We start from the raw sequence: 288,358 nt of genomic DNA, 5'->3' as shown, positions 1-288,358 counted from the left end.
CAGCTCCTCTGAGGGCAGGGTTAGCATGGCAGAGATGTGGAAAACTTTTGTCAACACGCCACAGCTAACTGCACCACCACCTGATACGCAACGTGTTAGCAGGAGGCAACATTTCACTAACATGGTGGAACAGTACGTGTGCACACCCCTCCACGTACTGACTGATGGTTCGGCCCCATTCAGCTTCTGGGTCTCTAAATTGTCCACGTGGCCAGAGCTAGCCTTTTATGCCTTGGAGGTGCTGGCCTGCCCGGCGGCCAGCGTTTTGTCTGAACGTGTATTCAGCACGGCAGGGGGCGTCATTACAGACAAACGCAGCCGCCTGTCTACAGCCAATGTGGACAAGCTGACGTTCATAAAAATGAACCAGGCATGGATCCCACAGGACCTGTCCGTCCCTTGTCCAGATTAGACATTAACTACCTCCCCTTAACCATATATTATTGTACTCCAGGGCATTTTTATTTTACCATTATATTGCGAGGCTACCCAAAGTTGAATGAACCTCTCCTCTGTCTGGGTGCCGGGGCCTAAATATATGCCAATGGACTGTTCCAATGTTGGGTGACGTGAAGCCTGATTCTCTGCTATGACATGCAGACTAATTCTCTGCTGACATGAAGCCAGATCCTCTGTTACGGGACCTCTCTCCTCTGCCTGTGTGCTGGGCCTAAATATATGCCAATGGACTGTTGCAGTGGTGGCTGACGTGAAGCCTCATTCTCTGCTATGACATGCAGACTAATTCTCTGCTGACATGAAGCCAGATTGTCTGTTACGGGACCTCTCTCCTCTGCCTGGGTGCTGGGCCTAAATTTATGAAAATGGACTGTTGCAGTGGTGGGTGACGTGAAGCCTGATTCTCTGCTATGATATGAAGACTGATTCTCTGCTGACATGAAGCCAGATCCTCTGTTACGGGACCTCTCTCCTCTGCCTGGGTGCTGGGCCTAAATTTATGAAAATGGACTCTTACAGTGGTGGGTGACGTGAAGCCTGATTCTCTGCTATGACATGAAGACTGATTCTCTGCTGACATGAAGCCAGATCCTCTGTTACGGGACCTCTCTCCTCTGCCTGGGTGCTGGGCCTAAATATCTGACAATGGACTGTTCAATTGGTGGCTGACGTGAAGCCTCATTCTCTGCTATGACATGCAGACTAATTCTCTGCTGACATGAAGCCAGATTGTCTGTTACGGGACCTCTCTCCTCTGCCTGGGTGCTGGGCCTAAATTTATGAAAATGGACTCTTACAGTGGTGGGTGACGTGAAGCCTGATTCTCTGCTATGACATGAAGACTGATTCTCTGCTGACATGAAGCCAGATCCTCTGTTACGGGACCTCTCTCCTCTGCCTGTGTGCTGGGCCTAAATATATGCCAATGGACTGTTGCAGTGGTGGTTGACGTGAAGCCTCATTCTCTGCTATGACATGCAGACTAATTCTTTGCTGACATGAAGCCAGATTGTCTGTCACGGGACCTCTCTCCTCTGCCTGGGTGCTGGGCCTAAATTTATGAAAATGGACTGTTGCAGTGGTGGGTGACGTGAAGCCTGATTCTCTGCTTTGATATGAAGACTGATTCTCTGCTGACATGAAGCCAGATCCTCTTTTACGGGACCTCTCTCCTCTGCCTGGGTGCTGGGCCTAAATATCTGACAATGGACTGTTGCATTGGTGGCTGACGCGAAGCCTCATTCTCTGCTATGACATGCAGACTAATTCTCTGCTGACATGAAGTCAGATTGTCTGTTACGGGACCTCTCTCCTCTGCCTGGGTGCTGGGCCTAAATTTATGAAAATGGACTCTTACAGTGGTGGGTGACATGAAGCCTGATTCTCTGCTATGACATGAAGACTGATTCTCTGCTGACATGAAGCCAGATCCTCTGTTACGGGACCTCTCTCCTCTGCCTGTGTGCTGGGCCTAAATATATGCCAATGGACTGTTGCAGTGGTGGCTGACGTGAAGCCTCATTCTCTGCTATGACATGCAGACTAATTCTTTGCTGACATGAAGCCAGATTGTCTGTTACGGGACCTCTCTCCTCTGCCTGGGTGCTGGGCCTAAATTTATGAAAATGGACTGTTGCAGTGGTGGGTGACGTGAAGCCTGATTCTCTGCTATGATATGAAGACTGATTCTCTGCTGACATGAAGCTAGATCCTCTGTTACGGGACCTCTCTCCTCTGCCTGAGTGCTGGGCCTAAATATCTGACAATGGACTGTTGCATTGGTGGCTGACGTGAAGCCTCATTCTCTGCTATGACATGCAGACTAATTCTCTGCTGACATGAAGCCAGATTGTCTGTTACGGGACCTCTCTCCTCTGCCTGTGTGCTGGGCCTAAATATATGCCAATGGACTGTTGCAGTGGTGGCTGACGTGAAGCCTCATTCTCTGCTATGACATGCAGACTAATTCTCTGCTGACATGAAGCCAGATTGTCTGTTACGGGACCTCTCTCCTCTGCCTGGGTGCTGGGCCTAAATTTATGAAAATGGACTGTTGCAGTGGTGGGTGACGTGAAGCCTGATTCTCTGCTATGACATGAAGACTGATTCTCTGCTGACATGAAGCCAGATTGTCTGTTACGGGACCTCTCTCCTCTGCCTGGGTGCTAGGCCTAAATTTATGAAAATGGACTCTTACAGTGGTGGGTGACGTGAAGCCTGATTCTCTGCTATGACATGAAGACTGATTCTCTGCTGACATGAAGCCAGATCCTCTGTCACGGGACCTCTCTCCTCTGCCTGGGTGCTGGGCCTAAAAATCGGACAATGGACTGTTGCATTGGTGGCTGACGTGAAGCCTCATTCTCTGCTATGACATGCAGACTAATTCTCTGCTGACATGAAGCCAGATTGTCTGTTACGGGACCTCTCTCCTCTGCCTGGGTGCTGGGCCTAAATTTATGAAAATGGACTCTTACAGTGGTGGGTGACGTGAAGCCTGATTCTCTGCTATGACATGAAGACTGATTCTCTGCTGACATGAAGCCAGATCCTCTGTTACGGGACCTCTCTCCTCTGCCTGTGTGCTGGGCCTAAATATATGCCAATGGACTGTTGCAGTGGTGGCTGACGTGAAGCCTCATTCTCTGCTATGACATGCAGACTAATTCTCTGCTGACATGAAGCCAGATTGTCTGTTACGGGACCTCTCTCCTCTGCCTGGGTGCTGGGCCTAAATTTATGAAAATGGACTCTTACAGTGGTGGGTGACGTGAAGCCTGATTCTCTGCTATGACATGAAGACTGATTCTCTGCTGACATGAAGCCAGATCCTCTGTTACGGGACCTCTCTCCTCTGCCTGTGTGCTGGGCCTAAATATATGCCAATGGACTGTTGCAGTGGTGGCTGATGTGAAGCCTCATTCTCTGCTATGACATGCAGACTAATTCTCTGCTGACATGAAGCCAGATTGTCTGTTACGGGACCTCTCTCCTCTGCCTGGGTGCTGGGCCTAAATTTATGAAAATGGACTGTTGCAGTGGTGGGTGATGTGAAGCCTGATTCTCTGCTATGACATGAAGACTGATTCTCTGCTGACATGAAGCCAGATTGTCTGTTACGGGACCTCTCTCCTCTGCCTGGGTGCTGGGCCTAAATTTATGAAAATGGACTGTTGCAGTGGTGGGTGACGTGAAGCCTGATTCTCTGCTATGACATGAAGACTGATTCTCTGCTGACATGAAGCCAGATTGTCTGTTACGGGACCTCTCTCCTCTGCCTAGGTGCCGGGGCCTAAATATCTGAGAATGGACTGTTCCAGTGGTGGGTGACGGGAAGCCAGATTCTCTGCTATGGGACCTCTCTCCAATTGATTTTGGTTAATTTTTATTTATTTAATTTTTATTTTAATTCATTTCCCTATCCACATTTGTTTGCAGGGGATTTACCTACATGTTGCTGCCTTTTGCAGCCCTCTAGCCCTTTCCTGGGCTGTTTTACAGCCGTTTTAGTGCCGAAAAGTTCGGGTCCCCATTGACTTCAATGGGGTTCGGGTTCGGGACGAAGTTCGGATCGGGTTCGGATCCCGAACCCGAACATTTTCGGGAAGTTCGGCCGAACTTCTCGAACCCGAACATCCAGGTGTTCGCTCAACTCTAGTTGTAAGTCCTGACACTGCTGAGTTATGTGTGGGGCGTATACTACAGTGTTACCATGTACCTAATGCTGTCTGTTCTGCTGTCTGTCCTGACCCTTGAAAAAGGGGCCTTACAACAAATTTCTAAAATTACACCGTAACATTACATAAAAAAAAAAAGAACACGTTATCAAACTGAAAAAATGTTTTCATAACAAAAATAATAAAGCAAGCCTCTAGGGCAACTTTTTTTAGCTCCAATAATATTTTATAAATTTTTTAGAGCTGGTGAAGGTGTTTTTCCTCCATTTTACAAAAGCTCTTATTGAACCGATGCTGCATTTTTTAAGCTCCACAACATCTTTGAGGAACTCCTTTTTGGTGGCTTCCAATTCTTTTATGGCCTTGTTCACTCTCTGTTTAAACACTGCCGATTTACATATAAATGCAATAAATATTGATATTTACGTTAATTATATTTTGGTTTTCTTAGTGATAGTTCTGATAGAGTATAATGTTCTTAACTTTTTTTTTTCCCTCTAACACTAGTTTCTGTTGTCCCTTCATTGTTACCACTTTTAACCACTTCACGGCCGGCAATTAAGAGTAGGCCTCAGCGGAACGTGACTTGCTGCACAGGGACAGTCTATTACGGACCAACAAACACCCTGCTCCCAGGCATAAACGTTTGTAAATGCAACTCAGCTAAACAGGCAGCCATGTTAACTATAGCTGCCTGTTTGCTATTTTTCAGATTCATTACACATGTGCATTACAGCTCCGGAGATGCAGGGTGGTGTGGGCATCTGGGGATGCTTGTGAATATGTTATGTATATCAAATTATAGTAATGTGTGCACATATTTACCCTCCCGGTGGGGGTTGTAGACCACCTCTTCCTCCTCTTCTGGAGCTGGGGGGGGGGGGGGGGGGGGGCGGAATCAGCTTGCTGGAAAGGTCTGGCCTCCTCCTCAGTCGCCTCTGTATTGACAACATCTGGGGGTGAAGTGGCCTGCACATTTTCTCCCTCCTCCTCCATGTGCGCCACCTTTTGTTTTTGTTGTGGCGGACCGAGGGAACGGGTTTACCTGTAACAATGACACAATGTTAAGAATTTACACAAACAACTCATAAATCATAACAAAGGTAAAGATCAAGAAATTCCTATCTGGTGGAATCTGCATGGGATTATGAATTACACCAATAGTGGATTTACCTTATTAAAAAAAAAAAAGGTTACAGATGGGTAAAACTAGTCTAAGTTACAAGGTAGGATGAGGTAACATGGGAATTGTTATGAAGGTGCCCTATAGGGTATTGTGACTGGGTAATGGATGTTTAGGTAAACCAAACAACAGTTCGGAAATTAGATGAGGGGTTATTGGATGGTGTTATGTTGGGTATATTTTTTTGCGGCTGCCAGCGTTAGACTGTCTGCCAAGCCGCATTTTGAAGATCTGCTGCCAACCCGCCCTCCCTGTTGATTTAGTTGTCATGATAACTTTATAATTAGAAGGAGGCTTAACGTCTCCCCTTTAACTGTCACTTTGACTGTGACCGCCCCTTTAACAGTGACTTTGATGGTGACCGGCCCTTTAACAGTGACTTCACGGTGAACGCCCCTTTAACTGTGAACTCCACAGCTCCCGTCAATTGGCAGTTAGGATTTAAGGGAAAGGCCGGCAGGCTTGTATTGGATAATACAGGTCATTTTTTGGGACTATTAAGAGTAGGCCTCAGCGGAACGTGACTTGATGCACAGGGACAGTCTATTACGGACCAACAAACACCCTGCTCCCAGGCATAAACGTTTGTAAATGCAACTCAGCTAAACAGGCAGCCATGTTAACTATAGCTGCCTGTTTGCTATTTTTCAGATTCATTACACATGTGCATTACAGCTCCGGAGATGCAGGGTGGTGTGGGCATCTGGGGATGCTTGTGAATGTGTTATGTAGGTGTGCATAATTATTAGGCAGCTTCCTTTCCTTTGGCAAAATGGGTCAAAAGAAGGTCTTGACAGGCTCAGAAAAGTCAAAAATAGTGAGATATCTTGCAGAGGGATGCAGCACTCTTAAAATTGCAAAGCTTCTGAAGCGTGATCATCGAACAATCAAGCGTTTCATTCAAAATAGTCAACAGGGTCGCAAGAAGCGTGTGGAAAAACCAAGGCGCTAAATAACTGCCCATGAACTGAGAAAAGTCAAGCGTGCAGCTGCCAAGATGCCACTTGCCACCAGTTTGGCCATATTTCAGAGCTGCAACATCACTGGAGTGCCCAAAAGCACAAGGTGTGCAATACTCAGAGACATGGCCAAGGTAAGAAAGGCTGAAAGACGACCACCACTGAACAAGACACACAAGCTGAAATGTCAAGACTGGGCCAAGAAATATCTCAAGACTGATTTTTCTAAGGTTTTATGGACTGATGAAATGAGAGTGAGTCTTGATGGGCCAGATGGATGGGCCCGTGGCTGGATTGGTAAAGGGCAGAGAGCTCCAGTCCGACTCAGACGCCAGCAAGGTGGAGGTGGAGTACTGGTTTGGGCTGGTATCATCAAAGATGAGCTTGTGGGGCCTTTTCGGGTTGAGGATGGAGTCAAGCTCAACTCCCAGTCCTACTGCCAGTTTCTGGAATACATCTTCTTCAAGCAGTGGTACAGGAAGAAGTCTGCATCCTTCAAGAAAAACATGATTTTCATGCACAATGCTCCATCACACGCGTCCAAGTACTCCACAGCGTGGCTGGCAAGAAAGGGTATAAAAGAAGAAAATCTAATGACATGGCCTCCTTGTTCACCTGATCTGAACCCCATTGAGAACCTCTGGTCCATCATCAAATGTGAGATTTACAAGGAGGGAAAACAGTACACCTCTTTGAACAGTGTCTGGGAGGCTGTGGTTGCTGCTGCACGCAATGTTGATGGTAAACAGATCAAAACACTGACAGAATCCATGGATGGCAGGCTTTTGAGTGTCCTTGCAAAGAAAGGTGACTATATTGGTCACTGATTTGTTTTTGTTTTGTTTTTGAATGTCAGAAATGTATATTTGTGAATGTTGAGATGTTATATTGGTTTCACTGCTAAAAATAAATAATTGAAATGGGTATATATTTGTTTTTTGTTAAGTTGCCTAATAATTATGCACAGTAATAGTCACCTGCACACACAGATATCCCCCTAAAATAGCTAAAACTAAAAACAAACTAAAAACTACTTCCAAAAATATTCAGCTTTGATATTAATGAGTTTTTTGGGTTCATTGAGAACATGGTTGTTGTTCAATAATAAAATTAATCCTCAAAAATACAACTTGCCTAATAATTCTGCACTCCCTGTTCAATCTCAGCGAGGTAGAGATATATAATGAAACCAGAAGATTTTGTACATGTCACAACAGGTATTAAGTAATCATTTGAAAAGGGATGAAATACGGATGTAGTAGAGTTAACACACATGCTTTATGAGACGTGTTATGCAAACTTAATGCAATTAAATACGTTAAGATGTTTTAAAAACTGGCTTGTGTTTCAAGATTATGTGATGAGTTAAGAAATTTGAGTTAAGAGGTTGTGTGTTAACCATGCTACATCTGTACAGATTAGCAGCATAACTGAATATATACATTACTGAGTGTTGTAGAGAGAAATACAAAAATCATGTAAGCATTGTACCTGGACATAATCTCCTACTATACTCATCGACCCGATCGTGTTGTAGGCGTTTCAGGTCGCACAACTTTTTTTGAATGGCCTTGTGGTCGTGCCATATCCCGCTTTTTAATTTTATTTCGGCCCAGACAGACTGTACGATGGTCACTTTTTCTACCCTTTTGCTGGTCCAAGGGTATCCCCGCTCCAGAAAGTGCTGAAGGATAAAGATGAAAGCATATAATCACTATTTTTTTTATTGTACAAATATTTAAAGAAATATCCACAAAAAAAATCAAAAACTAGTTACGTCTTTAACCCCTTCACAAATTATGACATAAAGGGACTCTGCAGTGAGCCCGCCCCATACGCACAATCTGCCAGCTATATGATACAGCCAGCATCCGGCTGCACTAACAGGAAGCGGCGATTGCGCCGCCCCTGCCATTCAACCCCTCAGGTGCCGCGATCAAGGCTGATTGCAGCACCTGTGACGTGATGCGCCTCCATCTTCCTTCCAATCGGAGCCCCAACAGTGAAATCGCGGGGCTCCAATCGGTTGCCATGGCAGCCTGGACGCTGCTGAAGCTATTCAGGCCTGCCATGGCTTTCTCCATACTGAGCTATGCACGAGGCATAGCGCAGAATGGAGTGTGTAAAAATCCTATTCACCGTAATAGATCTCTATTATCGTGAATAGGAGACGGGATCAAAAGATCCCATGTACGAGGCCCCTATTGGGGCTAATTGCTGTAAAAAAAAAGTTTAATAAAGTTTTAAAAAACACCACTATATTAAAAGTTTGAATCACCACCCTTTCCCAATTTTACATATAAAACTACATAAACAATAATAAAAAAAAAACATATTGCCACGTCCGTTTTTTTTTTCATTTTGTCCCAAAAAACATTTGAATAACGGTGATCTAAACGTTGTATGTACTACAAAAATGGAATCAATGAAATGTACAGTTCATTACAAAAAAAAGCCCTTATAAAGCTCGGTAGACCGCAATATAAAAAAGTTATGGCTGTCAGAATATAGTGATGCAAAGAAAATTTTGATTTTTCTGAAGATTTTTTTTTTTTTAAGTAGTAAAACATAAAGAAAATATTCAAGTTTGATATCGCCGCATTCGTATTTAGACGCAGAATAAGAATGTCAGGTCATTTTTTGTGCATAGTGAACGCTGCGATGTCAAAACCCCACAAACCTTGGTGGGATTTTGTATTTATTTCAATTTTGCCACACAAATATTTATTTTCCTTTTTTCTAATACAAAACATGGTAAATTAAATGGTGGCATAAAAAAATGCATCTTGTCCCGCAAAAAATAAGCCCTCATATAGCTTTGTGAACGGAAAAATAAAAAAGTTATGGCTTTTAGAACATGAGGAGGACAAATCAAAAATGTAAAAATGAAAATAGGCCTGGTGTTGAAGAGGTTAAAGGGGAAATATTAGATTTAAAGTTAGCGATATAAGATCGGATTGTATTGTGATTATATGTATGTGAGGTCTGAGCAATCAGATATTGGTCAGCTAAGCTGCGATGTACCTAACATAGTAACATAGTACATAAGGCCAAAAAAAGACATTTGTCCATCCAGTTCGGCCTGTTATCCTGCAAGCTGATCCAGAGGAAGGCCCAAATAATCCTGTGAGGTAGAAGCCAATTTTTCCCACTTAAGGGGAAAAAAAAAAATCCTTCCTGACTCCAATCAGGCAATCAGAATAAATCCCTGTATCAACGACCCCTCTCTAGTAGCTATTGTCTGTAATATTATTACACTCCAGAAATACATCCAACTAAGGGCTCTTTCACACTTGCATTGTCCGGATCCGTCGTGTACTCCATTTGCCGGAATTACACGCCGGATCCGGAAAAACGCAAGTGAACTGAAAGCATTATACTCACCATCCGTGCGGCTCCCGGGGCGCTCCAGAATGACGTCAGAGCGCCCCCATGCGCATGGATGACGTGTCCATGCGATCACGTCATCCATGCACGTGGGGCGCCCTGACGTCACTCTGAAGCGCCCCGGGAGCCGCACGGACGGTAAGTATACTGCTCCCCCGCTCCCCACTACTACTATGGCAACCAGGACTTTAATAGCGTCCTGGCTGCCATAGTAAAACTGAACGCATTTTGAAGATGGATCCGTCTTTTCAATGGGCATTAATTCCGGATCCGGCAAGTGTTCAGGATTTTTGGCCGGAGCAAAAAGCGCAGCATGCTGCGGTATTTTCTCTGGCCAAAAAACGTTCCGGTCCTGAACTGAAGACATCCTGATGCATCCTGAACGGATTTCTCTCCATTTAGAATGCATTGAGATAATCCTGATCAGGATTCTCCCGCCATAGAGCCCCGACAACGGAACTCTATGCCGGAAGAAAAGAACGCAAGTGTGAAAGAGCCCTTACCATCACCACCTCCTCAGGCAGAGAGTTCCATAGTCTCACTGCTCTTACTGTAAGGAATCCTCTTCTATGTTTGTGTACAAACCTTCTTTCCTCAAGGCGCAGAGGATGTGCCCTTGTAACAGTCACAGTCCTGGGGATAAATAGATGATGGGAGAGAACTCTGTACTGACCCCTGATATATTTATACTTAGTAATTAAATCTCCCCTCAGTCTTTTTTCTAAAGCGAATAACCCTAATGTTGATAATCTTTCAGGGTACTGTAATTCCCTCATTCCCATAATTACTTTAGTTGCCCTCTTCTGAACCCTCTCCAGCTCTGCTATGTCTTCCTTGTTCACAGGAGCCCAGAACTGTACACAGTACTCCATGTGTGGTCTGACCATTGATTAGTAAAGTGGAAGGACTATGTTCTCATCACGGGCATCTATGCCCTTTTTGATGCAACCCATTATCTTATGGGCCTTGGCAGCAGCTGCCTGACACTGGTTTTTACACTTAGTTTGCTGTTCACTAAAATTCCTAGGCCCTTTTCCATGTCAGTGTTACCCAGTATTTAGTATGTACGGATGACTTGTATTATTCCTACCCATGTGCATTACCTTACAATTGTCAGTGTTAAACCTCATCTGCCACTTCACTGCCCAAGCCTTTTAATCTATCCAGATCCATCTGTAGTAGTAATCAGTTGTGGCCAAAAGTTTTGAGAATGACACAAATATTAGTTTTCACAAAGTTTGCTGCTAAACTGCTTTTAGATCTTTGTTTCAGTTGTTTCTGTGATGTAGTGAAATATAATTACACGCACTTCATACGTTTCAAAGGCTTTTATCGACAATTACATGACATTTATGCAAAGAGTCTGTATATGCAGTGTTGGCCCTTCTTTTTTAGGACCTCTGCAATTCGACTGGGCATGCTCTCAAACAACTTCTGGGCCAATTCCTGACTGATAGCCACCCATTCTTTCATAATCACTTATTGGAGTTTGTCAGAATTAGTGGGTATTTGTTTGTCCACCCGCCTCTTGAGGATTGAACACCAGTTCTCAATGGGATTAAGATCTGGGCAGTTTCCAGGCCATGGACCCAAAATGTCAACGTTTTGGTCCCCGAGCCAATTAGTTATCACTTTTGCCTTATTGCACAGTGCTCCATCGTGCTGGAAAATGCATTGTTCTTCACCAAACTGTTGTTGGATTGTTGGAAGAAGTTGCTGTTGGAGGGTGTTTTGGTACCATTCTTGATTCATGGCTGTCTTTTTGGGCAAAATTGTGTGTGAGCCCACATTGTGTGTGAGCCCACATGAATGGTCTCAGGATGCTTTACTGTTGGCATGACACAGGACTGATGGTAGCGCTCACCTTTGCTTCTCCGGACAAGCCTTTTTCCTGATGCCCCAAACAATCGGAGAGAGGCTTCATCGGAGAATATGACTTTGCCCCAGTCCTCAGCAGTCCATTCACCATATTTTCTGCAGAAGATCAATCTGTCCCTGATGTTTTTTTTGGAGAGAAGTGGCTTCTTGGCTGCCCTTCTTGACACTAGGCCATCTTCCAAAAGTCTTCACCTCACTGTGCATGCAGATGCGCTCACACCTGCCTGCTGCCATTCCTGAGCAAGCTCTGCACTGGTGGCACTCCGATCCCACAGCTGAATACTCTTTAGGAGACGATCCTGGCGCTTGCTGGACTTTCTTGGACGCCCTGAAGCCTTCTTAACAAGAATTGAACCTCTTTCCTTGAAGTTCTTGATGATCCTATAAATTGTTGATTGAGGTGCAATCTTAATAGCCACAATATCCTTGCCTGTGAAGCCATTTTTATGCAACGCAATTATGGCTGCACACGTTTCTTTGCAGGTCACCATGGTTAACAATGGAAGAACAATGATTTCAAGCATCACCCTCCTTTTAACAGGTTAAGTCTGCCATTTTAACCCAGTCAGCCTGACATAATGATCTCCAGACTTGTGCTTGTCAACATTCTCACCTGAGTTAACAAGACGATTACTGAAATGATCTCAGCAGGTCCTTTAATGAAGGCAATGAAATGCAGTGGAAAGGTTTTTTGGGATTAAGTTAATTTTCATGGCAAAGAAGGACTATGCAATTCATCTGATCACTCTTCATAACATTCTGGAGTATATGCAAATTGCTATTATAAAAAGTTAAGCAGCAACTTTTCCAATTTCCAATATTTATGTAATTCTCAAAACTTTTGGCCACGGCTGTACTGTCCTCTTCCATGTTAATTACTTTATACAGTTTAGTGTCATCTGCAAAAATGCATATTTTGCTGTGCAAGCCTTCTACAAGATCATTAATAAATACTGTATATTGTAGAAGATAGGGCCCAGTACTGCCCCTGAGGTACTCCACTATTGACAGTGACCCAATCTGAGTGTGTACCGTTAATAACCACCCTCTGTTTTCTATTACTGAGCCAGTTACTTACCCACATACAGACATTTTCTCCCAGTCCGAGCATTCTCATTTTATATACTAACCTTGTATTCAATACTGTGTCAAATGCTTTGGAGAAGTCTAGATATAGGACATCCATTGATTCGCCGCTGTCAAATCTAGAACTTACCTCCTCATAGACCGATCCCTCATAAAGCCATACTAATATGGCGTTATTTGCTTATATTCATTGAGCTCCTCCAAGATAGCATCTCTCGGAAAACAGTTTACCCACGACAGATGTTAAACTTGCTGACGTATAGTTTCCAGACCCTCTGGCTATGACATTACTTAATTCTCTTAGTATATGAGGGTGTATGCCATCCGGTCCTGGCGATTTGTCTGTTTTAATCTTTTTAAGACTCCGCTGTACTTCTTCCTGGGTCAGAAAGGGCACTTTTAATGGGGAATTTACTTTTACATTCTGCATTTCATCTGACAGTTTATTTTCTTCAGTGAATACAGTGGAGAGAAAAAATATTTAATAGCTTTGCTTTCTCCTCATCGCTTTCTGCAACTCCCCTCTCATCACTCTGTAAAGGGCAGACACCTTCAGATTTATACTTTTTACAATTTATATAATTGAAGAACATTTTAGGGTTAGTTTTACTCTCTTTGGCAATTAATCACCCGGTCTCAAGTTTGGCCGCTTTCATTTATTTTTTACATATTCAATTTTTTTCCTAATAGTTTTTTAGTGCTTTAGTGGTTCTATTTATCCACATTGGTTTCTTCTTGTTCCTTAACCTTTTATTCCCATAAGGTATGTACCTCTAACAATTAGATTTTAGGATGCTTTTAAAAATATCCCATTTTGTGTCTGTATTTTTATTTTTGAGGACTTTGTCCCAGTTAATTAGGTCGATGGCCTCTCTTAGTTGGCTAAATCTAGTTTTTTTAAAGTTTGATATTTTTGTTCCTCCCTGAAGAAACATTCTTTTGAATAATCATCTGTTGTTCTGTCAGGTCTATTGGTTAATACTAGAGATGAGCGGCAGGGGTCATATTCAAATTCGCAATATTTCCAAATACTTTGTACAGTATTCATCGAATTTTCGCAAATAAGAATATTAGTTATATTCTACAATTTTTACTCGAAAAGGTAATGATCCCGAATTTTCGTAATGCGAATTCTTATTGCAAATTTTTGCCGAGTCAAATCATGATTTCTTCCTGCTTTTTGCTTGTGCGCCAATGAGTCATTGGCTCACAATTAACTTAAGCAGGGAGGAATCATGACTTTAGATGAGAAAAATTACGAATATTCTAACAAACAAATATATAACTATATCGAATATATTCATTTTTATAAGAATATATAGCAATATAGCGAATATTCGAAAAAAACTAATGTAGAGCAATTTAGCTAATATAGCGCTATAATCTTTTTTTATAGTTGTCATTTTTTTCCAATCTGAACTTGATGATGAGAAATTATGAGAAAAAAATTACAACTATTCGACAAAGAAGATTATAGCACTATATTAGCTAAATTGCTCTATATTATTTTTTTTCTGAATATTCGCTATATTGCTATATATTCTTGTTTTAGAATATTATGAATATTCAAAAAACGAATATATTCTATATAGTGCTATATATTCGTTTTTTTCGAATATTCGCCATTTTTCCCATCTAAAGTCATGATTCCTCCCTGCTTAAGTAATATCCAAGAACCTGTTTTCTTTATGAGATGTACTGGTTTCAGTTTCCCAATCTATATCTGGGCATTTGAAGTCCCCCATAATAACAACCTCATTATGATTTGCCGCCTCGTCTATCTCGTTTAGTAGCACTTTCTGTGGACTCTGGTATATTAGGTTGTTTATAATAAACTCCTATTAATAATTTATTATTGTTTTTATCTCCATGTATTTCTACCCACAGTAACTCCACATGTTCATGTCCCTCACTTATATCTTCTCGGACTGTGGGCTTTAGACAGGACTTTACATAAAGGCAGACCCCTCCCCCTCTCCAGTTTTGGCGATTCTTTCTAAATAGACTGTAACCCTGTACATTAACTGCCCAGTCATAGCTATCATCCAGCCATGTCTCAGTTATTCCCACTATGTCATAGTCCTCCTCACACATCACTAATTCCAATTCCCCAGTTTTATTAGTCAGGCTTCTGGCATTAGTATACATACATTTAAGAGGTTTATGGATATTTTTTACCCTACACCTTTCCTTCTGAACTGTTCTAGTCCCTCCATCCATTCCTCCCCCAGTCCCATTACCTTGCCCCCGGTCTCTATCTGCACTATCATCCCCTCCTATAATGTAATTACCCTCCCCCAGTCCCTAGTTTAAACACTCCTCCAACCCTCTAGCCATCTTCTCCCCCAACACAGCTTCCCCTTCCCCTTCATCAAGAAATATATACAGAAGTTAAAAAACAACAAAGTTTGGGAGGGAGAGCCAAGGAGAAGGATTGACAAGGGACCCTTCAGCACTCAGAGCGGATTGTAGGGGCCAAGAAGTCGCTGCAGATCCAGGACTCGTTTATTTTGATAAATGTCAGTCTGTTCATGGAGTCAGTGGACAGACGGGTCCGCTTGTTGGTGACCATCCCTCTCCTTAATTTTCTTGATATGGGGGTCTCTCCTGATGCATCACAGCATGTGGGCAGACATGGGGAAGAGGACGGCCCACTGTGACTCTTCTTGGATGCCCAGGACCATGACATTGTGGTCCTCCTGCTGCTGCTGCTCCCTGTGGGAGCTGCCCCACCCCCGGACTAACGTTACCCCCAGCACAGGCTCTCCCTCCTGACCAAGCCCAGACTCCTGGACATCGATAAACTCCTCAAAAAATTCTTCCTTCTCCTCCTCCTCATCCTGGGCCTGGTCTTGGTGGAGAATTGTTGCCTCTTCTTGCTCCACCAAGGTACTCTCCCCAGCATAGAGCAGACGATCTAGTGTCCTGTCCAGCAGGAACACTACGGGGAGCATGTCATTGAGGCCAACATGCTCCCTGCTGACCATCTTGGTTGCCTTCTCGAATGGGGCCAACACGTGGCAGATCTGGTGTATCTGCCCCCACTCTGCATTGGTGATGTTGGGGAGTGAGTCTGATGGCCCGGAAGTGCCTTGGTCCAGCAAGTATTCTTTCACCGTCCGTCTCTGCTCCCACAACCTCTCCAGCATTTGGAGGGTGGAGTTCCACCCGTCACCCTGTGAACAATCAGCCTGTGAGGTAGCAGGCTGTTGTCCTGCTGCAGTTTGAACAGGGACATGCTGGTGGTTGGGGAGCATCAGAAGTGGCTGGCAATCCTACGTACCCTTAGCATGATGTCGCTCAACCTTGGGAACTTCTGTACCACAAGGCTGAGGACATATGCCATGCAGTGCACATTTGTCAGACTGCCAGCATTGAGGGCGGTGAGGAGGTTGCTGTCATTGTCACAGACAACCATACCTGACTGGAGCCTTCGGGTTGTCAGACACTTATGGACCTGAGCCTGGAGGGTGGCCAGAACATCAGGTCCAGTGTGTCTCCATTCCCCTAAGCTCACAAGCTGGAGCAGTTGACGAGCCCCACACTTGCGTAGCTAGGGGGACGCATGTTGGGGGCTCAGTAGAGGTGGAGACAGTGGCTTGAGGGTGAGCAGCAGCTCTCCCCCAGACACCCCTGCGTGGCTCCACAAACTGAGATGCCGCCACATCCGATGATCCCTCCGCGGTGAAAATAGGCTGTAAAACTGATGTATCGTCCCTGCCCATGTCTGCTGGTCCAGGCATCCATTGTCAGATGCACCCTGTCGCTGACAGTGTGATACAGTGAAAGGGATACATTCTGCACAATGTGCTGTTGTAGGGCAGGGCGCCGGTCCTGGCTAATAAATGGCGGTTGGGAAACATGCCATCTGGGTTAGGCCTGCTCCAACATCTGCCAGAATCGATTGCAGACCACAATACTGAAGGGCAGCTTATGTTGGGCGATAACCCTTGCCAGGAGCCCATTGAGTGAATGCACGTGTCGGTTCCCGGGGACGTAGGTCGTGGTGTTTTTAAATGTGTCGGCAACCGACGGCTGGCGCCGGACAGCAGTGGAGGCAATAGAAGAGGGTGCAGAGGAGACAGAGGTCTGGCTGCCGGTACCAGGGAATGCATTTTTGGAAGATGGTGGGGTGGCTGCAAGACAGTGGCAGGAGCTGCTGTCCCTTGCGCACTGCTGCTGGCACTGCTGCGACCACCCTGCATCTGTTCCCATTACCACCAGTGGTTAACTCTCAGGTGCTGGGTAAGGGCAGTGGTAGTAATCAACAGACCTCCCCCTCCTCACCCTGGCATGGCAATTGTCACATTGTCTGCTGCCAGGGTGAAGTAAGCCCAAATAGGCGACTTACACATCGACCTCCTGTTAGATGGGGTGGTGCTGGCTTGCCCCTGTTTGGGCTTGGTGCGCACAGGGGGAGGCGGCACCTGCTGCCACCGTCTCCTGCTGCCATTTCCAGTGAAGCCACTTGGCTCCCTGGTGACCTTGTGCACCGTTTGCCTCGGGTGCCTACCTTCCTCATCAGTGATGCTGTCACCTGACAAGGGAGGTGGCACCCATTCTAAGTATCCCTCCTCTTCATCCCCTGTAATGTCAGACCCAAGGTCACAACAGCAGATGTGGAGTCCCTGACCTGGCTCCGCTGTCCCCTTTGCTGACGCCTGGGTCTGATTACGTGCGGGGGTTCTGTGACTGAAACCACCTGCACTAGTTGGAAAGGATATTACTGGGGTACTGACAGGCAGTATCCCCTCCTCCTTTTCCATCCCTTACAAAAGGTCCTGAGGATCCGGACCAAGCTCTAGCTCACTCTCCTGCATTACCACCCCCAAGATTTCCCTCTCACTGTCAAACAGCATCAGGTTTGATTCTTGGGGGCTGGTCCTGCAGGAGGCGGAGATCTGCTGCTGCTCAGAGCTGGGGCAGAGGACTCTGAGCATTAGCTTGTGTCACGAATGACAACACTGCCTTTTCGGCTTTTTTCACAGAAAAAAAGTTGCTGACACAGAATGCTTACTAAAAAGTGGCTTTAGGGGTTAAAAAATAAAAAAAATATTAACTCACCTCATCCTGTTGTCCGTGCATCCGGCATCATCATCTTTCAGGACCTGCCAAAGGACCTTTGATGACGTAATCTTCTATCTTTATTCGGCAGGCCCTGCGCTGATGTCACTGGTGAGCACGATTACGGCATCAAAGGTCCTTTGGCAGGTCCTGAAAGAAGAAGAAAGAAGATGATGCCAGCTGCGCAAACAACAGGATGAGAAGAGTTATTTATTTTTTATTTTTTACCCCTAAAGCCACATTTTAGTAAGCATTCTGTATTAAGAATGCTATTATTTTCCATTATAACCATGTTATAAGGGAAAATAATTCAGTAAATTGACATCTTCACCTAGCAACCATGCATGAAAATCGCATCCGCACTTGCTTGAGGATGCTTGCGATTTTCACGCAGACCCATTCATTTTTATGGGACCTGCGTTGCGTCAAAAACGCTGAATATATAACATTCTGCGATTTTCACGCAACACACAAGTGATGCTTATCAGAACAACCCCATTGAAGTGAATGGGTCCGGATTCAGTACGGGTGCAATGCGTTCACTTCACGCATTGCACCCACACGAAATTCTCGCCCGTGGGAAACCACAGGCGGCACAGCCCTGGATGTAATTGCGGCAGCAATGGGGGGGGGGCAGTAGGAGATGAGAGCGCTCATCTCCATATTCATCTGTATCGCCGTCCTAAGGACAGCGATACTAATGCCTGTGCTATTGCAGGGGAGGGAGAGGCGTCTCCATCCCCTGTTCTTCTGATAGGCTGCAGGCACTAATGCCTGCAGCCTATCAGAGGCCAGCTCAGGCGGCTCGATGATGTCATTATCATCGCACCGCCTGAGCGGGAAGCACATCGCTGCTGATGGAGGTAAGTATGTGGTTTTTTTTTTGTTTTTTTTTGTTTTTTGGAGGGGGGAGCTGGCATTATGGGGGCATCTGACAATTCTTACAGCACCATTTTTTGGGGGGTTGGGCTCTAAAGGGGCTTTTTTTTATTGACACATTATGGGGGGCACTATAGGGGAGAACGGCACTATGGGACATCTGGTGGCACTATTGGGGCATTATTTGGGGGCACTATGGGGAAGTGGAGGCTCTAAAGGGGCCTTTTTTTCTTATTGGCACATCATGGGGGCATTATGGCATATGGTGGCACTAAGGGGGCCTTTTTTACTGGCACATTATGGGAGGCACTATAGGGGAGAGCGGCACTATGGGGGAGTATAGCACTAATGGGGCACATGGTGGCACTTAGAAGGGGCATTTTTTATTGGCACATTATGAGGGGGCACCATGGGGGAGAGCAGCACTATGGGGGCATCTGGGGGCTCTAAAGGGGATTTTTTTTATTGACACATGGGGGACACTAAAGGGAGAACGGCACTATGGGGCATCTGGTGGCACTATAGGGGCATTATGGGATGTGGGGGCTCTAAAGGGGCCATTTTTCTTTTTGGCACATTATGGGGGGCATTATGGCATCTGGTGGCACTAAGGGGGCATTTTTTACTGGCACATTATGGGAGGCACTATAGGGGAGAGCGGCACTATGGGGCGTTATTTGGGGGCTCTATGGGGGAGTGTAGCACTATTGGGGCATATGGTGGCACTTAGAAGGGCCATTTTTTACTGGCATATTATGGGGGACACTATGGGGAAGGGGGAGAGGAGCATTATGAGGGCATTTACTGGGGCACTATATAGGGGTATTTTATACTGGCATACATTATAGGGACATTAGCTCAACTGCGGGCACTAAGCGGGGGTATTTCATGTACTGTCATATTATAGGGAGAATTATTACTACTAGGAGGAATTATGCGGAACTACTGGGGGGCTATGAGGAACATGATTACTAGTATGGGCACTATAGGGGTATTATTACTACTAAGTGTGCTCTGGCAGCACTGTTACTTTGGGGGGCACCCTGCCACAGTATCAGCTTAGCACAATAATCTTTGGGTGACATTATCCTTATACTATTGTCTGGGCGCAGTTATTCTTTAGAGCACTGTGTGCCAATAATTGTTGAAGGGGCACTATCTGTGTGGCAGTAGTATTTCCAGGGGGACTGTTTCTGCAGTATAGTATTGGGGGTGGCAGGAAAGGGTGTTCAGAAGATGTGAAGATGGAAATGTGGGAAACTAATGTCTGTTTGTTAATCTCTGCAAAGACGGGAGATGGCTGAAAAATCATCATGGCGGTCTGGTCTGAATGGAGAAGATAAAGAAAGAGAACGTCTACAACAAAGGTGACGTCACTGGATGTAAGAGGTATGTGGCGCCATTTGCAGAAGGAGAATTCAGAGCTGGGTGAGAATGGCCAAAGGGGGCAGCAGGCCACGGGCAGGTGGCAGATGGTGGGGGGAACCACAATGTCTGATCTGGGGAGAGAGGAGAGCAGAGGAGCTTCCTGGCTGTAGCTTGTTGTATAAGCAGGCAGTGCAGCCAGGACAAACCCTCCCCTCTCCATATGATGTGTAGAGACAGCCCTTCACAATTGAATTTCAGCTGTACAGTGTTTGTTGAAAGTGGCCTATTATATGTAGGAGGGGCTTTTAATAATGGGCAGGGCTAAAAAAATATATTCTGTTCCTGCGGAGCTTTTAGAAATGGCCAAGTAAAAGAATCAGCGCAACACACTACGCCCCCCCCCCCCCCATTTTTAAATATAAAGGGGGCTTTGAAAAATGGGCAGGCAAAATAATTGGCACAGCACACTACACGTGCCACATTTTTTTGCCTTTTGGACCCCCCCTAGACAAAATTCCTGGGTGCTCCCCTGGATTCATACCCAAATCGGTTGAAAGTTCCTTCCAGCTTGTATTCTTCCAGCAATGGTTGCAGGTAGTGTTGAGCGAATCAGGTTTGGATTGCTGTATCCAAACCCGATTGGTTTGCAAACTTCGTTAACAATATAGCCTCCGTTATACTGTAAAATGTATGGGCCCCGCAGAGGTCTTTGCTAATTTGCTACAAATATTGCAAGACTTGCAACGTCTCACGTCTATTGCATGACACTTGGAGCCTCACCTGCTTAATAAACAAAGCAGAGTTTGACTTCGGATTTTGACACTGTAATTTATGTGAATATACAAAAAGAAGAAGCAAGTCTCGTAATCAGGGCCGGCCTTTGGGGTGTGCGGGCTGTGCGTGTGGTGATCATATTTATTATATGGATGTGTGTCCGTCCCTGTGTGTGTGTGTGACTGTGTGTCCCTGTGTGTGTGTGACTGTCCGTCCCTGTGTGTGACTGTCCGTCCCTGTGTGTGTGTCTCTATGTCCCTGTGTCTCTGTCCCTGTGTGTGTCACCATGCCCACAGTGCTTCTATGTCTTGACGCAGCTGCATCAGGATGTTCTGTGCGGGACAAGAAGAAGATGGAAGAGGAGGCAGCGCCGCCAGCATGGAGTCCGTGGGATAGACACAGGGAGGCACACTAAGGACGTAGGTAACACTGCCACATTATCTACACTAGTGTTATCTGTGGTTTTACATAGGACTGCAGGTAACACTACTACATTATCAGCACTAGTGTTATCTGTGGTTTTACATAGGACTGCAGGTAACACTACTACATTATCAGCTCTAGTGTTATTTGTTACAAAGATTTTTTTCCTCTTTCTGTATGTTTGTGACCAGGGGTAAAGGGGGGCGCCACAAGGTTACATCTGTGTGCATTCCGGATTTCGAGAAACGGAACAGCTGGCCCTTCATAGAACAGCACTATCCTTGTCCATAATGCGGACAATAATAGGACATGTTCTATTTTTTTGTGGAACGGAAGTACAGACATACAGAAACGGAATGCACACGGAGTAACTTCCATTTTTTTGCGGACCCATTGAAGTGAATGGTTCCGCATGCGGTTCACAAAAAAGCGTAACAGACACGGAGAGAAAATACGTTTGTGTGCATGAGCCCTTAGACACACATGTGGTAGCCCCCTGCTTCACTTTGGCTGTGTACTGCTCCACTGTAGCATGCCAGTCCACTCTTACACACCTTTGTAGCCGACTTTTCCCTTTCATATCAATGGCACGTGTTGCTCCGCAGTCTCCACATCTCTTATTTGTCTACTCACAATACACTTTCACTACAATTGCATTAAAACAATTCACAAACTACGTATGCAGTACGTCGACCTGCAGGGTATTGCGATGTGAGGTCAAGGTTAATAGGCAAACAAGGGTTACTCACAGTTTGTAGGGGGACCCTGGGCCGACGTAGAGCAGTGATGGAGTGGCTTGCACAGAAGTCCTCTGGGGCACTCTCTGTATGTAGGGACCAGGCCTGATGTTGGGTGAGGTGCCCTGGATGTTGCAGATGTTTAATGTGCCTGGGGCAAGATCCCTTTAAGATTCGTGACGCCAGTGCCTGTAACGGTGGCACACCGATTTAGAGTAGTAATAAGTGAGGAATGCGATGTTGAGGTGAACCAAACTTCTTTTACTGGAAACGGTTAACTTTATACAGTCTTTTGCAAATTCCAGGTAATGCAGCAGTAATAAGCAGGCTTTCACATCAATGGCAGGTACAATGTTCTTTGCAAGATACTCAGAGGGTAAAAACAACACTTACAGACCAGGCTGCACTCTTCCTTAGAAATCCTGTGCACTATTCCTCAGAACTCCTGGCTGTCTGTATCCCAAGGCCCGTGTGCCCTAACGCTGGCTTTATCCTTGGTAGCAATCTTCCTCAGGTATATATCCCTTGCTTTAGGTTAATAATCCTTCAGCCCTTCAGCTTACTTTTCTGGCTGGTATAATGGCTCTGCTCTTTGCTCTGTTGGAACTGCTGGTTTCTCCCAGGATGTATACTCTTCTGCTCTGCTCTGGTTAGGGAACTTGGTTTCTCCCAGGAGGCAAACCCTTCTCCTGGGGTGACTCTTCTGACCAAACTCTGGCTCAAGAACTTCAGGCAGGCTAGACTGCACTTACTAGCCTCCTGTACTACACTGACCCTTTCCTGTCTGGGCCTAACTATATATATTAGGGGCTCCCTATCTCCCTCTAATGTCTAGGAGGAGGAACTACACCCTAATAGGCCTGCTACACAGACAATAGGAAAATACACATAAAACATCATATCCCTTACAATGGTCATATTAACCCTTGCGTAGTGCCCACAGTTGCTTAGTGGGAAACTACACGTAGTTTCAGAAATACTGACACCCTTGGCCCAAAAGCCAATAATCATTCCATTTTGCAAGTTGCTCCTTTCACCCATGACAGCAATGAGTGACATGTGCAGATAGCCTATCACTACCTTATATACCCACTAAGCCAGCTCATGACACGTGACTTATTTCATTTTGCCTGATCTGCTCATGACACGTGACTTCTTTCATTTTGCCTGAACTGCATTTCAGAGATTTGCTTTACAGCAGATATGTTAAAGGGGTATTTTGGTTACCATAAATATAACTTATGTTTGTTGGGAGTGGCCTATTATATGTAGGAGGGGCTTTTAATAATGAGCAGGGCTAAAAAAAAATATTCTGTTCCTGCGGAGCTTTTAGAAATGGCCAAGTAAAAGAATCAGCGCAACACACTACGCCCCCCACCCCATCATCAATAATTACCTAATATAATGTAAGTTTCACATATTTACCCTTCAGTAGTTATAAAAGTAGTTTCGTTCCACTGCTACCCACTGTTTCCTTTTTCCATGGCATTGATGAAGTGTCCCACTACCTGATTGTGGGCACCGCAAACTTTTTTTTTATCTTTAACCACCATCTGGCCTGTGTCCCTTACACCAAGTGCGCCCCAGAGAATTATTGTGCCGTTCTCCTTATCACTTATGTAAGCCTGCCCAGGGACGACGTAACCGTGAGTAACCAGAACTGTATTTACCTCGGCTCACCTATTGCTCACGTATAATTCCCCTGTCGGTCTGGCATACTGCATCGACCTGTAGTTCTGAGCCTTTGTTAGGTCGAGCATGCTCAGTGTGTTGCTATCAGTTCTCTAGCTAAATGTCTTGTGCTGGTGATGACTGAGTAGAGGGAGCGTGACTGGACTGTATATCAGGCAGCCAATCAGTAAACATCAGCACTCATGAACAAGCACAAACTCACAGCAGGAAAGCTAGAGATTGTAGTCTTAGAAGTTTTGTGAGGGAAAATCAGGCACCATGATACTTTCAGTGTATTTCAGGCTCACATAGGAGCTAGATAAATGGATTGCAAGGTAAATTGAAGCTCTGGTTATATGTATAGGTGTGAGTTCTATTTGGGTTACAACTTGCAGCCTTAATGTAGTTTTTCAAAAATTAAGCTACTTTATCAGAATACCCCTTTAATATAGGAAACTTTTATTGGAAAGTGTTTTAAGTATGATATGTGTCAGGCACAGAAATGGAACCTCATCATGCTCCAGCTTTATAAAATACAAGTAGTAATTTTCATTTTAACTAGTGTTAAGCGCGAATATTCGAATTACGATTTTTTTCCTCGAATATCGCAAATTCGAGAATTTGCAAATGTTTCAAATATAGCGCTATATATTCGCTATATCGAATATTCGTAAATTTTAAACATCTGAAAAAACATGATCCCTCACTGCTTCTTGCTTGTGGGCCAATGAGTCATTGGCCCACAAATAAGATTATACCACTATATTAGCTAAATTGATCGATTTTAAATAATTTTTTCAAATATTCGCTATATTGCAAGAAGCAGGGTGCAATCAATCTTGTTATTCGAATTCCCAATTTTTACCCGAAAATTGGGAATGTTATGAATCGATCTTATGAGTGATGTAATTGTGTCACGTGACATGTGCCCTGGTTTCGGTTTTGTATTGCTTCTAGTGGAGTTTGGCATTCATTCTGTCTTAAAATCGGCGATCGAAAATGGGCAAAATTTGATTTCAAAAGGAAGAAGAAGAAATTCTTCTCAGGCCTCATGCACACGACCGTTGTGTGCATCCGTGTCCGTTGTGCCATTTTCCGTTTTTTTTTTTCGCGGACCCATTGACTTTCAATGGGTCCGTGGAAAAATCGGAAAATGCACCGTTTGGCAGCTGCATCCGTGATCCGTGTTTCCTGTCCGTGAAAAAAATATGACCTGTCCTATTTTTTTCACGGCCAACGGTTCACGGACCCATTCAAGTCAATGGGTCCGTGAAAAATCATGGATGCACACAAGATTGTTATCCGCGTCCGTGATCCGTGTCCGTTTTTTCCTATCATTTCAATGACAAACTTGACTTTTTTTTTCATTTTTCATGTCCGTGGAACCTTAGTAGCATGTATGTATGGACAACAGATAATAATGCACATAGCACGTCCGTTTTCCTGCCATGCAATATATACCACACACTATATACCATACACACAATATATATAGATTTAAATTTATGTCCATGATCTTTTTTTTCTCAGACCGCCAGTATTTGCTTGTTCATTTAGCGTTACCCAACGTGCACCACGGGGATGCAAACCAGCAGTACACCCAATATCGTACTGTCACTTAACTAGACAGGTACATCGCAGCATGGCTGGCCAATATCTGATTGCTCAGACCTCACATACATATAATCGCAATACAATCCGATCTTATATCGGTAACTTTAAATCTAATATTTCCCCTTTAACCCCTTCAAGACCAGGCCTATTTTCATTTTTACATGTCCTCCGTCATGTTCCAAAAGCCATAACTTTTTTATTTTTCTGTTCACATAGCTATATGAGGCCTTTTTTTTTTGTGGGACAAGATGCAATTTTTAATGCCACTATCTAATTTACTATGTTTTGTATTAGAAAAAGAAATGCATATATAAAATTGGGAAAGGGTGGTGATTCAAACTTTTAATATAGTAGTGTTTTTTTTAAACTTTATTAACTTTTTTTTTACAGAAATTAGCCCCCATAGGGGCCTTGTACATGGGATCTTTTGATCCCGTCTCCTATTCACGATAATAGAGATCTATTATGGTGAATAGGATTTTTACACACTCCATTCTGCGCTATGCCTCGTGCATAGCTCAGTATGGAGAAAGCCATGGCAGGCCTGAATAGCTTCAGCAGCGTCCATTCTGCCATGGCAATTGATCGGAGCCCCGCGATTTCACTGAAGGGGCTAAAATTGGAAGGAAGATTGAGGTGCATCATGTCACAGGTGCCGCGATGAGCCTTGATCGCGGTACCTGAGGGGTTGAATGGCAGGGGCGGTGTGATCGCCGCTTCCTGTTAGTGCAGCCGGATGACAGCTGTATCATATAGCCGGCAGATCGTGCGTATGGAGCGGGCTCACTACAGAGGCCCGCTCCATACATCCCTTGTCGCGCAATGACATACCTTTACGTCATAATGTGCGAAGGGGTTAAAGACTTTTAGATATTTTTTTTGGTGGATATTTATTTGAATATTTGTATAATAAAAAAAATAGTGATTATATGCTTTCATCTTTATCCTTCAGCGCTTTCTGGAGCGGGGATACCCTTGGACCAGCAAAAGGGTAGAAAATGTGGCCATCGTACAGTCTGTCTGGGCCGAAATAAAATTAAAAAGCGGGATATGGCACGACCACAAGACCATTCAAAAACAGTATTGCGACCTGAAGCGCCTACACCCAGATCAGGTCGATGAGTATAGTCGGCGATTATGCCCAGGTACAATGCTTACATTAATTTTGTATTTCTCTCTACAACACTCAGTAACGTATATATTCAGTTATGCTGCTAATCCGTACAGATGTAGTATGGTTAAGGCTACTTTCACACTTGCGTTCGGGGTTCCGCTTGTGAGTTCCGTATGAAGGCTATAACAAGCGGCCCCGAACGGATCCATACAGCCCCAATGCATTCTGAGTGGATAAGGATCTGCTCAGAATGCATCAGTATGGCTCCGTTTCGCCTCCGTTCCGGACACCCGAATGCTTCTTGCAGCGTTTTCGTGTCTGCCTGGTCGTGCGGAGCCAAATGGATCCGTCCAGTCTTACAATGTAAGTCAATGGGGACGGATCCGTTTGTCGTTGACACAATATGGTGCAATTTCAAACGGATCCGTCCCCCATTGACTTTCAATGAAAAGTCTGGACGGATCCGTCTGACTAACAATTAGACTTAGATTTTTTTCTGAAATATAATGCAGACAGATCCGTTCTGAACGGATACCATTGTTTGCATTATAGGAGCGGATCCGTCTGTTCAGAGACCAGACGGATGCGCTCCGAACGCAAGTGTGAAAGTAGCCTGACACACAACCTCTTAAGTCAAATTTCTTAACTCATTACGTAATCTTGAAACACAAGGTATTTTAAAAATATCTAATGCATTTAATTGCGTTAAGTTTACATAACACGTCTCATAAAGCATGTGTGTTAACTCCTCTACAGCCGTATTTCATCCCTTTTCAAATGATTACTTAATACCTGTTGTGACATGTACAAAATCTTCTGGTTTCATCATATATCTCTACCTCGCTTAGACTGTATATACACTCACCTAAAGAATTATTAGGAACACCTGTTCTATTTCTCATTAATGCGATTATCTAGTCAACCAATCACATGGCAGTTGCTTCAATGCATGTAGGGTTGTGGTCCTGGTCATGACAATCTCCTGAACTCCAAACTGAATGTTAGAATGGGAAAGAAAGGTGGGCTACAACAGCAGAAGACCCCACCGGGTACCACTCATCTCCACTACAAATAGGAAAAAGAGGCTACAATTTGCACGAGCTCACCAGAATTGGACTGTTGAATACTGGAAAAATGTTGCCTGGTCTGATGGGTCTCGATTTCTGTTGAGACATTCAAATGGTAGAGTCCGAATTTGGCGTAAAGAGACTGAGAACATGTATCCATCATGCCTTGTTACCACTGTGCAGGCTGGTGGTGGTGGTGTAATGGTGTGGGGGATGTTTTCTGGGCACATTTTAGGCCCCTTCATGCCAATTGGCCATTGTTGAAATGCCACGGGCTACCTGAGCATTGTTTCTGACCATGTCCATCCCTTCATGACCACCATGTACCCATCCTCTGATGGCTACTTCCAGCAGGATAATGCACCATGTCACAAAGCTCGAATCATTTTAAATTGGTTTCTTGAACATGACAATGAGTTCACTGTACTAAAATGGCCCCCACAGTCACCAGATCTCAACCCAATAGAGCATCTTTGGGATGTGGTGGAACGGGAGCTTAGTGCCCTGGATGTGCATCCCTCAAATCTCCATCAACTGCAAGATGCTATCCTATCAATATGGGCCAACATTTCTAAAGAATGCTATCAGCGCCTTGTTGAATCAATGCCATGTAGAATTAAGGCAGTTCTGAAGGCAAAAGGGGGTATTAGTATGGTGTTCCTAATAATTCTTTAGGTGAGTGTATATCTATATATATGTATGTATGTATGTTCCACAAAAACTCAAAAAACGCAACCCTTGCTACCTGGAAAGGAATCTTGCAGGGCCTCGGCTCTCTACGACGTTCACGAGATATTCCCAAAAAATGACCTGTATTATTCAATACAAGCCTGCCAGCCTTTCACTTAAATCCTAACTGCCAATTGACGGGAGCTGTGGAGGGGCGTTCACCGTGAAAGTCACTGTGTATTAGGGCCGGTCACCATCAAAGTCACTGTTAAAGGGGTGGTCACCGTCAAAGTGACACTTAAAGGGGAGACTTTAAGCCTCCTTCTAATTATAAAGTTACCTTGACAACTAAATCAACAGGGAGGGAGGGCGGTTTGGCAGCAGATCTTTAAAATGCGGCTTAGCAGACAATCTAACGCTGGAAGCCACAAAAAAAGTTATATACCCAACATAACACCATCCAATAACCCCTTATCTAATTTCCGAACTGTTGTTTGGTTTACCTAAACATCCATTACCCAGTCACAATACCCAATAGGGCACCTTCCTAACAAATTCCATGTTACCTCATCCTACCTTGTAACTTAGACAATTTTTTTTTTTTTTAAAAGGTAAATCCACAATGGGTATAATTCATAATACCATGCAGATTCCACCATATAGGAATTTCTTGATCTTTACCTTAGTTATGGTTTATGAGTTGTTTGTGTAAATTCTTAACATTGTGTCATTATTACAGGTAAACCTGTTCCCTCGGTCCGCCACCACAAAAAAAAAATCCCCATAAAAGATGATCGAGGAGGAGGAAGAAAATGTGGAGGCGCCCATGGAGGATGCCGTTGAAAATGTGCAGGCCACTTCACCCCTGGAGATATAAGTGAAACAGAGGCCACTGAGGAGGAGGACCTTCCCAGCCACCTGATTCCGCCCCTCCAGCTCCAGAAGAGGAGGAAGAGGTGGTCTACACCCCCACCGGGAGGGTAAATATGTGCACACATTACTATAATTTGATATACATAACATATTCACAAGCATCCCACGATCCCCACAACACCCTGCATCTCCGGAGCTGTAATGCACATGTGTAATGAATCTGACAAATAGCAGCCCATAGTTAACATGGCTGCCTGTATAGCTGAGTTGCATTTGCGCCCCGGTTAACAAATGATTATGCCTGGGGGCAGGGTATTTGTTGGTCTGTAATAGACTGTCCCTCTGCATCAAGTCACGTTCCGCTGAGGCCTACGCTTAATGGCCGGTCGTGAAGTGGTTAAAAGTGGTAACAATGAGGGGACAACAGAAACTAGTGTTATATTAAAATAAAATAAAAGTGCAATATTTGTCTTATAAGTAACCCTAATTTTAATTATGTTTTTGTATCAAACTTTGTGGCTGTTCTGCTTTTTTCTTTTTTCTGCTGTAGATAGGGTTCCCAGCCCCGTAATCATTGAAATCATAAATCTGTCACGGACGGTGTACAGGAAACAAGACAAAGCAACATGCATATATGACTCACTGGATCCAAAGCTAAGGAACCAAAGGGAGACCCCTGCACAAGACCTGAGACTTTCCCTGGCTGCTCAGCCTATGCAATGATCCCAGAGGTGGATGGTTGCATATCCACGTACCTCGACTATATAACCCCTGAACACCCTACAATAGTGAGGGGACACGACCACCGGCTCCCTACACCAGACACGGAGGGAGTCAGGGTCACCTGGGATCTAGCAAACAGAAAATAACAGATAAATGTTCAGCACTTAACTTTGTAGCAGACTGGAAAACAAGAGTAGCATGCACACACAGTCCAGGAAGAAGTATAAGCCGCCCAGTAATGCATTATGGGGCGGAATTTAAAGGGATGCAATCAGTCCAACTACATGACAGCTGAGAGAGGCTAACGAGATGAGGAACTGAACATCACAACAAAGAAACTCAAGGAGGAGGTTCTGAAAGGCTTCTGTCTGAGCTTCTCAGCTGTCTGGTTGTGACAGTACCCCTCCCTCTACGAGTGGACTCCGGACGCTCAGAGCCCACCTTCTCAGGATGGGACCTATGGAAAGCCCTGATGAGACGAGAGGCCTTAATGTCCGTCACTGGGACCCACATCCTCTCCTCAGGACCATAACCCTCCCAATGAACAAGGTACTGGAGAGAACCGCTGACAAGCCGAGAATCCACAATCCTAGAGACCTGAAATTCAAGATTCCCATCAACCATAATCGGAGGAGGAGGCAAAGGCGAGGGTACAATGGGTTGAACATAAGGTTTCAATAAGGACTTATGAAAAACATTATGGATCTTCCAAGTCTGAGGAAGATCAAGACGGTAGGCAACAGGATTGATGACCGACAGGATTTTGTAAGGCCCAATAAACCTAGGACCCAACTTCCAGGAGGGAACCTTCAATTTGATATTCTTGGTAGACAACCACACCAGATCACCAACATTCAGGTCCGGACCAAGCACACGTCTCTTATCTGCCACACGCTTATATCTCTCACTCATGCTCTTTAGATTATCCTGAATCTTTTGCCAAATAGATGACAAAGACGAGGAGAATCTGTCCTCATCAGGTAAACCAAAAGACCCCTCTCCCGAGAAAGTCCCAAACTGCGGATGAAACCCATATGCACCAAAAAATGGTGACTTATCAGAGGACTCCTGACGACGGTTATTTAAAGCAAACTCAGCAAGGGACAAAAAAGAACACCAATCCTCTTGATTCTCCGCCACAAAACAGCGCAGATATGTCTCCAGATTCTGATTGACGCGCTCAGTCTGGCCATTTGACTGCGGGTGGAAAGCAGAAGAGAATGACAACCGAACCCCCAAGCGAGAACAGAAAGCCTTCCAGAATCTGGAAACAAACTGCGTGCCCCTATCAGAGACTATGTCTGAAGGAATACCGTGCAATTTGACAATGTGATCAATAAATGCCTGCGCCAGCATCTTAGCATTGGGCAAACCAGGAAAAGGGATGAAATGCACCATTTTGCTAAAACGGTCCACCACCAGAATCACAGTCTTCCCTGAGGAACGAGGCAGGTTCGTTATGAAGTCCATGGACAGATGTGTCCAAGGACGGGAAGGAATGGGTAAGGGAAGGAGAGGACCTGATGTCCGTGAATGAGGGACTTTGGCACGAACGCAAGTCTCGCAGGCTGCCACAAAACCCTCAACCGACTTACGAAGCGCAGGCCACCAGAATCTCCGAGCGATGAGATCCAGTGTGGCTCTTGTCCCCGGGTGCCCAGCAAGGACCGTATCGCGGTGTTCCTTCAAAATCTTGTGTCTTAAAGCGATAGGCGCAAACAACCTCCCAGGAGGACAAAGATCAGGAGCCTCTGACTGGGCTGCCTGCACCTCTGCCTCCAATTCAGAAAAAAGAGCAGAGACCACCACACCTTCAGCCAAAATGGGACCAGGGTCTTCAAAATTCCCGCCTCCCGGAAAACAACGTGACAGGGCATCTGCCTTCACATTCTTAACTCCAGGGCGGAACGTGACAACAAAATTAAACCTAGAAAAGAACAAAGACCATCTGGCCTGTCTCGGGTTCAGACGCTTGGCTGACTCCAAGTAGGCCCGATTTGTATGGTCAGTAAGTTCGATAATCGGGTGTCTGGCTCCCTCTAGCCAATGGCGCCATTCCTCAAAAGCCAACTTGATGGCCAACAATTCCCTATCTCCCACATCGTAATTTCTCTCTGCGGAGGAGAGTTTTTTCGAGAAAAAGGCACACGGTCGCCATTTGGCAGGAGAGGAACCCTGAGACAAGACGGCCCCCACACCCACCTCAGAAGCATCAACCTCAACTATGAAGGGTAAAGAAATATCAGGTTGCACCAAGATGGGAGCGGAAGCAAAACTCTCCTTGATATTAGAAAAAGCCATACGCGCCTCTACCGACCAAGAAGAAAAATCTACCCCCTTTCTGGTCATATCAGTGAGTGGTTTAACAATAGAGGAATAATTCAAAATAAACTTCCTGTAATAATTGGCAAAGCCCAAAAAACGCATCAGCGCCTTCTGATTCTCAGGAAGCTCCCACTCAAGCACAGCGCGGACCTTCTCGGGGTCCATGCGAAAACCAGAAGCGGAGAGAAGAAACCCCAGAAATTGAATTTCTGGAACCGCAAACACACATTTTTCCAGTTTTGCATATAATTTATTCTCCCGCAGAATGAGCAAGACCTGACGTAATGTTCCTTATTAGTTTTGAAATCAGGAGAAAAAATCAAAATGTCATCCAAATACACTAATACAAATTTTCCCATCAAATGATAAAAAATGCTGTTCACGAAATGCTGAAAAATGGCTGGGCATTCATCAAACCAAAAGGCATAACCAAATTTTCAAAATGGCCTTCAGGGGTATTGAAGGCCGTCTTCCGTTCGTCTCCTTCTCTGACCCTGACCAAGTTGTATGCCCCTCTTAGATCTAATTTGGAAAAGACTTTAGCCCCAACAACCTGGTTAAACAGGTCCGGGATTAGAGGAAGCGGATAAGGGTCACGAATAGTGATACTGTTCAGCTCCCTGAAATCCAGACAAGGTCTTAAAGAACCATCTTTTTTCTTAACAAAAAACCAGCGGCAACAGGTGACTTCGAGGGTCGTATGTGTCCTTTTCTCAGACTCTCAGAGATTTAAGCACGCATAGCGATCCTCTCAGGTTGGGAAAGATTGTATAAACGAGATTTAGGCAGTTTGGCACCTGGGATGAGATTAATAGGGCAATCGTACTCCCTGTGCGGGGGCAAATCCTGAACTCCACTCTCAGAGAAGACATCCGAAAATTCTGAGAGAAAAGATGGTACAGTCTTAGTAGCTACCTCAGAAACAGATGTCGTGAGGCAATTCTCTCTGCAAAAGTCACTCCAACCATTTATTTGCCTCGCTTGCCAATCAATGGTGGGGTTATGTTTAGTGAGCCAGGGTAGCCCCAACACTAGAGGAGTAGGCAAACCGCTAAGGACGAAACATGACACATCCTCAACATGAGCATCACTCACAATTAAACGGATATTGTGAACTATGCCCTTTAATGATTTCTGAGAAAGTGGAGCGGAATCAATAGCAAAACCTTTCCCAAAGTGCGCACCTGGAAACCATGAGTTATTGCAAATTGATTATCAATGAGATTGACAGCTGCTCCACTATCTCACAAAAAATGTTCTTGCTCTCTAGCGCCACCCTAGCCGGCAGGACAAAACGGGAACTACAAGCAAACGGAAAACCTTCAATCTCCGCCTCAACCCTGCCAATAGTAACAGACGGAACATTTTTAAAAGATTTTTTGATGTTTGTTTCTTTATTACTCCCAGAAAACTGCTTGAATCTTCTAGAAGGACAAACATTTGCCAAATGATTTATACCTCCACAACAAAAACAAACCCTCCCATGCTAGCTGAATCTTCTATTGTCAGAAGCAATCAACCCCAGCTGCATGGGCTCCTGCTCAGCAGGGGCTGACAGCGACCGAGACCCCCGCGCACAGAATGAGACCGCTGCACTGTCCTGGGACTGAGTATGACAGGAAGGGGACATCTCTCCTCTCTCTCTAAGACGCCTGTCAGTACGAACGGCCTGAGACATAGCAGAGTCCAAAGAAATAGGCCTCTCATGAAAGGCAAATGCATCTTTCAATCTTTCAATACCTCTGAAAGACCATGGCAAAATTGACTTCGGAGTGCAGCATCATTCCAACCAGTATCAGCTGCCCATCTCCGAAATTCTGAGAAGTATATTTCTGCGGATTGTTTACCCTGGCATAATAGACGTAGTCTAGACTCAGCCAGAGCAATACGATCCGGATCATCATATATCTGACCCAGGGCTAAAAATAATTCATCCACTGAACGGAGAGGCCGTGCCTCCTCCGGCAGCGAAAAGGCCCAAGACTGAGCGTTACCCCTGAGCAGCGATATAATGATTCCCACCCTCCATTCCTCATTACCAGAGGAATGGGGAAGAAGGCGAAAATTGAGTTTGCAAGCCTCTCTAAAATGCACAAAATTCTCACTACCCCCGGAGAACGTATCCGGGAGTGAGATCTTAGGCTCAGAACAAACTCCATGAACGCAAGCTGAACCGGTCACTTGAAGCTGAGAAAAAGTCTTACGGAGATCAGCTACCGCCAATGAAAGACCCTGGAAGCGTTCAGCCAAAAATGAAACCGGATCCATGCTTGAGACGGTTTTGGCGGCTTATAATGTCACGGACGGTGTACAGGAAACAAGACAAAGCAACATGCATATATGACTCACTGGATCCAAAGCTAAGGAACCAAAGGGAGACCCCTGCACAAGACCTGAGACTTTCCCTGGCTGCTCAGCCTATGCAAAGATCCCAGAGGTGGATGGTTGCATATCCACGTACCTCGACTATATAACCCCTGAACAACCTACAATAGTGAGGGGACACGACCACCGGCTCCCTACACCAGACATGGAGGGAGTCAGGGTCACCTGGGATCCAGCAAACAGAAAATAACAGATAAATGTTCAGCACTTAACTTTGTAGCAGACTGGAAAACAAGATCAGCATGCACACACACTCCAGGAAGTAGTATAAGCCGCCCAGTAATGCATTATGGGGCGGAATTTAAAGGGATGCAATCAGTCCAACTACATGACAGCTGAGAGAGGCTAACGAGATGAGGAACTGAACATCACAACAAAGAAACTCAAGGAGGAGGTTCTGAAAGGCTTCTGTCAGAGCTTCTCAGCTGTCTGGTTGTGACAAAATCACAGCAATGGGTCTCATTCATTGTTTTTTTTTTTTTTCAATAGATATGCGGCAAAAATATATTTATGCGAACGCATTCGGCCTTGTCTGGCCTTCGTCAGGCACTGTGCCGCTGGAGGCAAACAGGGAAAGGTGCTGGTGCATATGTGGGAGCCTATGGCTGCCGAAATGTAGTTACATGTACTATTTTTTTTTCCAGTAGTGAACATGGCTATAAGGGAATTGGAGGCCGCCCAAAAGGAATTCAGTAAAGATGTTGCGGAGCTTAAGAAAATGCAGCATCGCTTTAATAAGAGGATTCGGCAAATGGCGGAAAAAACCTTCACCAGCTCCGAAAACTTAACAAAATATTATTGGAGCTGAAAAAGTTGCCATAGAGGCTTGCTTTATTATTTTTGTTATAATAAATACATTTTTTACAGTTTGATAACGTGTGTTGTTTTTTTTGTGTAATGTTACGGTGTAATTTTTGACATTTGTTGTTTAAATAAAGGGATTTTAGTTTAAATAAAAAATAATTTTAAACAACAAGAAAAAGAAGTACAAAATTAGCTACACACGACACAACGCATTCCATTGGCTGATAGAACTTTCAAGATTGGACACATCAAGTCTGTGGCAGATAAATGTTTTTAATAACATTTTAACAATAACAATATCAAACATTTTAACAATAACAGTCATTTTTGGCTTATTTTTATTTTTTTCATGAAATGCATATGTTTTATTATTTTACGGTTTCTCTGATCCATCCTCTGAACCTTTTTTGAAACCTGCCGCAGCAGCTTATGTAGAGCCAATCGATCCTTTTTTTGCTCCTTCTGGTACTTGGCCATTCGTTTATGGCATTTATTGATTACTGTATGTTTAAAAGAAAAGAAAATATTAATGCAATTTAGTTTATCAGAGAATTAGTGCATTGTGTGGAGTAGGTGTATAAACACTTAAGATTTACATCTAACATGTTTATGGTCATTTTAGTGTTTTTTAGATTAGAGATAGTTCGGATACAGTTTAATGTTATTTTTTTGGGTAGTTTATATTTATTAGCTACTTTAGACACTTGCACACGACCGTATGCCCTACGAGACATACAGTCCAAAAAATAAGATCGTATCAATATAGATAATAATCACATCTACGAATATTTCAGAATTCGTGATCTACAGAACAATCATTGTGCTGCATGCAATATCTACATATTACGAATATTCTAAAAGACGAAGTTAGAGCAATATTAAGAATATTCGTAAAATACACATATGGACTGGAATTTAGCTAATATAGTGCTATAGTAATTTTTTTAATAGTGTACATATTTTCCAAAACTGAAGTTCCAAAGAGGCAAAAAAATTTTTTACAAAAAAAAAAGATTATAGCACTATATTAGCTAAATTACAATCTATATGTGTATTTTTTACGAATATTCGTAATATTGCTCTAACTTCGTCTTTTAGAATATTACAAATATTCTAAATGACGAAGTTAGAGCAATATTAAGAATATTCGTAAAATACACATATTAGCCTAGCCATAGTCAATTAGTCATAGGAAAGTTGCCTTATACTGTCAAAAGAAAAATCGCATTAATTAATTAATTAATAAATCACATATTATTCGCCATAAATGGAATAATGACAAATATTCGATTTCGACGAATATAAGACAAATATTCAATCGAATATTCGCGCCTATATATCTAAATCGAATATGGCACCTCCCGCTCATCACTAATTTTAACAAGTATAAATGGCTATATTTAAACCCCTCATGGCTTACAGCTACTGTAAAAAGGGCAATAAAAGACAAAAACAGGCATTTAAAAAAATACAAATCTTAGGGGTCAGCTGTAGCATTTAAAGTTTACAATGGGCTTAATAAAATCTGCAAAAAGGAGATAAAATTAGCAAAAATACAAAACAAACAGCAGGTGGCAAAAGAGAGCAAAATAAATCCCCAAAAAATATTTAAATATATAAATGCTAAAAAAAACAAGGTCCGAGCAGGTAGGCCCCCTAAATAATGGTAAAGGTTAGTCACTGAAGATAAGGAAAAGGCAGAGTTACTAAATGTTTTTTTTAGTCCACCTAAACTGGGGCGTGGCCTGGCTGCTGAGCGAGATGGCCGCATGTTAGAGGAGCTCCTGCACCGCAGCGACTAATCCGCAGCCAGCCCATAATCAACAGCTTCTGAGTGGCCGTTCTTCCACCTACCGCCATCACTGCCGTCCCCTACAGCCATGGGAAAATCGAAGCGGTCCCTCCCGAAGCTACAGTACGGGTCAGTGGACTCTTTCTTCACAAGGGGGAGAGGGAAAGATGGCGCCGGCCTCATGACGGAATCCCCGCCAGCATCCCCTCTCAGCGCTCCGTCGCCCTCACCTGCAGTCCGCTCCCCATCCCCACCGGACCATTTAGAGCTGACTCACCTCCTCCATGGCCCCCAGCCGTCGCTCCCTCCGACTCCTGCAGATGTCGCAGATCCGGCACATGCTGGACAAGATGGCGCCCGATCCCCCTCAGTCAGCGCGGGCCTCTGTGAATGGCCACAACTTAGAGACTCACAGCAGCTGAACCTGGATGTCTCCGAATCACAAGCTGTGCAGGTCAGTGACTTTGTCAACAAGTCTCATGTTGCTGAACAGCCGGATGACCCGTTCCAGAGTCTCCCTACATCTAATAATTTAGTCACTGAGGATTCTCTAAAGAATATGCTGCTGGCCTTAAAATTCTCTCTCAGCACTGATATGGGGAAGCTAATTAACCCCGTGCTCGCCAGAATACAGGCAGCTGAACAAAAAATTGACCATGTTGAAACAAAAATGGGCGAGTTTGCGGCGTCCCAAAACGAGCTTATTGACGCTCATAAGGACATGGCGGACCAGATTGAAGCCATTAATTTAAAGATTGCTGACATGGAAGATCGCTCCAGGCGAAATAATAATAAGTTTAGAGGCATCCCTGAAGAGGTGGCCCCAGAGGATTTGCAACCATACTTGAAAGGCCTCATGAGATTGCTCCTGCCTCAGATTCCGGGTCCAGACATGATTATAGATCGAGCTCACAGGATTCCAAAGCCCTCTCATCTAGGGTCCCATATCCCGCGCGACACCCTTGCTCGCATCCACTTTTTTCATACCAAGGAAGCCATGATGTCGGCGGCGCGAAGAAAACAACCACTCCCAGCGCCGTATGAAACGGTGAAGCTTTTTACGGATTTGTCCAGATTTACGCTCCGCCGTCGCAGAGAACTAATACCTATAACTATGGCTCTTCAGGACAGTGATGTCCCCTACAAATGGGGCTACCCCCTGAAAATTCTTATTCGCAGGAACGGGCAAGTTCATGCGATCAAAAATCTGGATGAGGGGAAACATCTCCTCCAGCTCTGGGGTATCCCTTTATCTGCTAAGTCCACTGGGGATAATCCCCCTGTCTCACTATAACCTTATTCATTCTTCATAGGGACTGCTACGGGCCCTTTACTTGATATGCAGCACTCCTGATAGGAATGGACGCCTTGAATATATGGAACCCACCGGATGACGGAACTAACACGGCATTTGGACTCTAATAAGGGGCTGCTTTCTATTGCTCACACAGAACCGGTGCGATCTCCTACCTCCTTCTACTTGTTCTCTACCTCGCCAGCCCTGGCAGTGGACTTTCACCCCTAGTTTGTCTAGGTGACTGGATAGTCGCCTCCCATCCTAATCTGTCCTAACCTTCTTTCCTTCCTCCCTTTGTCGTATAACCCTTCCTTCTCTGTCAAGGAAAGTTGTTTTTATTTCTGTCATTTTAAGGAATATTTGTCTGTTTTTATAGTTCCACTTTGTATTGCACTGAGCTGAAGTTGTATCTCCGTTGCTTTCCTAATATATAGGTGTTCTGCACTGTGTAGAGATGGGTCTCAAGATTATGAGCTTCAATGTCAAAGGCCTCAACTGCCCTCAAAAGCGTACCTATCTCTGGGCTGAAGCATTGGCTTCCCACGCCGATGTGCTGTGTATGGAATCCCACCTGCTCCAAGCAGACGCCTTTCGAGTACAGCATCGCCTCTTTTCAAACGTCTTTCACTCACACTTCTCCAGGAAAAAACGAGGTACTTTTATTGCAGTTAAAAACACGGTAGCATTCACCCTAATTGCCTCCAAGACAGCCCCTTCTGGCCGTTATGTGATCTTAGTGTGCTCCATCAATAATATAGTATACACTCTTGTCAATGTATATGCCCCTAATTCACATCAGCTGGCGTTTCTACATAAAGTCATGCGCCAGGTTCACTCACTTAAGCAAGGTAAACTGATTATTTGTGGAGACTTTAATTCGGTCCTGCAACCTACCTTGGATTCTTCCTCCCCCTCCCGTAGAACAGATGTGGGTATAACCTCCTTTTTGCAGTCAGAGGGATTGTATGATGTGTGGAGTGCCCAACATAGCCTGGAGAGAGATTATACCTTTTTCTCGGTCCCGCATCTCTCCTATTCTAGGATAGACCTTTTTATGGTGGACCATACCTCCCTGCTCCATACCATCTCCTCAGAGATAGGCTTGATAAAGTGGTCTGACCATGCCCCCATCACTATCACTCTTGAGGAACAGTACGAATCCCACAGGGCCCCAGTGTGGAGAAACAACACTTTTCTTTTTAATAACCCTAAATGTACTGAGGAATTGTCTGCCCACCTCTGCGAGTTCTTTCAGTTCAACGTTGGCTCTGTCTCAAGTAACTTTGTTTTATGGCAGGCCCATAAAGCCTTCATGAGAGGTTCCCTAATTAAATTGAATATTAACTTAAAGAAGCACAGGGAGGGGGAGATAGCGTTGATCTTGAAAGAAATAGCGGATCTGGAAACTGCTAACAAGTCCTCCCCCACTCTACACGGCTCTAATTCCCTCCGGGTAGCGCGAAATAAATTGAGTGCTTTATTGTTGCAAAACTATCATAAATCTCTTCTTAGAATGAAATCAAAGTTCTACGCTCAGGGAAATAAGGCCGGCCGTCTCCTGGCCCAGCAGCTTAAAAAGCAACAAGCCAAATCCAAAATCCCATACTTACTTCACCCGGTTACAAAGGCGAAATTGATGGACCCAAGAGACATCGCTGATCAATTCAAATTATATTATCAAACCCTGTACAATTTAAAAGACCATACCCCTCTGCCGCAAGACTACCCGACACTGGTGGCAGACTTCCTCTCCAAAGCGTCTTTGCCCACTCTAAACGAAGCGCAACTTCAATCTCTCAACTCCCCTGTTTCCTCCCAAGAATTGACCAAAGTAGTCATGTCATTACCCCAGGGTAAATCCCCAGGCCCTGACGGGCTGTCGAACCAATATTATCGTAATTTTCTACCCGCCCTCCTCCCACACCTGCCTAAGTCTGTTTAATAGGGTAATGGAGGGCGACCCATTCCCTGCGGACATGTTGGAGGCTCTAGTGGTCACAATTCCCAAACCTGGCAAATCCCCTGATGTGCCCCAAAATTTCAGGCCGATCTCCCTGTTAAATTTTGATATAAAACTTTTTGCCAAGCTCATTGCAAGCAGGCTCTCTCCCCTGATTCCTTCCTTGATCCATTCGGACCAGGCCGGCTTCGTGACGGGAAGACAGGCTTCCGACAATACCAGACGCATTGTAGATCTGGTTAATTTCGCGGAGGTTCATTCTCTTCCAATGCTTGCAGTGACCTTGGACGTCGAAAAAGCGTTTGATCGCTTGCATTGGGATTACGCTTTTTCCACTCTCCGGTGGATGGGGTTCTCAGGTCCGATTATTCATGCCATCTCCAGTCTGTACTCACTCCCCTCGGCGAGAGTATGGGCTAATGGAATCCTGTCGGATCCGTTCATAATAACTAACGGGTCGAGACAGGGCTGTCCACTGTCACCGCTTCTATTTATTCTTGCATTGGAGCCACTGGCACAACGTATCAGAAACCTGCCCACCATCTCAGGGATGGTAGTTGGTAATAGAGCCCACATCATTACCCTGTACGCTGATGACATCATTCTCACGTTGACAAACCCTTCACAATCCCTCTCGGCCACACTCGATGTGATCTCTCACTATGGCTCCCTCTCGTATTACAAGATTAATAGCTCGAAATCTCAGGCCCTCCCTATCAATATTTCACCCGCAGATTTAGCCACTCTGAAAGCTTCCCACGACCTTGACTGGCAGTGTTCAGAGATTTCCTATTTAGGAATCAAGATCACCTCGCCCTGTTCTTTATTATACACACAGAACTATGTCCCCCTTCTCACTACCCTGTCTACTGACTTTGCGAGCTTCTCTATGCAGACAATCTCTTGGGTGGGTAGGATTGCATCGTTCCAGATGATGACCTTGCCTAAGCTGATTTATATCTTTCGGGCCCTCCCAATCCCGATCCCAGCTGCATTTTTTCAGAAAGCCCAGGGCATTATTGGGCAAGTACATATGGGGAGGTTCTAAGCCTAGAATAGCTCGCGAACTCTTGACCAAAAGGAGACACGCTGGTGGAGCGGGTCTCCCAAACATTAAAGACTATTTTATAGCAATCGGCCTTTCCTTTGCTAGGGAATGGTGGGTGTCGAGTAATGAAAAAGCGTGGCAACAGATTGAGAGCCATGCGTTGCAACACGTTCCGGTTAGAGACTACTTAGTTCACCTGCTGTGGGGTCCTGCTTCCCCCGCACGCACTCTGCTCACAATATCACATGTTGGAGCCCTGTGGACCACCATTCATAACACATCGAAAGATGAATCATCCCAGCTCTTCAAAATTGCCTCCACACGGGCTATCGAGTTGTCCATACCCGACATTAACTTAGCGCCATGGCGAGATAGAGGGGTCGTCACTATTTCCCAACTGATGGCTGACCACTCCATTCTCCCGTTTCCTACCATTCAAAGTGCTTTTGCATTACCTCACTCTGAAATTTTCACATATTTAAGGATACGTCACTTCCTTTCAAAGACCCTTCAATCCCCTCCGCAGGTCAACTCATCCGTAATGCGATTATTCCGGTTCCCCTCCCTGTTCAGAAAACACTCCACAAGATCACTTTATGACATACTGGGGGATAAAGCTTCTTTTGTTAAATCCCCTCCCGTCCTCAGATGGGAAAGGGATCTAAATAGGACCTTTCCAGAGGACTCATGGATTGATGCTATTGGATTTGTAGCTTCAAATTTCAAGTGTGTCACTCACTATGAGGCAGGTCTAAAAACCATCCTGACATTGGTACTTTACCCCCCAGAGACTTCATATAATTTATCCTTCTACATCGCCATACTGTTGGAGAAACTGTGGTGGAGGCGGATCCTTACTCCATATCCTTTGGTCATGTCCCATCCTAAATGACTATTGGAAGTCAGTCTTCCGTTTGGTTTCTAATCTAGCGGGGCGAAAAATAGACCCATCCCCAGAGTTAGCCTTGTTGTTCACTGGGATTAAGGGAGTACCGCTCCCGAATAGACACATTGCAGGCCACGTTCTGCTCAGCGCCAAACTGGTAGTTACCCGACACTGGAAAAATCAGGTCCCTCCTTCGATTTCCAAAGTTATACAAGAGATTAATCAGACTTGCAGGTATGAACATTCTTTACCCTCATCAACCATTCCCATTAAATTGAGGCAGGCGACTTGGAGTGAGTGGATCCGTAGTCCCTTCTACTCCCCTTGAGGAGGGAGCCCTGGATACAGGTGGAAGCAGCGGAGATACAGCTGAAATACGATACAGGTATTTCTTAACCCCTTCCTTTTGTGTTTTCCTTTCCCTCTCTCCATTATTTCCTCTTCCCTAGAAGCGGCCTTACCCTAGGTTGCTCTGTGGTGACCCACAGCTCTTGGTTTGGTTTGTTTATACTGTTTGTGTCACTAAACAGCGACCTCTCGGGTCACTCTTTTGTGTATCTGTGTGCTCTCAGTTTGTTATGTTGGCATGGCCTATGCTGCGGAATGTGGATAACACCTGTAGGTGTTTTGGCGTTACACCTGTGTTACTGCTGATATTTACGGCTATGGTGTCGAACATACTTGATAGACCTCTGATAACAGTATTGTGTATTATTGTGTAGTAGTGGCTGCGTCCACAGATGTATTGTCATAGCGCATGCTCTCATCTGACTACTGTGATGTTGTCTATATCCGAATACTTCTTTGTTTTTATTGATAAAATAAAAAACTATTGAAACTAAATGTTTTTTTTAGCTCCATTTATACAAAAGAAGAGAAATGAGCTGATATCTGTGGTGCTGGGGCTGTTAGTTCATCCAGTAATATACTCATAATTATAGATATGGCCAAAGCTAAGTTAAATAAGGTAAATGTGAACAAAACTCTGGGTCCAGATGGATTACACCCAACAGTTCTAAATATCAGTTCAGTCATTGCTATGCCCTTTTTTTTTATTTTAAAGATTCTCTAGGTACTGGTACAGTGTCAAGTGTTTGGCGCAAAGCAAACATGGTGCCCATATTCAAAAAAGGATCTAGGTCCTCTACAGGTAATTATAGACCAGTTAGTTTAACTTCTATTGTGGTAAAAATGTTTGAAGGACTCTTAAGGGACTATATACAGGAGTATGTGACTGTAAATACTATTATGGGGGGAAGGTGACTGGATGCCGTGCGGAGAAGACGCATAGATCAGGAGCTCCTCATCAAGCCATAAAGCGTCTCAAATATTCCGAGACAGACCACTATATTTTCGCCCTGACTCCCTACAGCCCTGGAAACCCCTGGTCACATTTCCACCATGACCAGAGGAAGAAAGAAGGGCACAAGTCCACCAAAACTTACCACGTTCTTCCAGCCTGCACAGTCCGCGCAAGATGGCACCGACTCCCGCCATACAAGTGGCGCCTCCCAGCCAGAAAATGTACAGAGCGAATTTCCTCGAAAGGGATTGATAAAAGCAGCCATAAACAGGCCACAGAAGCCCTCTCTTCTCAACCAAGAATCAACTCCTTCAAAAGTGAGTAACAACATACAGAGCTCCCAAAGAGACATTAAAGCTTCTCAGGGACACTCACCTAACTCACAAGTGCCACTGCAAGAAGTGAGATCAATGTTCCAAGAATTAAAAAGTTCTATTCATCAAGACATAACAAAAACAATATCTGCTATTCACGTTGACATAGTGGCAATAGGAGAGCACACTGCGCATTTAAAAGATAAAATGGAGGAATTTGTTGCAGCCCATAACAATTTTGTGGACTCTAACAATGCCATGGAAGAGGAAATCTCTGCAATGAAATTAAAACTGGCTGACTTAGATGACCGCTCTAGGCAGAATAACATTCACTTCAGAAATATTCCGGAGTCAATTACAGACTCACAGCTACAAGAATTCCTAAATGATTTAATAGTAGCATATATGCCTGAATCAACTGACACGGATCTAACAATAAACAGAGCTCACAGAGTTCCCAGGCCTAAAACCCTGTCAGCACATATTCCATGTGATGTTCTTGCAAGAATACACTACTATCAAACTAAAGAAGCACTTTTAATAGAAGCCTCTCAGAAGAAACCCATTCCAGAACACTTTCTCCTGCTACTCTATCTAGATGCAGAAAATTCGCAAACAGCACTAGAATCCTGAGACAACATGGTATAGCATACAAGTGGGGTTTCCCTGTGAAATTAATTATGCGAAAATACATATGTTTCTTACTCCAAAAGATGCTGGAACTGCCATCAAGAACTGGGATCTGGAAATCTTGGAAGAAGAGGATAAAGAATCTACTAGATCCCCTCCTAATAAAAAAAAAAAACATACCTAGCTATCTCAAGAATGGACAAAAGTAGGATATTCACCCAAGAACTGAGATCACTATCATTACTTGTTTTCTACCTCCATTTATATCGCAAGATCTGCTTGAAATGCACTAGCTTGGTGAGAAACACCATCTCTAATTTTGCTCCCTAATACAGAAGTATGCAACTTCTGAAATCACCCCCCCCCCCCCAATCCAACAACTCACTCCTCCCAAGGAGTAAAGATGACTTCTACAAGTGACTGTCTACTTGTTCCATGTTCCATGCATGTTTTTTGTTTGTTGCGCTTTTGTTAGTTTTTTCTTTTTCCTTTTAGTTTTTAAGCCGCAAATCAATGCCTACGTAAGAATTGGACTCCTATCCTTGGGGGCCTACAACATCAAATCACCACTCGTCTACCACCTTTAATAATATATGAGGAACTATTACTACAGTACAAGAGACTTAGGGCCTACAACAATATCTCTTTTCAAGGTTGTATGTGGTTTACTGTACTAGATAATGTCAATCTGACTCAGCACCCTCTGCTATTGAGACAGAATGGGAATTAAAGTTCTCTCATTCATTGTAAGGGGACTAAACAGCCCCTTTAAAAGATCATTTACATTGTCTGAAATAAAAAAGCAGAAATGTGACATTTTTTGCTTACAAGAGACTCATCTTAATGAAAATGATTCTCATCGCTTACAAAACCCACAATTTCCGCATTATCTTTCATTCCCATGCTGTCCATAAGAAAAGAGGGGTATCTATTGGTTTCAGACCAGACATAGTATGGGGTTTCAATTACGTATTATCGATGAAGAGGGTAGATTTATAATTTTAGTCTGCTCACTTAACAACAATCTATACACAATAGCAAACATATATGAACCGAATTGAAATCAGATACGTTTCATTAGAAAAGTCCTAGCTGAAGAAAACAAGCAAGGATCCCTTCTAATATGCGGGGACTTCAATATCACTCCTGATCCAATTCTAGACTAAAACCCTTCCTGTTCCGAGTCAGGCCCATCCAAACTTTCTACTATTCTACAATCTAAGGGGCTATTCAACATTTGGAGGGTTAAGCATGCGTCACAACCAGACAGCTGAGAAGCTCTGACAGAGGCCTTTCAGAACCTCCTCCTTGAGTTTTCTTTGTTGTGGTATTCAGTTCCTCATCTCGTTAGCCTCTCTCAGCTGTCATGTAGTTGGACTGATTGCTTCCCTTTAACTTCCTCCCCATAATGCTTTACTGGGAGGCTTATACTTCTTCCTGGAGTGTGTGTGCATGCTGATCCTGTTTCCCAGTCTGCTACAAAGTTAAGTGCTGTACATTCATCTGTTATTTTCTGTTTGCTGGATCCCAGGTGACCCTGACTCCCTCCGTGTCTGGTGTAGGGATCCGGTGGTCGTGTCCCCTCACTATTGTAGTGTGTTCAGGGGTTATATAGTCGAGGTACGTGGATATTCATCCATCCACCTTTGGGATATTTGCATAGGCTGAGCAGCCAGGGAAAGTGCTAGGTCTTGTGCAGGGGTCTCCCTTTTGGTTCCTTAGCTTTGGATCCAGTGAGTCATATATGCATGTTGCTTTGTCTTGTTTCCTGTACACCGTCCGTGACAGCATGTTAATGAGAGGGATTTTACTTTTTTTTCTAACCCTCCGAAAACTTATTCTAGAATAGATTTATTCCTCTCTTACAAATGGTTACTACAAAAAATATAACGTGGTCGGACCATGCCCCTATCACCTTAGTTATAAATGAGCAATTCAACATCCCATTTTACTCCCCCTGGAGGTTAAATAACTCCCTAAAAACTAATACTGAATTTCTGAATTTAAATAGCCGCCACATGTGAACGCTGTTTTATGTTGTATATTGTCCTGATGAAGGGGGCCCTCCGCCCCTGAAACGCGTTGACTGCAAATAAAAAGTATTGTTTCATCAATACTTACCTGTTTCTGACTCCTGCTGACAGCACCATCCAAAAGGTTCTCCTTCCTTTCTTCTTCTGCAACTAAAAACTAATACTAGCTTACAAACGACCAATGCATCAACTTTATCAGAATATTTCAAAATTTATGATAACTATATGACTTCGGACACTACCTTATGGTTTGCCCATAAAGCATACATAAGAGGCCATTTTTCAAAAAAGGAAAGGATCTCAAATATAGACTCCTTAACAATAGAAATCAATAAGCTGGAAGAAGAATTCCAAAATTCTTTCCACAAGGATACCCTGCTAAAATTAAAGAAGGCCCGATTCCAACTATATTTACACCTTCACAACAACTATGATTTCCACTTACGAAGAATAAAAGCACATCAATATTCCCAGGGAAATAGTGCTAATAAACAACTAGCCAGAAGAATCAAAACTAGAGAAGTCAAGTCTAGAATCCCATATATTCTTGACAGTCATGGAAACAAAGTACTTAACCCTAAACAAATTTCTGAAGAATTTGCTAGATATTATAGAAATTTATACAACCTTGGTGAGTCTGCCCCTGGCCTACATCCCAATTCTAAGAGCATTAGGAGTTTTCTTGATTCCATCTCTCTTCCAAAGGTTACTGATGAACAACTGGATCTCCTTGTGGCGAAACCAACCTCGCCTCGGTGTTTTGGAGGGGGCTATTTGAAGGCCTCTTGCCTCAGGATTATGGCCCATAGTAACTTTAAAGGAGAAGACAGACCGGCCACACAGCTTAAATCTGTCTGTAGAATTGTATTTTATGTTATTATGCGTTCGGTTAAATTGTATGTTATGTGAGGGCACCCAGATAGCTAATATTATTGTATTCGTGTATTCTGAGTGCCATTCACCTAATGATATGCACTCAGACTTGAGCTATCTGGGGATATGTTAAATGTCTGTGTTTGCTGTGGGGTGTGCCATTGTGTGTTTAAATGGTGATGTCTGTCCTGTTGTCGCCACATGTGTATTGGCGATCTCCCTTTGTCCTGAGAGATAATTGGATTGCCTTCGGTTGTCTCTGGGACAGAGAGGAGGAAACCATGATGCATTGTGGGGATGTGTTGTATCTGTTCTGTATTTGCAAAACTGTAATAAAAACCAGGCTGGGTGTGCCAGCACATCAGAGCACTGTTTGACCCTCAAGACGGAGCCTTGTCTCGTTATTGGGAGGATTCCCTGTATGCTGTTAGAGACTGATTGCCAGGAGTGTAAGCTGATTGGATGCTTTTCCTGTTCGTCTGCTGACAGCTATTTGCGAGGTTCCAGTTTGGAGTGCTATTTTGTATCCAGTTCGGGAGGTTGGTGTTCTGCAGTAGCTGTGCCTGTCTCTCGGAAAGGGGCATATCGCCTAAACGGATTTTAACCCCTTGTCTGCTGAAACGGTCCGTTACATTGGTGGCAAGCAGCGGGGTTGTTCCTACAGCCAGAAGGACAGCTACAGGAGACACCATTTCTTTGGATTTTACAACTTAAGCGCAACGCATGTCTCAGTACAGTGACCCTAAAAGCACCAGGATGGAACCAGCAGTGGAGTACAGATACTCTGTGGAGGAATTTGACCTTATGATGTGGTTGCGGCTGAACTTCTTCGGACCCAATCCAGCTGAGAAATACGTGAAGTTCGTGAGGAGTCTAGTGTTCAAGACCCTACTATACCGGGCAAAAGGTGACGGTCAGCTGCCACGTTGGGTGGACCTCCATCGGAAGTTACAGTTGCGGGACAGAGGGAGCCCAGTCTCCATTCCCCAGCGGCAGTGTGAAGTGCAGGGAGGGGAGAGCAGCGGCCTCCCTCCCCAGCGGCAGGCTGAGTTACAGGGGGCAGAGGTAGTTGTTCCTGCCCCCCAGCAGCAGCATGATTTTTTGGGAATTGGGAGCCTAGTCTCCATTCCCCAGCGGCCGTGTGATGTACAGGGAATTGGGAGCCGAGTCTCTATTCCCCAGCGGCAGGCGGAGTTACAGGGGGCAGAGGTAGTTGTTCCTGTCCCCCAGCAACCGGGCTGTTTAGCCAAAGGGGAGACAGTCGGTTTCCCCCTCCAACAACCAGACTCCAACCAGGCTACTTCCATGGTAGCGCTGGTACCAGGGCAGAGTCCCGCTGATCCCTGCCCACAAAGCAACCTCCACTCCAAGCCAGGGAGCAACTCAGAGACCGGGAGTACCAGCTACCAATATAGCCTTGGTGGATTCACTGGACAGATACAGCCTACTAAATTCAACAGGTCCAGTATTGGGCTGTGGGTGGGCTGCCAGACTAACTCAGGTACCGACCGGCGTGAGGTCAGGTATCTGGTTAGTCTTCCCTGGGGGGGGGGGGGGGGGAGATGTGTGGCGAAACCAACCTCGCCACAGTGTTTTGGAGGGGGCTGTTTGAATGCCTCTTGCCTCAGGATTATGGCCCATAGTAACTTTAAAGGAGAAGACAGACCGACCGCACAGCTTAAATCTGTCTGTAGAATTGTATTTTATGTTATTATGCGTTCGGTTAAATTGTATGTTATGTGAGGGCACCCAGATAGCTAATATTATTGTATTCATGTATTCTGAGTGCCATTCACCTAATGATATGCACTCAGACTTGAGCTATCTGGGGATATGTTAAATGTCTGTGTTTGCTGTGGGGTGTGCCATTGTGTGTTTAAATGGTGATGTCTGTCCTGTTGTCTCCACATGTGTATTGGTGATCTCCCTTTGTCCTGAGAGATAATTGGATTGCCTTCGGTTGTCTCTGGGACAGAGAGGAGGAAACCATGATGCATTGTGGGGATGTGTTGTATCTGTTCTGTATTTGCAAAACTGTAATAAAAACCAATGTAATATATAGAAAGGCTGAGCACTCTCCCAATGGACCACACAGAAACTATTCAAAGATTATTTAAATTTATTACACCAATATATAGATCTAAAATTCAACAAAATTACAATAAAACTATAATAAAAATAAAAATACTCTATAAAAATGCACTACAAATGTGATAAAAGGTTATACAGATTAAGAGCATAATTAGTTAAATGGCGTTGGCTTACAAAAGCATAATGTATCTAACTTTGATGAAATATGTCCTGGATATGCAGAAAAATCGATAATAATTTGCAGATGATTCGATGTATGAATATTCGACAGTCAAAAAATATATGATGATATTTTCGGATATATATTCGCATAAATGTCCAGACTGGAATTGAATATGTGCTTGCGATAATTAGTCAATATCCCCTGTGTGGCAATTTAAAGGAAACACTTACTCTTGCAGACAGCCGTCTGACTATCGCACACGGTGGCGTCCCACGTGGCTAATGGAGTTGAATTTCGGCGGTGTCTGTTACTTGCAGTACAGCAGGAGCAGTGTGAGCAATATAGCCCTCCGTATAGAGATTCTTTGTAAAAGAAGTTAAGATTGTGGCTCTACTTCATGGGACTAAATGTTCGCTTTATGCCATAAAGTTCCTCAGGGTGAAAGGAATCGATTCAAATTGTTAACATCGGGACGTCCATCAGCTGATGTGCGGGTCTTTTGAAACCAGACGCGTTTCGGGGTCTTTTCCTAGCCCCTTCCTCAGTGGTAGCCCGCAAAGGGAAATAAACCCCTTTTATACCCAAAATCCTCCATAATTCAACAGATTGGAAAATCTGGAGTGGATTTGGCGATTTGTGTCAGCCAGTCGCATGTTAAATCCGGTATGGAATAGAGGATGGATGTGCATATTAGATACATCAGTAAATGCCAGTTTTCCAAATATAACTCTTATGAAGAATCCTAAATGGTATCTCATAGGGTTATACATACACATACATATCAATTTATAAAACGTCTGTACAATTTTCCGAAAAACCGCAGATGCGATTTCTTCAACCTTTATGCATTTTTCATGCGTTTTTTGCGTTTTTTCAAAATCTTGCATCTACAGCCTATGAATATATATGAGGTACCAATTTTCAAAGAAAACATTCTCCTAAAAGTGTTTAACAGTATCTTATATATCTGTATGTGGATATTAGTCACTGTCTGTGACCCAGCAGTACGATTTTCTAAAAACGCAACTGCGTTTTTTTATGACCAATGCGGTTTTCGTGCGTTTTTACATGAGTTTTTTATAAATTTTCTGGATTTTTTCTCCATATTCATTCCACATACAGATATATATTGCATATAATAATCACAGACATTTTGAATGATTATAACGTATGATAAACAATAGATCTTATAAAATAGTATGAGCTCATACAATATATTAAAAGTGATTTCTACATCACTAATGTGTCATAATATCTGTATAACAATAAAAATTAAGCAGAACCTATTGCGAATATATGATAAATAGTTAAAACCATGAACTTAAACAAAGGATGAATAGCCTATTTCCATATTATTCCTTTATATTCTAATGTTCTATCATCATTTCGCTGATTAATTATCAGTAAATGTTTCTTCGATAGGTCATCTGAATATTCATCCAATGGTTTTTGATGATCTATTCAGAAGGTATTTCTGAGTTAAAAATCCAGAGGAGAGTGAGAGATTGGGAGCCCTCCATCCGAGAAGGACCAGAGTGGGTAAAGCAAACCACCTCTGGGCCTGAGTCAGGTGGGGGGCGCCCAACCAGGATGGGTGCTTAAAGAAAGCCGTAGATTTCAGATTCGGCATTCAAGCCCATCGGTATGATTGAATCAAAATTAAAAATGAATCTAGATTCAACACGGGACATTTGTTTGATGAGGTCCCCTCCTCTCCAATGCGGTTTAACTCTCTCAATAGCAGCGAAAGACAAAACGTTTGGATTTTGATTGTGGTGTAATTTAAAGTGTCTGGAAACAGTATGTTTGTCTGATCCACTTCTGATTTTTGTAAAATGCTCAGAGATTCTTTCCTTCAAGGTCCTTTTAGTGCGCCCTATATATTGTTTGTCGCAAGGACATTGAAGGATATATATTACGTTTTTGCTGTTGCATGTCAAAAAATCTTTAATCTCATGTTTAAAACCGTTTGAAGTGGATGAGATTTCCATTGTTTTCTTAGAGAAAAGTGTTTTTTTACAGTTTGAACAGGTGTTGCATCTAAAGAAACCCTTCAAATTTAGCCACTTTTGAATGGTTGGGTCTGAGGAAGACTTTCCAGATTTAATTGTTGGGGCAATTTTTAAACCTAAATTAGGGGCTTTAGTATAAATAATCTTTGGCTTCTTAGGTAGTAGCGTTCCTATAATTTTATCCTTTTGGATGAAATGCCAATGTTTATTTATGATGGTTTCAATTTTTTTATAATGTGAATTGAAAGGAAGAATAATGTTGGTTTGTTCCAATTCTACCATTTTCCCATGAACTGTGGGGTTCTCTATCTTCTCCAAAGGTTTGTTGAAGAAAGTCTGCCTGTCTAGAATTTTTATCTTATTAAAAGAGTCTTCAACCAATTTCATTGGATAATTTTTTACTTTAAATTGTGACTTTAACATTTCGGCTTCTTGTTGGAAGGTATCGTTATTAGTGCAATTCCTTTTTAGACGTCTAAATTGGCTGCTCGGGATGTTAAGCAGTCACCTTGGCAAATGGCAGCTAGAGTGTAAAATAAAACTGTTTCTAGCCGTTGGTTTTTGATATGTTGAACATATTAATTTATCTTGTTCAACATTGATATTTAGATCAAGGAATTCTAGATGCGTTTTACTTATTATGGAAGAGAAGCGGAGATTTAATTGATTCTCATTGATCATCTCCAAAAATGAAGTTAAAGATGTTTCATTACCCTTCCAAATAAAAAACACGTCATCTATATAACGTTGCCATAGCACCAGGTTCGACCCCAGAAGGTGATTGATGGTAGCATCTTCCCAATCTGCCATAAAAAGATTAGCATAACTGGGGGCGAACCTGGTGCCCATAGCTGTTCCAGTCACTTGAAGGTAGTAATCCATATCAAAATAAAAATAATTGTGTTTTAAGATTAACTCCACGCCCTCTGCTATAAAATCAATTTGTTCCTCATGGAAACGTTTACTGTTCTTAAGTTGATTGATCATTGCTGATATACCCTGTGTGTGGTCAATTGATGTATATAGTGTCTGAACGTCTAAAGTACCCAGGGTCCATTCAGGATCGTATCTTAATTTTTCTATGATGTCCACTATTTGAGTCGTGTCCTTAATATAGGACTTAGTGTTTTTAACGACTGGTTGTAACAGATTGTCTATATACTGGGAAAGGTTCGCTGTAAGGGAACCTATCCCTGAAATAATGGGACGACCTGGCGGTTTCAATGGGTTTTTATGGACTTTGAGTAAACAATAAAAAACTGGGAGTCTGCATTGAGTATTTAAAATAAATTTCGCCTCAGGTTCTGATAAAATATTATTTTGTGTACCTTTAATACAATAATCGGTTAAAATAATTTTAAAACCTTCTATAGGATCCGCATTTAATTTGGTGTAAGTATTTTCGTCCCCTAATTGTTTTTTACATTCTTCATTGTAATCCAGAGTGTTCATAATTACAATGGCACCGCCTTTATCGGCGGGGCGTATTATGATGTTTTCCTTTGATTGTAGGGATTTTATAGCTTGAATTTCTAGATTAGAGAGGTTATTTTTTGTAAATTTGATATTTAAGGATCTTAGATCTTGTTCAACATTTTTTCGGAATGTATTAATTTCCGAACTAATTTCTTGTCTGGGGAATTTTACTGATTTAGGTCTCAATTCAGTATGTATATATTTTGGATTCCTCTCCTGACATGAAATGACTGGGTTTTTGAGAAAATATTTTTTAAGACACAGTTTACGGATATATTTTTCAATCCCTATATATATATCAAATTTATTTGCTTTAGTACTTGGAGCAAATTTTAATCCTTTATTTAGGAGTTTGATTTGCGATTCGGTTAAATCGACATCACTCAAGTTAATTATGGCATCTTGACATAAGATCATTTTCTGTTGTGATTGTGGTGCCTTTCGTTTACTCCTCCGTGTTTTTCTCTTCCTGTTTGGTGCATGTGTTTTTTGTGATTTTTCTGTATTGTCTCTTGTGGCCAATTCTGTTCTTGATACTTGTGATGTCTCTGAGGTGATCTTTCTCGGGGGGCTCTGTGGTCCCATTCCTCCTGTCTGTTCCTCAGATTGTACGGGTGTGAAATGGGTGAAGGTGAATAGCGTGGTCTGCTCGGTGAATATTTCGTGTGGTTGTGGTATTGTCTTGTACGCACTCTGTGGTGTGGTGGTGTCTGATCTAAAAAATGATCATTTGTGAGTGCTTCATATCTATTGGAAATTGAGATAGTAGACCTAGTCTGTATATCTTGTGAACAATTAGTATCATTAAACTTTGTAAGTTCTTTGTTATGTGTATCTTCTAATTGTAGATGATCCACACTTTGAATGTGTGGAACACTTAGATGCCGTTTTTCATAATTATTAAATTTTTTAAATTTTCTCTCAATGATGTCGTTTTCCAATTTATCTATACTCCTACATAGTCTTTCTTGCCAGGAATTGAATTCCTCATCTTTTGGGAATTTTTCTATAGTTTCTTTTATTTTAGAGATTTTAACTGTAATTTCATCAAAGTTAGATACATTATGCTTTTGTAAGCCAACGCCATTTAACTAATTATGCTCTTAATCTGTATAACCTTTTATCACATTTGTAGTGCATTTTTATAGAGTATTTTTATTTTTATTATAGTTTTATTGTAATTTTGTTGAATTTTAGATCTATATATTGGTGTAATAAATTTAAATAATCTTTGAATAGTTTCTGTGTGGTCCATTGGGAGAGTGCTCAGCCTTTCTATATATTACATTTATTTCCATTTGTGACTGGGTGAGTCACTCAGGCTTAGCAGCACCCACTCATAGTTATAGGCGACAGAGAGCCACCATACTCTGTTTACTGTAATAAAAACCAGGCTGGGTGTGCCAGCACATCAGAGCACTGTTTGACCCTCAAGACGGAGCCTTGTCTCGTTATTGGGAGGATTCCCTGTATGCTGTTAGAGACTGATTGCCAGGAGTGTAAGCTGATTGGATGCTTTTCTTGTTCGTCTGCTGACAGCTATTTGCGAGGTTCCAGTTTGGAGTGCTATTTTGTATCCAGTTCGGGAGGTTGGTGTTCTGCAGTAGCTGTGCCTGTCTCTCGGAAAGGGGCATATCGCCTAAATGGATTTTAACCCCTTGTCTGCTGAAACTGTGCCGTTACACTCCTTAATAAAGAAATTTCTTTAAGTGAAATCCTACAAACCATCTCATCTTTAAAAATCAACAAATTTCCTGGGCCAGACGGTCTTACCAATGAATACTATAAACACCATGCTGATGTAGTTGCCCCCTACTTACAACGCACGTATCACCACATAACTCAAACTGGTCACATACCCAAAGATATGCTTCAGGCCCTGATAATAACCCTACCCAAGCCAGGTAAATCCCCAGACAAAACCTCAAATTTTAGACTTATATCCCTACTAAATACAGATCCAAAAATCTATTCCAAAATATTTGCTTCTAGCCTAACTGATATCCTACCAGAGATTATAAATCAGGACCAAATAGGTTTCATAAAAAAAGGTCAATACTCTGATTGAGCAAGAAGATTTATTGACCTGATAGATGTGGTGTGGGAGACTCAGACACCTTCTCTGCTTTTATTCTTAGATGCAGAGAAGGCGTTCGGTAGGGTACATTGGGACTACATCAGGGCTGTCATGGTAAGATTTGGTATTTCGGGTTTGTTTCTGACACCAGTGATGTCATTATATACAGTGCCCACAGCTTTACTATATTCTATCCTCCCCTTTCCCCATATCCAATGGTACACGCCAAATTTGTCCCTTATCACTCCATATTTTTGCCATGGCAATAGAGCCGTTTGCCGAACACATCAGATCTTCCCCTTTGATATCCAGAATTAAGACTGGCCTCATGGAACACCGTATTGGGCAGTATCTCGAAAAGCCATTAATAATATTATTAACTACTTCAGTTCAGCATCACACTACAAAGTCAACATATCTAAATAGCAGATCCTAAGCCTCGGCCCTCTAAACTCTACCCTCTCCTTCATTAAAAACTCATTTGACTTCATCATTACTACATCTTCCTTGCCTTATTTGGGTATTAATCTGGCCTACCCCACTTCCAACTTATTTAAACACAACTTTGAACCCTTACTAGAATCCATTAAACAAGATTTATCATCTTTAAAACTACAAAAACTCTCCTGGCTAGGCAGACAAGCTTCTATAAAGATGGTCATACTTCCAAAGATTATCTATGTCATGAGAAATATTCCTATTGTAGTCTACCTACTCCATTCATTACCAAACTAAGTTCTCTTAACGGTATCTCACATTTTTTATGGGGGAAGAAAAGACCTAGAGTCAAATCTTCTATTCTCACTCTCCACATGAGAGCCTTACTCGCAAGCGATTTATCCAGAAAATGGGTTCAAATAGAATCTTACAGCTTACATGCCCATACACTTTCAGATTTTCTGACTACTATAACATTCTTCAACATCCCAATTCATACCTCACTCTTAACTCTTAAGGCAATCTTCCATATTTGGAAAGCTATCCCAAATAATGCCTCCTTACTACCCTAGACACTTTATGATTTTCTTCTGAATATTTGTGAAAAAGCTGTCTCTAACCTGTTTTTTTTATTTATTTTTGTTTAAAAGTATTTTATTATACTCTTAAGAAAGCATACAGTATAACATAACACCAACAATGGTGTAAATCGGTACCATTCACATAAGCATGTAAACATCTTGTAGCACAGGAAGGGTTAGGAGTAACAGGAGTTGCAATCCATTAATAAGAGAGAAATCAAGCGAGAAATCACACAACAGGATTACACATCAGCCATATGGAAGTAGAACCATATTATACTAGTTAGAAATAGTACTGTCGCTATCAGAGGAGTATGTTAGGTAAGACTCAACAGGCACTCATAACCAAAACCCTAGCCTCCATTCTAGTAGGGCGATCATAAGAGCAGAGGAAGAGGGGAGATACAATCCCGTTGGGATCCAGCCAACAGGTATAATTAGACATATATTGGATGGAGAGAGTGAAGTAAAGCTGTCAGTGCTGGGTAAATCTATATTTAGTCCAGGGGGCCCACTTTCTCAAGAAAGTTAGGTGGGTCCGAGATTCTCAGGAAGCCATTTCCTCGAAGCGGTGAATTTGGTCAACCTTCAATCTCCATTGCTCCACCGAGGGTAGACTGGTTTGTAACCAGTATTGGGGAACCAAGAGGCGGGCAGCTAGCAAGAGTTGCCTAAAAAGAAAAGTGGGAGGCAGAGACGTTTTGTCACCGAAAAAGGAGAGCAAAGCTCCATACGGTGAGATAGCAATGTCAGAGGAACAAATCAGATTGCTTATCTGAAAGATCTCTGCCCACCACTTGTTTATAGGGGGACAAGTCCACCAAATATGGAGGAAGGTACCTATCTCATTTTGGCATCTCCAGCATTCGGCAGAGGTGGGTCTGCTGAAGCAAGAGGTCTTAACTGGGGTAATGTACCATTGCAAGAGAATTTTATAGCCATTCTCTTGAGCCCTAACACACCTAGAGGATTTGTGAGGAATGTCAAAGATCGTAGGTAAAGGATAGGGAGATCCACACCAGTTTCCACTTCCCATGAGCGTATGAAAGCTGGTTTAACAACTAAAGGCGGAGATCTTAGCTTATTATAGACCAGGGAGATAGTTCTTTTAGGGGGGTTGGGGTTGGCTATTATCGCTTCGAACCATGTCAGGGGTCGGAAGAGTTCACCATTCATGTTGTTTTTGTGAATAAAGGACTTGATAAGAGGGATGATAGCAAAATCACGTGGTTGTGGACTCAAAAGAGTTTTGAAAGTCTCATTTGAAGGTACCAAACCCTGGGGGTCAAGGAGAAGGGAGAGTGGTAGGGTTGAGGATCTAATCATTTTGGAAGAGGTGTCTCTGGGCCCGCTGGCATGTGAGCCCAGGATATCGCTGATCGTGATGAGGGGAGAGGGGAATGGGGTAGAACAGTGGGAAAGATTCCACCATTTCCAGGCTTCAACTGTTGCTTTGATGAGTGGGAAGGATTGTATATTGGTTTGGGGGGGGGGGGGGTATGATACCCCAGACAGAAGGCTCGGGTCGGCATTCCAATAATGTCTTGTTCCATGGCTACCCAAGATTTGCTCTCCGTGTTCCTCAACCAGTCAATTACTCTTGAGACATATGTATAGCCTTCCCATATAGTTCAGGATCTGGCAGCCCAATCCCACCTGTCATGCGAGAGCGAGACAGGAATGAGTAGGAAAGTCTCGCCTTCCTGCCATTCCATATGAATGTTCTAAATCTCTGTTTTAGGGAAGAGTAGTAGGATTTAGGCACGGGGATTGGGAGGACTTGCTGGAGGTATGTAAGACGTGGGATAATTAGAGCCGAGAGAATATTTTTTCTACCAAGCCATGATAAGGTGGGGGCTGATTTAGTGAGATTGTCAAGAGCTGAAAATAGGGCCGATTTTAAAGGGACATAGTTAAGTTTGAACAAGTCTGGTATGGAAGGGCTAAGTTTCACTCCTAAGTAGGTAATAGTTGGAGAGGACCAGTTAAAAGGGGAATCTTTCATTAAAGAGTGTTTGAATGGTAATGATAACTCTGTGCTAATGATGGTGGACTTGTTTTCATTGATCTTGAAGTTGGAGACTGCGCTATAAGTCTTTAAATGTTCCTGGATTATGGGGAGAGAAATTTTAGGATTGGATGTCATTATCATGACATCATCAGCGAATGCCGCTATTTTATGACTTCTACCCCCAAGGGATGGTCCCTCAATCTTGGTATCTGCTCTAAGTTTGGAAAGTAAGGGTTCCATAGCCAACACAAAGAGCAGGGGAGATAAAGGACAGCCTTGACGGGTTCCGTTTCGAATACGAAAAGGAGAGGATAAGTCACCATTGACCATAACTCGAGCTGTGGCCTGGTCGTACATAGCAAATACAGCCTTGATATATGGATCAGGCAGGCCAAAGAACTTAAGAACATAGTTCAGGTAATTCCACTTTATGCGATCGAACGCTTTTTCAGCGTCAGTGCTGAGGAGAACAAGGGGAGTAGAAGTGTGCCTAGCGTAAGAGAGAGCATTAATAACTCTAGAGGTGTTATCCCTACCCTCCCTATTACGTACGAAGCCTACCTGATCCATATGCACCAGAAGAGGGAGAAGGACTGCTAGGCGATTGGCCAAAAGCTTCGCAAATAATTTTAGGTCAATATTCAGAAGAGAAATGGGCCTGTAATTTGCACACAGCTTAGAGTCCTTCCCCTCTTTAGGAATCAAGGCTATATGGGATATGTCATGTCCCTGGACAAAGGGGTGCCTTGAAGAGATTGATTACACACTGCTAATAGATGTGGCAACAGCAACTTTTTGAAGGTCTTATAGTAAAATGCAGGTAGCCCGTCTGGACCGGGGCTTTTCCACTGGGGCATCTGGTCTAAGGCTGTTTAAATCTCCTCCAAAGTAAATGGAGCTTCGAGGGCACGCTGTTGATCCACTGATAAAGTTGGGCAGGAGGTAGTTTTTAGAAAAGCGTTCACTAGGGAGGAGTGGGCAGATGGTGTCGAGGAGGAAGGAAGATTATATAGTGCATCGTAAAAATCTCTAAACTGTTTTGCGATCTTAGAGGAAGCAAAGATTGTTTCACCGCTAGAGGTAGACAATTGGTGAATGTAGTTATCAGCTCTTCTGGATTTAATTCTGTTCATGAGGAATTTGGAAGCTTTGTCCCCGTGTGCAAAGACCTTATACTGAGAATTAAGATAAAACTTGGCCGAGTTATTGTGTAATAATGTTTTTAACTCTGCTCTTGCTTTAGACAATTCTTGGAGTTGGATGTCAGATAGGGATACTTTATGGGCGGACTCTAATTTGTTTATTTTAGAGAGGAGGGTGTTAATGTTGATTTCTCTAACCTTTTTTAAATGCGAACCAATACTAATGAACTCGCCCCTGATATAAGGTTTGTGTGCATCCCAAATGGTCTGTGGTGATAGCTCAGGTAAAGAGTTTATGGTGAAGTACTCTTCCAGCTTAGACGTAATTTTCTTCACAGAATCTGGATAGCCAAGGATAGATTCATTTAGTCTCCAGTTAAAGCTTTTAGTTTTCTGTGTAGGGGAGGATACCTTAAGAAATATAGGGGCGTGGTCAGAAATATGTATAGACCCAATCTTGGCCATTTGGCATAATTGGAGGTGCTCTTTAGCTATAAAGAGATAATCTATACGGTGGTAATTGTTGTGTACGTGGGAATAAAATGTATAGTCAAGGGCATCAGGGTAATGTGTACGCCAGACGTCTACTAGATGGAGATCCCAAAGGATACTTTTGATGAACTTTAAGGAACGTTTTGAGTGGAAGGTTGTATGAGCTGATGAATCCATTTGGGGATTCACGGCCACATTGAGATCACCCCCAAGCACTACTATGCCCTACTTAAAGGAGGTAATTAAAGGAGCCACGGAGGAAAGCCAACTAGCCTGTTTAGAGTTAGGGGCATAAAGGTTTACAAATGTATAAACCTGAACACCAATGCTCCCCTTGACCATAATGAATCTGCCCTCTGGATCCTGCTTATTAGCAATGTATTTAAAGGGAACTTTTCTCTTGAAACCGATACTCACTCCTCCGGACGAGGCGGAGCCTCCCCCACAATGAAACCAGAGAGGGTAATGAGAGAATTCCATGTTGGGGTAGTGATTGAACCTAAAGTGAGTCTCCTGGAGGAGCAGCACATCCGATCCCTCCTTACGTAAAACTGAGAAGATTTGGCTTCTTTTTGAGGGTGAGTTGAAGCCCTTTACGTTGTACGAGGCTATGAGAATATCAGCCATGATCAAGGGTCATTGTGTAAGAAAGAGTGAGATGTGTGCTGGTCCCCCAGGAGAGGGCACTTACGGTTTTAGGAATATCCACCTCACCCGGGAGAGAAGCCCGGCCTCCCAGATCCTGTACGTCCTTTGAAAGGATAAGGAAGATGCGTGATAGGTACCGTAAACTAAACAAAGGGAAAGGGAAAACGATGAGAACATAGAAAAAGAAAACAAAACCAAAAAAGTAACTTAGAGAGTGGGTTGGCCCACTGGTGTAGAGCATGGGGGAAATTGGTCAAAGACCTGTGAACAGTCCGTTCTGCACATAAGATTGCAGTCAGGAACTAAACTAATTTTAGTTCAAGCAATCTACAGCTTTTTATGTAAAGGAGGAAATGATCAGGTCATCTCTAGGTAAATCTAGTGAGGAGAATTAAGAATCGGCATGGTATTACAGGAGGGAAAAACTTAAACAGGATAAAAAAGAGGAACTAAGAGAGAAGAAGACAGGAGCATGGTGTTGAAGGTTAGAGGAGGGAGAGGAGAAGCATATGAGAAAAGCATGAGCATCATAGTACAGAGATAATATCATACTGAGTCGGACTTAAACCTGGGTCTACTAGCAGTATGATCAGCTAATAAGGCATATAGTAGCCAAAATCTCTATATAAGGAAGAAGCATATTATCTGGATAGATCCAGGGAAGTCCAGGAGAAAGGAGAATACCATCTCTGCATATGAGGATTAAACCAGCCACAGTCCAGGGAGATTAATCTTGAGACAGTCTCTTGGGAGTTAGCTGCCGACTCCTCTTCCCCACTTTGTGGGCCTTAGGGGTGTGTTGCACAGTGAAGGCTTCAACCGAAGGAACATCTGGTAAGGCTCCTATATCCAGGAATAAGTCCCAGTTCTCAATTGGCAAAGGAGGGATTTGCAGGTGATCATAAACAGCCTCTAGGTCGGCGTAGGTGGAAATGCTTATGCGGCGGCCTCCATGGGAAAAAGAGATGCCAAAGGGAAAGTTCCATTTGTAAAGGATTCTATTCGCCCGGAGCCATTCTGTCAAGGGTTTAAGAAATTTGCGCTTCCTTAAAGTTGATGGGGCTAGATCCTGGTAAATTAAAACTTGAGCCCCTTCAAATAAGATGTCTTGTCTATTTCTTGCAGCTTCCTGGACAGCATTCTTGACCTGGAAATTGAGAAATCTGCACACTATATCTCTCGGGGGCTCTTCTGGTTTAGGTTTTGGCCTCAGCGCTCTGTGAGCCCTCTCCAGAATGATCTCCAGCGCAAATTCGGGGCCCAGAAGTGAGGAGCAGAGGGAGATGATCGCTGCAGGAATATCGCCAGGGAGCACAGACTCAGGGATCCCCCTTATGCGCAAGTTGTTCCTGCGACCCCTGTTTTCCTGGTCCTCCAGGGCGTTCTGGAGCTGGTTCAGGTAAGTACCGCATTTCTGGAGGGAGTTGGACGTGGCCCTCTGATGATCCAGCATCTGGACCTGCTGATTTTCAAGCGATTCCACCCTGTCCCCTATGTGACGCATGTCTTGTCGCATGGCAGCGAATTCACTCAGAAGGGGTTCAAGGGCTTTGCTCAGGGAGTTCTTTAGGTAGTTTCTAGTAATCGGGAGGGCCCCCCTACCTTGCGGTTCTTCATAATCGCTTTCGTCCTCAGACCTGGCCTTCTGTGGCTGAGCGGGCACCATTTTAGATTCGCGGGTCACATATGAAGCGGCCGCTTTCTTCAGGAATTTATCCATGTCGCCTCCCGCCACTTGACTTTTGCCGGTACCAGAGCTGTCCCCTGCTCTGGGGTTCCCGATTTTGACCATCTTCTGGTAGATTGCTGCTGTTAGCTAGTGCAAAGAACGGAGTGTGATACGGAGCTCATAAACAAGCGGCCATCACAGACCGGCGCTGGCTCCGCCCCCCTCTAACCTGTTTTTATCATTATGAAGATTTGAAGGTATCACTCAAATAGCACATTTGTGGAACAATAATGTATTTGTTAGTTTTACCTACCTTAGGAACCACTACAATATCTCTGCAAAAGATTATCATAGATTATCATAGATCTAATATGAGTAACACTACCTGTATACTTAAAATTTAGATAGCGTCTAATAATCTTTGCAATAGGGGTATTTCCAGAAGGGTATCAGCTTCTGAAAGAACCTCATGTGGCTCCTCTCAATCATTTAAAAAATAAATGGCTATTGGAGCTTCAGGTTTCCATTACCTCCGAACAATGGCAAGAATAACTTACGATTACACCTAAAATGTCCAAAAATATAGCACATTTTGAAAATGCTAGAAAAATATTTTATTTTTGGTACTATACTCCAATTTTTTAAACACTATCTTTCCAGACATATCACAAAAGTGCTGGAGATGCCACACATCCTGCAGCACATACTCACATATCTGGTGGTTCTGCCCAGTGTTCTACAATTTATGGAAGCAGATCTTTGGCCTTATATCTCATCTATGTAACCAACAGATATACGCTTCTCCTCAGTTGGCCTTACTCTCTATTGGCCTGAGTGACTTTCCATCTCACTCTCGTACTATAATTGCTCACATTATTTTTACTACCAGAATAAAAATAGCTTTTTGCTGGAAGCAAGAAAAAATCCCCTTGCTTCAAAGAATTATAAGGGAAGTTAACAATTTCTGGTATGAGGAGATTCTAGCACGCGCTACCAATAAACTGCAGCTCTTTGAGAGTAAATGGGATGTGTGGCTATACTCCAAACATTGCTTACTTCCAGACTTTTTTAGCACTTTTTTCATATTTTCATATTAGCATCCTAATGGGTACTGTCACGGAAGGTGTGCAGGAAACTAGAAAACACAAAATGAATATACGACTGACTGGATCCAAAACTAAGGAACAAAAAGGGAGAGCCCTGCATCACACCTGGCTCTCTCCCTGACTGCTCAGCCTATGCGAAAATCCCAATGGTAGATGATCACATATCCTCGTACCTCGACTGTATAACACCTGAACACCCTATAATAGTGAGGGGACACGACCACCGGCTCCCTACACTAGATACGGAGGGAGTCAGGGTCACCTGGGATCCAGCAAACAGAAAAATACAAATAAATGAACAAAACTTATCTTGTAGAAGACTCAGAAGTAGGAACAGCATGCACACACTCCAGGAAGTTGTATAAACCGCAATGTGATGCACTATGGGAAAAGGATTTAAAGGGATGCAATCAGTACAACTACATGACAGCTGAGAGAGGCTAACAAGATGAGAAAATGAAAGCAAAACAAAGGAACCTCAAGGAGGAGGTTCTAGACGTCTGTCAGAGCTTCTCAGATGTCTGGTGGTGACAGGTACTCTGTAGTTGATGGTTCTAACTTTCTCATTAGTATCTTGGATACTAATTTATGTAGATGGTCACAAATAACCGTATAAAGTTCTCTCACTTCCATAACAACCACTTTAACTGATTTAACTAGTCTAATATACACGTATCAAGGCTCTGATATTATTACTGTATCCCTTTACTTTATTGCACTGACTATATTGTATGCCCGCGAATCAAGCGGCTCTTTGTTTTTGTCATTACTGACGACTGTATTCTTGTTAAAACTTCAATAAAATAAAAAAAATCTATGTTTAAAAAAGTTTTTATATTATAAGTGATAACCAACATTTGCTTACCAAGTACAGAAGTTGTCAGACTAACCTGATTTGTTTTTATGAGCTGGTGAGTAGTAGCCTGGACAGAGGGTCAGCTGTGGATGTAGTGTTTCTGGATTTTCCAAAGACTTTTTATACTGTCCCTCATAGACGTTTAATAGGTAAACTGAGGTCTATAGGCTTAGAAAGTATAGTTTGTAATTGGATTGAAAACTGGCAGAAGGACCGTGTCCAGAGATTTGTGGTCAATGATTCCTATTCAGAATGATCTGGGGTTATAAGTGGTGTACTCTATTATTAAATTTATTTATTAATGATATCAAGGACAGGTTTAGAAATCTTAGTTTCATTTCCTTCTGGGATTCGCTTTCCCACCTATCCCTTGGTTGAACTTGATGGACTTATGTCTTTTTTCAGTGCTGCTGGGCTGATTTACAGCCAGGTGAGGTAAACTACCGGAGCGGATTTTAAGTGTCCGTACAGGTTTTGGCACCACCTGTCTGTCCTTAAAGAGGCAGCTGGGCTCAGAAGTGAGGTCTCTGTGTTGGGATCTGGGAGCCTTGTGTCTGGATGAAGACTTGCTACTTGTTTGGCATGAAAACAGATTGGTGGAGGCAGAATTGCTGCATGGTGTGAATTACCACCAACACAGCAAGGTGACTTTTTGCTTGTTTATGACTGCTTATTTTGTCACTTGCCTAAAGTGTGAATAAAACACTGAACTGTTTGATCCAAAGAACTTGTTGTTGCATCTATACTGCGTCCGCTAATCCTGTCTACCAGAGCAAAACCCCACAATTGGTGGAGGATATGGGCAAGAGCAGTGAGGCTGGCGTGAATGCCGATATTTTTGGTTTCTGCATTTTTCAGGCATGGCTGTATGTCATACATTAAACCAGCTGTATTACAACCAATATCCCACGACAAAATGGAGGCTGTTTTGAAGGCCCTCATGGAGGCTAATCTGTAGCAGCGAGAGACAAACCTGCAGCAACGCAAGGCTAATAAGCAGCAGGAGGAGACTAACCAGTTGCTGCTACAACAGGTGATGGCTTTGCAGACAATAGGAGCAACCCTGAGCGTCCATGATGCCCGGAAAGCAGTGCGTGCTGCGATTCCTAAGATGACCCCTGCAGACAACATCGAAACCTACCTGGCAATGTACGAGAAAATGGATTTTAAGGAAAAGCTACCCCGTGACCAGTGGACTGAGGTCGTCGCTCAGTTCCTGGCATTCGTTCCCAGCGGGTGTATTTCGACTTGCCGGACGATCAAGTGGCCGACTACCAGAAAGTCAAGGATGAGATTCTGGCAAGACTGGGGTGAATGTGTTGGTCCAGGCCCTGCGGGTGCATCGTGGGGCTGAGCATGCAAGTCCCCAGTATTATAACTTACTTCACCTCTTGCAAAAACAGCTACAGCCTGACCTACTGAGTCCTACTGCTATGCTGGATCGTTTGTTAGGAGATATGTTCTGGAGGGCTTTGTCATACCCTCTCCAGCACTGGATCGGTCGGGTGTTTCCTGGCAATGCCTTTATGATGGTGGACCTGGTGGAACTCTATGAAGCTACCAGGAATCTAAAGGAGGGTTCTATCAGGAGAGGGGTTGGCAAACCCCGGAAATCTCCACCCCAGGCCCAGAAATTTGAGCCGATGAAACCCGCCCGGGATTTACCCACGGTGAACCTGGCTCCAATAGTCTGCTGGTGGTGTCAGGAGCCTGGCCATGAAAGAGCTGATTGTCCCCATCAGGTTGAGCCCATGGATACTAATTATGGCTACCGTCAGTCGCTATATGCCAGGAGGCTGTGTGCAACAGGTACCCCAGAGTCTCTAGATCACTTGCGCCAGGTAGAAGTGGGAGACACTCCGGCTGAGGCTCTGCTGGACTCAGGGAGTCTGGTGACCCTAGTAAGGGCTAGCCTGGTGCAGTCCACTGAGTATACTGGCCAGAAAGTCGGGGTGATGTGCATCCACGGAGAGTTAAAAGACTATCCCACCACCCTGGTTCTCTAACAACGGTGGCTGGTAGATTGACCCACGAGGTGGCTGTTGCCACAAATCTACATTATGAACTCATAATAGGGAGAGACTTCCTGGGCTTCCTTGCACTGTGGCCTGCTGTGAGAGTGACTGATACCCATGAGACAGGGGTAACCCTAGCAGAGTGGCCCAGTTCAGAGGGGAGACCAGAACCCTGGGAACCTGAGACCGAAGGGCCAGTCATAGGGGTGACCGCCACTTCAGTGGAAGAGGGGGAGACAACCCTGTACAGAAAACCTGTACAGAAGAAACAACATATACCGCAGATATAACAGTATAAGATAACAAGGGGCCTAGACATACTACTTACAACTCCTATCCAGACCAACCCAATAGCCCCCATGAATGATGAAAAAATGTAATATGTAATTAATCTTTATTACTGCAAAAGTTCATAGACAAGGTGAAAACAAAGAAAGAGGAGGAGGAGGAAACTAGATCTCCTCACTCCTAATAACCCCTGATAGACGAAATCACACAGGTACTTAGCTAAATAAATTGTTGGTACATATATCCCTAGGTAAAACATGTACATATAGCCCCCAGGATGCACAATGAAGAAAAGTTAAACTAACACTGTGCAAAAAGAATATAAATGTATAGTACAACCAATATATACACACGTTAAATGGGGACCAGTATCAGGCTGGAGCCGTGGCCAGTCAAAACCTGTACAGAAGACAGTGCGGGTCCCCAGATTTGGTGACGCCCGACTTCAAAAGGGAGTTTATAGTACAGACCCATGCCTCCGAAGTAGGCTTCCGTGCTGTACTGTCTCAGGAAGTCAACGGGAAGGAACATCCCTATGTCTTCCTCAGCCGTAAACTTACCTCAGCCGAGACCCGGTATAGTCAGAAATGGCAATTGAGCTGCCTCCCGTCATTGAACCCCTCAGATGCCGCAGATCACTGATAGAAGCCTCAGAGAATAATAGTGATGGCTCTCAGGGGTTGCCGCCACTGCCATCTAGATTGAAGATTCTGTGTGAAATCTTGCACGGTGCATGATGAGATCATCAAACCGCTGGTGTGTTGATGTCATACGTCACATTGTAGGAGATTTGGCATGGGATCTTCAAATCAGGATGGTCGTGGCAGACACTTCTCACTCAAATGGATTAAGTGAGTATGATTTATTTATTTTTTTACTGCCATTTCAGGGAAAATTGAGCATTACCACAAAGCACAAGGAAATGTGGCTTTGCAGCTAATCGAATTTTCCCTGAAATTCGGATCGAAGTCCACTTTAGATACTTCGATTAACTCAACCCTATTGATGACCTATTGTCAGAATAGGTCATCAATATCTGATTAGCTTGGGTCCAGTAGCTGGCACCCCTTCAGATCAGCTGTTAGACGAGGAGGTGGCACTCTATGCGAGCTCCACTTCCTCGTCATTACACTACATCTTGTCTCCAGTGGAGCGGTGGCATAGTGTAAGTACAAGCACTCGCTTCATTCACTTGAATAGAGTGGGTACTTGTATTACACTACACTTCCGAGATGAAGTGCAGTATAATGAAGAGGAAGTGATGCTCAAATGGAGGGCCGTCTCCTCTTCAAGCAGTTGATTGGTGGAGATGTCGGACCCCCACTATTCAGATATTGATGACCTATCCTGAGGATAGGTCATCATCAATATTAACTGTTGGGCAACACTATTCATTTTATTGTTAGTAGAGAACAGCTTTAAAATAGCCTATTTATATGTGCATCTAATATATAAAGCTGAGTGTATATACGTATGTGTGTATGTCTGCTAAAGGAATCCCATTTGCTATCACAAAATTTGGCACACAGGTACATCAGGTGTCCAGGAAGGTTTTAGACTGTTTTAGATACTTCATCACTTCCAGGAAGGTTTTAGATGGTGTCTCAGCTCTCTAGTACGTAATGTTCCTGAGATATTCCCAAAATATGCATTAGCCAATAGAAGCCTGGTCACATGACCCTTATCAGCCAAAAGAAGCTTGCAGGCCCTTAGTCTCCACATGCACACAGTTTCACACCAGGTTTCCATAACAACCCAGCCATTTTTCTTCACTGCTGTAGGTCAACTTTAACCACCTCAGCTCCCCTAGCTTAAACCCCCTTAATGACCAGACCACTTTTTACAATTCTGCACTACACTACTTTCACGGTTTATTGCTCGGTCATACAACTTACCACCCAAATTAATTTTACCCCCTTTTCTTCTCACTAATAGAGCTTTCATTTGGTGGTATTTCATTGCCGATGAAATTTTTACTTTTTTTGTTATTAATCAAAATGTACAGATTTTTTTGCAAAAAAATGACATTTTTCAATTTCAGTTGTAAAATTTTTCAAATAAAACTACATTTCTATATAAATTTTTCTCAAAATGTATTGTTCTACATGTCTTTGATAAAAAAAATGCAATAAGTGTATATTTATTGGTTTGCGCAAAAGTTATAGCGTTTACAAACTATGGTACAAAAATGTGAATTTCCGCATTTTGAAGCAGCTCTGACTTTCTGAGCACCTGTCATGTTTCCTGAGGTTCTACAATGCCCAGACAGTAGAAACACCCCACAAATGACCCCATTTTGGAAAGTAAGGTATTCGCTGATGGGCATAGTGAGTTCATAGAAATTTTTATTTTTTGTCACAAGTTAGCGGAAAATGATGATTTTTTTTTTTCTTACAAAGTCTCATATTCCACTAACTTACGATAAAAAAAAAAAAAACTTCCATGAACTTACTATGCCCATCACGAAATACCTTGAGGTGTCTTATTTCCAAAATGGGGTCACTTGTGGGGTATTTATACTGCCCTGGCATTTTAGGGGCCCTAATGCGTGAGAAGTAGTTTGAAATCCAAATGTGTAAAAAATGCCCTGTGAAATCCTAAAGGTGCTCTTTAGAATTTGGGCCCCTTTTCCCACCTAGGCTGCAAAAAAATTGTCACACATGTGGTATCGCCGTGCTTAGAAGAAGTAGGGCAATGTGTTTTGGGGTGTATTTTTACATATAACCATGCTGGGTGAGAGAAATATCTCTCTAAAAGTCAACTTTTCCCATTTTTTTTATACAAAGAGAGATATCAGATGTCATTTTAGAGAGATATTTCTCTCACCCAGCATGGTTATATGTAAAAAGACACCCCAAAACACGTTGCCCTACTTCTTCTGAGTACGGCGATACCACATGTATATCACTTAGATCTAATTGTGTTCTTAGATCTGAAAATAAAGATTATGGACAATGGACATCTTGGTACTGAGGTATACAGAAAACCAACCTCCACAAATAGTTATTTGCATTGGAAGAGTTGGCACCCTCTGCCACTCAAGAGAGGAATACCTACAGGCCAATGCCTGAGAGCTCGTAGAAATTGCTCTGATGACACAACATTTGAAAAAGAGAGCAGACATCTTTATACGAGTTTCAAAAAAAGAGGCTATCCCGCAGCCCCCTTAAAAAGAGCCTACAATAGAGCGAAAGGTATAAGTAGGGATGAACTACTTACAACTATCCCTCCCAAGAAAAATGAGATCATTCGATGCATTAGAACTTTTGACGGATATAACAGAGAAATATACAGTATATTACACAAATACTGGTATATCATACAGACAGAGAGAGATCTTAAAGAAGTACTCACCGTCAATCCAAGTGTTACTTATAGAAGAAGCTCCAACTTAAAAGATCACCTAGTGCATAGCCATCTAAAAGAAAAAGGAATTGGAAAAAATCTAATCAGAGAGAAATATTGTGGATCAACACCGTGTGGGGATTGTTCCTTCTGTAGACACATCCCACGCATTAAAAAATTCATAAATCCATCAGATGGAAAGGAATATACAATTAGACAATTGATCACCTGTAAGACAAAAGGAGTTATATACATAGCATCGTGCCCATGTCCCAAACTGTACGTGGGCAAAACTATCCAGGAATTGAGGCGTCGTATCTCTGGTCATATAAGCTCAATAGAAACAGGGAAAGATACACCAATTGCCAGGCATGTAAAATACATGCATGGCAATAATATAAAAGTCCTACATTTCTGGGGCATAGAAAACTAAGTATGGGTCCCAGAGGAGGCAACCTGGATAGGAAACTCCTACAGAGTGAAGCAAGATGGATCCAAAGGCTGAACACTATGAGCCCAAATTGAATGAGGGATTTGCCTACACAGCATTCATATAAATAACAACTGAATTATTATAAGAAAAGAAAAAACTTTACAACAGATAAATTATCACTCTTGCTACTAAAAAGAATCCTATGTAAGATAATAATGAAAATAATAATAAACAAACAAATGCTCAGAAGCAAAAATACAATAGAGCATGAATATCTAGATCATAATAAATATGTGGCTGTATTCTAAAACAGCTAGAATAAATTTGGTATGTCCAGTCAGAGTCTATATATATGTATATATGGCCTAATTACATCTAAGGTAATTGAATATGGTAGGAAGCATAGAATATATTTGAGACATGGGCACGATATTTAATGATCTTGTATCCATACAGGCATCTGATCCATCAGCCTGGGTAGCAATGATATAAGTGTAAATGCATGCAATCTTCTTGGTAATACCAAGAATATTCCTTCAGCATAAATCGAATTAGAAACATTCTAGGTGGTATAGTAATCGTCATGACGACCCATAGAATCAGACGTTTAAACTAAAACCCATTAATCAGATGAAGAGTGTAACGGCACCGTTTCAGCAGACAAGGGGTTAAAATCCGTTTAGGCGATATGCCCCTTTCCGAGAGACAGGCACAGCTACTGCAGAACACCAACCTCCCGAACTGGATACAAAATAGCACTCCAAACTGGAACCTCGCAAATAGCTGTCAGCAGACGAACAGGAAAAGCATTCAGTCAGCTTACACTCCTGGCAATCAGTCTCCAACAGCATACAGGGAATCCCCCCAATAACGAGACAAGGCTCCGTCTTGAGGGTCAAACAGTGGTCTGTTTTGTTTCTAGTAAGCGGACAGCTTGAGCCCGCTCTTGTGGCTCCAGCTGTTCACCTAGCTGGACTTTCTTTATCTGGGTCATCCCTTCGTTACTGCCCAATAGGTTGGGAAGGGGTAGGGTCTCTGTGTATTCTCCTGCTGGTGCACAGATAGCGGCTACCTCCTCTGCCCGTTCCTGATAGGCCTTGAGCATGTTGATGTGAAAGGTTCGTTTCACATCTTCATCCTCGCAGCTGGCTATCGTGTAGGTCGTGTCGCATATCTGTCCTATAACTTTATAGGGGCCCTGCCAGGCGGCCTGGAGCTTGTCTGTTCGGACCGGTCTTAATACCATGACCTTTTGGCCTATCTGAAAGCTCCGGTGCCTAGCCCGTCGGTCATACCATACCTTCTGGCGCTGCTGGGCCGCCTGGAGGTTCTCTCGCACTGTCTGGGCTAATTCCTCCATGCGGTCCCTCAGCTCCAGGACATAAGGTACAACCGGGGTCCCCTCAATCTCTGTCTGCCCCTCCCAGTGATCCTTGATGAGATCTAAGGGCCCCCTCACCCGCCTCCCATAGAGAAGTTCGAAGGGTGAGAATCCGGTCGATTCCTGCGGCACCTCTCGGTAGGCAAAGAGAAGGTGTGGCAGGAATCGCTCCCAATCCTTGTATGCCCCCGTGAACGACTTCAACATTTGCTTTAGCGTTCCGTTGAAGCGCTCGCACAGGCCGTTAGTCTGGGGATGGTATGGGGAGCTAGTCAGGGATTTAACTCCACAGGTTTTCCATATCTGCTGGGTTACCTCGGCCGTGAATTGGGTTCCTTGGTCGGACAGAACCTCCTTGGGAAAGCCTACTCGGGAAAATACTTTAACTAGGGCCTCTGCTACGGTCTCAGCCTGTAAGTTAGAGAGAGCTACCGCTTCGGGGTAACGGGTGGCGTAGTCTACTATGGTAAGTATATACCGCTTGCCGGAACGGCTAGGTTGGGCCAGGGGCCCTTTAATGTCCACGGCTACCCTTGTGAACGGTTCTTCAATAATGGGCATGGAAACTAGTTTAGCCTTTGGGTGGTCTCCCTTTTTACCTATACGTTGGCATACCTCGCACGTTTGACAATACGCCCTGACGTTGTCGGATACCCCAGGCCAGAAGAAGTTCTGGGTTACCCGATACCCTGTCTTGCGTATTCCTAAATGGCCTGCCAAGGGTATGTCGTGCCCAATCCTCAATAACTCCTGCCGGTATTTCCGGGGAACTACCAGCTGGCGTTTTTGCTTAGGCCCTGGTGCATTACCCCGGGTCTCGGTGAGCCTGTACAAGCGGCCGTTCTCCCAGATAAATTGCTCCTTCTCTAATCCCCGTTGGCCCCTCCTGGCTTTCTCTCGATACTTTCTGAGGGAAGGGTCTCCGGTCACCTCCCGCCCAAAGTCCTCTGGGGTGTCCCAGCGCGACTTTGTGCTCTGGTGGTTACTGCGTGGGCCTCCTGAGCGGGGGTAGAGGCGAACAACGAAGTCAGGGGGCCAATGTCGTTGCCCAAGATGACTTCAGAAGGTAAGTCTTTCATGACGCCCACATGAACATTGCCAGCTCCCGCCCCCCAGTCTAGGTGTACCTGTGCAGTAGGGATACGGTATACTGCCCCCCTGCCACTCTCACAGCAATTGATTTCCCCGGTTTCTCTGATGCCTTAATAAGGTGTCTTTGTACCAACAGGATGGTTGCCCCACTGTCTCTTAATCCCCGGGCGGTTTTTCCGTTAACCATGACCAGCTGACAATGGTGTTTCCTGTTGTCCGTAATAACAGATTGTACCATGAGGGCTTCATAAAGGGTGCCCAGTGGTTCTTCCTGACCCAGTTCCTGTAGTGACCCAGCTGTTTGCACCGGAAGCAGCGTTGTTCATTGTCCTCCTGGCGTGGATAGCGAGGGCTAGATGTCACCGGTCTGTTAGGAGGTTGGTATCTAGCGGCGGGTGGGTATGAGGGCACCGTTGGTCGTGAAGATTGTACCCGTGGTGTGACCGGGTTCGTCTTGCGAGTATCCGCATATTCATCTGCCAACTTAGCGGCCTCTGGTAGAGTCATGGGCCGGCGATCTCTCACCCAGTCTTTGACATCCGTCTGGATGTGATCGTAAAATTGTTCCAGGAGCATTAGTTGCAAAATGTCCACTGCGGTGGTGGCCTGGCTGCTGTTGACCCAGTTAGAGGCCGACAGGGATAACTGGCATGCCCATTCCACGTAAGAGTCTTTCGTGGTTTTGCGTGAGTCCCTGAATTTTTGTCGGTAGGACTCCGGGGTTACTGCATAACGAGCCAGGAGCACTTCTTTAACCCTGGCGTAGCTATGGATCTCCTGCTCTGGCACGGTCCGGAAAGCATCAGAAGCTTTGCCTGACAGTTTGCCTGACAATATTGCGACCCACTCTCCTCTATCTATTCGGTGCAGGTTACATTGTCGCTCAAAATCTGCCAGGTAATTATCAATTTCACAGTCTTTTTCATCAAAAGCTTTAAAAGCGCTAAACGGAATCTTCCTTGTGTCTGCTGTATGTACTCACTGTTTGGAGAATGTGCGGCTGCTTGTTGGACTGCTGCCAGTTTTAACTGTAGCTCTGCGTCTCTTATTTGTTTAGCCTCCTCCGCTAACAGATAAACAAAAATGACCCAGGATATCCCCAGGGCGGGTAAGGAACAATGCCCACCCTTGGTAGCCACAGGGGATACACCTAAAGTATAACTCGGCAAAAGCTCCCGAGTGAAATAGCAGAAACAAATGAAAAGAGAGCTCATATTACCAAAAATATATAAATTTTATTGTCATATGTTAAAATAACAAAAAGGAGAAAAATAGATAAATACATAAGATGCCGTAAAGCAAGGTGATGAGGGCGGAGAAAAAGCAGAGCGCCACCCTGGGAGGAAAAGTACACACGGAAAGAAACATAAAGAAATCAAAGTACAGTCATGTCTAACATGGGAAAGAAGAATCCTGGGTAAAGTGCCCAACCCATGGAATGAATATATAGATGGTAAAATGCAATATCAGGTAGAGCAAGGTCAGCTCCTGCATCCCCACTGGAAACAATTGCAGAAGTAAGTGGCATAAAGGGCAAAGTGTAAGTAGACACAAATGACCACACAACCAGCGGGGGGCAGGGGGGACCAGAGCTCACCTGAAAGAACCGTGTGCAAAGAGACCCAGGGTGGCGCTACCCCAACGCGCAATTCGGCGTGCCTTCGTCAGGGGGTAGCGCCATCACTGTGAACCGGATTTAAATAGGCACTCTTAGCCAATGAAAATGAGTACTTACTCGTCCCCCAGGTGTACATGTAATGGAGGCGTGCAGTAATCCTGGTGTTCCGCATCCGGCCGCCCCACAGCCGGCGTCCCGCCGGCACGCCCACACCATGTGACAAAGTCACATGATCGGGCGGCTGTGACGTAAGGACGCACGGGTGAGAGGCGCCGGAGGTAGTACCCAGGATGACGCGCGCACACATGACAAAAGGGGGAGGAGCATGGAAGAACCAGCGAATAACATAGAGAATAACCCTTTAATTTTAAAATCAGTGACCAGGCCATTGCAATAGATGTTACTCTAAATATGCCGCAACAGAGCATCAGTGCGGCATATGTACCTCATAACAATATATATATACATATACAGAAATTGATAATAAAGTACAAATACAATACAGTACATGATTGGAATTATATATCTATTGTATACATATAAATTGAATAGTAACAAAATTAATGACATCAATACCGAATACATATGGCAACATGATTATGGGTACCAAACATGATTGCAAACAAATGTGAATAAGACGTGTTACATATTATCTGAGTCGAAAGATAATAAATATATAGATAAATAATTAAATTAATATGTGTAGTGGTGCAAGTAGAGAACTGAAACAGTTCATAAAATTCATAGAAGCTACAAAAAAAGTGTATGACATATGTGATCACTAATAATCACACCCTAGTGCAGTAGAAAAAAAGTAAAAGAGAGAGAAAGAAGTGGGCATCTAATTGAGTATTGTCATGTCAATACCAATAGTGTCAATGTAATAAACAACGCTGGTGTCAGCACAAAAATGGATATCTATGGCAGAAGCCAAAGAAGGTGAAGTACAAGTAAGATGCTGGGTGTAGCAGAAAAAAATGAATGAGGAGTGGGGACATGTGTAGGGGGAGGACCAGCCAATATAAATAATGGCTATGTCACTAGATCAGTCCCACAGACATAACACACAAAAGAAGAAAAACACTAATAGCATCATGTTGGGAATAATCCGTTCTTGAGGGAATCAAATAGACATAAAAGCGCTGGGTATCCATCAATTAAGCGGCTAAAGAGAGAAGAAAGAAAAAATAATGAATGATAAAATATGAAAATATGAAAGACTCATAAAATATGAATCAATCTGATTATGTATAGACCACAGTTAAAAGAAACAAAATAAGATCCACAGTGGTGGGCCCAGCGGTTAAAGAAAAGAAGAAAAGCCCAGATTCTCATTAAGGCCCCTAGGGCGCAATGTCCCAAGGGTCCATATCCAGCGGCTCTCTTTTTGAGCAAGCCGCTTGGATGTGTTGCCTGCACGTAGATCTACCTGGATGGAGTCTATGCCTCTGACTCTGAGACATCTTGGATTACATGAATGGAACTCCTTGAAATGCCTAGGGATAGGTTTTAGGGTCTCAGTCTCCTTCACCTCCTGTGCATTAATAATGCCTCTCACGTGCTCCCGCACACGGACCCTCAACTCACGGGTCGTCAAACCAACGTATATCTTGGGACATGGGCACACCGCGTAGTAGACGATCCGTGTGCTGGAGCACGCGAGAGACTGACGAATTTTGAAGGATCTCGCTCCAGATGAATCCACAAAATCAGAGGCACGCTCCATATTCGGGCATGCGGCACATCTGCCGCATGGTCTAAAGCCAACCTTGGGGCCACCTTGTCCAATACAAAGTTGAGATGGTGTCGGTTGAAGGTAGCCTCGAACCAAACTATCCCGTAAGGTGTTAGCCCTACGTGCTGTAACCAAAGGTCGTGTGGATAGGAGTTTTTCTAAGATAGGATCCGTCAATAGAATGGACCAATGTGAGGCCAGGATCTCCCTCATTCTTGTCCACTGCGAGTGATATGTGCTTACAAATCTAATTTTGTTATCCGGTATCCTATCTCCTTTAGTTTGCAGCAGAAGAGTTTGGTCCTGAGTTTTAGCTCGCCAATAGGCTTTTTTAATTGCCCGATGGCTGTAACCCCTGGCAAGAAAACGATCCTTCAGTTCACTGGCCTGTCTTTCAAAGGTAGCATCATCCGAACAAATTCGACGGATGCGTAAGAACTGGCCCACAGGAATAGCAGAAATAGTACTACTCGGATGCAACGATGTAGCATGTAGATAGGCGTTTACGGCCGTCTCTTTACGAAATACATCCGTCCTGAGGAGGCCACCAGCATCCCTGAATACCGAGACATCCAAGAAGTCCACCCTCTCCCTACTGCAAGTATAAGTCAATTTGATGTTCCTAGAGTTAGTATTCAATAATTCAAAGAAAGTGTGAAGTTGTTCCTCATTGCCCTGCCACTAACTCTAGGAACATCAAATTGACTTATACTTGCAGTAGGGAGAGGGTGGACTTCTTGGATGTCTCGGTATTCAGGGATGCTGGTGGCCTCCTCAGGACGGATGTATTTCGTAAAGAGACGGCCGTAAACGCCTATCTACATGCTACATCGTTGCATCCGAGTAGTACTATTTCTGCTATTCCTGTGGGCCAGTTCTTACGCATCCGTCAAATTTGTTCGGATGATGCTACCTTTGAAAGACAGGCCAGTGAACTGAAGGATCGTTTTCTTGCCAGGGGTTACAGCCATCGGGCAATTAAAAAAGCCTATTGGCGAGCTAAAACTCAGGACCAAACTCTTCTGCTGCAAACTAAAGGAGATAGGATACCGGATAACAAAATTAGATTTGTAAGCACATATCACTCGCAGTGGACAAGAATGAGGGAGATCCTGGCCTCACATTGGTCCATTCTATTGACGGATCCTATCTTAGAAAAACTCCTATCCACACGACCTTTGGTTACAGCAGCACGTAGGGCTAACACCTTACGGGATAGTTTGGTTCGAGGCTACCTTCAACCGACACCATCTCAACTTTGTATTGGACAAGGTGGCCCCAAGGTTGGCTTTAGACCATGCGGCAGATGTGCCGCATGCCCGAATATGGAGCGTGCCTCTGATTTTGTGGATTCATCTGGAGCGAGATCCTTCAAAATTCGTCAGTCTCTCGCGTGCTCCAGCACACGGATCGTCTACTACGCGGTGTGCCCATGTCCCAAGATATACGTTGGTTTGACGACCCGTGAGTTGAGGGTCCGTGTGCGGGAGCACGTGAGAGGCATTATTAATGCACAGGAGGTGAAGGAGACTGAGACCCTAAAACCTATCCCTAGGCATTTCAAGGAGTTCCATTCATGTAATCCAAGATGTCTCAGAGTCAGAGGCATAGACTCCATCCAGGTAGATCTACGTGCAGGCAACACATCCAAGCGGCTTGCTCAAAAAGAGAGCCGCTGGATATGGACCCTTGGGACATTGCGCCCTAGGGGCCTTAATGAGAATCTGGGCTTTTCTTCTTTTCTTTAACCGCTGGGCCCACCACTGTGGATCTTATTTTGTTTCTTTTAACTGTGGTCTATACATAATCAGATTGATTCATATTTTATGAGTCTTTCATATTTTCATATTTTATCATTCATTATTTTTTCTTTCTTCTCTCTTTAGCCGCTTAATTGATGGATACCCAGCGCTTTTATGTCTATTTGATTCCCTCAAGAACGGATTATTCCCAACATGATGCTATTAGTGTTTTTCTTCTTTTGTGTGTTATGTCTGTGGGACTGATCTAGTGACATAGCCATTATTTATATTGGCTGGTCCTCCCCCTACACATGTCCCCACTCCTCATTCATTTTTTTCTGCTACACCCAGCATCTTACTTGTACTTCACCTTCTTTGGCTTCTGCCATAGATATCCATTTTTGTGCTGACACCAGCGTTGTTTATTACATTGACACTATTGGTATTGACATGACAATACTCAATTAGATGCCCACTTCTTTCTCTCTCTTTTACTTTTTTTCTACTGCACTAGGGTGTGATTATTAGTGATCACATATGTCATACACTTTTTTTGTAGCTTCTATGAATTTTATGAACTGTTTCAGTTCTCTACTTGCACCACTACACATATTAATTTAATTATTTATCTATATATTTATTATCTTTCGACTCAGATAATAAGTAACACGTCTTATTCACATTTGTTTGCAATCATGTTTGGTACCCATAATCATGTTGCCATATGTATTCGGTATTGATGTAATTAATTTTGTTACTATTCAATTTATATGTATACAATAGATATATAATTCCAATCATGTACTGTATTGTATTTGTACTTTATTATCAATTTCTGTATATGTATATATATATATATTGTTATGAGGTACATATGCCGCACTGATGCTCTGTTGCGGCATATTTAGAGTAACATCTATTGCAATGGCCTGGTCACTGATTTTAAAATTAAAGGGTTATTCTCTATGTTATTCGCTGGTTCTTCCATGCTCCTCCCCCTTTTGTCATGTGTGCGCTCGTCATCCTGGGTACTACCTCTGGCGCCTCTCACCCGTGCGTCCTTACGTCACAGCCGCCCGATCATGTGACTTTGTCACATGGTGTGGGCGTGCCGGCGGGACGCCGGCTGTGGGGCGGCCGGATGCGGAACACCAGGATTACTGCGCGCCTCCATTACATGTACACCTGGGGGACGAGTAAGTACTCATTTTCATTGGCTAAGAGTGCCTATTTAAATCCGGTTCACAGTGATGGCGCTACCCCCTGACGAAGGCACGCCGAAACGCGCGTTGGGGTAGCGCCACCCTGGGTCTCTTTGCACACGGTTCTTTCAGGTGAGCTCTGGTCCCCCCTGCCCCCCGCTGGTTGTGTGGTCATTTGTGTCTACTTACACTTTGCCCTTTATGCCACTTACTTCTGCAATTGTTTCCAGTGGGGATGCAGGAGCTGACCTTGCTCTACCTGATATTGCATTTTACCATCTATATATTCATTCCATGGGTTGGGCACTTTACCCAGGATTCTTCTTTCCCATGTTAGACATGACTGTACTTTGATTTCTTTATGTTTCTTTCCGTGTGTACTTTTCCTCCCAGGGTGGCGCTCTGCTTTTTCTCCGCCCTCATCACCTTGCTTTACGGCATCTTATGTATTTATCTATTTTTCTCCTTTTTGTTATTTTAACATATGACAATAAAATTTATATATTTTTGGTAATATGAGCTCTCTTTTCATTTGTTTCTCCTCCGCTAACAGGTTCATCACTTTCAGCACCACATCCGCCGTTGGGTTCGGACCGAACCATGCTAGCTTCTCTCTCATTGCCTTGTTGGCTGGTGATTCCTCCTCCGGAATCACTGGTGTCCCCATCTCTTGTACTGCTGGCGTTGCTGCAACCAAGGTTTTGTTGCTAGCAATCCTTCCACGGACTTCCAGTAGTTCTTTCAGTGTATTTCTTTTAAGCAGGGTGGACCAGCCTTCCATTCACTGTTCCCAGTGTCTGCTTGGAATCCTGGTGTAAAGGAAAGTAGAAGGGAAAATCCCGCTGCTGCCAACCAGTTGTGACGGTAGTAGAAAATATCCCCGTCAAGCATTCCCTTCTTCCCATAAAAGAAAATCACCCAATATTCCACGAGTAGGAATATCCCTGGAATCGCCGAATAATCCACACACGAGTCAAAACTTAATGCTGGAAACACGAGACTAACTTTATTGGCACTCAGAACCCACAATTTATGCAGTATATAACTCCTCCTCTGGGCCCGGCTAGATAATTGAGTTTTAACAATACACACAGCTCAATGGTCTGCTGGCCAGAACATTTACAACTTTTAACACTTTCAGAATACACACAGCTCAATTGTCTGCTGGCCAGAACATTTACAACTTTTAACACTTTCAGAATACACACAGCTCAATTGTCTGCTGGCCAGAACATTTACAACTTTTAACACTTTTCAGAAAAGTACTTTCCATCCCACATACAAACATAATTTCAACCTCCCTGTTCGGTACACCAATACATTCATTCTTGACATTTGGAACCAAACAATATAGACCTTAAAATAGCAGGGAGAGAATTAAACTGAAGCATATAGGCAATTGCATCAAAGTCCTTCACAAAGAGTCCAGCAGGAAATTCAAGGATTGAGATTATTAAGATAGATTGGCTAAAAATTGAAGCCCTGACATATGCGATTTATACCTTGCGGATCAGGAGTAAACTCTGTTATTCACGCAAGAGCAAGCGGATCCCTAAAGAAGAGGAAAAAGAAAAAAGTTTAAGTCCCTATACTTGCACATTTAAATATCGACATAGGAAGGAAATTCTAAGTGGTTACGCAGTCGCATTGATGCCACTGAGTTTGAGTGGAAATCTGAAGTCACGACGCAAGCGCACATGACAGTTGTAACAAAAAGATACTAAGTGCGGAACGCAAGCGCATAAGGAACAATGTGATTAGTTGATAACCCGATCCTCCTGACTGATCATACCGTATCTGGATTGGCTCGATTGTATGCTTATCAACACGAGAGATAATCCTATTGGACATCATGGGGTGGAAACCCGCCCTATGGATATATAAGATCTCACAAACGAAACATTCGTGTTGTCAGTAGCTCCTTACCCCCCTGAAGAAGCCGCATCGCGGTGAACCATGTTGGGGGAGCTGCATCAGTAGTTTTTAAAGAATATGGCAGGGCAAATGAATGATTAATCGAATGGTGATCTGCAGACGCCGCATATACATGCACACTATAGGGGCAGATATCAGGTATAAGTGCGGGCGGTAGGAGCCGCTATGAGTGCCTGATAAGATATCAGACACGTACAAATACAGCAATGTAGGTAGGGTAATAATCCGCAAGAGTGTCAGTTGCAAGGCGTCTGATGTCGGCAGGCATTACAGACACGCACCTTGCACTCTATTGAAAGAGATAAATAACAATCTCAGCCCACCAATAGAAAAGCAGTGGTTGTTAAACCTATAGTCCTCTAACAGCATTTTGCCCTCCATATGCTGTTTTAAATTTATATGTTTTTGTGGCTATATTGTTTATTAAAATAGAAATAAAAATTATATTTAAAAAATTTAAAAAAACGCCCAGAAACAGGAATTATAGTCTCAGACTATTGAACCGTACCTCTTGATCTCCTGGGTCCAGTGGATCACTTGGAAATATCACGCCTTATTCCACTCCTGCTACAGACACTACATCTTTTTCGGGGTGGCGCTTGGGTTGAGGTACCAGCAACGACATTGGGGAAATGTTGCTTGTGTAGACGGCTCACTACACTGGTGGATGGGGCCACGGAACCTCCTGGATACAGGAGGTTCTCGATGATCTCTTCCTGAAATTTGAGGAAGGATCCTGTTCTCCCAGCCTTACTGTAGAGAACAAAACTATTATACAGAGCCAATTGAATTAAATATACAGACACCTTCTTATACCAGCGTCTGGTGCAGCAGGACACAAAATAAGGAGCCTAGATCGCGCGGTGCCACAGCAGCCAATCTGTTCTAAAAACAAATGCCTGAAGAGGGGCACACTTGTGTAAAAATTGTCCACATAAAGATGGTACCCCTTGCCAAATAAGGGTGACACAAAGTCCCAGACTGTCTTCCCACTGCTCCCCAGGTAGTCAGGGCAACCGACCGGCTCCAGGGTCTGATCTTTACCCTCATAGACACAAAATTTGTGCGTATAGCCTGTGGCCCTTTCACAGAGCTTATACAATTTGACCCCATACCGGGCGTGCTTGCTTGGGATGCATTGTTTGAAGCCAAGGCGCCCGGGACTCGTATATGCAGATGTTTTGCTCAAATCTGCAAATTTGGTATTAAGGTGGTCTATGAGGGGCTGAATTTTGTGGAGCCGGTCAAAAGCTGGGTGGGATGAGAGATGCTGTTGTCACTAAAGTGCAGGAAACACAGGATGGTCTCAAATCGTGTCCTGGACATGGCAGCAGAGAACATGGGCATGTGATGAATTGGGTTTGTGGACCAATATGACCGCAATTCATGCTTTTTTGTTAGGCCCATGTTAAGGAGAAGGCCCAGAAAAGTTTTAAATTCAGAAACTTGGACGGGTTTCACCGGAAAAACTGGGCATAAAAGCTTCCCGGGTTGGCGGCTATAAATTGAGTGGCATACCGATTTGTTTCTGCCACGACTAAGTCAAGAACAGCTAAAAAAAAAAAAACAGTGCCAATCCGATCTGAGCTGTCTTAACCCGAACTCCAGACTGGGAGGTGAAAGGGGGAACTACTGGTGCGGCTGAAGTTGGGGGCTGCCAATCAGGGTTTGCCAGCGCTTCAGGGACTCTAGGGGCTCTATGGGCCTGTCTGTGCGGTGGCTGCGACGGGGGAACTATTGCACGTGCCACGATACCAGCTTCAACTGCCCTTCTGGTGCTCGCCACTTCACCATGTTGTACGGCAGTGCTGGTACTAGGTCCAGGATGGGCTGCGCTGCTGGTGTATGCCTCACCACGTAATCTGACAGCGCCAGCCCCACTCTGCTGCCCTTGAAGCGGATCCTGCACAACCTGTGGTCTAGCAACACGGGCCAGGTACGCCTGGTGGTATCAGGGACCTCAACCTCCTCGTCCGAACTTTGGGTCAGACTGCCACTGTTTTCTACAGGTTCGTATTCTGACCCGCTGGATTCATCAGATGAGGGTTCCCATTCCTCATCCGACTGGGTCAGAAGCCTGTAGGCCTTTTTCTGATACCCCTTATTTGCCATTTGGTCAACTAAATTTAGGGGGTATTCCCTGAAACTACCCAAAAAAAAAAGAAAGCCTGCCTTACAAATGTGAGACTAGCGAAGTACCGGAAGCTGCTGCGATTGATAAAAAATATCAAAACTGGGGCGGGCGTTGGTGAACGCACGTGTGGGCGACCGATCAGGCCTGATCGGGCAAACACTGCGTTTTGGGTGGAGGGCAAGCTAAGGTGAAACTAATACTATTATAGATCTGACTGTGATCAGTTCTGATCACTTACAGATACTATAAAAGTACCAATACTGATTAGCGATACGCTAATCAGTGAATCAGTGACTGCGGTGCGGTGGGCTGGGCACTAACCGACGCTAACTACCTAACAAAGGGGCCTAAACTATCCTAAAACCTAACCGTCAATACTAGTGGGGAAAAAAAAGTGACAGTTTACACTGATCACTTTTTTCCCTTTCACTAGTGATTGACAGGGGTGATCAAGGGGTGATCAAGGGGTTAATTGGGGTGATGGGGGTGATCCGGGGCTAAGTGTGTGGTGTCTTGTGTACTTACAGTGTTCTGTGCTCCTCTGATGGGACCAACCGATAAAAAGGACCAGCGGAGGAGCACAGAAGCCATTTAACACCTTATATTTATAAATATAAAGTGCTGAATGGCTTTTGATTTGTTTTTATGAAAATCACCAGCCTGCCAGCGATGATCATTGGCTGACAGGCTGGTGACGAAATACTCCTTGAACGTTTGCCGGCCCGCAATGCGCATGCGCTGGCCGGCTGTGTGCGCAATCTCACGTCTCGCGAGATGATGCACAGATGCGTCGACGAGGAATGAATCGACCGCCTCCGGACCGATTCTGCGTTAGACGGCGGTCCGGAGGCGGTTAAAGGGGCAGGGCGCTGTGGATGACACTGTTAATGGAGCAGAGTGCTGTGGAGGTCACAGTTAAGGGGGCAGGAAGAGTGGCCATTCAAGCCACCCTCAAAAGACGGATTTAAAAAACCCACAACCAGGTCCCACTAATCCACACCCCTACCTGGTTAGGGCACACTCCTCCCACTCCACAGCGGAAGGGGATTGAAAAACTGAAGGTAAAAATATACTTCTATCAGCTGCAGTGGTGAGAGGGAGGGTGACTTTCTCCCTGCAACTTATGATCAGACAGCACAGTGCTGCTGTCTGAGAATGAGCTGTTCAAAAGGACATCCCTGTGTCCGCCCAGGCCCTGCACCGGACGGAAGACAGGGAGTTTGAAAGCAAGCCGGATGGTCCGGCCTAAAACTGCATCTCTGACCACCCTAGGGAAAGGCTGCTGTGGAGGTTACAGTTAAGGGGACGGTCCGCTATGGAGGTCAGTGTTAATGGGCAGATTGCTGTAGAGGCCACTGTTAAGAGAACAGGGTGTTGTGGAAATCACTGTTAAGGAGATGGGGGTACTGTGGAGGTCACTGTTAAAGGGGCAGTCACTGTGAAGGTCTCTGATAAGGGGTGTCACGGTCCCTCAGGTGACTGATGTCAGGAAATCAAGGAGATTGGCTGAGCATGGAGGAATCTAACAGCCTCCTTGATTTCTCTTGATTCAGCGTTGATAGGGTTAATGACCTCTTTCCTTTTCTCAGCTGTTGCTCAGTGGTCATCACTCATCATAAGTTAAAGTTGAAGAAATGTGTCGAACCTGTTGAGCCGTCCTCCTTGCCTCCTGCTCCAGTCATGGTGGACGTAATTTAGAATTTCAAATCAGCAGGTTTGTGGACTCTCGAGTTCTCCGTAGATCCCTCCAGTATTTCGTCCACTGGAAGGACCAGAGGAGAGGATGTGGGTTCCAGAGGCCGATGGTAATGCGAATCGTCTGATGAAGGTGTAATGACCGGCAACACGCACAGGGAGGAAAAAGGGAAAGTCCTGCCCAAGGGAGAGGGAAAGGTGGTGACCCCTAACTCTCCTTGCGGCTGGCACCTGACTGCCCTGACGTCCCTAGACGGGTTCCTCACCCGTGCGGCGATCACGTGCCTAAACCCTGGATTTCCCTGAAATGAGCCCTAGATAGTGAACGGGCCGGTGGGATCGCTAGTCCTCACCACTGCACTAAGAGGGAAACACCAGGGAGAGGACAGACAAACACAGACAAACACAAACACCCAGGTGGACGACAACAACTGTCCACAAAGGTCCAACAGGGATCCGGAGGGTAGCGTTCTGGATCAACTACCAGAGAACGCAGCAACACAGCTCCAGTGGGTCAGAATAGATGTCCAGGCAGGAAGCTCTATATCTGGCAACCAGAGAAGTGTGAGAGGGGAATATAAGGAGGATTGGGAGTGCTGGACAAGGAACAGCTGAGAGAAGGAGCTACGGATCCCTGAGTGAGCCAAAAGGGTTTGCAAAGCAAACCCAGAAAGCTACAATAAGGAAACATCCCTATCTTACATAGAGCGTGCAGCCAACCGCTGCGACCTCTACGAGGGGCCTCTGGACACTCAGGACCAGGTCTCTCAGGATGAGAGGCATGAAAAATCCGAATTAGCCTGTCGGCGTTTACCTCAGACGCAGGAACCCACATTCTTTCCTCGGGACCGTAACCTCTCCAGTGCACCAGATATTGGAGAGAGCGGCGGACCCGACGAGAATTAATAATTTTGGATATCTGAAATTCTAAATTACCATCCACGACAACAGGAGGGGGTGGCAGCGGTGACGGTTCTAGAGGTGGAACATATTTTTTGAGTAACGACTTATGAAAGACATTATGGATTTTAAAAGTCTGAGGCAACTCCAGGCGAAAAGCCACGGGGTTGATGATGGCTACAATCTTGTACGGACCAATAAACCTAGGACCCAGTTTCCAAGAGGGAACCTTCAATTTGATATTCCTAGTAGATAACCACACATAGTCATTCACTCCTAGGTCCGGACCTGGCGACCGTCTCTTATCAGCCATGCATTTGTATTTACCTCCCATACTTTTCAAGTTAGCTTGCACCTTCTGCCATACCGATGAAAGAGATGACGAAAACCGTTCCTCTTCGGGAACCCCAGAAGACCCCCCCTCTTTGAAAGTACAAAATTGGGGATGAAAACCATATGCACCAAGAAATGTTGACTTGCCAGTGGATTCCTGACGGCGATTATTTATGGCAAACTCAGCTAAGGGTAAATATGACGACCACAACTCTTGGTTTTCAGACACAAAACATCTTAGATATGTCTCCAGGTTTTGGTTGGTACGCTCAGTCTGTCCATTTGACTGAAGATGGAAAGCTGAGGAAAAGGACAAGTGAACCCCCAAACGGGAACAAAAAGCTTTCCAAAATTTAGAAATAAACTGGGTTCCCCGATCCGAAACAACATCGGAGGGGACCCCGTGAAGCTTCACGATCTCACTGACGAATACCTGAGCAAGAGTTTTAGCATTAGGTAGTGCGGGTAACGCAATGAAGTGTGCCATTTTGCTAAACCTGTCCACTACTACCAAAATAACTGTTTTACCCGCAGGTAAGTCAGTGATAAAATCCATAGACAGATGTGTCCATGGTCTATTGGGAATGACGAGTGGTAATAGAGACCCTGCAGGACGTGTATGTGAAACTTTTGCGCGCGCACAGGTAGAACAAGAAGACACAAAGTCCAATACATCCTGACGCAACCTTGGCCACCAAAAACGACGAGACAATAGCTCCAAGGTTGCTTTACCACCCGGGTGCCCAGCAAGTGCCGAATTATGATGTTCCTTTAATAATTCGAGACGTAGGTTCAACGGTACAAACAATTTCTCTGAGGGGCAAGAGACCGGGGCGTCCCCCTGGGCCTCTAACACCTTCCCCTCCAAAGCAGAGTGTACCGCAGAGACAACCACTCCTCTTTGAAGAATGGGCACCGGATCACTCACATTACCCCCTCCAGGGAAACAACGAGATAGTGCATCAGCCTTGGTATTCTTTGCCCCAGGACGATAGGTAATCACAAAGTTAAACCTGGTAAAAAATAGCGACCACCTAGCCTGTCTAGGGGTGAGACGCTTAGCTGATTCGAGGTACAGCAGATTTTTGTGGTCCGTAAACACAGTGACGGGGTGGACTGCCCCCTCTAAGAAGTGACGCCACTCCTCAAACGCAAGTTTAATAGCTAACAGTTCCCTATTGCCAATATCGTAGTTATGTTCTGCTGCAGATAGTTTTTTAGAAAAGAAAGCACAAGGACGCCATTTGCCAGGAGACGGACCCTGAGACAGCACCGCCCCCACTCCCACCTCTGATGCATCGACTTCAACAATAAACGGCTGAGAGACATCAGGTTGGACTAGTACAGGTGCTGAGGTAAACCTCTCTTTTAGAGAGGAAAAAGCAACTTTAGCGGCGTCAGACCATTTAGAAAAATCAGTCCCCTTCCTAGTCATGTCAGTAAGGGGTTTTACGATCACCGAATAATTTTTAATGAATTTCCTATAGAAATTCGCGAAGCCCAAGAACCGTTGTAATGCTTTGAGGTTCTCAGGAAGATCCCAATCTAAAATTGCCTGGACCTTCCTAGGATCCATACGGAAACCTGACGCAGATAAATAATAACCTAGGAATTGTATCTCCTGAACGGCAAAAACACATTTTTCAATTTTAGCATATAATTCATTCGTCCGTAGGACCTGTAGTACTTGTCTGACATGCTCCTCATGTGTTCTCAGATCAGACGAATAAATTAAGATATCATCTAGGTATATTACAACAAACCTGCCGACTAGATGACTAAAAATGTCATTAACAAAATGTTGAAAGACGGCAGGAGCATTGGTCAGGCCGAAAGGCATAACTAGATTTTCATAATGCCCCTCAGGGGTGTTAAAAGCTGTTTTCCACTCATCCCCCTCTTTAATACGAATCAGATTGTAGGCCCCCCTAAGATCGAGTTTGGAGAACCACCTAGCACCCGCAATCTGGTTAAACAGGTCAGGAATGAGAGGAAGAGGGTATGGGTCTCGGATGGTTATCCGATTTAATTCACGAAAATCTAGGCAAGGACGCAGGCCCCCATCTTTCTTTTTAACGAAGAAAAACCCTGCAGCCACGGGTGAAGAAGAGGGTCTGATGTGTCCCTTAGCCAAACTCTCGGAGATATAATCCTTCATGGCTTGTCTCTCTGGACCTGAAAGATTATATAACCTGGTCTTGGGTAATTTTGCACCAGGAATAAGGTTAACAGGGCAATCATAAGGACGATGAGGTGGTAACTTCTGACAACCCCTTTCAGAAAAAACGTCCTCAAAGTCCGAAACAAAAGTAGGTAGGGTAGCTATGGAGGCGACTAAGCAATTGCTATTTAAGAAATTTTCTCTGCACTGCTCACTCCACTCCAATATCTCCCTGGCCTGCCAATCCACCACTGGATTGTGCGCTACCAACCAGGGAAGACCCAGCACTACCGGAGCGGGAAGCCCGTCCAGAACATAACATGAGAGCATCTCGTTATGGTGGTCCCCTACCCGAAGGTGTAAGTTATGAACAATGTGGGTGAGATTTCTCTGAGACAGAGGAGCAGAATCAATAGCAAATATGGCAATAGGTCTCTGTAGTGTACAGAGAGACAAACCCATAGTGCAGGCAAAATGGGCATCTATCAAATTTACCCCTGCTCCACTGTCTAGAAAGAAAGAAATAGTCTCTGTCTTATCACCAAAAACAATAACCGCTGGCAACACAAATTGTGATGTACGTATGGAGGAAACGTATACCCCCCGGCTGACATCCTCCACACAGCCTGGGGTTAGTCGCTTTCCGAAGTTTTTTTTTGTTTCTGAGGAAAGAAGGACAGACATTAATGAAATGACCCCTCTCCCCACAAAAAAAACAAACCCCACGCCTACGGCGAACCACAGGAGAACGGACCTGACGAGTAGTTCCTCCTAACTGCATAGGCTCGTCTAAGTCCGTACAGACTAACTGCTGCTTGGGAGGGGTTACCAATGGCTCTGGTTTTTTCAACCTGTCCCTAAGGCGTCTATCTATACGGATAGAAAGGGACATAACTGCATCAAGGGAAAAGGGGGTCTCATACAATGCAAGCGCATCCTTAACCCTTTCGGATAACCCAGAGCAGAACTGACTTCTGAGAGCCGGGTCATTCCATTGGGTATCCGTAGCCCATCTACGGAAGTCAGAGCAATACTCCTCTACCGGCCGTTCTCCTTGTAAGAGTCTCCATAATCTTGATTCAGCCAGTGCGACTCGGTCAGGGTCGTCATATATGAGACCCAAGGCCTCGAAAAACTCATCCACTGACCGAAGCGCCTGAGAATCAGTAGGTAAAGAGAACGCCCAGGACTGCGGGTCCCCCTGCAGCAGGGAAATAACCACACCCACCCGCGGTTCTTCATTACCAGAGGAGGAAGGGCGCAGTTTAAAGTATAATTTACAGGCCTCAAAAACTTGTCCCTTCCCCCAGAAAATCTGTCAGGGAGAGGGACCTTGGGTTCCGCAACAACCTGGTTACCAGTAGCAACCGCTGGGCTTGCGGTCAGTTGTAATTGCTGCTGTTGCTGGAGGACCGACGCCTTCAATCCTGCCACCTCCAAAGACAGGCCATGAGATTGTTCAGACAGAGCAGCAAATTGATCCATACTGGATTCTTAGTAGGTAAAAAAAAATTTTTTTTTTTTTTTACCTACACAAAAATAATGGCCAGATATAATGTAATGACCGGCAACACGCACAGGGAGGAAAAAGGGAACGTCCTGCCCAAGGGAGAGGGAAAGGTGGTGACCCCTAACTCTCCTTGCGGCTGGCACCTGACTGCCCTGACGTCCCTAGACGGGTTCCTCACCCGTGCGGCGATCACGTGCCTAAACCCTGGCTTTCCCTGAAATGAGCCCTAGATAGTGAACGGGCCGGTGGGATCGCTAGTCCTCACCACTGCACTAAGAGGGAAACACCAGGGAGAGGACAGACAAACACAGACAAACACAAACACCCAGGTGGACGACAACAACTGTCCACAAAGGTCCAACAGGGATCTGGAGGGTAGCGTTCTGGATCAACTACCAGAGAACGCAGCAACACAGCTCCAGTGGGTCAGAATAGATGTCCAGGCAGGAAGCTCTATATCTGGCAACCAGAGAAGTGTGAGAGGGGAATATAAGGAGGATTGGGAGTGCTGGACAAGGAACAGCTGAGAGAAGGAGCTACGGATCCCTGAGTGAGCCAAAAGGGTTTGCAAAGCAAACCCAGAAAGCTACAATAAGGAAACGTCCCTATCTTACATAGAGCGTGCAGCCAACCGCTGCGACCTCCTGACCCCGGGTACAACGGAGTCAGGCGTGGCTCTTTTGACACCCTCGTGACAGAAGGCCTTTCACAGAGCCCATTCTGATAAGGTTGGTCCTGGGTGCCCAGAGGTCACGCGTAGAAGGGGGAGTACTGTCACGGTCCCTCAGGTGACTGATATCAGGAAATCAAGGAGATTGGCTGAGCGTGGAGGAATCTAACAGCCTTCTTGATTTCACTTGATTCAGTGTTAATAAGATTAATGAGCACTTCCCTTTTCTCAGCTGTTGCTCAGTGGTCATCACTTCAACCCTTTATAGTCTGACCCCACCCTTATGACTATGCAGTAGATAGCTTCATTTGGGTTTGGCTGAGCTGGTGCGAGTTTATCTCTGCTGTTCCTGCTCGTCTATCTCTACAGAAGTCAAGTTTCGCGTTTGTTTTTGTTTGCTATATTCCCTGTTGTTTGTATCTGGGCCTGAGACAGAGACTTCCATTTGTCCATCTGGGGAGGAATGGGTTTTCTCTGGTCCTAACCTGTTCCAGGGCCTTATAGGAATATAAAGGCCTAGGTATCCTGTATATGAATATTCCTACCTTCAAGGTCTATTCATATTTATAGATAGTTAGGGCGCGGATTAGGGTTGTCTAGGAGGTAATCTGTTTGTTCCCTAGTTTCTAGGCCCAGTTACTGTTTCCCTTCCCTCCTGTGTTCAGTGTGGAGTTTCCCCCCCACACTGATGGTCAGGGGCGTTGCGTGGGGGGGGGGGGGCAGGCGGGCCGTCGCCCCGGGCGCCAAATTGCAGGGGGCGCTCGACAGCAGACACTTTTTTAGGGAGGAAAGCAGGCATTTCCATTCTGCCTCATAGGTTTCTTAGAGGGAATGATGTCATAAGATCATGACGGAGGTATCAGCCGTCCGACCCCTAACAATCCCCCTTTTTCCCCCACACCCGAAAGCTAACTCCACCCATGTCTCAACTCAACCTGCCCCAAAATGACACACAGACATCGGGCTTGGAATAAATCGGCCACAGCAGCCGTCGTTTATTAACATATAAACATACCATTTAAATAAATAACAATTCCCCCCCCCCCCCCGAGGGGAGATCCTTTAAGCCCCCAAACAACTGCATCTACCCCACTGGGTGAGCCATCTTGCCTCCAGCTGTTGCTCTCCAGCTCAGAAGCACTACTGAATGGCCCCTTTAAAATCCGTCACCACTGGGAGTCCAGCCCCAACCATGGAGCCCTCCCAGCATCCTCCTCTGTGAATATGACCAACTTCAAGGACCTCCCGTGACACCTAAACAACCGCACCTACCCCTCTACACCTTAAACCTCTTCCCACTAACCCCTCAATAAAGGGAGAGTAGGCGGGAGCTCTTCACAGGATTGCACAAAATGGCCCCCGCTCTCCTCTCTGCTTCCCTATTTAACCCCTTAACCACACCCCTACACTTAAACCACCCAATCCCCTTCTCTCCTAAAATCCTCCTCCCATCCCCTCTAAACTCCACCTAACCCACTAACTGGGGTCTCCCTAAACCAAACCCCCGTCATGATGCCCTCCCCTAAGGCTACGCCCCTCATCCGGCCATAACTTGTGACCGCTTCCTCCCGCCCCTTACAGACTGAGCCAGATGCAGGAAAAGGGCTGTAAGGAGAAGCAGAGCAGCCTCCAGAGCAGGGAGAGTGCAGGCCCTTACAGCATGCTGTGCTCAGTGATTTCTGGTGAGGGGTTTGGGGGCTGTATTTTTATGGAGATTGTAGTGGAGTATATGAGGGGCGTGAGAGCTGCTAGAAGCTTTTATAAAGTCACCCACAGTTACATTGCTCACCATACAGTACATCCCCTTACATTAGGTATTTTAAAGGGAGTCTGTCATCAAAGTTTCACCTTTTTAACCCTTCCCATAGCTTTCTAGCAGCCTTACAGTTAATAAAAACGTTTCCTTTATGATCAATCCTGGACTTATAAAACCAGCAAAAAACAACTTAGTAGCATATGCAAATGAGGGCTCGCAAGTGCTCAGGGGCGGCGTTACCCTCGTAGGTGCCCAGCTAACTCAGCCTTATTGTTGCTTCCCCTGCCCAGTCTTTCCCTCTGCTCGCCCATCCTTTCCCTCTGTCCACCCATCTACTTACTACTTGTTTCGCCGAGATCCCACGCTGGCGCATGTGCATTAATTACTGTGATGCCGTACAAGGAATGGGCATCGCAGTGCGCATGCGCCGGCCGTTGGACTGAGTGTACAGGCGCGAGATCTCGGCGAAACAAGAAGTTAGAAGATGGGCGGTCAGAGGGAAAGAATGGGCGGGGGGAAGCGACAATAAGGCTGAGCTAGCTGGGCACCTATGAGGGTAACGCCGCCCCTGGGCACTTGCGAGCCCTCATTTGCATATACTACTAAGTTGTTTTTTGCCGGTTTTATAAGTCCAGGATTGCTCATAAAGGTAACATTTTTATTAACTGTAAGGCTGCTAGAAAGCTACGGGAAGGGTTAAAAAGGTGAAACTTTGATGACAGACTCCCTTTAACTCCATAAGGCGTCTGTGCGCTCTCCACACTGTGGGTTTTGTCTCCTCTGTGCCCCCCTCCACACAGTGGTAAAGAACAGCGAATTTCAGATTTTGAAATTCGTTTACACTTCGTTTGGTTCTAGAAGCAGAATTGCATTATGGATTCCATTACCACAGACCATAAAGCAATTCTATGACGTAGAATGCATAACGGAATGCCTTTAGAGGCATTCCGTTATTCCTTCCGGCAGAATAGAAGTCTATGGTCTGCAGAACGGATCCGTCCCGTTATGCAGGGGACAGATCCGTTATGCAGCCCATAGACTTCTATTATGACGGAAGGAATAACGGAATGCCTCTAAAGGCATTCCATTATGCATTCTACGTCATAGAATAGCGTTATGGTCTGTGGTAACGGAATCCATAATGCAACTCTGCTTCTACCATAAAACGAAGCACAAACAAATTTTATAACATGAAATTCGCTCATCCCTACACAGTGGTTTTGCCTCCTCTGTGCCCCTTCCACACGGATTAGAATATATAATAGCCCCCTGTGTATTATTATAATATACAATACCCCCCTGTGTATTATTATAATAAATAATAGCCCCCTATGCATTATTATAATATATAATGGCCCCTCTGTAATATTAGTATATATGAGTGTGACTCAACTCTGGTCCACCTATCTGTCTGGCTCTACCACAGTATTGGGGGGCAGCAGGATAACAGTGTTGAGGTACAAGGAGGGGAGGATGATAGTAAAGTGAGGAATCTAAAAATGCTTTCTGTCAAACTCTGTAGAGGCGCAGCTGAAAGAAGGTGTCATGGCGGTCTTATCTCCGAATGAAGACGTTGAGGAAAGTCTACATCACAGGAGATGTCACTGAATGGATGAGGTATGTGGTGCTGTATTATACTGTATATATTGTAGTGATGTATATAATGTCAAAACACATCTTTGTTTCACGGTAGGGTTGGGGGGCGGATTCAGAATTGGCCCACCCTGCCGCATCCTGGCCCCAGACTTCAGGTCACACTGTGTGTGTTCTGAATTCTGGGGCCTTATACCCATCTACTACATCATCTGTACTTAGAGAGTTCTCACCATGTTATCTGTGGTGTTACATAGGACTGCTACATTATCTGTAAAAGGGGCGTGTCCACAGGTTGGGAGGGGGGGGGGGCGCAATACATGGCTTGCCCCGGGTGCAGGCAACCCACGCTACACCACTGCTGATGGTGACAGGGGGTAGAGAATGGTGGAGGTCACAGTTAAGGGCACAGTCTGCTATGGAGGTCAGTATTAATGGGCGGGGTGATGTAGAGGTCACTGTTAAGGTGGATAAATGTTGTGGAGGTCACATTTTAAGGGAACAGAGCTCTGTGAAGGTCACTGTTAAGGCTACTTTCACACTTGCGCTCAGAGCGGATCCGTCTGGTATCTGCACAGAAGGATCCCCTCCTATAATGCAAATGATGGTATCCGTTCAGAACGGATCCGTCTGCATTGTATTTCAGAAAAAAATCTCTAAGTCTAATTGTTAGTCAGACGATCCGTCCAGACTTTACATTGAAAGTCAATAGGGGACGGTTCCGTTTGAAATTGCACCATATTGTGTCAACGTCAAACGGATCCGTCCCCATTGACTTACATTGTAAGTCTGGACGGATCCATTTGGCTCCGCACGGCCAGGCGGACACCAAAACATTGCAAGCAGCGTTCGGGTGTCCGCCTGCTGAGCGGAACGGAGGCGAAACGGAGCCATACTGATGCATTCTGAGCAGATCCTTATCCACTCAGAATGCATTGGGGATGTACCGATCCGTTTGGGGCCGCTTGTGAGAGCCTTCAAACGGAACTCACAAGAGGAACCCCGAACGCAAGTGTGAAAGTAGCCTAAGGGGGCGAGTTATTGTGGAAATCACTGTTAGCGAGACAGGGTACTATTGAGGTCACTAATAAAGGGGCGACCACTGTGGAGGTTACTCTTAAAAGGAAGATCGCTGTGGATGTGACTGTTAAGGGGACAGGCCGCTGTGGAGGTCACTGTTCAAGGGTTACTGTAGATGTCACTGCTATAGTGACAAACATTAAATGAAATAGATTAAATATACCGGTGCGATGCCGTGTCCTTCTGCTAGTTTTTGTATAAACTGCATCTATGGCATTTGAAATTGTCAAAAATAAAGCCATCTTGCATCAACTAACATAGTACCTCTGCTAGTTGCAGTTACTAGAGATAGTGATATTATTATATTTCAAATTCATATTCAGAACAACATGTAAATGGCTGTCTTTGATGAAGTGCACACTATATGTGTCAAAGAAAAACATGAAATACTGTTTGGCAATAAAACCAAATTAATTCAAAAATTCAAATGATACATGTGAAAGGCTCATTGTGTTGTATAATCCACTCTGTAAAGCTTTTGAGGTTGCCATGGTATTTTTCTGCTTCTATTGTAGAAATCCACACCTCTCTCAGGCCAACCGTGATTGACCTTTGTAAATTACCCAGCTGAAAATGTTCCAGATCTGACCTGTGTGATTCTATTCAGCAATGAGTGAGATTTGCAAGAATATTTTGTCATAAAATTATGAATTTCCTATGAATTTCCACAGAAACTAGGTAACTGATAATTGCAATAGCATATATACATATTTTAGAAAAAAATTCAAAGAGATGCTAAATAACTTACCATATTACACATGGACGCATGCATAAAAAGGTGACAATTTTCTGTCTGCAAAAATGGCACAAAATACAAACCGGATTCCAAAAAAGTTGGGATACTAAACAAATTGTGAATAAAAACAGAATGCAATGATGTGGAGATGGCAAATGTCAATATTTTATTTGTAATAGAACATAGATGACAGATCAAACGTTTAATCCGAGTAAATGTATAATTTTAAAGGAAAAATACGTTGATTCAAATTTTCACGGTGTCAACAAATCCCAAAAAAGTTTGGACAAGTAGCAATAAGAGGCTGGAAAAAGTAAATTTGAGCATAACGAAGAGCTGGAAGACCAATTAACACTAATTAGGTCAATTGGCAACATGATTGGGTATAAAAAGAGCTTCTCAGAGTGGCAGTGTCTCTCAGAAGCCAAGGTGGGTAGAGGATCACCAATTCCCACAATGTTGCGCAGAAAGATAGTGGAGCAATATCAGAAAGGTGTTACCCAGCGAAAAATTGCAAAGACTTTGCATCTATCATCATCAACTGTGCATAACATCATCCGAAGATTCAGAGAATCTGGAACAATCTCTGTGCGTAAGGGTCAAGGCCGTAAAACCATACTGGATGCCCGTGATCTCCGAGCCCTTAAACGACATTGCACCACAAACAGGAATGCTACTGTAAAGGAAATCACAGAATGGGCTCAGGAATACTTCTAGAAACCATTGTCAGTGAACACAATCCACCGTGCCATCCGCCGTTGCCAGCTGAAACTCTACAGTGCAAAGAAGAAGCCATTTTTAAGCAAGATCCACAAGCTCAGGCGTTTTCACTGGGCCAGGGATCATTTAAAATGGAGTGTGGCAAAATGGAAGACTGTTCTGTGGTCAGATGAGTCACGATTCAAAGTTCTTTTTGGAAATCTGGGACGCCATGTCATCCGGACCAAAGAGGACAAGGACAACCCAAGTTGTTATCAACGCTCAGTTCAGAAGCCTGCATCTCTAATGGTATGGGGTTGCGGGAGAGCGTGTGGCATGGGCAGCTTGCATGTCTGGAAAGGCACCATCAATGCAGAAAAATATATTCAGGTTCTAGAACAACATATGCTCCCATCCAGACGTCATCTCTTTCAGGGAAGACCCTGCATTTTTCAACAAGATAATGCCAGACCACATTCTGCATCAATCACAACATCATGGCTGTGTAGAAGAAGGATCCGGGTACTGAAATGGCCAGTCTGCAGTCCACTTCTTTCACCTATAGAGAACATTTGGCGCATCATAAAGAGGAAGGTGCAACAAAGAAGACCCAAGACGATTGAACAGTTAGAGGCCTGTATTAGACAAGAATGGGAGAGCATTCCTATTTCTATACGTGAGAAACTGGTTCCCTCGGTCCCCAGACGTCTGTTGAGTGTTGTAAGAAGAAGGGGAGATGCCACACAGTGGTGAAAATGGCCTTGTCCCAACTTTTTGGGGATTTTTGACACCATGAAATTCTGATTCAACATATTTTTCCCTTAAAATTGTACATTTTCTCAGTTTAAACTTTTTTTCCGTGATTTATGTTCTATTCTGAATAAAATATTAGAAGTTGGCACCTCCACATCATTGCATTCAGTTTTTATTCACGATTTGTATAGTGTCCCAACTTTTTTGGAATCCGGTTTGTATACCAGACATGCAAAAATGCAAAAAAAAAAAAAAAGCCACACACAAATATATGAGAATTTACTGTAAGCACTATGGGTCACAATCACAAATAGGGTTGAGTGAACCCGAACTGTAAAGTTCAGATTTGTACTGAACTTTAGGATTTTTTTACCCAGGACCCGAACCCAAACTTTTCTGTAAAAGTTTGGGTTCGGGTTCGGTGTTCGGCAACTTAATGGCGCTTTTGAAATCAACAAGCGTTTAACCTGTGTGCCCTTAGAAGCCATCACCGCCATGCCTACTAATGGCATGGCTGTGATTGGCCAGTGCAGCATGTGACGCAGCCTCTATATAAGCTGGAGTCACATATCGTTGCACGTCACTCTGCTCTGATTAATGTAGGGATAGGATGCTGCTGCTGTGATGGAGAGAATGGAAAAGAATCTTTAATCTGAAGTGCTTGTTAACTCAGCGATCTACCTAGGTTTTGTTTTGTGGGTGCAGTGCACAATCTTTTTACCCTGCCCTGAGCCCAGTGACACAGAAAAATAACTTTTATCTGTCTGTTAGTTAGGTGGGCGGTGGCGGTCATTTTATGCAAGTTCAGTGCACCAGCACAGCATATGTGCATTTGAGTCAAATACAAGGTTTAAACACTGCAGTTATATTCAGGGTTTAAAAAAACACCTATTTTTGGCAAGACCCTACAACTGTGGCCTTTGCAGCACTTGTCAGTGTGAAATTTAAGCTTGAAATACTGCAATAATTTTCTGGGTTTTGAAAAACACACTTTTGGGGCAAAATACAAAATTTTACAGCCCTTGCTGCATCTGTCAGTGTGGAATACACGTGTTAGATACTGCTGTTGTATTCTGTTGTAAAAAAAACACCTATTTTGGGCAAAATACTAAATTTGCGGCGTTTGCTGCATATGTCATCGTTAAATACAAGCTTGAAATACTGCAATAATTTTCTGGGTTTAAAAAAGCACCCATTTTTGGCAATACCCTTCATCTGGGGCTTATGCAGCATTTGTCAGTGTGATTATTCCAGCTTAGCTCCCCCTCTGTTAGAGAAGTGGGCTGTTCCCACATCCTGCAGCATGGGTGGAGAAGGAAGTTAGAGTCAGTGAAGCCTACCCCTGCTAAGGGAAGGCTGTGTGATAGCATTCAGGAGATCCCCTGTATAGGGAAGGCAGCAAGGATATAGTCTCGGCTGAGACTTGGTCATATACCCAGCCTGAGCACCTCTAGCCTCAGCTGGATGAAGAAGCAGAAATTACCAACAATCTCCAGAGTTCCAGGAAGAAAGTATCCCCTGAGAAACCATCTGAGAGATAAGTCCAGAGTCCTAGGAGAAGTCAATTCCTCCTCAGCTAATCTGTCCCTTATACAGCAGAAGTTACTGAAAAGTACAGAAGATTAATTCCTGTCACAATTACAGAGCTACCAAGCAGACAACTTATCCTGCAAGCTCTAAATTTAAAGCAGAAGTATTTATTCCTGCCAATCATTGCCAAAACCTGCTGGGACCAGAGACCAAAGCTGTATACTGTTTGGATGCAAGTTATTTCAAGTAACGTTTGAACTTCATCTAAAGGTCTGGACATCAGTTCTTCTGCAAAATTCCTTTATTACTCCTACTATCACTACATTCAAATGTATTGCAAATGAGCCAGGAAGCCAGGAGTCTAGCCAGTGCAGAGCAACTGTTCTCGGCATGTCTTTGGTGAGGTGAGTTTTATTTATTTTTTACAAAGTATACCTGTTTTTAACACCTGTTAGTTTTTTGCACTTCAGTCTAAACTAGGGTTGCCACCTATACGGGAATGACCCGGACACAGGTTTGCAATCCTGTGCCCGGGTACAAGCCTTTCTCAGACCCGGGCACAGGATCAGCTGTGAATGATGGCGGCGGCTGGGCACAGGGAGATGAACGCTTCCATTGTGGAAGCGATCATCTCCATAGTCATCTGTATTGCCGTCCTCAGGACCGCGATACAGATGGCTGTGCTACGGCAGGGGAGGGAGAGGTGTCTCCCTCCCCTATTCCTCTGATAGGCTGCGAGCCTTGTGCCTGCAGCCTATCAGAGGCTGGTGCAGGCGGCGCGATTACGTCATCACGCCGCCTGAGCCGTACATCAGGGTACACATTCCGGGAAGAGGCCTGCATCGCGTCGTTGGAGGTAAGCAAAAGATTTTTGTTTTTTTTGTTTAGAGAATAGAGGCACCTGAAATTGGCACATATGGGGGAAGGGTGGAAAGAGGCACCTTATAATGGCACATATTGGGGAGGAGAAATGAGGCACTTGAAACTGGCACATATGGGGAAGGGGGGGGAGAGGCACCTTATACTGGCACATATTTGGGGGGGAAAGAGGCACTTGAAATTGGCACATATAGGGGAAGGGGTGGAAAGAGGCACCTTATACTGGTACATATTAGGGGGTGGAATGAGGCACTTGAAACTGCCACATATGGGGGAAGGGGTGGAAAGGGGCACCTGTCACGGCTGAGGATGGGGATAACCCTCAGCCGTGCGATGACAGAAGATGGTAGTCACGACTCCGCCAGGAAGACAGAATTAGGGAGCAGGTCACCTCCTATTGCTTCCCTAATCTGACCCTAACTCCTAGCGACATGAGCCGACCTTGAAGGTAGGAGAACTCATGCTCTGGAACCTCGGGTCCCTACTAACCCTCCGCAGGTCCCTAAGCTAGGAGCTGGGTAGACTACCTGTTCCTCCTGGACATGGACAAATAGGAGTCTAAAAATGGCCAAACTATAAAGAAAGGGGAACAGGTACAGTCATATGGCAATGGCAGGTAAGTGCAACTAGTACTAACACCTACCTGCCACAGACACAGAGCCTGGGACCCAAGTATAAGTGCTGCTGTCCACAACAACATAATAGACAGAGCACACACACCACACAGGACGCCAGGAAACCATACGCTGCAATAAATAGACATGACATACAAACACATCCTCATAACATTGTGTATAACAATATATAACAATTTATGACCACAAGGGTGGCCCCCACTGGCAGATGGAATTACCAGGAGGATGTCTCCAGCAAAGCATGGCTGAAGAACCCCTCAGCTTCAGATCTCCAAAGAGGCTTTATAGCCCAAAGTGGCCACACCCACACAGACACACACAGGAGAGGGAATTAACCCTTCCAACACTAACCAGGGAAGTGAAACCACTTAAAGGGGAAGTGTCCAAATGAAGATCACACTGCAGCTGTTACCGCAGGCAACGACATGCATGGCAACCATGTCCTGGGAGTCAGCCAGAAGGCCGAGACACTGCCACCAAATGTACACCATACCAAACGTTGCCACGGGCAGCCACAGTGAAGGGAAGTGTCACAGTGCAGACCTAACATAACACCTAGTGCACGCCAGACATACAAAGTGCATAACATACACACACACCCAACCAGGAGTTACCGCATGCACTTGACAGCAAGCTGCCCAGCAACAGCTCAGGCTGCTATACTGCCAAGTACAACCATGTTACCAGCGGCAACCACACGTGAGGCAACATACAGCAGCCCTCACCATGTGGTTGACAATAAAACCATACCGCAGGCAACTGCATGCGGATCCTGAGTCACAACCATGACCATGCACCTTATACTGGCACATATTGGGGGGGAGAATGAGACACTTGAAACTGCCACATATGGGGGGAGGGGGGAAAGAGGCACCTTATACTGGCACATATTGGGGGGAGAAATGAGGCACTTGATACTGGCACATATAAGGGAATGGGGGGGAGAGGCACTTTATACTGGCACATATTGGGGGGGGGAGAAATGAGGCACTTCTGTGTAATACTGAGTACATTGTGGGAGTTGTATTTTTACAACAGCTGGAGGGCCGCAGGTTGAGCATGCTTGTCCTATGAGATAGCTACTCCAGAGAGATTTCAAGAACACCAAGGATACAGCTTTCCTAAAAGCTACGGTGTTGTTAGTCAGCAGAGTGACTAACAATCCACAGCTATTGAGACCCTGCTCTAGATGAGAGACTACGGTTCAGACACCCATCACCAACTCAAAGCCTGCATTACACAGTGGACACCTATATCCACAAGTGCAAGCTTATAGCTGTTAGCCAGAAGTTCAAGAAAGAGTCATCACTGAGGTGGCATAAACTGCAAATTTGGTGGTTTGAGGTTTCTACGCAATATGTCCCTCTTATAGAGCAAGTAAACGTGATGCCAGCTGCGGTTAAGCAGCGGTAGATCAAGGCTCCCTTCGTAGATGGTAATGTTGGTACCCAGATGTAGGATTGTCAGAGTGGTGCAGGGTGGCTTACAGTCTCTGCAGATGTTATGTACACATGTCACAGTTTTCCTACGTGGATATCCGTGGATCCCAGATGTGATGGGTAGTGATGGACAAATATCGTACAGGACGATTCGCAAATGCGATCGCGATCAAATGTTCGCAAGTTTGCGGCAGACCCTATTCACTTTAATGGCATGTGAACCTGAAAAACCTTCAGGTCATATTTGCAGCCACCAAATACAAACCGGATTCCAAAAAAGTTGGGACACTATACAAATCGTGAATAAAAACTAAATGCAATGATGTGGAGATGGCAAATGTCAATATTTTATTTGTAATAGAACGTAGATGACAGATCAAATGTTTAATCCAAGTAAATGTATAATTTTAAAGGAAAAATGCGTTGATTCAAAATTTCACGGTGTCAACAAATTCCCAAAAAGTTGGGACAAGTAGCAATAAGAGGCTGGAAAAAGTTAATTTGAGTATAACGAAGAGCTGGAAGACCAATTAACACTAATTAGGTCAATTGGCAACATGATTGGGTATAAAAAGAGCTTCTCAGGGTGGCAGTGTCTCTCAGAAGCCAAGATGGGTAGAGGATCACCAATTCCCACAATGTTGCGCAGAAAGATAGTGGAGCAATATCAGAAAGGTGTTACCCAGCGAAAAATTGCAAAGACTTTGCATCTATCATCATCAACTGTGCATAACATCATCCGAAGATTCAGAGAATCTGGAACAATCTCTGTGCGTAAGGGTCAAGGCCGTAAAACCATACTGGATGACCGTGATCTCCGGGCCCTTAAACGACACTGCACCACAAACTGGAATGCTACTGTAAAGGAAATCACAGAATGGGCTCAGGAATACTTCCAGAAACCATTGTCAGTGAACACAATCCACCGTGCCATCCGCTGTTGCCAGCTGAAACTCTACAGTGCAAAGAAGAAGCCATTTCTAAGCAAGATCCACAAGCTCAGGCGTTTTCACTGGGCCAGGGATCATTTAAAATGGAGTGTGGCAAAATAGAAGACTGTTCTGTGGTCAGATGAGTCACGATTAGAGTTGAGCGAACACCTGGATGTTCGGGTTCGAGAAGTTCGGCCGAACATCCCGGAAATGTTCGGGTTCGGGATCCGAACCCGATCCGAACTTCGTCCCGAACCCGAACCCCATTGAAGTCAATGGGGACCCGAACTTTTCGGCACTAAAACGGCTGTAAAACAGCCCAGGAAAGGGCTAGAGGGCTGCAAAAGGCAGCAACATGTAGGTAAATCCCCTGCAAACAAATGTGGATAGGGAAATTAATTAAAATAAAAATTAAATAAATAAAAATTAACCAAAATCAATTGGAGAGAGGTTCCATAGCAGAGAATCTGGCTTCCCGTCACCCACCACTGGAACAGTCCATTCTCAGATATTTAGGCCCCGGCACCCAGGCAGAGGAGAGAGGTCCCGTAACAGACAATCTGGCTTCATGTCAGCAGAGAATCAGTCTTCATGTCATAGCAGAGAATCAGGCTTCACGTCACCCACCACTGTAATAGTCCATTTTCATAAATTTAGGCCCAGCACCCAGGCAGAGGAGAGAGGTCCCGTAACAGACAATCTGGCTTCATGTCAGCAGAGAATCAGTCTTCATATCATAGCAGAGAATCTGGCTTCCCGTTACCCACCACTGGAACAGTCCATTCTCAGATATTTAGGCCCCGGCACCCAGGCAGAGGAGAGAGGTCCCGTAACAGACAATCTGGCTTCATGTCAGCAGAGAATCAGTCTTCATATCATAGCAGAGAATCAGGCTTCACGTCAGCCACCACTGCAACAGTCCATTGTCATAAATTCAGGCCCAGCACCCAGGCAGAGGAGAGAGGTCCCGTAACAGACAATCTGGCTTCATGTCAGCAGAGAATCAGTCTGCATGTCATAGCAGAGAATGAGGCTTCACGTCACCCACCACTGCAACAGTCCATTTTCATAAATTTAGGCCCAGCACCCAGGCAGAGGAGAGAGGTCCCGTAACAGAGGATCTGGCTTCATGTCACCAGAGAATCAGTCTGCATGTCATAGCAGAGAATCAGGCTTCACGTCACCCACCACTGCAACAGTCCATTTTCATAAATTTAGGCCCAGCACCCAGGCAGAGGAGAGAGGTCCCGTAACAGAGGATCTGGCTTCATGTCACCAGAGAATCAGTCTGCATGTCATAGCAGAGAATGAGGCTTCACGTCAGCCACCACTGCAACAATCCATTGGCATATATTTAGGCCTAGCACACAGGCAGAGGAGAGGTTCATTCAACTTTGGGTAGCCTTGCAATATAATGGTAAAATGAAAATAAAAATAGGATTGAATGAGGAAGTGCCCTGGAGTCCAATAATATATGGTTATGGGGAGGTAGTTAATGTCTAATCTGGACAAGGGACGGACAGGTCCTGTGGGATCCATGCCTGGTTCATTTTTATGAACGTCAGCTTGTCCACATTGGCTGTAGACAGGCGGCTGCGTTTGTCTGTAATGACGCCCCCTGCCGTGCTGAATACACGTTCAGACAAAACGCTGGCTGCCGGGCAGGCCAGCACCTCCAAGGCATAAAAGGCTAGCTCTGGCCACGTGGACAATTTAGAGACCCAGAAGTTGAATGGGGCCGAACCATCAGTCAGTACGTGGAGGGGTGTGCACACGTACTGTTCCACCATGTTAGTGAAATGTTGCCTCCTGCTAACACGTTGCGTATCAGGTGGTGGTGCAGTTAGCTGTGGCGTGTTGACAAAAGTTTTCCACATCTCTGCCATGCTAACCCTGCCCTCAGAGGAGCTGGCCGTGACACAGCTGCCTTGGCGACCTCTTGCTCCTCCTCTGCCTTGGCCTTGGGCTTCCACTTGTTCCCCTGTGACATTTGGGAATGCTCTCAGTAGCGCGTCTACCAACGTGCGCTTGTACTCGCGCATCTTCCTATCACGCTCCAGTGCAGGAAGTAAGGTGGGCACATTGTCTTTGTAGCGTGGATCCAGCAGGGTGGCAACCCAGTAGTCCGCACAGGTTAAAATGTGGGCAACTCTGCTGTCGTTGCGCAGGCACTGCAGCATGTAGTCGCTCATGTGTGCCAGGCTGCCCAGGGGTAAGGACAAGCTGTCCTCTGTGGGAGGCGTATCGTCATCGTCCTGCCTTTCCCCCCAGCCACGCACCAGTGATGGACCCGAGCTGCGTTGGGTGCCACCCCGCTGTGACCATGCTTCATCCTCATCCTCCTCCACCTCCTCCTCATCCTCGTCCTCCTCGTCCTCCAGTAGTGGGCCCTGGCTGGCCACATTTGTACCTGGCCTCTGCTGTTGCCAAAAACCTCCCTCTGAGTCACTTCGAAGAGACTGGCCTGAAAGTGCTAAAAATGACCCCTCTTCCTCCTCCTCCTCCTCCTCCTCCTGGGCCACCTCCTCTTCCATCATCGCCCTAAGTGTTTTCTCAAGGAGACATAGAAGTGGTATTGTAACGCTGATAACGGTGTCATCGCCACTGGCCATGTTGGTGGAGTACTCGAAACAGCGCAACAGGGCACACAGGTCTCGCATGGAGGCCCAGTCATTGGTGGTGAAGTGGTGCTGTTCTGTAGTGCGACTGACCCGTGCGTGCTGCAGCTGAAACTCCACTATGGCCTGCTGCTGCTCGCACAGTCTGTCCAGCATGTGCAAGGTGGAGTTCCACCTGGTGGGCACGTCGCATATGAGGCGGTGCGCGGGAAGGCCGAAGTTACGCTGTAGCGCAGACAGGCGAGCAGCGGCAGGATGTGAACGCCGGAAGCGCGAACAGACGGCCCGCACTTTATGCAGCAGCTCTGACATGTCGGGGTAGTTGTGAATGAACTTCTGCACCACCAAATTCAGCACATGCGCCAAGCAAGGGATGTGCGTCAAATTGGCTAGTCCCAGAGCTGCAACGAGATTTCGCCCATTATCACACACCACCAGGCCGGGCTTGAGGCTCACCGGCAGCAACCACTCGTCGGTCTGTTGTTCAATACCCCGCCACAACTCCTGTGCGGTGTGGGGCCTGTCCCCCAAACATATGAGTTTCAGAATGGCCTGCTGACGTTTACCCCGGGCTGTGCTGAAGTTGGTGGTGAAGGTGTGTGGCTGACTGGATGAGCAGGTGGAAGAAGAGGAGGAGGAAGCCGAGAAGGAGGAGGTGGCAACAGGAGGCAAAGAATGTTGCCCTGCGATCCTTGGCGGCGGCAGGACGTGCGCCAAACAGCTCTCCGCCTGGGGCCCAGCTGCCACTACATTTACCCAGTGTGCAGTTAGGGAGATATAGCGTCCCTGGCCGTGCTTACTGGTCCACGTATCTGTGGTTAGGTGGACCTTGCTACAGATGGCGTTGCGCAGTGCACACTTGATTTTATCGGATACTTGGTTGTGCAGGGAAGGCACGGCTCTCTTGGAGAAGTAGTGCCGGCTGGGAACAACATACTGTGGGACAGCAAGCGACATGAGCTGTTTGAAGCTGTCTGTGTCCACCAGCCTAAATGACAGCATTTCATAGGCCAGTAGTTTAGAAATGCTGGCATTCAGGGCCAGGGATCGAGGGTGGCTAGGTGGGAATTTACGCTTTCTATCAAATGTTTGTGAGATGGAGAGCTGAACGCTGGCGTGTGACATGGTTGAGACGCTTGGTGACGGAGGTGGTGGTGGTGGTGTTGGTGGTACATCCCCTGTTTGCTGGGCGGCAGGTGCCAACGTTCCTCCAGAGGCGGAGGAAGAGGCCGAGGCGGCAGCAGCAGAATAGGCCGAGGCGGCAGCAGCAGAAGAGGTAGCAGGGGGAGCCTGAGTGACTTCCTTGGTTTTAAGGTGTTTACTCCACTGCAGTTCATGCTTTGCATGCAGGTGCCTGGTCATGCAGGTTGTGCTCAGGTTCAGAACGTTAATGCCTCGCTTCAGGCTCTGATGGCACAGCGTGCAAACCACTCGGGTCTTGTCGTCAGCACATTGTTTGAAGAAGTGCCATGCCAGGGAACTCCTTGAAGCTGCCTTTGGGGTGCTCGGTCCCAGATGGCGGCGGTCAGTAGCAGGCGGAGTCTCTTGGCGGCGGGTGTTCTGCTTTTGCCCACTGCTCCCTCTTTTGCTACGCTGTTGGCTCGGTCTCACCACTGCCTCTTCCTCCGAACTGTGAAAGTCAGTGGCACGACCTTCATTCCATGTGGGGTCTAGGACCTCATCGTCCCCTGCATCGTCTTCCACCCAGTCTTGATCCCTGACCTCCTGTTCAGTCTGCACACTGCAGAAAGACGCAGCAGTTGGCACCTGTGTTTCGTCATCATCAGAGACATGCTGAGGTGGTATTCCCATGTCCTCATCATCAGGAAACATAAGTGGTTGTGCGTCAGTGCATTCTATGTCTTTCACCGCTGGGGAAGGGCTAGGTGGATGCCCTTGGGAAACCCTGCCAGCGGAGTCTTCAAACAGCATAAGAGACTGCTGCATAACTTGAGGCTGAGACAGTTTCCCTGGTATGCATGGGGGTGATGTGACAGACTGATGGGGTTGGTTTTCAGGCGCCATCTGTGCGCTTTCTGCAGAAGACTGGGTGGGAGATAATGTGAACGTGCTGGATCCACTGTCGGCCACCCAATTGACTAATGCCTGTACCTGCTCAGGCCTTACCATCCTTAGAACGGCATTGGGCCCCACCATATATCGCTGTAAATTCTGGCGGCTACTGGGACCTGAGGTAGTTGGTACACTAGGACGTGTGGATGTGGCAGAACGGCCACGTCCTCTCCCAGCACCAGAGGGTCCACTAACACCACCACGACCATGTCCACGTCCGCGTCCCTTACTAGATGTTTTTCTCATTGTTATGGTTCACCACAACAACAAATATATTATTTGGCCCAATGTATTGTATTCAAATTCAGCGGGATATAAATTTGAGGCCTAGTATTTAGGCGCTGGGTGACCGGTATGGATTTAGTGACAGAATTAGACTTGGAAATGCACAGAAGCGTGTGTGTGAAGTTATTCTGAATGACCCAATGTGCACCTTGAATATTATATACCCTTTTTGGGATAGATTTCAAATAGCTCTGATATAGCAGGAACCACTAAATTATGAAATTGCTAAATTGGGAATTGTACTTCAACCCAGAACAAAAAATGTGCTTTGACGGGCACTAAATAACTTTCCCAGCTACAACAGGACAGCGGTAACGAGAGATTTAGAGGGATTTAAATTTGAGGCCTAGTATTTAGGCGCTGGGTCACCGGTATGGATTTAGTGACAGAATTAGACTTGGAAATGCACAGAAGCGTGTGTGTGAAGTTATTCTGAATGACCCTATGTGCACCTTCAATATTATATACCCTTTTAGGGATAGATTTCAAATAGCTCTGATATAGCAGAAACCACTAAATTATGAAATTGCTAAATTGGGAATTGTACTTCAACCCAGAACAAAAAATGTGCTTTGACGGACACTAAATATCTTGCCCAGCAACAACAGTACAGCGGTGGGTAACGAGAGATTTAGAGGGATTTAAATTTGAGGCCTAGTATTTAGGCGCTGGGTGACCGGTATGGATTTAGTGACAGAATTAGACTTGGAAATGCACAGAAGCGTGTGTGTGAAGTTATTCTGAATGACCCAATGTGCACCTTGAATATTATATACCCTTTTTGGGATAGATTTCAAATAGCTCTGATATAGCAGGAACCACTAAATTATGAAATTGCTAAATTGGGAATTGTACTTCAACCCAGAACAAAAAATGTGCTTTGACGGGCACTAAATAACTTTCCCAGCTACAACAGGACAGCGGTAACGAGAGATTTAGAGGGATTTAAATTTGAGGCCTAGTATTTAGGCGCTGGGTGACAGGTATGGGTTTAGTGACAGAATTAGACTTGGAAATGCACAGAAGCGTGTGTGTGAAGTTATTCTGAATGACCCAATGTGCACCTTCAATATTATATACCCTTTTAGGGATAGATTTCAAATAGCTCTGATATAGCAGAAACCACTAAATTATGAAATTGCTAAATTGGGAATTGTACTTCAACCCAGAACAAAAAATGTGCTTTGACGGACACTAAATATCTTGCCCAGCAACAACAGTACAGCGGTGGGTAACGAGAGATTTAGAGGGATATAAATTTGAGGCCTAGTATTTAGGCGCTGGGTCACCGGTATGGATTTAGTGACAGAATTAGACTTGGAAATGCACAGAAGCGTGTGTGTGAAGTTATTCTGAATGACCCTATGTGCACCTTCAATATTATATACCCTTTTAGGGATAGATTTCAAATAGCTCTGATATAGCAGAAACCACTAAATTATGAAATTGCTAAATTGGGAATTGTACTTCAACCCAGAACAAAAAATGTGCTTTGACGGACACTAAATATCTTGCCCAGCAACAACAGTACAGCGGTGGGTAACGAGAGATTTAGAGGGATTTAAATTTGAGGCCTAGTATTTAGGCGCTGGGTCACCGGTATGGATTTAGTGACAGAATTAGACTTGGAAATGCACAGAAGCGTGTGTGTGAAGTTATTCTGAATGACCCTATGTGCACCTTCAATATTATATACCCTTTTAGGGATAGATTTCAAATAGCTCTGATATAGCAGAAACCACTAAATTATGAAATTGCTAAATTGGGAATTGTACTTCAACCCAGAACAAAAAATGTGCTTTGACGGACACTAAATATCTTGCCCAGCAACAACAGTACAGCGGTGGGTAACGAGAGATTTAGAGGGATTTAAATTTGAGGCCTAGTATTTAGGCGCTGGGTCACCGGTATGGATTTAGTGACAGAATTAGACTTGGAAATGCACAGAAGCGTGTGTGTGAAGTTATTCTGAATGACCCAATGTGCACCTTCAATATTATATACCCTTTTAGGGATAGATTTCAAATAGCTCTGATATAGCAGAAACCACTAAATTATGAAATTGCTAAATTGGGAATTGTACTTCAACCCAGAACAAAAAATGTGCTTTGACGGACACTAAATATCTTGCCCAGCAACAACAGTACAGCGGTAACGAGAGATTTAGAGGGATTTAAATTTGAGGCCTAGTATTTAGGCGCTGGGTGACAGGTATGGGTTTAGTGACAGAATTAGACTTGGAAATACACAGTAGCGGGTGTGTGTGAAGTTATTCTGAATGACCCAATGTGCACCTTCAATATTATATACCCTTTTAGGGATAGATTCCAAATAGCTCTGATATAGCAGGAACCACTAAATTATGAAATTGCTAAATTGGGAATTGTACTTCAACCCAGAACAAAAAATGTGCTTTGACGGACACTAAATATCTTGCCCAGCAACAACAGTACAGCGGTAACGAGAGATTTAGAGGGATTTAAATTTGAGGCCTAGTATTTAGGCGCTGGGTGACAGGTATGGGTTTAGTGACAGAATTAGACTTGGAAATACACAGTAGCGGGTGTGTGTGAAGTTATTCTGAATGACCCAATGTGCACCTTCAATATTATATACCCTTTTTGGGATAGATTTCAAATAGCTCTGATATAGCAGGAACCACTAAATTATGAAATTGCTAAATTGGGAATTGTATTTCAACCCAGAACAAGAAATGTGCTTGAACGGACACTAAATAACTCGCCCAGCTACAGCACTAGGGACAGATTTAGCTGGATATAAATTTGAGGCCTAGTATTTAGGCGCTGGGTGACCGGTATGGATTTAGTGACAGAATTAGACTGGGATATGGCCAAAAAATAAACAGACTATTGCTGGTTAAATGCACTTGGTGTGACAGCTTCACCCTGATGTAGGCTTTAGCCAAAAAACAACCACACCATTGAGGGTTAAATGCACTTGGTGACAGGCGCAGCTTGCCCCTGATTTTGTATATGGCCAAAAAATGAACAGACTATTGCTGGTTAAATGCACTTGGTGTGACAGCTTCACCCTGATGTAGGCTTTAGCCAAAAAACAACCACACCATTGAGGGTTAAATGCACTTGGTGACAGGCGCAGCTTGCCCCTGATTTTGTATATGGCCAAAAAATGAACAGACTATTGCTGGTTAAATGCACTTGGTGTCACAGCTTCACCCTGATGTAGGCTTTAGCCAAAAAACAACCACACCATTGAGGGTTAAATGCACTTGGTGACAGGCGCAGCTTGCCCCTGATTTTGTATATGGCCAAAAAATGAACAGACTATTGCTGGTTAAATGCACTTGGTGTGACAGCTTCACCCTGATGTAGGCTTTAGCCAAAAAACAACCACACCATTGAGGGTTAAATGCACTTGGTCGCAGCTTGTGCTGGCGCACCACAAGACACAAAATGGCCGCCGATCACCCCAGAAAAATGAGACTGACAAACGGTCTGTGCAGCCTAAAAACAGTGAGCAATTGAGGATCAGCAGCTCAATGATCCACAGCTGCAGATCGATCAGTTAATCAAGTCCTTTGGAGGAGTTAATCTGCCTAATCTCGCCCTACTGTCGCAGCCGCAACCTCTCCCTACGCTAATCAGAGCAGAGTGACGGGCGGCGCTATGTGACTCCAGCTTAAATAGAGGCTGGGTCACATGGTGCTCTGGCCAATCACAGCCATGCCAATAGTAGGCATGGCTGTGATGGCCTCTTGGGGCAAGTAGTATGACGCTTGTTGATTGGCTGCTTTGCAGCCTTTCAAAAAGCGCCAAGAAAGCGTCACAAAAGCGCCAAGAAAGCGACGAACACCGAACCCGAACCCGGACTTTTACGAAAATGTCCGGGTTCGGGTCCGTGTCACGGACACCCCAAAATTCGGTACGAACCCGAACTATACAGTTCGAGTTCGCTCATCCCTAGTCACGATTCGAAGTTCTTTTTGGAAATCTGGGACGCCATGTAATCCGGACCAAAGAGGACAAGGACAACCCAAGTTGTTATCAACGCTCAGTTCAGAAGCCTGCATCTCTGATGGTATGGGGTTGAATGAGTGCGTGTGGCATGGGCAGCTTGCATGTCTGGAAAGGCACCATTAATGCAGAAAAATATATTCAGGTTCTAGAACAACATATGCTCCCATCCAGACGTCACTTCTTTCAGGGAAGACCCTGCATTTTTCAACAAGATAATGCCAGACCACATTCTGCATCAATCACAACATCATGGCTGCGTAGGAGAAGGATTCGGGTACTGAAATGGCCAGTCTGCAGTCCAGATCTTTCACCTATAGAGAACATTTGGCGCATCATAAAGAGGAAGGTGCAACAAAGAAGGCCCAAGACGATTGAACAGTTAGAGGCCTGTATTAGACAAGAATGGGAGAGCATTCCTATTTCTAAACTTGAGAAACTGGTCTCCTCGGTCCCCAGACCTTGCCTTGTCCCAACTTTTTGGGTATTTGTTGACACCATGAAATTCTGATTCAACATATTTTTCCCTTAAAATTGTACATTTTCTCAGTTTAAACTTTTGTTCCGTGATTTATGTTCTATTCTGAATAAAATATTAGAAGTTGGCACCTCCACATCATTGCATTCAGTATTTATTCACGATTTGTATAGTGTCCCAACTTTTTTGGAATCTGGTTTGTACTTACATGAAGTGTACAAATCATCCCACAACATGGACAGTGACACACAAGAGGGGGATCAATGGCAAAAATTCTCCCCAAAAACATGTATTTTAACCAGGGACCATTTTTATTCATGTTAAGGGGAAATTCTCTGAAATGTGCCCTGCTGGAGCATAGAAAATTAATATTTTAGGCCACGGGAGTACAGGCTCCAAAAATTTGACATTCACCTGACAGAAAACATGAAGTGATTTTGTGGCTGGCGGTACATTAGACGGTCATTGGATATAAATTTTACTGCAGGCCAGTACAAATAGATATCAAATACATATGTTTAAAAGATCAAAAAATATAAAATTGGATTAAAAACATGGCTAATGAAATTCCCTCTCCTGAAAAAAACTCAAATGATAACAGCTGAAATTCGATAACAGGTGTTGAATTTCTCAGAGGTCCCAAACATTAGGCATTCACCGAACAGAAAAGAACAAGTAATTATGTGGCTAGAGGTATATTAGAAGGTCATTCAATATCAATTTTACTGCAGGCCAGTGTAGTAGATGCCCCAAACATTAGGCATTCACAAGACAAAAACAAAAAATTGATAATGTGGATGGAGGTACATTATGCGGTCACCGTATAACAATTTTACTGTTGGCCAGTTAGATTACAGGCCCCAAAAATTATACATTCACCGTACATAAAAGATCAAGTGATTATGTGGCCAGAGGTATATTAGACGGTCAATGGATATCAATTTTACAGGTGGCCAGTGGACTACACGCCCCAAAAATTATTTATTCACTGTACAGAAAAGCACAATTGATAGTGATGATCGAGCACCAAAGTATTCGGGTGTTTGGCCCGAACACCCGAGTATAATGGAAGTCAATAGGAGACAACCAGGGGAGGGTGCCTGGTCCATTGGAAAAAGTCAGAAAGTTACATAAACACCACCGAAATGGATAAGGAACAGCATGGGGACGATGTCTGGATGCATCTTGGACTCCCAGGTCGCTGCTGGGAACCATGTTGCCCGAGTTGTACGCCACTTTTACAGAATGACAAAAATACGCACAAACCCCCCCCCCCCCCCCCCCCCCGAAAAAATTGTTCTTTCCTGTATATTCAATTGTATATAAAGAGCAAGTGCTGGAAAAAATTACAAGCAAGAGGCACTCCGAAACAGCCTGTATATCACATAAAGGAGGGCCTCATTCACATTGTGGTACAATAGTTCAGTTAGTGGGACTCCTACACTCTTAAAGCCTTATAAAAATTACAAGGAATCAGCACTCAAAAACACCCTTTGTTGCACATAAATGAGGGCATCATACACACCCTTGAAAAATTATGATTGATGGCCTGCTGGTGACCCTCAAAAACATTTGGAGCAAGGGCCTGCTGATCTGACCATCTAAAACCTCAAGGGTGAGGGCCGGCTGCTGCATTAGTGACTCTAGATAACTTCTGGGCGATTGCATGTCCCCGTGACAGCGACGATCCATTTGGATGTCTGCCCTAGCAACTTTTGATGTTCTTTTCTGCGCCTACCATGATGATCACGGGTAATGGGGAATCAGGGTTCGCTGCTGGAGAGGGAGCCTGAGAAAGGGCAACCACATCCAAGGAAGGTCAATGGCTGAAATCTGTTTGGTTGTTGTTGCCTTTCCCCTTTTTTTTTCCTAATTGTGAACCACCCAAAGAGGGTGGGTCAAGTTATTAAAGTACAAGAATTTAAGGAAGGCAGCAGGCACATGGCAATTACCTACTCCCGACTCGGGGAGGTAGTGATGATAAATAACAATACAGCACTCCTAAGTTATTGGAATGAGTACACTTTCCGTTAACAAGGATCTATTGAAGGGTGCCAGCAGCCAACTTGCTCCCGGCATCCACAACGTTCACCCAGTGTGCCATCATGGTGAGGATTGCGTTGACCAGACTCTTGGCTACTGAGACTGGACTTGTAGGTGAGGGCTTGCTGTGGCTTTGTTGAGTCTAGATAACTTCTAGACTATCGCATGTCCCTGTTTCGGTGACGATCCAATTGGATGTCTGCTCTTTCAACTTTGGAGCAATTTTTCAACAAGAACCCTCTGGCATAGCACAGTTTTGCTTGTCTTCTCCACCAGAGGAATAAGAGATGAGAAGTTCTCTTTGTAGGCGGGGTCGAGAAGGGTGAGCAACCAGTAATCTGTGTTGTCTAAACTACATATAATGCCTGGGTCGTGGGAAAGGCAGCCTAACATGAGCCTATCAGCCATGTGTGCCAGAATACCAACACGCAAGACTTCACTGTCATCATCAGAAGGTGAGCTAACCCTGTAAAAGATTGTAGGTGAGGGCCTGCAGGTGAGCTGAACCTATAAAACATTATATGCGAGGGCCTGCAGGTGAGCTGACCCTGTAAAAAATTATATGTGTAAGGGCATTATATGCGATGAATAAGCATGTTGATATGATGGAAGAGGAGGATGAGAAAAGGAAGATTCAACCATATACACATAAAGGAAGGTCTCATTCACACTGTGGTGCAATAGTTCAGGTAGTGGGACTCCTACACCCATAAAGCCTATGCACTAAGTTAAAGGGCTGCCAAAAATTACAAGGAACCGACACTCCAAAACACCCTTTGTTACACATAAAGGAGGGCATCATACACATCCTTGAAAAATTATGATTGGTGGCCTGCTGGTGCAAGGGCTTGCTGATCTGACCACTAAAACATGAGGGACGAGGGCCTGCTGCTGAACTGACCTCTAAAACATTAGGGGCGATTGCCTGCTGGTGAGCTGACACTGTAAAACATTATATGCGAGTGCCTGTAGGTGAGCTGATGCTCTAAAACATTATATGCGAGTGCCTGCTGTTCAAATGACGCTCTAAAACATTATATGCAAGTGAATGGAATATATACAATCTGGATGAGGAAGAGGAGGAGGAGGACAAAACAAGATTCAACCATATACTCTTTTTTTGTGGTGGAAAAGGTGCATGGGAATACACTACAGTAGATGGAGTACATTATAAATGATAGATTTAAATTGACTTTATGTCCATCATCAGCTCAGCTCTCCTCTGGTGGAGTTGGAAAGTCAGGGGCAATCCAGGCCTTGTTCATTTGTATCTGAGTCAGGCTGTCAGCATTGCCAGTGGAGAAGCGGATACTCTTATCTGTTATAATGCCACCAGCAGCACTAAATACAAAAGCTGGCGGCAGGGCAGCCCAGAACATCCTAGAAAGGCCTAGAGAGCAAGTTTGTGTTACATGTCCAGCTTGGACATCCAGCAGTTGTAAGGCACTGAGGGATCATTTAGGATGCTGACACGGTCTGCTACGTATTCCTTCACCATCTTCCAAAATGTTTCCCTCCTTGTACCACTAAGCCGCGCTTCAGGGTGAGGTTGCTGGCGGGGTGTCATGAAAGTGTCCAATGCCTTGGAGAGTGTTGTCCTGCCTTTGTTGGAACTGCTGTGTGTTCCCCTGATCTCCCTTCCTCAGTTGCCTAAGGAAGTACGGACTCTGCCGGTCGCGTTGTCAGATGGAAAATTTTGGAGCAATCTCTCAACAAGTACCTTCTGGTATTGCACCGTTTTACTCGTCCTCCCCACCACAGTAATGAGAGATGATAAGTTCTCTTTGTAGCGGGAGTTGAGAAGGGTGAACACCCAGTAATCCGTGTTATCTAAAATGTGTATAATGCGAGGGTCGCAGGAAAGGCAGCCTACCATAAAGGCAGCCAGGTGTGACAGAGTACCAACATGCAATCAGGATGACTCTCAACCTCCTCATCCTCTTCTGCCCATCCATGTTGAACAGATGGAATTAAAGTTCCATGCGTACTACCCTCTGTTGTAGAGGCAACTGTCTCCAGCTTCTCCTCCTCTTCCTCTTCATGGTCCAATTTGCACTGAGAAGACAAACTGTGGGTGGTCTGGCTAATGTCCTGTGTAATGTCCTCCCCCATTTCCTCATCTGCCACATTCAGAGTGTCGTCCTTAATCGTGAGCAGAGCAGATCATTTGAGTAGACACAGCAGTGGGATGGTTACGCAGATAATAGCGTTATCGCCACTAACCATCTGTGTGGATTTATCAAAGTTTTTTAAAACCTCACAGAGGTCTGACATCAATGCCCACTCCTTGCTTGTGAATAGTGGCAGTTGACTAGAAAGGAGACGACCATGTTGCAGCTGGTATTCCACAAATTCCCTCTGCTGCTCACAAAGCCTGGCCAACATGTAGAACGTAGAGTTCCAGCGTGTGCTCACATCGCACAACAGTTGAGCTGAAAGTCGCAACCGCTGCTGCAGCTGTGGACGACTTGCGGAGATGGACACACACGCGGGGCACTTTCACTAGTAGCTCTGGCAAATTGGGGTAGGTTTTGATAAACCACTGAACCACTAAGTTTAAGATGTGGGCTAAGCATGGGATGTGTGTCAGGTTGCCGAGCTCCAAAGCCGCCACCAAGTTATGGCCATTGTCAGACACAACCATGCATGGTTGTAGGTTGAGTGGCAAGAGACACAGCTCAGTCTGATCCCTTATACCCTGCCCCAGCTCTGCGGCGGTGTTCTGTTTGTTCCCTAAGCAGATCAGCTTCAGCACGGCCTGTTGACGCTTACCCACAGCAGTGCTACACTGCTTCCAGCTAGCGACTGATGGCTGACTGCTGCTGGAGGTGGAAGTGGAGGAGGAGGAGGCGGCGGAGGAGAAGTGGGAGTTGGAGCCAGTAACATAGCTGCTGTTAGAGACCCTGATGGATGTAGGGCACGCAATCCTTGGCGTGGGTAGCCATCCCAGGGTATGACTCACTCCCTGACCTCCAGAATATTCACCCAGTGTGCGGTCAGGGAAATGTAGCGTCACTGGCCACCAGCACTTGTCCATGTGTCTGTGGTTAGGTGGACCTTCCCAGTAACTGCGTTTGTCAGGGCACGGGTGATGTTCTGGGACACATGCTGGTGTGGCGCATTTAGTGCTATGGCCTGTTGGTGGGCATTTGCGCTTGTGTTCAAATGACTGTGTTATGGACATTTGGACACTGCGCTGGGACAGGGAAGTGGATGTTGTTGCTGATGGTTCATGCGAAGGTCGAGGTGCAGGGCGAGGGGCATCTGGGCCTGCGCCTTCAACAGAGGATTGGCCAGCAGTGTGCGTAACACAGGGGAAGAAGAGGCTGTGGTGTTACCCGCAGACCCAGATTGTGGACCCAGGCATTCAGACCATTTATTAGGGTGCTTGGATGCCATGTGGCAGATCATCCTGGTGAAGGTGAGGTTGCTAGTGTTCATGTCCCAGCTCATTTTGGTCTGGCACAGGTTGCAAACTACCACTCTTTTGTCGTCTGCACTTTCCTCAAAAAAGCGCCATACTGCAGAACACCTACCCCTTGGCAAGGGAGATGCATGGGAGTGCTCGGTGTAATGATTGCAGGCTTGTTTGGTGTGGGCTGACTTCTCCCTTTTGCAACCCCACTGCCTCTTCCAGCCTGTTGCAGTGCTGCAGATCCCTCCCCCTCTGTAAGGCTGTCCTCGCTCAGCTTTTTACCCTACCATGTTGGGTGAGTGACCTCATCGTCCACCACCTTCTCTTCCACTTCCGCACTCTGCTCATCCTCCTGACTTGACCTAACCTCAACCTCAGTGATTGACAACTGTGTCTCATCCTCATCCACCTCATGAACGAATGATTGCCATTCACCACTGTCATCTTCTTGAGACTGTGAAGTCTTAAGAAGTTGGGAATCAGGGCACAATATCTCAGGTCTGCCTTCAAGCGTGCTGGATGCGAGGGCCAAATGTAATAGTCCTCGGAATATCCGAGTGTGGGATCACTCGTTTAGACAGCCTTTCCATGGTGGGAGGAAGGATAATCAGAGTGAAGATTTGGTTGACCAGACTCTTGGCTACAGAGACTGGACTTGGTGGAAGAGAGGGTGGTGCTTAACCGACTGGAAGCATTATCTTCAGCAATCCAACCGACCAACTGTGCGCACTGGTTCGACTTGGACAGTGTTGTCCTGCGCCGCCCAGCTAAGTTGAACATGAAGCTGGGTACGCTGGATGTTTTTTTTTTTCTGGTGCACTGGCAGCAGGCACAGTTTCATTGTGCCCAGGGCCACGGCCTCTGCGTGCACCATCAGTATCACGCCCACTTCCCCGTCCTTTAGTGCTTGCTTTCTTCATATTAATGTTTTTTCACTAGATGTTGTGCAGATTGTTTTACAGTCGGCTAAAGACACAGTTTTCGGATGTAGGGCAGTATATGTCACAGAAACCCACAGAATATGGACCCCATATTAGGACCAGATTATTGGAATTTGCAATACAGACACTGTTTTCTGATGTAGTACAGTATTGTTTACAGAACACCACAGATTATGGACACTATATTAGGCCCAGATTATTGTAATTTGCAATACAGGCACTGTTTTCTGATGTAGTACAGTATTGGTTACAGAACACCACAGATTATGCACACTATATTAGGCCCAGATTATTGGAATCTGCAATACAGACACTGTTTTCTGATGTAGTACAGTACTGGTTACAGAACACCACAGAATATGAACACTATATTAGGCACATATTATTGGAATTTGTAATACAGACACAGTTTTCTGATGTAGTACAGTCTGCGGATGATATACACTATATGTCACTAATAGTTATAAAATAAAAATATCTTGCTGCTGTCAAACACACACAGTAGTCTTTAAAAGACTTTGAGGTCTTTGAAAAACTTTTGGTAGTAAAAACTGCAAATTTCTCTCCCTGCACTATCTGTCCCTTCCTCAACACGGATGTCCCTGAGACTGCAGGTAAATAGATTGCTGCTGTAAAACACACACACACACACACACAGTAGTCCTTAAAAGGACTTTTGGGACTTTGAAAAGCTTTCTCAGAATAAAATCTGTGAAATTCGGTCCCTACTCTATCTTTCCCTTCCTACCCTCTGCTCTCCCTGTCTACGTCTGAGCCGAACATGCGCCATCAGGTGCTATATAGCACCCGATGATGTGTTCCGGCCAGCCAATCACTGTAATGCCAGCAGCCAACATTACCTTTATTGAATGTTTAAAACTCGTGAAACGTGCGGGGAGGAGACTCGAGTCGGTCGAGTACCGCCATTTGCCAAGCATAGCGATTCTCGAGCCGAACAGATATTCGGCCGAGCATGCTTGCTTATCACCAACAATTGATAATGTGGCTGGAGGTAAATTAGGCGGTCACCGTATAACAATTTTACTGTTAATGAGAACATAGTCCTACCACTTTACAGATCATTAGTCAGACTACACATGGAGTACAGTTCTGGGCTCCAGTGAACAAGACAAACATAGCAGAGCTGGAGAGGGTCCGGAGGAGGGCAACTAAAGTAATAACTGGAATGGGGAAACTACAGTACCCTGAAAGATTATCAAAATTAGGGTTATTCACTTTAGAAAAAAGACGATTGAGGGGAGATCTAATTACTATGTATAAATATATCAGGGGTCAGTACAGAGATCTAGAGATCTATCCCATCATCTATTTATCCCCAGGACTGTGACTGTGACGAGGGGACATCCTCTGCGTCTGCAGGAAAGAAAGTTTGTACACAAACATAGAAGAGGATTCTTTACGGTAAGAGCAGTGAGACTATGGAACTCTCTGCCTGAGGAGGTGGTGATGGTGAGTACAATAAAGGAATTCAAGAGGGGCTTGGATGTATTTCTGGAGTGTAATAATATTACAGGCTATAGCTACTAGAGAGGGGTCGTTGATCCAGGGAGTTATTCTGATTGCCTGATTGGAGTCGGGAAGGAATTTTTTATTCCCCTAAAGTGAGGAAAATTGGCTTCTACCTCACAGTTTTTTTTTTGCCTTCCTCTGGATCAACTTGCAGGATGACAAGCCGAACTGGATGGACAAATGTCTTTTTTCGGCCTTATGTACTATGTTACTATGTTACTATGGACAGTTAGATTACAGGCCCCAAAAATTATGCATTCACTGTACATAAAAGATCAAGTGATTATGTGGCCGGAGGTATATTAGACGGCCATTCAATATTACGTTTAATGCAGGCCAGTGTAATACAGGCCCCAAACATTAGGCATTCACTGGACAGAAAAGAACAAGTAATTATGTGGCTGGAGGTATATTAGACGGTCATTAGATATCAATTTTGCTGCAGGCCAGTACAAATAGCTGTCAAATACATATGTTTAAAAGAACAAAAAAATATAAAATTGGATTAGAAACATGGCTAACAAAATCCCCCCTCTTGAAAACCCCCCAAAAGATAACTGTTTAAATTCGATAACACATGGTCGTCACAGGTATTGAATTCCTCCGAGGTCCCAAACATTAGGCATTCACCCGACAGAAAAGGCCTTTTACCTAAGACAGGGAACATTATTTGTTGTTGTGGGGTGTCATAAGGAAATTCAATTAAACGTGGTTGTCACAGGTGTTGAATTCCTCCGAGATCTATGTCTCATTCTTTTTTAGAAATGGGAGGTAGTCCACACTGTCGTTAACTAGGCGAGTGCACTTATCCGCCTGCGCTGAAAGTCCTTTCGCACAGGACACTCGACGAGGGGCAAGCCAAGAGTTCCATGGCAAATTGTGCCAGCTCTGGCCACATGTCAAGCCTGCACACCCAGTAGTCAAGGGGTTCCTCGCTTCTCAGAGCATCTACATGGGCCGTTATTTCGATGTAGTCGGACACCTGTCAGTCTCTAGGCATTCCTTAAGGCTGGATCCGGAGGGCAGCTGTCGATGGGTTGTCTGCAAGAATGATTTCATATCCGAAATGACCAGCACATCTTCAAACCGCCCTCTACCTGCATGCGCTGTAGGATTGGTACTCGCAACTGTTTCTCTGTAGGTAGAAATTCCTCTGCCAGCGCCTGCAACAGCAGAATGCAGCATCTCTTGCAGCAAGGCCTGGAAATGCTGCATTCAGACAGCCCTCTGTAATGCTGGTAATATGTTTGCCATTTTGTGTTTGTAACGGGGGTCTAAGTTTTCAAACATTGGAGCATGAAGGCCCCCATTTGCACTAAATTGGAAGCGGTGGAGCAGCCTGGCTCCTGCTCATCGGTCTCCTCCCCCCATCCACGGACAACAGCAGGGATCCCAGAAAAGTTTAAAGCCTGCTCTTCTTGCTCCTCCTACTCCTTCTCCTCCCCCCAGGCACCATCCTCCTCTTCAGACTCCTGCTGACTTGTCTCAGATGGAGTAGCCCCCCCCTAGGAATTCATTCAGCATTGCGACTTCCTCATCTTCCTGCTCCTGCTCCTCGACGGCTTGATCAATGACACGACGAAATGCACTTTCCAGAAAGAAGGCATAAGGTATGATGTCACTGATGGCACCCTGGCTGCGACTGACCAGTTTGGTGATCTCATCAAATGGCCGCAGAAGTTTGCATGCGTCGTGCATGAGCAGCCACTGGTGCGGTAAAAAAAAAAACAAGCTCCCAGAACCTGTTCTGCCGCAGGGTTCGTACAGGTAGTCGTTAACGGCACGTTTCTGCTGGAGAAGCCTATTAAGCATATACAAGGTGGAGTTCCAGCGCATGGGGCAGTCAAAAATCAGATGCCTGATGGGCAAGTGGTGTCACCGATGAACATAAGCAAAGCGAGCCATGGCCGTGTAAGAACTTCTAAAATGGCCAAGGATTTTCCTGGCCTGCCACAAGACGTCCTGGACCCCGGGGTATTTTGCAACGAATCACTGCGTGACTAAGTTCAGGACGTGTGTCATTTTGCCCTGTTTCAGCACGCTCAGCAGACTGGCACCATTGTCACACATCACTTTACCAACTGTCAAATTGAGCAGGGTTAGCCACTGATTGGCCTGTAACCACAAAGCTAAAAGCAGTGTGGCTCTTGGCTTCCAGGCACAACAGCCGCAGCACAGCATGGCAACGTCTCACCTGGCACGTCGAATAGGTTCTGTGGAGCTTGGGGGGTGCAACTGCAGCAGTGGAAAATGAGAAGTCAGTCGAGGAGAGTTGGAGGATGGAGTAGATGGAGGAGAAGAAGAGGCAGGCCTGCATGCAATCCTTGGTGGTAACACCAAATCCACATGGGTGCCATGGGTTACATGCTTGATGGCCATTATAAAGTTCATCCAGTGGGCAATAAAAGTTATGTACCTTCTCTGCCCGTGTTTGCTAGACCACGATTCTGTGGTCAGATGTATCTTGTCACCAACACTGTGTGTCAGCGATATATTAACTTACCGCTGATCGTGGCTCAGGGATGCCTTTCTGGGAGAAATATTTTCCTCAGGGGACCTTCTATTGCGGTTTGCCAATGGCCACAAATATTCTAAAGGCCTCTGAGTCCACCAATTTATATGGCAGTAGTTTGCGGGCTAGCAGTTCCGACAAGCCAGCGGTCAGCCGTTGGGCAAGATGATTATCAGGTGTCATCATTTTTTACACTCGAACATTTGGGCCACGGAAGCCTGCCTTCCTTCTACCAGATTAATGTGACGACGGCACGGTGGAAGGTGGAGTGGAGGACAAATGGGAGGAGAGAGGAGAAGGAGAAGAGGCAGGACGTGGAGCACCAGGAGTGTGGCTTTGTGGGTTCTTTGTGGGTTCTGATGGCGTTGCTCGCTCCAGATACATTTGCAGTCTGCTTTTTGCCTCCTGTGCACTGTGAGTTCTGCCTGCTTCTCCTCCTTCTTCTTCCTATCTGCTGCTCCATCTCTCCCTCTGAACTCCCCTCCTCTTCCTCTCTTGTGGGCACCCACGTGACGTCCATCGACACATCATTAGAGTTGAGCGAACCCGAAGTTCGGGTTCGTACCAAACTTTAGGATTTTTGTACCCCAGACCCGAACTTTTCAGTAAAAGTTCGGGATCGGGTTTGGTGTTCGGTGTTTTATTGGCGCTTTTTGAAAGGCTGCAGAGCAGCCAATCAACAAGCGTTTAACTCTGTGCCCTTAGAAGCCATCACAGCCATGCCTACTAATGACTCTCTTGTGCTTAGTGTAGGTATAGGATGCTGCTGCTGTGAGGGAGAGAATAGGAAAGAAACTTTAATCAGAACTGCAATTGAACTCAGCGATCTACATAGATTTTGTTGTGTGGGTGCACTGCACAATCTTTTTACCCTGCCCTGAGCCCAGTGACAGAGAAAAAGAACTTTTATCCGTCTGTTAGTTAGGTGGGTGGCGGCGCTTTTTTTGCAAGCTCAGTGCACCAGCACTGCATATGTGCTTTTGTGACATTGAAATCCAAGCTTGAAATACTGCAATAATAATATGGGTTTAAAATAAACACCAATTTTTTGCAATATCCTACATCTGGTGCCTTTGCAACATTAGTCAGTGTGTAATTTAAGCTAGAAATACAGCTATAATTTTCTGGGTTTTAAAAAACACTGTTTTGGGGCAAAATACTCAATTTTGCAGCCTTTGCTGCATCTGTACATGTGAAATTCAAGTGTTATATACTGCTGTTATATTCTGTTAGTAAAACAAAACACCCATTTTGGGCTAAATACTTAATATTGCAGCCTTTGCTGCATCTGTGATTGTTAAAAACAAGCTTGAAAAAACACCAATTCTTGGCAATAACCTCCACCTTAAGCTTCTGCCGCATTAGTCAGTGTGCAATTTAAGCTAGAAATACTGCTATAATTTTCTGGGTTTTAAAAAACACAGTTTTGTGGCAAAATGCACAATTTGACAGCCCTTGCTGCATCTGTATGTGTGAAATTCAAGCATTATATATTGCTGTAATAGTCTGTTATTCAAAAAACACCAATTTTGGGCAAAATACTTAATTTGCGGCCTTATCTGCATCTGTCAGTGTGAAATTCAAGCGTTATATACTGCTGTCATAGCCTTGTCATTAAAAAAAAAAAACATTTTGGGTAAAGTACTTAATATTGCAGTGTTTGCTGCATCTGTTATTGTTAAAACAAGCTTAAAATACTTAAATTATTTTCTGGTTTTGTACAAACACCCATTTTTGGCAATAACCTCCATCTTGGGCCTCTGCCGCATTAGTCAGTGTGCAATTTAAGCTAGAAATACAGCTATAATTTTCTGGGTTTTAAAAAACACCCTTTTTGGGCAAAATACTAAATGTTACAGCCCTTGCTGCATCTGTCAGTGTGAAATTCAAGCGTTATATACTGCTGTCATATTCTGGTATAAAAAAAACACCCATTTTGGGAAAATGCTTAATTTGCGGCCTTGTCTGCATCTGTCAGTGAGAAATTCAAGCGTTATATAATGCTGTCATATTCTGGTATTAAATAAACACCAATTAAGGGCAAAAAACATAATTTTGCAGCCTTTGCTGCATCTGTCATTGTAAGATACACTGAAAGACAAAAACATGCAATGCGACAATTAACTGCAAAATAGAGTACAAAATTGCATAATATTAACAAGTGCTACACTATAAGTGCGAGATACTTGGCAAATCATTTTGTACAAAATTATTTGAGCCCGTCTGCTGAGCGTCAAGGCGATCTCTGTTAGACGGGTTCCTACGCTAAATTCTACCTGTTAGGTGCCATGACGGCTACCATACACTTCAGGGAGTGTAGGTTCCCCATTCCTACATTGAATTATATCTGTTAGGTGCCATGACGGCTACCATACACTTCAGGGAGTGTAGGCTACATAGCAGGCCCACTCGACAACACCACCGGTGCCAAACGGCTACCAAGGACTGCAGTGAGAGTCCACAAACTATCTCACTCCTTGTGCCATGGCTTCAGTGAGTGAAGGGGAGCAGGCCTGACTATGTACTAACACTAATTAAAATCAGCCTATAGGGCAGACAGGGTGGTCAGGAGTGCATGACTGAGGAGGCAGCCACACCTCCAGTTCAAACCGCTGGAGCAATGCGCTCCTGCGGTTTGGTATGTGCTGACTGACCCCCTTTTTTTATTTTTCATTGTAAGATACACGCGTTAGATACTGCTGATCTATTCTGTTATTAAAAAAACACCCATGTTGGGCAAAAATCTTAATTTTGCAGCGTTTGCTGGATCTGTCATTGTGAGATACACTATTAACTTACTGCTGTGCTATTCTGGTATTAAATAAACACCCATTTAGGGCAAAAAACATAATTTTGTAGCCTTTGCTGCATCTGTCATTGTAAGATACACGCGTTAGATACTGCTGATCTATTCTGTTATTAAAAAAACACCCATTTTGGGCAAGATCCTAAATTTGAGAAATATGAGATCGTCAAATAAGGGACGTGGCCCCGATTGTGGTGCTGCTGGTGGAGCTCCTGAGCTCCTGTTGCATGGAGAGGACGTGGTCGAGCTGTGCCAGCTACACGCACAAGTGAAAAACCTTCCTCAGGTGCGAGTAGGCAACAGAACCTGCAGCGGTATTTGGTTGGGCCTAATGCGGCTCTACGAATTGTGAGGCCAGAATAAATGCAGGCGATTGGGTTGCTGACAGTGCCTCCAGTTCCTTCACATTGTCTCCCACCCAGTCTCCTGCTGAAAGATCAGAGATGGCACCTGCAGCCGATGTCCATTAGTTTTCACCTCACCCCCTTGCAAATCAGCCAAGCAGTCTGAGCCCCAACTCATGCAGCAGTCTCTTCTGCTTTTTGATGACTCTGTTAGCAGGGTTTCCCTGTGCCATCCACCTATCCCTGCCCCAGAAGTGGAAGAGATTGAGTGCACCGATGCCCAACCACTTTTCAAGATGAGCACATGGGAGGACCATTGCAGCACGTCTCGGATGATGATGAAACACAGGTGCCAACTGCTGGGGCTTTCAAAACTGTGCAGACTGACAAGGAGGGCAGGGGTGAAAACTAGGTGGAAGATGATGTGGAGCACAAAGAGGTCATCGACCCCACATGGAATTAAGGTCATGCGAGTGACCTGTGTAGTTCATAGGAAGAGGCGGTGGTCGCACAGAGCCACCAGAACAGCAGAAGAGGGAGCAGGGTGCAAAAGCGGAGCGGCCGTCTCCTAGACATTACGCCTGCTACTGCCCAACACAGCAAGGGACCGAGTACACGAAAGCCAGCTCCAAGGAGTTCCCTGGCGTGGGAGTTCTTCAGACAATGTGGAGGACTACAAGACACGAGTGGTTTGCACGCTGTGCAATCAGAGCCTGAAGCGAGGCATAAACATTCTCAACCTGCGCACAACCTGCATGACCAGGCATTTAAGTGCAAAGCACGAGCTGCAGTGGAGTAGACACCTCAAAAACCAAGAAAGATATCTGGCTCCTCCTGCTTCCTCTTCTGCTGCAGTCTTGGCCTCTTCATCAACCTCTAGAGTGACAGTGCCACCTGCCACCCTGCAAACAGAGGATCTGCCAGCAACACCACCATCTGGGTCACCAAGCATCTCTACAATGTCCCACGGAAGCGTTCAGCTCTCCATCTCCCAAACACTGGAGCGGAAGAGGAAGTACCCCCCTACCCACCGGCGATTCCTGGCCCTGAATGCCAGCATTTAAAAATTACTTTGAAAAGCTGTCATTCCGTCTGGTGGAAACGGAGAGGTTTAAAAGCCTTATGGCGGTGGCTGTCCCACAGTACGTCGTGCCCAGCCGCCACTACTTTTCCAGGTGTGACATCCCTTTCCTGCACAACCAAGTGGGGGACAAAATCAGGTGTGCACTGCGCAACGCCATCTGTGGCAAGGTGCAACTCACTACGGATACGTGGACCAGTAAGCATGGTCAGGGACGTTAAGTCTCCATAACAGCACACTGGGTAAATGCAGTGGAAGCTGGGCCGGAGGTGGATAGCAGTTTGGCGCATGTCCTTCCACCACAGAGAATTGCAGGGCGCTTCAGTTTGCCTCCTATTGCTTCCTCCTCCTACTCCGCTTCCTCATCCTCTACCTGCTCCTTATCCGGTTCACATACTTCCTCATCCTCTAACGGCTCCTCATCCGGTCAGCGTAACACCTTCACCACCAACTTCAGCACAGCCAGGGGTAAACAACAGCAGGCAGTATTAAAACGTATTTGTTTGGGGGACAAATCCCACACCGCGCAGGAGCTGTGGACGGGCCTTGAACAGCAGACTGATGAGTGGTTGGTGCCAGTGAGCCTCAAGCCCAGCCTGGTGGTGTACGATTATGGGCGAAATCTCTTAGCAGCTCTGGGATTAGCCGGTTTGATGCACATCCCTTGCCTGGCGCATGTGCCGAATTTGGTGGTGCACAAATTCTTTAAAAATTACCCAGATATGCCAGAGCTGCTGCATAAAGTGTGGGCCATCTGTGCGCGTTTTTGGCGTTCTTATCCTGCTGCTGCTCGCCTGTCAGAGCTGCAGCGTAACTTCGGCCTTCCCGCTCACCACCTCATATGCGACGTGCCAACAAGGTGGAACTTCACCGTGCACATGCTGGCCAGACAGTGCGAGCAGCAGCAGGCGATAGTGGAGTTTCAGCTGGAGCACGCACGGGTGAGTGCAGAACAGCACCAGTTCACCACCAATGAGTGGGCCTCCATGCAAGACCTGTGTTCCTTGTTGCACTGTTTCGAATACTCCACCAACATGGCTAGTGCCGATAATGCTGTTCTCAGCGAACTAAACATTCACAGTGCATCATAGTTTGGGGCTGCTTTGCTGCGTCAGGGCCTGGACGGATTGCTATCATTGAAGAAAAAACTAATTCCCAAGTTTATCAAAACATTTTGCAAGAGAACTTAAAGTATAACTGTTATATGTTTTGTTGTTGTTGGAGTATCGGAATGTGGTGATTAATATCTCCTTGGTGGCCCTATTTAAACTTTTCACTGTGTATTCAATTACCCCTTAATTCCACAGTTTAGTTCCCTGTACTGCCTACTTTTACCTCTGCTTAAAATAAGGTTGCTATGCATGGTCCGTCTATGTGTTGAAGGACGGAGGACGCAGAAGCACGCAGCCTGCAAGGTCAGATTACAGACAGCCAGGGACTGTAAGTAAATGATTAGAGCCAGGTCCTCCCCAGCAGCTGATAACAGAGCCTGGGCTGTGTGCACTTGTCCCTGTCACTGCGCTTGGCAGACGCTCCCTCACTTAGCAGACTGGGACAATGCAGAGTCGAAGCAGTGCAGACCAGGGAAGGGAGATCTGCCATCTGCTCAGTGTATAAATGAAAGCAAAATGTGGTAAGAGGACCCCTTGGTGCTGCAGGAGATTAACCCTTTAGGGGGAGGGCTGTGGTTACTGACACTTTTGGGGGGCTATTGTTACTGGCTAGTGAGGGCAGGTGGGATTAGCCTCATGATGAGGGCAGCAGCGGGCATCTTAACTGAATAGTGAAATTGCAGTTTTATGCAGACTAGTTGCTAAGGGCTGAATCTTATTAAATATGGGTTAAGTCAGTCTAATAGTAACTGATTCTGGAATATCATGTTATTAAAAACTACATATATGAAAATTGAAATTAGGGTCTAAATGTGACAGTTATCCTTTAAGGCCATCTGTCCACCAGACATCCCACGAATATTGCTGAACTAAAATAGTTCTGTAAAGAGGAATGGTCTAGAATTACTCCTGAGCGTTGTGCACGTCTGATCTGCAACTACAGGAAACGTTTGGTTGAAGTTATTGCTGCCAAAGGAGGTTCAACCAGTTATTAAATCCAAGGGTTCACATACTTTGTCCACCTGCACTGTCAATGTTTACATGGTGTGTTCAATAAAAACATGGTAACATTAAATTTTTGGTGTGTTATTAGTTTAAGCAGACTGTGATTATCTATTTTTGTGACTTGATGAAGATCAGATCACATTTTATGACCAATTTGTGCAGAAATCCATATCATTTCAAAGGGTTCACATACTTTTTCTTGCAACTGTGAAAGAGCAGAATTTGTGGAAGCAGGTATATAGAACCCCTTAACTCCTTAAGGACACAGCCTTATTTCACCTTAGGACCAGGCCATTTTTTGCAAATCTGACCAGAGTCACTTTAAGTTGTGATAACTTTAAAACACTTTGACTTATTCAGGCCATTCTGAGATTGTTTTTTTCTTCACATATTGTACTTCAGTACACTGGTAAAATGAAGTAAAAAAATAATAATTTATTTATAAAAAATACCAAATTTACCAGAAATGAAGTAAAAAAAAATGGATTTTTTTTTCAATTTCTCTACTTCTATAATACATAGTAATACCTCCAAAAATAGTTATTACTTTACATTACCCATATGTCTACTTCATGTTTGGATCATTTTAGGAATGGTATTTTTTTTTTTGGGGATGTTACAAGGCTTAGAAGTTTAGAAGCAAATCTTGAAATCTTCAAAAACCAAATTTTTAGGGACCAGTTTAGGTCTGAAGTCACTTTGTGAGGCTTACATAAAAGAAACCACCCAAAAATGACCCCATTCTAGAAACTACCCCCATCAAGGTATTCAAAACTGATTTTATAAACATTGTTTACCCTTTAGGTGTTCCACAAGAATTAATGGAAAATAGAGATATAATTTCAAAATTTCACTTTTTTGTCAGATTTTCCATTTTAATATTTTTTTTCCAGTTACAAAGCAAGGGTTAACAGCCAAACAAAACTCAATATTTATGGCCCTGATTATGTAGTTTACAGAAACACTCCATATGTGGTAGTAAACTGCTGTACGGGCACACGGCAGGGCGCAGAAGGAAAGGAATGCCATACGGTTTTTGGAAGACAGGTTTTGCTGGACTGGTATTTTTGACACCATGTCCCATTTGAAGGCCCACTGATGTACCCCTAGAGTAGAAACTCCATAAAAGCTACCCAATCTAAGAAACTACACCCCTCAAGGTATTCAAAACTGATTTTATAAACTTTGTTAACCCTTTAGTTGTTCCACAAGAATTAATGGAAAATAGAGATACAATTTAAAAATTTCACTGTTTTGGCAGATTTCCCATTTTAATCTTTTTTTTTTTTTTCAGTTACAAAGCAAGGGTTAACAGCCAAACAAAACTCAACTGTTGAGGGACAACTGTTACAAATGCTGCACGATGCAAATGCACTCTATGGAGATTATATTCTAGATATATCAAACCCTTGTCTAAAAATTTTTGGGGGGGGTAACTGGTATATCACACCAGTTGCAATTAGTCGTTCCAATGAATTTTGTCCCTCTGTATAGCTGCGGTATCTCAGCAGAACGGCACACAAATGCTGCACGATGCAAATGCACTCTATGGAGATTATATTCTAGATATATTAAACCCCTGTCTAAGATTTTTTTGGGGGTAACTGGTATATCATACCAGTTGCAATTAGTTGTTCCAATGAACTTTGTCCCTCTGTATAGCTGCGTAATTTCAGCAGAACCGCACACAAATGCTGCACAATACAAATGTACTCTATAGAAATTATATTCTTGTTATATCAAACCCCCACCTCATTCTGATTTTTTGGGGGGTAGCTGGTATATCACACCAGTTGCAATTAGTTGTTCCAATGATGTTTATCACTCTGCGTAGCAGCGGTATCTCAGCAGAATCGCACACAAATAATGCAAAATACGAATGCACTATATAGAATTTATATTCTAGGTACATCACAACCCCCTGCATAAATCAGATTTTTTTGGGGACAACTGTTATATCACACCTGTTGCAATTAGTTGTTTCAATGACGTTTATCCGTCTGTGTAGCTCCGGTTTCTCAGCAGAACCACATACAAATGCTAAACAATATAAATGCACTCTATAGAAATTATATTATAGGTATATATAACCACTGCCTCAATCAGATTTTTTGGGGGGTTACTGGTATATCACACCAGTTGCAATCAGTTGTTCCAATGACGTTTGTCCCTCTGAATAGCTGCAGTATGTTAGCAGAACCACAAATAAATGCTGCACAATACAAATGCACTCTATAGAAATTGTATTATAGGTATATCACACCCCTGCCTTAATCAGATTTGTTTGAGGGAAACTGTTATATCACACCAGTTGCAATTAGTTGTTCCAATGAATTTTGTCCCTCTGTATATCTACGATATCTCAGCAGAACCGCACACAAATGCTGCACAGTACACAAGAAAGTATAGAAATTATATTCTAGTTATATGAAACACCCGCCTCATTCAGATTTTATAACACCAGTTGCAATTAGTTGTAACAAAGACTTTTGTCCCTCAGTATAGCTCCGGTTACCAGCAGAACCGCACACAAATACTGCACAATACAAATCCACTATATAGAAATTATATTATAGGTATATTGCACCCCTGCCTCAATCAGATTTTGTTTGGTGGTTTATCAAACCAGTTGCAATTAGTTTTTTCAAAGACGTTTGTCCCTCTGTATAGCTACGGTATCTCAGCAGAACTGCGCACAATAGAAATGCACTATATAGAAATTATATATTCGGTGTATCGCACTCCTGCCTCAATCAGATTTTTTGGGGGGCCAACTGTTATATCACACCAGTTGCAATTAGTTGTTCCAAAGAATTTTGTCTCTCTGAATAGCTGCAGTATCTCAGCAGAACCGCAAATAAATGCTGCGCAATACAAATACACTCTATAGAATTTACATTATAGGTATATCGCACCCCAGCCTCAATCAGATTTTTTTTGTGGCAACTGGTATATCACACCAGTTTCAATTACTTGTTCCAATGATGTTTGTCCCTCTGTATAGCTGTGGAATTTATATTCTAGGTATATCACAACCCCCTGCCTAAATCATATTTTTTGGGGGACAACTGTTATATCACACCTGTTGCAATTAGTTGTTCCAATGACATTCATCCCTCTGTGTCAGTGGTGTAGCGTGGGTTGCCTGCACCCGGGGCAAGCCATGTATTGCACACCCCCCCTCCCAACCTGTGGACACGCCCCTTTTAGAGATAATGTAGCAATCCTATGTAACACCACAGATAACATGGAGGTAACTCTCTAAGTACAGATGATGTAGTAGATGGGTATAAGGCCCCAGAATTCAGAACACACACAGTGTGACCTGAAGTCTGGGGCCAGGATGTGGCAGGGTAGGCCAAATTCTGAATCTGCCCCCCAACCCTACCGTGAAACAAAGATGTGTTTTGACATTTTATACATCACTACAATATATACAGTATAATACAGCACCACATACCTCATCCATTCAGTGACATCTCCTGTGATGTAGACTTTCCTCAACGTCTTTATTCGGAGATAAGACCGCCATGACACCTTCTTTCAGCTGCGCCTCTACAGAGTTTGACAGAAAGCATTTTTAGATTCCTCACTTTACTATCATCCTCCCCTCCTTGTACCTCAACACTGTTATCCTGCTGCCCCCCAATACTGTGGTAGAGCCAGACAGATAGGTGGACCAGAGTTGAGTCACACCCATATATACTAATATTACAGAGGGGCCATTATATATTATAATAATGCATAGGGGGCTATTATTTATTATAATAATACACAGGGGGGTATTGTATATTATAATAATACAGAGGGGGCTATTATATATTCTAATTCGTGTGGAAGGGGAACAGAGGAGGCAAAACCACTGTGTAGGGATGAGCGAATTTCATGTTATAAAATTTGTTTGTGCTTCGTTTTATGGTAGAAGCAGAGTTGCATTATGGATTCCGTTACCACAGACCATAACGCTATTCTATGACGTAGAATGCATAACGGAATGCCTTTAGAGGCATTCCGTTATTCCTTCCGTCATAATAGAAGTCTATGGGCTGCATAACGGATCTGTCCCCTGCATAACGGGACGGATCCGTTATGTAGACCATAGACTTCTATTCTGACGGAAGGTATAACGGAATGCCTCTAAAGGCATTCCGTTATGCATTCTACGTCATAGAATTGCTTTATGGTCTGTCGTAACGGAATCCATAATGCAATTCTGCTTCTAGAACCAAACGAAGTGTAAACGAATTTCTAAATCTGAAATTCACTGTTCTTTACCACTGTGTGGAGGGGGCACAGAGGAGACAAAACCCACAGTGTGGAGAGCGCACAGACGCCTTATGGAGTTAAAGGGAGTCTGTCATCAAAGTTTCACTTTTTTAACCCTTCCCATAGCTTTCAAGCAGCCTTACAGTTAATAAAAACGTTACCTTTATGAGCAATCCTGGACTTATAAAACCGGCAAAAAACAACTTAGTAGTATATGCAAATGAGGGCTCGCAAGTGCCCAGGGGTGGCGTTACCCTCATAGGTGCCCAGCTAGCTCAACCTTATTGTCGCTTCCCCCCGCCCATTCTTTCCCTCTGACCGCCCATCTTCCTACTTCTTGTTTCGCCGAGATCTCGCGCCTGTGCACTCAGTCCGACGGCCGGCGCATGCGCACTGCGATGCCCATTTCTTGTACGGCATCACAGTAATTAATGCACATGCGCCAGCTTCGCGCCGTTAGCCGGCGCATGCGCATTAATTACTGTGATGCCATACAAGGAATGGGCATCGCAGTGCGCATGCACCTGCTGACGGACTTAGTGCGCAGACGTGGGATCTTGGCGAAACAAGAAGTAAGTAGATGGGCGGTCAGAGGGAAAGGATGGGCGAGCACAAGGCTGAGTTAGCTGGGCACCTACGAGGGTAACGCTGCCCCTGGGCACTTGCGAGACCTTATTTGCATATGCTACTAAGTTGTTTTTTGCTGGTTTTATAACCTTTATGATCCAGGATTGATCATAAAGGTAACGTTTTTATTAACTGTAAGGCTGCTAGAAAGCTATGGGAAGGGTTAAAAAGGTGAAACTTTGATGACAGACTCCCTTTAAAATACCTAATGTAAGGGGATGTACTGTATGGTGAGCAATGTAACTGTGGGTGACTTTATAAAAGCTTCTAGCAGCTCTCACGCCCCTCATATACTCCACTACAAACTACATAGAAATAGAGCCCCCAAACCCCTCACCAGAAATCACTGACCACAGCATACTGTAAGTGCCTGCACTCTCCCTGCTCTGGACGCTGCTCTGCTTCTCCTTACAGCCCTTTTCCTGCATCTGGCTCAGTCTGTAAGGGGCGGGAGGAAGCGGTCACAAGTTATGGCCGGACTGAGGGGCGTAGCCTTAGGGGAGGGCATCATGACGGGGGTTTGGTTTAGGGAGACCCCAGTTAGTGGGTTAGGTGGAGTTTAGAGGGGATGGGAGGAGGATTTTAGGAGAGAAGGAGATTGGGTGGTTTAAGTGTAGGGGTGTGGTTAAGGGGTTAAATAGGGAAGCAGAGAGGAGAGCGGGGGCCATTTTGTGCAATCCTGTGAAGAGCTCCCGCCCATCCTCCCTTTATTGAGGGGTTAGTGGGAAGAGGTTTAGGGTGTAGAGGAGTAGGTGGGGTTGTTTAGGTGTCACGGTGGCTGTGGCGGGGGGAGGTCCTTGAAGTTGGTCATATTCACAGAGGAGGATGCTGGGAGGGCTCCATGGTTGGGGCTGGACTCCCAGTGGTGACGGATTTTAAAGGGGCCATTCAGTGGTGCTTCTGAGCTGGAGAGCAACGGCTGGAGGCAAGATGGCTCACCCAGTGGGGTTGTTGCAGTTGTTTGGGGGCTTCAAGGACCTCCCCTCGGGGGCGGGGGGGGAATTGTTATTTATTTAAATGGTATGTTTATATGTTAATAAAAGACGGCTGCTGTGGCCGATTTATTCCAAGCCCGATGTCTGTGTGTCATTTTGGGGCAGGTTTAGTTGAGACATGGGTGGAGTTAGCTTTCGGGTGTGGGGAAAAAGGGGGATTGTTAGGGGTCGGACGGCAGATAACCAATACCTCCGTCATGATCTTATTACATCATTCCCTCTAAGAAGCCAATACATTCTTGACCTATCCTGAAGCCTATGAGGCAAAATGGAAATGCCTGCTTCCTTCCTTTAAAAAATGCCTGCTGCCGAGCGCCCCCTGCAATTTGGCGCCCGGGGCGACGGCCCCCCTGCCCCCAGCCCCCCCCCCCCCCCCACACACACACACACTACGCCCCTGCTCTGTGTAGCTCCGGCTTCTCTGCAGAACGGCACACAAATTCTGCACAATACAAATGCATTATAAAGAAATTATATTTTAGGTATATTACACCCCGGCCTCAATCATATATTTTGGGAGACAACTGGTATATCACGCCAGTTGCAATTAGTTGTTCAAATGACGTTTGTCCCTCTGTATTGCTGCTGTATCTCAGCAGAACCACACGCAAATGTTGCACAATAAAAATACACTATATAGAAATTATATTATAGGTATATCAAATCCCTGCCGCAATTAATTTTTTGGGGGGGTAAACTGGTATTTCACACCAGTTGCAATTAGTTGTTGCAATTACGTTTGTCCCTCTGTATAGCTGTTGTGTCTCAGCAGAACAGTACACAAATGCTGCCCAATATACTGCCAGGTCCATAAATATTGGGACATCAACACAATTCTAACATTTTTGGCTCTGTACACCACCACAATGGATTTGAAATGAAGCGAAGAAGATGTGCTTTAACTGCAGACTGTCCGCTTTAATTTGAGGATATTTACATCCAAATTAGGTGAACAGTGTAGGAATTACAACAGTTTGCATATGTGCTTACAACTTGTTAAGGGACCAAAAGTCGTGGGACAGAATAATCATAAATAAAATTTTCACTTTTTAATACTTGGTTGCAAATCCTTTGCAGTCAATTACAACCTGAAGTCTGGAACGTTGGGTTTCATACCTGGTGATGCTCTGCCAGGCTTCTACTGCAACTGTCTTTAGTTTCTGCTTGTTCTTTGGTAGGATTGAGAGAACCCGAACTGTAAAGTTCGGGTTCGTACTGAACTTTAGGATTTTTGGACCCCAGACCCGAACATTTCAGTAAAAGTTTGGGTTCGAGTTAGTTGTTCGGCGATCTCTCTGCGCTTTTTGAAAGGCTACAGAGCAGCCAATCAACAAGCGTTTAACTGTGTAACCTTAGAAGCCATCACAGCCATGCCTACTAATGGCATGGCTGTGATTGACCAGTTCAGCATGTAACCCAGCCTCTATATAAGCTGGAGTCACGTAGCACTGCACGTCACTCTGCTGTTACTAGTGTAGGGAGAGGATGCTGCTTGTGATTTCAGGGAGAGAATAGGACAGAATCTGTGATCAGAATTCGAATATAACTCAGCGATCTACATATATTTAGGGTGCAGTGCACATTCTTTTTACCCTGCCTCGAGCCCAGTGACAGAAAAAAATAACTTTTATCCGTGGGCGGTGGTGGCCAGTTTATGCAAGATCAGTGCACCAGCACTGCATCTGAGCTTTTGTGACATTCAAATCCAAGCTTGAAATACTATGATAATCTGGTTTTTAAAAAACACAAATTTTTGGCAATATATGCAGTACGCAGCCCTGCAGGGTGAGGTGAATGGTGAGGTCACAGGGGTAGTTACTAACCGAGGGTGGTTGTAGTACTCACAGTCTTTTATATACCCTGGGCAGACGTACAGCAGTGATGGAGAGGCTTGCACAGGGTTCCTCTGGGGCACTCTGAGTATAGGGACCAGGCCAGGTGGTAGGTGAGGTGCCCTGGATGTTGCAGGTTTTTAATGTGCCGGTGGCAAGATCCCTTTAAGTTCGTGACGCCAGTGCCAGTAACGGTGGCACACCGATTTATGATAGGAATAATTGATGAACACGATGTTGTGGTGAACCAAAACTTCTGTTTACTGGAACAATTAACTATGTACAGTCTTTGTTCAGAGTTCCATATGTAAGAAGCAGTCACAAGCAGGCTTTACATCAATGGCAGGTACAATGTTCTTGCAAGATACTCAGAGGGTTAAACACCTACAGATCAGGCTGCACTTTTCCTCAGAATCCTGTCTGTCTTTATCCCAAGGCCCGTATGCCCTATTGCTGGCTTTATCCTTGGTTAGGGGAAACTTTCTCTGGTATATATCTCCTTGCTTTAAATAGATCCTTCTGCCCTTCAGCTCTCTGGTTCAAATGGAAACACTTTTGCTCTGCTCTGTACTCTCATAGGAACTTCAGGTTTCTCAGGAGGCAACTCTTCCCCTGGTGACAAGTTAGAAGCCTGGGCTGTCTAGCTGCATGTCAGAAATTGGCCTTCAGCTCCACTCTGGCTAAAGTGCACACTCTCTGCTGGCTCAGCAAGACTCCGGACTCTACACTCCCCTTTCCCTGAACAGGACCTGACTATTTATATTAGGGGTTCCCCTACTGTCTCGGAGGAGGAACTACACCCTAACAGGCCTGATACACACATAACAGGGAAAAATACACATAAAAACATAACAATATACATTAAAATGTAATGTAAAATACAATGACACTGTTCCTTAGGAGTTGGAGAACAACGTGGCCCAATTGACCCTTGTGTAGTGCCCACATCTACCTAGTGGGACACTACATATACAACATCTGGTGCATTTGCAGAATTAGTCAGTATACAATTTAAGTTAGAAATACAGCCATAATTTTCTGGGTATTAACACCATTTTTGTGCAAAATACACAAATACTTAATATTGCAGCCTTTGCCGCATCTATGATTGTTAAACACAAGTTTTAGAAATGTAAATAATTTTCTGGCTTTGAAAAAACACAATATTTTTTTTCAATTATCCAACATCTGGATTATTTAGTGTGCAATTTAAGCTAGAAATACAGCCATAATTTTCTGGGTTTTTAAAAACGCACTTTTTTGGCAAAATACACAATTTTACAGCCCTTGCAGCATTAGCACACACTTTAGATACTGTGGTTCTATTCAGTTATTTAAAAAACAGCCATTTTGTACAAAAAACTTTAATTGCGGCCTTTTCTGGATCAGTATGTGTGAGATACACCCTTTATATACTGTGGTTCTATTCAATAATTTGAAAAACTGTCATTTTGTGCAAAAAACTGAAATTGCGGCCTAGTCTTGATCAGTCCGTGTGAGATACACCCTTTAGATACTGTTGTTATAGTCTTCTATTAATAAAACACCCTTTTTGGGCAAGATACAGTACACCATTTTCCGGCCCTTGCTGCATCAGCATGTGTGAAATTCAAGGGCTATATACTGCTATCATATTCAGTTATTAAACAAACACCCATTTGGGCAAAAAACTTTAACTGTGGCCTAGTCTGGATCTGTACCTGTGAGATACACACTTTAGATACTGTGGTTATATTCTTCTATTACTAAAACACCCTTTTATGGCAAAAAACTTAAATTGCGGCCTAGTCTGCATCTGGACGTGTGAGATACAACCTTTACATACTGTCGTTCGATTCTGCTATTAATTAAACACCCATTTAGGGCAAGATCCTAAATTTGAGAAATATGAGGAGAGCGACGTGGCCCAGGTCGTGGTGCTAGTGGTGGAGCTCCTGTTGCAGGGAGAGGACGTGGTCGATCAGTGCCAACTACACAAGTGAAACCCCTTCCTCAGGTGCGAGTAGCAGCGGTATTTGGTCGGGCCTAATGCGGCTCTAAAAATTGTGAGGCCAGAACAAGTACAAACGATAGTAGATTGGGTTGCTGATAGTGCCTCCAATTCCTTCACATTATCTCCCACCCAGTCTCCTGCTGAAAGATCAAAGTTGGCACCTGCATCCGATGTCCATCAGTCTTTCACCTCGACCCCTTGGAAATTAGCCATGCAGTCTGAGCCCAAAGTCATGCAGCAGTCTCTTCTGCTTTTTGATGACTCTGTTAGCAGGGTTTTCCAGTGCCATCCACCTATCCCTGCCCCAGAAGTGGAAGAGATTGAGTGCACCGATGCCTAACCACTTATGTTTCAAGATGAGCACATGGGAGGACCATCGCAGCACATCTCGGATGATAGCGAAACACAGGTGCCAACTGCTGAGGCTTTAAAAAGTGTGCAGACTTACAAGGAGGGCAGGGGTAAAGACTAGTTGGAAGATGATGTGGAGGACGATGAGGTAGACAAGACACGAGTGGTTTGCATGCTGTGCAATCAGAGCCTGAAGCGAGGCATAAACGTTCTCTACCTGAGCACAACCTGCATGACCAAGCATTTAAGTGCAAAGCACGAGCTGTAGGGGAGTAGACACCTTATAAACCAAGAAAGATATCTTGCTCCTCCTGCTTCCTCTTCTGCTGCAGTCTCGGCCTCTTCATCCACCTCTGGAGTGACAGTGCCACCTGCCACCCTGCAAACAGAGGATCTGCCAGCAACACCACTACCTGGGTCTCCAAGCATCTCCACAATGTCCCACGGAAGTGTTTAGCTCTCCATCTCCCAAACACTGGAGAGGAAGAAGAAGTACCCCCCTACCCACCCGCGATCCCTAGCCCTAAATGCCAGCATTTCAAAATTACTGGCCTTACCCAGCCATTGTTATACTACAGCGCAATTTCTCATTGTTGTATTTTTTATGTTCCCCACTCTTTTGGGGTGTACCCTAATTTAAAAAAAAATGTAAAAAATTGAAACCAAAAATCAGTCCTCCTCCACCGCCGCTTCCACCGACACCGCTACATCCACCCCCTCCTCAATCTCCTACTCCATATGGACCTCCACCTCATACATCAAGATTTTTATTTTATTTTATTTTTTGTACGTATTTTATTTTAGGTAATTTCACTACTTTGTCAGTTACATCTTCGGGTGATATTCACCAATTTTTGGGTGTGATGTACCACTGCTATACGTAGTAGACAGGTAAAAAAATAAAATAAAAATTGTCTGTTACATTTTCAGCTGAAATTCAACAATTTTTGGGTGTGATGTACCCCTCCTCTACCTAGTTGACAGCTTAATAAATTAAAATCATTTTTCTTTCACATTTTCAGGTGACAATAAACAATTTTTTTCTGTCATAGACCCCTGCTCTACTAAGTAGACAGGTTAATAAATTTCTGTAATTTTTCTGTTACATTCTTGGGATGACATTTTACAATTTTGGACGTAAGTAAACCACTGCTCTGCTTAGGTTACAGGGAATAAAATATATACTATAACAAGTTGTCCCACATTTGCGCTTCAATAATTTGTCCCACATTTCCGCTTTACTAATTTTTCCCACATTTGCGCTTCAGTAATTTGTCCCACATTTACGCCTCAATAACTTTTCCCACATTAGCGCTTCAGTAATTTGTCGCCACATTTGCTCCTCAATAACTTTTCCCATATTTATGCTCGATCCCAAAAAAAATGTATACATTTATCTCCCTTGGATGTGGTCTCTCTTTCTCACTCTCCCTCTCCGGCGTGAAACCCTGATTTGCAGATAACCGTGATCAACATGGTGGGCTCAGAAAAGAACATCGAAAGTTGATAGAGAAGATATCCAAATGGATGGTGGATGTCACTGGGGCACCTCTGCATAGGTGACAGGAACATAAATTCAAAAAAATCATCTACTACATTGTCAGGTAACATTTTTCAAATTTTGCGGGATAGAAATCCCTGCTCTGCATAGTTGACAGGAAATAAAATGTAAGAAATTATTTATTAATTGATGCGCGCCACATCCTTTCATTCAACGCTTAAACTTTAAAAAGTTGTCCCACATTTACGCTTTAATACGTTGTCCCATATTTCCGCTCTATAATTTTTTTATTCGAAACAATTAATTCTCCCTTGGATGTGGTCTCTCTTTCTCACCCTCCCTCTCCGGCGTGGAACCCTGATTCGCCGATAACCGTGATCAACATGGTAGGCTCAGAATAGAATATCGAAAGTTGATAGAGAAGATATTTAAATAGATGGTGGACGTCACAGGGACGTGCGATCAGGCAAAAGTTATCTAGAGTCAACAAAGCGGCAGCAGGGCCTCTCATGGCTAACGTTTCCAAATCCAAATTAGCTTCGGGTTCGGGGTCAAGTTCGGGTTTCGAACTTTATGTAAAATTCGGCCAAACCCGAACATCCAGGTGTCCGCTCAACTCTATTCTTGGGGCATTTTCCTTTCAGTTTTGTCTTCAGCAAGTGAAATGCATGCTCAATTAGATTCAGTTCCGGTGATTGACTTGGCCATTGCATAACATTCCACTTCTTTCCCTTAAAAAACTCTTTGGTTGCTTTTTCAGTATGCTTTTGGTCATTGTCCATCTGCACTGTGAAGCGCCGTCCAATGAGTTCTGAAGTATTTGGCTGAATATGAGCAAATAATATTGCCAAAACACTTCAGAATTCATCCTGTTGCTTTTGTCAGCAGTCACATGATCAAGAAATACAAGAGAACCAGTTCGATTGGCAGCCATACATGCCCATGCCATGACACTACCACACCTATGCTTTAATGATGACGTTGTATGCTTAGGATCATGAGCAGTTCCTTTCCTTCTCCATACTCTTCTCTTTCCCATCACTCTGGTACAAGTTGATATTGGTCTCACCTGTCCATAGGATGTTGTTCCAGAACTGTGAAATCTTTTTTAGATGTCGCTTGGCAAACTCTAATCTGGCCATCCTGTTTTTGAGGCTCACCAATGATTTACATCTTGTGGTGAACCCTGTGTATTCACTCTTGTGAAGTCTTCTCTTGATTGTGGACTTTCACACACATACACCCACCTCCTGGAGAGTGTTTTTGATCTGGCCAACTGTTGTGAAGGGTGTTTTATTCACCAGGGAAAGAATTCTTTGGTCATCCACCACAGTTGTTTTCCATGGTCTTCCGGGTCTTTTGGTGTTGCTGAGCTCGACGGTGCGTTCCTTCTTTTTAAGAATGTTCCAAACAGTTGTTTTGGCCACGCCTAATGTTTTTGCTATCTCTCTCATGGGTTTGTTTTGTTTTTTTCAGCCTAATAGTGGTTTGCTTCATTGATAGTGACAGCTCTTTGGATCTCATCTTGAGAGTTGACAGCAACAGATTCCAAATGCAAATAGCACACTTGAAATAAACTCTGGACCTTTTATCTGCTCATTTTAATTGGGATAATGAGGGAATAACACACACCTGGCCATGGAACAGCTGAGAAGCCAATTGTCCCATTACTTTTGGTCCCTTAATAAGTGGGAGGCACATATGCAAACTGTTTTAAATCCTACACTGTTCTCCTGATTTGGATGTAAATACCCTCAAATTAAAGCTGACAGTCTGCAGTTAAAGCACATCTTGTTCGTTTCATTGCAAATCCATTGTGGTGGTGTATAGAGCCAAAAAATTTGAATTTTGTCAATGTTCCAATATTTATGGACCTGACTGTAAATGCACTCTATAGTAATTATATTATAGGTATATCAAACCACTGCCTCAATCAGATTTTTTTGGGGGGAAACTGTTATATCACACCAGTTGCAATTAGTTGTTCCAATGACGTTTGTCCCTCTGAATAGCTGCAGTATGTTAGCAGAACCACAAATAAATGCTGCACAATACAAATGCACTCTATAGAAATTGTATTATAGGTATATCACACCCCTGCCTTAATCAGATTTGTTTGAGGGCAACTGTTATATTACACCAGTTGCAATTAGTTGTTCTAATGATGTTTGTCCCTCTGTATATCTACGATATCTCAGCAGAACCACACACAAATGATGCACAATACAAATGCACTCTATAGAAATTATAATATAGGTATATCTATCCCCTGCCTCAATCAGATTTTTTTGGGGGTAGCTGGTATATCACACCAGTTGCAATTAGTTGTCCCAATGACATTTATCACTCTGCATAGCTGCAGTATCTCAGCAGAACCACACACAAATGCTGCACAGTAAAAATGCACTATATAGAAATTATATTCTAGATATATCGCACCCCTGCCTCAATCAGATTTTTTTGGGAGGGTTACTGTTATATCACACCAGTTGCAATTAGTTCTGTATAGCTGCGGTACCTCAGCAGAACCGAACACAAATACAGCAAAATACAAATGCACTATATAGAATTTATATTCTAGGTATATCAAACCTCTGCCTCAATCAGATTTCTTTGGGACCAACTGTTATATTGCACCAGTTGCAATTAGTTGTTCCAATGGCGTTTGTCCCTCTGTATAGCTGCGGTATCTCAGCTGAACTGTACACAAATGCTGCACAATACAAATGCACTATATGAAAATTTTATTATAGGTATATCACACCCCTGCCTCAATCGGATTTTTTGGGGGGGCCAACTGGTATATCACATCAGTTGCAATTAGTTGTTCCAATAGCGTTTGTCCCTCTGTATAGCTGCGGTATCTCAGCAGAACCGCACACAAATGCTGCACAATACAAATGCACTCTATAGAAACGATATTATAGGTATACCACACCCCTGCCTCAATCAGATTTTTTGTGGGGAAACTGGTATATCACTCCAGTTGCAATCAGTTTTTACAATAGCGTTTATCCCTCTGAATAGCTGCAGTATCGCAGCAAAATCGCACACAACTGCTGCACAATACAAATGCTCTATAATATACTTTCTATAGGAAATATATTATAAGCATATTATACCCCTCAGTATGTCACACATATCGATAGCACACCTATACCAGTCCTTAAAATGACTTTTGTGGCCCTATTAGCTAGTGTTTGGTGTCTCTATACTCTCTAACATTTTGTCTCTGCTCCACATAGTAACCTTTCCCTACACAGGCAAAAAACAGAATGTAAAATGGCGGCCAGATCGGTTTTATTTATAGGGTAGGGGGTGTGTCCATGTGCTGAAACATCTCAATTGGCTGTCCTGTCCCTCCTGATGGATGTGTCATGGGTCAAAGTTCTGCACAATGCAAAGTATATGGCACTGGCGGACATCGCCATTTGTTCGCCTTTTCAGCGAACAGCAAACAAGCAAAGTTCTTTGCGAAACGACCGTTGTCCTGGCTGGATTTTATGGAGAGCTCAGTCCCTCGGGGACGAGAGTCTGCTGTTTATCCTTACAGCATGGAGTTCAGGAACCAACTGGTTCTCTCTAGACCAGGCATCTCAAACTTCGGCCCTCCAGCTGTTGCAAAACTCCCACAATGCCCTGCTGTAGGCTGATACCTGTAGGCTGTCCGGGCATGCTGGGAGTTGTAGTTTTGCAACAGCTGGAGGGACTCAGTTGGAGATCCCTGCTCTAGACCATAGTGTCTCCTCGGAGGGGAGTGTCTAATAGAGCCGGAAAGCCAGGTTCCACCCTCTGTAAAGAAGCACTGCCAAATCTGCTGCCACCCGCTGAGGAACCAGGTTATTACTAGTGTTGAGCGCGAATATTCGAATAGCAATTTTTTTGGAGAATATCGTCACTTTGCTAATTCGCGAATATTTCGAACATAGCGCTATAAATTTGTTATTTTTGAATATTGTTTTTTTTTTTTTTTTTTTTATTGTTATATTTTTTTCCTTCCCACTTCCCAAATGTAGTTCTTACCTGTTCTGAGGACTCCTGGCTTCCTGGCTGCTCCAGTCAGTGCCCGTTGCTGCTTCTGTGCTCATGGAGCATCCCCATCACCATGGGAACGCTTCCATACTAGAATGTACTGTCGGATGTGAGAATAAGGTTGAAATCGCAATGCGATTACTTCAAGTTATATTAATCGCATTGCGATTTCAACTTAGCACTGCTATATTCCTTATTCGTTAACTTCGTTAATTCTAGCATGCTGACCCATTAGAAACACAGCTCTAAGTTGAAATCGCAATGCGATTAAAATAACTTGAAGTAATCGCATTGCGATTTCAACTTAGACCTGGTTTACTATTGTTGGCTTGTTAGAATTAGCGAAGATGAGGAATATGACGAATGTATTCGTCATATTCCTCAAAACGAAGATAACAAAATATTCTCCACCTTCGTTTTAGCTCCATATTCGTTAACTTCTCTAATTCTAGCAATCAAATAGGAGACAGCTGTGTTTAATTTGCTATGCGATTATATTACTTAGCTTTTTTTTAAATAGAATAATTATAATACTTGATAATTATTATAATTATTCTATTTATTAAAAAAAAAGCTAAGTAATATAATCGCATAGCGAATTAAACACAGCTGTCTCTATAGTCAACTTTCCTATTTGATTGCTAGAATTAGCTAAGTTGACGAATATGGAGCTAAAACGAAGATGGAGAATATTTTGTTATCTTCGTTTTGAGGAATCTGACGAATACATTCGTCATATTCCTCATCTTCTCTAATTCTAGATATCAAACCAATAGGAAAGTTGCCTTAAGTTAAAATCGCAATACGCGATTATTTAAATTGCATATTAATCGCGATAACTAGAATAATGACGAATATTCGATTTCGACAAATATGAGACGAATATTCTAGCGAATATTTGCGAATTTCGTCGAAATATGGCACCTCCCGCTCATCACTAGTTATTACATGAACAATACAAATGCATAAGATAAAATGTACATTACATGGAGGACCTGGAATAAAGATATAAGATGAAATAGTTATTGCATATACAGACTTAAGCAGGTTGTAGAAGTGGTAATGCCACTTGGGGGCCTTACATTTACAATTGGATTAAATGGGCAAAATAAACTTATGCTTCTGTTGGAGCCTTCCTTTGGATGTACATGTCAAGAAAGCTTCCCAATGTACATCTCTGACAATAGACTCAAATGCAGTGTGCACAAAAATGAACATACATTCTCATACTGTATACCATATAATTATTTGGAAATAGCAATTTAAGTATGCTTTATAATATTGTCTTTTTAAATAAAATACATATGTAGCATTTCTAAAGAAGATGCCATCTAAAGACTACTACTAGTGTTCAGCGAGCATGCTCGTCCGAACACCAGTTCAGCTCTAGCATCATGATGCTTGGCCAAATACCTCATATGCTCGAGCGAGTGTATTTCAATCCAATTTAGCCTTTATTTCTGAAAAGTTTCTGCCAGAATTTGAACTCAGAACCTTCTACATTAGAAGCAAGGACTTTAACCACACAGCTATAAAGCTGAATGATAAACTCTGTTAGAAAAACCTCATAGTAGATTGTCATGTAGTAAGTATTCCTATACGGCAGCTGTATCATTTCATATTTCACTGCAGGTGAACATATAGCTGTATAGTATAGTGGTTAAGATTCTTGGCTCTAATCTAAAAGGTTATGAGTTCAAATCCTGGCAGAAATAGAGGCTACATTTAAATATATACAGTACAGACCAAAAGTTTAGATACACATTCTCATTCAAAGAGTTTTCTTTATTTTCATGACTATAAAAATTGTAGATTCACACTGAAGGCATTAAAACTATGAATTAACACATGTGGAATTCTATACATAACAAAAAAGTGTGAAACAACTAAAATTATGTCATATTCTATGTTCTTCAAAGTAGCCACCTTTTGCTTTGATTACTGCTTTGCACACTCTTGGCATTCTCTTGATGAGCTTCAAGAGGTAGTTACCTGAAATGGTTTTCACTTCACAGGTGTGCCCTGTCAGGTTTAATAAGTGGGATTTCTTGCCTAATAAATGGGGTTGGGACCATCAGTTGCGTTGTGGAGAAGTCAGGTGGATACACAGCTAATAGTCCTACTGAATAGACTGTTAGAATTTGTATTATGGCAAGAAAAAAAGCAGCTAAGTAAAGAAAAACGAGTGGCCATCATTACTTCAAGAAATGAAGGTCAGTCAGTCCGAAAAATTGGGAAAACTTTGAAAGTGTCCCCAAGTGCAATCACAAAAACCATCAAGCGCTACAAAGAAACTGGCTCACATGCTGACCGCCCCAGGAAAGGAAGACCAAGAGTCACCTCTGCTGCGGAGGATAAGTTCATCCGAGTCACCAGCCTCAGAAATCGCAGGTTAACAGCAGCTCAGATTAGAGACCAGGTCAATGCCACACAGAGTTCTAGCAGCAGACACATCTCTAGAACAACTGTTAAGAGGAGACTGTGTGAATTAAGCCTTCATGGTAGAATATCTGCTAGGAAACCACTGCTAAGGACAGGCAACAAGCAGAAGAGACTTGTTTGGGCTAAAGAACAAAAGGAAAGGACATTAGACCAGTGAAAATCTGTGCTTTGGTCTGATGAGTCCAAATTTGAGATCTTTGGTTCCAACCACCGTGTCTTTGTGCGACGCAGAAAAGGTGAACGGGTGGACTCTACATGCCTGGTTCCCACCGTGAAGCATGGAGGAGGAGGTGTGATGGTGTGGGGGTGCTTTGCTGGTGACACTGTTGGGGATTTATTCTAAATTGAAGGCATACTGAACCAGCATGGCTACCACAGCATCTTGCAGCAGCATGCTATTCCATCCGGTTTGCGTTTAGTTGGACCATCATTTATTTTTCAACAGGACAATGACCCCAAACACCTCCAGGCTGTGTAAGGGCTATTTGACCATGAAGGAGAGTGATGGGGTGCTGCGCCAGATGACCTGGCCTCCACAGTCACCGGACCTGAACCCAATCGAGATGGTTTGGGGTGAGCTGGACCACAGAGTGAAGGCAAAAGGGCCAACAAGTGCTAAGCATCTCTGTGAACCCCTTCAAGACTGTTGGAAGACCATTTCAGGTGACTATCTCTTGAAGCTCATCAAGAGAATGCCAAGAGTGTGCAAAGCAGTAATCAAAGCAAAAGGTGGCTACTTTGAAGAACCTAGAATATGACATATTTTCAGTTGTTTCACACTTTTTGTTATGTATATAATTCCATATGTGTTAATTCATAGTTTTGATGCCTTCAGTGTGAATCTACAATTTTCATAGTCATGAAAATAAAGAAAACTCTTTGTATGAGAAGTTGTGTCCAAACTTTTGTTCTGTACTGTATATATATGTATATATATATATATATATATATATATATATATATATATATATACACCTTTCTGGAACATTTCTGCCAGGATTTGAACTCACAACCTTCTGTATTAGAGCCAAGAACTTTAACTACTACACTATATAGCTACATGTTAACCTGCACTTCTGCTGTATATAAATTCTTACCACATGTCAAACTACTATGAGGTTTTTCTTACATAGTTTATCATTCTGCTTTATATCTGAGTGGTTAACATCATTGCCTCTAATGTAGAAAATTGTGAGTTCAAATCCCAGCAGAAACTTTTTAGAAATAGGGCTAAATTAGTTTTAAATACACTGGGTGTCCCCAAGCACTGACTCCATATATGGACATAGCTATACGTATATAGAGTTAGAGAAGGGACTCCTAAGCCATGGACTCACACTGTGAGATTCCATCACTGTACAGTGATCTTCTGCATAGACCTCAGTGGGACCCCTCTTCAGCGCAGGGCGTGCCTGGTTTAATGCTTGGTGACTTCCATTGTAGAGCACCCGAGCATCGCTCAGTGTTCTACTCGAGCACCCGAGCACTTTGGTGCTCGATCAACACTAATTACTACCTAATAATTCAGTATTTTGTATTGTATGCAATGCTGTATGGTCAGTGATTTATTTTATTTTTATTTTACAATTCTAAAATTGTCCTGTTAGCCTGTGTAGGGAGATTACTTTCTAGCAGCTATCCAGCTTGGTCCTGTATTGCCTTTGCTCTCATCTGTACAGCAGTCCACTGTATTTATGATGCAGTTCTCTCCCTGTAATGACTAGAGCTTCTAACAATACGTATAGGTGGTGAAAGTTGAAGGAAGGAACTCAGCGATGTGTGAATATGCTCAGCAGCTGTATGTCTACATTACATAGCCTATCCTTAGGATAGGTTATCAATATCTGATTGGTGGGAGCTGCTCAAAGAGAATGCTGTGCTTTAGAAAGTGCTATGGCCTCTTTTAATGCCATTGACATTATGTACACCAGTCACATGGCCTAAGAGCAGCTGAATAGGCTCAGCTATTTCTGGTAGTCCCAGTGGTGAATGAAAAGGTGGTTGACTTATGTCAGCTTGCTTTCACTGCTTTCAAATCACTGCGGGAGCCCTATTTTGGAGATACAAGCAGGTCCCAGAGGTAGAACCTCTGTCTATATGTCAGAATACCAGGAATCCAAACAATAGTACAATCCACACTAGTGAGGCTAAGAAGGCCAATAGCTAGCACCTGTTGTCAGCAGCTTCCTGTTTAACTCCTTAAGGACACAGACATATTTCACCTTAAGAACCAGGCCATTTTTTGCAAATCTGACCAGTGTCACTTTATGTGGTGATAACTTTAAAACGCTTTGACTTATCCAAGCCATTCTGAGATAGTTTTTTTCGTCACATATTGTACTTCATGACACTGGTAAAATGGAGTCAAAAACATTCATTTTTATTTATAAAAAATACCAAATTTACCAAAAATTTTCAAAAAGTAGCAAATTTCCAAGTTTCAATTTCTCTACTTCTATAATACATAGTAATACCTAAAAAAAAAATGTTATTACTTCACATTCCCCATATATCTACTTCATGCTTGGATAATTTTGGGAATGACATTTTATTTTTTGGGGGATGTTTCAAAGTTTAGAAGTTTAGAAGCAAATCTTGACTTTTTTCCGGAATTTTCAAAAACCCACTTTTTAAGGAGCAGTTCAGGTCTGAAGTCACTTTGTGAGGCTTACATAATAGAAACCACCCAATTCTAGAAACGACACCCCTCGAGGTATTCAAAACTGATTTTTACAAGCTTTATTAACCCTTTAGGTGTTCCATAAGATTTAATGGAAAATTGAGATAAAATTTCAGACTTTTGGGGCAAATTTTCCATTTTAATAAGTTTTTTCAGTAACAAAGCAAGGGTTAACAGCCAAACAAAGCTCAATATTTATTGCCCTGATACTGTAGTTTACAGAAACACTCAATATGTGGTAATAAACTGCTGTATGACCAAACGGCAGGGCTCACAATGAAAGGAACGCCATATGTTTTCTGGAAGGCAGACTTTTTTGACACCATATCCCATTTGAAGAACCCCTGATGCACCCCTAGAGTAGAAATTCCATAAAAGTGACCACATCTAAGAAACTACACCCCTCAAGGTATTTAAAACTGATTTTACAAGCTTTATTAAGCCTTAAAGTGTTCCATAAGATTCAATGGAAAATGGAGATAACATTTCTGAATTTCACTTTTTTGGAAGATTTTCCATTTTAATAATTTTTTTCCAGTAACAAATCAAGGTTTACCAGCCAAACAAAACTCAACATTTATTATTTACGACCCCAAATGGGGTTGTAAACTGCTGTACGGGCACACAGCAGGGCGCAGAGGAAAGGAACGCCATTTGGTTTTTGGAAGGCAGATTTTGCTGGATTGGTTTTTAGACACCATGTCCCATTTGAAGCCCCCTGATGCACCCCTAGTAGAAACTCCAAAAAAGTGACACCATTTTGGAAACTACAGGATAAGGTGGCAGTTTGTTGGTACTATATTAGGGTACATATGATTTTTGGTTGCTCTATATTACACTTTTTTGAAGCAAGGTAACAAAATAGAAATTCTGAAATTTCATCTCCATTTGCCATGAACTCTTGTGGAACACTTAAAGGGTTAACAAAGTTTGTAAAATCAGTTTTGAATACCTTGAGGGGTGTAGTTTTTTAGATGGGGTCACTTTTTGGTGTTTCTACTCGAGGGGTGCATCAGGGGGGCTTCAAATGGGACTTGGTGTAAAAAAAAAAACAGTCCAGCAAAAACTGCCTTTCAAAAACCATATGGCGTCACTTTCCTTCTGCGCACTGCCGTGTGGCCATACAGCAGTTTGGCACCACATATGGGGCATTCTGTAAACTACAGAACCAGGACCATAAATATTGAGTTTTTTTTGGCTGTTAACCCTTGCTTTGTTATGGGAAAAAAAGGATTAAAATGGGAAAGTTTTGACACAGTTTTTATTTTTTTATTATTTACAAAGTTCATCTGCCAGGTTATATCATGTGGTATTTTTATTGAGCAGGTTATTGCAGACGTGGCAATACCTAATATGTATACCTTTTTTTATTTATTTAGGTTTTACACAATAATATCATTTTTGAAACAAAAAAAAACATGTTTTAATGTCTTCATAGTCTGAGAGCCATAGTTTTTTTTTTTTTTTTTGGCGATTGTCTTATGTAGGGTATCATTTTTTGCGGAATGAGGAGACGGTTAGATTGGCACCATTGTGGGGGGCATACGCCTTTTTGATCGCTTGGTGTTGCACTTTTAGTGACGTAAAGTGACAAAACAAATGTTTTTTAGCATAGTTTTTATTTAATTTTTTCTACTCTGTTCACCTGAGGAGTTATGTCATATAATATTTTTAAAGAGCCGGTCGTGATGGATGTGGCAAAACCTAATATGTATACTTTCTTTTATTTCTTTAAGTTTTACACAATAATGTCATTTTTGAAACAAAGAAAAATCATGTTTTAGTGTCTCCATAGTCTGAGAATCATAGTTTTTTCATTTTTTGGGCAATTGTCTTAGGTAGGGTATCATTTTTGTGGGATTAGATGACAGTTAGATTGGCACTATTTTGGGGGGCATATGACTTTTTGATCTCTTGCTATTACACTTTTTGTGATGTAAGGTGACAAAAAATGGCTTTTTTGAAAATTGTATTAATTATTATTATTTATTTTTTACAGTGTTCACCTCTGGGTTTAGGTCATGTGGTATTTTTATAGAGCAGGTTCTTATGGACGCGGAGATACCTAATATTTCTACTTTTTTATTTTATTTTTATGTTTAACATAAAAAAGCATTTTTGAAACAAAAAAATCATGTTTTAGTCTGAGCGCCATAGTTTTTTTTTGTTTTTGGGCAATTGTCTCATGTAGTGGCTCATTTTTGCGGGACGACATGACGGTTTGATTGGTTCTATTTTGGCATACATACAACTTTTTTATCACTTTTATTACCTTTTTTGGGAAGTAAGGCGTGCAAAATTTCCATTTCATCATAGTTTTTATTTTTTACGACATTCACCATGCGTGGAAAGTAACATGACTGTTTTATAGATCAGGTCGTTACGGATGCGGTGATATCGAACATGTGTAGCGAATATTATTTTTTTAATTTTTAATCAGTTATAAATGTGTTTTTTTATTTTCACTTTCTTTTAAACATTTTTTTTGACCCAGACCCACTTGGTTCTTGAAGATACAGTGCGACTGATGTCTGTATCATACAGTACAGTACACTATATAGTGTACTGTACTGTATTTTTACTTTACAAAGTCTGATTAGACTTCTGCCTTTAGCAGAAGTCTGATCAGCACCATGGACAGCCGAAAGCCTGTGAAGGCATCTGGTTGCCATGGTAACCATCACTCGCTACCACAACAGAGCAGTGGGTGATGGGGAGGGGCTAAAAAGGGGCTGAAAAGGCACAGCAGCCCCCGATGGGAGAGGGAGAGAGCTCCCTCCCTGTTAACCTCTTCCATACAGCGGTCCCTACGGCAGCAATGTGCTGATACTCTGCAAACCGCTCGGCTATACTGAGAGAGTGGGCGGGCAGATGATTGCGTGCCTGCCTGCCCCTACAGCACTGCCTTGATGATCGCGGCCCTCCCGCCTGCACTGCAGCACAGCCCGCACCCCCCGCTGCGCCCGCCGACACATATTACAGAGGGCTGTAAGTTTATGTGAGTCTCATAGACTTGCACAAAAAGACTTGACTTCTGATTTACATAAATCATTGGTTTGTCATTGATGCCGAAAGTGTTACATTTGTTCTGTTTAGTTCAGTGGTCAGGTGCCTTTATATCAGTGTCTAGCAACATCCCTATTAAGACTTTATGACATTGCATAGACACCCTGGGGTTATCAAAACAGGTGTAAAGGAACGCTGGCTTAGTTGTCCATAGCAACCAATCAGATTCCACCTTTCATTTTTCAGAACTTCTTTGGAAAATATAAGGTGGAATTTGATTACAGTTTTGATAAATCTTCCTCATGAGTTCATGTGAGTATATAGAATGCCAGTGGATGCATCCTAATAATTTTACTTTTAGCATTCCCCTTTCTTGTTTCTAAATTTACATTTGTTGGGAAATTTGAAAAACTGAAGAAATATAAAGCATACAATTGCATGTGAAGAATAAAAGGAGACTATTTAAATATTGGTTAATAGCAGGATTTTAATTTGCCTTATGTATTATGAAGAAACTACATTATTATAATTAATAAAACAAAATAACATACCATTTCTGCCTAAAAAAAAAGATTAACAAGACAAAAAATCTTACACAAAAGATATTTGTGATTCATAGCATTTATAAAAATGTACAAGATGTGCAATTTCGTCTGATTCCTAAATGTAAACACCCATATATTTTTTTTAAGGAATATAACAATCATATCCTGACTTTTAAATAATACATTTTTAAATTATTTGTGATTCAATATGATATTAAGCAGCAACTCTTTACATAGTTTAGCTTCTAAAGAAAAGAATGCCTGTGCAGACCAATAGATGGCAGTACAAACTTTCTGACAACTCATTCGGATTCCAAGCAGTTTTCAATTATTCTCCTCTCCTTCCAAACCTAATAAATAGAAATGGAACTGCAGCTAGATATGATCCTTGCTCTGCTATCAGCGAGAGACTGAACTTCAGCACCACATTTCCTCCTACCTTTGTCGCCAACTTTGATGAGATGAATTGCATTGTAACAACAGCATAATAAAGAGACAGCAGCAATAATAAGACTAATAGCAACACCACCACTATCACAGTACATACATTAATCAGTGTGACATTGTATCATGTCATTTAAAACTATCCTTATACTATAAGTTTTGTTTAACACGTCACAGTTTTAATTGCAAGAGTTCTCATCACTCTCTAACAAATGTAATGACATTTCAACCAAATACAAATCCATGCATAGATACTCTATCTACAAATACAGGTTAAAAATGTCTTCATCAACTTTCGCTATGTTACAATAAATACAACCATGATCAGGAGACATACATATAATGTCATAATCAAATCTACTATATAAGTGGGTGATACAAATCATTTCATTTTTTGCAAAGCCCCGTTGCCAAAAAATAGCTGGTCTATTTTAGGTGTCCTTTACAATTTCACAATTTATTACACTACTGAGAAACTAATTTTCTTTTTCATGACCCTGTACAGCATCACATATAAAGTCTGTCATCATCATCTCTATTTGGAAAATTTTACAGTACAATAATTTGTATTGAAATTATATCAGCGAAAATCATAATACATCTGCTTTTGAAACCTAAAGAAAAATATAACGTTTGCATTTTTCTTCTCCTTTACACATTTACAGTTTGTTAATTGTTGATAATGGGTGTATAGTCCACGAATGTACTCAATGTGTTGGTTTAGAGAAAGGCAGAACAAAACCCAAATTAATCTAATTTAAACCTTACAGGTGGAGAGGAAATTCCTGACATATGTGGAAAAAAGCCAGTTTCATAAATCAATACAATGTGAGAAAGAAGTTCAAAGCTAGACACCACTTTACTGAATGCACAGTCTATCAGCTTATAGGGCAGGGCTGGCCAACCAGCGGCTCTCCAGCTGTTGCAAAACTACAACTCCCAGCATGCCCAGACTGTCTACAACTATCAGCCTACAGCAGGGCATGGTGGGAATTGTAGTTTTACAACAGCTGGAGAGCCGCAGGTTGGCCAGCCCTGTTATAGGGAGTCTGTCACCACCTTTTCCCATTATAAACCACTACTGTGTCCCAAACATACTTTTTTGTTGATATGTAAATTTTGTCTCCCCCAAAAAGGGTCTTTGTTCTGATATACAAATGAACTGAAAAGAGCCCACTCGGAGGTCATCGGAGGCCAGCCACTCCCATAGTAAGTAATATATATTGTCTCAATGAGGCAAGAATGAATATACCTAATACTCACAGTGATGCTACCTCTATTTATCCATATGCCAACCTCTCCAGCCTTTATTTTTGCCTTCCCTTTTTCTTTTTTCTCACCGTCATTCTTTCCTTTCTAATACTGTTTTATACATTGACTTAGGCTACTTTCACACTAGCGTTAAAGTATTGAGTTCCATCATAGGGGCTCAATACCAGAAAAAAACGCTTCAGTTTTGTCCTAAATGGAGCAATCCGTTCAGTATGCATCAGGATGTCTTCCGTTCCATCCCTTTTACGGTATTTGGCCAGAGAAAATACCACAGCATGTTGCAGTATTTTCTCTGGCCAAAATTCTGGAACACTTGCTGGATTAATTTCCATTGAAATGTATTAATGCCAGATCCGGTACCAAGTGTTCAGGAAATTTCCGCATGTGCAGACCTTTAAAAATGTAAAGAAAATAAATACCGGATCCGTTTTTTTCCGGATAACACAGTTGAGATAGATACGGTATTTCAATGCATTTGTCAAACGGAATCCGCATCTGGATCCGGAAACAAATTATATCAGTTTGCATACAGATTTCTGGATCCGGTAGGCAGTTCTGGCAATGGAACTGCCTGCCGGATTCTTCTAAGGCCTATTGCACACGACCGTATGGATTTTTCAGTGTTTTGCGGTCCGTTTTTCATGGATCCGTTGTTCAGTTTTTTGATTCCGTTGTGTTTCCGTTTCTGTTCCGTTTTTCCGTTCCGTTTTTCCGTCTGGTATATACAGTATACAGTAATTACATAGAAAAAATTGGGCTGGGCATAACATTTTCAATAGATGGTTCAGGAAAAAACGGAATGGAAACGGAAGACATACGGATGCATTTCCGTATGTGTTCAGTTTTTTTTGCGGATCCATTGACTTGAATGGAGCCACGGACTGTGATTTGCGGGCAATAATAGGACATGTTCTATGTTAAAACGGAACGGAAAAACGGAAATACGGAAACGGAATGCATACGGAGTACATTCCGTTTTTTTTGCGGAACCATTGAAATGAATGGTTCCGTATACGGACCGTATACGGAACGCAAAAAACGGCCAGTAAACGGGAAAAAAAAACGGCCGTGTGCAATAGGCCTAAGGCTACTTTCACACTTGCGGCAGGACAGATCCGACAGACTGTTCACCCTGTCGGATCCACCCTTCCGCTGTTTCGCCGTGCCGCCGGACCGCCGCTCCGTCCCCATTGACTATAATGGCAGTTCGCGGTCAGAGGCCGCCAGACTATAAAGTCGGACATGCAGGACTTTTAGTCCGGCGGCCTTTCACCGTGCACTGCCGTACTGCGCCCGTGCGCCGCCCCCGTCCCCATTATAGTCAATGGGGATGGAGAGGTGGCACGGCGAAACAGCGGAAGGATGGATCCGACAGGGTGAACAGCCTGTCGGATTCGTCCTGCCGCAAGTGTGAAAGTACCCGAACATGGGAGGATATCTAATTGGATAGTAAAATATTGCAAAACTAAACATGCATGTCCATTGGTCTTTTTAAAGCTACACATATATTCTCATGTGATGAAAAATAAATCAAACCAGAAAAGGAGGCAATATGGATAATCACAATACATTGGTACTCTCTGTTATTAGAAGAATTTTAAGTTGGCAGCCTATCAGCATTTCTCTCTCTCAGACCAATAGGTTAATTAACAGCAACCCAATTGTCTATTGCACTTAAAGACACGTTTACAAACTATTGTCTATACTCTCAATAAACTTGTTTTTACTCCCTGATCTCCATTTCTTAAGATTGTTATACATTAATCATACATTATTTATTGACCCTGGTATATATCATGCGGAGCTCACGCGTAAAAACTAAAATAAATATTGCATTGTAACAACAACATAATAAAGAGACAGCTGCAATAATAAGACTAATAGCAACACCACCACTATCACAGTACATACATTAATCAGTGTGACATTGTATCATGTCATTTAAAACTATCCTTATACTATAAGTTTTGTTTAACACGTCACAGTTTTAATTGCAAGAGTTCTCATCACTCTCTAACAAATGTAATGACATTTCAACCAAATACAAATCCATGCATAGATACTCTATCTACAAATACAGGTTAAAAATGTATTCATCAACTTTCGCTATGTTACAATAAATACAACCATGATCAGGAGACATACATATAATGTCATAATCAAATCTACTATATAAGGGGGTGATACAAATCATTTCATTTTTTGCAAAGCCCCGTTGCCAAAAAAATAGCTGGTCTATCCCTGCTGTTCTGTTAATCGGGTTTGCGTGGCTTCCAGTCGGCTTGTGATCGGCTTTACGGCTGTACTCTTTGCCGTCTCAGGACACTGAGCACACTCCTCCGAAACCTCCGAAACCACGGCATGTCAGTTTGGTAATGTTCTAATTGTTTAAAAAGTACATTTCCGTCCACACTATCTTTCTGTCGTCATTCACCATTCACCAGACGAGTTTCGAAACAATCCTGTTTTTTCCTCAGTAGTATATAATCAAATGAATATAAACCTGGGACTCCATATTGCATCCTTTTAAATCATTTTAAACAAAGTAAAATCAAATACCCGGCCTGGATCACTTTGATAGGTATAGGTTATTGAATCAGCAGTTAACCGTGTTGTATCTTGCATTAATGCTATGTGATAAAAGCAACATGCAAAATTATTGAGATTATATATATATATATATATATATATATATACAGTACAGACCAAAAGTTTGGACACACCTTCTCATTCAAAGAGTTTTCTTTATTTTCATGACTATGAAAATTGTAGATTCACACTGAAGGCATCAAAACTATGAATTAACACATGTGGAATTATATACATAACAAAAAAAGTGTGAAACAACTGAAAATATGTCATATTCTAGGTTCTTCAAAGTAGCCACCTTTTGCTTTGATTATTGCTTTGCACACTCTTGGCATTCTCTTGATGAGTTTCAAGAGGTAGTCACCTGAAATGGTTTTTACTTCACAGGTGTGCCCTGTCAGGTTTAATAAGTGGGATTTCTTGCATTATAAATGGGGTTGGGACCATCAGTTGCGTTGTGGAGAAGTCAGGTGGATACACAGCTGATAGTCCTACTGAATAGACTGTTAGAATTTGTATTATGGCAAGAAAAAAGCAGCTAAGTAAAGAAAAACGAGTGGCCATCATTATTTTAAGAAATGAAGGTCAGTCAGTCCGAAAAATTGGGAAAACTTTAAACGTGTCCCCAAGTGCAATCACAAAAACCATCAAGCGCTACAAAGAGACTGGCTCACATGCGGACCGCCCCAGGAAAGGAAGACCAAGAGTCACCTCTGCTTCTGAGGATAAGTTCATCCGAGTCACCAGCCTCAGAAATCGCAGGTTAACAGCAGCTCAGATTAGAGACCAGGTCAATGCCACACAGAGTTCTAGCAGCAGACACATCTCTAGAACAACTGTTAAGAGGAGACTGTGTGAATTAGGCCTTCATGGTAGAATATCTGCTAGGAAACCACTGCTAAGGACAGGCAACAAGCAGAAGAGACTTGTTTGGGCTAAAGAACAAAAGGAAAGGACATTAGACCAGTGGAAATCTGTGCTTTGGTCTGATGAGTCCAAATTTGAGATCTTTGGTTCCAACCACCGTGTCTTTGTGCGATGCAGAAAAGGTGAACGGGTGGACTCTACATGCCTGGTTCCCACCGTGAAGCATGGAGGAGGAGGTGTGATGGTGTGGGGGTGCTTTGCTGGTGACACTGTTGGGGATTTATTCTAAATTGAAGGCATACTGAACCAGCATGGCTACCACAGCATCTTGCAGCAGCATGCTATTCCATCCGGTTTGCGTTTAGTTGGACCATCATTTATTTTTCAACAGGACAATGACCCCAAACACACCTCCATGCTGTGTAAGGGCTATTTGACCATGAAGGAGAGTGATGGGGTGCTGCGCCAGATGACCTGGCCTCCACAGTCACCGGACCTGAACCCAATCGAGATGGTTTGGGGTGAGCTGGACCGCAGAGTGAAGGCAAAAGGGCCAACAAGTGCTAAGCATCTCTGGGAACTCATTCAAGACTGTTGGAAGACCATTTCAGGTGACTACCTCTTGAAGCTCATCAAGAGAATGCCAAGAGTGTGCAAAGCAGTAATCAAAGCAAAAGGTGGCTACTTTGAAGAACCTAGAATATGACATATTTTCAGTTGTTTCACACTTTTTTGTTATGTATAGAATTCCACATGTGTTAATTCATAGTGTTGATGCCTTCAGTGTGAATCTACAATTTTCATAGTCATGAAAATAAAGAAAACTCTTTGAATGAGAAGGTGTGTCCATACTTTTGGTCTGTACTGTGTATATCGCATTTGGCAGTGGCCAGTGGCTGACAACAGATGGATTTAGTCAATGGAGTATATTCAGACCATGGTCTTGTTACCAGTGGAGTACCTCAGGGATCTGTTCTGGGACCCATATGGTTTAATATCTTTATCAGCAAAATTGCAGAGGGCCTTGATGGTAAGGTGTGTCTTTTTGCTGATGACACAAAGATTTGTAACAGGATTGATGTTCCTGGAGGGATACACCAAATGGAAAAGGATTTAGGAAAACTAGAGGAATGGTCAAAAATCTGGCAGCTAAAATGTAATGTTGATAAGTGCAAGATAATGCACCTGGGGCATCAGCAAAAAGACACACCTTACCATCGAGGCCCTCTGCAATTTGCTGATAAAGATATTAAACAAAATGGGTCCCAGAACAGATCCCTGAGGTACCCCACTGGTAACAAGACCATGGTCTGAATATACTTCATTGACTACCACCCTCTGTTGTCTGTCCCTCAGCCATTGCCTAATCCATTCAACAGTATGGGAGTCCAAGCACAAAGACTGCAATTTATTGATAAGCCTTCTATGTGGGACAGTATCAAAAGCCTTACTAAAGTCTAGATAAGCGATGTCTACTGCACCTCCGACATCTATTATTTTAGTCACCCAATCAAAAAAATCTATAAGATTAGTTTGACATGAACTCCCTGAAGTAAACCAATACTGTTTTTCATCTTTCAATCCATGGGATTTTAGATGTTCCACAATCCTTTCCTTAAGTATGGTTTCCATTAATTTCCCCACTAGTGATGTCAGGTTTACTGGTCTATAGTTGCCCGATTCCTCCCTAATACCTTTCGTGTGAATGGGCACAACATTTGCTAATTTCCAATCCTCTGGGACGACTCCTGTTACCAGTGATTGGTTAAATAAATCTGTTAATGGTTTTGCTAGTTCACCGCTGAGCTCTTTTAATAGCTTTGGGTGTATCCCATCAGGCCCCTGTGACTTATTTGTATTAATTTTATTTGGTATATATTATATGTTGCTAATCATTTTTAGTGTTTTTTTTTTATAACTGGCTCATATGTTTATCTGGATGGTATCTATACATTAGTGCGTATGGTTCCATATTGATCTAATCTACATATATAAATTTACATATATCGAATTACTTATTTAGCATCAAATATGTATATTACTATCCTGATTGAAACAGTAAATGGTTAATATAACCAAAATGGTGTTGATATATGTATATGATAATAATGCACTAGAGTTGAGCGAACACCTGGATGTTCGGGTTCGAGAAGTTCGGCCGAACATCCCGGAAATGTTCGGGTTCGGGATCCGAACCCGATCCGAACTTCGTCCCGAACCCGAACCCCATTGAAGTCAATGGGGACCCGAACTTTTCGGCACTAAAAAGGCTGTAAAACAGCCCAGGAAAGAGCTAGAGGGCTGCAAAAGGCAGCAACATGTAGGTAAATCCCCTGCAAACAAATGTGGATAGGGAAATGAATTAAAATAAAAATTAAATAAATAAAAATTAACCAAAATCAATTGGAGAGAGGTTCCATAGCAGAGAATCTGGCTTCCCGTCACCCACCACTGGAACAGTCCATTCTCAGATATTTAGGCCCCGGCACCCAGGCAGAGGAGAGAGGTCCCGTAACAGAGAATCTGTCTTCATGTCAGCAGAGAATTAGTCTGCATGTCATAGCAGAGAATGAGGCTTCACGTCAGCCACCACTGCAACAGTCCATTGGCATATATTTAGGCCCAGCACCCAGGCAGAGGAGAGAGGTCCCGTAACAGACAATCTGGCTTCATGTCAGCAGAGAATCAGTCTGCATGTCATAGCAGAGAATCAGGCTTCACGTCACCCACCACTGCAACAGTCCATTGTCATAAATTTAGGCCCAGCACTAGTGTTGAGCGGCATGTCCCATATTCGAATTCGCGAAATTTTGTGAATATTCGAAAGAATATTCGTAAAATATTCGCGATTATTCAAATTCGTTATTATTTCGCATATGCGATAATTCGAATTATCGCATAATACATATGCTATGCAAAATTCACATGTGCGCTAATGAAATCGCCTTACGAAGATTCGCAACTCAATTCAATCACTAATGTATGAATGCAATGCCCTTTGCCTCTGTTCTGGGACAAGTGTAGATATTCGCATGTGCGCTAATAAAATCGCCTTACGAAGATTCGCACCTCAATCACTTTCTAGGGAATGTGAGACTTTTGGGAATCAATCGAGATACAGTGGGGGGTGATGACAGTAGTTGACAGAGTACAGATCAATGTAATCTGTAAGGTGGAAAGTAAAATAAAAAATACGAATATTCGTAAATCGACTTTTACGAAGTTCTACGTATTCGCGAATATGGTGCTATACTATATGAATGCACAGGCCTTTGCCTCTCTGTTCTGGGGACAAGTGTAGATATTTGCATTTGCGTTAATAAAATCGCCTTACGAAGATTCGCAGCTCAATTCAATCACTAATGTATGAATGCAAAGCCCTTTGCCTCTGTTCTGGGACAAGTGTAGATATTCGCATGTGCGCTAATAAAATCGCCTTACGAAGATTCGCAACTCAATTCACTAATGTATGAATGCAAAGCCCTTTGCCTCTGTTCTGGGACGTGCCGATATTCGCATGTGCGCTAATAAAATCGCCTTACGAAGATTCGCGCCTCAATCACTTTCTAGGCAATGTGAGTAAGATCTGAGCTGTTGGACCTTTGGGAAACAATCAATTATATGTGTACTGTAATTTTGTGGGGGGGGGGGGGGAAACAAAAAACGAATATTCGTTTTTACGAATATATAGCACTATATTCGAAATATTCGCGAAATCGCGAAGTTGCGATATTCGCGAAAAAAATTTGCTTTTCGAATATTCGCGCTCAACACTACCCAGCACCCAGGCAGAGGAGAGAGGTCCCGTAACAGAGAATCTGGCTTCATGTCAGCAGAGAATCAGTCTTCATATCATAGCAGAGAATCAGGCTTCACGTCACCCACCACTGTAAGAGTCAATTTTCATAAATTTAGGCCCAGAACCCAGGCAGAGGAGAAAGGTCCCGTAACAGACAATCTGGCTTCATGTCAGCAGAGAATCAGTCTTCATATCATAGCAGAGAATCAGGCTTCACGTCACCCACCACTGCAACAGTCAATTGTCATAAATTTAGGCCCAGCACCCAGGCAGAGGAGAGAGCTCCCGTAACAGAGGATCTGGCTTCATGTCAGCAGAGAATCAGTCTGCATGTCATAGCAGAGAATGAGGCTTCACGTCACCCACCACTGCAACAGTCCATTGGCATATATTTAGGCCTAGCACACAGGCAGAGCAGAGAGGTCCCGTAACAGACAATCTGGCTTCATGTCAGCAGAGAATCAGTCTGCATGTCATAGCAGAGAATGAGGCTTCACGTCACCCACCACTGCAACAGTCCATTGGCATATATTTAGGCCTAGCACACAGGCAGAGCAGAGAGGTCCCGTAACAGACAATCTGGCTTCATGTCAGCAGAGAATCAGTCTGCATGTCATAGCAGAGAATGAGGCTTCACGTCACCCACCACTGCAACAGTCCATTGGCATATATTTAGGCCTAGCACACAGGCAGAGCAGAGAGGTCCCGTAACAGACAATCTGGCTTCATGTCAGCAGAGAATCAGTCTGCATGTCATAGCAGAGAATGAGGCTTCACGTCACCCACCACTGCAACAGTCCATTGGCATATATTTAGGCCTAGCACACAGGCAGAGCAGAGAGGTCCCGTAACAGACAATCTGGCTTCATGTCAGCAGAGAATCAGTCTGCATGTCATAGCAGAGAATGAGGCTTCACGTCACCCACCACTGCAACAGTCCATTGGCATATATTTAGGCCTAGCACACAGGCAGAGCAGAGAGGTCCCGTAACAGACAATCTGGCTTCATGACAGCAGAGAATCAGTCTGCATGTCATAGCAGAGAATGAGGCTTCACGTCAGCCACCACTGCAACAGTCCATTGGCATATATTTAGGCCTAGCACACAGGCAGAGCAGAGAGGTCCCGTAACAGACAATCTGGCTTCATGACAGCAGAGAATCAGTCTGCATGTCATAGCAGAGAATCAGGCTTCACGTCAGCCACCACTGCAACAGTCCATTGTCATAAATTTAGGCCCAGCACCCAGGCAGAGGAGAGAGGTCCCGTAACAGAGAATCTGGCTTCATGTCAGCAGAGAATCAGTCTTCATATCATAGCAGAGAATCAGGCTTCACGTCACCCACCACTGTAAGAGTCAATTTTCATAAATTTAGGCCCAGAACCCAGGCAGAGGAGAAAGGTCCCGTAACAGACAATCTGGCTTCATGTCAGCAGAGAATCAGTCTTCATATCATAGCAGAGAATCAGGCTTCACGTCACCCACCACTGCAACAGTCAATTTTCATAAATTTAGGCCCAGAACCCAGGCAGAGGAGAAAGGTCCCGTAACAGACAATCTGGCTTCATGTCAGCAGAGAATCAGTCTTCATATCATAGCAGAGAATCAGGCTTCACGTCACCCACCACTGCAACAGTCAATTGTCATAAATTTAGGCCCAGCACCCAGGCAGAGGAGAGAGCTCCCGTAACAGAGGATCTGGCTTCATGTCAGCAGAGAATCAGTCTGCATGTCATAGCAGAGAATGAGGCTTCACGTCACCCACCACTGCAACAGTCCATTGGCATATATTTAGGCCTAGCACACAGGCAGAGGAGAGGTTCATTCAACTTTGGGTAGCCTCGCAATATAATGGTAAAATGAAAATAAAAATAGGATTGAATGAGGAAGTGCCCTGGAGTCCAATAATATATGGTTATGGGGAGGTAGTTAATGTCTAATCTGGACAAGGGACGGACAGGTCCTGTGGGATCCATGCCTGGTTCATTTTTATGAACGTCAGCTTGTCCACATTGGCTGTAGACAGGCGGCTGCGTTTGTCTGTAATGACGCCCCCTGCCGTGCTGAATACACGTTCAGACAAAACGCTGGCTGCCGGGCAGGCCAGCACCTCCAAGGCATAAAAGGCTAGCTCTGGCCACGTGGACAATTTAGAGACCCAGAAGTTGAATGGGGCCGAACCATCAGTCAGTACGTGGAGGGGTGTGCACACGTACTGTTCCACCATGTTAGTGAAATGTTGCCTCCTGCTAACACGTTGCGTATCAGGTGGTGGTGCAGTTAGCTGTGGCGTGTTGACAAAAGTTTTCCACATCTCTGCCATGCTAACCCTGCCCTCAGAGGAGCTGGCCGTGACACAGCTGCCTTGGCGACCTCTTGCTCCTCCTCTGCCTTGGCCTTGGGCTTCCACTTGTTCCCCTGTGACATTTGGGAATGCTCTCAGTAGCGTGTCTACCAACGTGCGCTTGTACTCGCGCATCTTCCTATCACGCTCCAGTGCAGGAAGTAAGGTGGGCACATTGTCTTTGTAGCGTGGATCCAGCAGGGTGGCAACCCAGTAGTCCGCACAGGTTAAAATGTGGGCAACTCTGCTGTCGTTGCGCAGGCACTGCAGCATGTAGTCGCTCATGTGTGCCAGGCTGCCCAGGGATAAGGACAAGCTGTCCTCTGTGGGAGGCGTATCGTCATCGTCCTGCCTTTCCCCCCAGCCACGCACCAGTGATGGACCCGAGCTGCGTTGGGTGCCACCCCGCTGTGACCATGCTTCATCCTCATCCTCCTCCACCTCCTCCTCATCCTCGTCCTCCTCGTCCTCCAGTAGTGGGCCCTGGCTGGCCACATTTGTACCTGGCCTCTGCTGTTGCCAAAAACCTCCCTCTGAGTCACTTCGAAGAGACTGGCCTGAAAGTGCTAAAAATGACCCCTCTTCCTCCTCCTCCTCCTCCTCCTCCTGGGCCACCTCCTCTTCCATCATCGCCCTAAGTGTTTTCTCAAGGAGACATAGAAGTGGTATTGTAACGCTGATAACGGTGTCATCGCCACTGGCCATGTTGGTGGAGTACTCGAAACAGCGCAACAGGGCACACAGGTCTCGCATGGAGGCCCAGTCATTGGTGGTGAAGTGGTGCTGTTCTGTAGTGCGACTGACCCGTGCGTGCTGCAGCTGAAACTCCACTATGGCCTGCTGCTGCTCGCACAGTCTGTCCAGCATGTGCAAGGTGGAGTTCCACCTGGTGGGCACGTCGCATATGAGGCGGTGAGCGGGAAGGCCGAAGTTACGCTGTAGCGCAGACAGGCGAGCAGCAGCAGGATGTGAACGCCGGAAGCGCGAACAGACGGCCCGCACTTTATGCAGCAGCTCTGACATGTCGGGGTAGTTGTGAATGAACTTCTGCACCACCAAATTCAGCACATGCGCCAAGCAAGGGATGTGCGTCAAATTGGCTAGTCCCAGAGCTGCAACGAGATTTCGCCCATTATCACACACCACCAGGCCGGGCTTGAGGCTCACCGGCAGCAACCACTCGTCGGTCTGTTGTTCTATACCCCGCCACAACTCCTGTGCGGTGTGGGGCCTGTCCCCCAAACATATGAGTTTCAGAATGGCCTGCTGACGTTTACCCCGGGCTGTGCTGAAGTTGGTGGTGAAGGTGTGTGGCTGACTGGATGAGCAGGTGGAAGAAGAGGAGGAGGAAGCCGAGAAGGAGGAGGTGGCAACAGGAGGCAAAGAATGTTGCCCTGCGATCCTTGGCGGCGGAAGGACGTGCGCCAAACAGCTCTCCGCCTGGGGCCCAGCTGCCACTACATTTACCCAGTGTGCAGTTAGGGAGATATAGCGTCCCTGGCCGTGCTTACTGGTCCACGTATCTGTGGTTAGGTGGACCTTGCTACAGATGGCGTTGCGCAGTGCACACTTGATTTTATCGGATACTTGGTTGTGCAGGGAAGGCACGGCTCTCTTGGAGAAGTAGTGCCGGCTGGGAACAACATACTGTGGGACAGCAAGCGACATGAGCTGTTTGAAGCTGTCTGTGTCCACCAGCCTAAATGACAGCATTTCATAGGCCAGTAGTTTAGAAATGCTGGCATTCAGGGCCAGGGATCGAGGGTGGCTAGGTGGGAATTTACGCTTTCTATCAAATGTTTGTGAGATGGAGAGCTGAACGCTGGCGTGTGACATGGTTGAGACGCTTGGTGACGGAGGTGGTGGTGGTGGTGTTGGTGGTACATCCCCTGTTTGCTGGGCGGCAGGTGCCAACGTTCCTCCAGAGGCGGAGGAAGAGGCCGAGGCGGCAGCAGCAGAATAGGCCGAGGCGGCAGCAGCAGAAGAGGTAGCAGGGGGAGCCTGAGTGACTTCCTTGGTTTTAAGGTGTTTACTCCACTGCAGTTCATGCTTTGCATGCAGGTGCCTGGTCATGCAGGTTGTGCTCAGGTTCAGAACGTTAATGCCTCGCTTCAGGCTCTGATGGCACAGCGTGCAAACCACTCGGGTCTTGTCGTCAGCACATTGTTTGAAGAAGTGCCATGCCAGGGAACTCCTTGAAGCTGCCTTTGGGGTGCTCGGTCCCAGATGGCGGCGGTCAGTAGCAGGCGGAGTCTCTTGGCGGCGGGTGTTCTGCTTTTGCCCACTGCTCCCTCTTTTGCTACGCTGTTGGCTCGGTCTCACCACTGCCTCTTCCTCCGAACTGTGAAAGTCAGTGGCACGACCTTCATTCCATGTGGGGTCTAGGACCTCATCGTCCCCTGCATCGTCTTCCACCCAGTCTTGATCCCTGACCTCCTGTTCAGTCTGCACACTGCAGAAAGACGCAGCAGTTGGCACCTGTGTTTCGTCATCATCAGAGACATGCTGAGGTGGTATTCCCATGTCCTCATCATCAGGAAACATAAGTGGTTGTGCGTCAGTGCATTCTATGTCTTTCACCGCTGGGGAAGGGCTAGGTGGATGCCCTTGGGAAACCCTGCCAGCGGAGTCTTCAAACAGCATAAGAGACTGCTGCATAACTTGAGGCTGAGACAGTTTCCCTGGTATGCATGGGGGTGATGTGACAGACTGATGGGGTTGGTTTTCAGGCGCCATCTGTGCGCTTTCTGCAGAAGACTGGGTGGGAGATAATGTGAACGTGCTGGATCCACTGTCGGCCACCCAATTGACTAATGCCTGTACCTGCTCAGGCCTTACCATCCTTAGAACGGCATTGGGCCCCACCATATATCGCTGTAAATTCTGGCGGCTACTGGGACCTGAGGTAGTTGGTACACTAGGACGTGTGGATGTGGCAGAACGGCCACGTCCTCTCCCAGCACCAGAGGGTCCACTAACACCACCACGACCATGTCCACGTCCGCGTCCCTTACTAGATGTTTTTCTCATTGTTATGGTTCACCACAACAACAAATATATTATTTGGCCCAATGTATTGTATTCAAATTCAGCGGGATATAAATTTGAGGCCTAGTATTTAGGCGCTGGGTGACCGGTATGGATTTAGTGACAGAATTAGACTTGGAAATGCACAGAAGCGTGTGTGTGTGAAGTTATTCTGAATGACCCAATGTGCACCTTGAATATTATATACCCTTTTAGGGATAGATTTCAAATAGCTCTGATATAGCAGAAACCACTAAATTATGAAATTGCTAAATTGGGAATTGTACTTCAACCCAGAACAAAAAATGTGCTTTGACGGACACTAAATATCTTGCCCAGCAACAACAGTACAACGGTGGGTAACGAGAGATTTAGAGGGAATTAAATTTGAGGCCTAGTATTTAGGCGCTGGGTCACCGGTATGGATTTAGTGACAGAATTAGACTTGGAAATACACAGTAGCGGGTGTGTGTGAAGTTATTCTGAATGACCCTATGTGCACCTTCAATATTATATACCCTTTTAGGGATAGATTTCAAATAGCTCTGATATAGCAGAAACCACTAAATTATGAAATTGCTAAATTGGGAATTGTACTTCAACCCAGAACAAAAAATGTGCTTTGACGGACACTAAATATCTTGCCCAGCAACAACAGTACAGCGGTGGGTAACGAGAGATTTAGAGGGAATTAAATTTGAGGCCTAGTATTTAGGCGCTGGGTCACCGGTATGGATTTAGTGACAGAATTAGACTTGGAAATGCACAGAAGCGTGTGTGTGAAGTTATTCTGAATGACCCAATGTGCACCTTCAATATTATATACCCTTTTTGGGATAGATTTCAAATAGCTCTGATATAGCAGGAACCACTAAATTATGAAATTGCTAAATTGGGAATTGTACTTCAACCCAGAACAAAAAATGTGCTTTGACGGGCACTAAATAACTTTCCCAGCTACAACAGGACAACGGTAACGAGAGATTTAGAGGGATTTAAATTTGAGGCCTAGTATTTAGGCGCTGGGTGACAGGTATGGGTTTAGTGACAGAATTAGACTTGGAAATACACAGTAGCGGGTGTGTGTGAAGTTATTCTGAATGACCCTATGTGCACCTTCAATATTATATACCCTTTTAGGGATAGATTTCAAATAGCTCTGATATAGCAGAAACCACTAAATTATGAAATTGCTAAATTGGGAATTGTACTTCAACCCAGAACAAAAAATGTGCTTTGACGGACACTAAATATCTTGCCCAGCAACAACAGTACACCGGTGGGTAACGAGAGATTTAGAGGGAATTAAATTTGAGGCCTAGTATTTAGGCGCTGGGTCACCGGTATGGATTTAGTGACAGAATTAGACTTGGAAATACACAGTAGCGGGTGTGTGTGAAGTTATTCTGAATGACCCTATGTGCACCTTCAATATTATATACCCTTTTTGGGATAGATTTCAAATAGCTCTGATATAGCAGGAACCACTAAATTATGAAATTGCTAAATTGGGAATTGTACTTCAACCCAGAACAAAAAATGTGCTTTGACGGGCACTAAATAACTTTCCCAGCTACAACAGGACAACGGTAACGAGAGATTTAGAGGGATTTAAATTTGAGGCCTAGTATTTAGGCGCTGGGTGACAGGTATGGGTTTAGTGACAGAATTAGACTTGGAAATACACAGTAGCGGGTGTGTGTGAAGTTATTCTGAATGACCCTATGTGCACCTTCAATATTATATACCCTTTTTGGGATAGATTTCAAATAGCTCTGATATAGCAGAAACCACTAAATTATGAAATTGCTAAATTGGGAATTGTACTTCAACCCAGAACAAAAAATGTGCTTTGACGGACACTAAATATCTTGCCCAGCAACAACAGTACAGCGGTGGGTAACGAGAGATTTAGAGGGAATTAAATTTGAGGCCTAGTATTTAGGCGCTGGGTCACCGGTATGGATTTAGTGACAGAATTAGACTTGGAAATACACAGTAGCGGGTGTGTGTGAAGTTACTCTGAATGACCCTATGTGCACCTTCAATATTATATACCCTTTTTGGGATAGATTTCAAAGAGCTCTGATATAGCAGGAACCACTAAATTATGAAATTGCTAAATTGGGAATTGTATTTCAACCCAGAACAAGAAATGTGCTTGAACGGACACTAAATAACTCGCCCAGCTACAGCACTAGGGACAGATTTAGCTGGATATAAATTTGAGGCCTAGTATTTAGGCGCTGGGTGACAGGTATGGGTTTAGTGACAGAATTAGACTTGGAAATACACAGTAGCGGGTGTGTGTGAAGTTATTCTGAATGACCCTATGTGCACCTTCAATATTATATACCCTTTTAGGGATAGATTTCAAATAGCTCTGATATAGCAGAAACCACTAAATTATGAAATTGCTAAATTGGGAATTGTACTTCAACCCAGAACAAAAAATGTGCTTTGACGGACACTAAATATCTTGCCCAGCAACAACAGTACAGCGGTGGGTAACGAGAGATTTAGAGGGAATTAAATTTGAGGCCTAGTATTTAGGCGCTGGGTCACCGGTATGGATTTAGTGACAGAATTAGACTTGGAAATACACAGTAGCGGGTGTGTGTGAAGTTATTCTGAATGACCCTATGTGCACCTTCAATATTATATACCCTTTTTGGGATAGATTTCAAATAGCTCTGATATAGCAGGAACCACTAAATTATGAAATTGCTAAATTGGGAATTGTACTTCAACCCAGAACAAAAAATGTGCTTTGACGGGCACTAAATAACTTTCCCAGCTACAACAGGACAACGGTAACGAGAGATTTAGAGGGATTTAAATTTGAGGCCTAGTATTTAGGCGCTGGGTGACAGGTATGGGTTTAGTGACAGAATTAGACTTGGAAATACACAGTAGCGGGTGTGTGTGAAGTTATTCTGAATGACCCTATGTGCACCTTCAATATTATATACCCTTTTTGGGATAGATTTCAAATAGCTCTGATATAGCAGAAACCACTAAATTATGAAATTGCTAAATTGGGAATTGTACTTCAACCCAGAACAAAAAATGTGCTTTGACGGACACTAAATATCTTGCCCAGCAACAACAGTACAGCGGTGGGTAACGAGAGATTTAGAGGGAATTAAATTTGAGGCCTAGTATTTAGGCGCTGGGTCACCGGTATGGATTTAGTGACAGAATTAGACTTGGAAATACACAGTAGCGGGTGTGTGTGAAGTTACTCTGAATGACCCTATGTGCACCTTCAATATTATATACCCTTTTTGGGATAGATTTCAAAGAGCTCTGATATAGCAGGAACCACTAAATTATGAAATTGCTAAATTGGGAATTGTATTTCAACCCAGAACAAGAAATGTGCTTGAACGGACACTAAATAACTCGCCCAGCTACAGCACTAGGGACAGATTTAGCTGGATATAAATTTGAGGCCTAGTATTTAGGCGCTGGGTGACCGGTATGGATTTAGTGACAGAATTAGACTGGGATATGGCCAAAAAATGAACAGACTATTGCTGGTTAAATGCACTTGGTGTCACAGCTTCACCCTGATGTAGGCTTTAGCCAAAAAACAACCACACCATTGAGGGTTAAATGCACTTGGTCGCAGCTTGTGCTGGCGCACCACAAGACACAAAATGGCCGCCGATCACCCCAGAAAAATGAGACTGACAAACGGTCTGTGCAGCCTAAAAACAGTGAGCAATTGAGGATCAGCAGCTCAATGATCCACAGCTGCAGATCGATCAGTTAATCAAGTCCTTTGGAGGAGTTAATCTGCCTAATCTCGCCCTACTGTCGCAGCCGCAACCTCTCCCTACGCTAATCAGAGCAGAGTGACGGGCGGCGCTATGTGACTCCAGCTTAAATAGAGGCTGGGTCACATGGTGCTCTGGCCAATCACAGCCATGCCAATAGTAGGCATGGCTGTGATGGCCTCTTGGGGCAAGTAGTATGACGCTTGTTGATTGGCTGCTTTGCAGCCTTTCAAAAAGCGCCAAGAAAGCGTCACAAAAGCGCGAAGAAAGCGACGAACACCGAACCCGAACCCGGACTTTTACGAAAATGTCCGGGTTCGGGTCCGTGTCACGGACACCCCAAAATTCGGTACGAACCCGAACTATACAGTTCGGGTTCGCTCATCCCTATAATGCACTACATGTACAATGATTGATACATTTTGTGCAGTGCTTTTCATCCTGATCCCGTTCACACTCTGTGTTTATTCCATTCAGAAAACAATCAGATTCCAATTATGGTTGTAGTAACAAATTTGGCCATGGAAGCATACGGCAGTCTATTTTAACACTAATGTAGGTTTTTTTTTACAGAGCTGCTTGAGGAAAAAAAATTTGAAAAAATAAAACAATAAAAAAAATGAAAAAATAATAAAAAAAATTATGGGAAAAAATAATTTATTAAATAATGAAGGAAAAATGGATTGGATGCCTTAATACTATGTTCTACTTATTGTATTATTCTTTTAATTTTTGAATTTACTTCATTATCAATAACCATGGTATTTTCCAAGTGCAGGTTCAAAAGGAAATTCATCATCTTCAACTCTTTAACAATGCAGCCATCATCCATTCCCGACACCCAACCCTCCATCATATTCTCCCGCTTACGGCAAAGGTCACATTTTGCATTTTAGATCTTATATATTTAACTCTTTAAATACCATGTAATCTGGTCATATGGCCCCAAAATATTTTTTTAAGAGGAACTATACGAATCACTGGCGTCGTTACATCCATACTGCTATTGTAGTGCTGTTATATCTACTGCTTGAAGACATGGGATGATTAATTGATTGTGTTTCCTGGTGCCGTGGGGTGGACTGCGGACTGTGCTCCACAGTAGCGGGTGAGCTCCCTCAGATTGTGAATATATGTAACTAAATGTATTGTCTGTTTACTCCAACAGAGGAGGTAATGGTTGGCAGGAGTCCCAGTTCAGCTAGAGAAGGAAGAGAGAGTTCCTGTTCTGATAGTGGGGGAGTGAGGAAACACATGCAGAGATTCTACTAATTTCCCTTTGTGACCAATATTCCATAGGTATATGCAGGCACCAGATCTTATTCTCCTGTGATCATCCACAAAAAAAGAAAGGAGGCAGCATCCCAAAAAAGGAAGTAATGCTTTTTAATCCAAATCCATCAATGATAATCCAATCCCAAGTACATGCAACATTTCAGCTGTTACCCAGCCTTCCTCATGGTTCTGTACCATCCCAGAATTATGTTACGAAACTCTTTTATCCCGCTACAACCTGTTAAGTGTATCTGCATTGTCATTCTGTGTAATTTGACATCACATCCTAACTAATGTGCATTATAAGCCTTGTAAATGTAAATTGCTGTAATTTGCAATGTGTTTACTAGACTGGAATAGTACATTCCAGTTTATCTTCCGCCTCTTCGAGGAGGTGTGGAATGTTCCCACATCCTGCCTCATGGGTGGAGAAGGAAGTTAGAGTTAGTGTGCCAGCCACCCCGGCTAGGGGAAGGCTGTGCTGGTAGGAGCTCCCAGTTCTAGGGATCCTAACCCAGGATCTTGTCTCGGCTGAGACCAAAAGATCATCACTCCCAGGCTGAGTCCTTCAGCCTCAGCTGGTGACAAGCAAGCAGCCACCTCCAGAACTCCAGGAAGAAGCATTCCCTGTGAGCACAACTGTGAGTACCGTCCAGAGACCAGGTGAAGCCAAATTCCTCCTCAGCTAGTCAGTCCCAAATACAGCAGAAGACAGATAGCGCAGAAGATATAAATTCCTGCCACATTACAGAGCCACAAGCAGACGACTTATCCTGCAAGAGAGCTCCAGGCACATGATAGAAGCAGAAGATAGATTCCTGCCATACATTGCCAATACCTGCTGGGACTCAAGACTATTGCTGTATCTCACATGGATTACTGCTGCAACTAGTAAAGACCAGTTTAAATTATATTCAAAGTCTGGATCTCAATTATTGCTACTAAATCCCTCAATTACTCCTACTAGCAACACTAATTTTATTGCAAGTGAGCCAGGATCCAGGAGTCCAGCCGTACCCAGGTAAGAGACACAGTTGACACCATTGCTATTACCACACAGAGACATTACACCACTCTGGCATTCCTAACCTGGTACGTGAGTTGCAACACCTTAAAGGGCCCTGTGTTAGTACCCTGCGCATGCTGTAATTGGCATCACAAACAAAAACTATAGACTTCTACACTCACCTAAAGAATTATTAGGAACACCTGTTCAATTTCTCTTTAATGCGATTATCTAGTCAACCAATCACATGGCAGTTGCTTCAATGCATGTAGGGTTGTGGTCCTGGTCAATACAATCTCCTGAACTCCAAACTGAATGTCAGAATGGGAAATAAAGGTGATTTAAGCAATTTTGAGCGTGGCATGGTTGTTGGTGCCAGGCGGGACGGTCTGAGTATTTCACAATCTGCTCAGTTACTGGGATTTTCACGCACAACCATTTCTAGGGTTTACAAAGAATGGTGTGAAAAGGGAAAAACATCCAGTAAGCGGCAGTCCTGTGGGCGAAAATGCCTTGTTGATGCTAGAGGTCAGAGGAGAATGGGACGACTGATTCAAGCTAATAGAAGAGCAACGTTGATTGAAATAACCACTCGTTACAACCGAGGTATGCAGCAAAGCATTTGTCAAGCCACAACACGCACAACCTTGAGACGGATGGGTGACAACAGCAGAAGACCACACCGGGAAAAAGAGGCTACAATTTGCATGAATTCACCAAAATTAGACTGTTGAAGACTGGAAAAATGGTTTCTTGAACATGACAATGAGTTCACTGTACTAAAATGGCCCCCATAGTCACCAGATCTCAACCCAATAGAGCATCTTTGGGATGTGGTAGAACGGGAGCTTTGTGCCCTGGATGTGCATCCCTCAAATCTCCATCAACTGCAAGATGCTATCCTATCAATATGGGCCAACATTTCTAAAGAATGCGATCAGCACCTTGTTGAATTAATGCCACGTAGAATTAAGGCAGTTCTGAAGGCAAAAGGTGGTCCAACACCGTATTAGTATGGTGTTCCTAATAATTCTTTAGGTGAGTGTATACCCATATCCGGACCCACTGCATAATTTGGCGTCTGTGTAACTGTACCACGCCCTGGCTCTATTGCACTTCCTCATGGATTAAAAAGCATAATTTCCTTTTTTGGAATGCTGCCTCCATTCTTACTTTGTTTGAGGATGTTTATAGGGAGCAATTGGATACAACTCTGATGGAGGCATGCATCTGAAACACAAAAATTGTAATGTATACATTATTCTAATGTGAGACCAACACTCCAGAGAGATTAGCAAAGTTCAAGAGCACAGCTTCAAGAAAGCATCATTGCTACAAGACAGCAGAGTGATTAACTAAATACAGCTTTACAGACACTGCTGCAAGGTGGGGGACTACAGTTCAGACACCATCACCTACCTAAACCATCGCTAGGCCAGACTAACATCAAGTCTGTATTATAGTGGCCACTTATATCCACAAGTGCTTTCTAGTGTCAATCTATTGCCATCTAGCCTTCCACCACACCTCCTAATCTGGTGCCAGAAACTGCATTTTGTACTTAATACTGCTGATGTGCCACAAGTTAAACTTAAGTATAGAGAGAATGTTATATGGCCTGATTATTTAAACTACCTTTATACTGCACCTATCCCCAGGGTGCAATGGCCTGAGAGGTACACAGACACAACATTTTATCAGGGCCGCTACCACTCCCACCCTCTGCATCGGCTCCTCAGGGGGCTCATTGCACATTAACAGTATGTTCAAGCAATTTTAAAAAATCTCCAACTCTCGCTCTCTCAGCCTTCTCACAGGTTTACAACTTCTCATTCTCTGCTTCTCCTCCAACTGGCTCAGATGCTACTAAAGATGCACTCCCAATCACTTTAAAAAAAAAAAAAAACACTCTGCTACTTTTAACAGCTGTTACATCATAATCCAATGCCAATCACCAGAAGGTCATTATAGTTTGTCTCTTTCACTTCACTATATACTTTGGTTACAGTAGTGTTCCATTATTTTCACAGAACCACTACCAACACACCTTTTATCTACGTGCTGAAAATTTTAAACTTCTGTAACCAGTTATCTTCCTATCTAATTAACTGATCAACATATAAGAAGCCTTACATAACCCTATTCTCCTCATTTCAATTAACTTTTGTCCCCTGTAAACTTGAGCTCTCAAAAATAGAATATTCTTAAAATTATAAACCTGCATTTTAATTATTAATTTAATGTAGTTTAATTAACAGGAAAGCATGCAAGCATTTTATATTGGACATTATTAAATAGTTATTTTCTAAGCTATTTTTATCATTATCACAATATTTCATACTAGTCAGAAGTCAATGTGACAATTTATTCACATTTGTTTACTTTTCCATTAAATGGAATGTTATTCTGTAAATATTCGATGTCCAGTTTTGAAGACTAGACAAAAATAATATATATATATATATAACTATTCAATAACTTTTTTTTTCCTGAATTGCCTCCTTATTTTGTAAGAGTGATGAAACGGTGTTGTGCACCCATGCAGAGTTTAGCTGTATTTTCTGTTGCTGTTTTTTTGTGTTTTTTTCCTCCTTTTGCTAAAATACTGTGTTCTGAAGTGTTCTTACACAGTGTTTTGGTTTCTGGAGTCTTTGAGTCTATGACAATTTTATCTAAAAGCAAGATGTTCTTGCTATGGCATTTTCTTTAGGCCTAGCAAAACAAAAAAAACTATTAAAGTCCAGCCTCTCATGAGCACAACAGGTGCCATAACCGCTGGATTTCTGCTATAACGTCGGTCTCAGACATTTAACCTCCCAGATGTTGTGGTCAAATGTGATCACGGCATCTGAGCGCGCTAAAACCAGAAGCCTCTCGCTTTCTAGCCTGATATCAGCCAGGAGAAGCTGTTCTGACAGCTGAGAGAGGGAAACGAGATGACAAAACGAAAGCAAAACAAAAGAACCTCAAGCAGGAGGTTATGAAGAACGTCTGTCAGAGCTTCTCAGATGTCTGGCGGTGACAGTACCCCTCCTTCTATGAGTGGACTCCGGACACTCAGAGCCCACCTTCTCAGGATGGGACCTATGGAAAGTCCTGATGAGACGGGTGGCCTTAAAGTCCGTCACTGGGACCCACATCCTCTCCTCAGGACCATAACCCTCCCAATGAATGAGGTACTGGAGAGAACCGCGGACAACATAAGAATCCATAATCCTAGAGACCTGAAATTCAAGATTACCATCAACCACAATCGGAGGAGGAGGCAAAGAGGAGGGTACAATGGGTTGGACATAAAGTTTTAATTGGGACTTATGAAAAACATTATGGATCTTCCGTCTGAGGAAGATCAAGACAGTAGGCAACAGGATTGAGGACGGACAAGATTTTGTAAGGCCCAATAAACTTAGGACCCAACTTCCAAGAGCGAACCTTCAATTTGATATTCTTAGTAGACAACCACACCAGATCACCAACATTCAGGTCCAGACCAGGCACACATCTCTTATCCGCCACACGCTTATATCTCTCACTCATGCTCTTTAGATTATCCTGAATCTTTTGCCAAATAGATGACAAAGATGAGGAGAATCTCTCCTCATCAGGTAAACCAGAAGACCCCTCTCTAGAGAATGTCCCAAACTGTGGATGAAACCCATATGCACCAAAAAATGGTGACTTATCAGAGGACTCCTGACGATGGTTATTCAAAGCAAACTCAGCAAGGGACAAAAAAGAACACCAATCCTCCTGATTCTCCGCAACAAAACAGCGCAGATATGTCTCCAGATTCTGATTGACGTGCTCTGTCTGGCCATTCGACTGCGGGTGGAAAGCAGAAGAGAATGACAACCGAACCCCCAAGCGAGAACAGAAAGCCTTCCAGAATCTGAAAACAAACTGCGTGCCCCTATCAGAGACTATGTCTGAAGGAATACCATGCAATTTGACAATGTGATCAATAAATGCCTGCGCCAGCGTCTTAGCATTGGGCAACCAAGGAAAAGGAATGAAATGCGCCATTTTGCTAAAACGGTTCACCACCACCAGAATCACAGTCTTCCCCGAGTAACGAGGCAGGTCCGTAATGAAGTCTATGGACAGATGTGTCCAAGGACGGGAAGGAATGGGTAACGGAAGAAGAGGAACTGATGGCCGTGAATGAGGGACTTTGGCACGAGCGCAGGTCTCGCAGGCTTCCACAAAACCCTCAACCGACTTACGAAGCGCCGTCCACCAGAATCTCCGAGCGATGAGATCCACTGTGGCTCTACCCTCCGGGTGCCCAGCAAGGACAGTATCGTGGTGCTCCTTAAAAACCTTGTATCTTAAAGCGAGAGGCACAAACAACCTCCCAGGAGGACAAAGATCAGGAGCCTCTGTCTGGGCTGCCTCTGCCTCCAATTCAGGATAAAGAGCAGAGACCACCACACCGTCAGCCAAAATGGGACCTGGGTCTTCAAAATTCCCACCTCCCGGAAAACAACGTGACAGGGCATCTGCCTTCACATTCTTAACCCCAGGGCGGAACATGACAACAAAGTTAAACCTTGAAAAGAACAAAGACCATCTGGCCTGTCTCGGGTTCAGACGCTTGGCTGACTCCAAGTAGGCCAGATTCTTATGGTCAGTAAACACGGTAATAGGGTGTCTGGCTCCCTCTAGCCAATGGTGCCATTCCTCAAAAGCTAACTTGACGGCCAACAATTCCCTATCTCCCACATCGTAATTTCTCTCTGCGGAGGAGAGTTTCTTCGAGAAAAAGGCACGCGGTCGCCATTGGCAGGAGAGGGACCCTGAGACAAGACCGCACCCACACCCACCTCAGAACCGTCCACCTCAACTATGAAGGGCAGAGAGATATCAGGTTGTACCAAGATGGGAGCGGAAGCAAAACTTTCCTTGATACTAGAAAAGGCCTTACACGCCTCTACCGACCAGGAGGAAAAATCTACCCCCTTTCTAGTCATATCAGTGAGTGGTTTAACAACAGAGGAATAATTAAAAATACAGTTCCTGTAATAATTGGAAAAACCCCAAAAACGCATCAGCGCCTTTTGATTCTCAGGAAGCTCCCACTCAAGCACAGCGTAGACCTTCTCGGGGTCCATGCGAAAACCAGAAGCGGAGAGAAGAAACCCCAGAAATTGAATTTCTGGAACCGCAAACACACATTTTTCCAGTTTAGCGTACAATTTATTCTCCCGCAGAATGAGCAAGACCTGACGTAGGTGGTCCTTATGAGTCTTGAAATCAGGAGAAAAAAATCAAAATGTCATCTAGATACACTAGTAGAAATTTCCCCATTAAATGATAAAAAATGCTGTTCACAAAATGCTGAAAGACGGCTGGAGCATTCATCAAACCAAAAGGCATAACCAAATTCTCAAAATGGCCATCAGGGGTATTGAAGGCCGTCTTCCATTCATCTCCTTCTCTGACCCTGACCAGGTTGTATGCCCCTCTTAAATCCAACTTGGAAAAAACCTTAGCCCCAACAATCTGGTTAAACAGGTCTGGGATCAGAGGAAGCGGATAAGGGTCACGAATTGTGATACTGTTCAGCTCCCTGGAATCCAGACATGGTCTTAAAGAACCATCTTTTTTCTTAACAAAGAAAAAAACAGTGGCAACAGGTGACTTTTAGGGTCGTATGTGTCCCTTTCTCAGGCTCTCAGAGATATAAGCACGCATAGCGACCCTTTCAGGTTGGGAGAGATTGTATAAACGAGATTTAGGCAGCTTGGCGCCTGGGATAATAGGGCAATCATACTTCCTGTAAGGGGGAAACTCCTGAACACCACTCTCAGAAAACACATCCGGAAATTCAGAGAGAAAAGATGGCATAGTCTTAGTAGAAACCTCTGAAACAGATGTCGTGAGGCAATTCTGCAAAAGTCACTTCAACCATTTATTTGCCTCGCTTGACAATCAATGGTGGGGTTATGTTTAGTGAGCCAGGGTAGCCCCAACACTAGAGGAGTAGGCAACCCGCTTAGGACGAAAATGACACATCCTCAACATGAGTATCATTTACAATCAAACGGATATTGTGAACTATGCCCTTTAACGATTTCTGAGAAAGTGGAGCGGAATCAATAGCAAAAACAGGTATATCCTTTCCCAAAGTGCCTACCTGGAAACCATGTGTTATAGCAAATTGATTATCAATGAGATTGACAGCTGCTCCACTATCTACAAAAATCTCGCAAAAAATGTTCTTGCTCTCTAGCGCCACCCTGGCAGGTAGGACAAAACGGGAACTACAAGCAAACGGAAAACCTTCAATTTCCGCATCAACCTTGCCAATAGTAACAGCTGGAACATTTTTAGAGGATTTTTTTCTTTTTGTTTCTTTATTACTCTAAAAAAAACTGCCTGAATCTCATAGAGGGACAAACATTTGCAAAATTATTTATACCTCCACAACAGAAACAAACCCTCCTCTGAGAGCTGAATCTTCTATTGTCAGAGGCAAGCAAACCCAGCTGCATGGGCTCCTGCTCAGAGGGGATTGAGAGAGACTGAGACCCCTACACACTGAATGAGACCGCTGCACTGTCCTTGGACTGAGTATGACAGGAAGGAGTGATCTCTCCTCTCTCTCTAAGACGCCTGTCAATACGAACGGCCCGAGACATGGCAGAGTCCAAGGAGGTAGGTCTCTCCTGAAAGGCAAATGCATCTTTCAATCACTCTGAAAGACCATGGCAAAATTGACTTCGGAGTGCAGCATCATTCCAACCAGTTTCAGCTGCCTATCTCCGAAATTCTGAACAGTATAACTCTGCGGACTGTTTACTCTGGCATAAAAGATGTAGTCTAGACTTAGCCAGAGCAATACGATCCGGATCATCATATATCTGACCCAGGGCTTAAAAAAATTAATCCACTGAACGGAGGGGCCGTGCCCCCACCAACAGCGAAAAGGCCCAAGACTGAGCGTTATGCCTGAGCAGCGCGATGATGATCCCCACCCTCCGCTCCTCATCACCAGAGGAATGGGGAAGTAGACGAAAATGGAGTTTGCAAGCCTCTCTAAAACGAACAAAATTCTCACTAGCCCCGGAGAACGTATCAGGAAGCGAGATTTTAGGCTCAGAACAAATTCCATGAACGCAAGCAGAAATGGTCACCTCAAACTGAGAGATAGTTTTCCGGAGATCTGCTACCTCCAGTGAAAAGACCCTGCATGCGGTCAATCAAGGTTGAAACCGGATTCATGCTTAAGACGGTTTTGGCGGGTTTATAATGTCACGGATGTTGTAACAGAAAACAAGAAGTTACAAATAAGGATCCGACTGGCTTGATCCGAAACTAAGGAACAAAAGGGTGACCCCTATTTAAGCCCTGAAACTCTCCCTGTCTTCTCAGCCCATGCAAAGATCTCTATGATAGAAAATTGCATGCCCTCGTGCCTGGACTGTATGACACCTGAACATCCTATAATAGTGAGGGGACACGACCACCGGCTCCCTACACTTAATACGGAGGGAGTCAGGGTCACCTAGGATCAAGCAAACAGGAAAACACAAATCAATGAACAGACTTATCTGTAGAAGCATCAGTTGTAGCATCCAGCATGTACACACTCCAGGAAGTTATATAAACCACAAAGTGATGCAGTATGGGAGGGGATTTAAAGGGATGCAATCAGTGCAACTAGATGACAGCTGAGAGAGGGAAACGAGATGACAAAATGAAAGCAAAACAAAAGAACCTCAAGCAGGAGGTTCTGAAGAACGTCTGTCAGAGCTTCTCAGATGTCTGGCGGTGACAATATAGTACGCCATCCGAAAACAGTTTCTTTAGCGTAAATTTAAATAATCAGGTGCCAGCCCTCATCTACTGTCTCTGTAGCGTGTGCTCGTAATACACATGTGTAACATATACAGTACTCCATCCGAAAACTGTTTCTTTAGCATAAATTTAAATAATCTGGGCCCATTCTATTGTCCATAGTGTGTGGTTTTCTGTGACGTATACTGTCTTTCATCCGAAAACTGAGTTTGTATTGCAAATTCCAAAAATCTGGGCCTAATCTAGTGTGTGGCTTTCTGTGACATATACAGTACTCCATCCCCAAACTGTTTCTTTAGGTCAAATTTAACTAATCTGGGCCTAATATAGTGTCCATATATTCTGTGTGTTTTTGCGATATATACTGTCCTGCATCCAAAAACTGTGTCTTTAACGGACTATAAAACAATCTGCACCACATCTAGGGACAAAACCATTAATATGAAGAAGGCGAGCACTAAGGGATGGGGAAGTGGGCGTGATGCTGATGGTGCACGCAGAGGCCAGTGCACCCGAAAAAAAAGAAATAATAATATCCACCGTACCCAACTTTATGTCCAACTTAGCTGGGTGGTGCAGGGCAACACTGTCCAAGTTGGACCAGTGCGAACAGTTGGTCGGTTGGATTGCTGAAGATAATGTAGCCAAGAGTCTGGTCAACCGAATCCTCTCTCGGATCATCCTTCCTCCCACTATGGAGAGGCTTGCCAAATGAGTGTTCCCACACTCGGATATTCCGAGGAACTTTTTCCAGCGCCACTATTACATTCGGTCATCACGCCCTGCACACTTGAAGAGGGACCTGAGATATTGTGCCCCCGATTCCCAACTTCTTGAGCCTTTACAGTCTCAAGAAGATGGCGGTGGTTAACGGCAATCATTTGTTCACGAGGTAGATGATGATGAGACACAATTGTCAATGGCTGAGGTTGTGGTTAGGTCAAGTCAGGAGGATCAGCAGAGTGAGGAAGTGGGGGAGGGATACGCAGCACCGCGACAGGCTGGAAGAGGCAGTGGGGTTGCAAAAGAAAAAAGTCGGCCCACAAACAAGCCCACAACCATTACACCGAGCACCCCATGCATAAATTTACCTTGCCAAGAGGTAGTTGTTTCACAGTATGGCGCTTTTTTAAGGAAAGTGCAGACGACAAAAGAGTGGTAGTTTGCAACCTGTGCCATACCAAAATGGGCCGGGGTCTGAACACTAGCAACCTCACCACCACCAGCATAATCCGCTACATGGCATCCAAGCACACTAATAAGTGGGCCGAACGCCTGGGTCCACAATCAGGGTATGCGGGTCACACCACTGCCTCCTCTTTCCCTGTGTTAGGCACTGCTGGCCAATCCCCTGTTGAAGGCGCAGGCCCAGATGCCCCTCACCCTGAACTTCGCATGAACCATTAGCAACAACATCCACTTCCCTGTCCCAGCGCAGCGTCCAAATGTCCATAACACAGTCAATTAAAGGCAAGTGCAAAAACCCACACACCCACAGGCCATAGCACTAAATCCACAACTTTCTAAATTACTGGCCCTGATGTTGGTGGCGTCTCTGTGTACACAGTCCACAGCCGCCACTATTTTTCATGGTGTGTTGTGCCCGCCTTACACCAGCATGTGTCCCAGAACATCACCCGTGCTCTGACCAATGCATTTACTGGGAATGTCCACTTAACCACGGACACATGGGCAAGTGCTAGTGGCAATGGACGCTACATTTTCCTGATAGCACACTGATTGAATGTTGTGGAGGCCGGGAGTGAGTCATACCCTGGGCTGGCACAGGTGCGCCCCACAACCAGGATTGCGGGCCCTACGTACATCAGGGTCTCCGCCAGTAACCATGTTACTGGCTCCAACCCCCACTTCTCCTCCTCCTGCCGCCTCCTCCTCTACTTCCACGTCCAGTAGAAGTCAGCGATCAGTTGCTAGCTGGAAGCAGTGTAGCACTGCTGTGGGTAAGCATCAACAGGCCATGCTGAAGTTGATTTGTTTAGGGGACAAACAGCACACCGCCGCAGAGCTGTGGCAGGGTATAAGGGACCAGACCGAGCTGTGGCTCTCGCCAGTCAACCTACAACCAGACATGGTTGTGTCTTACAATGGCCATAACTTGGTGGTGGCTTTGGAGCTCGGCAACCTGACACACATCCCATGCCTAGCCCACGTCTTTAATTTAATGGTTCAGTGGAATATTAAAACCTACCCCAATTTGCCAGAGCTACTAGTGAAGGCGCATCGTGTGTGTGCCCATTTCCGCAAGTCGTCCACAGCTTCAGCCGATCTGTCAATGCTGCAGCGCTTGCGGCTTCCAGCTCACGGACTGTTGTGCAACATTAGCACACACTGGAACTCTACGTTCCACATGTTGGCCAGGCTTTGTGAAGTGAAGTTGTGGAAAAACAGGTGCAATATAGTCGTCGCCTTTCGAGTCAACTGCCACTATTCACAAGAGAGGAGTGGGTATTGATGTCAGACCTCTGTGAGGTTTTAAAAAACTTTGATGAATCCACACAGATGTTTAGAGGCGATATAGCTATTATCAGTGTAACCATCCCACTGCTGTGTCTACTCAAAGGATCGCTGCTCACAATTAAGGACGACGCTCTGAATGTGGCAGACGAGGAAATGGGGGAGGACATTACACAGGGTAATAACCAGTCCACCCTCAGTTCGTCTTCTCAGCGCGAATTGGACCATGAAGAGGAACAGGACGAGGAGGAGGAGCTGGAGACGTTTGCCTCTGCTACGGAGGGTAGTACCCATGGAACTTTAATTCCATCTGTTCAGCATGGATGGGCAGAAGAGGAGGAGGAGATGGAGAGTCATCCTGATGTCGACATCGACGTATTGCCTGTTGGTACTCTGCCACACATGGATGACTTCCTTTTTTGCTGCCTTTCCCGTGACCCTTGCGTTATACGCATTTTTGATATCACGGATTACTGGGTGTTCACCCTTCTCGACCCCCGCTACAAAGATAACTTGTCATCTCTCATTCCTGTGGTGGAGAGGATGAGTAAAACGGTGGAGTACCAGAAGGTACTTGTTGAGAGAGTGCTCCAAAATTTTCTATCTGACAACGTGGGCAGCAGAGTCCGTACTTCCTTAGGCAACAGAGGAAGGGAGACAAGGGGAACACACACAGCAGTTCCAACAAAGGCAGGGAAACACTCTCCAAGGCATGGGACACTTTCATGACACCCCGCCAGCAACCTCACCCTGAAGCGCGGCCTAGTGGTACAAGGAGGGAAACATTTTGGAAGATGGTGAAGGAATACATAGCAGACCGTGTCAGCGTCCTAAATGATCCTTCAGTGCCTTACAACTACTGGATGTCCAAGCTGGACACGTGGCACAAACTGGTGCTCTACTCCTTGGAGGTGCTGGCCTGCCCTGCTGCCAGCATTTTGTCAGAGCTTGTATTTAGTGCTGCTGGGGGCTTTATAGCAGTTAAGCGGATCCGCTTGTCCACTGGCAATGCTGACAGGTTGACTCAGATAAAAATGAACAAGGCCTGGATTGCCCCTGACTTCTCAACTCCACCAGAGGAGAGCTGAGCTGATGATGAACATAAAGGCAATTTTAATCTATCATTTATAATGTACTCAATCTACTGTAGTGTATTTCCATGCTCCTTTTCCACCACAAAAAAAGAGTATATGGCTGAATCTTGCTTTCTCGTCCTCCTTCTCCTCATCCAGATTGTATATATTCCCTCCACTCTATTTTTTTATAGGGTCAGCTCAACTGCAGGCCCTCAACTCAAATTTTTATAGGGTCAGCTAAACAGCATGCACTCGCATATAATGTTTTAGAGCGTCAGCTCACCAGCAGGCACTCGCATATAAGGTTTTAGAGCATCAGCTCACCAGCAGGAACTCTCATATAAGGTTTTAGAGCATATGCTCACCAGCAGGCCCTCGCCCCTAATGTTTTAGAGCGTTACCTCACCAGCAGGCACTTACATATAATGTTTTAGAGCATCAGCTCACCATCAGGCACTCACATATAATGTTTCAGAGCGTCTGCTCACCAGCAGGCCCTCACACCTAATGTTTTAGAGGGTCAACTCAGCAGCAGGCCCTCACACCTAATGTTTTAGAGGGTCAGCTCAGCAGCAGGCCCTCGCATTTAATGTTTTACAGGGTCAGCTCACCAGCAGGCATGCACCTAAAATCTTTTACTGGGTCAGCTCACCTGCATGCCTGCAACTCATGCTGCCTTGCTTTGAAGTAGTCGCCGTAGCCGTTTATCAGGTTCCCTCTCCGAAATCGAACAATGATTCTGTAACGGGGTTCACTCGGTCTCCCATTAGCCACAGACCTGCTGCTTAGCTTTGGGAGCGAGGATCTGTGTTTGACCTCGTTCCCAGGGCGGCTTTTCTAGCTGGGAGGTTCCCTGCTTCCAAGTCTGCCTTGAGCGCCGAGCTGTTCACTCGGTGCTCGACTGGTCGGTCTGTCGGTCATGTGACGCCGGCCACGTGACATGACCCTCACTCCCCACTATAAATACAGGCAGCCACAGGTTGCCTGTTAATTTAGGTTCCACCTGTGATTTTGTATTTCCTGGCGTACTTACCTCCTGCTGAATTCCTGACGATCCTCTGCCTGCTCCTTGTGTACTTTGCTGCTCTCCTGGTATTCTGACCCCGGCCTCCTCCTGACGATCCTCTGCTGACTCCTTTGGTACTTCACCACTCTCCTGGTATTTATGACCCCGGCTTCTCCTGACTATTCTCTGCTTGCTCCATTTGTACTTTGTAAATTTCCTGGTATTGACTCGGTCCGTTCATGTTTTGTTGTTTGTCTGTCTGTCTGTCATCCCTGCACTTATTTCAAGCTAGGGATTGCCGTCCAGTTGTCCCTTGTCATTAGGACTCGCGAGGCAAGTAGGAAGGGCCAGGAGTAAGGGTGGAGCGCAGTGGTCACTTCCCTTCCCCCTGTGTGTGTGTGTGTACGCGACCGTTACAGATTCCCCGTTACCAGTGGTCACCATCTTAAGCACATAAAAGCACATTGAAAGTTGATAGGGAAGATATCAAAATGCATCAGGCAGAAGTTATCTAGAGTCAACAAAGCGGCAGCAGGGCTTCTCCTATATAATGTTTCCTCATCCAAAATACTGCAGTGACGTTCCCTGTAATTTTTTATTAGTTATTAAAATAACAGTGGATCTTAAGAGTCCTGTGTTGCTATTTATCGTCACTACCTCCCCGAGTCGGAAGTGGGTAATTGCCGCACGCCTGCTGCCTTCCTTGGATGCTTCTGCTTCAATAACTTGACCCACCCTCTCTGGGTTGTTCACAATTAGGAATAAAAAGGGGCCAGGCGCTGAAGTGAGTGACAGTGTTAAGGTTTTAATGTGGCTGTTCAGTCTATGGGTGACCTATAGACATTTTTGATTGGTGCAATACACCTCCTTTGCACTATTGACAATATACAATACTGTAATAAGTTAGTTAATCAGACTGTTAATTGTGTCAGTGACATAAAGCCATTTTTTTGGGTTCCAAACGTATTTGCATCCGGCTCATGCACATATACGTATTTTCTTTCCGTGTCTGTTCTATTATTTTTTTGGGGCGGACAGTATGCAGATTGAATTCAATGAGTTCGCAAAAAACAGAAGTCACTTGTGCATTCCGTTTCCGTATGTCCATATTTCCGTTCCGCAAAAAAAATAACATGTCCTATTATTGTCCACATTACGGACAAGGATAGTACTGTTCTATTAGGGCCCATCTGTTCCACAAAATACGTAATGCACACGAACATCATCCATATTTATTGCGGATCCGTTTTTTAGGGACTGCAAAATACATACAGTCATGTGCATGAGCCCTTACTATGATAGGAGAGTTAATCGGTCTGTTAAGGCTACATTCACACAACCGTATCTGTTTTGTGGTCTGCAAAACACTGATTGACAAAAAATACGGATGATGTCCTTGTGGCATCTGTTTTGCATCCTTTTTTTTCTTTTGCGGATTCATTGAAATTAATGGGTCCCCATCCAATCAGCAAAAAGAAAAGGACACAAACAAAATACGTTTGTGTGCATGTAGCCTTTTTGTGTCAGTGACATGAAGCCATTTTTTGGGGGTTCCAAACTCCGTATTTGCATCTGTCTTACTGTAATACAATAGTTAATCAGTCTGTTACTTCTGTTGGTGAAATAAACCCATTTTTATGGGAGAGATACCCCTCATTTGCATCCGTGAAACAGAATTGCAATAGTAAATCTGTCTGTGACCTATAGCCATTTTTGGGAAGCTAAATACCTCATTTGCACCCGTAACATAGAAATACAATTGTTCTTCTATCAGCCAATAATGTGGATGACCGTAAAAAAAGGAGAGCATCAAAAAAGGGATGTGGCCCTGGTGCTGCTAGTGTTGGTGGAGCTCTTACTACAGGGAGAGGATGTTGTCGATGTGCCAGGGAGAGGTGGTGGTCACGCAGCAGCCGCACAGCAAAAGAGTGAGTAGGGTGCAAAACCAAAGTGATGTGCCCCTAGCCAAGACACCTGCTACTACCCAATGCACTGAGGTACAGAGCACACCAAAGCCAGCTCAAAGGAGTTCCCTGGCATGGCAGCTCTTTAGGCAATGTGCTGACGACAAGACATGAGTGGTTTGCAAGCTGTGCAAACAGAGCCTGAAGCGAGGTATGATTGTTCTAAACCTGAGCACCACCTGCATGACCAGGCATCTAACTGCAAAGCACAAGCTACAGTATATAATTAACAAAAAAAAAAACACTAAAGTTCTTAGGCTCCTCCTGCCCCCTCTTCTGCCACGGTCTCTGTCTCTTCTCACCCCTCTGGAGTGACAGGGCCACCTGGCACCCTGCATAGAGAGGATGAGACAGCAACACCTCCACCACCAGTGTCACTGAGTATCTCCACAATGTCCCATGGAAGCGTTCAGCTGTTCATCCTCCAAACACTGGCGAGAAAGAGGAAGAACCCCTTACGCACCCATGAGCCCTGGCACACAATGCCAGCATTTCAAAATTCCTGGCTTTTGGAATGCTGCCATTCCGTTTGGTTCAAACAAACAGTTTTAAAAACTTGATAACAGTGGCTGTCCCACAGTACGAGGTTCCCAGCCGCCACTACTTTTCCAGGCAGGCCATCCCTGCACTGCATGAACAAGTGGAGGAAAAAAAATCAGGTGTGCACTGCGCAATGCCATCAGTTGCAAGGTCCACATAACTGTAAGTTGTGTACCGGGGTAGGCTCCCCAGGATACAGCAAAGTCAGGAATGAGAAAAGCAACTCCAACACCAGCTTTTGCCCCAAAAAATATTTTACTAAAAACGTGGCAATGAGCACAACCAAAACTCTGGAAACACACAATAAATTAACATACACCCAGCCTAAAGGCTGAGACCCTTGTGCTGCACAGTGTGGCACCCTCCAATGGAGGCAGGAGGAAACTGCAGTAATTTACCTACTGGCGGGCACAACTAAACAGCCACACCTTACCTATTATTACCCCAAAAAAATCAAGATCAACTGTTTGGGTGTGTGGTATGGGCTAGCCTGCAGTGCAGCACAACAGCTTACAATCTTACAGTGCTCTACAGTATTCCCCCTCCCATAACTGGTCTTGTAGCATGTGCCAGAGTATTCCTTCTGAGTAAATCGCCAGCCTGGCTTGAGTTTGTGGGGAAGTTTATCAGCTCTTCAGTGTGAAATGTCACTTTAAATTGTGGTGTCCTTTCTATGAACAGCCAGCAACACTTGTGGCCTGACAAACAGAAATCCTAACTAACTACAGGCCTGTTCTCAGACTCTAGGATTCTAGGCGCAAAAACTGTGGTGAGGTGCGTGTAGGATCAATCTTACTGACCCAGGTCTGCTCTGTATCCGCTGATGGCTGTGGACCAAATAAAAGCTTCTTCAACAAGCATGCGGTGCTGCAGAGTATGTTACATTTTCTTTTCAGCTCTCATCAGCATTGCTGAAAGCAATCCTCATCCTTCTGGATAGGATCAGGGCCTTGGATGGCAATGGATTCTCCTCACACAGTTCATGGATCCTCTTCCAAGCTCTCCCCAAGACAGCTGCGCTATCTCTTCTTCTTCAGGCTTTTGTAACTCCACCTCTCATAAATATTGAAAATATGCAGTCTGCTAACAGTGTTTAGGTAAACAGCGGCATCTTGTGGCCAAACAGCAGAATGTCAGTACAGATCATTTAAATTAATTTACACAAACAGTGTTCAGGCAATGAGAGCTGTTTCCACACCTCACATCCCCCATTGTTATGTGGGCCAGTAAGAATTGGCAGGGACATTATACAGTGGATATAAAAAGTCTACACACCACTGTTAAAATGTAAGGTTTCTGTGATGTAAAAAATTAGACAAAGATAAATCAATTCAGAACTTTTTCCACCTTTAATGTGATCTATAAACTGTACCACTCAATTAAAAAACAAACTGAAATCTTTTAAGTGAAGGGAAGAAAAAAATAATAATAATGTGGTTGCATAAGTGTGCATACCCTCTTATAACTGGGGATGTAGCTGTGTTCAGAATTAAGCAATCACATTCAAAATCATGTTAAATAGGAGTCAGCCAGCATGTTAAATAGGAGTCAGCATTTAGAGTGCCTCTGTTTAACCCCAAATAAAGTTCAGCTGCTCTAGTTGGTCGTTCCTGAAATTTTCTTAGTCGCATCCCACAGCAAAAGCCATAGTCCACAGAGAGCTTCTAAAGCACCAAAGGGATCTCATTGTTAAAAGGTATCAGTCAGGAGAAGGGTACGAAAGAATTTCAAAGGCATTAGATATACCATGGAACACAGTGAAGACAGTCATCATCAAGTGGAGAAAATATGGCACAACAGTGACATTACCAAGAACTGGACTTCCAGCAACATTAAAGGAGCTGCAAGAATATCTGGCAAGTACTGGCTGTGTGGTACATGTGACAACAATCTCCCGTATTCATCATATGTCTGTCACGACAGGTAGGTAATAGGGGAAATAGCCAAACACGGGAAAACAAACTGAACAAACGACTAGGTCCAAAAGCTAGGGAGAAATAAAGGATCACCTCCTAGCGATCCCTAAAAGCTTTCCCTAGACTGCTGTGCCCATGTGCATACCCTAAGGTTGGATATGCACATGCCCTTGTGCCTAAAACCTAAACACCCTGGGCAAACCCTAAGCAGCAGGGAAAAGGCTACCTGCTTCTTCAAACCAGGAGGAAGCAAGCATCTCCCTAGAGGCCTAGATAAAACACACAAAGGGAAAATGAAGGAGCGGACTTATCATGAGCAGAGCTGGAGCAATCAATCCACCTCAAATCAAGAGCTCCCAGGAAAGAACTATAACCCCCACAGGCCACTGGTGGAAGGGATAAATAGCCTCACTAACAATGAAACCCAGTACACATGAGGGAAGGTGGATCCAGCTCAAACCCAAATCAAAACAAACAAAGAAGTCAGACATGTGCAGCCAGTCTGACAGATCTCCGCACATTCACAGGGCAAGGCATGACAATGTCTGGGCTATGGGGTAGAGTGGCAAGACAAATGCCTTTTCTTACGAAGAAAAACATCCAAGCCAGACTACATTTTGCAAAAACACATCCGAAGTCCTCTAAAAGCATGTGGGAAAGGGTGTTTTATGGTCTGATGAAACCAAGGTTGAACCTTTTGGCCATAATTCCAAAACATATGGCGCAAGATATTCCAATAATTCCAAAATATATATTTGGCGCAATAACAACACTGCACATCACCAAAAGAACACCATACCCACAGTGAAGCATGGTGGTGGCAGCATCATGCTTTGAGGCTGTTTTTCTTCAGCTGGAACTGGGGCCTTAGTTAAGCTAGAGGGAATTATGAACAGTTCCAAATACCAGTCAATATTGGCACAAAACCTTCAGGCTTCTGCTAGAAAGCTGAACATGAAGAGGAACTTTATCTTTTAGCATGACAACAACCCAAAGCATACATCCAAATCAACAAAGGAATGGCTTTGCCAGAAGAAGATTCAAGTTTTGGAATGGCCCAACCAGAGCCCAGACATGAATCCGAAAATCTGTGGGGTGATCTGAAGAGGGCTGTGCACAGGAGATGCCCTCGCAATCTGACAGATTTGAAGTGTTTTTGCAAAGGAGAGTGTGCAAATCTTGCCAAGTCAAAATATGCCATGCTGATAGACTTATACCCAAAAAGACTGAGTGCTTTAATGAAATAAATAGGTGCTTCAACAAAGATTTAGTTTAAGGGTGTGCACACTTATGCAACCATATTATTTTATTTTAATATTTTTTCTTCCCTCTACCTAAAAGAAAGTTTGTTTTTCAATTGAGTTGTACAGTTTAAAGGTCACATTAAAGGTGGAAAAAGTTTGGAAATGATTTATCATTGTCTCATTTTGTTACATCACAAAAACCTTAAAAATGTTAACAGACTTTTTATATCCACTGTATCTCGCTACCTGCCCACTGGGTAAATGTAGTTGAGGCTTGGTCTGAGGTGGAAAGCGGTTTGGCTTACGTCCTACTGCCACCGAGGATTGCTGGATGTTTCTCGATGCCTCTTGTTGCCTCCTACTCAGTGGCGTAGGGATCGCCATAGCAACCATAGCAGTGGCTATGGGGCCCTACGCCACTGGGGGCCCGCCCGTCCGGACCGCATCATTATTTTTTTTTTTATAATCACAGCACTTACAGGCAGCCAGGGCCGACCGCCCGCCCAGTGTAGTGGGCGAGGCGCGGGCGGTCCAACATGAGGTAGGCCGGCGGATGCGGTGGAGGGGGCCGGAACGGGGGCGTAGCGGAGGCGGAGCCAGGCTGGCACCAGCGCCGCCCGTAGTGCAGGAAAAGAATGAATTTCCCCGCCCCCTCCACCGCCTGAGTCCGCCTCCTGAGTCCTCCCACCCAGTCCCTCTAGTTAGTAGGAGGCGGACTCAGGCGGTGGAGGGGGCGGGGCCGGGGCAGGCCCAGGCCGGGGGGGGGGGAATGTGATTGTTACCTGTCCTGCTGTGTGGAGGAGGGACTGGGAGTGGGACGAGGAAGACTGGTCCCGGACTCCCGCCTAAAACCTACTACTGCTGTCACTCACTGGATGGCACAGAGGGGTGATGGCACCTACTTCTCCAGGCTGCCTGTGAGGACCAGACATCAGCTGTCTACAGGAAAGGTAAGTGTCTGTCTGTAGAAATAGTGTCTGTCTGTCTGTAGAAATAGGTGTATAACTACTTGAAAGTTCATGTGTATGTAATGTGTGTGTGTGTGTATATATATATATATATATATATACACAGTATATATGTCCATATATGTGGTGAGTGCGTATGTGAGTCTGTCCATGTATGTAGTGAGTGCCTGTATGAGTGCGTCCATGTATGTAGTGAGTGCCTGTATTAGAGCGTCCATGTATGTGGTGAGTGTATGAGTGCGTCCATGTACAGTGGAGGAAATAATTATTTGACCCCTCACTGATTTTGTAAGTTTGTCCAATGACAAAGAAATGAAAAGTCTCAGAACAGTATCATTTCAATGGTAGGTTTATTGTAACAGTGGCAGATAGCACATCAAAAGGAAAATCGAAAAAATAACTTTAAATAAAAGATAGCAACTGATTTGCATTTCATTGAGTGAAATAAGTATTTGAACCCTCTAACAAAAAAAAGACTTAATACTTGGTGGAAAAACCCTTGTTTGCAAGCACAGAGGTCAAACGTTTCTTGTAATTGATGACCAAGTTTGCGCACATTTTAGGAGGAATGTTGGTCCACTCCTCTTTGCAGATCATCTCTAAATCCCTAAGGTTTCGAGGCTGTCTCTGTGCAACTCTGAGCTTGAGCTCCCTCCATAGGTTTTCGATTGGATTAAGGTCCGGAGACTGACTAGGCCACTCCATGACCTTAATGTGCTTCTTCTTGAGCCACTCCTTTGTTGCCTTTGCTGTATGTTTTGGGTCATTGTCGTGCTGGAACACCCATCCACGACCCATTTTCAGTTTCCTGGCAGAGGGAAGGAGGTTGTCGCTCAGGATTTCACGATACATGGCTCCGTCCATTTTCCCGTTTATGCGAATAAGTTGTCCTGTGCCCTTAGCAGAAAAACACCCCCAAAGCAAAATGTTTCCACCCCCATGCTTGACGGTGGGGACGGTGTTTTGGGGGTCATAGGCAGCATTTTTCTTCCTCCAAACACAGCGAGTTGAGTTAATGCCAAAGAGCTCTATTTTGGTCTCATCAGACCACAGCACCTTCTCCCAGTCACTCTCTGAATCATTCAGGTGTTCATTGGCAAACTTCAGACGGGCCTGCACATGTGCCTTCCTGAGCAGGGGGACCTTGCGAGCCCTGCAGGATTTTAATCCATTGCGGTGTAATGTGTTTCCAATGGTTTTCTTGGTGACTGTGGTCCCTGCTAATTTGAGGTCATTAACTAACTCCTCCCGTGTAGTTCTAGGATGCTTTTTCACCTTTCTCAGAACCATTGACACCCCATGAGGTGAGATCTTGCGTGGAGCCCCAGAGCGAGGTCGATTGATGGTCATTTTGTGCTCCTTCCATTTTCGAACAATCGCACCAACAGTTGTCACCTTCTCTCCCAGCTTCTTGCTAATGGTTTTGTAGCCCATTCCAGCCTTGTGCAGGTCTACAATTTTGTCTCTGACATCCTTGGACAGCTCTTTGGTCTTTCCCATGTTGGAGAGTTTGGAGTCTGCTTGATTGATTGATTCTGTGGACAGGTGTCTTTTATACAGGTGACTAGTTAAGACAGGTGTCCTTAATGAGGGTGACTAATTGAGTAGAAGTGTCTAACCACTCTGTGGGAGCCAGAACTCTTAATGGTTGGTAGGGGTTCAAATACTTATTTCACTCAATGAAATGCAAATCAGTTGCTATCTTTTATTTAAAGTTATTTTTTCGATTTTCCTTTTGATGTGCTATCTGCCACTGTTACAATAAACCTACCATTGAAATGATACTGTTCTGAGACTTTTCATTTCTTTGTCATTGGACAAACTTACAAAATCAGTGAGGGGTCAAATAATTATTTCCGCCACTGTATATGGTGAGTGCCTGTATGAGTGAGTGCCTGTATGAGTGCGTCCATGTATGTAGTGAGTGCCTGTATGAGTGCGTCCATGTATGTAGTGAGTGCCTGTATTAGAGCGTCCATGTATGTGGTGAGTGTATGAGTGCCTCCATGTATATGGTGAGTGCCTGTATACGTGCGTCCATGTATGTGGTGAGTGCCTGTATGAGTGCATCCATGTATGTAGTGAGTGCGTCCATGTATGTAGTGAGTGCGTCCATGTATGTAGTGAGTGCGTCCATGTATGTAGTGAGTGCCTGTATTAGAGCGTCCATGTATGTGGTGAGTGTATGAGTGCCTCCATGTATATGGTGAGTGCCTGTATACGTGCGTCCATGTATGTGGTGAATGCGTGTATGAGTGCGTCCATGTATATGGTGAGTGCCTGTATACGTGCGTCCATGTATGTGGTGAGTGCCTGTATGAGTGCGTCCATGTATGTGGTGAATGCGTGTATGAGTGCGTCCATGTATGTGGTGAGTACGTGTATGAGTGCGTCCATGTATGTGGCGAGTGTGTGTATGAGTGCGTCCATTAAGTTTGGGAGGGGCCCAGTACAAAAATTTGCTATGGGGCCCAGTCAGTTCTAGCTACGCCCCTGCTCCTACTCCACTTCCTCCTCCTTCGCCTCCACATCCATTCAGTGTAGCACTTGCACCACAAACTTCAGCACAGCCAGGGGGAAATGACAGCAGGCTGCTCTGAAACTCCTCTGTTTGGGGGGAAAAAAAACAACACCGCGCAGGAACTGTGGATGGTCATTGAAGAACAGACTGATGAGTGGTTGGTGCCCCTGAAGCTCAAGCCAGGCCTGGTGGTGTGCGATAACCAGAAAAATCTCATAGCCGGTCTGGTCTTAGCCAGTCTGACACACATCCCTTGCTTGGTGCATCTGCTGAATTTGGTGGTGCAGAGTTTCCTGAAAAGTTACCAAGAGATATCAAAGCTGCTGCCATCTGTGCGTGCTTTCGGCTTTCTCACCCTGCTGCTTGCCTGTCTGTGCTGCAGAGTAACTTCTGCCTTCCCGCTCACTGCCTCATATGCGACATACCCATAAGGTGGAACTCCACCTTGCACATGCTGGAGAGACTGTGCGAGCAGCAGCAGGAAGTAGTAGAGTTTCAGCTGCAGAACGCAAGTGTGAGTCGCTCTGCTGAACAGCACCACTTCACCACCAATGAGTGAGCCTCCATTTCTGGACATGTGTGCTGTGTTGTACTGTTTTGAGTACTCCATCAACACGGCCAGTGCCGATGACACTGTCCTCAGCATTACTTTCCCACTTCTCTTCCCCCTGTGTTTTTTAAGGAAGTATAGGAGGAGGAACAAGGATCATTTCTACGGTTATTAGGTTAGTTGTCCATAGGTGGTGTGAGGAATATGGATTAATATTTACTGTCAGCCATATCCTCACACCCCCCATTTGCTGACAGATAGCAGAGGTACGGAACTCCACAGGAGGGCCCGGCTTCAAAGCCCCAGCCCTGATTGTAATTTGATGCACCTCTTGCCCTGTTCAGTGTCCATGCAGAATAAGTTTCCACCCCCCCCCCCAGCCATCTGAGTGTCAGTGGGCCAGGAAGACAGCCCCCAGGGGGTCTAAGCTTCAAGGAGAAGTTCACACCTCCGTGCACCAGTTTGGAGCCACCTGAATCCTGCAGGAAAACTCTCACCAGGGGGTATCTGCTCTTGCCCAGGATCAATGAGACCTCCCAGACATATTGGCACCTACCTTTAATAAGGAATTATGAATCGCCTGGCCATCGCAAGCGCAAACCAGATACATATTTGTGTCCCGGTGGCCACGAGGTACGTGCCCATGGTCTTTGTTTAATGTGACAAGGTCAGGGGAGGGAGATACCCATATCTCCCCATAGAAACCACATAACGGTACCAGGTTTGGGCTCTACTTGTAGCCAGAACCCAGGCAGGTCCATTAGTCCCAGAACCATCTCCCTGTAACCCTCTGGTCTGGAGCTATGAACCCTAAAGGGTTTTGTGGGTCATCTGCTGCCAGCCCAGAAGAGGGGGAGTTGACTCATCCCTGAGGCAGGGAGGGGATGGGCCGGCTACAGGTTAAAAGTCTGGTGCCAGCAAGTAGGCGTGTCTTTTCTCTGAAGAGGGGTCACATCCTACACATGTGTTTAGAGGGACCCAGGAAATAGCTGAGTTTATGGCCCTTCATGTGGACTCCAGCTCAGGACATCACAAGGAACTTTCATCATACTCGGTAACTGACTTTTACACTGCTTAACCCTGTTGTAACCATATAACCTGTATCTGTAACCTCAGACCACTGTATATATTGTCTGTGTATAATGTGTTATATCTAGTGTGCTCTTACAGCAATTAAATCTATAATTTAATCTTGTGCTATCTTGTATCTCGATCATGAATCCCCACGTCCGTGTTTTGGCCTAGTTATAAGCTACCGCGGGTTGGTTTCTGACCCTATATAATCCCGTTAGCAGACCGGGCTTATATCAAACGAGAAACTGGTGGCAGTTACCCGAGCTGAGGGCGTGCTGTTTTCACTGCGGCAGTGAAAAGGCTCTCTCAGCTTGTTGCCTCCCTGTGCCCGTGTGGACAGGAGGTGTGTGTGTAAACTATACCAACCTGACCTTACGTGCTCCTCTGGAGGGCGTAACTTCACGTTTTTGGTAAACCCTGTGATCATACCAGGTCTCGTGAGCTCGACGGGGTTGACTTCAGCGGGCACGAGGGTCCTGCGTTCCTGCAGCAACAGAGGCCAGGTACACAACCGTCCAGCACGGACACAATTTTGGAGGATGAGGAGGACAACTGCTGTTATAGCAGGGTGGCAACCAAATCAGCTCACAGGCATCAATAGAGCGTGGCTGAGTGGATACAGATGACACAGACAATACATGTCTCATTGAGCATAGCTTGTCTTTGCCTCTGGGCAGCCTGGCACATATGAGCAACTACATGCTGCAGTGCCTGTGCAACGACCATCGAGTTGCCCTCATTTTTACCAGTGCTGATTACTGGGTGGCCACTCTGCTGGAGTGTGATCGGATGATGCGCAAGTACAAGCGCACTCTGGTAGAGTCACTACTAGAGGCATTTTCACGTCACAGAGGGGACTCAATGGAAGCACAAGGATGAAGAAGTTGCTTGCACAGCTGGGGCACCACCAGCACCTCAGGAGGAAGGTTAACATGGGCAAAATGTGGAAAAGCTTTGTCAGAACGCCCCAACAACCAGCACCTCTATATGATATGAACCGTCTTAGCAGGAGGCAGCGTTTCAGCTTATAGCTTATAAAACCCCAAAGTCACAATTTTGAGGTACCCTTTGCTTAGGGGGTATGGATTAATTAGCTGACTAGAGTGCTACACTTTGAGCCTAGAATATTGAACCTTTTCACAAAATTCTAATTTTAAGCTGCATCAATGCAATTCCTTTTAATTTGTATTGCTGAAATAAATGGACTTTTGTAGGATATTCTAATGTTTTCGAGTTTCACCTGTATACTTCTCCATGACAGCATAGGGGGACAGAGATATATAATTACTAGAAATAAGCAAATTTTTCAAACATTCGTTTCAGCCAGTTCACCGAACTTTAAAAAAAGTTTGGTTCAATCCAAATGTATTCGCGGCGAATCGTATTGAAAAATTTCCTGGCTACATAGAGCCTTTATAATGGTGTAGAACACTGTGCCTTGCAGTCACATGCATAAGGAGTCTGCTCACTACTGTTAGTGAAATAATACTGTGAGTCAGCATGACATTCAGATAACAGGCCACACTCTTAAATTAACTGCACACTTCACTTATTTGGGCAGTCATGGGGCCAAAACGGACCAAATAACAAAGGTATGAACTCAGCCTTACAGGTCAATGTTAGTGCCAAGAAGAAGCGCACTCCTTTTACACCGTTGTCAGCTGATTTCACATTGATGTCTACAGAACCTGTTCGATTAAACGCTTGTCAGCAGTAAGCTTGTGTTGACGTCACTGATTAGGCTACTTTCACACTTGCGTTCAGAGCGGATCCGTCTGAGACGGATCCGCTCATATAATGCAGATGGTGGATCCGTTCAGAACGGATCCGTCTGCATTATATTGTAAAAAAAATTCTAAGTGTCAAAGTAGCCTCAGACAGATCCATCCAGACTTTACATTGAAAGTCAATGGGGGACGGATCCGTTTGAAAATTGAGCCATAGTGTGTCATATTCAAACAGATCCGTACCCATTGACTTACATTGTAAGTCTGGACGGATCCGTTTGCCTCCGCACGGCCAGGCGGACACCCGAACGCTGCAAGCAGCGTTCAGGTGTCCGCCTGCTGAGCGGAGCGAGGCCAAATGCTGCCAGACTGATGCATTCTGAGTGGATCCGCATCCACTCAGAATGCATTAGGGATGGACGGAAGCGTTCAGGGCTGCTTGTGAGAGCCTTCAAACGGAACTCGCAAGCGAAGCCCCGAACGCTAGTGTGAAAGTAGCCTTATTTTGCCCTTCCTTTGATTCATCAGAACAATAGGCCCCAAAAAACGAATCCTATCTGTTGAGCATCCGCCTTCACTCGGTCAACATTTGGTCAGTAATCCATCAGTATTGCTAATGCCCCAAAAACAGGAGTGGATGCAAAACAAAGATGACACATGAATAAAATATTTGCAAGTCTTTTGTATTTTGTACCTACTTCTGCTTTTGGCTACCATATAACAAGCCACTTCTGAAGGGACCATACAGGCCTTACAGCTGCTACACAGACAGGATCCGTTATGCGTCTCATTATTCCTTTCTTCTGACAGATCAGAAGAAGGGTCAAATAAATGAAGATGTTAGCCAGGTGGAAAGGCAAAATAGTGGTCTAGTCATAAAGTGGAGAAAAAGGGAACAGCATGAGAAGTCCACAGAGTGTCTCTATGACATAGTGGTGAGGCAGAAGCAGCATGAGGAGACCACAGATTGGCCCAATGACAATGTGGAGGTGGCGGCAGCATCAGGAGGAGGCCACAGAGTGGCACAATGACAGTGTGGAGGTGGCGGCAGCATCATCAGGAGACCACAGAGTGGCAAGGTGACATAGTGTGGAGGTGGAAGCAGCATCAGAAGACCACAGAGTGGCAAGGGGATATAGTGTGGAGGTGGCAGCAGCATGAAGAGACCACAGAGTGGCAGGGTGACATAGTGTGGAGGTGGCAGCAGCATCAGGAGGCCACAGAAGGCACAATGACAGTTTGGAGGTTGAGGCAGCATTAGGAGGCCACAGAGTGGCAAGGTGACATAGTGTGGAGGTGGCAGCAGCATCAGGAGACCACAGAGCGACCTAGTGACAGAGATGGGAGGTGAGTGGCAATACCAGTACCAGCTGAAGATGGTGGGTGAAATAAGGAGCACTTGGCATTAGATGTGTGGCATCAGGTGGGTGGCAGCATCAGAATAGTAGCTGAGGCAGGTAACCAGAAAAAAAATGGTCTCTTTTTTCAAAGTGTTGGAGTGGCAGCATGGATGATCTAGTCTGATGCATCAGGCATTGGTGGGTGGAAATCCTGGCTGATCCACGCCTGATTTATTTTCACAAAGGTCAGTCTCTCCACATTTTGGGTAGACAAGCGAGTTCTTCTTGGGTTAAATATGGCCCCCATCGCACTAAACACTTGCTCTGAAGCCACACTACTGGCCGGGCAGGACAGCTTTTCCAGGTCAAACTCGGCCAATTGCAGGAACAAGTCCAGTTTGGCTGCCCAGTAGTCCGGCACATCTTTAATGACAGCTGGCATGGTGCACTCCAAATATGCCACCACCTGCTGGTTCAGGTTTTGCTATGTCTAGCTGCTGGTGAGTAGTTTCTTCACTATGCGGGTGAAGAAGGCTGCTCATCAGCGACTCTAGAGTCGGGCTGCTGTTGATGCAGCTGGTACTGCCCCTGCCACCCCACCCCTCCCCAGCAGCCATGGCAGTGAAATGTGAGCGCAGAGAGCTCCCCCGGTCAGACCTGCAAGAGGATGGGCAATGGCGCATATAGGCAGCAGCCAACTGACTACATAGGATGTCTCTATAGTAGTTCAGTTTGTCCTCCCTCTCAGCGGGTTTTAAAAAAGACCCCCATTTTGGACCGGTAGCGAGGGTCCAACAAAGTGGAGAGCCAGAAGTGATCACTCTGCTGAATGGGGACAATTCGGCTGCCACTACTCAAGCAAGTGAGCATGCATCAGGCCATTTGTGCAAGTCACTCGAAGGGACTCCCTGCCTCCATCTCCACTGCATACTGCCACAGTGTGTCTGGGTCCTCTGCATTATCTTCCTCATTGCCCTGTAGTTCCTCTGCCTGCTTCTCTTCTCCTGTCACCTGTGTAGAAAAACCACCCTTTTCACTACACATTGCTTGTGCTCCAATGTCCTCCTCCTCTTCCTTCTCCAGTTCAGCCCCCACAGGGCTCATGTGGCTGTGAGATGTAGGCGCCACATCTCCAGTTCCCTGACCAGCCAGGTTTACCAGCATCTGTTCTAGGATATGAAGCAGTGGAATGACATTGTTCATCCCGTAGTTCTGACGAATGCCAAATAACGTGGCCTCCTCAAAGGGCCTGTGCAAACAGCAGGTGTCACACATGAGTTGCCACTGGCTAACTTCAAAGTTACACAGGGGAGTACTCCTGTCTGCTTGGATCATCAAGAAAGCGTTTATGGCCTTTTCTGTTCATACAGTCGGTCCAACATATGGGGGGTGAAATTACAATGGGTCGAAACGTCGCATATCAGCCTATGTTGGTGGATGCCGTTCTGGCGCTGCAGCTCAAAGAGCATGTGCTTTGCGGTGTACGAGTTGCTGAAGTACATGCAAAGTTTCCTGGCCATTTTTAGGATGTCTTGCAGATGGGTGGAAGACTTCAGGAACCGCTTGATAACCAGATTGAACACATGTGCCATGCAGGGTGTGTGGCTCAGCCCTCCTTGACACAGCACCGACACCATATTCTTCCTGTTGTTGGTCACCATGGATCCAATTTTGAGTAGTTGCGGAGAAAGCCAAAATTTGATTTCTTGATGAAGGACACAGAGCAGTTCCTCCCCTGTGTGACTCAGTTCCCTCAGGCAAACGAGGTGCAGAACAGCGTTCACGTACCCTGAACATGTGGTATGCTGGAGAGGCACTGTGAATTGTTCATGCAGTGGAGGCTGAGGACACGGTTGAAGATGAGGAGGCTGAAGCGGACATTGTTGCAGGACCATGTGGAGGCAGAAGCTGCGTCATCTGGCCAAGTTGCTGGTGTGGCTATGCAGGAACCACATTCACCCAGTGTGCCGTAAAAGACATGCATTGTTCCTGACAGTGGGGTACCTCCAATAGAGGCAGACCACGCAGCTGCTATGGGACCCCTGAGGGAAGGGGGCCCGCCGTGGAGGATAGGCCCCGCCCACTAATTACACTTGTATGGCTACCTGAGAATGTAAGATGTGGAGAAGGACCTTTGGTGATGTCATCAACCATGTGACCAGTGCAGGAAGCCAAGGAATAGCAGAGCAGAACACAGGAGGTTCTGTGTGGTGCCTGGAGGAGAAGTTAGTGGTGTTCTGGGATAACCCATAACATCCTAGAAAAGCTGGGAGTTGTAGTTCTGTCCTATTATATCCCTCTTCATGTAATTTAAATGTATGCACTAGTACAGTCTGGTAATGCTGGAGGTTGTAGTTCTTCTGTCCTATTGTATCCCTCTCCATGTAATTTCAATATTTGCCCTAGTACAGTTTGGCAATGCTTGGAGTTGTAGTTTTTTTCTCTTATACCCCCTCTCTGTAATGTATACTGATGCCCCATAATAGGTCTGGCCATACTGGAGGTTATAGTTATTTATTTTTAAAGCTCTCACCTAGTACAACTAGATGATGTCCTATAATAATCTGGACATGCTGGAAGTTGTAGTGCTCTCTTCTTAGGCTGGGTTCACATCACCGTTTAGTTTTCTGTTTTGCGTGCAGGACTTTTTTCCGTCTAAAATAACGGAGCTCTGACAGAAATGGCTTAAATGGATGCCAAATGTGCAGAACTGATGCTTGAAATACAGGATCTGTTTTTTCTTTATGTTTCTGTTCATCTGACGGATCAGAAGAACGGAAAACTAAACGGTGATGTGAACGCAGCCTTAAACTCTCTCTGTGTAATATCTACAGACTGTGTCCAGAATTTGTGACCTGATCTGCAAATGAGGCCCCAACACAGATGTGGTCAAAGCCTTTCATGTTCTTTAGCATCAGATTATGAGGTTCTGCAGCAGCTGAGGTGTGTATTATAAGGTTCTGCAGCAGCTGAGGTGTGTATTATAAAGTTATTCAGCAGCTGAAGTGTGTAATAGGAGGTTCTGCAGCAGGTGAGGTGTGTATTAGGAGGTTCTGCAGCAGCTGAGGTGTGAACTATGATGTTCTGTAGTGGCTGAGGTGTGTATTAGGAGGTTCTTCAGCAGCTAAGGTGTGTATTAGGAGGTTCTGCAGCAGCTGAGGTGTGTAGTAGGAGGTTTTGCAGCAGCTGAGGTGTGTATTTTGAAGTTCTGTAGCAGCTGAGGTGTATGTTATGAGGTTCTGCATGAGCTGAGGTATGTTTTATGATGTTCTGTAGTGGCTGAGGTGTGTATTAGGAAGTTCTGCAGCAGCCTCTGGTGTGTACTTGCCACGTCTTGCCCTGTAAATGTGCAGGGATCTGACCGACTGGCTGCACATTTCTGACTTCTTGGTATGTTTGGGTTTGAGCTGGATCCACCTTCCCTCAGGTGTACTGGGTTTCATTGTTATTGAGGCTATTTATCCCTCCTTCCCCACCAGTGGTCTGTGCGGGTTATAGTTCTTTCCTGGGAGCTCTTGATTTGTGGTGGATTGTCTGCTCAAGATAAGTCCTCTCCTTCATTTCCCTTTGTGTGTTTTGTCTAGGTTTCTAGGGAGACACTTGCTACCTCCTGGTTTGAAGAAGCAGGTAGCTTCCCTTTTCCCTGCTGCTTAGGGTTTGCCCAGGGTGTTTAGGCTTTAGGCACGAGAGCATGTGCATATCCACCCTTAAGGTATGCACATGGAACAACAGTTTAGGGAAATCTTTTAGGGATCGCTAGGAGGTGACCCTTTTCTCCCTAGGTTTTGGGCCTAGTCGGTTGTTCTGTTTGTTTCCCCACTTACCTACCTGTCGTGGCATTATAACCCGCCTAAAAAAAAAAATATCATATCCCTGCTGTTTGCAAAATGAAGGCTACGAATGCCTTGGTTGACCGCATGCAGGGATTATCGCTGCAGGTTGCTGATCTCCGCAGTTATGTTGCACAGTGTCAAAATGCTCTGGTGTTTGGCGCCGTTGGAGGTAATCAGGTCCGCTTAGAGCCAAAAAGTCTTTCTCCCTGATCGGTTCTCAGGGGGTGGTGATGACTTTATTTGGTTCAGGGAATCCTGCAGGTTGTATTTTCGCCTGCAGCCGATGTCATCTGGTGACAAGAATCAAATAGTGGGGATCATTATATATCTGCTCAAAGGGGACGCGCAGTCCTGGACTTTTTCTCTGCCAACTGGTTCACCATCCCTCCAGTCGGTGGATGAATTTTTTAGAGCCTTGGAATTGATTTATGATGACCCAGACCGGGTCTCTATGGCTAAATCTAAGCTGCACAGTTTGTTTCAGGGAGAACGTACTGCAGAGTCATATTATGAAAAATTTAGAAGATGGGCAACTGACTCGGGGTGGAATGATCCTGCACTCCAGAGTCAGTTTTGTCAGGGGCTATCTGAGAGGTTGAAAGATGCCCTTGCTTTTCATGAGTTTCCCGATTCATTGGAGATGGTCATGTCTTTGGCAGTGCGGCTTGATAGACATCTTAAGAGAAAGGTACAAGATTCCTCTTGAGTGGGGGGTCCCGTCTGTAAGTGGATCCGTCACACCTAGACCCTGGGGTAATATGAATTTTGAATCTGGGGCAGGAGAGGAGCCTATGCAGTTGGGCCAGGTTTCCTTTTGCTCAGGTGATAGTGATTTTAGGAAGCTGAATAAGCTATGTTACTTCTGTGGAAAAGAAGGTCATTTTGCTTGTGCATGTCCTTTTGTTAAACCTCAAAGCAGTAATTAAAAACTATTGAGGTATTCACATAAAGAGAAAAAAAAGACTTCCCTGACTCTTGGTAGTGTGAATGGGGAGTCTGAGCAAGCCAATATGCATTCTCCCTGCAATACCTATTTTCCCCTGCCTGCCATCGTGGCGCTAGACTCAGGACATTTTAATTTTGAGGTATTTATTGACAGTGGTGCGGGGGTAAACCTTATTGATTTTCAGTTCCTCCAAAATCTTGGTTTTAGAACTAACACTTTAGATAAAGAGATACCAGTGTTTGCTATTGATTCCTCCCCTCTCTCACGAAAGAGTCTTACTCATATCGTTCATGACATTCAGTTAAGTGTGGGTGAGTCACGTGTTGAGTCAATTTCTTGTTTTTTTTTATGAAGAGCTTGGCTGCTCCGATGGTTCTGGGTTTACCGTGGTTTATAAGGCATAATCCTACTATTGACTGGCAAACAAGACAGTTCAGTGACTGGAGTGAATTTTGTTCAGACAACTGTCTTTGTGCTTCTATCTCAGGGGTGTCATTTACGGTCCTACCTCAGTTTCTCTCTGATTTTGAGGACGTATTCTATGAGGGTGACTAGCTCACTAGTGCCTCCACATCGAGAATATGATTGTCCAGTCAATCTCATCCCTGGAGCTAAACTGCCAAAGTCTCGACTATACAACCTTTCCCAACCTTGGCAAAGGGACATATTAGGCCACCTGGACTTAGATGGCCTAATATGTCCCTTTGCCAAACTTTCTGCAATATACTGTGGCTGCCGACTTCATTTTCGTAAAAAAGAAAGACAGATCACTTAGACCGTGTTTAGATTTCTGGGAATTGAATCTCTTTATGGTCCGTGATCCGTATCCCCGTCCTTAGATCAGAAATCAATTTGATAAAATTGTCGGAGCCCAAGGTGTTCTCCAAGTTGGATTTAAGAGGAGCTTATAATCTGATCAGAATTAAGGAAGGAGATAAGTGGAAAACAGCTTTCAATACACCCGAAGGTCATTTCGAGAATCTTGTCATGCCCTTTAGTTTAACTAATGCGCCAGTGGTCTTTCATCGATTTGTCAATGATATTTTCCATCATTTAGTGGGAAGCTTCATTGTTATTTACCTTGATGATATTCTAATTTACTCACCCGATTTGGAGACCCATCAGGATCACGTGAGACAAGTGTTGTCGATCCTTCGGGAAAATAAATTGTATGCAAAATTGGAAAAATGTCTATTTGCTGTCCAGGAGCTACCGTTTTTAGGATACCTGCTTTCTGACTAAAAAAGGCACGACTTTTCTGTCCGGTCAGATCAGGCATTACAGGCCGTTTCTGCTATTAAGAAATGTTTTGCGTCTGCTCCCATTCTGATGCAGCCTGATGTGTCTCAACCGTTTATCGTGGAGGTTGATGCATCAGAAGTGGGGGTCGGAGCAGTTATGTCGCAGGGTCCATCCCCTAGCAAATGGCGTCCGTGTGTTTTTTTTTTCTCCCAAAAACTCTCGGCCGCTGAAAGAAATTATGATGTAGGAGATAGAGAGTTGCTGGGCATTAAATCGGCCTTTGAGGAATGGCATCATTGGTTGGAGGGGGCTACTCATCCTATTACGGTATATACTGACGACAAGAATTTGGCTTACTTGCAGTCTGTTAAGCACCTGAATCCTAGACAGGCTAGATGGTCACTATTTTTTACTAGGTTCAATTTTGTGGTCACTCTTCGCCCTGGGGTTAAAAACGTCAAGGCAGATGCGTTGTCACTTAGTTTTCCTAGGGGGAGTGATTCGGTGGATTCCGCTCTGATTTTGGCTGATAGGGTGGTGGTTTCTTCTCTTTACCCCGAGTTGGGGATGGAGCTGTTGAGGGCCCAGGAGGAGGCTCCTGATTCTTGTCCTCCAGACAAGTTGTTTGTTCCTGCTGAACTGCAATACAAGGTGTTCAAGGAACATCATGATACGGCCCTTGCAGGATATCCTGGAAGCGAAGATATCCTGGAAGCAAATCCACCATAGATGTTAATTCCTGGAGATTCTAGTGGCCAGGATTGCGCAAGGGTGTGGAGGGTTAAGTGACAGCTTGTGAGACCTGTGCACACGCAAAGGTGGCTCACACTCTGCTTTTCTTGGACGCATTTGTCCATGGACTTTATTGCCGATTTTCCTCTGGGAAAACTGTCATTTTGGTAGTAGTAGACCGCTTCAGTAAGATGGCCCACTTTGTAACGTTGCCTAGCTTGCCCAATGCCATAACTCTCGCTCAGGTTTTTATTGATAACATTGTGAAACTACATGGCATTCCCTCTGATGTGGTGTCTGATAGGGGGACACAATTTGTTTCCAGGTTTTGGAAGGCGTTCTGCTCTCGACTGGGAATTCAGTCTTTTTCTTCAGCTTTTCATCCCCAGTCGAATGGTCAGACAGAGCGCACTTACCAAAACCTGGAGACCTATTTGAGGTGTTTTGTTGCCGAGAAACAGGATGACTGGTCCTCGTTCTTGCCGAATTTGCCTTGCATAACCGTAGGCAGGAGTCCACTGATAAGTCGCCATTTTTGGGCACATATGGTTTTCACCCACAGTTTGGTACTTTTTCTGGGACTGGATCTTCTGGGACACCAGAAGAGGAGAGATTCTCTTCCGCCTTGTCATCTATCTGGCGGAAGATCCAAGTTAAATTGGAAAAAAATGGGTCAAAGATCTAAACGGATGGCTGACAGGAGACATATGACTGGTCCAGACCTGTGTGTGGGTGATTCGGTGTGGTTGTCCACTAGAAACATTAAGCTGAAGGTGCCATCTTGGAAATTGGGTCCAAGTTTTATTGGCCCTTACAAAATCTCTGCGATTGTCAACCCGGTGGCGTTTCGTCTGGATCTTCCGCAAACCTGAAAGATCCATAATGTGTTTCTTTATTAAAGAAATATGTGGAACCTGTTGAACCATCCCCATTGCCACCTCCCCCTGTCCTGGTGGATGGCAATTTGGAGTTTGAAATCTCTAAGATTCTCGACTGTTCTTCGGGGTTCCCTACATTACCTGGTGCACTGGAAGGGATACGGTCCCGAGGAAAGAATGTGGGTTCTGGCTACTGATGTCAGTGCTAGCCGCCTGGTAAGGGCCTTTCACAGGGCACACCCGGATAAAGTTGGTCCAGGATGTCCAGAAGTCACCCGTAGAAGGAGAGGTACTGTCACGCCTTGCCCTGTAAATGTGCAGAGATATGTGAGACTGGCTGCACATGTCTGACTTCTTGGTTTGTTTTGATTTGGGTTTGAGCTGGATCCACCTTCCCTCAGGTGTATTGGGTTTAATTGTTAGTGAGGCTATTTATCCCTCCTTCCCCCCAGTGGTCTGTGCGGGTTATAGTTCTTTCCTGGGAGCTCTTGATTTGTGGTGGATTGTCTGCTCAAGATAAGTCCTCTCCTTCATTTCCCTTTGTGTGTTTTGTCTAGGCTTCTAGGGAGACACTTGCTTCCTCCTGGTTTGAAGAAGCAGGTAGCCTCTTCCCTTTTCCCTGCTGCCTAGGGTTTGCCCAGGGTGTTTAGGTTTTAGGCACGAGGGCATGTGCATATCCACCCTTAGGGTATGCATATGGGCAAAGCAGTTTAGGGAAAGCTTTTAGGGATTGCTAGGAGGTGACCCTTTTCATCTCCCTAGCTTTTGGGACTAGTCGTTTGTTCAGTTTGCTTTCCCGTGTTTGGTTATTTCCCCGCTTACCTACCTGTCATGACAGTACTATGATGTTCTGTAGTGGCTGAGGTGTGTATTAGCAAGTTCAGCATCAGCTGAGGTTTGTATTAGGAGATATTTCAGCAGCGGTGTGTATTAGGAGGTTCGGCAGCAGCTGAGTTGTGTATTATGAAGTTCTGCAGCAGCTGAGGTGTGTATTAGGAGGTTCTGCAGCAGCTGAGGTGTGTATTAGGAGGTTCTACATCAGCGGAGGTGTGTATTAAGAGGTTCTTCAGCAGCTGAGGTGTGTATTAAGAGGTTATTCAGCAGCTTAGGTGTGTATTATGAAGTTCTGCAGCAGCTGAGGTGTGTACTATGATGTTATGTAGTGACTAAGGTGTGTATTAGGAGGTTCTGCAGCAGCTGTGGTGTGTATTAGGAAGTTATGCAGCAGCTTAGGTGTGTATTAGCAGGTTCCGCAGCAGCTGAGGTGTGTATTATGAAGTTCTGCAGCAGCTGAGGTGTGTACTATGATGTTCTGCAGCAGCTGTGGTGTGTATTAGGAAGTTATGCAGCAGCTTAGGTGTGTATTAGGATGTTATGCAGCAGCTGAGTAGAGTTGAGCGAACACCTGGATGTTCGGGTTCGAGAAGTTCGGCCGAACTTCCCGGAAATGTTCGGGTTCGGGATCCGAACCCGATCCGAACTTCGTCCCGAACCCGAACCCCATTGAAGTCAATGGGGACCCAAACTTTTTGGCACTAAAACGGCTGTAAAACAGCCCAGGAAAGGGCTAGAGGGCTGCAAAAGGCAGCAACATGTAGGTAAATCCCCTGCAAACAAATGTGGATAGGGAAATGAATTAAAATAAAAATTAAATAAATAAAAATTAACCAAAATCAATTGGAGAGAGGTCCCATAGCAGAGAATCTGGCTTCCCGTCACCCACCACTGGAAAAGTCCATTCTCAGATATTTAGGCCCCGGAACCCAGGCAGAGGAGAGAGGTCCCGTAACAGAGAATCTGGCTTCATGTCAGCAGAGAATTAGTCTGCATGTCATAGCAGAGAATGAGGCTTCACGTCAGCCACCACTGCAACAGTCCATTGGCATATATTTAGGCCCAGCACCCAGGCAGAGGAGAGAGGTCCCGTAACAGACAATCTGGCTTCATGTCAGCAGAGAATCAGTCTTCATGTCATAGCAGAGAATCAGGCTTCACGTCAGCCACCACTGCAACAGTCCATTGGCATATATTTAGGCCCAGCACCCAGGCAGAGGAGAGAGGTCCCGTAACAGACAATCTGGCTTCATGTCAGCAGAGAATCAGTCTGCATGTCATAGCAGAGAATGAGGCTTCACGTCAGCCACCACTGCACCAGTCCATTGGCATATATTTAGGCCCAGCACACAGGCAGAGGAGAGAGGTCCCGTAACAGACAATCTGGCTTCATGTCAGCAGAGAATTAGTCTGCATGTCATAGCAGAGAATGAGGCTTCACGTCAGCCACCACTGCAACAGTCCATTGGCATATATTTAGGCCCAGCACACAGGCAGAGGAGAGAGGTCCCGTAACAGACAATCTGGCTTCATGTCAGCAGAGAATTAGTCTGCATGTCATAGCAGAGAATGAGGCTTCACGTCAGCCACCACTGCAACAGTCCATTGGCATATATTTAGGCCCAGCACACAGGCAGAGGAGAGAGGTCCCGTAACAGACAATCTGGCTTCATGTCAGTAGAGAATCAGTCTGCATGTCATAGCAGAGAATCAGGCTTCACGTCACCCACCACTGCAACAGTCCATTGTCATAAATTTAGGCCCAGCACCCAGGCAGAGGAGAGAGGTCCCGTAACAGACAATCTGGCTTCATGTCAGCAGAGAATCAGTCTGCATGTCATAGCAGAGAATCAGGCTTCACGTCACCCACCACTGCAACAGTCCATTGTCATAAATTTAGGCCCAGCACCCAGGCAGAGGAGAGAGGTCCCGTAACAGACAATCTGGCTTCATGTCAGCAGAGAATTAGTCTGCATGTCATAGCAGAGAATGAGGCTTCACGTCACCCACCACTGTAAGAGTCCATTTTCATAAGTTTAGGCCCAGCACCCAGGCAGAGGAGAGAGGTCCCGTAACAGAGGATCTGACTTCATGTCAGCAGAGAATTAGTCTGCATGTCATAGCAGAGAATGAGGCTTCACGTCAGCCACCACTGCAACAGTCCATTGGCATATATTTAGGCCCAGCACCCAGGCAGAGGAGAGAGGTCCCGTAACAGACAATCTGGCTTCATGTCAGCAGAGAATCAGTCTTCATATCATAGCAGAGAATCAGGCTTCACGTCACCCACCACTGTAAGAGTCCATTTTCATAAATTTAGGCCCAGCACCCAGGCAGAGGAGAGAGGTCCCGTAACAGAGGATCTGGCTTCATGTCAGCAGAGAATCATTCTGCATGTCATAGCAGAGAATCAGGCTTCACGTCACCCAACATTGGAACAGTCCATTGGCATATATTTAGGCCCCGGCACCCAGACAGAGGAGAGGTTCATTCAACTTTGGGTAGCCTCGCAATATAATGGTAAAATGAAAATAAAAATAGGACTGAATGAGGAAGTGCCCTGGAGTCCAATAATATATGGTTAAGGGGAGGTAGTTGGATCCAGCAGGGTGGCAACCCAGTAGTCCGCACAGGTTAAAATGTGGGCAACTCTGCTGTCGTTGCGCAGGCACTGCAGCATGTAGTCGCTCATGTTTGCCAGGCTGCCCAGGGGTAAGGACAAGCTGTCCTCTGTGGGAGGCGTATCGTCATCGTCCTGCCTTTCCCCCCAGCCACGCACCAGTGATGGACCCGAGCTGCGTTGGGTGCCACCCCGCTGTGACCATGCTTCATCCTCATCCTCCTCCACCTCCTCATCATCCTCGTCCTCTTCGTCCTCCAGTAGTGGGCCCTGGCTGGCCACATTTGTACCTGGCCTCTGCTGTTGCCAAAAACCTCCCTCTGAGTCACTTCGAAGAGACTGGCCTGAAAGTGCTAAAAATGACCCCTCTTCCTCCTCCTCCTCCTCCTCCTCCTCCTGGGCCACCTCCTCTTCCATCATCGCCCTAAGTGTTTTCTCAAGGAGACATAGAAGTGGTATTGTAACGCTGATAACGGCGTCATCGCCACTGGCCATGTTGGTGGAGTACTCAAAACAGTGCAACAGGGCACACAGGTCTCGCATGGAGGCCCAGTCATTGGTGGTGAAGTGGTGCTGTTCTGTAGTGCGACTGACCCGTGCGTGCTGCAGCTGAAACTCCACTATGGCCTGCTGCTGCTCGCACAGTCTGTCCAGCATGTGCAAGGTGGAGTTCCACCTGGTGGGCACGTCGCATATGAGGCGGTGAGCGGGAAGGTCGAAGTTACGCTGTAGCGCAGACAGGCGAGCAGCAGCAGGATGTGAACGCCGGAAGCGCGAACAGACGGCCCGCACTTTATGCAGCAGCTCTGACATGTCGGGGTAGTTGTGTATGAACTTCTGCACCACCAAATTCAGCACATGCGCCAAGCAAGGGATGTGCGTCAAATTGGCTAGTCCCAGAGCTGCAATGAGATTTCGCCCATTATCACACACCACCAGGCCGGGCTTGAGGCTCACCGGCAGCAACCACTCGTCGGTCTGTTGTTCTATACCCCGCCACAACTCCTGTGCGGTGTGGGGCCTGTCCCCCAAACATATGAGTTTCAGAATGGCCTGCTGACGTTTACCCCGGGCTGTGCTGAAGTTGGTGGTGAAGGTGTGTGGCTGACTGGATAAGCAGGTGGAAGAAGAGGAGGAGGAAGCCGAGAAGGAGGAGGTGGCAACAGGAGGCAAAGAATGTTGCCCTGCGATCCTTGGCGGCGGAAGGACGTGCGCCAAACAGCTCTCCGCCTGGGGCCCAGCTGCCACTACATTTACCCAGTGTGCAGTTAGGGAGATATAGCGTCCCTGGCCGTGCTTACTGGTCCACGTATCTGTAGTTAGGTGGACCTTGCTACAGATGGCGTTGCGCAGTGCACACTTGATTTTATCGGATACTTGGTTGTGCAGGGAAGGCACGGCTCTCTTGGAGAAGTAGTGGCGGCTGGGAACAACATACTGTGGGACAGCAAGCGACATGAGCTGTTTGAAGCTGTCTGTGTCCACCAGCCTAAATGACAGCATTTCATAGGCCAGTAGTTTAGAAATGCTGGCATTCAGGGCCAGGGATCGAGGGTGGCTAGGTGGGAATTTACGCTTTCTCTCAAATGTTTGTGAGATGGAGAGCTGAACGCTGGCGTGTGACATGGTTGAGACGCTTGGTGACGGAGGTAGTGGTGGTGGTGTTGGTGGTACATCCCCTGTTTGCTGGGCGGCAGGTGCCAACGTTCCTCCAGAGGCGGAGGAAGAGGCCGAGGCGGCAGCAGCAGAAGAGGCCGAGGCGGCAGCAGCAGAAGAGGTAGCAGGGGGAGCCTGAGTGACTTCCTTGGTTCTAAGGTGTTTACTCCACTGCAGTTCATGCTTTGCATGCAGGTGCCTGGTCATGCAGGTTGTGCTCAGGTTCAGAACGTTAATGCCTCGCTTCAGGCTCTGATGGCACAGCGTGCAAACCACTCGGGTCTTGTCGTCAGCACATTGTTTGAAGAAGTGCCATGCCAGGGAACTCCTTGAAGCTGCCTTTGGGGTGCTCGGTCCCAGATGGCGGCGGTCAGTAGCAGGCGGAGTCTCTTGGCGGCGGGTGTTCTGCTTTTGCCCACTGCTCCCTCTTTTGCTACGCTGTTGGCTCGGTCTCACCACTGCCTCTTCCTCCGAACTGTGAAAGTCAGTGGCACGACCTTCATTCCATGTGGGGTCTAGGACCTCATCGTCCCCTGCATCGTCTTCCACCCAGTCTTGATCCCTGACCTCCTGTTCAGTCTGCACACTGCAGAAAGACGCAGCAGTTGGCACCTGTGTTTCGTCATCATCAGAGACATGCTGAGGTGGTATTCCCATGTCCTCATCATCAGGAAACATAAGTGGTTGTGCGTCAGTGCATTCTATGTCTTTCACCGCTGGGGAAGGGCTAGGTGGATGCCCTTGGGAAACCCTGCCAGCGGAGTCTTCAAACAGCATAAGAGACTGCTGCATAACTTGAGGCTGAGACAGTTTCCCTGGTATGCATGGGGGTGATGTGACAGACTGATGGGGTTGGTTTTCAGGCGCCATCTGTGCGCTTTCTGCAGAAGACTGGGTGGGAGATAATGTGAACGTGCTGGATCCACTGTCGGCCACCCAATTGACTAATGCCTGTACCTGCTCAGGCCTTACCATCCTTAGAATGGCATTGGGCCCCACCATATATCGCTGTAAATTCTGGCGGCTACTGGGACCTGAGGTAGTTGGTACACTAGGACGTGTGGATGTGGCAGAACAGCCACGTCCTCTCCCAGCACCAGAGGGTCCACTAACACCACCACGACCATGTCCACGTCCGCGACCCTTACTAGATGTTTTCCTCATTGTTATGGTTCACCACAACAACAAAAATATTATTTGGCCCAATGTATTGTATTCAAATTCAGCGGGATATAAATTTGAGGCCTAGTATTTAGGCGCTGGGTGACCGGTATGGATTTACTGACAGAATTAGACTTGGAAATGCACAGTAGCGTGTGTGTGAAGTTATTCTGAATGACCCTATGTGCACCTTGAATATTATATACCCTTTTAGGGATAGATTTCAAATAGCTCTGATATAGCAGAAACCACTAAATTATGAAATTGCTAAATTGGGAATTGTATTTCCACCCAGAACAAAAAATGTGCTTTGACGGACACTAAATAACTTTCCCAGCCACAACAGGACAGCGGTAACGAGAGATTTAGCGGGATATAAATTTGAGGCCTAGTATTTAGGCGCTGGGTGACCGGTATGGATTTACTAACAGAATTGGACTTGGAAATGCACAGTAGCGTGTGTGTGAAGTTATTCTGAATGACCCTATGTGCACCTTGAATATTATATTACCCTTTTAGGGATAGATTTCAAATAGCTCTGATATAGCAGAAACCACTAAATTATGAAATTGCTAAATTGGGAATTGTATTTCAACCCAGAACAAAAAATGTGCTTTGACGGACACTAAATAACTTTCCCAGCCACAACAGGACAGCGGTAACGAGAGATTTAGCGGGATATAAATTTGAGGCCTAGTATTTAGGCGCTGGGTGACCGGTATGGATTTACTAACAGAATTGGACTTGGAAATGCACAGTAGCGTGTGTGTGAAGTTATTCTGAATGACCTTATGTGCACCTTGAATATTATATACCCTTTTAGTGATAGATTTCAAATAGCTCTGATATAGCAGAGACCACTAAATTATGAAATTGCTAAATTGGGAATTGTATTTCAACCCAGAACAAAAAATGTGCTTTGACAGACACTAAATAACTTTCCCAGCCACAACAGGACAGCGGTAACGAGAGATTTAGCGGGATATAAATTTGAGGCCTAGTATTTAGGCGCTGGGTGACCGGTATGGATTTAGTGACAGAATTAGGCCTATTGCACACGACCGTATGGCTTTTTCAGTGTTTTGCGGTCCGTTTTTCATGGATCCGTTGTTCCGTTTTTTGTTTCCGTTGTGTTTCCGTTTCTGTTCCGTTTTTCCGTTCCGTTTTTCCGTATGGCATATACAGTATACAGTAATTACATAGATAAAATTTGGCTGGGCATAACATTTTCAATAGATGGTTCAGGAAAAAACGGAACGGAAACGGTAGACATACGGATGCATTTCCGTATGTGTTCCGTTTTTTTGCGGATCCATTGACTTGAATGGAGCCACGGACCGTGATTTGCGGGCAATAATAGGACATGTTCTATGTTAAAACGGAACGGAAAAACGGAAATACGGAAACGGAATGCATACGGAGTACATTCCGTTTTTTTTGCGGAACCATTGAAATGAATGGTTCAGTATATGTTCCGTATACTGAGCTCAAAAAACGTCCAGTATACTGAACGCAAAATACTGTCGTGTGCATGAGCCCTTAGACTGGGAAATGCACAGTAGCGTGTGTGTGAAGTTATTCTGAATGACCCTATGTGCACCTTGAATATTATATACCCTTTTAGGGATAGATTTCAAATAGCTCTGATATAGCAGAAACCACTAAATTATGAAATTGCTAAATTGGGAATTGTATTTCAACCCAGAACAAAAAATGTGCTTTGACGGACACTAAATAACTTTCCCAGCCACAACAGGACAGCGGTAACGAGAGATTTAGCGGGATATAAATTTGAGGCCTAGTATTTAGGCGCTGGGTGACCGGTATGGATTTACTAACAGAATTGGACTTGGAAATGCACAGTAGCGTGTGTGAAGTTATTCTGAATGACCCTATGTGCACCTTGAATATTATATACCCTTTTAGGGATAGATTTCAAATAGCTCTGATATAGCAGAAACCACTAAATTATGAAATTGCTAAATTGGGAATTGTATTTCAACCCAGAACAAAAAATGTGCTTTGACGGACACTAAATAACTTTCCCAGCCACAACAGGACAGCGGTAACGAGAGATTTAGCGGGATATAAATTTGAGGCCTAGTATTTAGGCGCTCGGTGACCGGTATGGATTTACTAACAGAATTGGACTTGGAAATGCACAGTAGCGTGTGTGTGAAGTTATTCTGAATGACCCTATGTGCACCTTGAATATTATATACCCTTTTAGGGATAGATTTCAAATAGCTCTGATATAGCAGAAACCACTAAATTATGAAATTGCTAAATTGGGAATTGTATTTCAACCCAGAACAAAAAATGTGCTTTGACGGACACTAAATAACTTTCCCAGCCACAACAGGACAGCGGTAACGAGAGATTTAGCGGGATATAAATTTGAGGCCTAGTATTTAGGCGCTGGGTGACCGGTATGGATTTACTAACAGAATTGGACTTGGAAATGCACAGTAGCGTGTGTGTGAAGTTATTCTGAATGACCCTATGTGCACCTTGAATATTATATACCCTTTTAGGGATAGATTTCAAATAGCTCTGATATAGCAGAAACCACTAAATTATGAAATTGCTAAATTGGGAATTGTATTTCAACCCAGAACAAAAAATGTGCTTTGACGGACACTAAATAACTTTCCCAGCCACAACAAGACAGCGGTAACGAGAGATTCAGCGGAATATAAATTTGAGGCCTAGTATTTAGGCGCTGGGTGACCGGTATGGATTTACTAACAGAATTGGACTTGGAAATGCACAGTAGCGTGTGTGTGAAGTTATTCTGAATGACCCTATGTGCACCTTGAATATTATATACCCTTTTAGGGATAGATTTCAAATAGCTCTGATATAGCAGAAACCACTAAATTATGAAATTGCTAAATTGGGAATTGTATTTCAACCCAGAACAAAAAATGTGCTTTGACGGACACTAAATAACTTTCCCAGCCACAACAGGACAGCGGTAACGAGAGATTTAGCGGGATATAAATTTGAGGCCTAGTATTTAGGCGCTGGGTGACCGGTATGGATTTAGTGACAGAATTAGACTGGGATATGGCCAAAAAATAACCACACTATTGCTGGTTAAATGCACTTGGTGTGACAGCTTGACCAACCACACTACTGAGGGTTAAATGCACTTGGTGACGGGCGCAGCTTGCCCCTGATGTAGTATATGGCCAAAAAATGAACAGACTATTGCTGGTTAAATGCACTTGGTGACGGGCGCAGCTTGCCCCTGATTTAGTATATGGCCAAAAAATGAACAGACTATTGCAGGTTAAATGCACTTGGTGTGATAGCTTGACCAACCACACTACTGAGGGTTAAATGCACTTGGTGACGGGCGCAGCTTGCCCCTGATGTAGTATATGGCCAAAAAATGAACAGACTATTGCTGGTTAAATGCACTTGGTGTCACAGCTTGACCAACCACACTACTGAGGGTTAAATGCACTTGGTGACGGGCGCAGCTTGCCCCTGATGTAGTATATGGCCAAAAAATGAACAGACTATTGCTGGTTAAATGCACTTGGTGACGGGCGCAGCTTGCCCCTGATTTAGTATATGGCCAAAAAATGAACAGACTATTGCTGGTTAAATGCACTTGGTGTGATAGCTTGACCAACCACACTACTGAGGGTTAAATGCACTTGGTGACGGGCGCAGCTTGCCCCTGATGTAGTATATGGCCAAAAAATGAACAGACTATTGCTGGTTAAATGCTCTTGGTGTCACAGCTTGACCAACCACACTACTGAGGGTTAAATGCACTTGGTGACGGGCGCAGCTTGCCCCTGATGTAGTATATGGCCAAAAAATGAACAGACTATTGCTGGTTAAATGCACTTGGTGTGATAGCTTGACCAACCACACTACTGAGGGTTAAATGCACTTGGTGACGGGCGCAGCTTGCCCCTGATGTAGTATATAGCCAAAAAATTAACAGACTATTGCTGGTTAAATGCACTTGGTGTGACAGCTTCACCCTGATGTAGGCTTTAGCCAAAAAACAACCACACCATTGAGGGTTAAATGCACTTGGTGACAGGCGCAGCTTGCCCCTGATGTAGTATATGGCCAAAAAATAAACAGACTATTGCTGGTTAAATGCACTTGGTGTGACAGCTTCACCCTGATGTAGGCTTTAGCCAAAAAACAACCACACCATTGAGGGTTAAATGCACTTGGTCGCAGCTTGTGCTGGCGCACCACAAGACACAAAATGGCCGCCGATCACCCCAGAAAAATGTGACTGACAAACGGTCTGGGCAGCCTAAAAACAGTGAGCAATTGAGGATCAGCAGCTCAATGATCCACAGCTGCAGATCGATCAGTTAATCAAGTCCTTTGGAGGAGTTAATCTGCCTAATCTCGCCCTACTGTCGCAGCCGCAACCTCTCCCTACGCTAATCAGAGCAGAGTGACGGGCGGCGCTATGTGACTCCAGCTTAAATAGAGGCTGGGTCACATGGTGCTCTGGCCAATCACAGCCATGCCAATAGTAGGCATGGCTGTGACGGCCTCTTGGGGCAAGTAGTATGACGCTTGTTGATTGGCTGCTTTGCAGCCTTTCAAAAAGCGCCAAGAAAGCGTCACAAAAGCGCCAAGAAAGCGACGAACACCGAACCCGAACCCGGACTTTTACGAAAATGTCCGGTTCGGGTCCGTGTCACGGACACCCCAAAATTCGGTACGAACCCGAACTATACAGTTCGAGTTCGCTCATCCCTACAGCTGAGGTGTGTATTAGGAGGTTATGCAGCAGCTGAGGTGTGTATTAAGAGGTTCTGCAGCAGCTAAGGTGTGTATAAGGAGGTTCTGCAGCAGGTGAGGTGTGTATTAGAAGGTTCTGCAGCAGCTGAGGTCTGTACTATGATGTTCTGTAGTGACTGAGGTGTGTATTAGGAAGTTCTGCATCAGCTGAGATGTGTATTAGGAGGTTATGCAGCAGCTGAGGTGTGTATTATGAGGTTATGCAGCACCTGGGGTGTGTATTAAGAGGTTCTGCAGCAGCTGAGGTGTGTATTAGGAGGTTCTTCAGCAGTCAGAAAAACGTCAGTTGTGACTGGCTAAAATCTTTTAGATTTCTGTGTCTGCACTTTGGAAAATGCCCCTGTCCTCTTCCTCTGCCAGCACGCGCCACACTGTGACCTGACTGACCAGTCCAGACCTGACCTGATCCGGCACCGTCACCAGTCCAGACTCCAGACTAGTGCTCTGAAGATCTGCCCCGGACTGTGCTCTGCCAGCAGCACAAACAGTAAGGCTGAGTTCACACAAGCGTCTCCGGATAAGGTCCGGATGCGTTGCGGCAAACCCGCGCGACTGTGGTACCCAGACCTGAACTTCTTCACTGAAGTTCAGGTTTGGGTTCGGTGTTGTGTAGATGTTATTATGGTGATGGATCATGTGATTGGACCATGTGATATGACGTCACCACAGGTCCTTTAGCCGGCAGCTCATGATTAAAGAAGTAAGAAGACACCGGCAGCTACGCGATCAAGAGGAGAAGGCAAGTTAATTATTTTTTATTCTTGAACCCTCAATTGACCACCTACTAAGCATTCTGTATTAAAGAATGCTATTATTTTCCCTTATAACCATGTTATAAGAGAAAATAATACAGTGAATAGACTGTCATCTTAACAACCATGCGTGAAAATCGCACCGCATCCGCACTTGCTTGCGATTTTCGCTCAGCCCCATTCACTTCCATCAACGTGATAAACGCACAATATAGAGCATGCTGCGATTTTTACGCAACCCATAAGTGATGCATTGAAATCACAGCTCATGTGCACAGCCCCATAGAAATTAATGGGTCCAGATACAATGCGGGTGCAATGCGTTTACCTCCCGCATTGCACCCGCGCGGAAATCTCGCCCGTGTGAACTCAGCAACGGGGAGGAGGTGAAGCAGCAGCGTGCACAGTCCATGGGGGAAGGATGACACTATATAAAAAATAGCAGCAGGGGCAAAATTCATCAGGTAAGGCTTGGTAATCACTTGCGATCAGATTTTAGCATTCTGTTCCAGCATACCAGCAGAATACCAGAATCGCCAGATCCAGCATATGCCAAACACTGCTGGCACCTGCCGGATCCCATTTACAATAATAGCGTCATTCAAGATTGTTTTGCCCTTCGTTTTTGATAGAATCTGCAGCGGAGGCTTTTGCTGGAACCTCTGCGATGGGTCACTCACAAGGGGGCCCAATTCAGATTCTTGCCAAGTGATTTATATTTACGCCCCTGGTTCCTGACTGTAGTTACAGCTACACACATCGGTGCTGCCGTGCACTTTGGCAGACACCGACAGACTCAAGGACTGGCCCACCTTTTGTTCTACATGTGTGTGCAGGGCTGGTACTGCCTTTTCGGCAAAGAAATTACAGCTTGGGACTCTCCACCTTGGCTCGGCACAAGCCATCAGTTCTCTGAAAGGTACAGAGTCCACCACTTGGAATGGGAGGGACTGCAGCACCAGCAACTTGGACAGAAGCTTATGCGCTGTTGGATAAGTGCACACATACTGTTGTATCTTGGCAATCGATTTGGTGACCGATTGCTGACGGAATGACTGACGAGGAGTAGGAGGGCAAAAATCAGGAGCATCAGGACCAGCAGATGATGGGAAGGATGGACAGCTCCCTGTGGCTGAGGTGGTGGAACCTTGACTGCCAGAAACCGGGTGCCTGCCAGGAGGTGATGCTGCGGTTGCTGCAGCAGGTTGGACCACCACATCAGAGCCACAGTTCTCCCAGGCCACTGTATGGTGATGCTGCATATGTTGATGCAGGGCCGTGGTGCCAACATTGGCACCCTGGCCACGCTTCACCTTCTGTTTACAGATTCTACATATGGCCATGTTTACCTCCCCGGCAGCTTAACAAAAAACTGCCACACCACCGAGTAGTTTATTTTACCCCCAACACAATGCACTGACTGACTGCTACAGTCGCTGCCTACGTGAACCTGTGCAACGCTACTTCCTGAGAAGGTAGACTCCTGTGAAGCAGGTGGTCTTCTGCAGGCACATTTGGCTCCTGACCTCCCACTGCTGACTCCCGGCCTTGCTGGCTCCATCGCTGCCTCACGGTTTAGCTGCCAACTTATTCTCCCAATGGTGATGAAGCCCCTAATTCACCCAGCTCCCAAGTGCGATCAGCTACATCATCATCATCGATTACTGTCTGCACGTCACTGATGTCCTCCTCAACCGTCTCTGGGTCAGGAATGTGAATGCTCGCAACACCAGCTCCCACGCCACTCTCCTCATAACAACTTGCCCTCCTAGTGGAAGAATCAGCGGATGTTTCCTCCACATCTTGGCTTGCTAGTAGCTGCCGACTGTCTTCTAGTAGCTCGTCCTCATTGTATAGTGGAGCTGAGCCCACAGCATACAATACTTCTCCGGCTGTGGTAACAGAAAAGGACAGAGGCAGTTTGAGGACAAGTGAGGGCACAGGGCCTGCTCCCGGGCCATGCCAACTAAGGGTTGTGTCTGACAAACCCACAGACTCTTGGCTGGGGGTGTCTGATGTCACTTGGGACGATGTGGATGACCGAGTCAACCATTTAAGAACTGCTGGGTTGCTAGTCAAGACACGACCGCTAGATGACACCAGGAGCTAAGGCCTCTCACTGTGACTCCTGCTGCCACCCCCCCTAACTCTGCTGCACTCCATTATACATACAAACAATAGAGCTAAGAAATGGGGGTCATTCTAAATAAAAGTGGTACAATACCGACTATAAATGAGTTAATGGAAGCCCTTAGCGCACATATTTTCTCAAACATGTATCAGGCCCATCTACCAGGCGTCAAGGTGGCTTCAGCAGATGGTTCCCTAACACTAAATATACTGCCTCTCTTTGGACTTACTTAGGCCCCTTTCAGACGGGTGAGTTTTCCACGCGGGTGGAATGCGTGAAGTGAACGCATTGCACCTGCACTAAATCCGGACCCAATCATTTCTATGGGGCTGTGCACAGGAGCGGTGATTTTCACGCATCACTTTTCACGCATCACTTGTGTTACGTGAAAATTGCACCGAGCTCTATTTTGTAGGTTTTTCACGCAACACAGGCCCCATAGAAGTGAATGGGGCTGCGTGAAAATCTCAAGCATCTGCAAGCAAGTGCGGATGCGGTGCCATTTTCACGCACAGTTGCTAGGAGACGATGGGGATGGGGACCCGATCATTATTATTTTCCCTTATAACATGGTTATAAGGTAAAATAATAGCATTCTGAATACAGAATGCATAGTACAATAGGGCTGGAGGGGTTAAAAAAAAAAAAATTTAACTCACCTTAATCCACTTGTTCACACAGCCGGCATCTCTTCTGTCTTCTTCTTTAAGGAATAGGACCACCTTGATGCCTGGTAGATGGGCCTGACACATGTTTGAGCAAATATGTGCGCTAAGATCTTCTAATAACTCATTTATAGTCAGTATTGTACAACTTTTATTTAGAATGACCCCCATTTCTTAGCTCTATTGTTTGTATGTATAATGGTGTGCAGCCATTTTGTTTTTTATAATTATGTTTTCTTCATGGATATGCACCTGTGATTCTGAAGGTTCTAGTCTAAATTATCTTGTGGCCCTTACTCTGCTGTGACCTGTGCCTAAGCCAGAAACATTTAGGCCTCTGCCACTTCCCTGTGCAGGGCCTTGCACTTCCCTGTCTGACATACTGTTAGATCAAATAAATAAGTAAAAAGGAAATTAAAACACCCCAAAAAAGTCTGTAATTTTCTCACTTCACCACACAACGGCTAATAAGCATTTATTTATTTTTTCACTAATACATGCCAAAAAGGGCTTTAGAACATTACAGTCAGGTCCATAAATATTGGGACATAATTCTAACATATTTGTCTCTATACACCACCACAATAGATCTTAAATGAAACAAACAAGATGTGCTTTAACTGCAGACTGTCAGCTTTAATTTGGGGGTATTTACATCCAAATCAGGTGAACAGTGTAGGAATTACAACAGTTTGCATATGTGCCTCCCACTTGTTAAGGGACCAAAAGTAATGGGACAGAATCATAATCATAAATCAAACTTTCACTTTTTATTACTTGGTTGCAAATCCTTTGCAGTCAATTACAGCCTGAAGTCTGGCACGCATACACATCATCCGGATGCTGGGTTTCGTCCCTGGTGATGCTCTGCCAGGCCTCTACTGCAACTGTCTTCAGTTCCTGCTTGTTCTTGGGGTATTCTCCCTTCAGTTTTGTCTTCAGCAAATAAAATGCACGCTCAATCGGGTTCAGGTCAGGTGGTTGACTTGGCCATTGCATAACATTCCACTTCTTTCCCTTAAAAAAACTCTTTGGTTGCTTTTGCAGTATGCTTTGGGTAATTTTCCTTCTGCACTGTGAAGCGTCGTCTAATGAGTTCTGAAGCATTTGGCTGAATATGAGCAGATAATATTTCCCGAAACACTTCAGGATTCATCCTGCTGCTTTTGTCAGCACTCACATCATCAATAAATACAAAAGATACAGTTCCATTGGCAGCCATACATGCCCATGCCATGACACTACCACCACAATGCTACACTTATGAAGTGGTATGCTTAGGATCATGAGCAGTTCTTTTCTTTCTCCATATTCTTCTCTTCCCATCACTCTGGAACAAGTTGATCTTGGTCTCATCTGGCCATAGGATGTTGTTCCAGAACTGTGAAGGCTTTTTTAGATGTCGTTTGGCAAACTCCAATCTGGCCTTCCTGTTTTTGAGGCTCACAAATGGTTTACATCTTGTGTTGAGCCCTCTGTATTTACTCTGGTGAAGTCTTCTCTTGATTGCTCTTGATTCTGGAAAGTGTTCTTGATCTGGCCAACTGTAGTGAAGGGTGTTTTCTTCACCAGGGATAGAATTCATCATCCACCACAGTTGTTTTCCGTTGTCTTCCGGGTCTTTTGGTGTTGCTGAGCTCACCGGTGCGTTCCTTCTTTTTAAGAATGTTCCAAACAGATGTTTTGGCCAAGCCTAATGTTTTTGCTATCTCTCTGATGGTTTTGTTTTTTCAGCCTAATGATGGCTTGCTTCACTAATAGTGACAGCTCTTTGGATCTCATCTTAAGAGTTGACAGCAACAGATTCTAAATGCAAATAGCACACTTGAAATGAACTCTGGACCTTTTATCTGCTCATTATAATTAGGATAATGAGGGAAAAACACATACCTGACCATGGAACAGCTGAGAAGCCAATTGTCCCATTACTTTTGGCACATATGCAAACTGTTGCAATTCTTTCACCGTTACCCTGATTTGGATGTAAATACCCTTAAATTAAAGCTGACAGTCTGCAGTTAAAGCACATCTTGTTCATTGCATTTCAAATCCATTGTGGTGGTGCATAGACCTAAAAATGTTAGAATTGTGTCGATGTCCCAATATTTATGGACCTTACTGTAACTGCACCACTGAACAGCAAATAGTATATATTTTTTTTTGCCACTAATACACCCCAAAAGGGCTTCATATAACTGCACTGCTGAACAGCAAATAGGCACTTATTTTTTCAACTTGCCACAAAAGGCTTTAGAACATATAACTGCACTGCTGAACGGCAAATAGGTCCTTATTTTTGTTCCACTTATACATGCCACAGAAGGCTTTAGAACATAACTTCACCACTGAACGGCAAATAATATATATTTTTTGCCATTAATACACACCAAAAAGAGCTTTAGAACATATAACTGCACCAATGAACGGCAAATAGTATATTTTTTTTTCCACTAATACATGCCAAAAAGAGCAGTAATTTTCTCACTTCACCACACAATGGCAAAAATATTTTTTTGTGCCACAAATACACTCTAAAAAGGGGTTTAGAACATATAACTGCACCACTGAACGGCTAATAATATATATTTTTTCCATTAATACATGCCAAAAAGGGCTTTACAACATATAACTGCACAGCTGAACGTCAAATAATATATATATTTTTTTTACACTAATACACGCCAAAAAGGGTTTTAGAACATATAACTGCACCACAGAACGGCAAATACATATTTTCTCTGTAATTTTCTCATTTCACCACACAACGGAATCACTTTTTTCTGCGCCAGTAATACACAATGAAAAGGGATTTAGAACATATAACTGCACCACTAAATGGTAAGTAAATATATATATATATATATATATATATATATTTATTTATTTTTTTTTTGCCACTAATATATTAATGCCAAGAATGGCCTAGACCTATCTTGACCCAGGTATAAAGTGTGTATTAAAACTTCAATTTTAATTCGACATAATGATAAAACGGCTGTGAGCCATAACAAACAATTAAAACACTTTGTTTCCACCCCAAAGAGTTGATGACTTAGTTTCTGCCAAGGGGAGGGAGATGTGCACTATCTCCTATTCACCACAACTATATCTGCAGAGTTTGAACATAGGGGGCAATGTGTGGATAGACTAATGTAAGCAAACTACCTGTAGTTGTCTGCAAAAACTGATTAAATGGAATAGGTAACTGCTCCTACACACAAACGTTCACAGCACACTTGTCTGACACTACGTCAGTAGCTGGCAAGACGCATTCACACACTACATACACACAGGCTGCTAAGCACTCCACCTAGCTCAAAAACCTTGCTATATTGAATGAAATGTCCTACACAAGGACTCTAATAAGTAACATTGGAGTGGACAACAATTGTTTAAAACAATCAACTGCCCCCCAACATGTTTCACCAGATCACTGGCTTCTTCAGGGGTTTGGGCAGAGTTGAAGACAACAGACATGATGGTGGTATATATGCTGCAATTCTGTGATTGATTTGTGTGGTAGCCAATTGCTGTTAAGCAAGCTACACCAAGTGACATATGAGAACGCAAGAGATTTGAAATAGCTACCCTCCCTATTTTGTTGTTGACAAATGAAAGCAGGGCAGAGGAGATCTCCGTATGACATCATGCACAAGCTGTCACTGCGCTCCAACTTAGAAAATCAGCGAGATGGTGCTTTCCAAAGAGGATGTCCTGCACAGGTGGCGGGTGCGTGAGCACTCAGTCTCTAGTAGCCGAGACACTGAGTGCCTATACCCATGCGCACCAACTAAAAAGCAAGGGAAATCAAGAAATGCCCGATGCGCATGTCCTGCACCGACAGCCGATGCATGAGCACTTGATTAACAAAAAAATAAATAATATATTTTCTTTTTAAAAAGTGCTCTGCTGCCCATGCAGGCCGACTTAAAATATGATAGCGATATGAGATTGCCTGTGCGCATGGCCTGCACTATTAATAGATGCGATGACATTTTAAACTGTTGTAATTCCTACACCGTTCACCTGATTTGGATGTAAATACCCTCAAATTAAAGCTGACAGTCTGCAGTTAAAGCACACCTTGTTTGTTTTATTTCACCTTGTTTGTTTTATTGTGGTTTATAAAGCCAAAAATGTTAGAATTGTGTTGATGTCCCAATATTTATGGACCTGACTGTATGTGTATACAAATACCTTTACCCAGGTTAGGTCTCCTCTCCCTTTTTTTGTAAATGATAGTAGTTCTGTGGCTAAACAGCCACATTACATGTGGAACAAAGTCCTCCCTCCTCTTTATTTTTGGTCTTATTGTGCTTGGTTGGTATGTTTATGGTGGGTTTCCTCTCTAATAAACAGTCCTCCTGTCTAGTTTCAGGAGAAGCCGCACAGGTTATCTCTACTGGCAACCTCCCGATTAATACCAGTGATATACAGACTGCCTTTAGGGAGATCAACAAGACTTATAAGCAATATGTCAGGTCTCTCTGGGAGGTTGCAAGTCTAGAATCTTATCTGCAGCAGGGCATAGTCTATTGTGGCATGAGAATTAATATTGTCCCCCATGCACATCAGGAGGACGCTTTATTTATAAAAGGCTGGTCGCAGTTACTAACAGAGAACTCCATGCGTATGTTAGATTATGAGATAGAAGCCCTTTCTAAAACCACCGAACAATTAGAAGAAATTGTGAAAATTCGAACGTTTAGATCACAAGCGGAGTAGACCCAACATGAATCACGCCTCCATAAGCATATTGAATCCTTTCAGATAGTACTAAAGGAAAGAAAACATGGGAAGTATTTTAGGGACAGAAAGGACTTTGATACAGGTCAAATCTATCTTTCAAAAATTTATTCAGGCACTTTCCAGCCTAAAAGGAGTGGTGGCAACCGTCCAAGTGTTTCACAGACTGACTTATCTGAGTCTGTAGGGTTTCTGACTGATCTACCTTCAGAACATGACCAATCTAACACGGCATCGGGCACTAAGCGAAAAAATAGAGGCCGAAGTACCTATACAAAGAGGAAGGCACCTGTCCCTTAACCTACATCAATGACATTCGCCCCACAAACATGGGAAGGCACACAGCCCTTGAAAGGGGTTTCCAACACGAGTGGTATGATGCACCTGCAAGGGAATGTCACACAAACCAACCATTTGTCCAGAACGCAACCCTCCTCCTCATCATATGGCTTCAGCTTTGCCTCCACCACACCAGTGTCACTGCAAGATATCTGAGAAGCTCTGACAGACGTTCTTCAGAACCTCCTGCTTGAGGTTCTTTTGTTTTGGTTTCGTTTTGTCATCTCATTTCCCTCTCTCAGCTGTCATCTAGTGGCACTGATTGCATCCCTTTTAAATCCCCTCCCACACTGCATCACTTTGCGGTTTATACAATTTCCTGGATTGTGTGCATGCTGCAACTGATGCTTCTACAGATAAGTCTGTTTCTTTATTTGTGTTTTCCTGTTGGCTTGATCCTAGGTGACCCTGACTCCCTCCGTATTAAGTGTAGGGAGCCGGTGGTCGTGTCCCCTCACTATTATAGGGTGTTCAGGTGTCATACAGTCGAGGCACGAGGGCATGCAATTACCTATCATAGAGATCTTTGCATGGGCTGAGAAGTCAGGGAGAGTGCTAGGGCTTTTACAGGGCCCTTATGTTCCTTAGTTTGGGATCAAGTCAGTCGGATCTTCATTTGTTGTCTTCTAGTTTTCTGCAACACCATCCGTGACAACCAGTAACATCAGTGCCAATGAACACAGCTGTACCTTTTTTAGGTCAGACAGGGCCCCTCCCTGAGAAAGAAGGTTGTATCAGAGTGCTTCTTCCTAGTAATTTTTGGCAGCACTTACACTGTATATACAATTGCATATACAGGAAAGAATGTTTCCTAACAATTATATTTTTTTTGGGGTGGGGGTTGGGCGTTTTTTTGTCGGTCTGTAAAAGTGGCGTACAACATGGTTCCCAGCAGCGACCTTGGAGTCCAAGATGCATCCAGACATGGTCCCCTGCTGTTCCTGGTCGATTTCAGAGGTGTTTCCATCACTTTCAGACCTTTTCCTATGAACCAGGCACCCTCCCCTCTTCTGAGCTGGAGGTGCATGGTTGTCTCCCATTGAATTCCATTATACTCAGGTGCTTGGCTGAGCGCATAAATATCGCTATGTGTTCGGACAGAGTACCCGAACACCCAAACACTTTGGTGCTCGCTCATCACTAGAGACCTCCTCTGCCCTGCTTTCACTTGTCAACAACAAAATAGGGAGGGTAAGCTATTCCAAATCTCTTGCGTTCTCATTTGTCACTTAGTGTAGCTTGCTTAACAGCAATTGGCTACCACACAAATCAATAACAGAATTGCAGCATATATACCACCATCATGTCTGTTGTCCTCAAATCTGCCCAAACTCTTGAAGAAGCCAGTGATCTGGTGAAACACGTTGGGGGGGCAGTTGATTGTTTTATACAATTGTTGTCCACTCCAATGTTGCTTATTAGCTTAGAAGTCCTTGTGTAGGACATTTCATTCAATATAGCAACGTTTTTTCGAGCCAGGTGGAGCGCTTAGCAGCGTGTGTGCAGTGTGCGAATGCGTCTTGACAGCTACTGACGTAGTGTCAGACAAGTGTGCTGTGAATGTTTGTGTGTAGGATCAGTTACCTATTTTATTTAATCAGTTTTTGCAGGCAACTACAGGTAGTTTGCTTACATTAGTCTATCCACACATTGCCCCCCTATGTTCAAACTCTGCAGATATAGTTGTGGTGAATAGGAGATAGTTTCTGCCAAGGTGAGGGAGATGTGCACTAAGTGGTCAGCTCTTTGGGGTGGAAACAAAGTGTTTTAATTGTTTGCTATGGCTCACAGCCGTTTTATCATTATGTCGAATTAAAAGTGAAGTTTTAATACACACTTTATACTTGGGTCAAGATAAGTCTAGGCATTAATTTGTATATGTGTATACAAATACCTTTACCCAGGTTAGGTCCCCCTCCACTTTTTTTTGTAAACGTTTGCCACTAATACACGCCAAAAAAGCCCCAAAAGGGCTTTTCAACATATAACTGCGCCACTAAACGGCTAATAATATATATTTTTTCCATTAATACACACCTAAAGAGCTTTAGAACATACAACTGCACCGCTGAACGTCAAATTATATATTTTTTTTGCCACTAACACATAACAAAAAGGTATTTAGAACATATATACGGTAACTGCACCGCTGAACGGCAAATATATATTTTTTTGCCAGTAATACACGCCAAAAAGGGCTGTAATTTTCTCATTTCAACACAACGGAAATACTTTTTTCTGTGACACTAATACCCACCAAAATGGGCCTTAGAACATATAACTGTACCGCTGAACGGAAAAGATATATATTTTTTTGCCACTAATACACGACAAAAAGGGCTGTAATTTTCTCATTTCAACACACAGCGGAAATACTTTTTCTGTGCCACTAATACACCCCAAAAAGGGCTTCAAAACATATACCTGCACCGCTGAATGGCAAAGATATTTTTTTTTGTGCCACTAATACACACAAAAAAGGGCTTTAGAACATATAACTGCACCGCTGAACGGCAAATAGGCCCTTACTTATTTCCACATATACACTCCACAAAAGACTTTAGAACATATAACTGCACTACTGAACAGCTAATAATATCTATTTTGTCCACTAATATATGCCAAAAAGGGCTTTAGAACATATAACTGCACCGCTGATCGGCAAAAAAAAATATATATTTTTCTGCCACTAATACACGCCAAAAAGGGCTGCACCACTGAACGGCTAATATTATATTTTTTTCCATTAATACATGCCAAAAAGGGCTTTAGAACGCGATGACGTGATGACGTAGAGTACGTTGCGCTCTCCGCCTCCCCACGGCTCAGCTGTCCTGCCGCCTTGAACCTCCTGGCGTCCTCGTGTTGATTTTTGCTACCACCCTCCGTGCGATAAGCGTTACTGCGACTGCCCCGACTGTTGAGTCCGGACGTGGGGCCTGCTTTTAGCTTCTGGCGATCCTGCTGTTCCTGCCGCTCCTGTCGATCGCTTTTTTTCCCCTCTTCTCCTCCTTACCGTGCCGTCGAGGTCAGTCCTGTGTGTGGAGCTCATCTGTGGAGTGTGTCTTCAGTCCTTGCTGGTCCGCTGCTCTCCTCCTGGTGTCAGTGTGAGTAGCTCTCTTGTGCTTCCTCTACCCGATGGTCTGCGGGACAGGTTGATGAATCATACTTAGGATTCCAGGACTGCTGCCGATTCTCCCTGTTCTCTCCTCGTGCCACAGTATCTGACCCTCTCCTTGTGTCTTCAGCTTTCCCTGATTTGTTCCCTCTCCTCCATGATGTCGTTTGTGACTAACTTCCATGTGACTGTTAATTGTTAACTCTAACTAATCTTGAGTGGAGATCGACAGGCTGCTGGAGGACTCTTCAGAGGGCTATGATTCCCGTGATATATTTGAATCTCTCCTTGTGCCTCTAAATTTTGTCCATTATCCTCCCCTTTTCCTCTACACTGTTGGGATTAACCGCATGAACCTTACGCTGATAGGCTGCTGATGCCAACACATTTGAAATAAAGTGAGGTGCCTATGAATATAAAAGGACTAAACTATAAAATATAAAGTATAAAGCGGAAAAAGTGGAAAAAAGAGAGGAAAAAAGAAAAAGAAGGGGGAGTAAGAGCATAAAGAAGAGGGGACAAAAAAAAAAAAAAAAAAAAAAAAAAAAAAGGAACGAGGTATGGCTCCAAAAGCTAGCAGGCGCTCGACTGACCTCTCAAATCAGAAACTCGGGTCCAAAACTGTCGAAACAACAAAAATAGACCAGTTCTTGAGGTCTCCGAGGGTTAATACGAGGGGCGGACAAAAGGAATCTGTCACAAAAAAAAATGACGACTCAGAGATGACTGAGTTAGAAACACAAAAAGCCTCTAGATACCCCGAAGAAGAAGACGGTATAATGGGGGAAGTTATCCCTAATGACAACTCCTCTCCGCTAGAAGAAATACTTCTAGCGGTTAAACAGAACGGGGATTTAATACAGGCGGTCACAACCCAACTCGGGTTTATCCAAGTCGATGTGGGACTAATAAAAGACGACTTGTCAAAAATGCGAGACAGAGTTAATAACCTTGAGAGCTCCGTTGCCCTTATACAGAATGAATTCAAAAAAATAAATACTGAAGTTTCCACATTTAAACTAGAATATAACCTTCTGAAGAAAAAGGTGGCGGACCTTGAGGACAGGTCACGGAGATATAACGTGAGAATAATAGGGATTCCAGAGGGTGCGGAAGATAAAAATCCAATCCAATTTATACAGAAGTTAATCCTTGAGAACTTTGGGAAAGAATCGTTTTCTTCCTTTTTTTTGATCGAAAGAGCTCATCGGGTCCCAGGGGGAAAACCAATTCCAGGGAGACAACCTCGGACATTCCTTATTAAGCTATTGACTACAGGAGACAGAGACATCCTTTTGAGAAGGGCGAGGGAATGCTCACCGGTTGTACTTAATGGGAATAGACTGGCCTTTTTTCCAGACTTCTCAAAAGACATACAAGAAAAGAGACGCACATTTATGATTGTTAAAAAGAAGCTAAGAGAAAGGGATATTAAATATTCTTTCATATTCCCAGCAAAACTGCGGATTTTTTTCAATGATAAAACTCTTTTTATTGACACTTCGGAAGAAGCCGCGGGCTGGCTCGATCGAAATAATCGATGATTTAATTGGTTTATGACTTGGAGGGAATAATAATTACTACAAGGGGCTTATACCCCTAAATATATTTCTCTTTGCTTCCTAATGGGGGTGGCTGAGTGGGGGGGGAGTGCGGGAGGGATGGTCATAGGAAAGAAATCTACTACAATATGTGGTGGATTGTTTGGATTAGGGGGGGGGCGGGGTTGGGCTGTGGTGCGTCAAAATAGGTGTGATTTTCCCTTTTTTTTTTTTCTTTTTTTTTTTTCTTTATCTGTTTTTCTTCTTTTTTTCTTTCTCTTTTTCCTTTTTTTCTCCACCTAACCGTTATTGATAATGCTGACTAGAATTATTGCTTGGAATATTCGTGGTTTGGGAGATAGAGGTAAGAGACAAGAGGTTTTTGACTTGACTCAGGTCCATTTACCAGCAATAGTATGTTTGCTAGAGACCCACCTCACTGAGGAGACCTCTAGGGTGGTCGACAGGGGATGGGCTGCGCACACTTATCATTCCACCTTCTCTAATTATTCGAGAGGTGTTACTGTTATGATACATAGACTTATTGATTTTGTTTGTGAGGCATCCTCTGTCGACCAACAGGGGAGATTTATTTTTTTATATTGTAGGTTAAGGGGGAAGATATGTATTTTGGCCTTTGTCTATATTCCACTGCCATTTTCCTTTTCGGTCCTTAACTCTCTGGTATTATTTATGGATAAATGGCCAGAGTGTCTAACACTGCTTATTGGCGACTTTAACTGTGTTATTGATCCTGTACGTGATAGGGTCTCCACGAGTGTCAGGAGTGACAGTCCAGTCCAGGGGTCTCCCCTGGCACGATTTTGCCTGGAGGCTGGATTTGAAGATGCTTGGGAATATCTGGGACAGGGGAAAAGGGCTTTTTCATGTTTTAGTAAAGCAGGTAAATCGATGTCCAGAATAGATCTTGCATTGATAAGTAGTAAACATCTGAAACTGGTAAAGCGAATGAAATATGAAACGAGGTCAATATCGGATCACTCTCCGCTAGTGCTTGAACTCTGCTTATCTCAGGAAAGATATACACCAAAACCTCCTTTTAGACTAAATCCTTATTGGCTATCAGTCATAAAGACACATGATATAATTCAAAATGAAATAGGCCGATTCTGGGATAATAACTATGGCTCAGCAAAAATCCAAGTGGTATGGGATACTTTTAAGGCGTATATGAGGGGATTGATGGTTAGTAACATCGCGAACCTTAGAAGGGAGTACGGGAAAAAGCAGAAAAATCTAGAAGAACATGTAGCGCTGGCGGAAAATATGCAAAGAGCCACACAAATATATGTTAAGTTCTTATTGGATAAGGCCCAACAGAGCCTCTTCTTCAAAGGGCAAAAATATTTTACCGAGTCAGGGCGACCTGGTGGGCTACAATTAGGACATGGTTGAAGGTTAAGGGTTCACTCACATTTACGCCCCTCTGGCATAACTTATATTTACAAAGGCTGGATGAGATTGCAGCAGACACATTTTGGCAGAAGAATAAAATTTTATATATCTCACAGGTAGTTAAAGATAGAGAAATTAAACCATTTATAGAAATGACACATAACATAAGAAACCTTTCATGGTTTAGGTATTTTCAATTGCGCTCAGTACTATCCAGCTTGGATGATAAACGGGTGTTGGATATAGATAATTCATCTTTTTTGAATGATTGGGTAGGGGGTACACTTTCTAGAATAAAAATCTCAAATATATATGTTATTACTTAAGGCACGGTTTAGTGATACACAGTCACCAGGACAAAAAGCATGGGAGGCGGATTGTCCGAATTTACAAATAGAAGGGTGGGAGAATATTTTTGGGAACTTACTCTCACTATCCCAGAACTTTAACCATGTTCTAATACAATTTTATATTTGTCATAGATTATATATTACTCCCCTATGGATGAATAAATGTGGGTTAAGAGACACGTCCAACTGCCCCAAATGTGACACTGTAGGAGCGGACTTTCTCCATATGATATGGACTTGTCCAGAACTCGTAAACTACTGGAATAGTATCAATAATTGTATTATCTATAAACTAAAAATTCGAATCCCTTTTGAACCACAAGTATTTGTGCTTAATGATCTTTCCAAATTAAATAATCATAAGTATCAAAAGATTTTCCTGAGCAGAATATTGATGTTGGCTAGAGTTTTGATCAGTCGGACCTGGTTTGCCCGATCCACTCCAGATATAAATACATGGATAAATTTAATTGATAAGGTAAAAAACTATGAGAAAATTATGTACAAACAGAGGGAAGTTGAGGACCAGTGGATTAAGATATGGGGTGGATGGAGGATTGATTAGTTGAGGTCAAACTGTTTTATTATAGGGGTTCTATTTTGACGCACCACAGGCAGGGGGGGAGGGGGGGAATTGTATTCTTTTCTTTACTTTTGTAATGTTTTGATATATTAACCAATAAAGATAATTAAATAACAAAAAATAAAAAATAATAAAAAAAAGGGCTTTAGAACACACAACTGCACCGCTGAACCCTTAAATAATATATTTTTTTTGCCACTAATACACTCCAAAAAGGGTGTTAGAACATATAACTGTACCACTGAACGGCAAATATACACTGAGCAAAAATATAAACACAACACTTTCGGTTTTGCTCCCATTTTGCATGAGCTGAACTCAAAGATCTGAAACATATTCTATATACACAAAAGAGCTATTATTCTCAAATATTGTTCTCAAATCTGCAAAATTGCACAGGTGTGCCTTAGACTGCCCACAATAAAAGTCCACTCGGAAATCTGCAGTTTGATCACACAGCACAATGCCACAGATGTTGCAACATTTGAGGGAGCGTGCAATTAGCATGCTGACTGCAAGAATATCTACCAGATCTGTTGCATGTGCAATGAATGTTCATTTCTATACCATAAGCCGTCTTAGAAGGCGTTTCAGAGAATTTGGCAGTACCTCCAATTGGCCTCACAACCGCAGACCACGTGTAACCACACCAGCCCAGGACCTCCACATCCAGCATGTTCACCTCCATGATCATCTGAGACCAGCCAGCCAAACAGCTGCAGCAACAATTGGCTTGCATATCCAAAGAAAACTGTCAAACTGTCTCAGGGAAGCTCATCTGCATGCTTGTCGTCCTCATTGGGGTCTGGACCTGACTGCGGTTCGTTTTGTAACCGACTTGAGTGGGCAAATACTCTCATTCAATGGCGTCTGGCATGTTAGAGAGGCGTTCTGTTCACGGAGGAGGCCCGGTTTTCACTTTTCAGGGCAGATGGCAGACAGCGTGTGAGGCGTCGTGTTGATCATTGCTTTGCTGACTTCAATGTTGTGGATCGAGTGGCCGATGGTGGCGCAGGGGTTGGCTTTTATTGTGGGAAGTCTAAGGCACACCTGTGCAATATCCATGCTGTCCAATCAGCACCTTGATATGCCACACCTGTGAGGTGGGATGGATTATCTCGGCAAAGGAGAAGTGGTCACTAACTCAGATTTAGACAGATTTGTGAACAATATTTGAGAGTAATGGGTCTTTTGTGTATGTAGAAAATGTTTCAGATCTTTGAGTTCAGCTCATGCAAAATGGGAGAAAAACCAAAAGTGTTGTGTTTATATTTTTGCTCAGTGTATATTTTTTTGCCACTAATATATGCCAAAAAGGGCTGCAATTTTCTCATTTCACTACAAAATGGAAATACTTTTTTCTGTGCCACTAATACCATGCAAAAAAAGGCTTTAGAATACAGGCATGCTCAACCTGCGGCCCTCCATCTGTTGCAAAACTACAACTCCCAGCATGCCTGAACAGCCTACAGCAGGGCATTGTGGGAGTTGTAGTTTTACAACAGCTGAAGGGCCACAGGTTGAGCATACCTGCTTTGGAACATATAACTGCACTGCTAAATGGCAAATATATATTTTTTTTGCCACTAATACACACCATAAAGGGCTTCAAAACCTATACCTGCACCGCTGAATGGCAAATATATATTTTTTGTCACTAATATTTGTAACATCAAGTTCACAAGACCCCGTTCTCACTGGAGTCTCCCCCTCAGTGAGAACCACCTCTTACCCGGGCTAGCATGGGATCTCTGACTTTCACCACACCAAATCTAGACTTAATCACAGGCTGTTTGAGAGACACAGAGACCTTCTACCCTGCAGGTTCCTGCGAGGGAGCAATTGCAACAGGCTACCCGCAATTGCCTTTTTCCCAATGTCACACACTTCCGACAGAGTTTCTCGCCTCAGTGATTTATCACTCACCGGCCCAGCCAGTTTCCACTGTGGCCGGCTCACTGTCACTGGAACTGCCACACAATTATCAACAGGAACAGTCTTACTGAAGGACGTCGTGGATTCGTTAGTCTCGGGAGATAATGATATTTCCAGGACATCTCTACCGAGTTCACCAGCCTTCTTTTGGTTCCTGGTATCCCGAACACCGGCAGACTCCTTACTGCAACTGTTGCCACCGGAAACAGCATGGCCTGAAGTCCAGACCTTTCCCGGACGGTTACTCCAGCTGCACCCTTTAGGACTCTGTGCACAGTCGCAGGGAAGATATGAGCTCCTGAGAACCACACCGCTCTCCACTTTTTTGTCTTCCCGACAGTTGCCCTTGGCAACGGCATACATCCGCTTTTCCTCTGGAACTCCAGGCACACCACCGTCTCCTTGGACTTTTACAAAGTGTCCATTCAGCGTCGAGGAACCTCTTTTCAGGGCCAACTGCAGTTGCGCCTTCAAAGCCTCTAGCTCTGCATCAAATCTTGCCATTTCGCCTGGGTTACAACTTACAACCCATCTGTTTGGCCAGTTTTTACTGCCTTTTTATCTCTCACGTCCGTCTGACGTTATCTTCAATTAGACCCATGGTAGCAGGAAAAATATTCAGCAAAAAGCCCACTTTTGCTAGGACACTGGCCCATTAATTCCCTGCACACTTTTACTTGCAAACACAGTAGAAATGTCCAGCATAACCTGCGCAGCACTTGCTCTACTGGAAAAACAGGTGTCTCACTCTCTAGAGACAATTTCAGCGTTCACAGTTTCTTTCACAGGGCTGCTGGCCCTTTAAATCCACACAGCATTATTCAGCAGCAGCTTCTCTTTCTGAGCTGTTGTTGCCGAAAGCAACCAATCTTTTAGCAACCCGCTGTTTTGTTAAGTGCAATGGTTAAGTGCAATCATGAGAAATAGTGCATAAATTCACATTGCGGCACCTAGACAGAGAATAAACACAATGGGCATGTTATCTTAAACGTTGCAAAATTTGTAAATTGGTACAATAGTGCAAAATTATCACAGTATGAAATCACAAAGAGCTCAGGTATCACGTTTGAGTCCTTTCCTTGGGTGCAAACTTTTACGTTGCAATAAAATATTTTATAAATAGTGAAAATTTTAATACGAGGATAGGCTCAACAATAGCTTTAGTCCTGTTTCCTGGAAGTGCTTAAAGGTGTAGAATCCTCTGGAAACTGATAAAAGTCAATTTGTAATCCACAGGGTAAAAGTTAATTGTAATCCAAAGGGTTAAAATGTCATAATTGCAGCAGGCTATCGAGTAACCTGAGAAAGGGGATAAAACACTGAACTTGGACATGAGGGGGTTAAGTGCTGTTGGGGGGTAGTCCTAACTGACATGACCATCTGGATGAGGACTAAAACAGGCAACCTGTAACAAAAAAGTTAAAAGTACACAAACACTGCCAACAGGTCCTCGCCCATCAGGAAATAAGTCCATGAAGTGGCTCCCAAATGTCACTGATGATTTTGTTTTTGCTTTACTTAAAGGGGCCACCTTTTACAGGTAGGTGTCCAGCTCCTCATTGCTACTGGAGCTGCTTAACCTCATGAGAGGATGTTCCTGCCTCTGATGGTAGCTCATGGTAGCTGCCGTTGTTGTGCGCCACTGCCCTCTACTGGTGGCTGCAGTAACTGGCTGTGCTGACAGCCTGGAAAATGCTGCTGTGACTCGCTGTAGCCTGGGATCTCCAGGACCTCAGGCTGCAGGGGCTCAGGAAGGGCTGGAACAGCTGCCTGGGGCTGCTTCCAAGGCAGAAGATATGGTGGCTTAAGATAGGGCTCCACCTTAGGGTTGAAGGTAAGGACAGAATTATTGATCTGTCCCACCCTCAGGGTTGGCAGTGGTGATAAATCCGGAATGAGAGACGCAGGCTCAGGTTGGGGCTGGATCCTAGGTTGGGATCCCTGTTTCTGGGAGCTCCTACTAACACAGCCTTCCCCAGGCACAGGGCTGGTACACACTAACTTAACTTCCTTCTCCTCCTCATGAGACAGGACATGGGAACAACCCACTTCTGGTCATACAGGGGAGGCTAACCTGGAATAGACTATTCCAGGCTAGGTATACTAAACTGGCTATGGACTGCTAAACATATTGCTGCCACCTGCTGACGGACAGGGAAATGACATCATAATATATCACACAGGCCTGGAAAAAACATATACAGGAAAATGTAAAGTTTGACTACAGAAGATGGTAATAAATATACTGTCACCACCAGACATCTGAGAAGCTCTGACAGATGCCTTTCAGAACCTCCTCCTTGAGCTTCCTTTGTTTTGCTTTCAGTTCCTCATCTCGTTAGCCTCTCTCAGCTGTCATGTAGTTGGACTGATTGCATCCCTTTAAATTCCTCCCCATAGTGCATCAGTGTGCGGTTTATATAATTTCCTGGAGTGTGTGTGCATGCTGATCCTACTTCCCAGTCTTCTACAAGATAAGTGTTGTGCATTCTTTTGTGTTTTTCTGTTTGCTGGATCCCAGGTGACCCTGACTCCCTCCGTATCTAGTGTAGGGAGCCGGTGGTCGTGTCCCCTCACTATTGTAGGGTGTTCTGGTGTTATACAGTCGAGGTACGAGGATATGCGATCATCTACCATTGGGATTTTCGCATAGGCTGAGCAGTAAGGGAGAGAGCCAGGTCTTATGCAGGGGTCTCCCTTTTTGTTCCTTAGTTTTGGATCCAGTGAGTCATATATTCATTTTGTGTTGTCTTGTTTCCTGTACACATTCCGTGACATATACACTTGACATGTTGTAGCAGGGAGACAGAGTTTAGTGACATACTCTAGGATGTTACACAAGCACGACCACCGCTGCTGGATTACAGGGTGGTTGTAACCATAGAAACGAGCAGTGTATAATGTGATGGCTCACTGCCTTTCCTTCCTCTCCTAGCTCAAATGTTACAGATCCAAGCCATTTTGAAGCCCTGTTGGAGAAGCCCCACCCTAAGACACAGCATCATTGCTGACATTACATCTGGAGAAAAAGGTCCAGGAGAATAAGCAGAACACTACCCTCAGAGGCAAGGTCATTGATCATGTCTCTACAGAGCAGGGACTTATAAGCCTTGCCACACATTAGGTATAAATGTGATTTCATCAGGACAGGGAATCAACACAGCAAAAATGTCAGATAACCGAGACTGAGTGACATTTAATGGGGCATTACAGATAAACAATCAGTATTAGTAAGTGACACACCTTTAAGTGTAATTATTGAATAATCAGTCTGATACGTAAATAAATGTTTTGAATCAATTCAAATGGGAAATATCACAGATAAGGCAAATATGTCTGAGGCTACTTTCACACTCGCGTTTGGTGTGGATCCGTCATGGATCTGCACAAACGGATCGTTCAGAAAATTCAAACGTCTGCATTCGTTCAGAATGGATCCGTTTATATTATCTATAACATAGCCAAGATGGATCCCTCTTGAACACCACTGAAAGTCAATGGAGGACGGATCCATTTTCTATTTTGTCGTCCCTATTGACTTACATTGTGTGTCAGAACGGATCGGTTTGGCTCAGTTTCATCAGACGGACATCAAAACGCTGCAAGCAGCGTTTTGGTGTCCACCTCCAAAGTGGAATGGAGAAGGAACTGAGGCAAATTGATGCATTCTGAGCAGATCCTTTTCCATTCAGAATGTATTAGGGCCAAACTGATCAGTTTTGGACCGCTTGTGAGAACCCTGAATGGATCTCACAAACGGAAAGTCAAAACGCCAGTGTAAAAGTAGCCTTACCCAGCATTAGACAACCATTTTTTTTTCTCTATACATTCACAAATAATTTGGTATCAAAGATGATCAAGGACCATACTAGTAAAGACGCATCACAAAAGGCATGGAATAAAATCTTTAATCCACAATATATAAGTGAGGAAAAAGAAACAAAAAGTGAGGATGATGAAGAAGGAGGTTACAGAAGCGCCAGGGAGACTGGGTGGTGGAAAAAGATGAAAGAGAGGTGTATGACTGTTCCCGAGGCAGCACCCTTACGTGTGCAGTGCACTCCCGTGCAAAAAAAATTGAAAAAAGATGTATCTCGGCGGGGGAGGGAAGGGTATAGGTGTCATATGCTTATCCTATACCGGCCTCCCTGGTGAAGTAAGTCCCTCATCTACGCTTTATATATATATATATATATATATATACACGCATATATATTGCACTACTCTCTATCAGCACTACTGATATTATTGTTTTTATACCTCCTATTTCAGATTTTAATATCTACAACCTGAGACTTCTTGTTATAGGAAAATATACACATATATATATTTCCTTATCAAGGCTTTTACAGATGTTTCTCTTCATTTTTTTTTCCATTTGTTTGCATATTAATTTATATAACTTTACATATATTTTTTTTATACATATATTTTTATACCTATACTTTTCCTTTATAAGATTTTAACATAAGATTTAACATAAGATCTGTAGCCACCATTACAACAGCAACTTTTGTTTGTTTTGTTCACTTCATTATACCCTATTTTTTATTTTGTCCCCTGAGGAACCCGATAGGGAGAAATGTGTTAGGACTCTTTAGGGTATAGCAGGGTACAAACAGGGGTAGGTTCCTGTGCAGGGTCCACCCACCATCAGGCCTAGACAGGGACATTGTAGGCATACATTTCCTCCCTAGTTTCTGTCCTCACCTATATATCTACCTGTGGTTTGTTGTCCTGTCTGTACAAATTAGCCTGGCCTGATTATTGTTGGGCTGTTTTTTGGGGTCCTTGGTTGTGGATTTTAAAGAACCTATTAACAGTTATGTTTTATTCCAATTTTTTTTTCTATGCTTTAATAATCATATGTGTGAATGTCTATGAAAACTATCATTTATAATAGTAAAATAATTCATATTTGTGAATTATACAATAAGTGAAACAATAAATTTATATCTTGTGACTAAAGTTGATGCAATTTATCTGTATGCATCATTTATTATAGAATTTCTTTAACATCTCAAAGTAGGTATTTAAAGAAAACATTTCTGGATATTCTATGTATTTTTAAAATGGTGGCAAACATTTTCTGTGGGCATTCAACTGCAATCAGCCAACTTACATGCTTTATTTTTATTTCCCTTGTGTTTCAATTGCATCTTTTGGGAGAGTCCCCAGCTAAAACTCAAATTTGCATTTAAATTGAGATTTTTGTTTTAATGAGCAAAACTCGTGGGGGACTAAGACTATTATGTATCCTTATGTGAGAACCTTTTATTCTATCACCTTTTAGTGTTTGAATCAGACCTTAAGCATAAAAAATAAATCCCTTTGGTTCCTGTATGGTTTTATACATTGCAAAACTAACACACCATAGGAACAAATATCAATGAAGGGTTTAAGACACAAATAATAATCTATATATGCAGCTGTCCTTTCAGCAGAACTAATATTCATTTATGTGAACTGTGGTAAAGGTGTGTAACATCGCACTTGTATGTTTCTGTTTTTTTTTGTTTGTTTTTTAAAATTCATTATTTTTTATAATTATTTTGTGCTGGAATGAAAAGAACATTTATATTGTGAGATAACATTTTCTACCATCTATGGACAAAGTTAATTTTTAAAACCACCCTGGAGAATTTGTGAAATTTTATTCACTTATTTGAATGTCTTTTTGTGAATTTTCTCCTTAATTTTTAGCAATTTTAACAAATATACAGGAATAAAGATATTGAAATACATTAGGAATATATAAATAGCATTGACAGTATAGGCAGATTCACAACCCACTTGAAGATTGGTAGTCAAGAACATTGTGGTTGGTTAAAATACTTCCAGAATTCTAGGAGTAATAGGATAGGAGAAGACAAATCCTAGAGGAAAATCCATTTGATAGTATCTTCTATAACTATCGTATTAAAGGGGTTGTGTCACTTCAGTGAGTGGCATTTATCATGTAGAGAAAGTTAATACAAGCTACTTACTAATATTGTCCATATTGCTTCTTTTGCTGGCTGGATTCATTTTTGTATCACATTATACACTGCTTGTTTCCATGGTTACAGACCACCCTGCAATCCATCAGTGTTGGTTGTGCTTGCACAATATAGTAACAATCACTAGCCTATGTGCACTCCCATGGTCCTGGCCACAAGAAAGGCTGATTCTTTTTCCCATAGTGTGCAAGCACCACCACCGCTGTTTGGTGGAGAATATGGGCATGTCCAGCAACCTCTAGCCTCATTGCAAGTGACCCAAAGAGGATTATCTATGGGAGAGACTAAGTTGCTGAAGGTGATATTTCTTACCAGTCTCTCCTCTCCTCCATTAGTCTTGTTTTGGGGGCATTTAGGCTACAAGAAGCATTTCCAATCTTTCTCTCACAGATGACTTTCTTTCCTTATAATTCTTCATTGTTTGTGCCACTGTCCTATCTTACTAAGTAATTGCAAAGTGTAGAGTTGGGCACCATTCATACACGTTCCTATATTTACACCTTTCCTCCTCCAATTCAGCCCTGCTAGTATTTCAACTAGTTATATTAGCATCTTGTGCATATTTCAAGCACTTTACTTTTTATGCTAACAGTGACATCAGTGGAAGGTCAGACTCAGGTACATAAGAATTGAGAAAGCTCGTTGGAAGCACAAGTGAAACGTTTTCAAGAAATCTACAGTAAGTCCAGTTGCCTTGATTTATTCTTTACAGATATGCTATGACCTGGATAAATTAGAACCTTCACAGACATGTTGGTTATAGTAATCACCAGAATGGTTGTGTATAGTATGGTATCATATCATTGTGATATTAGTAACTCTGTCCAACACTAGTATTCAATGTAGCTTCCTGGCTACTTCCTTTGTGATCTTACATGCAAGGGGAGTGGATCGCAGTGCAGGAAATGTCACATGACCTATAAAGTTTGCTTTAATGGGTGGTGGACACCAAGGAGGAAATGTCCAATGATATTAGAATTTTTGTTTGCACCAAGGTGGAAATGTCATGTTATCAGTGCTGACATGTTCCTTTTAAATCTGTGATGTGCAACCTGTGGTCCTCCAGTTGTAAAACGTCAACTGTTAGCATACCCTTACCTAGTGCTTTATTCTTGCCATAATTAATTTATGTGTTCCCTTGTGAGTGCTTTGACTCGATCATGCCCAAATATGAAATAAAACAATGTATAATAATTTAAATAAAATATATGGATCATAATGTGGCAGCTCTAAGGAACAAATAAGTAGCAAACAACTACAAATGAGAAATATACAGTAAATATACAGTACAGACCAAAAGTTTGGACACACCTTCTCATTCAAAGAGTTTTCTTTATTTTCATGACTATGAAAATTGTAGATTCACACTGAAGGCATCAAAACTATGAATTAACACATGTGGAATTCTATACATAACATAAAAGTGTGAAACAACTGAAAATATGTAATATTCTAGGTTCTTCAAAGTAGCCACCTTTTGCTTAGCACTTGTTGGCCCTTTTGCCTTCACTCTGCGGTCCAGCTCACCTCAAACCATCTCGATTTGGTTCAGGTCTGGTGACTGTGGAGGCCAGGTCATCTGGCGCAGCACCCCATCACTCTCCTTCATGGTCAAATAGCCCTTACACAGCCTGGAGGTGTGTTTGGGGTCATTGTCCTGTTGAAAAATAAATGATGGTCCAACTAAACGGAAACCGGATGGAATAGCATGCTGCTGCAAGATGCTGTGGTAGCCATGCTGGTTCAGTATGCCTTTAATTTTGATTAAATCCCCAACAGTATCACCAGCAAAGCACCACCACACCATCACACCTTCCTCCTCCATGCTTCACGGTGGGAACCAGGCATGTAGAGTCTATCCGTTCACCTTTTCTGCGTCGCACAAAGACACGGTGGTTGGAACCAAAGATCTCAAATTTGGACTCATCAGACCAAAGCACAGATTTCCACTGGTCTAATGTCCATTCCTTGTGTTTTTTAGCCCAAACAAGTCTCTTCTGCTTGTTGCCTGTCCTTAGCAGTGGTTTCCTAGCAGATATTCTACCATGAAGGCCTGATTCACACAGTCTCCTCTTAACAGTTGTTGTAGAAATGTGTCTGCTGCTAGAACTCTGTTTGGCATTGACCTGGTATCTAATCTGAGCTGCTGTTAACCTGCGATTTATGAGGCTGGTGACTCGGATGAACTTATCCTCCGCAGCAGAGGTGACTCTTGGTCTTCCTTTCCTGGGGCGGTCCGCATGTGAGCCAGTTTCTTTGTAGCGCTTGGTTTTTTGTGACTGCACTTGGGGACACTTTCAAAGTTTTCCCAATTTTTCGGACTGACTGACCTTCATTTCTTAAAGTAATGATGGCCACTCGTTTTTCTTTACTTAGCTGCTTTTTTCTTGCCATAATACAAATTCTAACAGTCTATTCAGTAGGACTATCAGCTGTGTATCCACCTGACTTCTCCGCAACGCAACTGATGGTCCCAACCCCATTTATAAGGCAATAAATCCCACTTATTAAACCTGACAGGGCACACCTGTGAAGTGAAAACCATTTCAGGTGACTACCTCTTGAAGCTCATCAAGAGAATGCCAAGAGTGTGCAAAGCAGTAATCAAGGCAGACTGCCCGATCCCCTGAAGACGCCAATCACATGGCGAAACATGTCGGGGGGCAGTAATTAGTTTTTAGACTCCAGGGCACCCAGTTGTTAGTGTCAAAGCTCTTGGCGATATATTAGACAGCCTAGTAAGCAACTCCGCTTTACAAAAAGCATCACAAGCTAGCAGAGGAAGCTGTAAGCAGGTCGATCATAGACAGATAGTGTAGGAGATTGGCTGTAATCAATAGTCAGGAACAATGGCAACTATACCATAGCAATAGTAATATTTAATAACATCACTAGCAGGCAGCAGTGGGATTAGTAGCAGCACTATAAGACCAGTAACGGAATTTAGATTATCTGTGAGACTATCAAGTCATAAGGCAGTGAGTGTTGCAATACATGGCCACAGTAATAAGGGCCAGACAAATAGTAGCACTAGCAAGCAGTTAGTCTCAAAAGTAACCAAACTGCTTGAGCAAATTAACACCAGCCTTAATTGACTACAGTTCACAGTAAAAGGTCACAATTAAAGTATCTATACAGTTAACAGCAAGAACCAACAACGGTCAGACTAAAGAGAGCGACTGCAACCTATATACCACCGCTGCATTAATAGTGCAAAAAGGGAATAAATAAATTATAGAAGCACACACATGGATGTCCAGAGATAGTTTTAATATAGTAGGTTAGATAATAAGATGTTCATAATTTATTATTAACAAAGCAAAATAAAAGTTAAATTTTAAACAAATAAAAATATAAATGCACTTGTCAAGAGTAGGCAACCAGTAGTCTATGACTAAATGTATATACAAAAGCAGTAATCAAAGCAAAAAAGGTGGCTACTTTGAAGAACCTAGAATATGACATATTTTCAGTTGTTTCACACTTTTTTGTTATGTATATAATTCCACATGTGTTAATTCCTAGTTTTGATGCCTTCAGTGTGAATGTACAATTTTCATAGTCATGAAAATAAAGAAAACTCTTTGAATGAGAAGGTGTGTCCAAACTTTTGGTCTGTACTGTACATACAATGGAGAGGGGAATAATAATGCAGAGGGCCAGAATAGCATGTCTTCAGAGCTGCCTGCTCAACAGTGGGATAATGGAGATGCAGTGAAAAAGATCTCTTTGGCAAAAACTATTAGAGGTGGTGAATCATAAAACTATTTACCCAAATGTACTGTAATTTACAAGTAAAAGATAATTTAAAAGTGGAATCAGATGTATGAATCTTGATTAAATAGACTGCTATTAAGTGATTTGGGAAACAAACTTTTTCTGGCCCTTCTAAAAGTTAAAAGGACGTGTAACTTAAAAAATTTATAAATTAAGTTTAATAACTTTACAATATGCCTGTTAGCAGTAAAATAGGAAATAGTTTCCAAGAAAAAGGATAGAGTCTTGACATATACAATAGAAAACCAAAGTAGAAAAATTTATTCCTAATTGTTATAATTCACTTTTACAGAATGCAGAAAATTATGCACCAAACTAAATGTGCAAACAATTTATTAGAGGGGTTATCCTGTGAAAAACTGAAAATCATACATCATATGGTGGAGGATAGTCTCTTTCTAACAAAGATGGAACCAGCCCTGTACCTCACATAGATCTAGAGATATCCCATTTTATTGCTCCAATTTATCTCCTAAATTTGAGCAAGATGGCAGCTCGGGCAGTGTGTCTGTCAGAGTGCTGCCACACAGCACAGTTATGATGCAGTTGATAACTGTGTGTGGTTGACTGCAGGTAAAAAATTGATCACTAGTGTTCTGCATATCAGAAATAATCTAAATTATATTATTAACTGTAAACTTCATCACAGCTACGCTGCATAGCAGCATTCTCACAGCTTTTAGAGTATATAGCTGTTGGCAGTTGAACTGAGCATGTGCATCCACATTGTTGAGGTGGATCGAGAAATAAGGAAATGAACAAACAGCAGGTGACACTATACAGATTGAGATGGTCCTACAGATGCTCAATTGGGTTCAAGGTTGGGGAGTTAGAGGGGCCAGGATAATACTTGGAAGTCTTAGGCTTTTCCAACCAATGTCGGACATTTCTAGTCGTGTGACATGTTGCATTGTCTTGTTGGAAGACCCTATCTACCCCAGGGAAGACAATCATGTATGGGTGCACATGATCAACAAGGATAGATTCATACTAAAAAACCTTTAGAGTGCCTTCCACATGGATGAGTGGGCCCAGAGAATGCCACAATGCTCTCTGATATTTTTACCATGTAGAGAAGTATTGTGGAATCGCACTCACCAGAACTTGTGGTCATCTGGAATGCAACAGCCTGCCTGGAGTCCAAGATCCATCAGAGGGCTCCTATATATGCAGTCCAATAAATAGAGATGAAGGCAGCATGTCGGGTACAAAAAATGCCTTTATTGGGAGCCGCTTCAGTGAACAAACACGTGCAGAGTGTAGTTATGTTTCGGCTGACCCACAGCCTTTATCAAACACAATGTATACTCTAAAAGATCATGTTTAAATACCATAAGCCACACCCACTCTCACAGATGTGGCCAATTGCCCAATCAGTGGAGTGCTTTTGACATCACAGGTGTGTATATACGTGCTCATAAATAGTGTCATAATATGCGCCCACTACAGGCATACGATCCAGCCCCCTACATACCTTCGAGCATCCTCCAACAGTCAGCGCGCATGTCAGAGGAGGCGGGGCCATGTCATCACATGTCCGTCTCCGAGTCACCTGATCGCCAGCTCCGCCCATGCAACCATGGTGTCACCGAGACTCCTCCCAATCCTCCTCCAACCGGCGCACCACTGCTAGGGACGCATGTGGAACTATTCGCCCTTAGCCCCGCCGTGATTGTAGTGAACCCATATCATCGCGTCAGGGATCCCGGCGGAAGGGTAATCACCCTAACATGAGATTAACTATGGCGCAACAGCATGCCTAATGTCAATCGCCTCACCCGTATCATCCAGCAAGAAGGGGGACTGTATGGGGAGGCGGAGTCACTCAGTCTCCAAGTCACCAGCCGCACACCAGACCGAAGTGACGTCAAGACTCCTCCCCATCGCCGCCCAGTCAGCGACGTGCAGGGGGCCTCTATCCACCCGCATCTCCGACGCGCATACCGGGATCCACACACACACGTCAGGGATCCAAGCAGGGAAGAACCACACTAGTATCAAGTGCATCATGACGCAGTGTGGGCTGGAAAATTAAGTGCATGTAAAATATTTTTACCATGACACATCAAAGTCTACTTATTGGATGACTCATCGGAGGCAAACTTTTGACAATCAGTGCCAGTGACAAATTTCAATACTGGTGTGAAAACTGAAGCAATGCAAGTTTGTTAGCAGAGGCTCAGTGACCATATGTTTGCTTCGAAGCCCCATACGTACTTGGGAGTAAGAAATGGTGATAATAATGTGACACAACTGTGTGGGGAGATTCTTTTCAGTGCATTGCATCTGTCTGCTGTACTGTAGATGCATTGTGCTAGGGGGTACTCTCTCATTATGGAGAACGTCTAGTATGTGTACAGAGTATTATAGGTCCACAAATGCCCCTTTGGGTTTCTGGGAAATATATTCAAATTAGCTTTCCTTCAATCTGATTCCAGCAGATATAAGATGTGCTACTGTTTACAGTTGCAAGAAAAAGTATGTGAACCCTTTGGAATGATATGGATTTCTGCACAAATTGGTCATAAAATGTTATCTGATCATCATCTAAGTCACAACAATAGACAATCACAGTCTGCTTAAACTAATAAAACACAAAGAATTAAATGTTACCATGTTTTTATTGAACACATCATGTAAGCATTCACAGTGCAGGTGGAAAAAGTATGTGAACCCCTAGACTAATGACATCTCCAAGAGCTAATTGGAGTGAGGTGTCAGCCAACTGGAGTCTAATCAATGAGATGAGATTGGAGGTGTCTGTTACAGCTGCCCTGCCCTATAAAAACACACACACTAGTTCTGGGTTTACTTTTCACAAGAAGCATTGCCTGATGTGAATGATGCCTTGCACAAAAGAGCTCTCAGAAGACCTACAATTAAGATTTGTTGACTTGCATAAAGCTGGAAAGGGTTATAAAAGTATCTCCAAAAGCCGTGCTGTTCATCAGTCCACGGTAAGACAAAATGTCCATAAATGGAGAAAGTTCAGCACTGCTGCTACTCTTCTTAGGAGTGGCCGTCCTGTAAAGATGACTGCAAGAGCACAGCACAGACTGCTCAATGAGGTGAAGAAGAATTCTAGAGTGTCAGCTAAAGACTTACAAAAGTCTCTGGCATATGCTAACATCCCTGTTAGCGAATCTACGATTCGTAAAACACTAAACAAGAATGGGTTTCAAGGGAGGATACCACAGAGGAAGCCACTGCTGTCCAAAAAAAACATTGCTGCACGTTTACAGTTTGCACAAGAGCACCTGGATGTTCCACAGCAGTACTGGCAAAATATTCTGTGGACAGATGAAACCAAAGTTGATATGTTTGGAAGAAACACACAACACTTTGTGTGGAGAAAAAGAGGCACAGCACACCAACATCAAAACCTCATCCCAACTGTGAAGTATGGTGGTGGGGGCATCATGGTTTGGGGCTGCTTTGCTGCGTCAGGGCCTGGGCGGATTGCTATTATCGAAGGAAAAATGAATTCCCAAGTTTATCAAGACATTTTGCAGGAGAACTTAAGGCCATCTGTCCACCAACTGAAGGTCAACAGAAGATGGATGTTGCAACAGGACAACGACCCAAAGCATAGAAGTAAATCAACAACAGAATGGCTTAAACAGAAGAAAATACGCCTTCTGGCGTGTCCCAGTCAGAGTCCTGACCTCAACCCGATTGAGATGCTGTGGCATGACCTCAAGAAAGCGATTCACACCAGACATCCCAAGAATATTGCTGAACTGAAACAGTTCTGTAAAGAGGAATGGTCAAGAATTACTCCTGACCGTTGTGCTCGTCTGATCTGCAATTACAGGAAACGTTTGGTTGAAGTTATTGCTGCCAAAGGAGGTTCGACCAGTTATTAAATCCAAGGGTTCACATATTTTTTCCACCTGCACTGTGAATGTTTACATGGTGTGTTCAATAAAAACATGGTAACATTTAATTCTCTGTGTGTTTATTAGTTTAAGCAGACTGTGATTGTCTATTGCTGTGACTTAGATGAAGATCAGATCACATTTTATGACCAATTTGTGCGAAATCCATATCATTCCAAAGAGTTCACATACTTTTTCTTGCAACTGTATATATTTTTGGCAGAAGCACAGAGGAACATTGACTGTCTTACAGTACTCTTCATGCATACTTAGCATCCTCCATAAGAAGAAATAGTATTCCAATCACAGCATTTCAGGCAGCCAAGCAAAGTTGTTTTTTTTTTTTTTTGCTCAGTTCAGTTAAAGGATTCATGGTATGAGCCAAATTTCCTTTCATTTTAGAAAAGGAACTAGCTTGCATGTCTCTTTTCCATAAGATCATTATGTGGACATACAAGCACCATAAGCCACACCCACTCTCACAGATGTGGCCAATTGCCCAATCAGTGGAGTGCTTTTGACATCACAGGTGTGTATATACGTGCTCATAAATAGTGTCATAATATGCGCCCACTACAGGCATACGATCCAGCCCCCTACATACCTTCGAGCATCCTCCAACAGTCAGCGCGCATGTCAGAGGAGGCGGGGCCATGTCATCACATGTCCGTCTCCGAGTCACCTGATCGCCAGCTCCGCCCATGCGACCATGGTGTCACCGAGACTCCTCCCAATCCTCCTCCAACCGGCGCACCACTGCTAGGGACGCATGTGGAACTATTCGCCCTTAGCCCCGCCGTGAGTGTAGTGAACCCATATCATCGCGTCAGGGATCCCGGCGGAAGGGTAATCACCCTAACATGAGATTAACTATGGCGCAACAGCATGCCTAATGTCAATCGCCTCACCCGTATCATCCAGCAAGAAGGGGGACTGTATGGGGAGGCGGAGTCACTCAGTCTCCAAGTCACCAGCCGCACACCAGACCGAAGTGACGTCAAGACTCCTCCCCATCGCCGCCCAGTCAGCGACGTGCAGGGGGCCTCTATCCACCCGCATCTCCGACGCGCATACCGGGATCCACACACACACGTCAGGGATCCAAGCAGGGAAGAACCACACTAGTATCAAGTGCATCATGACGCAGTGTGGGCTGGAAAATTAAGTGCATGTAAAATATTTTTACCATGACACATCAAAGTCTACTTATTGGATGACTCATCGGAGGCAAACTTTTGACAATCAGTGCCAGTGACAAATTTCAATACTGGTGTGAAAACTGAAGCAATGCAAGTTTGTTAGCAGAGGCTCAGTGACCATATGTTTGCTTCGAAGCCCCATACGTACTTGGGAGTAAGAAATGGTGATAATAATGTGACACAACTGTGTGGGGAGATTCTTTTCAGTGCATTGCATCTGTCTGCTGTACTGTAGATGCATTGTGCTAGGGGGTACTCTCTCATTATGGAGAACGTCTAGTATGTGTACAGAGTATTATAGGTCCACAAATGCCCCTTTGGGTTTCTGGGAAATATATTCAAATTAGCTTTCCTTCAATCTGATTCCAGCAGATATAAGATGTGCTACTGTTTACAGTTGCAAGAAAAAGTATGTGAACCCTTTGGAATGATATGGATTTCTGCACAAATTGGTCATAAAATGTTATCTGATCATCATCTAAGTCACAACAATAGACAATCACAGTCTGCTTAAACTAATAAAACACAAAGAATTAAATGTTACCATGTTTTTATTGAACACATCATGTAAGCATTCACAGTGCAGGTGGAAAAAGTATGTGAACCCCTAGACTAATGACATCTCCAAGAGCTAATTGGAGTAAGGTGTCAGCCAACTGGAGTCTAATCAATGAGATGAGATTGGAGGTGTCTGTTACAGCTGCCCTGCCCTATAAAAACACACACACTAGTTCTGGGTTTACTTTTCACAAGAAGCATTGCCTGATGTGAATGATGCCTCGCACAAAAGAGCTCTCAGAAGACCTACGATTAAGATTTGTTGACTTGCATAAAGCTGGAAAGGGTTATAAAAGTATCTCCAAAAGCCGTGCTGTTCATCAGTCCACGGTAAGACAAAATGTCCATAAATGGAGAAAGTTCAGCACTGCTGCTACTCTTCTTAGGAGTGGCCGTCCTGTAAAGATGACTGCAAGAGCACAGCACAGACTGCTCAATGAGGTGAAGAAGAATTCTAGAGTGTCAGCTAAAGACTTACAAAAGTCTCTGGCATATGCTAACATCCCTGTTAGCGAATCTACGATTCGTAAAACACTAAACAAGAATGGGTTTCAAGGGAGGATACCACAGAGGAAGCCACTGCTGTCCAAAAAAAACATTGCTGCACGTTTACAGTTTGCACAAGAGCACCTGGATGTTCCACAGCAGTACTGGCAAAATATTCTGTGGACAGATGAAACCAAAGTTGATATGTTTGGAAGAAACACACAACACTTTGTGTGGAGAAAAAGAGGCACAGCACACCAACATCAAAACCTCATCCCAACTGTGAAGTATGGTGGTGGGGGCATCATGGTTTGGGGCTGCTTTGCTGCGTCAGGGCCTGGGCGGATTGCTATTATCGAAGGAAAAATGAATTCCCAAGTTTATCAAGACATTTTGCAGGAGAACTTAAGGCCATCTGTCCACCAACTGAAGGTCAACAGAAGATGGATGTTGCAACAGGACAACGACCCAAAGCATAGAAGTAAATCAACAACAGAATGGCTTAAACAGAAGAAAATACGCCTTCTGGCGTGTCCCAGTCAGAGTCCTGACCTCAACCCGATTGAGATGCTGTGGCATGACCTCAAGAAAGCGATTCACACCAGACATCCAAGAATATTGCTGAACTGAAACAGTTCTGTAAAGAGGAATGGTCAAGAATTACTCCTGACCGTTGTGCTCGTCTGATCTGCAATTACAGGAAACGTTTGGTTGAAGTTATTGCTGCCAAAGGAGGTTCGACCAGTTATTAAATCCAAGGGTTCACATATTTTTTCCACCTGCACTGTGAATGTTTACATGGTGTGTTCAATAAAAACATGGTAACATTTAATTCTCTGTGTGTTATTAGTTTAAGCAGACTGTGATTGTCTATTGTTGTGACTTAGATGAAGATCAGATCACATTTTATGACCAATTTGTGCGAAATCCATATCATTCCAAAGAGTTCACATACTTTTTCTTGCAACTGTATATATTTTTGGCAGAAGCACAGAAGAACATTGACTGTCTTACAGTACTCTTCATGCATACTTAGCATCCTCCATAAGAAGAAATAGTATTCCAATCACAGCATTTCAGGCAGCCAAGCAAAGTTGTTTTTTTTTTTTTTTGCTCAGTTCAGTTAAAGGATTCATGGTATGAGCCAAATTTCCTTTCATTTTAGAAAAGGAACTAGCTTGCATGTCTCTTTTCCATAAGATCATTATGTGGACATACAAGCACAGCAAACGATAAAAATCTTGTTATGAAAAAGCACTTATTGAACAGTTTGAGGCTACCACAGAAACTTAGTGGGGAAAAAGGAGGGAAATTGTTTTGTGAAACATAAGGAAATATGTATAAATAAACATGCTAGAGATGAGCAAATCAATTCTATTAATGTGGAGTTCATTCTGAGTTTTCCAAGAAAGAATCTCATCTTAACTGAGATAAGCAAACTTCAAATTTGTTTTGGTCTGATCAATCAAATAGGCAAGCCAGCCTCATATCTGCAACTAGTTCTTTCAGGGCAAAAATCCTTTATCAGAGCAAATCAGATAGAATCAGCTTTTATGGTTGAGAGTCCTTTGTGGGGGACCTCTACATGGGTACTTTTTCTATTATGGAAACCAGTTAATATAGCATGTCTAACATCAGCTGGGATCCAAAATAAATACCTTTCTTATGCCATTTGTAAGAAAAGCTAATTAAAAGTATAAAAAAAACAAAAAAAAAAAACAAAGCTACGCAAATGATCTTTTCTAAAAAAAAAAAAAAAAAAAAATAGAGAGAAAGTAATTCTTTCTTATGCCAGCTGATGTTAGACATACTAATTTTCATATATCTATCTCAGAAATCAGGAGGAGCATTGTCTAGCTTACAATAGTCATTACATATGCAAAGTAATCTCCATAATAAAAATAGTACCCAGCTAGAGGTCCCCCCAAGGCTTCTCAACTATAAACACTGGTTCCATCTTCTTTGCTCTGACAAAGTCTTTCACATGAATGATATGGATTGGCTCCAAGTGTGTTTAGTGAAACTCACACCATTTTGCAATCGAGGTCAGTCAGTTTTGTCTGCGATTGTGTTAATTTTTTTTCATGTGAGTGCAGTCCATTTTGATCTGGATGCAATGTGTTTTTCACTGAAGCCCCATTTACTTCTATGAGGCCAGGGTTGGGTAAAAAAAAAACTGAATGTAGAACATGATGCGATTCTCATGCAATGCAGAAATGGTGTGTTTACACAGACCCATTAAAAAGAATGGGTGAGGATTCAGTGCGGGTGCAATGCGTTCACTTTACGTATCGCACCCACGTGGAAAACTTGCTCATGTGAAAGGTCATCAAGTTGTTTTTTTTCAGAAACAAAACTGAATTATACATATCTATAACATGTGGGTCTTTCTTGATTTGCCTGAAATGAAATGTAATATATTTAGGTTTGTTAGAATCCAAATTAGTTGGAAAATCCTTGATTAAATTCCAAATTGATTGCTTATCGTAAGTATCTATATTTATACATACCTCCTTGTGCTTCATATAGCAATTTTCCACCAGGTTTTGAGTGGTAGCTTTAAACTGTTCAATCAGTGCTTTTTCATAAGATTTTTATCTATTCCCATGCTTATGTTTCCAAATGATAGTTCTCTGGAAAGACATGCAAGCTACTCTTTTTTGCAAAATGAAAGCCCTTTCTGGGTAAATACCCTTTAACATAGCTAAGCAAAGGAACTTTGCTTGGCTTTCTGAGAGGCCTTGGTTAGGGTACTATTTCTTCATAAATATCATGTCAGTCAACATTCATATGTTTTTCTAAAATTAGCACGTCTTGCATCTGCTGGCATCAGATAGGCTTAGGAAAGCTAATTTGAGGGTCATTTCCTGGCCTACAATACTCCACACATATACAATGCATACTAAGGGCTCTCCATAATGAGAAAAAGTACCCCCCTGTTTTGTCCCCACATGAAGGCGAATGAATATATAACTGATAATGGCTGCGTGACTTCCTAACTTTGTATCCAAGCAGTGGAGCAGACCAGACCGGCAGATGCTCGGGTTAGAAGGATCCAAACGTAAACACGGGAATGAAATCAACGTGGGATTATTTGATCCAAATACAGCGACAACGATGATACAATATAGTAATGTAGTAGTGTTATTGATGCTGTCCGGTTGATGTCTTTCCTGAGGCTAACTGCTGGTCAAAAACTGATGCCTTCACTAGCCCAAAATTATTAGAATATCCAGTCACACAGCTGTGCAGCACTGAAAATGGCTGCAGGAAGTGACATGGACAGAAGCAGCTAAAACCATGCCCAGCATAGAAAGAGCAGAGGCATGTAGCTTACAATTCTGGCCAGCAGATGGCGGCAACTGAACAATACTAGTGTTGATCAAGCACTTGGGTGCTAGGGCCGAAAACATTGTGATATTCGGGTGCTCGGCCGAACACTCAAGTATATCGAACGTCAATGGGAGAGCCCGAGCATTAAACCAGGTACCCCCTGCTCTGAAGAGGGGAGGGTGCGTGGTTCATAAGAAAATGTCAGAAATTGTTGGTAACACCACCGAAATGGTTCTGTAACAGCATGGGGAGGATGTATGGATGCATCTTGGACTTGATGGTCGCTGCTGGGAACTATGTTGTCTGAATAGTACGCCACTTTTTCATAATGACAATAATATACACAAAACCAAGGGGGAAAAAAAACAAAACAATTTTAGAGGAAAAATTTATAGAAAACATTCTTTCCTGAATATTTACTTGTATATAAAGTGCTGCCAAAAATCAACTTTTGATGTAATTGTCATCTCAAAACCATTGTAAACTATCGGTAACAGGGAATCAGGGTTTGATTCCGGAGAGGGAGCCAGAGAAACGGCTACCATATTCAAGGAAGGCAAGCGGACGGCGCGCAAATCACACACCCCCGACTCGTGGAGGTAGTGACGATAAGTAAAAATACAGGACTCTTAAGATGCCCTGTTATTGGAATGAGTAATAAAAAATTACATGGAATGTCACTGCGGTATTTTGGATGAGGAAACGTTATACCAGGAGAGGCCCTGCTACCGCTTTGTTGACTTTAGATAACTTCTGCCTGATCGCACGTCCCCCTGTCCATTTTGATATCTTCCCTATCAAGTTTTGATGTAACAGTCAGCTCAAAACCATTGTAACTGCGGATAATGGGGAATCAGCGCTTCATTCCGGAGAGGGAGCCTGAGGAACGGCTATGGCTGTTACATCCAAGCAAGGCAGCATGCGCGCAGATTACCTAGTAGGTATTATTAGCTAAGGGCCTGCAGGTCAGCTGACCCTTTAAAAGTTTTGAGTTGCGGGCCTGCTGGTGAGTTGAGGTGGAACCGACAAACCCAACTTGATTTTGATGGCTGCATTAATCTGCAGGTGACCGTCATACAGCTCCACAGATTTGTTTCCATCTGCAACTTTCTAAACAATCTGTGCCCTTAGTATTTTTTCCAGGGTCGGCAGCTGTTCCAGACGTTTTATACACTATCTATACACTACGTGGCAAATGAGTATTTTGACCACATCATCCTCTTTATGCATGTTGTCTTACTCCAAGCTGTATAGGCTCGAAAGCCTACTACCAATTAAGCATATTAGGTGATGTGCATCTCTGTAATGAGAAGGGGTGTGGTCTAATGACATCAACACCCTATATCAGGTGTGCATAATTATTAGGCAACTTCCTTTCCTTTGGTAAAATGGGTCAAAAGAAGGACTTGACAGGCTCAGAAAAGTCAAAAATAGTGAGATATCTTGCAGAGGGATGCAGCACTCTTAAAATTGCAAAGCTTCTGAAGCGTGATCATCGAACAGTCAAGCGTTTCATTCAAAATAGTCAACAGGGTCGCAAGAAGCGTGTGGAAAAACCAAGGCGCAAAATAACTGCCCATGAACTGAGAAAAGTCAAGCGTGCAGCTGCCAAGATGCCACTTGCCACCAGTTTGGCCATATTTCAGAGCTACAACATCACTGGAGTGCCCAAAAGCACAAGGTGTGCAATACTCAGAGACATGGCCAAGGTAAGAAAGGCTGAAAGACGACCACCACTGAACAAGACACACAAGCTGAAACGTCAAGACTGGGCCAAGAAATATCTCAAGACTGATTTTTCTAAGGTTTTATGGACTAATGAAATGAGAGTGAGTCTTGATGGGCCAGATGGCTGGATTGGTAAAGGGCAGGGAGCTCCAGTCCGACTCAGACGCCAGCAAGGTGGAGGTGGAGTACTGGTTTGGGCTGGTATCATCAAAGATGAGCTTGTGGGGCCTTTTTGGGTTGAGGATGGAGTCAAGCTCAACTCCCAGTCCTACTGCCAGTTTCTGGAAGACACCTTCTTCAAGCAGTGGTACAGGAAGAAGTCTGCAAGGTAAGAAAAACATGATTTTCATGCAGGACAATGCTCCATCACACGCGTCCAAGTACTCCACAACGTGGCTGGCAAGAAAGGGTATAAAAGAAGAAAATCTAATGACATGGCCTCCTTGTTCACCTGATCTGAACCCCATTGAGAACCTGTGGTCCATCATCAAATGTGAGATTTACAAGGAGGGAAAACAGTACACCTCTCTGAACAGTGTCTGGGAGGCTGTGGTTGCTGCTGCACGCAATGTTGATGGTGAACAGATCAAAACACTGACAGAATCCATGGATGGCAGGCTTTTGAGTGTCCTTGCAAATAAAGGTGGCTATATTGGTCACTGATTTGTTTTTGTTTTGTTTTTGAATGTCAGAAATGTATATTTGTGAATGTTGAGATGTTATATTGGTTTCACTGGTAAAAATAAATAATTGAAATGGGTATATATTTGTTTTTTGTTAAGTTGCCTAATAATTATGTACAGTAATAGTCACCTGCACACACAGATATCCCCCTAAAATAGCTAAAACTAAAAACAAACTAAAAACTACTTCCAAAAATATTCAGCTTTGATATTAATGAGTTTTTGGGGTTCATTGAGAACATGGTTGTTGTTCAATAATAAAATTAATCCTCAAAAATACAACTTGCCTAATAATTCTGCACTCCCTGTACTGTCACTGTATATAATTTCATTGTGTAATACTGTTGAGGGGGCCCTGATCAAATCCTTTAGTCCTCCTCCTCCTGGATGGGCCCCTTCTGGGTCAGGGCCCCAAAGCTGCAGCTTCCCCTGCTTCCCTTATAGCTACGCCCCTGGTCTGCATTATTCTGCAGGTGACCATCATACAGCTTCACAGACTTGTTTACATCTGCATCTTTCTAAACAATCTGTGGCCTTAGTCTTTTATCCAGACTCAGTAATTGTGCCACTATGTGGCCTCCTCAAGCTGCCATCTCCACAGTATGTCACCTTGCCGCTCATTTTTATCACCATGCTGCTGCTAATGCCGCTTAAAACGCCATAAACTGATCACCAGGCACACAATCTAATTAAGGTTTTACGCACAAAACCAAAGTAAAAAATCAATTTTATAGGAAAACATTTTTGAAAACATTCTTTCCTGTATATATACTTGTATATAAAGTGCAAGTGCTGCCAAAAATTACAAGGAAGAGGCACTCCGATACAACCTGTATATCATATAAAGGAGGGCCTCATTCACATTGAGTTGCGGGCCTGCAGGTGAGAGGACCCTCTAAAAAAATTATATGTAAGGGCCTGCTGGTGAGCGGACCCTGTAAAAAATTATATTCGAAGACCATATATGTGAGGGTATTAGATGTGACAAAAAAGCAATGCATGTTGATATGATGGAAGAGGAGGAGGAGGAGGAGAAAATGAAGATTCAACCATGTACCCTTGTTGAATGGGAATTCAGTCTATTAACTACATTAAAAACAACACATGTAAAGTGCCTTTAAGTTCATCAGCATTCCTCTGGTGGAGTTGAGAAGTCATGGTCAATCCAGGCCTTGGTCATTTTTATGAGTCAACCTGTCAGCATTTTTAGTTGACAGGCGGATACGCTTGTCTGTTATAATTCCACCAACAGCACTAAATACACGCTCAGACAAAATGCTGGCAGCAGGGCAGACCTGCACTTCGAAAGAGTAAAGCGCCAGTTTGTGCCATGTGTCCAGCTTGGACACCCAGTAGTTGTAAGGCACTGGGGGATCATTTAGGACACTGACACGGTGTGCTATGTACTCCTTCACCATCTTCCAACATTTTTCCCTCCTTGTGGCAGTAGGCCGCACATCAGGGTGAGGGTGCTGGTGGGGTGTCATGAAACTGCCCCAGGCTTTGGAGAGTGTTGCCCTTCCTCTTTTGAAACTGCTGTGTGTTCCCCTTGTCTCCCCTCCTCGGTTGGCCAAGGAAGTACGGACTCTGCCACCAGCGTTGTCAGATGGAAAATTTTGGAGGAATAAGACATTAAAAGTTCTCTTTGTAGCGGGGGGGGGTTGAAGGGTGAACAATCAGTAATCCGTGTTGTTAAAAATGTGTATAACGAACGGGTCGCAGGAAAGGCAGCCTAACATGAAGTCAGCCATGTGTGCCAGTTGTGAGTACCAACAGGCGAGAATAAATTATGGAAAAAATATAATTGTTTTCACTAATATTTTTTGCAATATCTGCACAAAGTATGGACAAGTCCTGTGCGATCCATGCCTGGTTCATTTTAATGAACGTGAGCTTGTCCACATTGGCTGTGGACAGGTGGCTGCGCTTGTCTGTGATGATGCCCCCTGCCGTGCTAAACACATGTTCAGATAATACACTGGCTGCAGGGCAGGCCAGCACCTCCAAGGCGTAAAGGGCACGCTCAGGCCATGTGCTAAATTTGGAGACCCAGAAATTGAAGGGGGCAGACCCGTCATTCAGTACGTGTAGGCATGTGCACACATACTGCTCCACCATGTTGGTGAAATGCTGCCTCCTGCTAAGACATTCTATATGAGCTGGTGGTGCTGGTTGTTGTGGGGTGCTGAAAAAGCTTTTCCACATTTCGGCCAAGCTAACCCTGCCTTCTGAGGTGCTGGCGGTGCCCCAGCTGCGTTGGCGATCTCTTCCTCGTCCTCTGCCTTTGCCTTGTGCTTCCACTGTGCCCGGCGGTGCGCAAGGCATTTCACCGCTTCCTGGTCCTCTGGTGCTTAGCGGGCGGCCGTTTTTAATATTGCTGCTGCTGCTGCTGCTATGCATTCGGTCCGCATGGGGGTCCAGGTAGTCTTGGTGTTGGTTGCTATAACAGGTAAGTGCTTGTTGTTCCGGGGTGTTGTCGTATAACTGGGCTCTTACCTGCCCACCCAGTTGCTGCTCATTGTCTACCCTTACCTTTGCTGCTTGGCCTGTTAGACTCATGTTCGTCCACGTTCTGGAGGAGCGGGTCATCTCTAGCTCCTAACCTTTATTCAGGGATCATCAGGGCGACTCAGGGTCCAAGGTTCCTGTGTATAAGCCCTATCATCTGGGTCTGCTCATACGGTTAGGAGTCAGGGCTGGGATTAAGGCGGCTTAGGAGGTCACCTGCTCAATGTCACGGATGTTGTAGGGGAGAACACCAAAGGACAACAAGAAGGAAGGGAAAAGACACTAGGCCTCACCACAAGGAAAAAAAAGGGTCACCACCTATAAAACCTTGCTCTTGGCCCTAACTCCGACCCGTATGGGCACCTCTCGATGGTAGAGATGCCCATACACAGGAATCTAGAAAACCCTGGTGGCCCTCAGTTGCCCTAATAGTAATGACCGGGTAGAGACAACCCACTCCTTCCCTGGTGAAGGAACCAGCGTCTCGCTGAGGCCTAGTAAACAACAAAGGGGCGGGAATACAAAACACAACAAGCGGAACACTTAACTTCTGAGGCTGATGGATGATGGACGAACAGGACTTCACCATGAACCACACTCCATCTCTTCCAAAAACCAAATAAACTATCTAGAGCAAGGAATGAAGGTCACATGATCCACACCTAAACAGGGGATGTGGACATACCAGCAACACACAGACAAAGTGAAACCAAAAGAGGCTGTTAGATAACTAATGTGCAGATATTCTTTCAGACCTTCTCAAACCTGTCGGCGTGACATTCCCCCCCCCCCCTTCTACGGGTGACCTCCGGGCACCCAGGACCGACCTTATCAGGATGAGCTCTGTGGAATGCTCTCACCAGACGGCTAGCATTAACATTGGTCGCTGGAACCCACATCCTCTCCACTGGTCTGTACCCTCTCCAATGAACGAGAACTGGAGGGATCTCAGGAGAACTCGGGAGTCCACAATCCTGCTTATCTGAAATTCTAAATTGCTGTCCACCATGACAGGAGCGGGAGGCAAGGAGGACGGTTCAACAGGTTTAACACATTTCTTTAACAACGATTTATGAAATACGTTATGGATTTTCAATGCCTGAGGAAGTTCAAGACGGAAGACTACAGAGTTAACAATGGCAGTGATCTTATATGGACCAATAAATCTTGGTCCCAGCTTCCAAGAAGATACCTTAAGTTTAATGTTTCTTGTAGACAGCCACACAGAATCACCCACTCTCAGGTCCGGACCACTCATACGTCTCCTGTCAGCCGCATACTTATACCTGTTGCCCATCTTTTCCAGGTTATTTTGGATTTTCCGCCAAATAGAAGACAAAGAAGAGGAAAATCGTTCCTCCTCAGGAATGCCGGAATTATGAGCACCAGAAAATGTACCAAACTGTGGATGGAACCCATATGCCCCAAAAAACGGCGACTTATCAGTGGATTCCTGTCTACGGTTATTTATAGCAAACTCAGCTAACAACAAAAATGAAGACCACTGTCCCTGATTCTCTGAAACATAACATCTCAAGTAAGTCTCCAGATTCTGATTAGTGTGCCATCCATCTGTCCATTCGACTGAGTAGGAAAAGCCGAAGAGAAGGACAATTGTACACCCAGACGAGTACAGAACGCTCTCTAGAATCTGGAAACAAACTGAGTCCCTCTATCGGACACCACATCAGAGGTAATGCCATGTAGTTTCACGATGTTGTCAACAAAACAACTGCGCAAGAGTTTTAGCATTGGGTAGACTAGGTAATGCAATAAAGTGTGCCATTTTACTAAAACGATCGACAACTATCAGAATCACAGTTTTCCAAAAGAATTCGGTAAAGCCGTGATAAAATCCATGGACAAATGGGTCCACGGTCTGGACGGGATGGGCAATGGAAGCAGAGATCCGGAAGGCCGAGTATTTGTCACCTTAGCACGTGCACAGGTACCACAGGCTGACACATAGTCCTCAATACACTTACGCAACCCTGGCCACCAGAATCTGCGAGAGATGAGATCAACAGTCGATCTGCTCCCAGAGTGCCAGCAAGCACCGTACAGTGATGTTCCTCGAACACCTTGTGACGTAATTCGGAGGGAACAAACAATTTTCCCTGAGGACAAGAGTCCGGAGCATCTTCCTGTGCCTCCAACACCCTGGCCTCGAGATCAGGATAAATAGCGGATATAACCACCACTTTAGATAAAATGGGACTAGGGTCATTAGACTCACCCCCCCTGGAAAGCTACGTGACAAAGCATCCGCCTTGACGTTCTTAACCCCAGGGCGAAAAGTGGCGATGAAGTTAAATCTGGTGAAAAACAATGATCATCTGGCCTGCCTTGGGTTCAGTCGCTTAGCCGACTCCAAGTAGGCCAGATTCTTGTGATCCGTAATTACCGTAATAGGATGAATTGCTCCTTCCAACCAATGCCGTCACTCCTCGAACGCCAACTTAATGGCCAGCAATTCCCTATTCCCCACATCATAATTCCTTTCAGCAGTCGAGAGTTTTTTAGAAAAAAAAATGCACATGGGTGCCATTTACTGGGTGAAGGACCCTGCGACAATATTGCTCCTACCCCAACCTCAGACGCGTCAACCTCAACAATAAATGGCTGAGACACGTCCGGTTGCACCAGAATAGGGGCTGAACATTCTTTCACAGCAGAAAAGGCCTGTAATTCTGCATCAGACCAGATAGAAATATCAGCACCCTTCCTAGTCATGTCTGTTAAAGGTTTAACCACCGATGAATAGTTCAAGATAAATTTACGTTAGTAGTTGGTAAACCCCAAAAACCTCATAAGCGCTTTCAGATTTTCGAGTCGATCCCAGTCCAACACGGCACGGACCTTCTCGGGATCCATATGAAAACCTGAGAATGAGAGAAGGTAACCCAGAAATTGCACACTTTTCCATCTTAGCATACAACTTATTCTCTCTTAGGATTTTTAACACCTGTCTCACATGATCCCGATGAGTCTCCATATTAGGTGAATAAATTAGTATGTCATCAAGGCATACAACGACATATCTCCCCACCAGATGATGAAAGATGTCATTGATAAAGTGTTGAAAAACCACAGGAGCATTGGTTAACCGAAAGGGCATGACCAGGTTTTCAAAATGACCCTCAGGGGTATTAAATGCGGTCTTCCACTCATCCCCCTCCATGATCCTTACCAGATTATATGCCCCCCTCAGAACTAATTTAGAGAACACCTTGGCACGACAATCTGACTAAACAAATCCGGAATCAAAGGAAGGGGGGTAAGGATCACGGACGGTAATATGATTGAGCTCATGGAAGTCCAGACATGGTCTCAGATTAAGACAGTTGTCCATGCAAAAATCAGTCCAATTGAGAATCTGTCTCGCTTGCCAATCGATGTTAGGGTTATGTTTGCTTAACAATAGTATGCCCAACACCAACGGAGCAGGCAGACCCTCCAACACATAACAGGAGATAGATTCCTGATGCAAATCACCCACTCTTAAATGAATGTCATTCACTACCTGCGACAGGCATTTTTGGGCGAGAGGTGCTGAGTCAATTGCAAAGACAGAAATACTATTCTCTAATGCATTAGTAGTCAACCCGTGAATGCGTACAAACTGTCCATCAATCAAGTTAACTCCTGCCCCACTGTCGATAAATGCTTGATTTTCACAGTTTTGGACTCTAGCGCCACCTCGGCAGATAGGAGAAAACGGGTACTACCAGTAAAAAAATAAAGTAGGTTTTCTTGCTCCCCACCCATACTACCAATAGTAATTTGGGATTAAACTTTTTTTCTTTTTGTTTACACATTGATGCTGCAAGTACGGACAAATATTCACCAAATGACCCTCCTTGCCACAACAAAAGCAGACTACTTTCACATGACCCAAGCTTTTGCCAATAGTTCCAGGAATAGCTCCCCCTAACTGCATAGGCTCATCACAAGGCACAACCACCCGTGTCTCTCCACCATAAGAGTCAAAGGAAGCAGTGCGCTTATTGGACAGTACCTTCTGAAGGTGAGGACGCCTAGATCTCTCCCTCAGGTGTCTATCAAGATGTTCAGCAAGAGACATAGCTGCTTCCAATGACTCAGGATTTTCATGAAAAGCCAATGCATCCTGCAGTCTCTCAGAGAGACCCTGGCAGAATTGGCTACGGAGAGCAGATTTGTTCCACTCTGTATGCGTAATCTACTAAATTCTGAGCAATAGGTCTCCGCAGAACGTTCTCCCTGCCGCAAACCCCGTAACTTGGTCTCGGCCTGAGAGATCCGATCCGGGTCATCATAGATAAGACCCAAGGCTCTAAAGAATTCATCTACCGACCGGAGGGACGGTGATCCGGTCGGAAGAGAAAAAGCCCAAGATTGGGCGTCCTCTTTTAGCAATGAAATAATCATACCCACCCGTTGACACTCATCCCCAGAAGAGTATGGACACAACCTAAAGTATAATTTACACGACTCCCTGAACCGGATGAAATTGTCACTACCCCTGGAAAACCTGTCCGAGAGAGCTACCTTCGGTTCAGAGCAGGCATGAACCCACCACCGGAACCAGCAAGCAGCCTGTGGACTCTGAATCTGCAAAACCATCGCACGGAGGTCTGCTAACTCCAAAGTCAAATTTTGTAGCTGTTTGATCATTGCAGTCATAGCATCCATAGCTGCACAGATCAGAACAAAAAATGGCGGTACTGGCTCTGGATAATGTCACGAATGTTGTAGGTGAGAACACCAAAAGACAACAAGAAGGAAGGGAAAAGACACTAGGCCTCACCGCTAGGGAAGGAAAAGGGTCACCACCTATAAAACCCTGCTCCTGGCCCTAACTCCTATCCGTATGGGCACGATGGTAGAGATGCCCATACACAGGAACCTAAAAAACCCTGGTGGCCCTCAGTTGCCCTAATAGTAATGACCGGGTAGAGACAACCTGCTCCTTCCCTGGTGAAGGAATCAGCGTCTCGCTGAGGCCTAGTAAACAACAAAGGTGGGGGGAAATACAAAACACAACAAGCGGAACACTTAACTTCTGAGGCTGATGGATGATGGACGAACAGGACTTCACCATGAACCACACTCCAGCTCTTCCAAAAGCTAAATGAATCTTTCCAGAGCAAGGAGTGATGGGTAAAGTCAGACTAAATAGGGGGAGGTGAAGGTCACATGATCCACACCTGAACAGGGGGTGTGGACATACCAGCAACACACAAAGTGAAACCAAAAGAGGCTGTCAGATAACTAATGTGCAGATATTCTTTCAGAATTTCTCAAACCTGTCACCGGCGTGACACTCCCTTTTCCTAGTGTCCAGGTCTAGCTGCTTTCTCGTTTACCCACGTTATACGGTGGGGAGTTTCCCCCCAGACCCAACCGTGACACTTTTGCACTGTGCTGGTAACTTTAGAGCTCTTCACATGTGACATGGCACCAATAGACCATTCCAGCTATTCTGCCCTCAGAAGTCAACTGTGTGCCTTCCATTCTGAGGCTGCGATGTGTCCATTCAGCAGTTTATGACCACATTTTTAGGAGAAAATAGGTAGCAAATTGTGGGTTGCTTTGGGGCAAATTAATTTTATTGGAAGAAATTACATTTTCGATTTTCATAGCGAAGTGGGTCTAAATTCTATGAAATGTCTGTGGGTTAAAGCACTCACAACACACCTTGTTAAATTCTTTGAGTGGTGCAGTTTCCAAAATAGGGTCACTTTTTGTTGGTTTCCACTGAAGAGATACCTTGGGTTCTCTTCAAATGTGCACATGCACCCAAAAACCCCTTGAAAAAAAAAGGTGGTGCTCAAACATTTTATTGGAAGAAAACAAACTTATTTTCATAGTGAAATGATTCTAAATTCTATGAAATGCATGTGGGGTCAATGTGCTCACTATGCCCCTTGATAAAGGTCTTGAGGAGTGTAGTTTTTAAAATGAGATCAAACTTGGGGGGTTCCACTGTAGGGCTACCTCAGGGTCTCTTCAAATGTGACATGTTGTCTGAGAACCATTCCAGCAGAATCTGCCCTCTAAAAGCCATATGGTGCATTTCCCCTTCTGAGCCCTGCAGTGTGCCCATGCTAGCAGTTTATGACCACATATGGGATGTTTCAGTACACTACAGAATCAGGATAACAAAAGTTGAGGTTCGTTTTGCAGTTATCCATTGCCATGTTACAGGAATACATGGATTAAAATGGAAAATCTGCAAAAATAAATGACATTATTCTATTTCACTTCTGTTTTGCTTTAGTTTCTGTGGAGCATTAAAGGGTTTATAAAGTTTCTAAAATGAGTTTTAAATTTCAGGGTTTAGTTTCAAATACAGGTCCTTCTAAAAAAATTAGCATATTGTGATAAAGTTCATTATTTTCTGTAATGTACTGATAAACATTAGACTTTCATATATTTTAGATTCATTACACACCGACTGAAGTAGTTTAAGCCTTTTATTGTTTTAATATTGATGATTTTGGCATACAGCTCATGAAAACCCAAATTTTTCTATCTAAAAAAATTTGCATATTTCATCCGACCAATAAAAGAAAAGTGTTTTTAATACAAAAAAAGTCAACCTTCAAATAATTATGTTCAGTTATGCACTCAATACTTGGTCGGGAATCCTTTTGCAGAAATGACTGCTTCAATGCGGCGTGGCATGGAGGCAATCAGCCTGTGGCACTGCTGAGGTGTTATGGAGGCCCAGGATGCTTCGATAGCGGCCTTAAGCTCATCCAGAGTGTTGGGTCTTGCGTCTCTCAACTTTCTCTTCCCAATATCCCACAGATTCTCTATGGGGTTCAGGTCAGGAGAGTTGGCAGGCCAATTGAGCACAGTAATACCATGGTCAGTAAACCATTTACCAGTGGTTTTGGCACTGTGAGCAGGTGCCAGGTCGTGCTGAAAAATGAAATCTTCATCTCCATAAAGCTTTTCAGGAGATGGAACCATGAAGTGCTCCAAAATCTCCTGATAGCTAGCTGCATTGACCCTGCCCTTGATAAAACACAGTGGACCAACACCAGCAGCTGACATGGCACCCCAGACCATCACTGACTGTGGGTACTTGACACTGGACTTCAGGCATTTTGGCATTTCCCTCTCCCCAGTCTTCCTCCAGACTCTGGCACCTTGATTTCCGAATGACATGCAACAGTCCAGTGCTGCTTCTCTAGTAGCCCAGGTCAGGCGCTTCTGCCGCTGTTTCTGGTTCAAAAGTGGCTTAACCTGGGGAATGCGGCACCTGTAGCCTATTTCCTGCACACGTCTGTACACGGTGGCTCTGGATGTTTCTATTCCAGACTCAGTCCACTGCTTCCGCAGGTCCCCCAAGGTCTGGAATCGGTCCTTCTCCACAATCTTCCTCAGGGTCCGGTCACCTCTTCTCGTTGTGCAGTGTTTTCTGCCACACTTTTTCCTTCCCACAGACTTCCCACTGAGGTGCCTTGATACAGCACTCTGGGAACAGCCTATTCGTTCAGAAATTTCTTTCTGTGTCTTACCCTCTTGCTTGAGGGTGTCAATGATGGCCTTCTGGACAGCAGTCAGGTCGGCAGTCTTACCCATGATTGCGGTTTTGAGTAATGAACCAGGCTGGGAGTTTTTAAAAGCCTCAGGAATCTTTTGCAGGTGTTTAGAATTAGTTGATTCAGATGATTAGGTTAATAGCTCGTTTAGAGAACCTTTTCATGATATGCTAATTTTTTTTGATAGGAATTTTGGGTTTTCATGAGCTGTATGCCCAAATCATCAATATTAAAACAATAAAAGGCTTGAACTACTTCAGTTGGTGTGTAATGAATTTAAAATATATGAAAGTCTAATGTTTATCAATACATTACAGAAAATAATGAACTTTATCACAATATGCTAATTTTTTTAGAAGGACCTGTATATGGTCATTTATCTATTCTAAGCCTTCTAATATCCCAAAAAAGAAAATATTTTTTTGGGAATATTAGAACGGAACGGATGGCCGTCAATATAAATGCCTATTCTTGTCGGCAAAGCGCAGACAAGAATAGTATATGTTATATTTTTTTAGCGGGGCCGCGGAATGGAGCAACAGATGCGGACAGCACACGGAGTGCTGTCCGCATCTTTTGCGGCCCCATTGAAGTGAATGGGTCCGCATCTGAGCCGCGGTTTTGGCGGCTCGGATGCGGACCCAAACAACGGCCGTGTGCATGAGGCCTTATGTTGAATATTAACTAACCCCTTCCCGACCAATGACATAATAGTATGTCATAGTGGGAAGTGATTTCCTGCAACTTGATGTACTATTACCTGATCAGAGTGTAGTGTCCCACTAGGTAGGAGTGGGCACTACACAAGGGTCAATTGGGTAGCGTGTTACTTCTACTCACAAGGGACAGTGATGTTACATTTGACTGTGCACTGTAATGTATTTTCTATGTGTTTTTGCATTTGTACATTTCCCCTGTTATATGCTTTGCAGGCCTAGTGGGGTGTAATTTAACATTCCAGACACTAGAGGGAGATAGGGAGCCCCTAGTATAAATGTCCAGGCCCAGACAGGGAGAGGTTAGTTCTTAGTCAGGAGTCTGTGGAGACAGAAGTGAGAAGGCACCAGCCCAGGATATGCTGAGGGCCTCCTCCTGACATGCAGCTTGATAGCCCAGGCTGCTAGCTACAACCAGGAGGCTAGTGAAGAACCCTAGCCTGCCTGTGGATCAAGAGAGCCTATGTTAGCTCAGAAGAATCAACCCCAGTAGTAGAGATGTGCCTCCTGGGAGAAACCTGCAGTACCCTCCAGCCAAGCAGGGCCAGAGTATCCAGCTAAGATAAGTAGACTGATGGGCAGAGGACCTATAAAGACAGTGCAAGGGTCAATACGGGAGGAAGATTATTTGCCAAGGATAAAAGCCAGCATTTAGGCGTCCGGGCCTTGGGATAGAAAGCCAGCCAGGAGTTCAAAAGGAACAGTGTACACTATTTCTGAGGAGAAGGTACAGCCTGGTCTGAGTGTGTGCATTATTATTACCCTCCGAGTATCTTGCAAGATTATACCTGCCATTATTTAAATAAGCCTGTTTGTGCAGCATATGACATAAGGGACTGTATTACCATCTTGATGTACAAAGTTGGACTGTTATAAGTAAAGCAACGTTTGGTTCACCATACCATCTGTGTACCTCACTTCTTGCTACTGAAAACCAGTGTGACACCGTTACAGGCACTGGCGTCCTGATTCTTAAAGGGACCTTGCCTCAGGCACTCTAAACACCTGCAACAACCAGGGCACCTCACCCAACATCCGGCCAGGTCTCTACACCAAGAGTGTGCCCCAGAGGAACTAGTGTCTGCCTCTCATTTACTGCTGCATGCATGCCCAGGGTCCTCCAAAAAGTGAGTAACCCTTGATTGCCCATACCGTGACCTCACTGTTGCTATACCCTGCAGGTATGGCGTGCTGCAAGAGCAGGGGCCTGGCAGCCACGGATAGCCTTGCCTCGGCTGTACCCGGTGGATTAACCCTTTCTATGCCGCAGTCAGCGCTGTCTGCGGCATAGAAGGTGTTAGCAGCGAGTGAAGATCTCCATTAGGTGACAGGGACCCGATGTGTAAGAAGGCAGCCTAATGCCTTGCAGAGGGATCAAGACCTGACTTTTATGGAAGCCAAGCAGATCCCTAGCAGGCTGGATCTCCTAGGCAACTGTTAGTGTATTACACTGTGTAATACACTAACAGGCAATGCATTAACAATACAGTTGTGTTGTAATGCATTGCAGAGGGGATCAGACCCTCAAAATTTAAAGTCCCAGAGTGTGATAGAAATAAAGTAAAAATATAAGTAAAAAAAGTTTTTTTTCAAATAATAAAAAAATTAAACGAAAAAAAATCACAGAAAAAACTCTGATAAAAACATTGTGCGCGGTATGATATACAAATCTGCGGATGTCACTGGCCATATTATTGAAGAAAATCACAGAAATAAGATAATAATGCACTTAGTAAAGTAGATGCAAGCATTATATATGGACAAAGTCCTCACTCTGATGTAATAAAATCTGAGACACTTAGCCAATATATTTTGATCAAAACACATCTAATTTTTCATAAATAAAGGTGAAATATATTGACTTAAATTTATGACTGTCATGAAGTACAATGTGTCACGAGAAAACAGTGTCAGAATGGCTTGGATAAGTAAAAGTTTTCCAAAGTTATTACCACATAAATTGACACATCCGATTTGCGAAATTAGGATGAATCCTGGAGGTGAAAACTAGCTGGGTCCCGTTTAAAATACACTATATGGCCAGTTGGAACTGTTTTAACTGCCTATATGGACTAAAATGTCTATGGTTGTATCTGCTAATTGATCTTTTAACAGTAATTCAGTCATCAACCTACTTCTATTCAATGCATACGGGTACTTTTACACTCAAATATCTTATTTTTTACTAATAATCAAGGTCTGCAGTGGACCCCATTAGTTAGGGGGCTCACTGCAACTTTAAAAAGAAAACAATACTCTGTCTCTACTGTTTATTAATTTACATGTAAAGGATGAAATTTATTTTAAAATATAGTTATTATTTAGTTAGTTTATATTTTCTTGTTTTTTCTTTATATTTTCTTATATTTTTAATTACTCAAATTATTAGAAAAATGTGTAATAAGAACTTGGGAGTGCACTTTGACAGAAATGTATTCCTTTCTTGCACTTTCCCCATCTGGCAAAAAATTCACTTTTCTCTTTAAACTGCAGAAAATGCTAATGGAGCTACTGTTTTGGGCATTGTTCACACACAAGGAAAGTCCATAAACAATGTCACCTTTTCTCCTGGGTGTTAATTCACACCCTGTTAGCTGTTCAGCCTCATCAAGTCCATGTTCGCCTTTAGAGGAGCCTGAGTCCTCCAGCCCGGCTCAAACCTCAAATAACAGCACAGCCCTCAGTTCACAGCACACAGACTCCTGAGCTCCACTGTCAGAGGGAGGTAAATCCACCACACCTGGCAGTGCTGGCTGGTTTTTATGCCTGGCAAAACCCGGCCTGGAACATGGGGAGTAGTCACCCACCCAGCACTTTGACTACCCCCAGTAAGAGCCGTCCTGGATCAGCTATGACAGCCATGCTAAATCTCAAGGTGTCAATTAGCAATATCTGCTGCTGACACATAAAATACCGGCTCTTACTTCACTGAGGCCAGGAACCTCGGTGACACATACCTTCCATCCACGATGATTCCAGGTACATTCTTACAGTGACCTATAGAGATTGTGTGTGTGCGCAATGCACCATCTTTGCACCCCTGATACAAAAATATAATAGTTAATCTGTTAGTTTGGTGAGTGACATATACCCATTTTTGGTGTGAGATACACCTGCCCTGCATCTGTGACAGGGAAATTAATATAGTTAATCTATCTGTTAGATCTGTGGGTGACAAACCCATTTTTGGTGTAAGCTACACCTGCATGGCATCCGTGACAGGGAAATAATTATAGTTAATATGTCTGTTAGTTCGGTGGGTGACATACCTATTTTTGATGTAAGTGTGGCGAGCGGAAAGCCATGCATGCTAGGGGTGCCTTTAAGGTGTTATAAGAGTTTTTGTTATGACGCCAGTTGCATTTCAGCAACGAAGGACAGAGTCCCCCTAAGTAGATGATATTGGTGATACCCAGGTGTAGGAATACCAGAGTGGAGTAAGGGTTGCCTATAATGTCCCTTTAGGTGTTGTGGCTGTGCACGGTTCTCCTACCTGGATATCCTGGAACCCCAGGCATAGTGGCCCATCACCCGTTGCAGAGCAAGAGATTGTGGTTGAATGAGATGAAGAAATACATTGAATGTAGACTTGCTTTAACGTTGAAAACAACTTTGCTTGAATAAACTTGCATCTTCCAAACGTTATCTTGGTTACCAGCAGGCTTCAGCTTAAATTCTGGCAGGCAAACACACACTCAGCTCTGCTACATCTGTCACTGTGCTGTGCTGTCAGATTAAATAGAAACTTTTCCTTTCTGCTGTACTTTACTTGTTAGTCTGACTCTGTCTTTATCTTTGTCTTGATACCTTTGCTTTAGCTTTCTCTTTATCTCTGTATCTTTAGTCCTGTCTTTATTCAGGGAATCTTTACATTTGACTCTGGAGGCAGTCAGCTTAGGCCTCCAGGCCCAGCAGGGCAGACAGTGCTCTGCTGGCTGGAACACAGCCTTCCCCTTGCAGGGGGCATACTATACTGACCTTCACTGACTAAAATCCTCCCTCTCTAGAGAGGGCCAGAATGGACAGAAGGTTCCATTCCAGGCAAACTAGCTCTGTGAATACTGCCGCCATCTGCTGGTGAACCAGACACATTACACGTTAACAGTTGCATTACAGGGCAAATAATATGCATATGATACAGGACCTGGAAATCAATACATAAGATGACATTGGGTCAACCATAGAAGATAGCAGGGGGCACAAAAAGGTGGTAATACCACTCTGGGGTATTACATAAGGTACACCTGCACTACAGAGAAATTAATATAGTTAATCTGTCTGTTAGATTGGTGGGTGACATATACACATTTTTTGTGTAAGGTACACCTGCACTGCATATGTGACAGGGAAATTAACCATTTACCCCCGTCCTGACCAGGCCTAATTTTGCAAATCTGACATGTGTCATTTTATGTGGTAATGGCTTTGGAACACTTTTATTTATCCAAACCATTCTGAGATTGTTTTCTCGTGAAACATTGTACTTCATAAAAGTCATAAATTTGAGTCAATGTATTTCACCTTTTATTTTTGAAAAAATCCCAAATTTACCAAAAATTTAGAAAAATCCGCAATTTTCTAAATTTCAATTTCTCTGCTTTTAAAACTGAAAATGATAACTCATAAAATATTTATTCCCTTAAAGGGAACCTGTCATGTGGATATTTGATTATAATCTAACTAATTATATACAATCATTAACTACTAAAAAATACCTTAGATGTATTCACTTACTGGTGTGACAGATGATTGGCTCATAATATACACACAAAGATGTCGCCTGCTGCATGCTAATGAGCTGATTTGAGTCCGGCGTGATGTCATTGAGTCCAGCGTATATTTAATTCAGAGCTATAGCCACTCCCCCGCCCACCTGCTGCTGATTCCTATGGAAACAAACTGTCACTCAGCAGCAGGTGGGCGGGGAGAGTCAGGAGCTCATAAATATTCATGACTCATCATTATCAGCTGGAGCTATTCAATACAAGATGTTGGCAGATTGACTGGGTCAATTAAAGAAAGTGACCCAGCATTTTGCTAAGTGAATCAGTCACTTATTTATGTCGCCCTTAGTTAGGACACCATAAAACTGGTGACAGGTTCCCTTTAAGTTCTAACCAGCAGCACAGATGGTGTATTCCACCCCCCGCGAACTGGTAGGACCAATGGAATTTTATTGAATAATAAATTGAATAAATGTGAAAAACACACCCACATAACCCTTATAAAGGAGGGGATCATCCTCAGCCCCTTGTGTTTTTTTTTTTTTTTTCCTGTCCTCCCCGACAGTAGGACTGATGGTGATTCCCTTCTGGGAATCCCTGCAGATTTGGTTCCTGCCCCCTCACGCTGTGCTCTGGGGAGTTCAGTTCGGGGCCGGGTCTCTACTTCTCTGAGTTTTATCGTCCCTTACATCTATCGGCTCTGCAGTGTTGGTATTGCTGGTGGAAGTGGCATCGCCAGTGTGACGTCAATTCCACCTGTGTCCTCCGGTCTGAGAATTCTGTTAGCAGCCTGGACCAAGAGAGGATTAGGTCTCTTAACTTGCTTTGTAGGAGAATTTTCTTAAGATTTTGCAAGGCCACTTTTTTGGCTCCTCCCCCTTTGGGCAGAGCTTTTTTCTATCGCCAAGGCAGTCTATTTTAACCTTCCTTGTTTCTGAGCCTCTGAGTGCAGCAGGTGGATTTTTCTTCCCTTGATGTTTCTTCAGATTCCTAGCTTTCTAGTACCTGCTAGATTATTTGGCTTTAGACTCCAGTGTTTCCTGTTAGAGTGTACTTTCGTCCATCTCGGGTATAATTGGATCTGGATTAATCTCAATTTTAATATTAGAAATGTATTTTTTCAAATTTATTTTTTCTCCTCCTAGTATTTCTACTGGCAACGGGTCTGCCAAACGTGAAGTGGCCTCTAGAAAGACCTCGGCAAAAATAAAGCACTTAATGTACTATGATTGTGGCATTCCCTTGGAAGGGTTAGGGACCCATCTGCGGAAAGCCACCTTGATGCCTGGTAGATGGGCCCAATACACGTTTGATCAAATATGTGCTCTAAGAGCTTCCATAAACTCCTTTATAGTCAGTATTGTACCACTTTTATTTAGAATGACCCCCATTTCTTAGCTCTATTGTTTGTATGTATAATGGTGTGCAGCCATCTAATTTTTTTACTCCCTTTTCAAGATGCCTGAGCTGTAGGGTAAAACTGCAGCCTCCAACCCAGGAGCGTACTGTACAAGATATGTACATTTGGGTGAGGGATTACCGCATTTTTCGCCCTATAAGACACACCGGCCCATAAGACGCACCTAGGTTTTTGAGGAGGAAAATAAGAACAATAATATTTTTAACCAAAAGGTGTGCTTTTGGTGGGTTTAGAACTCATGGTGGTCTGTGCATGAAACTACTACGGGGATCTGTGGAGGCAACTGTTTTTGGGGGATCTGTGGAGGCAACTGTTATTGGGGGATCTGTGGATGGCACTGTTATGGGGGGGATCTGAGGGGGCACTGTTATGGGGGATCTGAAGGGGCACTGTTATGTGGTGGGATCTGTGTATGGCACTGTTATGGGGGGTGATCTGTGGATGGCACTGTGATGGGGCGGTGATCTGTGGATGGCACTGTTATGGGGGGTGATCTGTGGATGGCACTGTTATGGAGGGGGATCCGTGGATGGCACTGATGGCACTGCTATATATGTGTCACCCACAGATCCCCCACCCCATAACAGTGCCATCCACATATCCCCCACCTCATAATAGTGGCATCCACAGATCACCCCCCATAACAGTGCCATCCACAGATCACCCCCCATAACAGTGCCATCCACAGATCACCCCCGCATAACAGTGCCATCCACAGATCTCCCCCCATAACAGTGCCATCCACAGATCTCCCCCATAACAGTGGCATCCACAGATGCCCTAATAACCTGTGGGAGGGGCCGGTGTCATGCAAATGCGGCGGGGCCGGTGCGGTCACTGTACTCCGGCCCCACCGCTAACTCATTGCTTTATTGCCTAAACATTTTATAATAATAGCTTTCATTGAAGTTCTGATCCCCAGCCCCATCTGTACTATTTACTAAATGTCCTGTAGCAGGCAGAGCAGGGCGGGCGGCCGGCCGGAACTCACTGCCTACTTCATTCATAAATACCTGAAAGAGTTTGGGGTAATCAGCGCCGGGGCGAAAAATGCTCCAGAGGCTCCAAGGACAAAATATCGCTCTGACTTTGGGCCTCTATGAGGTTCTGGGATTCTAGCCGGTCTAAACCTGCCTTTTGCTCACAATGCTCCCCTCTTGCCTGTAGGCGGCCACCTACACCTCTTTCTAGATGCCTGGTCTCAACATATCCAGGATCCCTGGATTTTGAGAATCATTTCGGATGGTTATTTGATCAATCTCAAATCCATTCCTCCAGACATATTTATGAAGGCAAAAGTACTTCCTCCTATCAAGCAATGGGCACTAGAATCTTACATCCTGGAGTATATCCAGAAAGACACCTTAGAGGAAGTTCCTCTACCAGAACAGGTGGCAGGAATCTACTCCCCAGTATTCTTGGTACCAAAGAGGACAGGAGACTGGAGGATGATTATAGATCTGAGATTTTTCAATCAGTACTTAAAGCGCAAACATTTTCACATGGAAACCATCCAAACTGTGGTGAACATCTTAGCGCAAGGAGAATACCTGGATTTGAAGGATGCGTATCTCCATATTCCCATCCATTCTGCTTCCAGTAGGAGAGATTTTAAAACCTCTTCAGTTTGTAGCCCTCCCGTTTGGTATTTCTTCGGCCCCACACACATTTAGCAAGGTTGTGGTGGCAGTAGTTGCCGCTCTAAGACTTCAGGGGCTAAGCATTGTGCTAGTCTCAAGCGACCCTTTCCCAACATCTGCTGCTAGCTTTATCCTTCCTCCATCAGCTGGGATGGATAATCAATTGGAGCAAATCCAATATTCTCCGAGCAACCTCAGTGAAGTTTCTTGGCTTTTTAGTCCGTTCAGTCAGGAAGACTCTTCAACTCACTCCCGAGAGAAAATCTCGGGTCAGAGAATCTGCTTAGTTCCTTTCTGTCTCCCGAAGGGTAACTTTTTGTTGTCTTATGCGGATGTTGGGACTTATGTCCGATACCGCAGATGCGGTTTCTTGGGTACTTTGGCATCTACAACCTCTTCAAGCAGAGGTTCTTGCCAATTGGAATCACCGGCCCTCAGGATCAACAAGTGTCACTCCCTGTCTTATCCAACCTCACCTAGAGGACGGCAAGTCTCTGATCTAGCCATCTTGAATCATACTTACTACCGACGCATCCCTTGTAGGTTGGGGAGCGCATCTTCTGAACCTGACAGTACATGGTTCTTGGTCTCCTCTGGAGAGGTTGTTAACATCCAATCTCCTAGAGATCCGTGCTATCAAGCTAGCCCTACTCCATTTTGCTCCCCTAATTCTAAGGAAGGCAGTGAAAATTCAATGACTGCTATCCTTTACATCAACAAGCATGGAGGCACTCGATCACAAAATCTCCTCAGAGAGATAGGTTTCATCTTAGATTGCGCAGAGAGGAACCTCACCCATCTTACGGCAGTCCATATTTTAGGATCTCTCAATATGATCGCAGATCGCCTGAGCAGAGGACTCCCCACAGGAGAGTGGGCTCTCCACCCGGACATATTCAAAGAAATTACACTCAAGTGGGGGAGCCAGAGAAAGATCTCACGGCCACGAGGTTCAACAGCAAGTTGGAGAGATTCTGCTCCCTTTACAGGGAGTAAAATCCGGTGGCAATAGATGCCCTGTCAATCCCATGGGGGTTTAGGCTGGCCTATATATTCCCTCCAATTTCCTTGATTCCCAGGGTATTGATGAAGATAAGGCAAGACCAAGCATTTGTTATAGCCATAATCCCGTTTGGCCCAAAAGAGCTTGGTTCACCCAACTCGTTCAGATGAGTCGAGGACAATTCTGGAGGCTTCCCCCAGAGCATGCAATAGTGTTGAGGGACACTCACAGCTGCTCAAAACTTCAAATGTTTAACCTGACAGCCTGGAGGTTGACTAGTCCCTTCCTCAGTTAGAAGTGCTCTCTAGTGCGGTCTTGAGAACTATGTCCCACTCTAGGATAAACTCTACTAACCAAGCTTACGCATAAATCTGGAGAATATTCCAAAGCTGGTGTACCAGGAAGCAAGTGTCCGGTACGGAGCCGTCGGTTTCCACCATTTTAAACTTCTTACAAGATGGGCTGAATAAGAAGCTATCCCCTTCCACCCTGAGGGTACAGACATCAGCTATTTTGGCCTATCTCAATAGGTCCCTAGCTCAAGACCCCCTTACCAAAAGAATCTTGAGGGGAGCCTCAAGATTAAGACCTACAATTATCCATCCAGTTCCCACTTGGGATAATCTTGGTTGTGCTCAATCTCCCCCCTTTGAGCCTATGCAGGACGTGGACATGAAGTATGTTACGACCAAAGTAACTTTCTTCTGGCGATTACATCAGCAAAAAGGATTAGGGAGCTCCAAGCTTTGTCAGCCTACAAGCCATATACCAAATTTCTACCGGACTGAGTCCTCTTAAGATTCTTACCTTCCTTTATCCCTAAGGTACCAACATTCCACAACATTAATCAAGTTATTTCTCTACCGGTTTTACTTCCCCATGCGCCCTCTGAGGAAAATAGAAGCCTGCATTGCCTCAATATTTCGAGATTTCTCCGGATCTACCTTGATCTAAGGAATTCAGGAAGAACAAAAATCTTCTTATTCTTTTTGCAGGGGCCCAGAAGGGTGACAAAGTCTCTAAGCCTTCATCAGTCGATTGGTTAAGGAAGCCATTCGAGAATCTATGGTTTCTCAGAATCTAGAGCCTCCTGAGTTTGTAAGAGCTCACTCGACCAGGTCTGTGTCTACCTCCTTTACAGAAAGAAATTTAGTTCCTCTGGAACATATTTGCAAATCTGCTTCGGGGAGTTCATTACCCACTACAGACTTGACTCCAGAGTGTCTGATTACTCTTCCTTTGGACATTCAGTGTTGTCAGGCATGAGGGCCCTCCCTTATAGGCTTTCTACTTGACAAATCCCCATCTGTGCTGCTGGTTAGGTCGTAAGGGAATCGTTAATTTCTAACGATAATTTGTTTTCCCTTAGTCCTAACAGAGCACACAAATATCCCTCCCTAAAGTTATAATTGCTGTATAATTTATGTTTTTTTACTTTCTTCTTGTACATTACAGAAGGAGCTGAGGGTGATCCCCTCCTTTATATGGTTTATGTGGGTGTGGTTTTCACGTTTATTCAATTTATTATTCAATAAAATTCCATCGGTCCTACCAGTTTGCAGGGGGTGGAATACCCCATCTGTGCTGCTGTTAGGACTAAGGGAAAACTAATTATCATTAGAAATTAATGATTACTTAACATTCCCCATATGTCTACTTTATGTTGGCATCATTTTGTAAATGTCATTTTGTTTTTTTAGGATGTTAAAAGGCTTAGAATTTTATAAGCAATTCTTAAAATTTTTAAGAATTTTCAAAACCCACTTTTTAAGGATCAGTTCAGGTCGGAAGTCACTTTGTGGGGCTTGCATAGTGGAAACCCCCATAAATGAACCCATTGAAGAAACTACACCCCTCAAGTTACTCAAAACTGATTTTACAAACTTTGTTAACCCTTTAGATGTTCCACAAGAATTAAAGGAAAATGGAGATCAAATTTCAAAGTTTTTGGGCATATTTTCCTATTTTAATCCATGTTTTTCTTTGGGTTAACAGCCCAAAAAATTAAATATTTATTACTCTGATTCTGTGGTTTACAGAAACACCCCACATGGGGTTGTAAACTGATGTAAGGGCACACGGCAGGAAACAGAAGAAAAGGAGCACTGTATTGTGTTTGGTGGACTTGTTTTTAGACACTATGTCCCATTTGAAGCCCCCTCTGACGCACCCTACAGTAGAAACTCCCAAAAGTGACCCCATTTTGGAAACTATGGGATAAGGTGACAGATTTATTGGTACTATTTTGGAGTAGATATGATTTTTAGTCGCTTTATATTATGTTTTTTGTGAGGAAAGGTAGCAAAAAATGGCTGTTTTGACACTATTGTTATTTTTTGTTTTTTGCTGCCAATCGTCTTGTGCAGGGGCTCAATATTTGCAGGAAGAGTTGACAATGCCTAATATGTATACTTTTTCTTATTTTTTAAAGTTTTACACAATAATAGCATTTTTGAAACAAAAAAAATGATGTTTTAGTGTCTCCATTGACCGAGAGTCATTTTTTTTTTTGACCGATTGTTTTAGGTAGGGTTTCATTTTTTGCGGGATGAGGTGACGGTTTGATTGGTACTATTTTGGAGGGCATATGCCTTTTTGGTCGTTTGGTGTTGCAATTTTTGTGATGTAAGGTGATAAAAAAATGCTTTTTTTGGGACAGTTTTTTTTTTTTTTGTGTACCTGAGGGGTTAGGTCATGTGATTTTTTTTATAGAGCTGGTTGTTACGGACGCGTCTATACCTAATATGTATACTTTTTTTAATATGACTGTTTTATTAGTACCTTTTTGTGGGACATATGCCTTTTTGATCACTTGGTGTTGCACTTTTTGTGATTTAAGGTGACAAAAATAGAATTTTTTGACACAGTTTTTATTTATTTATTTTTATGGCGTTTATCGGACAAACACAACACTTAACTTCTGTAGAGATGGAATAACAGGAAAACCAGAGACGACCTCACACCAGCTCAGCCAAATCCAAATGAAGCTATCTCCCGCATAGTCAGAAGGGTGGGGTCAGACTATAAAGTGTGAAGTGATGACCCCTGAGCAACAGCTGAGAAAACGGAAAGCGGTCATTAACCCTATCAACACTGAAAAGAGAAAAGAAAAATCAAGGAGGCAGTTAGATTCCTCCACGCTCAGCCAGTCTCTCTGATCTCCTGACTCCAGTCACCTGAGGGACCATGACAGTCCCCCCCCCCTTCTACGGATGACCTCCGGGCACCCAGGACCGACCTTGTCAGGATGGGCTCTGTGAAAAGCCTTCACCAGACGATTTGCATTAATATTGGCTGCTGGAACCTACATCCTCTCCTCTGGTCCATAACCCTTCCAGTGGACGAGATACTAGAGGGATCTACAGAGAACTCGGGAGTCCACAATCCTACTGATTTTAAATTCTAAATTATCGTCCACCATGACAGGAGCAGGAGGCAAGGAGGACGGCTCAACAGGTTCGACACATTTCTTCAACAACGACTTATGAAATATGTTCTGAATTTTCAAAGCCTGAGGTAGTTCAAGACGGAAGGCTACAGGGCTAACAATGACAGTGATCTTATATGGACCAATAAATCTTGGGCCCAAATTCCAAGAAGGTACCTTTAAGCTTAATGTTTCTTGTGAACAACCACACAGAATCACCCACTCTCAGGTCCGGACCATTCATAGGTTTCCTGTCAGCCACATGCTTATACCTGTTGCCCATCTGTTTCAGGCTATTTAGAATTTTCCGCCAAATTGAAGACAAAGAAGGTATTTAGGAAAACCAGAAGTTTGACAACCAGAAAATGTGCCAAACTGCGAATGGAATCCATATGCCCCAAAAAACGACTACTTTCAGTGAACTCCTGTCTACGGTTATTAATTGTAAACTCAGCTAACGACAAGAATAAAGACCACTCCTCCTGATTCTATGAAACACAACATCTCAAGTAAGTTCCAGATTCTGATTAGTGCGCTCCATCTGTCCGTTCGACTGAGGATGAAAAGCCAAAGAAAAGGACAATTGTATCCCCACTCGAGTACAGAACACTTTCCAGAATCTGGAAACAAACTGAGTCCCCCGATCAGACACCACATCAGAGGGAATGCCATGTAGTTTCACAATGTTATCGACAAACACCTGTGCAAGAGTTTTGGCATTAGGTAGAGCAGGCAATGCTATAAAATGCACCATTTTGCTAAACCGATCAACCACCAGGATCACATTTTTTCCAGAAGAATTTGGTAAATCCATGGACAAATGCATCCAAGGCCTGGACAGGATGGTTAGCGGAAGAAGAGATCCATAAGGCCGAGTTTGTGTCACCTTAGCATGAGCAGAGGTACAGCAGGCTGACACATAGTCCTCAACAGACTTACGCAGCCCAGCTACCAAAATCTGTGCGAGATGAGATCTACAGTGGATCTACTCCCAGAGTGTCCAGCCAAGACAGTACAGTGATGTTCCTGAAATACCTTGTGACATAAGTCTGAAGGAACAAACAATTTCCCTGGAGGACAAGAGTCCGGTGCATCCTCTTGGGCCTCCAACACCTTACCCTCAAGATCAGGATATAGGGCAGATATGACTAGGATCTTTAGAATCACCCCCCCCCCCCCCCCCCAGGAAAGCTGCGCAACAAACATCCGCCTTGATATTCTTCACCCCAGGGCGGTAGTTGACAATGAAGTTAAATCTGGTGAAAAACAGCAACCATCTGGCCTTCCTTGGATTCAGTCGTTTAGCGGATTCAAGTTAAGCCAGATTTTTGTAATAAGTAATTACCATGATAGGATGAATTGCTCCTTCTAACCAATGGCGCCATTCTTCAAAAGCCAACTTAATTTCCAGCAATTCCCTATTACCCACGTCATAATTTATTTCAACAGTTGAGAGTTTTTTAGAGAAAAAAGCAGATCGGCGCCATTTACTAGGTGAAGGACTTTGCGACAAAACTGCTCCCACCCCACCTCGGATGCGCCAACCTCTACAATGAATGGGTGAGACACGTCCGGTTGCACCAGAATAGGGGCTGAAGCAAAACATTCCTTCACAGCAGAAAAGGCTTGTAATGCAGCCTCAGACCAAACAGAGAAATCGATCCCCTTTCTAGTCATGTCTGTTAAAGGTTTAACCAGAGTTGAATAGTTCAAGATGAATTTACTGTAGTAGTTGGCTAATCCCAAAAAACGCATATAAGAGATGAGAGCAGGTACCCCAGGAATTGCACTTCCTGAACAGCAAAAACTAATTTTTCAATCTTCGCATACAATTTATTCTCTCTTAGGATCTTTAACACCTGTCTCACATGATCCTGACGAGTCTCTGCAGCGTCCCACTAGTGTATGTGGGCACTGCAAAAGCTTGTTATGTCATATGTGATATCATGCTGTATTTCATTCTTATGTGAAATCCTTGCTACCAGGCTGTTAGGTGCATTACATACATTCCACAGCACCACAGTATATATAGCACAGTACAGGCCTAGTTAAGGGGGTTGGAGTTAGGATTTGGAGGAAGAAGGAGATGGAGTGAGGAGCAAGGGGAAAGGAGAGGACCCCTCTCCTCTCAGCTCCCCCTTGGGCTCCACAGCCCAGAGGAGCCAATTTAGATCTCAGTGTCAAGCCAGGAAAATAGGCAGAGGTGAAATCTGTATTCTACCATCTACTCTTCTGGAGTGTCAAGTGGAATTTGCTATGTTTATTGTGGAAAGAAAAAGGAAGGAGAATAGCCATTATTCTAGGCTCTAGGCGCCTTTGTATTAAGGTGAAGGTTTATTAGCTTCCGGCAGCCTCACCGTGTCGGGATTCGAACCCGTGACCAGCCACATCCCAGGCAGTAGCCCTGCTTACTAGGCTACCATCCTCTCTGGTCATTCCTCCCTAAAACCTATTAGTTAACCTCAGTCTTGCCAAGCCTTGCTCATCACCCTTGATTCCCCACACCTGGTACTTCCCTATATAAGTCCAGCCCCTTGCACTCTAGCTTGCTGATTATTGAGCTCCTGAGCCTTGATCAAGCTTCTCCTCATCTGTTGCTCTTGCTACTGCTGGAAGTCCACTGCTGACCAGGAATTGCCTACCGACTACTCTTCTGCCTTATCCCTACCTACTGAACTGCTACCACCGTTGCCATCTGGATTGTCTGACCACGCTTACTGCCGCCTGCCCTGACCCACCGCCTGCCTACCGACTACTCTTCTGCCTTATCCCTACCTACTGAACTGCTACCACCGTTGCCATCCGGATTGTCTGACCACGCTTACTACCTGCCTGCGGTCCTTGCCACTGGGCTCCACTCCTACCTCCAGCCAGCGGTCCTCTGACACAGGTGAGCCTGTAGGACTGTTACAGAATAATCAACCACACTATGGAGTCCGCAATGGCCACTCTGCGTAAGCAGGTCTCTGAACTTCAAGAATTTGGTACTACATATCAGGAGAAATTTGCCCAGCTCCAAGTCGTAGTCCAAAGCCAACAGAGCGAGATTATTGAACTACAGAGGCAACTCCTGGACGTCCGCGGCACGGCTGCAGACGCCCGCATGCCACTCCCACCAAGATTCGGCGGTGATAGACGTCAGTATCGGGGGTTTCTAAACCAATGCCGCATCTATTTTCAGATGTACCCGGCCCCCTTCACCACCGAGAAGAAGAAGGTGCTATTCATGGTCAATCTCCTGACGGATGAAGCATTAACATGGGCATCACCATACGTGGAGACTAACAGTCAGCTCCTGAACAACCTAAACAACTTCATCACCGCAATGAGCCAAGTCTTCGATGACCCCAACCGCTGTGCGACAGCCGAGGCGCGACTACATAGTCTGCGGCAAGGGAGACGCTCCGTCGCCGAATACACCGCTGAGTTTCGCCGTTGGGTCACGGACACCACCTGGAACCCAGCGGCACAGTGGAGCCAATTCCGGCGAGGCCTGTCCGAATTAATAAAGGACGAACTCGCCAGAGTTGAGGCCCCGGACGATCTGGATGACTTCATTCAGTTATGCATCCGGATAGATCAAAGACTCTCCGAGAGGAAGAGAGAAAGACTCTGGTCCTTGGACCACAGACCCACTTATTCCTTCTCTTCCACCGCCCAGCGCGACCCCCGGTCAGCAACTGAACCTATGCAGGTCGACGCTCTACGTAGGTCTCTATCCACAGCTGAGAAGGAGAGACGGCTGGCCGAAAACCTCTGCTTCTACTGTGGGGAGCCGGGTCATTTTGCCATCAAATGTCCTCATAAGATCCGAAAGACTATTGCCGTCACGGAACTAAAGGAGCAACCACAGACTCCAACCCCACCAGCAGCCCCTGAAAATAACAACACGGCGGCTCATGGATCCCACTTCATCGTCCCCATCCTCATCGAGATTGAGGGGCGACAACTCCCCTGTTCAGCGATGTTAGACTCCGGGGCGGGAGGCAACTTCATGGACCTAACCTTCGCCCGCGAAAAGAATATTCCACTGACAATCAAGGCAGCCCCCATTGACCTGGAAACCGTCGACGGATCCCCACTCTCCTCGGGGCCGGCCACTCACGAGACCACCGAACTACAACTCCTCATAGAACCAGATCACCGTGAAAAGATCCACTTCTCTCTGATCGCCTCCCCGAAGTTCCCAGTGATCTTGGGCATCCCATGGTTGGCCACCCACAACCCCTCGGTGGACTGGGAAACCCGCTGCATACGATTCCCGTCCGAGTTCTGCACGCTAAATTGCTCCCACAAACCCGTCCTTCCACCCGAAGACACCACCATCTCAAAACTATCTGTCAAGGATCTGCTACCCCCTCAATACAGCGAGTTCCAGGATGTCTGCGACAAGAAAAACGCAGACAAGCTGCCACCACACCGACCCTACGACTGCCCTATAGAACTGTTGCCCGGGGCCGAAATACCCTTTGGCAGTATCTACTCCCTCTCAGAGCCTGAACTCAAGGCTCTGAAAGAGTACCTGGACGAGGACCTGAGGAAGGGGTTCATCCGGCCCTCCACCTCTCCCGCGGGAGCCCCCTTTTTCTTCGTAGAGAAAAAAGACTCCTCCCTGCGTCCCTGCATAGACTACAGAAAGCTTAATGACATAACCGTAAAAAACCGGTACCCGCTCCCACTGATTTCCGAACTCCTTGAGAGACTCCGGGAAGCGAAGATCTTCACCAAACTCGACCTTCGAGGGGCCTACAACCTCGTCCGAATCCGCCCTGGGGACGAATGGAAGACCGCCTTCCGGACATGTTATGGTCATTTCGAGTACCTGGTCATGCCTTTCGGACTCTGCAATGCTCCCGCCACCTTCCAGCACTTCATTAACGACGTCCTCAGGGACATGCTGGATCTGTTTGTAGTCGTTTACCTGGACGACATCTTGATCTTCTCTGAAGACCTCGAGCAGCACCGCGAACACGTCCGCAGGGTACTGCAGAGGCTCAGACAGAACTCTCTCTATATCAAGCTAGAGAAATGCGAGTTTGAGCGAACCACCACTCAGTTCCTCGGATACATCATCTCCCCAGAGGGCCTAAGTATGGACCCGGGGAAGGTCCAAGCTGTGATGAACTGGCCCGTTCCGAAAAACGAGAAGGAGATACAAAGATTCATTGGCTTCGCCAACTTCTATCGGAAGTTTATCCGGAACTTCTCCAAGGTCATAGCACCAATCACCCAACTCACCAAGAAGGCAGTCCCCTTCTCCTGGACACCCGAGGCCCAGGAGGCCTTCACCAAGTTGAAACTCCTCTTCACTTCTGCCCCAATCCTAATCCACCCGAACCCCGAGCTCCCATTTACAGTCGAAGTGGATGCATCAGACTCTGCGGTGGGGGCAGTTTTGTCACAACGGACAGGGGAGAGGATGCTATTACACCCGTGCGCATATTTCTCCCGCCAGATGTCCCCCTCTGAGAAGAACTATGACATCGGGAACATGAACTACTGGCGATCAAGGATGCCTTCTCCGAGTGGAGACACCTGCTGGAGGGAGCCACCAACCCCATAATCGTACTAACTGACCACAAGAACCTCGAGTTCATCCGCAGCGCTAAGAGACTCTCAGCCAGACAGGCCAGATGGAGCCTATTCTTTTCCCGCTTCAACTATCTCATCACCTATCGCCCTGGATCAAAAAACGGCAAGGCTGACGCCCTCTCCAGAATGTTTTCCGAGCCCTCACAGAGTAACAAGGGCCAAAATAACATCTTGCCCGAGAGAAGGGTCGTAGGGGCCACCTACTCTAAAGAACTCCTGGGCACAATCAAAGAAGGATATGAAAATGACCCCTTCCTCTCCCACCCCACAGGCAATGTCAGCCTTACGTTTAAGAACGGTCATTGGTTTCATCAGGACCTACAACTATATGTACCAGAAATCGCACGGCTCGAAGTGCTCAAACTCAACCATGACTCCAAGGTGGCCGGCCATTTTGGCACAAGAAAGACCCAGGAGCTTCTCTCCCGCTCCTTCTGGTGGCCAACATACAGGGAGGACATCAAGAGGTACATCTCCTCGTGCACGGTCTGTGCCCGCAATAAGACTCCTCGTTCCTCTCCCGTGGGTCTGTTACAACCTCTCCCGATTCCCTCCCGCCCCTGGGGCTCGATCTCCATGGACTTTGTGGTAGACCTTCCTCCTTCAAAAGGGATGAACACCATCCTGGTCGTGGTCGACCGTCTCACCAAGATGGCCCATTTCATCCCCTACAAAGGCCTACCCACAGCCAAACAGACGGCCGATCTTATTCTCAGAGAGGTCTTCAGGCTGCATGGGATCCCTGGACGACGTGGTCTCCGACCGAGGTGTACAATTTGCCTCAAAGTTCTGGAAGAACTTCTGCCTGGCGCTCGGGGTTAAAGTGAACCTGTCCTCTGCTTTCCACCCTCAGTCAAACGGGCAGACGGAGAGAACTAATCAGACCCTAGAGCAATACCTACGCTGTTTCAGCTCCCACCTGCAGGATGACTGGCTTGATCATCTCCCCACGGCCGAGTTCGCCTACAACAATGCTGAGCACAGCTCAACCAAGCACAGCCCCTTCTTTGCTAACACAGGCTCACACCCGGTGTTCATTCCCCACCTACCCGTTGCCTCCACCCTCCCAGCAGTGGCCGAACGCCTAACAACCCTACAGGAGGCACAAGAGAACATTATAGACAACCTCCAGCTTGCCCAGAGGCGCTTTAAACAGGGAGCAGACAGACGTCGCAAACCCACCCCGGGCTTCCATGTGGGAGACAAGGTATGGCTGTCCACCAGGAACCTCAGATTGAAGGTCCCCTCCAAAAAATTTGCCCAAAGATACATGGGTCCGTTCCGGATCACCGCACAAATCAACGAGGTCACGTTCCGGCTCGACCTTCCGGACTCCATTAGGGTGCACCCTGTCTTCCATTGCTCTCTCCTCAAGCCATACGTGGAGAACACCTTCACAGGCCGCCACTCGCCCCCACCACCACCCGTGAGGGTACAGGGTGAAGAAGAATACGTTGTCGCAAAGATCCTCGACTCCAGGATCCACCGGGGAAGACTACAATACCTAATTGGGTGGGAGGGTTACCCTCCCGAGGATAACTCCTGGGAGCCAGAAGAGAATGTCCACGCCCCCAGACTGGTAAAAGAGTTCCACCAACGGCACCCCGGTAAGCCTGCCCCTGCGGTGCCCGGAGGTCACCTTGGAAGGGGGGGAGTACTGTCGGGATTCGAACCCGTGACCAGCCACATCCCAGGCAGTAGCCCTGCTTACTAGGCTACCATCCTCTCTGGACATTCCTCCCTGAAACCTATTAGTTAACCTCAGTCTTGCCAAGCCTTGCTCATCACCCTTGATTCCCCACACCTGGTACTTCCCTATATAAGTCCAGCCCCTTGCACTCTAGCTTGCTGATTATTGAGCTCCTGAGCCTTGATCAAGCTTCTCCTCATCTGTTGCTCTTGCTACTGCTGGAAGTCCACTGCTGACCAGGAATTGCCTACCGACTACTCTTCTGCCTTATCCCTACCTACTGAACTGCTACCACCGTTGCCATTCGGATTGTCTGACCACGCTTACTGCCGCCTGCCCTGACCCACCGCCTGCCTACCGACTACTCTTCTGCCTTATCCCTACCTACTGAACTGCTACCACCGTTGCCATCCGGATTGTCTGACCACGCTTACTACCTGCCTGCGGTCCTTGCCACTGGGCTCCACTCCTACCTCCAGCCAGCGGTCCTCTGACACAGGTGAGCCTGTAGGACTGTTACACACCATTACTTCAAGGACAGATAGGACATCTGTTTCATCACTTGCGCAGAAGATAAAGATTTTAAGTACCTTTACTGAGACTGAAGCAAGGCAAAGAGCTGAATATCAGTGAGTACACAACTACCTACTATAGCCTGACACATAACTACATGTACAGCCTGTTATTGGGATTTGCCATATCCAACCTGCATGTTCATAAGAGACTGTTTTATAACTGAATGTAAACTGTTATCAAGAACCTGGTTACAGTAAAGTTCTAAGTTGGATTCAAACCCTGCCTCATTCTTCTATCTCCATACTACAACGACTCTCATCATCT

Source organism: Bufo gargarizans, chromosome 3, assembly GCF_014858855.1.
Source record: "Bufo gargarizans isolate SCDJY-AF-19 chromosome 3, ASM1485885v1, whole genome shotgun sequence".
Lineage (NCBI taxonomy): Eukaryota > Metazoa > Chordata > Amphibia > Anura > Bufonidae > Bufo > Bufo gargarizans.
This window is presented reverse-complemented; position numbering follows the sequence as displayed.